This window comes from Pelodiscus sinensis, chromosome 13 (genome assembly GCF_049634645.1).
Source record: "Pelodiscus sinensis isolate JC-2024 chromosome 13, ASM4963464v1, whole genome shotgun sequence".
NCBI lineage: Eukaryota > Metazoa > Chordata > Testudines > Trionychidae > Pelodiscus > Pelodiscus sinensis.
The window spans coordinates 26,480,345-26,768,702 of NC_134723.1; the positions used below are offsets into that span (position 1 = coordinate 26,480,345).

The 288,358-nt window shown below is 43.3% G+C and overlaps 5 protein-coding genes, 2 long non-coding RNA genes and 1 other non-coding gene across 12 annotated transcripts; 4 read left to right on the forward strand and 4 right to left on the reverse strand.

Moving 5' to 3' along the window:
• Window positions 1–1,464: 1,464 nt before the first annotated feature.
• Window positions 1,465–20,116, reverse strand: MAGT1 (magnesium transporter 1). The gene is made up of 10 exons (XM_006136194.4): window positions 19,957–20,116; window positions 18,932–19,101; window positions 18,312–18,429; window positions 15,203–15,343; window positions 14,560–14,700; window positions 13,009–13,098; window positions 9,625–9,688; window positions 7,120–7,194; window positions 4,941–5,031; window positions 1,465–3,401 (listed from the first exon to the last, which is right to left on the reverse strand). The coding sequence occupies exons 1-10, from the start codon at window positions 20,044–20,046 to the stop codon at window positions 3,386–3,388; spliced, it is 996 nt and encodes a 331-aa protein (XP_006136256.2). The 5' UTR covers window positions 20,047–20,116; the 3' UTR covers window positions 1,465–3,385.
• An 8,164-nt stretch (window positions 20,117–28,280) lies between these two features.
• Window positions 28,281–28,398, reverse strand: TRNAL-CAA (transfer RNA leucine (anticodon CAA)). Its single transcript has 2 exons — window positions 28,361–28,398; window positions 28,281–28,326 (listed from the first exon to the last, which is right to left on the reverse strand). It is a non-coding gene; the product is annotated as a tRNA-Leu (tRNA).
• Window positions 28,399–28,642: 244 nt separating this feature from the next.
• Window positions 28,643–33,447, forward strand: COX7B (cytochrome c oxidase subunit 7B). The gene is made up of 3 exons (XM_006136195.4): window positions 28,643–28,799; window positions 31,342–31,466; window positions 33,225–33,447. Exons 1-3 carry the CDS (start codon window positions 28,763–28,765, stop codon window positions 33,300–33,302), a joined length of 240 nt encoding a protein of 79 aa, XP_006136257.1. The 5' UTR covers window positions 28,643–28,762; the 3' UTR covers window positions 33,303–33,447.
• Window positions 33,448–37,197: 3,750 nt separating this feature from the next.
• Window positions 37,198–101,645, forward strand: ATP7A (ATPase copper transporting alpha). 2 transcript variants are annotated; one of them, XM_075940899.1, is made up of 23 exons: window positions 37,198–37,298; window positions 64,045–64,185; window positions 77,148–77,619; window positions 78,476–79,213; window positions 80,092–80,313; window positions 82,497–82,657; window positions 85,663–85,824; window positions 86,480–86,556; window positions 86,776–87,001; window positions 87,704–87,937; window positions 88,434–88,525; window positions 88,881–89,008; window positions 89,202–89,356; window positions 89,705–89,839; window positions 91,945–92,139; window positions 92,334–92,516; window positions 92,874–93,087; window positions 94,566–94,712; window positions 95,088–95,230; window positions 95,679–95,882; window positions 96,598–96,715; window positions 97,277–97,379; window positions 97,972–101,645. In XM_075940899.1, the coding sequence occupies exons 2-23, from the start codon at window positions 64,066–64,068 to the stop codon at window positions 98,243–98,245; spliced, it is 4,503 nt and encodes a 1,500-aa protein (XP_075797014.1). In that variant the 5' UTR covers window positions 37,198–37,298; window positions 64,045–64,065; the 3' UTR covers window positions 98,246–101,645. The 2 variants fall into 2 exon arrangements, with proteins under 2 accessions (XP_075797014.1, XP_075797015.1); XM_075940900.1 differs by lacking the exon at window positions 96,598–96,715 and having other exon boundaries at window positions 97,972–98,111.
• LOC142831234 (uncharacterized) lies at window positions 84,667–112,489 on the reverse strand. The gene is made up of 3 exons (XR_012906905.1): window positions 112,161–112,489; window positions 86,044–86,100; window positions 84,667–84,823 (listed from the first exon to the last, which is right to left on the reverse strand). It is a non-coding gene; the product is annotated as an uncharacterized LOC142831234 (long non-coding RNA).
• On the forward strand, window positions 108,229–133,249 carry PGK1 (phosphoglycerate kinase 1). The gene is made up of 11 exons (XM_006136196.3): window positions 108,229–108,403; window positions 113,153–113,203; window positions 115,766–115,921; window positions 116,038–116,182; window positions 119,081–119,184; window positions 123,285–123,404; window positions 126,909–127,023; window positions 129,272–129,451; window positions 130,082–130,259; window positions 130,532–130,630; window positions 132,809–133,249. The coding sequence occupies exons 1-11, from the start codon at window positions 108,339–108,341 to the stop codon at window positions 132,847–132,849; spliced, it is 1,254 nt and encodes a 417-aa protein (XP_006136258.2). The 5' UTR covers window positions 108,229–108,338; the 3' UTR covers window positions 132,850–133,249.
• Window positions 133,250–138,728: 5,479 nt separating this feature from the next.
• Window positions 138,729–238,399, forward strand: AMOT (angiomotin). 4 transcript variants are annotated; one of them, XM_075940902.1, is made up of 14 exons: window positions 138,747–138,879; window positions 165,904–166,158; window positions 180,417–180,585; window positions 182,134–183,034; window positions 194,501–194,954; window positions 198,324–198,468; window positions 200,421–200,513; window positions 205,055–205,200; window positions 220,501–220,650; window positions 222,920–223,110; window positions 225,635–225,757; window positions 226,491–226,723; window positions 227,282–227,506; window positions 230,184–238,399. In XM_075940902.1, the coding sequence occupies exons 4-14, from the start codon at window positions 182,181–182,183 to the stop codon at window positions 230,282–230,284; spliced, it is 2,715 nt and encodes a 904-aa protein (XP_075797017.1). In that variant the 5' UTR covers window positions 138,747–138,879; window positions 165,904–166,158; window positions 180,417–180,585; window positions 182,134–182,180; the 3' UTR covers window positions 230,285–238,399. The 4 variants fall into 4 exon arrangements, with proteins under 4 accessions (XP_075797018.1, XP_075797017.1, XP_075797016.1 ...); XM_075940901.1 differs by lacking the exon at window positions 138,747–138,879 and adding an exon at window positions 165,093–165,537; XM_075940903.1 differs by lacking the exon at window positions 165,904–166,158 and having other exon boundaries at window positions 138,729–138,879.
• On the reverse strand, window positions 190,161–191,051 carry LOC142831235 (uncharacterized). Its single transcript, XR_012906906.1, has 3 exons — window positions 190,938–191,051; window positions 190,748–190,833; window positions 190,161–190,325 (listed from the first exon to the last, which is right to left on the reverse strand). It is a non-coding gene; the product is annotated as an uncharacterized LOC142831235 (long non-coding RNA).
• Window positions 238,400–288,358: the final 49,959 nt, after the last annotated feature.

Genomic DNA, 288,358 nt, shown 5'->3' on the forward strand with positions numbered 1-288,358 from the left:
AATCAAGACAATCTTATGTGTATCCACCACTTTAATTACACCTGAGTTCCTACATTCCTGCTGCTGCATTACCCAGATGAAACTATTTTATTTATCTCCTTCAGCTCCACATAAGAAATGTAGTTGTGCTTTTCTTAGAGGCAGAATTAAATTTTAAGGCTAAAGATGCTTAGTCTGACAGTCTATTTACGATTTGTTAAACTTAATTTGCCTAGCAGTCTACAGCCAAGTCTATTGTATTTGCCTTGTACTGTCTGCATAGTTTTACACTTACATATAGTCTGTAATCCCAAAATACTTATATGCAATAGCACAACAGAGGGCAGCAGTCTGCTCAAATCACATCACAACTGTGCTGGAATGGGAATTTTTTGCTGAGTTCACCTGTAAGCCCCATAATCTGAGCAGTGTCTGATCTTTAATGTCTCTGCAAAGAGCAGATGAGTCTTTGGTCTTAAAAAAAAAAAAAACAAAAAAAACACACACACACAGGGACAACTGTGCTTGAAGGAGCAAATGGAATATCTAAAATTCAAACTAAAGGTTCTAACAAGTGCAGGTATTTCAACCCTGATTTTTACACCCTTATCTCCTTGGCACAAGGCAGGGACCTTACAGGTCTTCATTAGAACACTTAATCTCTTTTGCTCCATTTTAACTCACCTTACCTTCAAGTCTGTGAAGGTACTTACAGTCTTGGTAGAGAAGACAGAGAAACGGTGAGAAGGAAAAAGTTACCCCCATTTTATGAGTGCAGCACTCAGCCACAGAGAGTAAGTGGCTTGCTCAAAGTCACAGGCTGTGGCAGAGCAAAGGAACCTAGATCTTTTGACTGTAAATCCATTGCCTCAACCACAGTGCCAACCTTCCTTCCTATCCACTAAAATAGTCTGAGTCACACATTTCCTGCAAATACCTGAAAGCTAATCAGTCACACAACTAGAATCAAGCCTTATGACACAGTTAATGACACAAAAATTTTACCTCCTCAGAAACAGAGTCCTAAGTTGCTATGGTTTGGATAACTTAGATATCAATACTTTTGAAGTTCAATTTCAACTGAACTTCAAAAAGCTTGAAAACTCTTCAACAAGCTTGAAAATATTAAATGGCAGCATTCTTGGAGTATTGATGAAAAGCAAGAGCTGAAGCAATCTATTATTGCATTGTAAACTTCTTCAAAGTTCCAGGATGGGTGCTAGGTTTCTTCTATGATATTTTGTATACTAGATAAGACCAGCAGTCCATCTAGTCCAATAGTCTCTCTCAGGACAGTGGTCAAATGCTTCACAAGGAATATACAAAGAAACTTGTAAGACCAAGATAAAATTTTCTAGCTAGAAGAGTTGTATTCACCTACTACCATTGTTATATTCTTGGACTACATTTTCTGTACTAGTTTAGTAGACCCCAAACAGTTTATCAGGTCATACTGATAACAAAAAAATCTAGTAAGTCAATGGATTTGAATGAGGAAAATTAACTTCATTTTATTTATAGTATATTTTATAATATATATTTAAAGTTCAGACACAAGAACAAGGATTAGACTGTAAAACATTTTATTGAAAGTTGTCCAAAATCCAGTCAATCAAGTGATTATCTGTGCTACTAAGGCTCATTGTTCTGAGCTGTATAAAAACATCCCAATATTTAAACTGAAGACTAGATTAGTGTAGTTAAGGCACTTGAGATGTAAGTTAACTTAGTGAACTGCGAACTTGAATAACAGTAACATTCTAGTTTGAATGAAGTAGTTATTTCTTATGTATTTTATAGTCCAAAGAAAAGTTCCATATCTCTTGCCCTCCTGGAACAGGGGAGAGGACAAGAAATTACTTATTTATAACATCCTTCATGATAAATGACCTCTAGGAATTTGTCCTGCTCTGTAACAGGTAGCACTTTCTAATCAAGCTGCAAGAGTTTCCACTAGTACTGGTGCTGGAATTCTTAGTTATGGCCCATTTTTAAGACTAAATGGGCTGAGGCATAAGAAGTTAAGTCTCTTCCTTCTCAGGAATAGGATGGAGAAGGAAGTGTTTCGGGGGACACACTATGCTTGGTTAGAGGAAATAAGAGCAGAAAATAAAGCAGAAAGGGCTACTATAAGGCTATGAGAATCTCCACCAAGATAATAGTGTTATCCTGGAATCATACCCGTAATCCCCCACCCATCCAATCTTCCTATTAAGTAAAGCTGAAGGAAACTAGAACAAGTTAAAGGAGGTGGCAAATCACAGTTCCAAATTACAATGACTCAAAGTGCTGGCATGTCTGCTTTTTTGGCAGGAGTCTGAAAACATTTATATACCACATTTAGGATCCCTCTGTTTTATCAGCTGAAACAGACTATCTTTTGGACTATTTTTCAGATTACAATTTTTCAAAATCAGCTACCGCGAAGGAAGAAAAGGCTAAGAACATTCTGAACCTTGGACTATGCAGACTGGATTCACTGTGCCAGCATTTATAGCATACAGAGGAATTTCAGTATCAGGCAAAGAGGGTCCTCAATGTCCACTTAACCGGGCAATGTAATCAGAAGGGAAAGGGGGATTGCCTCAAATTTATTAGACAGTTCAGAACAGCAGAGTCTGCGACAAACTGTGGGTCATTTTATTAAAAATACATCAGTGTCTTTTTGATGGTGGGAAGCGTTGAGAATTGAGGGGAAACTCAATATCAAACCACTCTGGATAACTTCATTCAAGGTTCCACATATGTTCACCAGTGCTATATGTTATAACTTTCCCTTACTCTGTGGGGATAATAATTTGCACTGCACTGCAGTTAAGTACAAGAGACTCAGGTCGAAGAACTGTAATATCTGCACATTTGCTGCTAGAAGCCGGAGTGTGTTCTAGAAAAAAGGAAGAGATTTCCAGGTACATGCTGTGTTTGTCTCTCTCATTCATGAAAGGGTATAACCCAAGCATCAGTGTTATGAAAAAAGGGAAAAGAAAATGAGAGAAACCAAAAGGGTGAGAGGAAAGATAAAGGAATTAAAAAAAAAAAAAAAATACAACCCCCACACCATTGAGGAAGCAGGAAACAAAATTATCAAACCAAATGTAAGTACTGTTTCTAGTTATTTTAAAGAAACACTGTTAGTCCATAATCTAAGTTTTGAATTCCATTAGGTTTAAAGTAAAATGGTTTAACATGATATAAAGCTTATGAAAAAAGACTGAATCTTAATACTCCATGTGACTTTCAGAGCAAACTGTCATTTTAAGGCACTACACATTTTCTTTGGTTCAGTGTTTAACTATCTCATTCATGTTCAAAAGAGGTAGCATGAACCACATGCATTTAGCTCTTCAGTTCCATTACACAGTTTCAGAGCTGACAACTTTCAAATGCTCCCAGTCTATGGAATCCTTTAGCTCATCAGGAAACTGCAATAAAACACAGGGTATTAAAAGTAAAATTCACTGAAGCAAAGAAATAAACAATTTAGTTTTCTAGGCAGTTTCATTCAGAATGATTAGGGGCATATGGGAGACTATAACATGACGAACTGAGTATGGTGCAATTGAGGTGAAAATAATTGGGGATCAGTCACGCTATAGCAAGTCCTATAGCAACTGAAAAGTTAAATTGATTGACTCTGGAGGGACCTAGGAATATAAAATCCCGTTTAATTGGCAACTGTTTAACCTGTTAATTGATTAAAAGGAGGTGAACAGGGAGCTGATCCAGCCTGGCTGGAGCCCCCTTGCCATAGGCAGGGGCTCCATGGGAGCAAACCCTATGGTGGACCACCCCACCCTCCGGGCTGGAGCAACCCCCTACCTGTGACAGGCGGGGAATTGCTCCAGCTGTTAACCTTAGCCAGTAGCCTCACCCATCAAGGGTGAGGCTTACTGGTTAATCAGTTAAACCTTCACAACTCTGTCCATTGCTCTGGAAGCAAGCCCTCATTAGTTCCAAAACACACTATGGGTTTTAATAAATTTTGTTTTGAAAGAACATTTGCCCTGGCAGAGAGAGATGAAAATATCAGCCTACATAAGCAAGTGCAAATCATAAACTAGCCACAGAAGAAGAGGGCATTGGTAGTTGACTTCCTAACTCTCATTCGTACTTTTAAAAATTTTCCCCAGAAGGATAAAGTATTTACAAAGCCTCCTGATTAGGACTTCAGCCCCCCAAAAAGCATACTACATGTTCCATATAACAAATAAAGAGACACAGGCAACTCTGAAGATCTCACGCCCAAAAAATTTAGAATTCAAGGTAGAATTTAGGTTTCAAATCCCTTAATGAGCTTTGAAAAAAAAAATCTAATTTCTAATGAGGTAACAAGAAAGAAAGAGGTGATTTGGGGAAAAAAATAAATCAAGGGAAAAAAGCTTTAAAGCAATCAAATGTTTACTCCTATTACCCTATTTATGGTGAGCAATGACAGTGTTGCATTAAAGATGTTTTATACTAAATAATTTTGGGGTTCTTATTTATTCTCTACCTATCAGATTATATAAAGTACCATGGCATTTTTTTTCTTTTATTTTGAACTGGACAGAGAAAATAGTGGCCTTAACTGTTGACTACCAAAGTTTCTGCTCATTACTGCAATCAACCAGTTTTTATGTCTCTAGTTTCACCATAAAATGAGAAGTGTTTTCAGGACCGTTTGTTTTCCATCTTTCTTCTGAAGTAGACTTCAGGCAAAGTATTGTTTTTTTAATAGTCATCCACTTATGTAAAAGAAGTACTGGGAAGGGAAACCCCAATCAGAATGGATGTAAGGGTAATAGTTTATTCATTTTTAGTTACACCCTTAACTATAAAAGTAGCACCCTTATCCTGTTATAAAATCTCAATGCTTTAAGTCACTGTCCCATTATTTACAGCAATACTCTTCAATCAATACCATAGTTACATGAACCCCTATGAATTAAAGCACATCAATTTAAACACCAAAAAAGACATACCTGTATGGATAGCCATGGTATTTAGATCTGAAGACAGAGAGCAGCCAGCTGAAGAATAATACCACGAGGCCAACTCCAGCTATACACATTACTGTAGATAAGAACAGAGTACAAAATAAAATGATCAGAGAAGTCCATCCTAAAAACACCACTCACTATGAACAGGGCTTACAAATGCTCAACCACAGCTAAATCTCCACCTGCTGCACTCAATGAGAATTTAATTGTGGATGTCAACAGGAGCAGAATTAGGGACTGCTGAGACCCTTTGAAAAAGTTTCATCCTGCAATGTTGGCAGATTAGCTGCCAACTTTTGCAAGACTTCAGGCCTCAGCCGAGCACTGACTAATTCAAACCAGTCAGTTTTTTCCTGTGCGTTAGCATAGTTAAGATGGGTATAGAACAGTGTTTCTCAAAGTTGTCTGCTAAACCACTTTGAGAAACCTGTTAACTGGTCACACTGGTTTATTTACTTATGGTGCTGCGGTCACAGCGCCTCATGGCTCCTATTGGCTCTGTTTCGCTGTTTGCCACCAAAGGGAGCCACAAGAAGCAGCGGTCCAGTCCATGCCAATTCCCAAGGCTCCCCTTGGCTTCAAACGGTGAAACAGAGCCAATAGGAGCCACGAGGCTCCGTGGCTGAGGTGCCAGTAAGTAAACAAACTGGCGTGGCCAGTTTACAGGTTTCTCAAAGTGGTTTCACAGACCACTTTGAGAAACACTGGTATAGAACTTACAACGTGATTAGACTTCATGAAATGTATGTAAATGACTATGCATTGATCTCACTTATATTATCTTTATCACTCGCTATAAAAGGTAATATTTAAATTTTTACTTTGTAACTGTAAAAAAAAAAAAAAAAAAAAAGTTTGCTCTGCAACTGAGCCCAGCCAGCAGGGATCGTCTCCTGTCCCTCAAGAAGATGTATAAAAATTAAATGGGTCATTGTGAGACATCATAACATAAAGACTTTGGCTATGTCTACAAAGTGCACCTCACAATAGTGCGGCAGTGCCGCTGCAGCCGAGCTATTGTAAGGTACACTGCATGGCTGCTCTTTATCACCAGGAGAGCTTTCATAGCAACAAAATAAAACCATCCACTATGAGGGGCAGCAGCTTCATTAATCGAATTGTGGCTCCTGAGGATGAAATATTGTCCACAGCTGCACTTTTTGTCATTAAAACTTGTTTGGGAAGTGTTTTTTCACATCCCCGTGTGTCAAAAGGTTTAACAACAGAAGTGCAATATAGACTTAGCCTTTGTTAATTGCCCCTTCCACCACTGAAGAGGTTACAAACAAAAGGGCTCACTCCATCAGCTTGAATTCTGAAAGAGAGAAGTACAAACAGCTGACCAGAAAATTTTTCATCTCTTTTGCTGTTTGGACTCTTGCAGTGTCAGAGTTATGAAACAGAAGCAGAGCTCTGCGAGGTTAACCTGGGATAGTCCTAAAACACATTTAGAGTTGACATGACATAAGAGTACAAATGTATCACCTTTTGCAACCACACACTGTAACTCATTTATTTATATGTGTTTGCCTATTTTAAACCTAGTCAGCAAATATTACATAGCATTTATTAAAGTCCATGTATCCTAGAATGCTTTTTTTGTTTTCCTGTACCTCTCTGAGCTCCTACAAATGCTTCTGTAGGAACAGAAAGTTCACCTCTTTTGGTATACTGTGCACAACAGTTCCATCAGGTACAGGAAAGCATACCTCCCCCTTTTTCTCCCCCTCTCTCGTCAGGGGAAGTTGGGTGGTAGCAGAGCAAAGAAACGAAAAGCTAGTATCATTTAGGGATGTAACAGTATAGCTGTTTAAATGGGTAACCAATAAGCTTATCCATTACCCAAACGGTTACATGGGGCTCCTGGTCCATCTCCTGGGGAACCACCTGCTGCCCCCCCATGTTGCTGCCTCTATTTCTACACTCTTACACCGCTAGAAATAACTTTGAGTTTTACTATTTTGCTACATTTCTACACTGAACTAAGAATTAAATAAAGAGAGCCTAAACACCTTGAAAAAATACATACACTAAGAAGAGTGCTAGCAGTGCAGCAAACTGCTGTACTGGAAACATTTCCTGAAGACATGTTTCCTAGATGGAGATTAAACCTTTCAATTAAGCAACAATATACACTGCTTGGATTAGAGGTAGTACTTACTTTTTCTTTTCCCCAAATCCATATCAGAGGTAGCAGCTTCATGCAGTAATACCATTCCTAAAGTAACACCACCATCTGCAAAAGCTGCTTAAGGCTAAACTGACAGACACAATATTCTTATTTTTAAATGTAATAAATCCATTCAGTCATAAACACATGGCACATATACAACTTAAAGACTCCCCAGCCAAGATAGATATGGCAGAAAAATTACAATCAACATACCGTAATTGGTAATATTCCAGGAAACACAGAAGACCAAAAACCATGAAAATGTCAGGGATCTGTTTAACTGCACTAGCTAAATATCAAAATTAGATTGAGAAAGTTTGCAACAAATAGCACTTTTCCTCAGAAAGAGGGAGGTATGAATTAAGATCTTGTCTCTAATTCATAATGCTCTACCTTGTTGACCTCCCCATGCTGATGAGAAGATTCTCAAAAGCTTGTCCATATTATTTAACTTCTTTTACATTAACTATCATCTTGTTAGGCTATTTCTCAATTTTTGTTTATTTGACAGACTATTCCAGGCACAAACAGCAAAGTTCGAACCTTTTCTGATATTCAGTTTGAACTATTTTTCACCAGTAAGAATATTGCTAAAATTGAGGACAAGATTTACAAGCTGGTTATGCTGTATTTGACCATAAGGTCTACTGACATAGGAAACTCTATACACAACACAACAGAAAAGTAACAATACCTTAAAAAGGAAAGCAAAAGCCCAGTTTTGGGATAGGTGGTATTTATGACAACACTTTTTCCTTAAAAAAAAAAAAAAAACAAAAAAAAAAAAACCAAAACCCTCCCATACTGTTCGATAAATGCACTGAAATTTGGAAACCCTTTCAAAATACAGTAAAACAAACTATCACCAAGTTAAAATAACTAAAATCATAAGTGTGCTAAAAGAAAAAAAAAATTCATGGTGCTTTATATCTAAGTTACCATTAATTGCTTCATTCACCTGAACTCAGAAGCTATATTGTAGTTACACTTCATTATTGTAATGAGATTAAAAAAACCTGAGCATACAATTTGCTGAAATAAAAAAGATTCTGATGGAAAGAAAAATAATTCACAGAAGACCCATTCTGAAGCCAGATAAAACTGGATACCAGCTGAGAATTACAAGGTCAACTGTAATTTTTTGTTTTGGTTTTAGAAGTAGGAGTATGAAACAATGAGAATGTTAATGTAATTTTATGTTTGGGATCATTTATATAAACTGTACTCCCAAAATGCGTAACAGAATTAAACAACAAAAAGGAAAGGAATTGGGGGAGGAGGGTAGAAAAAAAAAAAAGGTACAGTGAATTTTCAGAAAAGACAACAGCTTGAAGTAGAAACACCCTGGAAAGTCTGCTCCAGATGGCAACAGCTGTAACAGAGAGGCTCATGCACCAGTCACCTTATTCTGTGAAAGGAAAAAGGAGGAAAAAAAGGAGGGGGAAAAGGAGGAAAAAGAAAAAGGGAAGCCAGAGTATATTACAGAGAGCCTGAAGGAACAGGGAAGGGAATTTTGTAGTAGATTTTGAAATCAACCACTAGATGGGGACTCTTTGTACATTGAAAATGTAGGCAGGGGTATCTGGAGAGCAGGGACTTTGAGGCTGTAGAAAAGGTTGTCACCATAGAAAAAGATGAGCAGACAAATTCCTAGACAAGGATTTCAGTAAGGAGATATTGTAGTGACATACTGAGACGATGTAAAAGTAGGAATTGGTGGGCTTACAGAAACACGAAAGATGGATGAAGAGGAAAGTTTAGAGCCAAGGACAAATAAGATTACTGACAGTGGAAGAGGGGGAAAAAAAAACCCTGCATGTCTTAGCTGAGGAATAATTGGAGTGGAGTTGAATTGGAAGATACTCCTCTTCTCCAGAAAGGGGGAAAGAAAAAAAAAAGAAAAAAAAAAACAAACCTTTAAAAACATAGATGAAGGTAGCAGTGACAAAGCTGCTTTTTCTACCCACCCACTCCCAAATCCTTTCCTTTTTTTGATTTAATTATGTTAGGCAAAAATAGCATAATAGTAAGGTGGAGATAGTAACAGGACAACTTAGATGTGTGCAGTGGCCTTTGAACTAAGCATCTATGGGATTCCATTGAAGAGGAGATCTTGGTACAAAGGAAAGAATCCATCAATGGTAAGAGAAAAAATGGTTAGTTCTACTTCCACCTACTATTACAGACACCAACACAGGCTGTCTCAAAAAATGTAGTGATCCATAGCTTCATTTAAGGATATATTGAGTCCCAGGAGAAAGAAAAGGGAGACAAGAATCACTGTAACCTAATCCTGTTGAACTGACAGGCTGTTGGCATAAGAGAAGGTTGACTGCTGGCATATTATAAAGGCACTACAAGGTTTTGGTCATCATTATAAGTATTATGTTACAGGTTTGAATCTTAGCAAATTACTATAGTGAAGAGAGAATGTATAAATTTGGCAAAAAACTAAATTGCCATCAGATGTGTATATTTCACTACAAAGGATACTAAACAGTAGAACAATGTGTGTTTCAGCCACAAATTGGGCTTGGCTGCTTCCATGGATATAGTTCTGTAAAAGACAAAATTCAATTAAGAAACTTTTGAGCAGAATTTAACGTAATTAGTTAGAGAGATAAAATCTTGGGCTAGATTCTGTATTCTCTCTTTCGGGAATAGAGTATAGGTGTCCCAGGCCAGCGGGGACAAAAGTGGTGTTGTGCCACCTTTGTACCATCCAGATTTTTGCAGGGCCAAAACCATCCTTCAGTTATGTGTTAGAGCCAGACCCAGGGTTCTTTTAATTCACAGAAGTGTTACCCAGTGTGTCCAGCTGCCCAGATTCTCTTTAGTGCAGTGCAGAGTACTATAAGCATTTCTTCTCCTGCCTCTCCAATTAACGCTCTTTTTCTCCTGGTTTGCTGGGTATTGTGAGGATGAGTAGCATAAACTTGCGTACACCACACCCAAATGTAATGAGAATTCTCCACTAGCACACCTTGTGGGCTCTACATGTTGGGCCCAAGAATCAAACACTTCATGTCTTCCCAAGATAAAAAAAAAGGGGGGAGAAAGAAAGAAACTAAAAGAAAGTTACCAATGGGAAGAGTTAAGAACAGAATGAAGAATAAAGCTCAAGTCTAAACAAAAGGATTTTTAAAATTATGTTGGCGGAGAAAAAAAAAAAATCTGCTATATATGCCCTTGAGAATGAAACAAGCAGAAAGCAATTGCAAAACACAGGAAATGCTGATAAGAAAAACATTCAAAATGAAACAAATATTTTCCACTGACGGTGACTCAGACATAATATAAAATATTAAGCATTGGGGTTTTTTTTTTTTTAAGAAGGTCACAAACAGCTTAGACTATATGGAGGAGAAAGTTTTATTGCTAGTCAGCTACATACAAAAAGCTTTGCATATGCAGAGTTATGTTAGATCCAAGCACAACAATATTCTTGACCAGCAGTTCAGCAATACTTTATAACACTCTCAGAATTAAAAAGTTACATGTGATTTGAAATCTGTCTGTCTAAGTGAAGATCAAGATATGCTGACGAATAAATGTCACATTTTACTCAGAGGTTAACTGAAAGATCTGTGAAGCAGCATTCACTCCTGTGTTAGTATGTGGGGCACAGGCATGCGCCTAGTACAATGAAAAGCACTAGATGATATGCAAGGCAGAACCAAAGGTCAGGACTGATTAATACAACTTTTTACTAAATCACAGGATTACATTCTTATGAAAGTTCAATAAAACATCACCAAAGAGGACAAAAGCATGTCTGAATAAATACAAAGAGAAATAATTTTACATGCTAGTTACTGGGTGTGTGGGAAGAGAAGCAAAGTTGTACATATATTTAAAAAAAAAAAAAAAAAAAAAAAGTTCAGCTTCCGAGAGCCAATAAAACTATATAGCCCTTGAGAATCTGAAAGCAGCAGAAAAAAGATGCTTAAAAGTCCAACTGCTGTCACTTCTCCCTCTGCCTGAAGATGTCTTTGTCACTTCCATGCAAACATCTTAAAAATAAAACTGAGTAGAGCAGTGGGGGCCATCTCAGAGATGGAATGAAAACATTTGGAGAAGAGACAAAAGTGGATGGGTTTAAGGTAAAAAGACAATTCTATTAAAATAATGTACTGCCAAAGTTTAAGCAGACAGTGCAACTATTGTGCTTCCTCTACACTAATTAGTAACAAGAATATATGGTAGAAGAAAGCAATTAGTAAAATATCTACAAAATGTAATTTAAAGTTTGGAAAAAGAAAATAAAACAGGTAGCATTTCTTACACACCAAACATGTTATACAATAATTTTTACTTAACTTCTGATATGTTTACAGCAATAATGAAAGCTTTCTCTCTTAAAAAACGCAAGATACTTGAAACTAAGAAGTCTCAACGTTTTTAAAAAAGCTTTAAAAAAATGGAACTAGGAGACAATATAGTTCCCTCTAAAGAAATGGTTTTCCCTTCTCCTAATACAGGATGCAGTCTAATGCTAAAAAGGGAGTGCTCTACATGCCATCTAGTCATGAATTAAGAGTGATTTATCATACAGAGCTGAGCATGGCATGTCATTTGGCTGGTCAAAATGATAATTCTTAGTCTGAGGAGCGACAACATTTCCAGTTGTATTTGTATGTATTTTATTGCACACAAGAGAAATGACTAAAAAAGACAAAACACTTAAACTGAATCAAATATATACCCAATACAAAAACGGCTAATAAGATTAATACCACTATTCTTGTGGAACTGATGCTAAATTATAAGGCACTACAGCAAACGGACTGGCTGTAATGAAATTCAAAGCAACCAGTATATACGGTCACATTTACTTTATGTCCTGTAAGTATTTACAACTATGTAGTAAACATAATGGACAAATTCTGACTTCACTTATTTGTGATAAAACCCAAAATATTAATCAAAATCCATAACAAAAAGATCACGTTTCTTCCTCTTTCTTAGCAAAAAGAATGGTAGGACTAAATGTGGATCCCTCTAAATCAGAGGTGGGCCAACTTTTTGGCTTGAAGGCCACATCTTGGTATGGAAATTGTATGGCGCACCATGAATGCTCTGGGTTAGGGTCAGAAATGAAAAGCTCCGGCTGTGAGCTCAAGGGTGGAGTCAGGGTTGAGGAGTTTGGGCTGTAAGGGGGTACTCTGGGCTGGGGTTGATGGGTTCAGAAGGCAAGAGGAGGATCAGGGTTGGGAAAGGGACTAGGGCCCAGAAGGGGCTCCGGGTGCAGGCTTAAGTACTGCTTACATCAAGCAGCTCCCAGCAGAAGCAGCAGCAGGTCCCTCCTTTGGCTCCTATATAGATGCACAGCCAACCAGGTCTGCATGCTGCTCTGTCTGCAGATACTACCCCACACAGCTCCCACTGGTCAGGGTTCCTGGCCAATGGGAGCTGCAGAGCTGGTGCCTTGAGTGGGAGCAATGTGCAGAGCATTCTAGCTGCCCCTGCTCCCAGGAGCCATGACACACGTGGAGGAGTGCAAGCACCTGACCCCGCTCTGGTGGGAGGTTGAGAGCCTGAGTAAAAGGTCTGATGGGCTAAACATGGAATGCAGGCCGCAGTTTGTCCATCCCTGCTCTAAATCCATGCTAGAATCCTGAATAATTTCCTGTTCACATATCTTATCTTAAGGCCCTTCTTTCACGATCCCTATACCTGTGGCAGAGGATAGATAGATAGTCCTTCTAAGCCAGTTAAATACTATGCCTCAAATTTGCCCACTGACTGCTCAAGTGCTTCTTCTATAGAATTTCTACTCTTGTTCACTTGGGAAGCAAGAAGTCAGAAACAAAATTCACATCCTGGATTTTGTGTTTTTAACATGGATCGTTTAATTGTAATCCTACAAAGACTTACCACTTGTCCTGAATGGGGATTCTTATGAGCATATGGTGGCCCTCTGATGTGATTCCACATTTGGCCTGATGTCATTGCTAGCACAAAACACTAGAAAGGAACGACATAGAACAAATCAATATAAATCTCTTCATTCAGTTCTCATCTTTGCAATTCACTTCACCCAGGAATGTATAGATGATGATATCTCCTTATACTCTGCATAGCACAGTATCTCTTATTAATCAATAATGTCTTCTCACCTACGGCAACACATTTGAATTGAAAGTCTTGCAGTCAGTTAGTACTACTAGTCAACCAAAAAGGAAAGCTAGATGAACCTCATCTTCAATAACCAAAAATATGGATATTTCCTTCCAGAAGTATTTGAGAAGTCATGGCTTTTAAAAATCATCTGAACTTAAACCTGGAAGTCTAAGGGAGGCATAAATAACCCTTTATGTAAAATATTAATATTGTAGTACAGGGAAAGCTTTATTAGCCAGCATTTATGGGGAATGAGGGTTGCCAGTTACTTAAATGTGCTATATAACAAAGCTTATTGCTCTGCCCCTACCCCCTATCAACAGCTCCGGCTCCCAGCAGCTTGAGGCAGGCTGAGGGGGAAGGATGATGTTGATGACGTGCCTGCTGATGATGTCAGCCAGCAGTGCTGGCTGTCAGAAGCCCCACAACCACCAGCTGGACAGATGGGAGTCAAACACATGCATCTGTCTTGTGGCTGGCGGCAATGCTGGTTAACAAGTATTACGAAGTGCCAGATAAAGCTTTCACTGTAATATAGCCTGCATTACACTGAACTTCTGGTCCCAGTACTTCTGGATTTTGCCATTATGATCAAAAGACCCATTACCGTGTACTACATTCTAGCCAAGATGTTCTCTCTTCTTAGAAGATCAATAAGCTCACATTTCAAGGAACACTGGTTTGCCAAACTAGATCAGGTCACTGTCTCATCAAGTCTGGTATCAACTAACAGCAAGTAAAACCACACACAAAAGCAATATAGCAAAGATTTTTTTCCAATCTTCTGAATGCTATCGACATATGCCCTGATAAATAACATAAATGACTGTATTCTGAACAACTTCAAACACTTGTTGGTCATAAAATTATTCAGCCCTTTTTATAATTCCAGCACCTGTACCAATACTTAATATTTAGAAATGCAATTCCAGATGACAAATAGCAAATGTTTGCATCTAAAGCCTGTATTTTCTTATTCTGAAAAATGAGTATTACTGGAGTAGACTAGGGATAATCAGATCCTAAGTATAACCTGGGTAAAACCTCAGTTTAAATAAAATTCACACTATAATAAAATGTGTTCAGGGATGTGACATGTGGTCTATCCTCAGCAGTCCTAAATTGCTCATGTTCAGCTTACACTGGGAGAATCTGGTTTATAATAAGATCAGTTGCAGGGAAATGTTTATTTTTTTTAATCACTTTCCATGCAGGAGAGATAACAGAGTGCAGTATTTCCTTCTCTTTAAATTCAATCTGGATCAAGATGAAACAGGGAGGTTAAAAAAAAGTAATTTTGCTTACCAAAGCAGCAAAAGCCCATCCAGTTTTGTTATAGAGAAAATCCAAGTTACTTCTCCGTAAGTACACAAGGCCACCAATGACTGCCAGCAGCAAACCCAGCATCAAGGGACCAGCATAATTTGGAGGTCTTATCACTCGAATCTAGGCAAGTAGAAAAGGTTAAGTTCAAAAAAACTTTTTGTAAAGACATGATGAAGAATATGGAGAAATGAATCTATACCAGTGTACATAACATACTAACATAATATTTCTTTAGTAATCCTAACAGTAGTCAAGAAATTCATGTTTTTTAATACAACTTTTGGAGCAAAATCTGTTTGACCTATTTACTATTCTGCCTGTAATAACAAAATAGCTTTATTTCCATAGATGTGGATGACTTAGAAAGTGATTTGGAATCATTCTAGACGAAGGCACGAAATAAATGTAAAATATTATAATGTAGCATGTAGCAAAAATTACTCGTTTTTAAAAGATCTAGAAAGCTCAGCCAGACATAGCTGGGCACAGGATCTGCTTAGAATAGTGTCACTAAGAACACAAATAGAACAGATTTCCTTCACCACATTATATATCCAGCAAACAGACTCTCCACAGCTAGAGTTACATCACAGGAAGGAAATGAAAGTGCATCTATACTTACATTGACATCAGTTCTATCAGCTATCCAGCGAGCAAGCTGTTCAGCTGCAAAACCTCGCACCTGCAGCTCATATGTGTCACCCCTTTTAGGTTTCCCTTTAGCTGGGAAGTTAATGAATGTTGGAGCTGAATTCATATTTAGCTGCATTGAAAAGATTAATAAATAGAAGTAGAAGTGAAGCATCAAATATTAAGTTATTTAGCCATTTAAGCTTTTCTTATTTTAAGTTTCTCAAGTTTTGTCCTGTAGCTTATGCATGTAAACAGAAGAGCTATTAATAAAATAGATATTATTACTTTAACAAAAAATATTTTGACTTGAACACTTCTCTCATAAAATGGTCTAGGACACACAAAAATCCATGACACAACATTAGAGATACAGTACATTAGTCAGGTGCATTCTTGTTGGATTCTCTATATTTTCTTCTCTTTTTAGTATCCAAAGTGTTCGGAGACACACACAATTATTTGATGCCCAATGCCTCCCAGACCACAATTTAATACTGGTTATTCCCCCATTAGGTTTAACACAGCACTGTTTATTCTCTAATATAATCTGTGTTCTCATGTCTTCAGTATTCACATCTGTGGTTGGCAAAGAACCTGAACTCCTGAAGCTTGTTTATAGGCATAAATGCTATTCTTGCCTTTACTCATAAAAGGAAGATTTGAGAGTCTTTGTATTCAAGTATATCTGTAAAGAAAACTATATAGTATTATCTACAGGAAACATATTGGCATTAAAAGATAATCACATATATCTTAGGCTATGTCTACACTACAGAGTTTTTCCGGGATACCAAAAGTATCCCAGACAAACTCTGCCACATCCAGGGAACACATCTGCTTTTTCAGATCAGTTTCCTAAAAAGCAGACGCGTTCTTTTGGAAGCCCCGTATTCCTCATTTTATAAGGGCTCTTCCGAAAAAGGAGATTTTTCCCCACATTTGGCCCCAGGTAGATGGGCCAAATGTTGGAAAAGCCTCTTCCGAAAAAAGAATCAGAAAAATAACTTTTTCCAAAAAAGAACTGCAGTGTAGACATAGCCTTAAAGAATATTGATAAGCCTTCTTTTAATGTGTTCTAGCATATTCCTCTAGGTTATGTCTAGACTACATGGCTCCGTTGACAGAGCCAAGTAGATGAGTTTACTAGACATAGGAAAATGAAGCGGCGATTTAAATAATCACCGCTTCATTTACATCAAAATAGCCGCCATGCTGTGCCGATCAGCTGTTTGGCGGCACAGCAGGGCAGTCTGGACGCGCCGCAGTTGACAAGGGAAGCTTTTGTAGACCACTCCAGTAAACCTCATTTCACGAAGCATAACGGAGCGGTCGACAAAGGCTTCCCTTGTCAACCGCGGTGCGTCCAGACTGCCCCGCTGTGCCGCCAAACAGCTGATCGGCACAGCGCGGTGGCCATTTTGATGTAAATGAAGTGGCGATTATTTAAATTGCCACTTCATTTTCCTATGTCTAGTAAACTCATCTACATGGCTCTATCAACGGAGCCATGTGGTCTAGACATAATCATAGAATACCTGCATAAAATTTCCAACAGCAAGGCTTCATCAGGGTTTCTTCATGAGCCCAAACCTTTTCAGGGTGTGTAAAACTTTCAGTGGCATTAGAGTGAATTATGCTTTCAGACTGAAATAATCATAGCATTCAGATTGTGGCAAATCAGTTATAAAATCTGATTTTCCCTTTGGTTTAATATGAAGCACAGAGAGGTACAAACTGTAATCACAGTTTATAAATCTTCGAAATCAAGATCTGATAATTCTCTGAAAACAAATTAACACAAACATAGCATGTAATCTGAGGCAAGAACTATGATAAATAACAGCTTGTATCATTGAACTGCACAGATTCCAAGTAACTTGGAAGAATGCAAGGAATGTAGCATTTCTAGTTTCTTCAGATGATTTTATACTTTTTTTTTTTTTTTTAAGATTTGTTTCCATCTTAAGAGACAGACCACAGATTCTTTGCCCATAATATGGACTTTCATATTCAGGGGGAAAAAAAATGAAGTGAGTTGACATTTAAAGTGTAGTTTACTGTGCATTCCGAGTAATTTGTCATATTTCTGAAAATCAAGTGGGACATTGATATTTTTAATTAAGTGAAAATATTTTCGTTTTCTGATACTGCTCCTTTAAATAGGACACCTCCAGTTTCTTAAAAATAGCTTCATAAGAAATAAAAGGTTTTCTTCCCCCCTCCCATGCCACTGTTTAGGATTAGAAGTCTTTTGCAAACTGAAAACATTTAAAATTAATTCCAATATTTTACAAGTTATTACAATTCCACTATTATGTTAAATGGCATTACAAAAATTAGACAAAAAAGACCTAATTAGCTCATACAGTCCATCATTCATGCCTATTCAGCACTGTTGTCTACATAGTAGTAGTAGTTTGGCCTATTAGTGCTACTGACATATCAGAAAACAAAGCTTGCTTATTTCTCATGGATTGGAGCAGTGGTGGGCAACCTGCAGCCCAAGGATTGCATGCGGCCATTTGGATTCTATGTGTGGCTCATGAGATATTTTGTTTATCACTGCCCTCACTCAGGATTGCCAGATTCTGCTGGTTTTCATCCACATAGTTTTATTCCTACCAGTATTACTATCGTGACACACAATTAAAGCAAGGGCACGGGAAGTGAAGTGCATGCTGATTACACACATTGACCGCGAGAGCCACGTGCTCTCTCTGCTTCCAAATCAAAGCACTGCTACCTTTCAATTGGCACAACCCACAAGTAACAGGTATGCAATCACAGTTAGCAAAAGTATCCTATCCTAGGAGGACGTCTTGTTTACGACAATCTTACTGCCCACTTAAATGGAGGACCACTCACGTGATCCACTCACTAGCCTAAGTTGCCCCTCTCTAGATTGGAGGGTTGTGGGTTTTTTTTTTTTAAACAAATATCTGTGCAGTTTTTATTTTGCAGGTTTTGGTTTGTTTATTACAAGTTGGCCATCATCCCTCATTATGGTAATACTGTAACATAATACCTTTTGTACTGTAGATTTCACAGGGTCTCCTCAACAGTCTAATACAAAAAATCACTTAAAATAGATATATTACCATCTGAAATACATCTGAGCCTTCATCAAAATCCACCATGGCAAAAAAAACCTTATTGGTAAACGCACTGGAGTATCGCCAGGAGTTTGCCAGAATCTGGTATTCTTCATCAGCCTGCCTGCAAAAACAAACACATAAAACAAAATGCTATACTCATGAGGGTATGTCCAAAATGTAATTGCACCAGAGGGATCTGAGAACATACTTCATGTTTGAGCTGGAAGGAACACATCTTCCATTCTCACCAAAACTCTTTTTAAGGATCTGATATAGTATAACTGTAAATAAATACACTAGATACAAGTAAAATCTCACACTGCAAGGTTCAACAGCAAACTTGTTGAGCCCATTCACCCACAAAGATTAATGTTGATTCCTGCATTTGTCCAAAAACATCTTTTTCTTAATGCACAGCTGCAGTGATTGTAGCACAAAAATCAATATAGTTAATATGACTTTTGATGATCATTTATTATGTTTTAGTAGCTCTCTCCCATTCTGAAACTACTCAATTTTTTTTTAAGAAAGGCTGATGGAAAATTAGGGGGTACAGTTTTTACCGATAACAGAGCATGGCGCTTTTTACAGTAACTGTTTATAGAACTGAATTAAGTCCATACTTGCACACAACACATTGTCTGTGAGGCTGAAGAGCAGTGAACATCACAACCACCGAGTAATTTCTTGGTGGTGCCTTTACAAGGCGACGAAACTTGTCTCCATTCATTCGAATAACAGCTCTTTTGCTGGCCCACTCCATCAGCTGGCTAACTTTTTCAGATAAAACCATCTAAAAATAAAGTCAGAAACGTTTATTTTTTTAAAAAAGGACTGAATATTAAAGAGTCTTGTCTTTTGATACTCTGAACCGTTAACAATCTCATGATGACATTTTAACAAGGTGACGGAAATCCACAAGAAAACAAGACACACATTATGTGGTCAGGTTGAGAATCCACAGTTCTTTATCACAATGATGTTCCATGGGAGTTCTGAGCGCTCAGTACAGCCCAAAAAACGAAGTCAAAAGCCAATAATCAGGCATTAGTGTACCAAGAAAACAGATCCTAATAAAGTTCAGTACTACTAAAACAAGCCAATTGATTTACATTAAATTATAGATTAGTTTTGGTCACTTCCTGTAACTGAAGAACATTGCGGGGAGGGGTGGAATCAACTTCTCAGTTGCAATGATTTTTCTATTCCTGAAACTGCATATAGGCTCCATTCTCTTTAGCTAATCTAGACAAACCCATACACAAGTAGTGCAATCTTTTTTCGCATACAGAAATAGGGATCTGCACATAAGCTTGGACACATCTTAGTGACAACAACAAAGTAAAACGTCTCCATTTCTTCCCTGCCGATGACCACAGATCACTTGTCCACCGGCAGGGGCTGGCTCCCCACGCTACCCCCTCCGGGCGGAGTGCACCCCCCGGGGGGGGGGGCCCTAAATAGTTGAGAGCCCGGCTCCCCGCGATGCCCCCTCTGCGAGCAAAGGGCACCCCCCCCAGGCGGGGCGCCGGCTCCCCAAGGCTGGGCAAAGCAGCCACGGGCATGGCCGAACCGGGCCGAGCTCCCCCAGCAGCAGGGGGCTGGGTAGACTATAGCTCCGGGGTCCCCAGGTTGGTCCCCCCCTCACCTCCTTCTTCTTCTGCCCCGCAGCCCAAGGCCCCTCGCCGGCCATCAGCACCATCAAGACCCCCAACATCAGCACCCGCAGCGCCGCCATGTCCTCGCCTTCCCCCGGCACCCGTCGCCTATTGGCCGAGCCCCTACTCCGGCACCGCTCTATTGGCCGGGCAAGACTGACAGAGCACTTCCCGGTCCCCCTACTTGGCTCCGGCTCATTTTCGATTGGTCTAACTGCCTCCTCCAACAGCCAATCAGAAGGAGGCAAGCTGTGGTCGTTCGATTGGTGGATGAAGTAGGAGGAGCCGTTTCTGTGGGTAAAGTGGCGGGACCGCGGGGCGGAGCTGGGTTGCGCTGGGTGTTGGAGCGCGGCGCGTTGGGACACCAACACCACGGTAGTTCAATAGGTGGCGCAAAGAGCATTGCAGGCGGTAGCGTCAGCAGAGCCCTGCAAATCCGGGGGTATCTGCCTGATAGCCGCGGGTAGCTGCTGGCACTGGCTCATGTTTGCAGAGGCGGATTCAAATTTTGTAACCCAGGCAAATTTCAGCATTACTAATTAACGAATATTTCTCTTCCGCTAGATGTCTGTTTTCCAGATTGCTGTCTTCGGCTTTTGTTTGAGTACAATCCATCTGTGTCGCTGGTTCTTCATTTCAGAGCCTCAATACTCCGCAGTCCATGGTGCAACTTTGAACAATAGATTGGTTTTGCCCTGAAATTGTTTCTACATTAATTACTAACAGTGAGATCTGAAAGCACCAACTCTCTGTGGGACAATGGGCCTGTTTGTGACATGTTGAATCACAGAAATCCTCTTGAAATTATCCCCCCTAGTGTGATGCTCACCATACTTTCTAGGGCTCCCCACTATCCTGCATTGCTGGGCCAGATCCCCTGGTCTCCCTCCCCCCCCCAGCCAAACCACAGAGTTGGGGTTACCATCCCTCCTCCAGAGCAACATAGACTTTGAACCAGTTTTGCTCTGGGAGGACTCAGCCATAAAGGCTCAACACCCAGGAAGCCAACCTCTCAAAGTGATCAAAACCCCAAATAAATCTGTCTTATAATGTGGAAAGTTTTACATGATGAAAGCATGAGAAGCGGTGGATGTGGTATACCTAGACTTTAGTAAGGTGCTTGATATGGTCTCGCATGATATTCTTATCAATAAACTAGGCAAATACAACTTAGATGGGGCTACTATAAGCTGTGTGCATAACTGGCTGAATAACTGTACTCAGAGAGTAGTTATTAATGGTTCACAATCCTGCTGGAAAGGTAAAACAAGTGGGGCTCTGCAGGGGTCTGTTTTGGGACCGGCTCTGTTCAATATCTTCATCAACGATTTAGATATTGGCATAGAAAGTACGTTTATTAAGTTTACAGATGATACCAAGCTGAGAGGGGTTGCGACTAGTCTGGAGGATAGGGTCATAATTCAAAATGATCTGAATAAATTGGAGAAATGGTCTGAGGTAAACAGGATGAAGTTTAATAAAGACAAGTGCGAAGTGCTCCACGTAAGAAGGAGCAATCAGTTTCACACATACAGAATGGGAAGTGACTGTCTAGAAAGGAGTACAGCAGAAAGGGATCTAAGTGTTATAGTGGACCACAAGCTGAATATGAGTCAGCAGTGTGATGCTGTTGCAAAAAAAGCAAAAATGAATCTGGCATACATTAACAGGTGTGTTGTGAGCAAGACACGAGAAGTCATTCTTCTGCTCTATTCTGTGCTGGTTAGGCCTTAGTTGGAGCATTGTGTCCAGTTCTGGGCACTGCATTTCAAGAAAGATGTGGAGAAATTGGAGAGGGTCCAGAGAAGAGCAATGAGAATGATTAAAGGTTTAGAGATCATGACCTCTGAAGGAAGGCTGAAAGAACTGGGTTTATTTAGTTTAGAAAAGAGAAGATTGAGGGGGGACATTATAGCAGTTTTCAGGTATTTAAAAGGGTGTGATAAGGAGGAGGGAGAAAACTTGTTCATCTTGGCCTCTGAGGATATAACAAGAAGCAATGGACTTAAACTGCAGCAAGGGAGGTTTAGGTTGGACTTTAGGAAAAAGTTCCTAACTGTCAGGGTGGTCAAACACTGGAATAAATTGCCCAGGGAGGTTGTGGAATCTCCATCTCTGGAAATATTTAAGAGTAGGTTAGATAAATGTCTATCAGAGATGGTCTAGACAGTGTTTGGTCCTGCCATGAGGGCAGGGGACTGGACTGATGACCTCTCGAGGTCCTTTCCAGTCCTAGTATTCTATGATTCTATGAAGGTCTGTCCGCTTTATCAGTGAAAGAGAGCTATGCACAGTGGTTGTTATTGCAAGTGAAAACAATCACATCAAAGTAAATTACTATATTAAAAAGAACTAGGGGGCTGCAGCCCCTGCTCACTACGCTCACCAACACCCCATCTTGTGGAGGGTAGGCAACTCCACAAAGCAGTGAGCAAGCGACCAAGGAGCTTGCGAACTGGTGAGTGCTAACAGGGAGTTTAGAGAGGGAGTTCTCCAGGTAAAGGAGAAGCAGATACAGGACTCTTGAGGTAAGTGTGTGTTGTGTTTGGGGCTTTCTTACTGTGTGCTGAGCTTGTGATTGTGAGTGAGGGTTGGTGTGTGGATTTTTGTTTGTTTGTTTGTTTTTTCCCCTGTGTTTGTGAGTGAGGCTTTTTCTTTTTTCACTTCCCCTTTCCCCTCCCCGTCTCCTTCATGGAGTGTGTGCTGTGAGTGGCAGGTGGAAACTGTTGACTTCTAATTATAGTTTGAATTCTAGAAGCCTCTGCTGATTGGCTGAGCCTTGGTAGGGGGAGGGACTTTCAAGCAGTCCAGGGCTTTATAAAGCAGTGAGCAAGCAACCAAGGAGCTTGTGAACAGGTGAGTACTAACAGGGAGTTTAGAGAGGGAGTTGGGATGGGAAAAGGGAAGGGGGCGAGGTTCTCTTGCCTTTCTTTTTAAATCCTTTCTCCAGGACAGCAGGGATGGATGGTGATAGGTCTGCTGTTGTTACCTGCACAGCATGTGCCATTCTTGTCTTCCTCCAGGAAGAAAGAATGGACTTCATCTGCACTAAGTACAAGCTAGTTGCCATTTTGGAAGAAAAAATTAGAGGACTGGAGGCCCAAGTGTCAACCCTATGCTCGATCAGAGAGGATGAAGACTTCCTCAATAGAAGGCAGCGTTTTATCCTGCAAGCACGGCAGGTGGAAGAGCCAGAGAGGGCAGTACAGGACCAGGAAGAAAACTGGCAGCATGTAACTTCTAGAAGGGGAAAAAGGCCTCTGGTGAAGTCACATCTGGAGTATTGTGTCCAGGTCTGGACCCCCTACTACAAAAATGATTGGAGAGGGTCCAGCGGAGGGCAACTAAAATGATTACAGGGCTGGAGCATATGACCTATGAGGAGAGGCTGAGGGAGTTGGGTCTGTTTAATCTGCAGAAGTGAAGAGTAAGGGGAGATTTGATAGCAGCCTTCAGCTTACTGAAGGGAAGTTCCAAAGAGAGAGGCTGTTTTCAGTAGTGACAGATGGTAGAACAAGGAGCAATGGTCTCAAGTTGTGGTGGGAGAGGTCCACTGCACTCCACTTCTCCTCTCCTGGCTGCCAACCTTGCTTCTGGTGCAGCATCACACTGGACACGGCCACCAAGTTCCTCTGCTAGCCCTGGCCAGGGTCCTTATCCCTGAGGTGCAGATTGGGCTCTGCTCTTGGCACCGGCCGGGCCTCTTGCTCCCTGGCTGCCAGCCCAGCTCTATTCCCAGCCCCATCCAGACTCTAGCCACCTGTCTCCCAGCTGTCCTCCCAGCCCAGCTCCACCCTGGCTACCGGAAGACTCTGTTTCCAAGCCTGGCCAGGTTTCAGTTGGTGACCAACCAACCACCTCCACTCCTGGCCCTGGCTGGGCTCCCAGTTCCCTGCCCAGATCACCAAACCAGCTTTGCTCCTGGACTCAGCTGGACTTCTGGCTGCTGGCCCCTCTGCCACTGAACTCCCATCCAATCTCGGCTCTCTGGTCCAGGGTCTCTCAGGTTTGGTAACATTTGAGGTTCTGCAAGACCACAGATATTGCTAGACCACAGATATTGCTGGACCACAGAGTCCCGGACCAGAAAGTTTCAATCTGTAGGTCCAAATACCTAAGCATTCTCCTTTCATGCAGCTACACAATCCTATATTTCTATTCTGTGGTATTTATTTTAAACTGTCATCTTGATCCATAAAATTTCATTTATCTTGGCATACTTTATGCAGATTTGGGCCCTCATGCTATAACCAGGTCTACTTAGAAGAAAACCTTTGCAGCAAGTGAAGCCGCATTGATTTAAGCAGAGCAGTTTCACAATCTATCCCTTAGTCTACTTTATATTTGAGAAAGTTTGTGTGGATGCCTGTCTGTGTGTCTGTTCAAAAACTCCTCCTAAACAGTAAGAGCTAGGACCATCAAATTCCATATGCAGCGCCCTCTGATCATAACTTAAAGGAAGGTTAGGGTTTGGTTGTGCCGGGAGAATAGGATGTGCCTGGAATCCTATTGTTTCTCATCAAATGGAAAGGGAGGGCTTTGATACCAGAGACAGTTTTACCTCAGAATGACCACAGAGGTACAGCTAGTGCCCTACCCTCTGGAAACAGCTGCAGGCCGACCAGGCAGCACAGCCTCTGCCGCCTCAGGCTGGTGTCAGGGAGCTGCTGCAGGCCATCCAGCACAGTCCCCACCAAGGCCGGCCTGAGCCATTTTGGTGCCCCAGGCCCTGGCGCCACCCCCATAGCGCACGGCCCCGCCTCCAGGCACATGGCGCATGCACGGGCCCGCCCCCGGGATGCGCAACCCTGCCTCCAGGCACACAACCAAGTGCGGGCCCGCCCCCAGGGCGTGTGGGCGGACGCACGGCCCATATGGCACATCCACCACTGATGGTGCACAGCTCGGGACCGCCCGGAGCGGGCTGCGCCTGGCCGTGCAGGGCCCTGTGGCTGTGGGGGGAAGGGCGCTGCTGGCTTGTGCTGCTGGGATTAACACGGTCCCCACCCTGGGCGGCTGCTGCAGCTCACTGGGAGCCAGGCACCCCCAATAGGTTGGCGCCCTGGTCAGCTGCCCAGCTAACCCACTCCTTAGTCCAGCCCTGGTCCCCACCACCCTCTGCTGGTCCCAAGCAGCAGCCACTAGCCAGCCAGAGCAGCCCTCACTGCCCAGGCTGGCCCCACGGAGCAGCTTCCAGCCGGTTACCCTTCCCTGAGTCTCCTATCCCCAGCCCTGACTTCTGTACCACTCATTATCCTGGCTTGAGCCTCTCCATACCTCCCAATTCCTTCCCTGACTCCTGGAACCCCACATTCTCACCCTCTGCCTGAACTCGCCTCCATTCAACCTTCTTCCCCAACACCTGCATCCTGTATATTTCTGCCTTCAGCCCCATCCTGCACCTCCAAAACCCCTGCTCTGACCCCTGCACTCCCTCACCTGATTTCTGCATGCCCACACTCCGAGCCCTCTGCCTTTAGGGACACAAACAGCACTGGGTAATCTACTCAATCATAAAATCTGTGTGGAATATATCAATATAGATACAGTGACTCTGTGTTGGTAACATACATGCATTATATACACAGAAATTTACATTATACGTAGAGGAATGTATGTTTTCATTATAAAGCCAGATTAACTTCTTTGCCACAGAAGATAATGGAGCAAGTAATTAAGGAATTCATCTGCAAACATCTGGAAGATGATAAGGTGATAGGTAACAGCCAGCATGGATTTGTAAAGAACAAATTATATCATACCAATCTGATATCTTATTTTGATAGGATAACAAGCCTTGTGGATTAGGGAGAAGCAGTGAACATGGTATACCTAGACTTTAGTAAAACATTTGATACTGTCTTACATGACCTTCTTATCAATAAAATAGGAAAATACAACCCAAATGGGGCTACTGTAAGGTAGGTGTATAACTGTCTGGATAACCATTCTCAGAGTAGTTATTTACAGTAATGCTTGAAGGGCATAACAAGTGGGATACCTCAGAGATCTGTTTTGGGACCGTTCTGTTCAATATCTTAATCAACATTTTAGATATTGGAATAGAGAGAACGCTTCATAAGTTTGCCGATGATACCAAGCAGGGAGGGATTGGAAGTATAGCATCATAATTCGAAATGATCTGGAGAAATGGTCTGAGGTAAATAGGATGAGGTTTATTAAGGGTTTCAGGAGCAGTCAAGTTATTCTATAACTGAAAAATTTAAAAAACAATGAATAGTCTAGGAGCACATTAAAGACTAACAAAATATGTAGGCACAACCCGCAACAAGTGGATTCTGCCCACGAAAGCTCATGATACCATCTACACATTTTGTTAGTCTTTAAAGCGCTGCTAGACAGGAGCAGCCCTAGATGAGCTGCCGGCAACTTGTGCCCTAGGTGAAATGTGTGATTGGTGGGCGATCGGCTCTCCCGCCTCCAAAGCCCTCAACGGCTGTTTTTCTTGGCACCCTAGGTGACCGCCTAGGTCGCGTGTATTGACGGGCTGCCACTGCTGCTAGACTATTTGTTTTATATTATTAAGGACAAATTCCAAGTACTCCACTTAGGAAGAAACAGTTTCACACATACGGAATGTGAAACGACAGTCTAGGAAGGGGTACTGCAGAAAGTGATCTAGTAGGGGGTCATAGTTGATCACAAGCTAAATATGAGTCAACAGTGTGACACTGTTACCAAAAAAACCCCACATTTCTGGGATGCATTAACAGGAGTGTTGTGAGCAAGACAGAAAAAGTCATTCTTCTGCTCTACTCTGTGCTGATTAGACCTTAGTTGGTGTATTGTGTCCAGTTCTGGGCATCACATTTCAAGAACGATGTGGAGAAATTGGAGAAGGTCCAGAGAAGAGAAACAAAAATGATTAAAGGTCTAGAAAACATGACCTATGAGAGAAGACTGAAAGAACTGGGCTTGTTTAGAAAAGAGAAGACTGAAAGGGGACATGATAGCAGTTTTCAAGTATCTAAAAGGATGTTACAGGGAGGTGGGAGAAGAATTGTTCTCCTTGGCCTCTGATGATAGGGCAAGAAGCAATGGGCTTAAATTGCAAGCAAGGGAGGTTTAGGCACATTAGGCAAAACTTCCTAACTGTTGAGGTGGCTAAACACTGGAATAAATTGCATAGCGAGGTTGTGGAATCTCCATTACTGGAGATATTTAACAGCAGGTTGGATAGACATCTATCAGGCTATATCTACACAGTAGCATTATTTAGGAATAGCTGAAGTTATTTTGGAATAACATAGTGTGCGTCTACACTACAAGTCTTTATTTCAAAATATTGTCGAGCTGGAGGATTTCTTACTCCAACTCATGGTAACCCTCATTTCACGAGGAGTAAGGGAAGTCTAAGAAAGAGTATTTTTCCTTCAACTTCCTGCTGTGTAGACAGCGCCAAAAGCCAAATTAAGCTATTTCGACTAAAGGTACGCAGTTGAAATAGCTGAAATTGCGTAACTTAATTCAACTTTAGCCCTGCTGTGTAGAGTACCCTCAGGGATGATCAGATGGTTCTTGATCCTGCCCTAAGGTCAGGAGACTGGACTTGATGATCTTTGAGGGTACATTTACGTTGCAACACTATTTCGGGATATCAGAGTATTCCGAAATAACTATCCTGCCTCTTCATAGCAAGCCCATTATTTTGGACTCACTATTCCAGTGCCCTTGTAAACCTCGTTCTCCAAGGAGTAAGAGGCATTTTGGAATAGCACTTTATTTGAAATTGACAAAATAAGCTATTTCAAAATAGCATCATAATGAGATAAGCAATTTGCATAGCTCAAATTGCATATCTTATTTCTACTTATGCTGCAGTGTAGAGGCACCCTCAAGGTCCCTTCCAATTCTAGTATTCTATGATTCTATAAAAGACGGCACTATCATGCATGTATCTATATCTAGCTAGCAATATTGAGGACGAGATGGGATGTAGTATACATATATTTTTATATATCATGGTATATTATTTGAACACTTAATCATGTAAACTCTTGCATATGTAATGGCTACTAAATTAAAATCTCTCAGTAAGAATTGTTCAAGAACAATAGAATTTAAATCTGTATCTTTACTATGATTGATCTGTATTTCAATATATATAAAGGACATTGCTGATTATATAATGAACATCAAGGGGAGCCACAGTCTCTTATAATATGTTGATTCTTGTCTGCATGCGTGATCCCTATTGCTAGAGGTGTGCACAATAAAACTCTTTCTGCTAAATTACAGTTAACCGGGGTGTTTTACAAATTCAAACACAAAAACCGACCAAGAAAAAAAAATGTGTCAGAAGTGGGATTCGAACCCACGCCTCCATACGGAGACCAGAACACCCAGCCCTCAGGAGAGGAAGGCACACTAAGCCTTGAGTCTGGCGCCTTAGACCACTCGGCCATCCTGACACTGCTGGTAGCAAGCGCAGCTGCAGGATCCTTATTTTTCAGTATAGAGCCCGAGTTGCTAACGCTACTCCTCGTAGTCCCGCGGCCAATAGCATTGCTAGCGTAGGGACTGTGGTGGACCCATAGGGGTCCCGAGCCGCCACTTTCCCGGGCACGCAGGGGCTTCGCCACATGTGGCTGGGGGGGCTGCTTTTCCTATAACGCCATGGGGCCGCGCTCGGCTAAGGACTAGAAATACATTTCCCAGGCTGCGCTGGTCGGGGCGCATGCGCAGCGTGCGGACTTCCGGGCTGGCCACCATTTTGTTTTTCACCGCCGCCAAGGATATAAGGTGAAGAAGCGCGGCCGCCTGGGAGTCGTCGGCATGTTGCCTCTGGCCAAGACCGCGCTGCGCCTCGGCAGTGAGTTGGGGACGGGTCCTTGGGGGTCCAGCGGGACGCGCTTCGAGCAACCCCATAATCCCAGTCCCCTCCCAACTGGCCCCGTCAGCGCCCCTTGCCCGGGTTCCCTGCCGGAGTGATCTGCTCCGCACTGGCCCCGAGCGCCCCCGATAGTCAGTGGCCGCTAGCCCCTTGCTCTCCAGGCAGCCTCCGCCGATGCGTCACGAACGGCCTGGCCGTGGCTAAGGGCTGTCGCTGTAGCCCTGCCTACCCCCTTCCCTCTAGTCTACCCCTTTCCCGCCCCCGTTCTTGTCCTTTCGGTTCCTGACCCCCCCCCCCAGCCAAGCAGTGTAGCCCGCCCGGCTGTGTCGTGGCCAGAGCGCTCGCGGCATAGCCCTAAGAAATTGCCTGACCTGAGGCCACTCAGCTTCCTGCTCCCACCCCCCTGTGTCTCCTCTTTGTCACCCCCGCCTGTTACAGCTTGTTCACAGGTAGGCCTTGAGCGTGCCCTCACACCACAGCGCTGTTGCCAACCCTGGGTGTTTAAAAACACAAGTTAGGTCTCAACACATTGTAACAGCGGCTTAAAAAGCCAGACCTTTTTTAGAATGATAACTCTGGGTTTCCTTTCTCTTCTGGGCATATGAGCTTTCATAGAATTAACTCGGATTTCATTTTCAAGCTTTCTTGGTTGCCTTCATTGCTAGAATTGTAAGAGAATTGTGTGTGTAAAACAGGGGGTGGGCAACAATTTTTGCCTGGGGGTCACTTCAAAAATTTTTGATGTAGCCCTGGGCTAACGCAAAAGGGGTGGGGCCTAAACGGGAAGGGTGGGGCTACCCGACGCAAAGACGATGTGGTGCCCTCCTCCCCTCCCTTCTTCCCACTAGGTACCCAGGCCCTGGAAGAGGCTTGGCATGCTCTCCCACCCCCAGGCCAATCAGGGTGGTGGAGCATGGGAAGCTTCCTCTTGCCCTGCGAGGAGCCTGTGCTGTGGGATCCTCGCAGGGTTGGGTAGGGCAAAGGAAACTTCAAACCGCTCCCCAGGCCCTGATTGGCCTGGGGGTGGAGAAGTATGCAAAGCCTCCTCTACTTTTCCCTCCACCCTGTGAGCAGCACATGGTGCTTCAAAGTTCCACATGCTCCTCGCAGGGCAGGAGGAGGCTTCATGTGCCCCCAATTGGCCTGGGGGTGGGGGAGCATGCCAGGCCTCTTCCATGGCATGGGTACCTAGTGGGAAGGGGGGGGCAATAATTGTCTTTGCATCAGGCCTTCCCATTTAGGCCCCACCCCTTCTGGGGTGGCCCAAGGCTACTTCAAAAAATTTTGAAGTGGCTCCCAGGCAAAAATTGTTGCTCACCCCTGTGATACCTTGTGCTAAAATCACAAGAATTATTAAGCCCCTGTTCGCTAAAACTGCATGGACACAGGGGTCTGCTCATATGGATGGTATTGCTATTAGGTTTTCAATTTCCTAGGAAGAGTGGATGTGACATACTGGAAGTCTGTAGATTTATGGGTGCTGTTTTAGGATTCTTTTATGCGGGAACACACACATGTTTGTGAAAAAAGCATTCCAGCTAAGTGTTTTGTGTTTTTTTTTTTTTTTTTTGAAGTGGAAGTAAAAAAAAAAAAAAGGCTTAATGTGAGGGGGAGAGTGTCTTATTTGTGAATAACTACTTGAAGCTACTTGTGTGGGCTTGATTTTACCTAATTTAATCTTACAAGAGTGAGTCTATATAACTTTTTTCAGATCATGGGATTAATATTTCAATTAACATAGTTTACACAGTGTAAGAGTCTTCCTGATTTGGGGGAGGGGGAGAGACATTGTTTGTTTGCTAGTGTTTCAGTTGGCTTCTTTGCTCCTGCTGGAAATACTTGGGTAACTTCAGTTCTTAGTGAAAGATAATGTGTGCATTAGTGACTTCATAGGGCACATCTTCACTTGCCACACCTGAGATTGATGTTCTGGTGTTCAATTTAGCGGGGTTAGTATAGATAGACCAGTAAATCAAATGCTGTGGGCAGCTCCAGCTGGTGTCTGTAGTCCTTGCAATCACAAGGAGTAATGGAAGCTGATGGGAGCTTCCCACAGTGGTGATGAGGTCAAACTGGGCTTAAGGTAAGCAGGCTCCAGGTATGTATTCTATGTATGCCCTGGCCGTAGATTATATATTTTAACACCTGAGGAATTAATTGTACCAATAATAGCACTTAAGTTTCTAATTTTGAATGAACACTTTTATTTCTGCGGATGTATTTTATAGTTATCTTTTAATGAGATTTTTAAAGTAGCTCAACAACCAAATAGAATAAAATGTTATCAAATCTCATGGCTGGATTTGTCTAAAAGGGATTCTCTCTCGATTTCAGCAATTGTGCAGCTTTGCAAAGCTGCACATGTTATAAAGTCTTATGCGTAGTTTTAAGTTGCAATGAAGAACATCCTTATTAGTGTTGCGAAGCCCATCTTTTAGGGGGTGGATAGGAGGACTAATAGCAACTTGAGTAAGTGTGCGTTTGTTTTTAGTACATCTTGTATATTGACCATTTCTCTTAGCTCGTAGTATTCAATGGATCGCAGCAAGACAGAGTCACCACAAACACGTGCCTGACTTCCATGATAAATATGGCAACATGGTACTACTTGGTGGAACCTTATTTTGTGTGTCCATTTGGGGATATGTAAGTATTAGTACCATCATTAATTGCATCTAGTGTCTTGAATTTGCAAGTTGTTACACACCTTCCTTCATAAAGATTTGCATACATGAAGTAACTTCGTCAGGACTTTGGGGATTCCTGAAAGAGTGATTTTTTTTTTTTTTTGCAGGCATTAATAGCCCAAAAGGAAGTAGTTCATTAGTCCTACTTAAGTCTCCAACAGGCACTTACTTTAAATGTAAATTTAACTGCCAGTTTCAGCTTGATTAAGTATAAGCGAAGCACACTTTGTCTATTTTGGAAATAATTGTTACATAGTTGGATGAGTAAACTATTAAACTCAATTTTTCTTATGTTGGTGAAAATGCTATGTGGCTGTGCTAGAAGACCTAGATATTGTACTACAAAATTCAGGGGACAACAGCATCATCAGTAACCATTTTTTAAAATAGTTTTCTAATACAGTATGTGACAAGTCTTAACTTAGAATTTGTTAAAACAGACAAGTATGGATATGAAGAGTTACTTTTAAAACTTGTCATGAAAATTGTAAAACAGTATTCATGTTAATACCAATGGAATCAGTGTAAAGGATAAATGTCAAATCTGATTGTAAAAATATTTATAGACTGTGATGCCTCAACTTTTCTTTTTAACCTTTTTTCTTTGAATAGTTGCATAGGTTGCAGACTATAAAAGTGTCATTTTAAAAGGAGATCCCTAATATGCATTCACTATCACTCTGTATAGTATTGAGGGCTTCTAACTAATGATCTCTTCAATCTAACAAAGCAAGAAATAAAGTGGGTCAATAGCTGGGAATTAAAACTAGACTTCCTTAAACTGGAAATAAGGAAAAAAGACTTTAACAGGAGAGTAATTAGCCACTGGAACAACCTACCAAAGATCCTCATTAAGGCTATGATTTAGTCACAGGTATCTTTAGTAAAAGTCATGGACAGGTCACAGGCTATAACACAAGTCACAGCTGGTGACCTATCCATGACTCTTATTAAAAATACCTCTAACTAAATATTATGTGTTTGGGTGGCTGCATAAATCAGAGGTCACAGAATCCTGACTTCTGTGAACTTTGGACTTCTGTCACCTCTGTAAAAGACATGCGGCCTTAGCTGTGGTTGATTCTCCATCACTAAACACTTTCTTAAAATTAAGATTGGATTTTTCTATAAAAGATGTAATCAGGATTATTTTGAGGAAACTCTGTAGCATGTTACAGAAGAGATCAGTCAAAATTACGGTTTCTCAGACTTCACTGAACTGTGACCCCCCTTCTCCCAACAAATTACTACATGACTTCAGGACAGGAGACGGAGCTTGTCCAGGGGTGGGAGTGGGGAGTCAAAATCCCAGCCTTGCTGTCCCAGGACGAGAGGGAAGGACAAAGCTGAAATTAAGCGCTTCAGTCACATTCATGAGGCTTGTAACCTGACTCATTGGGCTCTGGCTTTTGGGGTGAGGGCTCAGGTCCCACTAAGTCCAAGCCAGCCTTGGGGTTATGAACAGTGTTCCCTCTAATCACCTGCAAAGCTGTGCTGTCCCGCAGTTTAATCAGCCCCACCTAGTCAGTCAGCTCCATGCAAGGAGCCCTGAGCCTCTGACTGCACTGGACTGATTAATCAGCTGTGCTGCCAGGCAGTTTAGAGGGAATACTGGACAGGACTCAGTTTGACAATCCCTGAATTAGACGATAACAGTGGTCTATTCTGGCCTTGAAATATCACTAACTTGTTCTTTTATAACTTTAATCTATTACAGGTAGTAACACAAACTGGAATTGAGTGGAATTTATCACCAGTTGGCAAAGTCACTCCAAAAGAATGGAGAGAGAAATAGCCTTCATTCATACTGGACTGAAATGTGCAGTAATCCTGAACTGGTCTGAATTTTCATTATGCCAGTATGTAATGACATCTGTTCACTGATTATTGCCACTTATAGTATGGAATTACTGGTATAATAAATACATTTAAAAACTCTTGTTCATCTAGGTCGTCTTTGTGTTCCATGTTTCATGGATTGCTGTTAAAATAGTGAGCAATTTTAGGAATATTTCTTTGTTATAAGACTTAGTATTTGGTATATGATACTCCTTCAGAAGAACCATTGAGATGAGTTTTGATTAGATGTGACTGAGGTACCTGAAAACAAATGCTCTTAAATGTCTGGTTATTGCAAAAAGATCTATGTGGACAGACTTTATTGACTTCAGTTGGACTCTGCAAGCAAACATTGCAGGGGCACATCTTTGATTCTTAAATCAGTTCTTTTCACAAAGAAGCATTTTACTGTCATTTTATTCATGTAGAAGTCGTCTTAAGGGCTGCTAGGGACTCTGATTTTTTTTATATCATGTCTCCCTTTCAGAAACCTATCATCCCCTGTATTGTTGTGTGCAATTTCTCATTTACTGGAAAATGAACTTCTCTGAAAATGTTTTTTAAAAGGTATCCATTAGCCAGAATAATGATGGTCTGGAAATAGTAGCAAGAAGGGGATACTTTTGCATATTGCAAGCAATTAAATAGTGATAATATAGAAGGGAGGCCAATATGTTCAAGAATAGATTGTATAAGAGGAGCCAAACATGGCTTCTGCTTAACATCAGACTTCTGATATGGTTCTTCAGTTCAGGTCAGTTCGAAATTGGTAGTACCTCCCTTCTTGCCATCTGTGGTGTTTTTAGGACCAGCGAATGCTCGTCAAGGTATGACTGCTTTGGCAATACCAGAAGCACTTCACCACCATTGAAATGCTGAATGTTACACCACCAAATAAATCCTAATTTGGATGCATATGTATTTTATACCTGCAACGGGTATAGTGAAAGAGCTTATACTGGTAAATATGCTTCAGCAAGGATGGGTGTAGCTGCATCTACATTAGAGCCTTCTGCTAGCATGTATATCTGTCCAGAATCACTCTTCACACACCTGATCAACATACTTATTACTGGCAGAGGTGTACAGGTTAGACCTATTCTTGGACTCTATCTTCTAGGCAGAATCACTGGATGAAACCCTCATCCCAACTGTCTGTGGCAGGGATTCTCCACCTTCACTACCCTGAAGCTCCACCACTATGGGCAGAGATCTAAAGCTCAAAGGCAGGGAACCTATGCTGGGTTACCATACATCCAGTTTTTCCTGGACTTGTCCTCCTTTTTGGTCTTTAAATCTCCATCCAGCTGGCTGTTCAAAATCCCAGACATTTTAGATATTTTACCCTGCTCATTGAGTGAACCACAGTGCCTGTGCTAGCAACTCAGGGCCACTTGGAGTGGCTCAGCATGTGGCTGGGCCAGCACCAGTCCAACAGCATTGCCCTGCACCTGGCCCCACAGTACAGATGAGGGGTTGCCAGGCCCTGCTCGCTGGGGGCTGAGGCCTGCTCTGGGACTCCCCTCCCTGAGGGGTGGAGCTCAGGGCAGATTACCAGGGGCGCGGGGGGGTCCATGGTCAGTTACTGTGTCCTTTTTCTTTTAAAGTTTAAAATATGGTAACCCTACCTATGACTTGAGCCTTTGAGCTTTGGCTTCAGTCCTGGAACCGAGCACTCTAAGCCTGTCCTGGCAGCCACATTCAAAGGGTGTTGAAACCCAGTTTGAGGAAACACGGGCCTGTGGGGTTTTTGTCACTAATTTGAGTTAGGCTGGGATTTTGCTGATTTTTTTTTGTGTGTGTATTTAAGCAGTCTAGCACAAAGGGATATCAGGACACTAGTGTAACTTTGATAAACCCTAGACCAAACTGAGAAATCAATTTTCTCATATTGCAGTGCTTGTGCCTGGGCTCATAATACCTTTGAAATGTTCTTACCATCTCTCCAACTTAGGGCGAGACTTAATATTTTTAGTCCTGGTGTGAGTGCAGGGGCCTAGACTTCGAGGTCATCTAGTCCTTTTCAGTCCCAGATTTGAAACTCAAATGTGTACTGCTATGTGCAGCTGATGACTAACATTCTAGCCTAATGGGAGGTGGGAATGTTACCTGCCTCAACCATATGGCCCTCTTTCATTTTGTAAGTATAGGACATCAGTCAAGATTTGTGATGCCTTTTGACTTAAGTTACATCCCAATTGAGTGTAAACAAATCTTAGCAGTCTTATGTAACTGGCTAACTGATAGGCATCAGCGTATCAGTTACCAGCACCAGTTACTCTTCATAGGGCTGCCAGGAGCTGTGGGTTAACCATGTAACAATTTCTGATTCAGGGCTAATACTCTTTAAAATTAACATCCCCTAATGTTAAGAGCACTTCAGTTACAAATATGTACAAAAAACAGCTGTAGGATTTTTCTCCACTGTGTGCTGAATAGAGATTTTAAAATCCCGTTTCACTAGCTAACTAGTTAAACATTGTTTTAACAAGTAATTAAAGGAAGGGCAGCAGAGCTGCTCAAGTCCTACAGTCATAGATAAGGGTTGGTCTGGCCTGCTTGCCTGTCAAAGCTGCCCTTGTCTGCAGCAAGGGTGGGTCTGCCACCATGGACAGAGGCTGGAGCAGTCTTCTGCCTGTGGCAGGTGGGGAGCTCCTCTTGCCCCATAGGTTAACGGGAACTGGTAATTGTCACCCATTAATGGTGAGGCTTATTGGTGTGCACAGCCCTAGTGCTGAAACATACAAATACAGCTCTGCTTTGTTTAATGTGGGGTTTTTTGGTGGGGGAGGGGAGGTGTCTGGTAAAGGAATAGCACAGCTGTGTGTATGAAGGGAAAAACTACAGCACTTAAAACTTTTACATTCCTGTGAACATGTGCTAACTATAAGCAGCTTAGAATGCACTGCCTTTTTATTCAGCTTTAGAAAAACAAACCAGGACTTAACCTAAAAGGACAGGTGAGGGAATTTTCAGTACTGGGTTCACTTCTTTTTACAAAAATCCACTCTCATTTTCTGAAGGAGGTGAAGAAAACGAAGGTGTCACTGGCTGCTGGATGAAGCGGTGTTGCTTTTTGTTTTTGCCAAGGGGTGCAATAGCCTATGGCTACATCTAGACTGGCGTGATTTTTCATAAATGCTTTTAACGGAGAAGTTTTCCATTAAAATCATTTTTGGCACAGAGCGTCTAGATTGGCACGGACGCTTTTCCGCAAAAGCCCACTTTTTGTGGAAAAGTGTCCGTGCCAATTTAGATGTGCTTTTCCACAAAAAAGGCCCCATCTCTATTTTCGCGATTGGGGCTTTTTTGCGGAAAACAAATCTGGGCTGTCTACACTGGCCCTTTTGTGCAAAAGGACTTTTGCCCGCATGGGAGCAGCATAGTATTTCTGCAAAAAGCACTGATTTCTTACAGTAGGAAGTCCGTGCTTTTGCAGAAATTCAAGCGGCCAGGGTAGACAGCTGGCAAGTTTTTCGAGAAAAGCTGCTGATTTTCTGGAAAAACTGACCAGTCTAGACACAGCCTATCTGTCTTACTTCAAGGCTGCTTTTGCAAGGGAAAAGAAACGGGGCCTTGTCACTGGGCCCAAACAAATTTCCTCCGCAAGCCTAGGATGGAGAACTAGCCCCACGTCGCAAGGGGGCTGCTTTTCTGCATCAAAGTCTCCCCTGCCTGGGCTGTTTCTCCCGTGGTTGGGAAGTGAGACCCGGACGTGCCTCTCTGTCCCCATTTGCCCCGAGGGCAGGCTGCACAAGACCGTCCGTCACTCCCCTGTCATGTGATTAGAGGAGGGGTTGGCCTGGGCGGCTGTCACGTGACGTTCTGGATGGCGACGGCGCCTGGGGCTGGGTAACGTGGTGGGGCGGGGCTATCAGGAAGGGTGGGGCTTGTTAGCGGGGAGGCTGTTGCTATTGCTGCGGAGCTGGCGGAGCGTTGTGCGGCGGTTCGGGTGAGTGCGCGCGTGGCCCGCCAGTTCTCGCTGAGCGGGGGCAGCGGGTCCGGTGGCCTGACAGCCTGGTCACTGCGCGTATCTCCCTCCCCCCTCTGCCTTGGCCAGTGCGGCGCCGCGCGCTCGGGGCGGCTTCAGCCCCGCTGCCTGGGCTCTGACGTTCGGGGGTAGGGAGGGGAGTTGCTGGCAGCGGGCAGCTCTTCAGGCCCAGCAGCCCCGGGCTCTGGTGACATCCCCTCCCGCCGCCCGCTCTTTGGGACGCTTAGCCGCTGACGACAGGGAGCGGAGCCTCGCGCAGATCGCCGTGGTGCGGCGGGAGGTGGCGGAGGAAGAGTTTTCCCATCCTGCGAACAGTGTTGAGTTGTGTGTGGGGAGGAGAGGAGGGGGCTGGAGGCGAATGTATGATCCCTGCGGTGGGTGTGAGGGGTTCTCTCTGCAGGAAAAGCCCCCCCCCTCGCAGCCGCTGTTGTTATGTTGTGACCAGGTACAGCCAGGCTGGTCCCAGAATAAGAGACAATGTGGATGAAGTAATATCTTTTCTTACTTGCCTTGGTGTGAGAAACAAACTTCTAGTGCACACAAAGCTGCCTTTCAGCGGGGAGCTGAAGAAGAGCTGTGTCAGCTGGAAAGCTTGCCTCTCAACAGAAGGTGGTCCAATAAAAGAGCTTATCTTGTTCACCTGGTATTTCAGGGTGATCCTGGTCATTTTCTGGAACAGTAAAGTGATCATTAAAAGGCTGGCTTAATAACATGCTGTAATTAAATATGAGTCTCCACTTTCATTGGTAATGCTTTAGATTATTAAATAGCTAATAAAACCCGCACACCTCTTATGCTGTTTTGTTTTTTAAGATTTAGTTTCATTTTTCTTGTCAGTTTTTACATATTGGGTTTTCTGGGAGGTGAGGGGAAATCTATCTTAAAATCTATTTGAATTGAAATTCCACCCCCCTCTCAAAAATTGTAGTGGCACTTATGCAGACCTTAAGTTTTATAAAGGTAATTTATACATGTAAGTTTTGAGCCAAACTTAAGTTAAATGTTTCTGTTTACATTTGTATTGGTCAGTTGCCTATCAGCATGACTGTACTTTATATGTAGAGTGTGTCATTCAGTTGGTCCGATGCTATTAGAGCGATAAGGTGGGTGAGGTAATATCTTTTATCAGACCAGTTTCTGGTGGTGAGAGTAATTAGTTGTCTTACCTATCTTGTATGCTCTGTAGACACATATATATGTACACTGCATGCAGTAGGATGTTCCCTGATAAACTGCTTTGTTTCTGTACCAATTTAATTTACTCTAGTGATAATGTCGGTATCAGGTGCTGTTTCTTAATTGGAGTATTAGTATAAATTCAGTTATTTCAGACACAGTTGATGTCAGAGGTTAAGTCATGTCCAGATAGAAGGGGATGATAATAAGTAGCTCTTCTGCATCACTTTTCATCATGAGATCTCAGTGTGTTACAAAAGAGATTAGTAATATTATCCACATTTAGGAGATATAGCTGCTGTCATAATTTCTGTCTAGTCTAAGCAAAAAGCTGTTAATTTAAATATAACTGCATACCTATATAAGAAGAATCCAGATTGTCACTGTCATCTTCAGGCCTAGAATGTCTGTTGAGTGAATGTGAAGTAATGGAAACAACTACAAATATGATTGAGAATGCCTTTTGTTTAGAATATCACCAGGTTCAACTATCACTGGTGATCATAGTCTGTTATGGGCTAGTTGTTAAATTTTCAGTCGTGTATTTATTTGTGTAAACGTGTAACTGCTGAAATTGTGAGCAGTTACACATTTACACATGGGAGGGGGAGCCAGTGCTCGTGTGGAGCTGCTCCTGTATCCCCTTTACCTCCTGCGCTGCTGCCTCTGTATCAGACAGGAGCATGATGCGGGGAGTGGGGAGAGGAGAAGGCTTATGTCTAACTGTGTATTCAGGTATATATTCACATCGCTAGTCATGAGGCCTCCAAACTAACTTTACATTCTAATTCTAGGATAGGAAAAATATACAGGCAGTCCCCGGGTTACGTACAAGATAGGGACTGTAGGTTTGTTCTTAAGTTGAATCTGTATGTAAGTCGGAACGGGCATCAGCCGCTGCTGAAACTGCTCAGTTTCAACAGCCGCTGAATCTGGACACCAGTTCCACTTACATACAGATTCAAGGTAAGAACACCAGGCATCCCCAAGTCAGCTGCTGCTGAAACTGATCAGCAGCTGATTCCAGGAAGCCCAGGGCAGAGCAACTCTGCCTCGGGCTTCCTGTAGTCAGCCGCTGGTCAGTTTCAGCAGCGGCTGACTTTGGGACGCCTGGGGCAGAGCAGCTCGGGTGCTGCTGGCTTGGTCCAGTAGCGCGGCCGCTCCTCGGAGCTACTGGACCAACCCAGCAGCACCCCAGCTGCTCTGCCCCAGGCATCCTGATTCAGCCACTGCTGAAACTGATCAGCAGCTGAATCAGGACGCCTGGGGCAGAGCAGCTGGGGTGCTGCCGGGTTTGTCCAGTAGCGCCAAGGAGCGGTGCTGCGGGACCAACCGGCAGTGCCCCACCTGCTCTACCACAGGCCCCCGGCTTTGCTCCACGTCTCCCTGGTCTGCTGGGGGGGCACTAGCTGCGTCCCCCCCCCCCCCCCAGCAGACCAGGGAGACGTGGAGCAAAGCTGCGGAGGACCCGGGCCGAACCGTGGCGCTTCCAGATCAGTGCCGCGGTCCGGCCCGGGTCCTCTGCGGCTTTGCTCAGCGTCTCCCTGGTCTCCCTGATCCAGATCAGCTGGAAGCGGCGCAGGTCTGGCCCCAGGGAGACGCTGGAAGTGGCGCGGGTCCGGCCGGGTGCTCCGCCACTTTGTTCAGCATCTCCCTGGTCTGCAGACCAGGGAGACGCTGAACAGAGCGGCGGAGCACCCCGCAGGACCCACGCCACTTCCAGCTGATCTGGAAGCGGCCGCGGGTCCGGCCCCCGGTGCTCCTCCGCTTTGCTCCCGTCTCCCTGGTCTGCTGGCTCCGCCAGCAGACCAGGGAGACAGGGAGCAGCTTTTCTCGCCCCGGAGAAGGCGGGCGGTGGGACCAGGCGTCCCGCTGCTCTAGTTCTCCGGGGCGAGAAATCCCCGTTCGTAACTGTGGATCCGACGTAAGTCAGATCCGCGTAACTCGGGGACTGCCTGTACTAACATAATGAGTGGCAGGGAAGTGAAGTGGCTGTTGAAATTCCTTTGTAGAAGGGATACTTTTAAATCCATGATTGAGTGACAAACCTGCTACTCAGCCACTGATAGCATCTCCATTACAGTATTTGGTATTCTGCTGTTGCAGAGCCAGCCTATTCCTAGTACTGTACTGAATTCATTGATGGTGTAGATATACAAACAAGGAAGTAATATTACTATGTGTTTAGTAAAACAAAGGGAGAAACATAATGAGGGGGGATAAAAACTGTCTGAGAGGCATTTCTAAGGATATTACACCATGAAGAATATAATAAAAAGTACAATAAAAAGCTATCAGGTGCCTTACAGAATCCCATTTGAGGCCAGGTTTGTATATGAGATGGCAATGGTTTTGAGTTTCTTCCAGCACAGGAGTGATGGATTGAGTACTTTTTAGCTTCTTTCATCCTAGTTGTGTTTCTATTTAAATCATTGATAGAAACTGCTGGCCATAGATTGTCATACTGCTTGTTTGTGATGGCAAGTCCCAAATCTTCTTTGTTTAAAGAAAGTCTACACTTGAAGTAATGCTTTAGTTTTGAGTCCCACCATTTTTTAGTCTCTAAAACAAAGTGTGATTGGAACCTCTAGTTAATACAATTTTATAATAAAATTGTATACTTTACGGATGTTAAATTGTGGCTAATCAAGTAGCTGATGGAATTTCTGTTGACTACTTAATTAATCGATAAAGTGGGAAACTGCAGAACTGCAGCAGGGTTAGCTCCCAGCCAGGAACCTACCCCCATAGGGGCTCTTGTGCATTTCAAAGACTGAAACGCCATGTGGAGTCCAGGGCCAGCGGGGAGTCCCTTGCTGACCTTGGGCTCCATGCGGGCACTTCCACTTTGAAATGTAGCAACGTCTAATTTTAACATTCTGTACTTTTCTCCCTGGTCAGACACCCTTCCACTGGCCAGGCACCTTACTCTCAGTCTGTTCCTACACCCACCTTTGCTCCTGCATCTCCCCCTGGCCAGGCAACCTACCTCCAGCCTGCCTCTGCACCACCCTCCTGGTCAGACACCCTATCCACCACCAGCCTGCTCCTCCCTTGCTCCTGTACTCTTCCCCCACCGAGACACTATCTCCAGCCTGCTTCTGCACCATTACTTCTGGCCAGACTCTGCACCTTCCCTTGCTTCTACCCTCTCCCCACTGGCCCTACACCCTACTACCAACCTGATCTCTACCTCCCACCCAGACCTTGCACCCTCACCCCCTCCTGTACCCCATCTCCTGCTTATATCCTGTACCTCCATCCCTATCCCACTCACTTATAGCCCTGTCTCGCGCACACAACCTCTCATTTTGGCCCCACTCCAGAGTCTAGGGGGACCCACAAAATCCACTAATCCTGGAACTCCAGAAGAATTAATCTGGTCTGAGGCATTGAACTTCAATCTTCCCTGCTCCTCAGTCCCATAGTAGGAGGGGCGGGGGGAAAGGGGCGTGCCAGGGGAGTGAGTGTTTCAGTTGGAAGTGATGGTTGGGGGTTCTGAGGTTGGTGTGTGGGTGTGTGTTTTTGCACCCTGCGCTCTGGCCCCCATCTGGTCACAGGAACGGCTGCTGACAGTCCCACTCCTTCTGTGGTACAGGTAGGCGGGAAGGCCGTGATCTGGCTGTGGCAATAGTAGCCCAGCTCTTCATTCAACCACTGTAGCGTTAGTGCAGCAGCCCAACCCCACCCAGGTAAGGTAATCTGGCCTTGGGGCTAGGGATGTTAGGAAGTTGGTATTTCACTAATCATGTAGTTGATAAAATGATCTACTGTCTCTGTGGCTCTGCAGTTTACACGTAGTAAAAGCTTGTGCCAGGTCCCACTGACAGAGGCTTCTGGGGCCCCAGTAGAGAGCTGGGACCCCATGTGGACAGGGGCTGTTGCCAGAGCAACACAGCCAGGGTTGCTCCATGGGATGCGGAGTACCCTATGCCTGCAGTGAACCTGGGCTCACCATGGGCAGAGGCTGTTTCGCAACCCCCGCACCTGCACTGCTGCTTTTAATAGAAGCAGCAGTGCAGCAGGGGCAGGGTGGAGTCAGGCCATTGCCCCCTAGCACTGGTTCCTGCTCCCCTCTCAAGTGGGGGGGAATGTGAGTAATTGACTCAACTACCTGATAAACCTAGGCTTCAAAGACACCGTAATAGAGGCCCACCTTAAATGTATATCCCAAATTAAAAAACACAGTAAGAGAGCCAAAAAGGTGCCACCGTGGCTAAACAACCATGAAGAAGCAGTGACATAAAAAGATGTGGTTTAAAAAGTGGAATTAAAATCCTAGTGAGGAAAATAGAAAGGAGCATAAACTGTCAAATTAAATGTAAAAATATAATAAGAAATGCCAAAAAGGAGTTTGAAGAGCAGCTAGCCAAAACTCAAAAAGTAATAGCAAAATGTTTAGCAGGCTTCCTGCTTCTGATGTACTAAAAAACAACCAGTGGGGCCCTTGGATGATCAAGATTCTAAAGGAGCGCTCAACGATGATAAAGTCATTGCGGAGAAGCTAAATGAACTCTTTGCTTCAGTCTTCACTGCTGAGGATATTGGGGAGATTCCCAAACTTGAGCCATTCTTTTTAGATGACAAATGTGAGGAATTGTCCCAGATTGAAGTGTCGTTAGAGGAGGTTTTGGAACAAATTGATAAACTTAAGAGTAACAAGTCACCGGGACCAGATGGCATTCATATCTTATTGCCTCTATATAAAACAATGGTACGTCCACATCTTGAACACTGCATACAGATGGGGTCGCCTCATCTCAAAAAAGATATATTGGCATTGGAAAAGGTTCAGAAAAGGACTACAACTGATTAGGGGTTTGGAACAGGTCCCATATGAGGAGAGATTAAAAAGACTTGGACTTATCTGTTTAGAAAAGAGGAGACTAAGGGGGGATATGATAGAGGTCTATAAAAATCATGACTGGTATGGAAAAAGTGAATAAGGAAACGTTATTTACTTATTCCCTGTATTGCCAAGAGCAATGGTTCTTCCCTTAAGGGATTCAGAGGCAATAAGCACACAAATTGGGTGAAAGCAAATATTAGGGTAAAATATAATGCTTAATATTAGAGTAAAATACAATGAAGCAAATCGTAGAATAAAATACAATACTTATTAAGCCTAAGCAAATATTAGAATAAAATGCAATGCCTATTAAGAAAATACAATACTCCTTAAGCCTAAGCAAACCTCAGAATAAAATGCAATGTCTACATCCCTTCTGCTGCCGGGAACCCCCTGAAGAAGGACAGCGGACGGACCCCAGGGGCCAGTGCATAGCACCTTCTGTGGCTTGGGTCTATGCCGAGGTTCCAATGTTAGGAATATTCTCGGCCTTTATATACTGTTGGATCTATAGTAATCTCGCCTGTTGTTCTGAGAACTTTACAAGATCATTGATACATTGCATATTTTCACAGATCCAATAATTAGCTTCTTGATACTTTGCATATTTTCCTAGGCCAAATAATTAGCATTATCAGGTGGAAAACATTCAGCAAAGATAGCTATGTGATTTTCCCAAGTGCTCCTATACTTCCATAACAGCTGGATGGTCTTGGAACTTGTCTCAGAACTTGGTGAAAGTAAACAGTGCATTCCTACACTGTACCATCTTAAGTAAACAGCTAACTCTTTGAGAATAACAAAAGAATAATAAGAAGCAAAAAGCACAAATGGCTGCCTAGATCATCCGGGCCTGTAAGAAAATGCAGGCATAAAAGGAACAATTGTGGTACACAAACTAATTTCCTTGACCTCACAATCGTCTTCAGCATTTCCACTACATTCCCACAATAAAAGAAGTAGGGGGTCACCAAATAAACTTAATAGGCAGCAGGTTTAAAACAAAAGAAAGTTTTTCTTCACTCAGTGCACAGTCAATGTGTGGAACTCCTTGCCAGAGGATGTGGTGAAGGCTAGAACTTTAACAGGGTTCAAAAAAGAGCTAGATTGATTCATGGAGGCACTTCCGCTTCTGGGAGTGCATTTGTGGATGTAGGGGTGCAAGAGTCATGGTTAGGGTGTATGAGGGGCTCAGGGCAGCAGGTTGGGATGTGTGCGAGGTGCAGGAGCCAAGGCAGAATGATGGGGGTGGGAAATAGCGTATGGGGGGGGGGGTGTCCTGGGCAGGGATATAAGCAAGTATTTGAGAAGTCATAAGAACATAAGAATGGCCATACTGGGTTAGACCAAAGGTCCATCTAGCCCAGTATCCTGCCTGCCGAAAGTGGCCAATACCAGATGCCCCAGAGTAAGTGAATCACAGCAGGTAATCCTCATGTGATCCCTCCCCTGTCACCCACCTCCAGAGAAAAAGAAGCTAGGGATACCATTCTTACCTATCCTGGACCCATTAGGTCCATCAATGGCTATTAGGCTAGATCAGTGTCTCTCTGGTCACTATTCCAAAAGGAGGGAGTGAGCTGTGAGTGGAAACTGTAAAGCTCTCCAAGCTCTTGTTTATCTTGCTGTCCCTAAGTATTACCTCACGCTATCAGAATAATTGCTATCTGAAATGGCAGCATCTTCCGCCTGCCTTAATTTGGATTGTATACCAAGAAACCTTTATCTGAAAAGCATGTTTTCTTCTGATAAAGGAATCACAGTTTAGCAGGATACAACATAACTGGAAGATATCGTCACCCACTCAGAAAGTAATTGGTTTTCCTGATCTTGGCTACCAGGCGTAGATGAGAGGGGAAAAAAATAAAACAAACTGCTTTCAAAGATGACTCTGCTCCTTTCTTTTTATGTACATCTTTCTTATGGAAAGCTTGATGTTGCAAAAAAGATGCCCTTTACTGCTATTGGATACGTACCCTAAAATAATTGTCAGTTCATTCCATATAGTGTTGATCTTGTCAAAAATAGAGGTCAAAAGTGGTATTTCCACAGCGCTCTATCCAGGTAGGAGCTGTATTTTTCAGCAATCAGCATATCCTGGTTTGTGTGGACATCTCTTTCAAATAATGTAGTACTCTTAATTACAAATAATTTCATCAAGCGTTTGATAACTTTTATTTTGGTGGATAGAATTAGCTAGTAGTTAGAGCATTGTATTGAGTTAGGAGTTACCGGGTTCTAGTTGCTGATGCCATATATTGCTGCATAACATTAAGTGCCTCGCTTTGTGTTTCAGTTTTCCCATTTGTAAAATGGGGATACAGTACTTCCCTATCTGATAGTGGGAGTTTTGAAGTTGAGCTAATGTTTTTAAAATGTAGGCCTACATTTTCAAAAGGGATCAGTGATTTTTTTTGGGTACCTCTAATCGTTGGGTGTCTATTTCATGACACCTTAAAGGAGCCTAATTTTAAGTTCTGTAACTTGTTTTCTGAAGAGCAAACTCCTTTAATATGTCTTCTCATGTATATCTTAAAAAAAAAATTGGCACCCAAAATCACCAGGTTCACTTGAATAGTTTTTTATAGCCTACATTTTCAAGTGCAAAATACAGTTTTTTGTCACTAGCTTTATTATCTGTTGTTGTTCTGCCTCAAATAGTGGGTGAGTGAACCTAACACCAAGAGAATCATCAGTGTTTATAAAGAATGAAAATTGTTAGACAAGAATGGTCAGACTGTGTCATGGTGCAGCCACAGCATGATTTGCTGCTAGTCAGTAAGGAGATACAGCCTATGCAGATGTCTGGTCTCAATGTAGAGTGCTCTATCCAGAGCTGGAGTATATGAGTGGTAGTAAAATGTACATGTGCAGCTGTGATTGACTTGAGGTGGTGGAGTACAGGCAGTCCCCGGGTTACGTACAAGATAGGGACTGTAGGTTTGTTCTTAAGTTGAATCTGTATGTAAGTCGGAACTGGCATCCAGATTCAGCCACTGCTGAAACTGACCGCCAGTTCTGACTTACATACAGATTCAACTTAAGAACCCCAAGTCAGCTGCTGCTGAAACTGATCAGCAGCTGATTCCAGGAAGCCCGGGGCAGAGCAACTGTGCCTCAGGCTTCCTGTAGTCAGCTCTGGTTAGTTTCAGCAACGGCTGACTTGGGGACGTCTGGGGCAGAGCAGCTGGGGTGCTGCTGGGTTGCTCCAGTAGCACTGCTCCTCGGCGCTACTGGACCAACCCAGCAGCACCCCAGCTGCTCTGCCCCAGGAGTCCTGCTTCAGCCGCTGCTGAAACTGACCAGCAGCGGCTGAATCAGGACGCCTGGGGCAGAGCAGCTGGGGTGCTGCTGGGTTGGTCCAGTAGTGCCCAGAGCGGCGCTGCGGGACCAACCGGCAGCGCCCCAGCTGCTCTGCCCCAGGGTCCACAACAAAAGCCTGGTCTTCTGGGGGGGGCACACTAGCTGCGCCCCCCCCCCCAGCAGACCAGGGACACAGGGAGCAAAGTAGCAGCGGGGGGTGCCCCGCCTCTGAGGCTTTGCTCTGGCATGGAACCGCTTTGCTCCCGGTGCCCCTGGTTTGCTGGAGACGGTCCCCAGCAGACCAGGGGCATCGGGAGCAAACCCGCAGCCGCGGCGGGGTCTCTGCGCTTCTGAGGCTTTGCCAGAACAAAGCCTCAGAAGCGCGGGACCCCACCGGGGCTGCGGCTTTGCTCCCGATGCCCCTGGTCTGCTGGAGACGGTCCCCAGCAGACCAGGGGCACCGGGAGCAGCTTTTCTCGCCCCGGAGGTCGAGGTGGCTGACCGCTGCCTGTGAGCTCTGGGGCGAGAAAGCCCCGTTCGTAAGTGCGGATCCGACATAAGTCGGATCCGCGTATGTCGGGGACTGCCTGTAGTTAGAACATTTGGCTAAGAAGCTAAGAGCTGCTAAGTTTGCCACTAGTTTTGCCGAGTTACAACTGGGTACACTGCAAGGAGGATGCCACCTGGTAGGTGTTACAGATTTGACAAAATAACTATTGACTACTCAGTTAAGTGATTAATAGAAATTTAACATCCCTAATGTGGATACAAATTTTGTATCTGTGCAGGGTCTGACAGTAATGGGTGGGCAGCTGTGAGGAACTGCGATGTGGATCCTCCAACTGCCCTGGGCTTGGGGTAAGTGAGGGGACTGAAAGCAGCCCCCAACTGTTCTCCCCTGGTCAAGTGCTGGTGGAAGGTCCACGACTCCATGCAGACTCTCCACAGATACCCATGGCATCTCTCCCCAACTGGACTTGGCAGGGTATGTGCTTCAGAGCCACATTCTGACCCCTGGTATATAGCCCTACAGTTCTGTGGATATCTACAAATACATACCTCCTAGTGTAGACATTTAAACAATTAACCACTAAGCCTGGGCAGCAAGCCTGTATTAGGGGCAGCAAGGGTAGGGGAAGGAGAGGCAGGAATCGGTGTCCATGGGGAGCTGGTTTTTAAGCTGGCTCTCTGTGCATGCTGGTTCCTGCGAAGCCGCCTGCCTCCCCCTGCTGCCTCCCCTCCTCGCCCCCACTGCTGCCTTAGTATTAAGAGGCAGCAGAACGGAGGAGGGGCAGGCGGGATGCTGAAGCAGCCTCTGTTTGTAGAGAGCTTGTGGGATGGCAGCTCGCCTTGCAGGAGTTTTAAATCAGCTCCCCTCACAGACCAACTCTGCCTCCCAACCTGCGCTTCTCCCTCTATATCAGAGAGAGCAGCGTGGGGTGGCAGAGGATTCCTCGGGAGTGGGACGGGGAGCTCCAAGCACACTGGCTGCTGGTACCACTCCCAGGGTGCATTTTAGTAACTGTGTAACCGCTAAAAATTGTTGTGGCTTACATGATTACTAAAGTAACCAATATCTAACATCCCCAATGTGGATATATGCAGATTGGATGCAGATACAATTTGTCCACCTGCACAGGGGTCTACCTATAGTAGGATTTGCAGCATCCGGATAAAGTGAGAAAGCTCCACTATATTTCTTTTTCACCTCTTTACAGACAGGGAAATGCTGACTGACCTGCCACACAAGAAATCGATGGCAAATCCCAGAATAGAACATAAATCTTCTGACTTTATCATGTGTTTAACTATTAGAACTTGCTTCCTCTTTTTCTGTTACTTATTTATTTGGTTTGTCATATATTCTATCCTTATCTGAGATATTAAGTACAAGGATTAACAATCAGATTAGTATTAATCTGTGATCTCAGCTATTAATATGAATGTACATGTAACAATTCTATACTGTGCAAGTAACTCTTGCTTTTCAAGAACTGATATTGTTAACAAACATGTGGACAAGGGGGATCCAGTAGATATAGTATACTTAGATTTTCAGAAAGCCTTTGACAAAGTCCCTCACCAAAGGCTCTTGTGTAAATTACATTATCCTGGGATAAGAGGGATTGTCCTTTCATGGATTGAGAACTGGTTAAAAGACAGGAAACAAAGGATAGGAATAAATGGTAAATTTTCAGAATGGAGAGGGGTAACTAGTGGTGTCCCGCAAGGGTCAGTCCTAAGACCATCCTATTCAACTTATTCATAAATGATCTAGAGAAAGGGGCAAGCAGTGAGGTAGTAAAGTTTGCAGATGATACTAAACTGTTCAAGGTAGTCAAGACAGAAACAGACTGTAAAGAACTTCAAAAAGATCTCACAAAACTAAGTGATTGGGCAACTAAATGGCAAATGAAGTTTAATGTGGATAAGTGTAAAGTAATGCACGTTGGAAAAAATAACCCCAGCTATACATATAGTATGATGGGGGCTAATTTGGCTACGACAAATCAGGAAAGAGATCTTGGAGTTATCGTAGAAACGTCCACACGGTATGCTGCGGCTGTCAAAAAGGCAAATAGAATGTTAGGAGTTATTAAGAAAGGGATAGAAAATAAGACATAGAATATCTTACTGCCCCTGTATAAAACTGTGGTACGCCCACATCTTGAATACTGTGTACAGATGTGGTCTCCTCACCTCAAAAAAGATATTTTGGCCTTGGAAAGGGTTCAGAAAAGGGCAACTAAAATGATTAGGGGTTTGGAACAGGTCCACATGAAGAGAGGCTAAAGCGACTGGGACTTTTTAGTTTGGAAAAGAGGAGACTGAGGGGGGGATATGATAGAGGTATATAGTATCGAGTAGTGTGGAGAGGGTGAATAAAGAAAAGTTATTCATTAGGTCCCATAATATAAGGACTTGAGGACTCCAAATTAAATTAATGGGTAGCAGGTTTAAAACTAATAAAGTTATCTTCACACATAGTCAACCTGTGGAACTCCTTGCCAGAGGAGGCTGTGAAGTCTAGGACTATAACAGTGTTAAAGAGAAGCTAGATAAATTCATGGAGGTTAGGTCCGTAAAAGGCTATTAGGAATAGTGTCCCTGGCCTCTGTTTGTCAGAGGCTGGAGATGAATGGCACAAGACAAATCGCTTGATCATTGTCTTTGGTCCATCCTCTCTGGGGCACCTGGTGCTGGCCACTGTTGGCAGACAGGCTACTGAGCTAGATGGACCTTTGGTCTGACCCAGTACAGCCATTCTTATGTTCTTAGGTTATGTTATGTTCTTATTGTGATGTATTTTCAGCATTTTAATATTTTTTTACAGACTTTTAAGATCTAAGATATTTTTTGGGTTGAACAAGTTCAACTAGAAAAAAGTTTTGGTTTTTTTCTATTTTTGGATATTTTTTATTCTTTATTTTGTTTATTCTTCAGCTTTTTTCAATAAATCAAGTTAAATTTTGAACTGAGTTTTGAAATTAAAACTTTATTGACTTTCGGGGTTTTTTTTTTTAGCTGACTCTATTTGCTAAATTTAACCCAAAATCATGACTAATTTTGGATGACCCCAAGGCTGTCTAGACTGCACAGTTTTTTCGACAAAAGTAACATTTTTTCGAAAAAACTTCACCTACGTCTAGACTACAGCTGCGTTCTTTCGAAATTAAATCTTTCTTTCGATGGCGGTACTCCTCATTTCACAAGGAAGAACGCCTTTTTTCTAAAGTGCTCTTTCAAAAAAAGGCATTCTTGAATGCAAACAGGGCTTTTTCGAAAGAGAGCATCCAGACTGCCGAAGTGCTCTCTTTCGAAAAAGTGGCTCACTTTTTCCAAAGAAGAGGTTGCAGTCTAGATGCTCTCTTTCGAAAGAGGCTTGCAGTCTAGACGTAGCCCAAATGAGAGGTTTTTTTGTTTGAATATTCATCTGAAAATATATCCACCCATATTATCAATAAAGGTGCTCACCAAATTAGTTGTATGTAATGGTTTTACTAATTAACATACTATATAAAGCATTAAAGTAGTACTGCTAGTTTGCTTGTATCTACAGACATATATATATATATATATATATTTTGTAACCACTAAAATTTGATGCAGTTACACAACTATTCAATTACAGGCATCAGTGCAGTGGGGGAGGCAGTTCTGAGCATGCTGTCTCCTGCCTATCCCCGTCCCCACTGCCTCTGTATCCTGGGGAGGGGAGACAGTTGGCTCCATGGGAACCTGGTTTAAAAGCCAGCTACTTCCCCTTCCCCCTCTGCCTCGGATACAGGGGCAATGGGGAAGGGAGGCTGTGTGTAGCTGTTAAGATTAAGCGATGAGCCCTCATTCATCAGTTAATTGTGTACACGGCTACACGTTCATATCCCTACTGAGCTATTTGTAAATTATGGACAAATTCAGATCTGATTTACCATTCTGTTTTGTTAAAACTGAAATAAAAGTTTGGCAAAACCCTAGCTTATAGCTTGAAGTATTTTAATAATAATTTGAATCTATATATCAGTGGATTTTTAACTTTTTTCATTTATGGACCCCTAAAAATCTTTGAATAGAGGTATGGGTCCCTTTGCAAATCTTAGACATAGTATAAAGACCCCATGGGATCTGTGGACCACAGATTAAAAATCTCTAGCAGTAGTTTTCAAAGGAAATTGTAACTGAAATACAGAAAAGTGTTTTGTTCTTTACTTTACACTCAAATTTGAATAAAGACGCTAATTATATTACCCATTACAAAGATAGCTTCCCCAATTATCACCTCTAATATCATTAGCTCACAGACATTTACTTCCTCCCCATCCCATCGCTCTTCTGTTCTGAAATTTGATTTGTCCTTTTCATATGTGTTCATTTTTTAAAATTGTATCCTTTGGTATATATGGTTGTGACAATTTTCTTCCACTATTTGATCTGAGGAAGTGGGTCTGGCCCACGAAAGCTCATCACCTATTAAACCATCTTGTTAGTCTTTAAAGTGCTACACAGTCCTGTTTGTTGTTCTTTTTTGTTTTCTGTCTTCGTGAGTCTAAGATACCTTTTGGTATCTCCTGTGCTTCCAGATTGTCCTTTTCAATAAAACTGAACCTCTGAAAACCAGGAAATGAAAAGTTAAGATACCTGTCAGTGAGTCCTTTATCCTGTCTCTGGACCTGGGAAAAGCTGTTTAGAATTACAGTAAAACTCCAATTGTCTGGCACTCCCAATAGTCCGGCACCAACTGGAACCTGGAAGTGCTCCGGCCAGCCGGACAATTGGAGCTGCTTCGCGCCGCTTCCCCAAGTCCGCTGCTGCCACTGCTGAAACTGACCAGTGGTGGACTTGGGAAAGCGGTGCGGAGCAGAGCAGCTGGGGTGCTGCCGGGTAGGTCCCGCAGCGTCGCCCCTCGCTCCCTTGCTCGGCGCCTGGCAGCACCCCAGCTGCTCTGCTCTGCTCCGCTTCCCCAAGTCTGCCGCTGCTGAATCTGACTTGGGGAAGCTGCAGATCAGAGCAGCTGGGGTGCTGCCGGGCGCCGAGCAGGGGAGTGAGGGGCAGCACTGTGGGACCAACCCGGCAGCACCCCAGCTGCTCGGCCCACCGCTTCCCCAAGTCTGCTGCTCATCAGTTTCAGCAGCGGTTGCCTTTGGGAAGCCATGGGGCAGAGCTGCAGGGGTGCTGCCGGGTTGGTCCCGCAGCGCCGCCCCTCACCTGCCAACTCCCCCTCCCTCCCAGACCCGTCACAGCCCCCCTGCCGGAATACCTTCTGATACTCCGGCATATTTGATAATCCAGCACCCCCTGGGTTCCAAAGGTGCCGGATTATTGGAAGTCTACTGTACTGGTAATCACTCCTGCTGTGTTCACTCTGTTCTATAGCTGTATTGAGTGGTAGGGGGTGGAGCTTGGCATAGTTGTGATCGTGCTAGATCATGTGATCTGAGGTCTCTGCTCCTTTGGGAGGAAGAATCTGAATCCCCTATCTCTGCTCCCCCATTTAGGTGATCAAAGTCAGAAGATGCATGTATTCCTTGAAAAATTAGCATGCCTTGTTTCAGAGAGTTTTGTAGGTTGTGACAGCAGCAGTGCACTTATCCTGGGGTTTATCAGCAGCAAGGTCACAAATAAGATTGCTCGGTGAGTTTAATGACAAGTATAGTATTAAATGGCATCCAGTACATAAGGGTGAAGATGTTTTAAAGGGTAGTTAAGGCTTTGCAAAATTTAATAGGTGTGTTATTTTTGTGGGCTAAATGTTTGACTTTCAGGCAAGTGTAGTTGGTTCCTGTTCAGTTCATTTCACCAAGCACGAGTTTTGTCTTTTGCAAAGAGAAGGTATTTGATTGTGTCCAGTGGTCACATACCTTTTCCCTGAATGTTCTACTATAGTTGCAAAGGCAGAATGCAAGTGTGTGTTAAGGGTGTGCTGGAACATTTGTCAGAGAGATCAGAATTAAGGTTGTCTTGGAAAATACCATAATTCTGTGTGTTTCCTGGTTTTTTGAATGTTAAATCTGACATTCTGGGTGGGCATAGGGTACTACCCGGCAACCTGAGCTCTGCATTAACAAAAATTACAAGGCAGCCCGAGTACACGTGTAGGCTGTGTCTACATTGGCACCCTTTTCCGGAAAAGGGATGCTAATGAGACAAGTCGGAATTGCAAATGCCGCGGGGGATTTAAATATCCCCCGCGGCATTTGCATGAACATGGCTGCCGCTTTTTTTCGGCTCGGGGCTTTGCCGGAGAAAAGCGCCAGTCTAGACGGGATCTTTCGGAAAATAAAGCCTTTTCCGGAAGATCCCTTATTCCTGATTTTAAGAGGAATAAGGGATCTTCCGGAAAAGGCTTTATTTTCCGAAAGATCCCGTCTAGACTGGCGCTTTTCTCCGGCAAAGCCCCGAGCCGGAAAAAAGCGGCAGCCATGTTCATGCAAATGCCGCAGGGGATATTTAAATCCCCCGCGGCATTTGCAATTCCGACTTGTCTCATTAGCATCCCTTTTCCGGAAAAGGGTGCCAATGTAGACACAGTCGTAGGGTTTAGAGCACATAGGAAAAAGTTAATCTTTAAACAGAGAGGTTTTTTTAACTAATTATAGCAGAGTGCTAGAAACATCCCCATTGTTTTCGAGAGGAGTTGGATTGAGCCTGTTGCCAGGTTCTAGTCACTTTACTCCCAAATCTGAAGCATGCGGGTTTCATTTCTCACTTATTTCAGTTGTGATGGAGGGCACTCAGCCAGGGTCACCAGTGGGAGGGCGAGAAGGGAGGGTAATTGCCTAGTGACTGGGAACTCCTTGCCACACTTGAATTGCTTTGTGTGTGCTGGCTTATGTGCTGGCATTTCATTATTACTTTGTTTCACTCTTTAAAAAGGCATATTAATTCCTTTACATGAAGAGTTTTTCATGCCATTAACTTTTTGGGTGACGGTTATTATGTATATAATTATAAAAAACATTATACAATTGGGAGGCAGAGGGCCCTATGCCAAGCAAATAAAAGGTAGCTTGCCTTGTCCAATAATGCACACTATTATAGTACAGAACAATGCAAAAATGAAGACCGAGTAGTGGGGATTATTGTGTTCGGAGCGTGTCACAGGACAGAGGGTTTTAAAAAAATTTTTGAAGGAGACTGATACAACCTTAGTGAAAAGGCCATTTTGGAAATACCCCTCACGTCAGGAGTTCTTGAGATACAAAGGGTGTGTAGAAATGAGCCATAAAGGGAGTGTATTGGAGAAGATAAGGGCAGAGAGAGAAGCAAGGTGTGTTGTAAGCTAATTGTAACGTCAATAATAAAAATGTCAAGCTGTATTAATATCTTACAGAATTTATTTACATTACTGGAGATTCCAGGGAGCTATTTTAATCACTGTTATCTAGGTAAAAAGTAAAGAAAATTTCCACCCATAAGCATATAGATAAGATTCTAGGCTACATGGACTTTTGGTCTGACCCAGTATGGCCATTCTTTTTTTTATTTATTTTTTATTACTGAGTGTGTTTGAATGAAAAGGGCATTTTATTTGAATTCATGTGCAGCTGCTGCTTATTCTTCACCTGAAGTCCTTTTTCTCTCTTTGTTGTAGAAATAATTAATCTTTACTGAAATAATTTGTTGAATAACAAACAGGGTTCTGAATTTGGGTAACAAGCATCAGGTGCAGATGAACTTTTAAAGATCCTATTTTCCCCATGCAAAATTTTCTAGACGTAATATAAAGAGGAAGGAAGAGAGAAAAAATGGAATTTGTACTAGCGATGCTCCTCTGCTAATTAGGCCATCTCCTTTCTGCAGGCTGTTGTGGAATAGCCACAAACATTGGCCCTGATGTAAGAGATCCGTTATGCACATGTTTCAATCCATTTGAATTCAGGAGAATGATCAAGAGTGCATGTAAGCATTCTCCAGAATATGAATAGGGAAGGATTATTGAACTGGGAGTGACTTGAGTACAGTTCTGCCCCGTCATTAAAAGACCATCTTTATGAAGAAGCCAATTACAGTAAAAGCTTTATCTGGCTTGTTGGGGGAATGCAGGGTGCTGGTTAATCAATTTTACAGTTAACTAAGAGTTATACAGGTTAGACCTCCCTGGTCCAGCGCCCTCTGGACTTGAGCTGTCCTGAGCCAGGGAGTTTGCTGGACTAGGGGTTGTCAATGCTTCTCTGCTGGCTGCACTGTTCCTGGGCTCTGGCCCAGGCTGTCCACCCTGCTGCCCCAGGGTCTCCTGGGGTTCCTGGTGGGACTGTTAGCTGCTGCTGGCCCTGCTGCCACAGAGAGTTCCTCAGTTCCCTGTCTGGGAACACCTGAGTGCTAGCAGCCCTGCTGTGCTGGGGTTCCCCAGCCAGAGCCATCCAGTCACTCCGCCCCGCTGAATATGTAAATGACTCTGACACATCTTAGAAGCTACTTTAAAAAAAAATAAATCTCTGGTATCTGCTTGTTTTCTGCCTCTTTTTGCATAAAAATAGAGTGTAGAATGTGCAACTTCATAATGCCCTAGGCAGTAGCCTAGTTCCCATTATTAGACTGAAGATTTGTATTGGGGGAAATATCAGAAATGTGGGTTAATATAACTTTCTGGTTTGTAAACTACAAGATAACACAGCTTTTACTGTACTACCAGTGACTTCGGTGGTCACTTAAAACAGGTTACACTCTACAGCAGGAGAATTATATGGAAAGTAGAATGTCTGTCTGAATTTTCCTTCAGGGTGTCAGCTAGGGATGTTAGCATGTACACGTTTACACAATTAAACAAGAGGCCTGGGCTCATTGGTTAATCCTAATAGTACATGCACCTCCCCCCTTTCTACCTTTGCATTAGAGGCCGCAGGGGAAAGGGTGGCAAGCGGGAGCTGGTACACAAAGGGAACTGGCTTTTAAACTAATCTCCCCTCCACTAAGCACCAGCTCCTGTAGAGCACTATCCCCCCTCCCCCACACACACTGCTGCCTCTGTTAGAGACAGCAATTATGTGTGTGGGGGGAGGGGCAGGCAGGCAGGGGTCAGTACATTCAAGAAGCTTGCTTTCAAGCCTGCTTTCTGCAGGTACTGACTCCAGAGCCACCTGCTTCCGCTCCGCCACCCCCCCCCGCTCCTGCCTCTCTGGGAGCTGGTGTTCGTGGGGAGCCAGCTTAAAAGCGAGCACCTGCTCCCCTCTGTGTAAATGTTTAACCACTAAAAAATTTAACAGTTATATGTTTACCAAAATTAATCTTTTTTTTTTTTTAACATCCCTAGTGCCAATGGGACTATAAAATGGTAGAAACATTCCAGTGGTTGACCTGAAAAAAGCATTTGGAGGCAACAGTCAGGAGTAAAATAGTTGTTAAAACTTCAAGTTTTATTAAATAAAATAATCAAATTAAGAAATGCCCATATTCCTTAAAGTTAATTTGTTTAGTGTTGTGTTTATGAAGCCGAAAACCACTAATTAATGTAGTAAAAGAAGGAAACTAAGAGTCTTGTATTTGTCATGATTGTGTCCAGAGAGCTGTATGAATACAGCCATTCGTACTTCTTCAGAATTGAATTTTCGTCCCATTTACTCATCTCCCACTCAATAGTAGCTGCCTGATAGACAGGCTCCGTAGTGAGACAAGGTGGGTGAGGTGAGGTACTATCTTTTACTGAACTGGTTTTTGTTGAGAGAGACAGACTTTTGAATTTACAGTTTGAAATATTTTGAGGAAAAACATAGATTCTTAGTTTGTTGAAATGGATGCTAATTTGACCAAAGTGTCACTCACTTTCATCTCATTATTAAGCATTTAGGCTTCAGAATAAGAATGTTAAGAAGCAGGTAATAGACTAATTGTGTAGTCGACAACATTTGTATTGACTACATGATTAGTCAGTAAGGGAAGGACTGTGTCCTGGCTTATGCCAATCCAAGAACATCATCTGCTGTGGCTTTGCATTTTAAATGTAGTAGTAGCTGCGTGCACAGACAGCCTGCTCTTACTACATTTAAACTGCAGAACTGTAGCGGGGGTAGGTCCTGGACCGGCCGGAGCCAGGACAGAGTCAGGACTACTGTGGCTCTTCATTTTAAATGTAGTAAGAGCCGCCTGGATCCGTGAGCTAATTCTTTGCTTCCTGGGTTGCCTATTTCCCTAAGATTCAAATGCTGCCTGTCGTGCAGGCTTTCAATTTCTGTCTCCAACAGGCACTCACAGTGTGTCCGGTGCCTGGGACAGGCACACGCCACTGCCCAGTGCTAATACTGAAAGCAGCTAACGGCCAGCAAAGGAGCTCTAGCTTAAAGTCCTTTCCCCTGAAAACATGGTGAAGACAGCTTCGGATCTGGAGCCCTCTACCCCACTTTGTTAGCCCTCTCCCAGCTATGTCTGAGAAGACAACTCCAGCGGCCTCCAGCACCAGATGTAGATACCTCTCTGTACAGCCTCTCTCCGAGTTACGAATGAATTACGGACCAAACACTTGGCCGTAACTCGATCTGTTCGTAACTCGGACCCCACTGAGTTACATGCAACCGTGCTGTTCATAAGTGCGGGTCGCGTTCGTAACTTGGGGATCGCCTTCACGACCGCTCCATGGGAGCTTTGGTTGTAAGTGCGAATGGTTGTAACTCGACCGTTCGCAACTTGGGGAGCGGCTGTATTAATCATAGAGCTCTGTATTAAGTTTTTAACTTTGTATCAAGTCCTTTTACATGGAAACTCTGTACCTTTTTCATAAAACATAGAAACTTTGTACAGTAAAACTCTAATAGTCCGGCATCCAATAGTCTGGCACTCCTGATAGTCCGGCATCAAAATGGCAAGAGCCTAGTGAGTGAGCTTCGGCAAAAAATGAGTCACAAGGTAACAGCGGCTGCAGCTGAACTGAGCGAAAAGGGTAAAAAAAGGGTTAAAAAAACTAAAACATTACAGTATACTGTATACAGTATGTACAATAAAAAGGGTTAAGAACACTTTATATACAGTATATACTGTGTACAGTATATACATAACCAGCTTATAGTACCTCCTGATACTCCGGCATATCTGATAATCCGGCACCACCTAGGTCCCATAGATTCCAGATTATCAGAAGTCTACTGTATTAAATCTTCCTAGAATAGTCCCTAAATATGAGTAAGGTAAAGAGAATGGCCTTTGAAGGTGAATGTGGCAGCATTGAGACAACCCCCAGAAGAAGGAGCCACAGAAGACTACCTGCATATGCATATGATGACTCACACAGATTTTGCATATGCATAAGATGATAGATTTGCATGAGAGGGGTGTTGTTATAAATCAAAGGTATCTTGCAGAAGAACCCTGGGTTTTTGTCATCTTAACATCGGAGCACGGATCCAGATATGCAGAAGCCTGGCTCCGCCTCTCCCCCATGTATCTCACCTGGCCAGTTCAGTTAGGGGGAGCAACTATTGGTAACAAGAAGAAGGAGTGTGCTCTTTTGGGCGTGGGTGTGTGTAATATATCATATGCATATGATAAGTGTTGATTGCTATACCCAGGGCTTGACAAACCCTGGCGAGAGCTACTCGCCAGCACTGCGCATGCACCAGACTGGCACTGCGCATGCGTGAAGAGCCGGTGAATGGGGCTCACGGAGTGACCGGCTGAAATCTACTTGCCATGTACAAGTAGATTCAGTGGTTTGTTGAGCCCTGGCTATACCTATTACCAATATATGTGGCGTTCTGCCTTATCTCCCTGAAAAGAGCCAGTGCAGTACTTTTAAGTACAACACAGAGACTCTTCCTCAGAGCAACCCAGGAAGAGATCTCACTCAAGTAAAGGTGAATCCCCTTCAAAAAAACAGGGGCAAGCACCCAAAATACCCCCTGCGCTGACCTTGACCAGGGCTCTGGACAGGGATGTACCAGGACCATCAGGCACCGACAGCTCCTGAGGTTCCAAGGACCTTACCAAGATGGGTTCCAGGGCTCCAGAGAAGTCTGTCTAAATCAGTGCCCCACCAGCACCATCCAAACCCGTCTCGGTGCCAGCAAAGGCCGAATCAGCCTCTGCTGAGGCAGAATCGGCACTGAAGAAAGCCAAGTCTCATTCGTCACCGTTGGTACCTATGCCACCTCTAGCACTGAAGAGGCACAAACATGCGAAACTGACAGCCTCCCATCCAGCACTGCCAATTGCTGCGATAACATCCTCCAGGCTGCCACCAACATTGGTGACCCAGCACTGCTCCCTCTTATTACTACGGAGCAGCTCAGAGTAACTTCAGTGCCCACAACACCGTTGTTCGGCACCGACGGTACACTCATGTCAGGCAAGTTCACGCTTTCCACTCCTGCAGGGTCGATATCGCCACTCTTGAGTGATGAGGATGATGAGCCCTTGATCTGTACCCAGACCACTCCTCTTCAGAGCACCTGCAGCAGCAGCAACAGTCACCACTGCAATGGCAACCACCTCAATGGCTGCCTCCTCCTGTGCCACTACCAGCCAACTGGTACCTCTGGGTACTATACTGAGCGCAGCAGCCACAACCATCTCCATCCACACCATGTAGGGTCACCACCTTGCCCTCCCTGGACATGTGAAATTACCAGGAGGAAGATGAGCCAGCCTCAAGTGATGAGGACTCTTCTGTGTTTTCTCATCCTCCAAAGCACATATCATTGTCCTTCCCAATGATATTTTGATGCTCCCTCCTTCCACAGTGAGAGATCTCTCAATCATTCCAGGAGCTATACAAGAGGGTGGCTGATGTTCTGGAGGTCTGCCTAGTGAGTCTCCCCAAAACTCATAAACTAAGCAGTATCTTACATGCCTCCCCATCTGCCAAGTTGGCCCTACCAATGGACTCAGTGCTTATGGATCCTGCCAAGGTGATCTGAGAGACACGAGCAACAGTCCCACTGGTCTGCAAAAGATGTGACCGTAAATACTGTATTGCACCACAGGATGCCAATTTCTTGTTTTCCCACCCGTCCCCTAATTCTTTAGTTATAGACCCAGTTAACCAGAGGGGGAAACAGAGTGCAGTGAGAACCATACCCTATGTCAAGAAGTGGAAGTATCTAGACCTAATGGGCAGGAAAGCGTACTCCTCTGCACCTTTACAGCTCTTCATATCTGATTATACTGCAGTGCTTGCGAAATGTACATATCATCAGGGCTTGACAAATAATGCAATCTACTCGCCCATGGCGAGTAGATTGCGAGCCGGATTCGGGCGATCTGAGCATGCGCAGAACGCCGGACAGCGCGGCTGGTGAGTGGGGCTCGTTGTGGTTCGGCGAGCCCTGCATATCATATTATGGAGCAACTATCACATTTTATTGACAGTTTTCTCAATGACAAAAAGGAACAGTTCAGGGCCAGTATAAGCGAGGGCACCCTGATTTCTCTCTCAGCATTGCAGGCTGCATTAGATGCATCCAACACTGCATCTCGGTCCATTGTGACGGCTGTTGTGATGAAGTTAACATGGCTTCATCTTTCCAGTTTTCCTCATGAAGTACAGCCCATGGTTGAAGACCTTCCTTTCCAGGGCTCCAAATTGTTTGCAGACACCACCAACATGTCACTCCCAGGCCACATTAAAGACACTCGGTATCCATATCCCTGCATGAAAACACAAACAGGAAAGATATTTTACACAGTGCTACAAACCTTTGCCTTTTACTCAAACTCAGAGGGATTTCGACAATAAGAGGAGGCAACACCAAACGTGACAGAGGCAGACCCCTGACCAGCCCTCTACTCTCCAGCCTTCAAATTTGAGAAAACATTTTGATGGTCAGGTCAAGAGTCTGATGATACTTCTTCGCTTAAAGCAACCTCGTTCCTGTCAGTTATTTCGCCAGCATATAGTACCCTTCTATCATCCTCTGCCCATATGTTTGTCAGACATTTGCTCTTGACACTTATCCGTCCACTAGTTTCAGGCAACTTGTCCTGGCCACAGTCCAGAATACTGACTAGCCAAAGCACCCGCCTCCAATCATGGGTACTGCTCTATAGTCACTTAAGGTGTAGCACCCACAGGCGGGGGCGGGGGGGCTAGCCGGGCAGCTGCCCGGGGCGCCAAGCTATGGGGGTTGCCTGATGACAGCTGTAAGGGGCGCCGCGCACCCAGCTGTGCTGCACCCCTTAGAGCTGCCATCAGGTGCCATGCATCCAGGGCCGGGGGCCACACGGCGCCCCTTAGAGCTGCAGTCTGGTGCCTTGCACCCGATTGCAGTTGTAAGGAGCGCAGTGCACCGGGGGGGCGGGCCCACGCATGAACTGTGCGCCTGGAGGCGGAGCTGCACATGCGTCGCGCACCCGCTGTCCGGGACGCAGGTATGGCTCAAGCAAGCCCTGCCCACTGGGACACTCCTCAAAGAAGAAGAGAGGTTTACTCACCTTTTGCAGTAATGGAGGTTCCTCGAGATGGTTGTCCCTGTGGGTGCTTCAGCATCCACCCTTCCTCCCTTTTGCTTCAGACATCAGTCATTTCTTCTGGGGCAGGAAAGGAACAAAGGGAATGTGCTGTCTGCTCCGCATGCACAGCCTGCTGGAGGGCATCTCCAACTTGGCACACAGTGGTGCCCAAACACCTAAGGTGGGGTACCCACTGAGACAACCAACTTGAAGAATCTCTGTTACTGCAAAAGTGAGTAACCCTCTCTTACTGGGTATTGAAAGTAGGAATAAGAGATCCTCCGGAAAAGGGCTTTATTCTGGAGGATCACGCCAGTCGGGACGCTCTTTTCCGGCTTTTCCCCAAGCCGGAAAAAAAGCGGCGGCCATGTTTATTTAAATCCTGCGGGGGATATTTAAATCCCCCGCGGATTTCCCTATTCCAAAGTTAGAAATTAGCATGCCTCTTCCGAAGAAGGGGCCAGTGTAGACACAGCCATACTGTTTCCTAGTCAGATGTCTGCAACTTTAATTTATAAAAGATATAAATTCCTCCCCCTCTTTCTTCTGGTTTCAAAGCTTTTTTTCTGAGACTTATTTTTTCCAACTGCTTGCATAATCTAAATATTTTGCCTCAAATTCTGCTTTTGTTTACTTCTCCCAGTTTAATTATCAAGCTTGAAAATTCAGTTTTAATTACTTTCCATTAGTTACTTGGTTCAATACATTTTAGCATTTACGGAAATAGAAATGAATTCAACATCCTGCTAGGTGGCAGTAAGAAAAGGAGTATCAAGGACATGTAAAAAAAAAAAAAGCCCCCTTATCTTTTCCAAAAATATGTTTTAGGATTATGTCCACTCTGGTCGCTGTTCTTGTGGGTGTCACAACAATGCATAAAACAAATGTACCTGTGGGAGAATTAACTTCCCACATATTTTTCTCTCCTTCATATTTTAACCAGTGCCATGGTAATTTACATTACGAAAAGACACATCTTATTGGTGTTTTTGCTTGGAGGTAGAACGCTAATGATTCATAGCTGATGCATGAAATTAAATTTTCTTGGCTATAGTACAGAGCAAGTTATAAATATATGAACTCTTTTCTTCCTGAATACTTATTCTACTATGTATTTTAGAGAGTTTGTCTGTCTGTGTGTGTCTGTCTGTCTGTTCAAGAAATCCTTTTGACGGGGCATGGTCACAGAAGTCTCTTTGGGATTGTTCTCCAGTGCACTGATCATGCCCCCAGCCAGGACAGCTCCCAGTGGCCCCCTCTCACGCAGTGCAGGGCAGCTCGCAGTCTGGAGCTCCCAGGCTCTCAGCACCCTGGCCCCCAAGCAGGGCAAGTCTCAGCCCCCTCCGCCCCCAGTGCAGGGCTGCTCCCAGGCACCCAGCCACACCTTCCCCTGCAGTTGGGGACAATTCTGACTCAGGTTTGCCCAGTCGCTTGGCTAGGCCACAAGGGACAGGAGGGCAGCTGGCTCCTCCCCCCAGTTGATCCCACTGGGGCAGAGCTCTGCTTGCAGAATAGGGATTCTTGAACCCCAGCTCCAGTGTTTGTAACAGGCTTTATTTATTGTAACAGTCACTCCCATGTGACAGCCAGAAACTGCTCCAAATACGGAATAAGTTAGCAACCCACAGGCCAAGTGTGGATTGGAGGCCGTATCTCATGAGGAGCACGGGGAGTCCGGCTGGCAGGTTCGGGTAGGCTGGCTAGGATCCAGCCCACCAGCACCTGGATGGCGGACTCCAGCGGCCCCATGGCACTCTCTGGCTGGTATGAATGGAAGTACAGTCCTCAAAACTGACCTGTCTGATGGAATGGTGAAAGAGGGCTCAGGGACAGCAGGGGCTTAGGGAGCGTGTTATTTGCTGAAAACCAAAAATTGATTGCAAAATCCTGGTCAATCAGTTAACTTGTTAAACCTGAGTTTTAAATGGTTAACCGATTAAGCGGGCTGCTGATGCCAGCCCCTGCCCCACATGAGTGGAGTTGAAGCAGGAGCCTGCTGGCTTCAGTTCCCACCATCCCTCTCCTCCATACGAGGCTTCTGGCTGCCACTGCCGATTCCCCCAGAAGCTGTGCGTTTGGTGGGGCTTGCGCCTGCTTCCACCTTCCTTCTCCTAGCCCACTGACACTGGGGTTCTCCAGCCAGGGCTCCCCAGCCCCATGTGTTCTCCTGACTGGCTTCCACTCCTGGCCTCCCGGGCTTTATGATCTAACCCTGCCGGATCATGGATGTTGCGAGACCAGAAAGTTCTGGATTTGGGAGGTTCAACCTCTAGTAATATATAATTCAAAGGGAAAGGATGTATATTAAGTGGTTCAAGGTTTCCTTTAGCTATCTGTTTTCTGCATTTCCTTGTCCCCAACAAGTTATTACTTGTATTTAATTTATATGTGCCCAGTACAATATCATATGTTAGGAAGGTCACCTTGTTTTTTAGTTTGAATGCAAATATGAGGTTGGATTGATTTTTCTTTTTAATTAATGTCTCAGTATTTCCTTTTGACTAATAGGAATGTGAAGACTGAAGCAGAATGGATCCATCAGTGAAGGCAAGGTCCGTGGGAATCTCTGTGGAGGGGATGACATGCAATTCTTGTGTTGAAACCATTGAAAAATACATTGGGAAAATGAATGGAATTCATGATATCAAAGTAAGTAATTCTGTCAATCTTCTATGTGATACTTTGTTCTAATGGGGCAAGCCATGATAAAGATTGATCTGAAGTATGCAGCAGAGGAGGAAAGGACTTAAAAATACATACATTTTTCTAGCAACTGATGTCAGTTCATATAATTTTTTTCTAAAGCACCTTTTCCCTTATACTTGACTGAATTCAGCAATGGTAATGTATAGAAAACAGAGGAGAGAAAACAGTGTAAAGTCAAAAAGAAGAGAGCTGTTAGAAGTCAAACTACAGGGAAAGTGGTGGTGTTGTACTTTTAATTCTAGTATAATAGTAGTAATAACACTTAGCTCCTGCATAGACTTTCCATTAGATATCTCAGAACACCTTTACAAAGGAGATAAGCATTATTATTATCATTTTACAGATGGACAAACTGAAGCGAAGTGACTTTCCTAAGTTCTCCTAAATTCCTAAATGTTCTATCCAGTAGGCTACATTTTTGCCTTCCTGTGGCTGTTTTACCCTAAACCTCTTTAGGTCTTTTCTTTCATACTGGCCAGGGCAGTGAGGCAGCTTATCTCACCTGTGAAAGGAGGGTGTGTGTTGTGTTGGGTATGGAATCTCAAGCTAATTAATCATGGTGCCTTTCACCAGGAAAAGCAATGTTACTGCACGGTGGAACTTGAATGGGGAGGGGGAGGAATGCTAAGGAAAGGGGAGATTTTTGGTGGCCTTGCCAGGTTTTCAGAATTTCCTTTTCTTTCCCACTATGTTTATATGGGACTAAGAGATGGTATTAGCCGCTTTGTGCTCTTTGAAGGGAAAAAAGTAGCTGCTTTTATTCCTTACTAAGTTAATTATTACTATACAAAAGAGTTTTTAAAAGAAATTGAGCTTTTAGGAGAAGGAATGGATCTACTTTTAATCAAAACTTCATATGAATTTGACACGACTTTAATCTTCAGAGTTTCTGGCTCAAACAAAATACAGGACTATGTAGCACTTTAAAGACTCACAAGATGGTTTATTAGATGATGAGCTTTCATGGGCCAGACCCACTTCCTCAGAGCTCATCATCTAATAAACCATCTTGTTAGTCTTTAAAGTGCTACATAGTCCTGTATTTTGTTTCAGCTACACCAGACTAACACGGCTACATCTCTATCACTATGGCTCAAACAAGGAATCCAGCTCTTGTAATTTGGGCTATTCGGACGGGCAGGCGTGGGGGAAGAGAATCTACCTAACTTAAAACAAAAGTAATTGGAGAGTATTTTTAACCTCTTCTGTTCTAACCAATACATCCATTTTACAATATGTTTGTCAACAAATAAAGTGATTCTAGACTTATGACTTGTTTGGTGCCAGAAAGAATATTTAATTTTACCAGTTACAGCAACAGTATGCTGTTTAATCCTAACTCCTTGAAGCATAAGTGAAGTTTTCCCCTGAAAATTGAGGTTAACAGTCTACGGAAAGGAAATGATTCTGCATAATACAGTGTGCCCTGGGTTTCTGTAGGAAAGTATTTCCATCTTAACAGATATGATCTAGACAAACATTGGGCTTACCAGAACAATGGAGCCTATTTTTGGCTATAACTAGTTGTAATAGGCAGCTTTTTACCAGAGAGATGATGCACCCAGCTAGTACGAGTTACTTCTGCCTAATCTAAGAGTTGATACTGACTACAGAGATCTGTGAACATCAGTTATATTTACTCTAGTCTTGATCCTACTTTTGATCTGCATAGTGTGTTATCAGAATTTGAACTTGATTGATTCTAGTAACAAAAAACATTCACTAGCAAAATCAATCGTTAATTGTTTTTAGCAAAGGAGATGCTACTTTAATAGTAACATTGAACACATGAGATCAGACCAATTAATAAACCTCCACCAAGTGAAGTAAAATGAAGAATGAAATGAATGAGAAATACTATTTTAGTATCTTTCCCTTGGTGCCTTTGGACATTTGTCCTTTTGGAAACTGCAATTGAAAGGCTTGACCTTCTGAAATATAACATTTTATGGTTTAAATTTTTCTACCAAACTCCTAAAAATTTTACACAAAAGCCTATGCTAGGAATGATTCATGACTTCCCTGAAAATAACATTCTGTATAACCCTATTAGTAGCAAGTACACTGTGAAATGGTTGTTCAAGAGACAGGCATTAACCACTTTGTTTTGAAACAGTGGGTTAGAAATATTCTAATACAGCTCTTGCCAAACTATATTTGCCACAAAAAAAATTGTTGTGAATACAAGTTTAAGTGGAAGAGGTTTATAATGAAAATCAAGAAATCATACTTAATACCACGTTACAGAAACAGAACATTGAGTTAAGTGGACAGATTGGTTCTTCCTTTCGCTCAGGGGTAATCTCTGAATAATAAGGCAGTACAGTATTGTGTTTAAGGGTTATCAGATAGGTCAGCAAAGGAAACATATATTGGATGTCTAATGCAGCCACACAGATCTTTAATTTGGGTTATTTTGTCTCCAATTGTAAAAAAACCAGTAAACTACTGTGTCCTTATTATTCATTCTGCCAAATTGCATAATTGATGACAGAAAAGGAGAAAAGTAGTCATTAAAGTGATTACACTGATGTAATTTGATCACAGCAATGGTCTTCTAGTTGTATTTTGCCCAAGGAAAAGATAAAATTGGAAGATAATGTGTTGGGCCTATGGCTGGTATTGGTTTGCCCTTTTGGAAATTGAAATAATAATATTTGATTCCATGACAACTAGGAGCAAATTAAATTGGAGATATTTTTACCACATGATGTGAAAGGTTAATACCAGATTTGCAGTTTCACAGACTTCCTAAACTTAAAAAAAAAGGATCCTCCTCCCCTTTTTTTTAAATGGTTCTCATGTTGAATTATAAAGCTGTCTCCTTCAGTAGAATTTGATCCTCTCTATCCCTATTTGGTGCTAGCCCTCGGTGGTATCCCTCTTCAGAGGACTGAATCTTCTCTCTTATCTCAAATGTTGCTTCTGATAACACATTCTGCTCTGTCCATTTCTTTAATAAATAACCCATCTCTTCTTGACTATTTGACTTTTCCTCCTAGAATTGAAACTTCTCCTGACTTTCAGAACTCTGTCTGCAACAGCCACCATTTCTCCCTTACAGCCTTCTTCATCCCTGTGCTCCACCTAAACTTCTCATAACCATTCCTTTTTATCTGTCTTCTCATTCACAGTGTTCTGAAAACCCACCTGTTCTGTGAAGCATTCCAGCTATAATGATTTACTGTTCTGCATAGTATTCATTCATGTCTTTGGATTGCAAGCTCTTTGGATAGAGAGCTTGTTTACTTGGCGGAGTTTCTGTCATATTGCAGCAGGTACCATATTGCAGTGGTACTAGATAAATAGGAAAACCCCTTATAAAAATGTTTTTCCATACATGTATCTTTTCAGTTAGATTGTCCTTGTAACCAGTTCTATTCAGAACGCACGGACTTGCTTGGAATACAAGTAGGATGCAACAAAGTTGCTTGTTTCTTCTATTGTATGTTGCTCTAATAGTTGACATACAACTCTGGGCAGTAAGTAAACAAAAAGAATTTTTGTACTATCATTTCAGTTTTCAGTCTGTCCCCACTCAAAATCGTCTTTGAGTATATTATGCCATTTGTTGTTTATTTGTATTACAGTAGTGCCTCATAGTACTAGTTATTGTAAAAATGCAGAACAAAAAGAGGCCTATTCCATAGAGGAATTAAAAACCATATGAGGAACTGAAGGTTTCCTACACAGATAACAGTTTCCTCAATAAACTGTTTATGCAAACTTCCTCTTTTCATTTTAAATTATGACCTCAACTAGAAGATTTACCACACATTGGGGGGGGGGGGGGGGGGGGGGGGAGAAGGGGAGGTGAGACACACAGGTTTCCCTTTGGTGCTCTTCAGGCACAGCCCGCATTGCCCGGGGCCAAGGACCTGAGGGTAGTGGCTTACGGGTGGGAGGCCACTTATCTGGGCTGGTGGCAGGCAAGATGGTGAGCCCTGTACCCAGATGGCCACTCCCTTGGTACTGTGAATGCCCCCAGTGGTCAATCTGCAGTATAGCTGTCTCCTATGCTCCCTGCCCTCAGTGGTGATTGTAAGTACAGTGTCTCTCTGCTCGGTCCCCTCCCTTTCGATGTTATGGAAAACAATCAAATTCTGTGCACATCTCATTTTCCTGACACCACCAAACCCTGACGTTACTTTAAGTTAGGATAAGAGGAAGCTGCCTACCAAATTTGGTGGTCCTAGCTATTACCGATAAGGAGAAGTTCTTGAACAGAGACTTAGAGAGCAGCTCAGACAGGCACACACATCTGTAAAATATAGATAGTTAAACATGACATTACAAAATGTAGCAGATAAAATTAAAAAGAAAACACTGTGCTAATAATTTGTCCAGCACCGCTCTGGGCAGCTGCTAATTTTTTCCAGAAATATGTAATTTTTATGGCAAGGTTTACTGCTAAATACAGGCAGTCCCCGGGTTACATGGATCCGACTTATATCGGATCCCTACTTACAAACAGGGTGAGGCAACCCCCGCACTAGCTGCTTCCCCCCAGCAGACCAGGGAGATGCGAAGCTAGCGCCCCCCTCCCCCCCAAGCAGACCAGGGAGATGCGGAGCGGCTTTTCTCAGCAGACACCTCAGCTTGAGAATAAAGGACTGAGGGAAGTGAGGTGTGGGAGAATAAAACTGAGCTCTGGAGAAATGTTTGGCTAGAGTTTCCCCTACAATATGTACCAGTTCCGACTTACATACAAATTCAACTTAAGAACAAACCTACAGTCCCTATCTTGTACGTAACCCGGGGACTGCCTGTACATACCTAAGTAATAGGCATGAAAGGAGGAACATCCCTTAAATGCTGATGTTAGGGAAAGAGACATGCAGAGGAAACTACATTTTCAATACAAGCAAAGGTGAAATGTTACTCTCACAAATATGAAATTATGGAGTCTGTACAAATTCTAATAGAATAAGCTTGTTTTCAATAATTATAGGTCAATATCAGGAATTAGAAGATAGGGAGAATAATTAGACTATAAATATTTCTTGGCCTAGTGGTAAGAAATAATCCCACATTTTTGTGTAATTGTTAGATATTAGCAAGCAGGCCTTATGTATTTTTGCTTGTTATAATGTGAAGACAGGTTCAACCTCTATAGTCCAGACTTCCATAGTTCAGCAACATCTCTGATCTGGCATTCCCATGGGTGCACCCAGGCCGGAGTACTCTTGGAGGAAAAACTGGACCTCGTGCTCAGCGACTCCTACCCTGTCCTTCCAGAGTTTCTGGAGCACTGTAAATGAGAGGAGCATTGTAAATTATTACATTTTTCAAATTGAGTAAGCAAATATAATAAAAGTGAACAAATCTTGGTTTGTTTTAACATTTGTAGTTAGCACATTATGAAATTGTCTCAGTAACCTTTCAAAAGCGGCGAGGAGTCCTGTGGCACCTTATAGACTAACTGAAGTGTTGGAGCATAAGCTTTCGTGGGCAAAGACCCACTTCGTCAGATGCATGTAGTGGACATTTCCAAAGGTAGGGTATAAATATGCAGGCCAGAATCAGGGTGGAGATGACGAGGTGGATCCAATCAGGGAGGCCCACTTCTAGTAGCTGATCTGGAGGTGTGAATTCCAAGAGAGGAGAAGCTGCTTTCGTAGTTAGCGAGCCATTCACAGTCTTTGTTTAATCTTGAGTTGATTGTGTCAACTTGAAGATGAACTGTAGCTCAGCAGTTTCTCTTTGAAGTCTGGTCCTGAAGCTTTTTTGCTGCAGGATGGCTACCTTTAGATCTGCAATTGTGTGTCCAGGAAGAGTGAAGTGTTCCCCTACAGCAGGCATGTCCAAAGTCCGGCCCGGGGGCCAATTGCGGCCCGTGTTCCGGTTTAATACGGCCCCACAGGTAATTTGGCAATATCTATCTTTTATGGCCCCCAACGAATCCATATGTATTGAGATGAATACATTGTAAAATCTCAGTTAATGTCAGTTGGTCTAAATCAGTTATAAATATATTTGGACACAACATGTATACTTGGTGTTATGTTCCTGTTCATAATTTTTGAACTTAAAAGTTGACAGACAACCTTTATTACCAATAATATGTAATGTACTTTACAATGTTCCTGACATATATTTCAGCTTCCTGGATTTTTTTTCATCTGGCCTTCAGATATGAAAGGCAGAGTGATTTAACACCTGTTTAGATTTGTCATCCATGTGACGAAATGAAAAGTATGCTGTTTGCAATAAACTTTGCATAAAATAGTTAATTTGCATTTAATTTTAATGGTTCAAAGAATGTCAGGCAAAATGGTCGGCCCTCATGCATGTTCACTTCATCAAATCTGGCCCTCTTTGAAAAAAGTTTGGGCACCCCTGCCCTACAGGTTTTTGTATGTTGCCATTCCTAATATCTGATTTGTGTCCATTGATTCTTTTACGTAGGGACTGTCCAGTTTGGCCGATGTATATAGCAGTGGGGCATTGTTGGCACATGATGGCATATGTTACGTTAGTAGATGTGCAGTAGAATGAACCAGTGACAGTATGGCTGATCTGGTTAGGTCCTGTGTTGGTGTTGCTGGTGTATATATGTGGGCAGAGTTGGCACCGAGGTTTGTTGCATGGATTGGTTCCTGAGTTAGAGTTATTATGGTGCGGCGTGTAGTTGCTGGTGAGAATATGTTTCAGATTGGCGGGTTGTCTGTGGGCAAGGACTGGCCTGCCTCCCAAGGCCTGTGAAAGTGAGGGATCATTGTCCAGGATGGGTTGTAGATCACTGACGATACGTTGGAGAGGTTTTAGCTGAGGACTGTAGGTGATGGCCAGTGGTGTTCTGTTGGTTTCTTTCTTGGGCTTGTCCTGTAGCAGGAGGCTTCTGGGTACACGTCTGGCTCTGTCAATCTGTCTCCTCATTTCCTCGTGTGGGTATCGTAGTTTACAGAATGTTTGTTGAAGATCTTGTAGGTGTAGGTCTCTGTCTGAGGGGTTGGAGCATACGTGGTTGTAACTTAGTGCTTGGCTGTAAACAATGGATCGTGTGGTGTGTCCAGGATGGAAGCTGGAAGCATGCAGGTAAGTATAGTGGTCCTTAGGCTTTCGGTATAAGGTGGTGTTGATGTGACCATCACTTATTTGCGCCGTGGTGTCCAGGAAATGGACCTCCCATGTAGACTGGTCCATGCTGAAGTTGATGGTGGGGTGGAACCTGTTGAAATCGTGGTGAAATTCTTCCAGAGTCTCCTTCCCATGGGTCCAGATGATGAAGATGTCATCGATGTAGCGTAGGTAGAGAAGGGGCATAAGTGGACGAGAGCTGAGGAAGCGTTGTTCCGGGTCAGCCATAAAAATGTTGGCGTATTGTGGGGCCATGCAGGTGCCCATAGCAGTGCCGCTGGTCTGGAGGTATATATTGTCACCAAATCTGAAATAGTTGTGTGTGAGGATAAATTCACAGAGTTCAGCCACCAGTTGTGCTGTGGCATCATCAGGGATACTGTTCCTGACAGCTCGTACTCCATCTGCATGTGGGATGTTTGTGTAAAGAGCCTCTACATCCATGGTGGCTAGGATGGTGTTTTCTGGAAGAGCACCAATGCATTGTAGTTTTCTCAGGAAATCCGTAGTGTCGCGGAGGTAAGTGGGAGTGCTGGTGGCGTAGGGTCTGAGTAGAGAGTCAACATATCCAGACAGTCCTTCAGTGAGAGTGCCAATGCCCGAGATGATGGGGCATCCGGGATTTCCAGGTTTGTGGATCTTGGGTAATAGATAGAACAACCCTGGTCGGGGCTCTACGGGTGTGTCAATTTGTTCCTGTGCTTGTGTAGGGAGTGTCCTGAGCAGATGGTGCAGTTTCTTAGCGTATTCCTTAATGGGACCTGAGGAAAGAGGCCTATAGAATTTGGTATTGGAGAGTTGTCTAGCAGCCTCCTTTTGGTAGTCAGGCCTGTCCATGATGACAACAGCACCTCCTTTGTCAGCTCAGCAGGCGGGAGCTGACTGCTGCCTTGCGCTGTGGGCTCCGCAGTATAAAACTTATATTGCAGAACCTGCAGCTTAGCTGGCTCCCCGGGGGTAGGGCCAGCAGCCAGAAGCGGGCTCCCAGCGCATGCTAGTTTCTGGCCCTGCTTCTGGGGAGCTGGATGTGCGGCAGGCTGTGCAACATAAGCTTTATATACTGCAGAGCCCTCAGCATGTACCTGTGTAATCCCTAAGGGTATGTCTACACTACCCCGCTAGTTCGAACTAGCCGGGCTAATGTAGTCATCCCCAGTTGCAAATGAAGCCCGGGATTTGAATTTCCCGGGCTTCATTTGCATGAAGCTGGCCGGCGCCATTTTTAAATGCCGGCTAGTTCGGACCCTGTGCCGCGTGTAGCCACGCGGCACGGGGTACGAACTAGCCGGCATTTAAAAATGGCGCCGGCCGGCTTCATGCAAATGAAGCCTGGGATATTCAAATCCCGGGCTTCATTTGCAACTGCGAATGACTACATTACCCCCGCTAGTTCGAACTAGCGGGGTAGTGTAGACATACCCTAAGATACTCAGCTGTTACATGATTACTTAGTTAACCACTTTTTAACATCCCTAGTTTTAACCAAATTGTAGACTGCTACTGTTAAAGTAATAGTAAAACCCTGATTTTTGAACACCTGACTGCTAATGTTAACAAATACCACTTAACGTATATATTCCTTTCCATACTAATTGAAAAAGTGTTTGATAATGTCACAGGGTGGTAAGCCTGGCCCTCTTGGAGGCAGGGTGTTGAGCCAATCAGGCCCCGCCTGGTGTGCTCCACACTGTAGTGGCTACAGTCCAGTTTAGTTCTAATCAATAGCAGCACCTGTCAGCCAGTCAGTAGGCCCCAAAAACTGAGTCAGTAGCAGCCCCCAATCAGGGCCCAAAGGCTAAGTTAGTAGCAAGTGCTCCCTATTGCAGGGCAGTAAGGCCTGCTGGCACAAACCAGTAGTAGTGTGATGCCCTCCTTGGGGGTTAATGGAGTGGGAGTAAGGGGACCTGGGCCCTCCCTCTCCACCAGGTGCCAGCCCAGGGTCCTGTCAGTTGTAGGTGTGTCCCACCACTAGCTCAGCAGGTAATCGGCCCAAAACATGTTGAGCTCCCGAGGAGTTCCAATTCCCCACCTTGAGCTACTTCCTACCCTGTTCAGGATTGCCGGCCTCTTCCCCACCTGCGTCCTCCAAGCTGGTCACTTCCCCATCCAGTCTCTGCTGGCTGTCCTCTGCTGTGGCATCTGTCTGCTTCTCCTCCACTTCCTCCTCCTGAGCTATGGCAGAAGCTCCTTCCAGCAGGGCTGTGGGGGTGGGGCTCTCTCAGCCATATAGCCCTGGATGACTGCTTCCAGCCCAGTGCAAGGTTGCTACACCCGGTCATAGGTAATAGTAAATTCTGTTTATTCTTTTAAGTAGTTTTAAGTGAACACTGAAATGATAAAAGAAACTAACATTTATTTTATGTATGTGTGTGTATGTATGTTACTATGATGTCATTATATGCTCAGTAACGCACCAGAAGAGGTTTCAATAAGTAGAGAGTTACATGCTCTATTGTCCCATGGCATTGCAAATTCATGATTTTTCTCTTTCCACACGCTATTTACTCCACATTTTATCATTCTTATTAATCATTTTGATTAATTTATCTTTTAGTTTAACATAAATAGTATTCTTCTTTACTATAATTGAGCTCTATTTTAATTGAAATAGTTGCATACAATTTTTCAGAAAATTAACACAGTGCAAAAGGGTTACAACTCAAAAACAGACTCTATTTTGTATCAAGGAATAAAGATTTTTATAGTTTCCCAAAATCAGTTCATTTGGGAGGAAAACAGTTGCAACTTGAAATACAACTTTTTATAGCACTAATCAGAGAGACTGTGTGCAACTCAAAATAGTTAAAGCGTTAAAGTGTCAGCGATTGTACCCTGTCGTATAAATGTGTTCGCATTAATGAAAAACAGAAAAAAAATCACATTCTTTTTATTTTTATGTTGTTCATGGTGAATGCCAAGTAAATAAAGGTAAAATTTCATTCTAGACTTTTCATTTTTTTTGTATATTGAATGTTGCATGTGTGTATGCCAAAGTCATAGTTTGCCTAGGGCGCTAAAAACCCTTGGGCTGGCCCTGTCTGGCTTCCTTGAATTTTTCTTTATTGCCTGGGACCTGTCCATAATTGTTACTAAAAATATTTATTGCAAAATCTTAGCCTTAATAATGAGGTACTCACCAAGCTAAGGTATATAAGCATTACTTTAACATACATTTTAAATAATAATGGTCTGGCTTTTGCAGACTTTTTTCAGCCATTTGCCCATACCCTCATTCCCCCCCCCCCCCCCCACAGTTTTTCTCTGAATAATCCATCCCGACTTCTAAAATAGGCTGATCTGTAATCAAATCTGTATATGGAGCCTTCCACAACATGCTGATCAGATAATATGGAAGGCTCCATTTGAGCAGAGAGCTGCATTCATAGATTCCACAGATGCCTGAGAATGTTACAGAGCAAAGCCCTCCTTCCATACCCTTTCCTTCCTTGTTTTTCCCACACTCCTGTAATCCATAACTGCATCATTGTGTGACAGATAAGAATCATAGAACCATAGAGCTGGAAGAGACCTCAGAAGGTCATCAAGTCCAGCCCCCTGCTCTAGGCAGGACCAATCCCAACTAAATAAACACGGCCAGGGCTTTGTCAAGCCGAGACTTAAACACCTCTAGGGATGGATGAAGCAAAATGCAGGACAATGTAGCACTTTAAAGACTAACAAGATGGTTTATTAGATGATGAGCTTTCGTGGGCCAGACCCACTTCCTCAGATCAAATAGTGGAAGAAAATAGTCACAACCATATATACCAAAGGGGATGGAGACTCCACTACTTGCCTAGGTAACCCATTCCAGTGCTTCACTACCCTCCTTTGTGTAGTTCTGCTTTTTAAGAATAAATCTGATACGTTTGTCTTCGATGACTAATCCAGTTCAGCAGATCTCAGGGTTTTAATATAAAAAATATTGAGACAAGGTAATAATTTTGCTCTGAGAGAAGTGTATACAGGATAACAGAGCTTAAGTTTCTGAAATGGGCAGACTGCTTCTAGGAGCAGCCTGAGGCCGGCTGTGGCAGCTGGCGCCCCAGGTGGAAGGCACGATCAGCGCCCCCACCTGCACAGCCATCAATGGCCATGACGTAATCATGGGGCGCCCTGTGTCGTCATCATCAGGCGCCCGGGCCGGTGGCACCCTAGGCAACTGCCTACTTTGCCTAGGCTCACGGGCCACCCTTGACTGCTTCTGTGTTAGAACCTCTCGCATCCAACCAAGTAGTTGTAACACAGGTGAACATAAGTTAAGTACCGGTAATGGTTTTCATAGAGACAGGCTCAAACCCCCTTCAAAGTGAGCACTAAAGGGCAAATGACAGTAGAGAAGTGTCACTAAAGTAGATGTTGGAATTAATATTTGAAATTAGAATGGGAAACTAACAAACACTAATTTAACCATACTTTTTTTAAAATTAAATTAAAAGCCCAAATGATATTTATACAATTGCTCTAAACATGCCTAAACTGTCTAAATACTAAGCAATTTATTACATACAAACAATAACAAAACGTTTAACGATTTGATCAAGATACTTCGATGGGCTATGCCCAATGGGTGCTAAGCAGAAGCATCTTGTGAGGGGTATGTGGTATGAGTCCCTCCCTCCCCCCGCCCCTCCGTTTTACTGCTTAGCTGGGACTGAGCATGTTCAATAACACTGCTAAAGCTTAGTTATCTTCCCTCACTCTGCCACCTCATTATTGGCAGGCATTGATCATCTCTGGTGTGTAGAACCATATTAGTAGGGCCCTACCAAATTCATGGCCGTGGAAAAACACATTGTGAACCGTGAAATCTGGTCTTTTCTGTGCCTTTACTCTAGAGTAGACTGATTTTGGGGGGTGGGAGGAGGACCAGAGTTCTCAAATTGGTGATCCTGACCTAAAGGGAGTTGCAGGGGGATCATTAGGGTATTTTGGGAGGGTGGGGTTGTATTGCCAGCATTATTTCTGCACTGCATTCAGACCTGAGCAGCGACTGTTTACCAGATACCCAGCTCTGAAGGTAGCACCCAACAGCAGCGGTAGTAAGTAACACACCACATGCCACCCTTGTTTCTCTGCTGCTGCCTTCAGTTACTACACTGTGAAATTTCATATTTCTATAGCTGAAATAATTAAATTTACTATTTTAAAAAGCCTATGAGCAAAATGAATTGTGAATTTGATAAGGCTCTACATATTGGTCACCTCCAGCCTGGTTAGGCAGGTATTAGCAATGAACCTTTTAAGAGCTTAGTTTTTAATACTCTTCAGCAAATAAGTGATGCCATTGCTAATTACTGATTAAGGTAAACAGCAATTTGAGACTATTCAACTTTATTTCCAGTCTTGACTTGGATAAGATTTACAAGGCCGTTCCTCCCTGTATCTTTCCCTCCTCCTTATGAATCAGGTTTTCCATTGCTCCTGAGTTCACATGAACTGTAATACTGCTATGTGTTTGGGAAGGCCATGTTGTCTCATTTTAAGACTGATTCTTTTTGTTATGTTTAAAACCATTTGCCGTCACCCTTATCAATGAGAGGCATTTTTTTAAAGAAACTTTCCATTATCTCATTAGTCATTCTTTGAACTGGACATCTATTTCCTTATTTTATTCTTTCTGGTCTTATTATTTTCAAGGCCAGCCTTCTACTTGTAAAGAAAGGTCCTGATTAACACCACACATGTATTTCCTTAACCAAATTTAAGATAACTTTAATACTTTAATTTCATGCTAAAAGCTATTTGAGATTAAACTAGTGGGCTATATTAGCTTCTATCTTTTAATATTGCATTTGGCTAATGTTTTTTTTTTCCTTTTCAAGGTTTCGCTAGAGCAAAAAAATGCAACCATTATCTATGACCCTAAACTCCAGAATCCAGAGTCCCTTCAGGAAGTTATAGATGACATGGGATTTGATGCTACCTTGGCTGATTCCGACCCACAACCTGTCTTACCTGACACTACTTTTCTAACCATTCCTGCTCAGTCACCTGTAACATGTGAACAGATCTGTAACACCCTACTAAAGATCAAAGGCATCTTGGATGTTAAAATTTCCTCTGACCAAAAGACTGCAGTTGTGACATTCATTTCTTCCATTATAAATGGCAACCAGATTATTCAAATGATGCCGGTCTTAGATTTGAATACTGCAGTACCAGAGAAGACATCTGGGACTAGTGAAACATGTGATGTTGTATTAAGGTTAAAGGTAGTGGGGATGACCTGCCATTCTTGCACCAGCACCATTGAAGGAAAGATTGGCAAACTGAAAGGGGTACTGCGAATTAAAGGTAACACTTCAGTTTAATTTTACATCTAGATTGTTAATTAACAATGCTGAAACAAACTGGTTCAGAGGGACAGTTCATCTGTGTTCCAGTTCCATGTTTTGGAACACAAGTGAAAATGAGTTTGATTTGATATTAGATTTTAACGGGAGCATTCTAGTTTCTTTTTCTTCTCCAGTGAATAAACACTTGCCTACTTTACAAACCATATGATACAGTGCATCATTTCTGCTCAAGAGTCTTCCAGGCCTAGAGACATAAGAAAATAGTCCAGCTTATTGGCCTTGCACGAATGCCTTACATTTTAATTGGGTTGGGGGTATTAGTGTTCCTATTTTTTTTCATAGCTCTAATTACGTTTAATGGCTTCTTATTCATCTAACTTTAAATAACCAATAATGGTATATGTAAGGTAGTGTCATAAATGGAGATGGCAGAAACCCCTATTTGTCTATTACATAAAGAAAATGACTTGGGTCTACAATAGAAGAGGGGTTTTTAATGTTAATACAAGAAATAGCTAACATGCTTGTGGGCGAGGCATGAACCTTCTAGGAAAAGGTCAAAAAATGGGCAACAGATGGTTATATCTGTTGCAATCTTAGGCACCGGAGGCAGAAAAACAGTTTTCAAAAACTGGGTACAGTTCTTTAAAAAGTACCTAAGTTCCTTTTTCAATTATTTATGTTCTAAAGAGCCTAACTCCATCCCAGTGAGTGTAAAACACTTTGAAAATTTTACTCCATTGACCTGATCCGGTGCTCATAGGACTTTCTATGGTCAGTGATATTTAAATGGAATATTATGAGGAGGGGATGGCAGCAAAGACACTAATAGTTTTTTTCTGTTTAATTTTTAGTCTCCCTGGACAATCAGGAAGCTGTTGTTGTGCATCAGCCTCATATGATTACAGCAGAAGAAATCAAAAACCAAATTGAAGCGGCAGGTTTCACAGCATTTATCAAAAAACAGCCCAGACCCCTCTCTCTGGGTGTTATTGATCTGGAGCGTTTAAAGAACACCCAAACCAAAGGTTCAGAGGGAATGCATCAGACAAGTCCAAAACATACTAACAGCTTAAAGGCTGTTGTTTTTAGAGTCGACGGCATGCACTGCAATTCATGTGTCTTAAATATTCAGAGCCACATATCAGCACTCCCATCTGTAGCAAGCATAGTAGTTTCTTTAGAGAAGAAAACAGCTACTGTAAAGTATGACTCAGACTTGATCAGCATAGATGCGCTTAGAGGAGCCATAGAGGCAGTATCACCAGAGACATTTAAAGTCAGTCTTCCTGATGAGTATGAAAATGTAGAGCTTTTCAATGCACAGATATCTCCAGTAAAGTCTTCTCAGAGAGCTTTAAACAGCACCAACCAGTCCATTATTCAAGTTACTGTGGTAAATATTGAGGGAATGACTTGTAATTCTTGTGTGCAATCAATTGAGGGAGTCATTTCCCAAAAGCCAGGTGTGAAATCAATATGTGTGTCTCTTGTGAATCATAATGGGACTATAAAATATGACCCTCTCCTAACTTGTCCAGAAGACTTAAGATCTGCAATAGAGGATATGGGATTTGATGCTTCTTTATCAGGTAATGCCAAGCTACAATTTTTGTATTGTGTTTGTATGACTAATTCACTTCCATTTAACATGTCATAGTGTCTTGAATTAAATTGACAGAATTAGGGATCCAGATTCAGCTTGCTGAATGAGGTCAATTTAGCACTTTTACACCAAGAATCAGGTCATGTTAGCGACATCACTCAAGAAGGTAAATTTTTCACACCCTTGAGTGATGTAGTTATACTGACCTAATTTCCTAATATAGATCAGGTTGAGTACCATTCAGGCATATAACCAGGAGTCATTCTCTGCCCCAGAAAGCTCACCATCAGCAAAACAGACAGGTTACAACAGAAGGATGGAATGCTAAATATGGTGGGCAAGAGTGAGTAAAAAAAGTAACAAAATGAAGACGGTTGAGAAGAAAAATAGAAATCACAGTTTATCTGTTGCATAATCAGTACCTAATGGAAGTGATCTCAAAGCATCAGAGCAGAGGTAGGCTTTAAAGAGTTATTTGATTTAGCACCCACAGAGCACATTCATGCATCTGTCTGACAGGGTAAGAGCAAATTCTGTTCTCAGTCAGGAATACTACAATAATATGCACTCAAGTTATGTAGGAGGCAAAGGGTTAACTGGAGCAGACCTCCTTGCCTGTGGTGTGATGTGACAGGCCGGGCTGGAGCAGTTCCCCCTCCTGCCTGTGGCATGACATGGTATGCCCAGCTGGGCTGGAGCTGTCCTCTGCCGTGGGATCCCAGTCAACTGGTTAAACCTACTGGTTAACTTTTTAAATGGGAGTTTATATCCCTAATGTTATGTTGTTTCCAGATTATAACTCTTTTCATGAGTTGTTAGTAAATTCATGATTTGTGATGTTTTCTCCACCCTCCTCACCCTCAGCAAAAACAGAACCATTGGTATTAATAACTCAGCCTTCACTGGACGTGTTGTTAGACTCTCAGGATAATATACTATACAAAACAGCGTCACACTCCAAAGGGTCACCAGTCCATGATGATAAACAAGAAGCAAAGACTCCATCGAAGTGTTACATCCAGGTCACTGGCATGACTTGTGCTTCCTGCGTGGCAAATATTGAGAGAAATTTGAGGAGAGAAGATGGTGAGAGATATTTCAGTGAAACCTGTTAAACTTTTAAATGTGTTCTGAAGATGTCTTTACAGCCTTTGTAGTGGAATTTTAATGTGAGGTTACAGAGAGAAACACCCACTGTGGAATTTTGATTGCTTATAGTGTACATCCTACATCTGGGCTACTCAACATTGGAAGCCACAATGAAACTCTCAGCACATGTCAAAGGCCGCAATTCAAGTGTGGTTGCATATACATGCAAATATCTATGCAAATAGCTTCTTTCACACAGTGCTTCTGGTACTTCCTCCCTTGGAGCTAGAAACACCGACACCCTGTACCCATCTGTTCCAGCCAGCCCATCTGCTTGTATCTTTCAGTGCTCACCCCACTTGGGAGACACCTCACTGTTGTGGAGTGTGTTCCCAGTGGAGGCCACATTCAAAGGATCCCACCCGCGGGCCGTGTGTAGAGCCCCATGTAAACCCAAACAGCACCATGGGCCGTAAACAAATGGGCCGTGGGCCGCATGCAGGCTGTGTGTTGAGTAGCCCTGTCCTACAGACTGTTCTTTTACGGAGTATAGTGTGGGCACACTAATTATTGCATTGCACCATTGCCACTCTTGATAGATAGTAGCCTAAACTGCCTTGTCGGGAGTGGAATTCTAGCACTCAGAGGATTAAACACATTGTAAAATCAACTTTGATTTTTAGGGAGATGAAAACAAAGTTTTATAAGCTGTAGTCCCAAAGCATAAGGAAGAGTAGACAAGGTAACAAAGTTTAAGCTTCTCATTTCGTCAGTACATCACTCCCCTATGCACTGTAACTGCAGCTTATATAAAACTCTGTTCCCATACTTCCAGGTACATACGTCTGTTTGCCTGTCCCATAGTATGTTGTTAATTAGCATTCAGTGTGTGTAACACATTGGCAATGTACAATACAGGGAGTCTCCTGCACTTCGAGCACAAAGCAGTTGTTAATGATATACACAGTGGATCTTAAGTCCTTAAAAGCTCTGGTCAGTACAAAATGAATTGTTGCAGCTTTTTAACAGGCCAAGTAATTCTTTTTAACATGGCATTCATTTTTCTGTTAATGTTTTAGATTTGTTTTCTCTCTGTTATTTCTCTCTTAGAAGTTAGACAATTGCACTTTGTTCAACACACTTAAAATTCTTTCCAGATTTTCAGTGTTAGCTAATTCTCCCTACTGTGCAGACAAATACATGGGCTGTGTCCAGACTCAAGGTTTTTTTTCGAAAAAAGTAGCAAAGCCCCGGAGCACGCGGGCAGCGGACAGCCCAGACGCGTCTGGGCTGTCCGCTGCCCGTGTGTTCCGCCGCTTTGCTTCCTCTCCCTGGTCTGCTGGAGACCAGGGAGAGGACCCCGTTCGTAACTGCGGATCCGACATAAATCAGATCCGCGTAACTCGGGGACTGCCTGTACAAATATTGGAGAGCATGAAAACCTTTTCAAACTGTGTTTCTTAAATTTCTTAAAAACAATTTTTGAAAAAAAATTGAGAATATTTTAGAGCTCTTTAATTTATCATAAATTGAACTGTTTTTTAAATTAACCAACTGAAGAAGTAAGTCTTGCACTTTGTTCAACACACTTAAAATTCCTTCCAGATTTTCAGCGTTAGCTAACTACCCCAACTATGCAGTTTCCCTTAGTTTCTCTCAAATTCCTTTACCTCTAGTCATAGGGCTTGTCTTCACTACTGGCTGGAGTGACAGGGCTGGGATTGATTCAGTGAGGGTCAATTTATCAAGTCTAGTATAGACACTATAAATCAATTGCCAATTGCTCTCCTGTTGACTCTGGTATTCCACCTCAATGAGAAGCACAAGGTAGAGTGTTTCTTGTTCACGTATCACAGGAAAGACATGTAATAAGTAGAGCTAAGTAAGTCGATGTCACATCGCTGAAGTTGTGTAACTTGGATTTCTCTCCCCCATAGTGTAGACCTACCATCAGACTCTTCCAGTACACGTTACCTCAGAGCCTACATTCTATTGTTTGTTTTGAAAGTGCCCATACAGTATGCCCAGGCTACCTGTTACCTACATTCACTAAAATTGTGGAATTGCTAGCCTCCCGCTATATGGTGATAGAGGTTACAGTATTTTTACTAAAATAAATGTTTGCACATTGTTCTAATACAATGTTTAATTAACACTACTTCCTGGTTGTCTGTTTCTAGGAATACATTCTGTGCTTGTTGCTCTAATGGCAGGGAAGGCAGAAGTGAGGTATAACCCTGCTATCATAGAGCCAGCAGTCATCGCGGATCTAATCCGTGAAATGGGATTTGGAGCTTCTGTCATGGAAAACTATGATGGAGATGGAATTTTAGAACTTGTTGTAAGTAGATTATTTTAATAAATAACCATATCAATCATTTATAACTGTTTAACATGCATGTGTAATGATTATATTTCCTAGAAAACTTTCCATACAGAGGATTGTGTGGTTTAAAGAAAATAGGTACAGGTTGAAACTCTCTTACCCAGGATTCTCTGGTCTGGCAACATCCATGCTCCGATAGAGAGTCCTGGTTGAGGGCGAATGTCAAGGATCCCTGTAGGGCTGGCAGAGCTGTGGGCTGCACACAGTGAGCTTGCCATCAGTGCATTGCAGCAGGTCTTCCCAGTTGTGTTGGGGGACATGCGTGTGGCTGCCTAGTGGGGCTGGGAGTTACAGTAGCTTGGTGGGGCAGGGATTTGCAGCACACAGCTATCTGGTGGGTCCCAGAGCCCCAGTGTGGCACACACAGCTGCCTAGGGGGACCCACGGCCACAGCACAGCATATTCAGCTACCCAGCAGGACCCAGATCCCCAGCGTAGCATGCGTGGCTGCCCGGAGGGACCCAGATGCACAGCGCAGCACGCATGGCTGCCCTGAAGTTCCCAGAGTCAGGGCAGCAATGGCTGCCCAGTGGGGTTGGCAGGGCAGTGGGGTCAGCAGGAGGTGAGGAGATGGCCAGGAGGCCAGCGGGCTGGGGAAGAGGGGCGGAATCAGGGGGTCCAGAAATGACCTCCCCTGGTCTGGCAAAATCTCTCATCCAGGACCCATCAGGTCCCAAGGGTGCCAGACCAGTGAGGTCCAATCTGTATTTGTTAAAGTGTAACTACATTTGGCTGCTTTTGTTGGATAAAATCGGTATTTAAGAGGACATTGTAAGCTTTTCTATTGATAATTACAAGATAAAATCAAGATTCTGATAAAGCACATGTACATAATATAGAGTTTAAAAAATACATTATTTAAAAAATGGCAAGAGTTCTTATAGTTCTTTGATGTTTATAGGGGATTTACAGGGAGATCTAAGAATAGCAACACCAAACATGGTTTTGAATAGGTTTCTCTGTTTTAATGTCACTAGAATGTCTCACAACTCTTAATTCTAACAATAGTCCTGTGATATACAGAAGTAAAGTTACCCCTGGTTAAAACACTTTCCCAAAGTTACACAGGAAGAACCAGGGAACTGAGCCCATGGTTCTTGAATCCCAGTCTAGAACTTCAACCAGTAGACCAGCCTTCTTTTCTTGTTGCCTCTTCCCTATGTTGCATATTCCTGCAGAGTATGGGTACGTCTAGACTACATGCCTCTGTCGCCAGAGGCATGTAGATTAGGCTACCAGGCATAGGAAAATGAAGTGGCGATTTAAATTCCTGGAATGAGGTTTACTTGGGTGGTCGACAAATGCCTTTGATGTCGACACCCGCGCGTCCAGACTACCGCGCTGAGCCGACAAACAGCTGATCGGCTCAGCGCGGCAGCCATGTAAATTTAAATGAAGCGGCGATTATTTAAATCGCCGCTTAATTTTCCTATGCCTGGTCGCCAGAGGCATGTAGATGAGGCTACAGAGGCATGTAGTCTAGACGTAGCCTATGTCATCTGCAGTGTCAATTCCAGCTTTGTTACTTGTAAATGTTTTCTTCCAGAGCTTAAGGATAAAGCATGCATGTGAGCACCTCTAGAACAACACTTGAGAATGATGTCGTCATGCTAAGTCTGAGATAAAAAGTGTGACTGTCCATCAACAAAATAGCTGAACTTAAAAAACAACAAATGGTCTGGTAGCACTTTATAGACTAACAAAACATGTAGCTACTTTTCACCTGGTGTACAGTCCAATGTTGAATAAAAATAACCTTGGTCTACACTAGGAACTGAGTAGAAATGGGGGGAAGCTGTTTTCACCTCTAGACTTTAATCTTTGTTACGGTTATCTTAGAGATTGATTTTACCAATAATATGTAGACAATTTTTAGATGAAAATGTGACTTTCAAATAGAATATCTTTGTTAGTGGAAGCCATGCATGGGTGGATGAGAAACAAATCCAGTAATGCATGTCAAATAGAAACAACCTCCCAAACATATGGCAAATGTACCTTTTTCCATTGTATTCAACCCATGCCTTTTATTGAAAGCTTGGAATATTAGCAAGGACACAAAAACAGATATTCTGACCTGTGTACAGTCTCATCAGTCTTTTTAGAAATTATACGTTGACCCTAAATAGAAAACATACATTCAGAATCTTTCAACCATCTGTCAAGATATGCAATTTATATGCTTTCACTAGAGTCTTTGTTATTGCAACTAATTTGATACAAAGTTGCTCATATACTATGGTGATGAGCAGCCGTGAAAAACCTAAAGATAAATATTACAAACTATATGTGGATATGCTATAACCTACACATTATTCAGAAGTTTCAGGGGGTAGCCGAGTTAGTCTGTATTATAGAATAAACTTAAAAAAGAACAAATGGTCTAGTAGCACTTTATAGACTAATAAAACATGTAGATGGTATCATGAGCTTTTGTCATCTGAAGAAGTGGGCTGTGCCCATGAAAGTTCATGATACCATTTACATCAGTGGTCCCCAGTGTGGTGCCCGCGGATGCCGTAGCACCTGCCGGGGCATTTATGTACGCCTGCCTAGTGACCAGGGCCAGCCCTAGCCATTCTTGCGCCCTGGGTACCCGGGTGTGCAGCACATGTGCGGCCCCGCCCCCACCCGGACTGGCAGCCCCAAAAGGTTGGGGACCACTGATCTATATGTTTTGTTAGTCTATAAAGTGCTACCAGACCATTTGTTCTTTTTTAACGTTATTCAAAGTTCAAACCACAGTACCACAGTACCACCTGCTGGTCAGACAGCTGTATATTTCAAAAGGTAATTTTGTTTTTTGATAAATGGATACTATTGCTCAGATAACAAAAGGACAGTTTTTGGTTTCCTAATTCTTCTCAGATTCTCTGTATGTAATAGATGAAAAAGTATTGACTAATTTTTTTAAAATCAGTCTTTGGTTTTGATAACAGGCAAGAATTTGTGTTTCACAGGTGAGAGGAATGACGTGTGCCTCGTGTGTACATAAAATAGAATCTACCCTTATGAAGACGAAAGGTGTATTATACAGCTCAGTGGCTCTTGCAACCAACAAAGCACACATTAAATATGACCCTGAGATTGTTGGTCCTCGAGATGTTATACGAATATTGGAGGTAAGTGCTTTTATGGTATTAAACTGTTTCACTAGGCTGCTGAAAATCGTGTAGAATATCCAGTATGCTTCCCAGAGTTCTAAAGTTTGGAATACAGGAACTTTTGGTCTGTAATGGTTATGGAACAGAGGTTTATCAAGGCCAAAATCCTGTCCCCTTTGTTTTTGACCCATCCTTCCCACCATCACTGCAGAGGAGTCAATATACAGGTGTTCTTACAGTAAGGAAAACTCCATATGTCAGCAGAGCAGTAGTCCTTGGTGACTTTGTCTGTACCTTGCAAGGAAAGGATAGAAGAGCATTTTAGAACAAGTTGAAACTGAAATCTGACAGCTATTTCTGAGGTACCTTTTGACATGGAAAGTGAAAGAATTACTTTAAATGTACAAATAGAACAAGCTAAATGCAAGCAAGCAGGGAAAGCTAAGAACTGCCCGCGGTGGGGGTCCCTTTAAGCACAAGCCTCAGATAGCCTCAGGCAGCAGCCACACAAATAAACTCCTGACCTGATGCCCTGCCGGACTTGGTTCCGGCTGGCGTTCAATGCAATTCAGTGTCCATTCAGTGTGCTATTTCGAATAACATATTTTTAAATTATACTGTAGTGTAGACGTACCCTGGGATAAAATCAAATCCTTGCTACATTTCTTTCTAGGATTTAGGTTATGAGACTTCTTTAGTCAAGAAAGACAGATCTGCTAGCCATCTAGACCACAAACAGGAAATAAGACAGTAAGTATTACTGAACCTGTTTTAAATTCTGTGTAAATGTTCATCTGATTTTTTTTTTTAAGCTTGAGGCTATTTGTGATCAATAGTGAAGTTTTCACAAGTTACATTGTTGGTCTCTGCAGACATTATAGCTAGAATATTATCTGTGTCATGATTGTGTCACCTGTTAATTGCAAAACAAGTTAGACTTTCATTATTTCCCCCTCCCCCTTATCTAAGGTGGAAACGATCCTTTCTTGTGAGCCTCTTTTTCTGTATTCCTGTAATGTTGCTGATGATTTACATGATGGTTATGGATAGTCACCTCTCAGATGTTCACAAGCATCGCAACATGAGCAAGGAGGAAATGGAGACCTATCACTCTTCTATGTTTTTGGAGCATCAGATCCTGCCAGGATTGTCTGTAATGAATTTGCTGTCTTTTTTATTGTGTGTCCCTGTACAGGTGAGTAAAAACAGTGATTTTCAGTGTGCTGACTTAGAAATTCACAAATAAAAATTGTCTTTTATAATAAACATTGATTCAAAATGCTTATTGAAATCAATGAGTGCATTTGACGTCAGTGGGAGTAGAATTGGATTCATCATCGTCTCTATTTTATCATTGTAATTATTAGTCTCTTTTTATTTGAGCTCCCTTTATTTGCAGTATACTAACTGAATGTTTGTGCTTCATATCAATTGAAATATTAATGTTTTAACTTATTAGCAGGAATTATTTTAAAAAGGTGTACAGAAAAGCCTTTCACTTTGGGTGCATCTACATTGCAGGGCTTAATTCGAAATAAGCTACGCAAATTGAGCTACGTCAGTTGCATAGCTTATTTCAAAATAGCTCATTTTGAAATAGGGAGTGTCTACACAGAATTTATTTTGAAATAGAGCACTCTTCCTTCTACTTCTCTTAGTCCTCATACAATGAGAGTTACCGGAGTCGGAGTAAGAAGTCCTCAGCTTGACAGTATTTTGACACTATTTCAAAATAACTACCTGCTGGGTCGACGCGGACTAAGTTATTTTGGAATACTAATAATTTCAAAGTAGAGTTGCAGTGTAGGTGTACTCTTTCATTCAAGTATATTTAGAGCAGTAATTTTTGCATTTGTATTTTTGAGTAAAATACAGTTGCCATGGTTTGTTCTTACAGTTATTTGGAGGCTGGTACTTCTACATTCAAGCATACAAGGCACTGAAGCATAAAACTGCTAACATGGATGTGCTGATTGTTTTGGCAACCACCATTGCATTTGTGTACTCCTTCGTTATTCTTCTAGTTGCAATGGGTGAAAAAGCAAAAGTGAATCCTGTAACCTTCTTCGACACACCGCCTATGCTATTTGTGTTCATTGCATTGGGTCGGTGGTTAGAGCATATGGCAAAGGTAATGTAAAATAAAAGTACTTGCTCATATGTTTTGCATGAAAAAAATACTATAAAATGTTCCAGAGAGGTTGCACTAGCAAATATGACTGATTAATTTGTTAGTGAGATACAGAAGAAATACTTACCAAGCAAAATCACAGCTAGAAAGAAGAAAGACTGAATGTTGTATTTTCTAAATTTTATTTAGAGTAAAGTGTCACATCTACAAATTGCAAGAAACTGTACGGGTGTGGCTGTAGGATTTGTGCATGTGTTAAAATGAAATCACATGGAAAAGTGTGATCCTGATTGCTTATCATTTGTTCATGTTACAAAATGATTTTAAGCTATTTTGAAAATTACTATTAAAATGTCAAATTTATTAATTCTAGTCCGTTTACATGAAGGAATTGTTTTTAAAGGATGAATTGTATTGAATGTATTTGTTTAGCCTGTGATTGATTTTTTTTTGTTGATAGCATGATCAAAGGGAAATGTGTGAATTCATATTCTAGGGTAAAACATCGGAAGCCCTTGCAAGACTAATTTCACTGCAAGCTACAGAAGCAACTGTTGTTAACCTAGGCCCAGACAACGTTCTTTTGAGGTATTTTCCTTTGTCCTTCCTTTCTTTTGTTTGTTTTCGAACTAACACTTTTTCCTTGCTGAAGATGTGCACAACCAGTAACTTATTCACCTTACAAGAGTTTGTCAGATGTAACATTATAATGTAATAAAACTGATAACATTCCGTTTTGCCATAGTGGAGTCTTGCTAATTTTCACTTTGAAATTGAACTGATTTTCAGAATTAGCAAGCACTCAAAAACAAATAATAAAACAAGGATAAACCATCACAAAAACCCCTTTGTCAGTTAGCAGAGTATGAATTGCTGGCAATTGCTTTTTTTACTTGATAATATTGCTAACCATGTTTTATAATATACTATATACCCTTCTCAGTGAAGAGCAGGTTGATGTTGAACTGGTTCAACGGGGTGACATTGTCAAAGTAATTCCAGGAGGCAAATTTCCAGTGGATGGCCGTGTTATTGAAGGACAATCTATGGTAGATGAATCTCTCATCACAGGTAAGCTGTTTGCTTTTATTAAATTTTAAAAATATTTCTTTGTATCAAATACTTAATGAACAGGGGAGATTGACGTTCACTAATTTGTTTGCATGTTTTCTAATTGTATATTAGGACTAGTTAGCAGTAGGAAAAATAATACTGTCAAAATAAGAATTTGCCACACTAATATCTGCTGTTGGTCTTTATATAGGTGAAGCAATGCCTGTGATTAAAAAACCTGGCAGTACAGTTATTGCAGGTTCTATTAATCAGAATGGGTCACTACTGATTTCTGCAACCCACGTTGGAGCTGATACAACTCTCTCTCAGATTGTCAAACTTGTGGAGGAGGCACAAACCTCAAAGGTACTTTCACTGAATAGTGACATTGATTTAAACTGTTTCTGCCTCTTCATTTAAGCTTCTGTTCAGCAAATCACATAAGGCTTTTAGACCTCAGCATAAGTCTTAAAATCAAGACATCAAGCAGACTCAAGATATCAATGGAAAAACTTTTAACTCAAGACCTTCAAAGTTCTGAGTCTCTTAATTCTCCAAAGTCATGTCAAAATTATTGAGAGACTGTCTAGGTTTTATTAGAAGTCTATGTTGAATATGCTAAAATATATGAACTCTGTTTATACTAGTGCTTTAAAGAATGGAAGAGAGTATCACATGATCAGAATTAATATTTATGCATTTTGTCCTGTGTAGGCTCCAATCCAGCAATTTGCAGACAAGCTTAGTGGCTATTTTGTTCCTTTTATTGTGGCTGTCTCTGTGGTTACCCTTTTTGCCTGGATTATAATTGGATTTGTCAATTTTGAAATTGTTGAAACGTATTTTCAGGTAAGCAACTTCTTTTAATCCCTTTCTTAAATGTTTTTAAATAAGTTTAAAAGGAATCTGCTTGACCGCAACAGTTCCATCCTAGAATATCTTCTCTGTCACTTGTCCAGAGAGTTGTTGAGATGCTGCAATGCTTTTCTGTAGTTTTGCTTATGAAAGGAAAACTTCAAAGTCATATAACACATCACAGCTAAATAAATCTTTATAAAATATTTAAAACTACTTAGAAAGCAGTTGCTAGGAATCCTTGCCACTGTTAATATCCATTCAGCTATGGAGATATTGTTTTGAGTATAGGCTGCAATCTTACTCGTACTACTTAGCAGTGTCTGATACAGATTAGGACTGTGGGCTTCACTATGAAAAAGATTCCTACATAGGAACTTTATTTTGAAAAAGTATAGAATTTACAAACTTGAAAGAGTTTAAATATTGAATTGGTTTACATAATTATTAAACTAATTATTAACTCTTTAAAATCAAATAGTAACTTGACATTACGAAAACCTTGAATTGTCCAAATTCCTTTCCTTTGGGAAAGATGGTCTCTTCAATCTGTGTTACAATTCTGCATCAGGATCTACAGGCACAGATCCATGAAAAATTCAACTTTAAGTCAATAGACTTTACACTAGGGGTCAGGAACCTTTTTTGTATCACAGGCCACTGACCCAAAGAAAAACATCTAATGGCAGGCCACACATGTTCAGGCTTGGTGTTTCCTTCCAGGGGGGCAAGCTGGCATTCACAGCAGTTCCTGCCGTGTGTTGGGGAGGGCGGGGAGATGGCGGGTGTACTGAGACTCAGTGCTTCCCCCATGGGGCTGAAGCTGTGAGCACTGGCACTCTCTGCCACGGTGAGAAGCCCCAAGCCTCCGTATCCCTGCTCTCGCCAGCAGGTGAGTTGAACTTGTGTGGCCCATGGGCCAGATTAAATCAATTAATGGAATGGATCTGGCCAATTGAGCTGTGGGTTCCCCACCCCTGCTTTACACACTGGTGAACCTCAGTATAAGATTAGGGCCCTAATTTGCACAGGCAGTTAAGATGATATTTTCTTTCTTGATTACTTTTTCTGACATTGGATACAGGTGAAGATTCCAATGGAGACTATTTATATGATATTAATCATCATAGTATCCTTTACAATTACCATATGTAGTGATCAGGCCTGCTGACAGGAGCGGGGGCAATTGCCTCAGGGCCGGGTGATGCAAAAGAGGGTAGCGGCAGCTAGAGCCCCAAGCCCTTTTAAATCACTTCCAGAGCACCACGCGGTGCGCTCTGGGCAGCACTGAGGGCTGCCTGGCGGAGGCGCAGCATTCTCCTGGCAGTGCAAAGGGCTGCCTAGCTACAGCCCTCTCCCTTCTTCCCAAGCCCCGTCTCTTCTAGGGCGTGGAGCAGGGTGCCTCCCCTTTGCCCAGGGTCCCAGCGAGACTGTCGGCCCTGCTGGTAGTGATTAGAGCAGGGTGGGAAACCATTTTTAGGTCGGGGACTGCTGACCCACAGGAAAATCAGTTGGGGGTTGCATAAAGAGACAAAGTGAGACGCTCCTGACTGAGAAGGAGAAAGACACTCCTCACATTCCCCTTGCATGCCAGAGCCTGGGGGGCCGGGCTAGTAGATTTTTGTTTGCTCCAGCTCTGTGGGTGGGTGGCATAGGGGCTGGAGCACCAGCGTGGGCTCCCCAATGTGGGGGATTCTCGAGCCTTGGGGGCTGGATCCAGGCAAGCTGGGGGCCGCATCTGGCCCTGGACCTGAGGTTTCCTACCCCTGGACTAGGGTATTCTTTATTATGGTTCAGTTTAAAAGAGTCTCATGGCTTACATTCTTTAGTTTGAAAAAATAAATGAAATGAGGCAAGGGTCTTATGAGTAAAATATAGCATGTGATAGGTCTGTGCTCTGTAGAACAGAATAAGGTTGTGTGGACAATCAGACCTCTGATACTTCCTAACTTTTGAGAGTTTTACTTTGTAACTTTAGCATTCTTTAATATAATTTTTGTATGTAATTAAATATGCCTTTATAACTAAGAAAATATATAGTTGAATACATAGTTTACGATATCTTACTCTATTACTAAAATGTGTTTCTCTGTCCACAGGGTTACAATAAGAGTATTTCCAAAACTGAAGTGATAATCCGCTTTGCTTTCCAAGCTGCCATCACAGTTTTGTGCATTGCCTGTCCTTGCTCATTGGGATTAGCAACCCCAACAGCTGTTATGGTGGGCACTGGGGTAGGAGCCCAGAATGGCATCTTGATCAAAGGTGGAGAGCCACTAGAGATGGCTCATAAGGTAAACAATGCAATTTATTTTTTCAAGACTTTAGATTATGGTAGGACTCTGCATGCCAGTATTTTGCATTTGTTTCCAAACACAAAAGTTAAAATCCCAATTGTCTGTAGGTGTCTAGGTACTAACTTTGGATGTCTGAATTATTCTGCAGTTGAAGCTTTCATGTAACAATGCAACTTTCTGTTTTGCTGCAGGTAAAGGTAGTGGTATTTGATAAAACAGGAACCATTACCCATGGATCTCCAGTAGTGATGCAAGTGAAGATTCTAGTGGAGGGTAATCAGATGCCACGTAATAAGATTTTGGCAATAGTGGGGACTGCTGAAAGTAACAGTGAGCATCCTCTGGGAGCAGCAATAACAAAATACTGCAAGAAGGTATTGTACCAAGACTCTTTTAGACGGGCAAAATATTTGGCAATGAGAGAGATCTTCTGCTGTAGAGCTTTGTTTCAGCATTGCCTCAGTGTGACTGAATAACCTTGACTAGAAAGCAGGTAGCTTACTGAAGTGGCCTTTTACTTGGAGAATTCTGGAAGTTGAAAATGATGAAAGCATTGAATGATTCGATACTGTCTATGCTAGAGCCCAGCACTTAAAACTTGTGTTTTGATAATTGCATTTTATCTGCTTATGTTCTAAGCTTGGCGTGTGATGTAATTCACTGTTGGCACACTTATAAATGCAGCTGGATTCTGTATTTCTGAGAAAATGTTCAATTTTTTTTTCTCTTAGGAACTAGAGTCAGAAACCCTTGGAACCTGTACAGATTTCCAGGTAGTCGCAGGCTGTGGCATTAGCTGTAAAGTCACCAATATTGAAGCACTGTTGTACAAGAGAAATGAGATGATTGAAGAAAATAATATTAAGAATATGACCCTCATAAAAGTTGATGAGAACATTGAGGAATCAATGCAGCCTGCCTTGATTATTGATGCCCAGTTGCCAAGTAAGTTGATACACGAGTGTAAAAAAACATTTGTGCCAAGAATGATGATCTGGTGATTTTTGTTGAGGAGGCTGGTGGGGAGAGGCTGCCATGGGTCACTAACCTTTCCCCTCTGAAGAACTGGATCTGCATCCTCTTAAAGGCACAGAGGAGTTGCTCTTTACTTAATTAAATAGCTATGTATTTTATTCATCTGGAATAAATGGAGTCCTTGATGGGTACATATCTCTAAGGGATGTGTGCTAAAAGGAGCTCTTTTAGGGTACATCTACACTGCATGCTTATTTTGGAATAACATATTCTGGAAGATATAGTCTGAAATAGCTTATTTCAAAATAGAGTGTCCACACTACAGGGAAGCCTCAAAAGTAGTTGAAGGCAGGCTCCCCTAACGTGGACGCACTATCTCGATTTAGAGCCCCAGGAATCACTGGGAAGAGATTACTTAGAATGGTCCTAGTGAGGAGCTATTTTGAAATAGAAGCAGTGGAGTGTCCCCGCTGCAGCTATTTCGAAATAACTATTTCAGAAGAAGAATGAGGTTTACAGAAGTTGGAATAAGCTCTACTGTGTAGAAGCTCACATTGTTATTTCAGAATCATGTTAGTTATTCTGAAATAATGGTGCAGTCTAGACGCACCCTTCAGTTTGATCACAGAGATTTTAAACTTCTGTGCTAAAGATAATTGATGTCATAGTTTGGAATAGAACACAGGAGTCCGCTCCCAGTGCCCTTCTGTGTTTTCATTAAAACTGCTGCTTTCAAGATGTTCACTACCTGAAATCTTCATGATACTTACACTGTTGACCAGTCTTTGCTCAAAAGAGACTTAACATCATGACTTTCATATGTATTAGAGCGAAGAGATAGGACATTTATGTAGTGTTGCTCCATATTACAACTGTAGGGCTTTTGGGAAAAGAAAGGTCTTTGGGGCAGGTAAAAAGAAAAATGTTCCTAAGCATTGTTTAGATTTTGGGTAATGATGCCACTAGTCTGTCTGAGCACTCTGGCCATGTCTACACTAGGAAACTATTTCAAAATTACTACATTTGACTTAACTCCGATTCAACAAATTCGACCTAGCGTGTCCTCATTACTAGGAAGCCTCGAAATTACTCTGAGACAGGCTCTGTTAATGTGGACACGCTACCTTGGACTTAGAGCCCCAGGAAACACTGGGGAGTAATTATTTTGAAATAGCGACACTGGAATGTACACACTACTGTTCAAAATAGCTATTTCAGAATTCACATTACTGCTGATGAAAAGCACGAGTACAGATTTTTAATTCCTTAGCGCGTTATTGTGAAATAACGGGCTTCGTAGTGTGGACACTCCTCTTATAAATTCGACCTTGGGGTTGGGAGTGTTATTTCTAAATTAAGTTCTAGTGTAGAGCAGGGCCCAGTGAACTCTTGTCTGGATCAACTTAAATGTATCCACATGATGATAGGATTGCATTTTCTTCCTTCAGCTACCTTGAATTATCAGAAGTACTCTGTTCTCATTGGAAACCGGGAATGGATGACTAGAAATGGCCTTGTTCTTAAAAGCGATATTGATAATGCCATGATTGAATATGAACATAAAGGCTGCACTGCAGTACTTGTAGCTGTTGATGGTAAGATTGTTGTCCCTTTTCTGTGTTCTTGGGTTTAACGTGTGAGCATTTAAATAGAAAGTGATGAGGAAAATAATTGACCCTGAAACAATCATTTGGATTATTAATAATAAATACTTTGCTTTTTATAGAGTCATGTGACCATAAAGGAGTATCTAGCTTTAAAGTTTTCATAACGTTTTGAAAGGCAGAGCTTCATTCAGGTCACCTGGACAGACGTTTGGGCACACCATAAGGATTTTTAAACGTTAGGAGACTAAGAAGAAGAGGGGAATACTTTGAGCTCTGAGAGGGTCTTCTAGAACCCACTGCCTGCTATGGTTGGGGAAAAGAACTTTAATAAGAACACATTCATTTTCGTACTGTCTGTATTAGGAATGTTGTGTGGCTTGATAGTTATTGCTGATACAGTGAAACCTGAGGCTGAACTGGCAGTCCACATTTTGAAGACTATGGGTTTAGAAGTTGTTCTGATGACTGGAGACAACAATAAAACAGCAAGACATATTGCCTCTCAGGTAAGTTGCTGAATATCTAACTCACATTTTTTTCATGATATTTACCCTACTCTCTCAGTGAACCCGGCTGCACTCTATGCAGGGGGAAGGAATATCTCCTCTCATGTTTTAGTGTCTCCCAAAATTGGTTGAAGGTGAATAGTACCAACAATGTAAAAAAATTAAGAGGTTAGTAAATTAATACAGAAACACTTATAGTTTATTTTCTGTAAGCAGGTACAACTGCAGAGTATTGCACCTCTTCCATGAGATTTGGGCCAGGACTTTTAGCTTGATGATGTCCCTTTTAACCGTGATAATGCAATCAGTTAATTGCTTGAGGGATCATTCAGTAGTAATCTAAGTATCTCTACTTCAATAGCTGGCATGAAAATGTATTGATCATTGGAGAAAGATTATTCTTGAAGATCCAAGTTGCAAGATCGTTTTGTTCTTTCTCTTACATTAGGTTGGCATCACCAAAGTATTTGCTGAGGTTCTTCCCTCGCACAAGGTAGCCAAAGTGAAGCAGTTACAGGAGGATGGCAAGCGGGTAGCAATGGTGGGAGACGGTATCAATGATTCCCCAGCTCTTGCCATGGCTAATGTTGGAATTGCAATTGGTACAGGCACTGATGTAGCCATTGAGGCAGCAGATGTCGTCTTAATTAGGGTAAGTAATAGAACTAAGCTTGTTTCTAAAAGAACAGAGGGTGGGGTGTGCCAGAGGCAGTGAAGTGAAGGACATTATCTGGGACCTGAGTTTAGTCCCTCACTCGGACATTGGCCCGATGGGGACAATTGCAAAGATAATTTGCTCCATCTCCACAGGCCAATGGAATTGAAGTAGGGAGGAAATGATCTTTCTCTGTCTCCTGAGGGTGTGATGTTCATTGGCTCTTGAAAGAAGCTAGAGCCAGATTTCTGTTGCTGGATGTTTCTTGGCAACAGTGGCAAGTGTCAGCATGGGTAAAGGAGAAGAAATGAGGGTGACCTTTGGGGAAGGAATTGAACATTGAAAATTAAACTTTATTTTGCTAGGATCACATCTTCCTGTATGCCAAAGAATTTTCACAGACTGGTTATAAATGACTGAATAACAGAGTTTGATAGGAACCCTGGCAAACGATTGTAGCAACACCAGCAGATGTTGTTGTAAAAATATTTGTTTTACATCAAAGCCCAGGGACTCAGAACGCTTATTGCGATTGGCACTGGACAAGTATAAAAGAGAGGAAGGACTGACAAGCTAAAAACACCTAGTAGAGAGGGACTTGTTTTAGAAACGTCCACCTTACAGTATTCAGCATTGAACACAGTAATGTAATAACATTTAATTTGTGCAATTAGTTTTCTTTGACTTTTCCTACAAACATTTTAATTTGCAGAACGATTTGTTAGATGTGGTGGCAAGTATAGATTTATCCAGGAAGACCGTCAGAACAATCCGGTTCAACTTTGTCTTTGCTCTAATTTATAATCTTGTGGGAATTCCTGTAGCTGCTGGTATGTGTTTTCCATCGTAGTACTGACTCTGTGCTTGATTAATAGATAATTGCAGTGATGTTTTCTCCATAAAATAGTATCCATAGTTTTTGTCTGTGTGATTATCAATACAAAATTCTTTACCTTTAGGGAGATGGTTGAGGAGTAGTAGGATTAATATTGATGTGGTCTGTATGTCAACATTTATTTAAAAGAAATATTTTGCTCACTGATGTGGGAAAACCTATGGCTTTCACGCTACGAAGAGAACCCTTTACTGCAGGGGAAACAAGCTATGGCTTGCACTTGAACCTTCATCTGTATTTTAACATGTGCTAGATAACCTATTTTAACTAATATAGCTGTAAATCCTAATCTAGACATGACAAAATGATTATTCCTACCTGTGCTCCTATTCTGCACACACTAGATCTTAGTCATGTTCGTTACTGTGTTAAAGTGCAACTAAAATGTCATGTATAGATGTCCATAGGGATGCTTGCTGGGCTGTATAAAGTGTATCTGATGAAATAGCCTGTTCTGATATGGTTTATGTGGAATCAGCGCTGGTTTCTTTCCTAGGTGTCTTTCTGCCACTTGGTATTGTTTTGCAGCCGTGGATGGGCTCTGCTGCAATGGCTGCCTCTTCTGTTTCTGTTGTGTGTTCTTCTCTGTTGCTAAAGCTGTAAGTATGAAAAATTCTGTATTTTTGACTTGCAGTCACAGATGTTTTAGTTTAGAGAAGGGATGTAAAATCCCTGTTAATTAGTTAACTGGTTAATCCTGAGGTTTAACTGGTTAACCGTTTAAGCAGTATCCTGCCGGGAGTGGACGGGGGACAGACAGCGGCCCCAAGCGTGCAGGGGGGTGCAGCTTGCACTCCCAGCCCCCGTGCAGTTGGGGCTACTGGCTTCTGCCCTCATTCCCCACTTTTGGAACTGACACTGACAGCTCCCTCTGCATCCCCCTGCCCCCCCGCACGTGGAGATGCTGGCAGCAGGAGTCAGTAGCCCAAAGCACAAGGGGCCCCACCAACTTCTTCTCCCACATGGGAGGGCCAGCACCTGACCCTGCGGGGCTGGAGCAGGGGGCTGTTCCTGGTTGCCAGTTGAGAAATTAGGAGTTTTTACACTGCACTATGTATTCATATTATGAAAAGCTATGCGCATTAACTGTTGTGATTTCTAATTGAGCATCTGCTGTAAGTTTCTTTCCACATTGAGTTGTTTCTATGCACAGTTACTGCCAATTAATTTATACTGGATTTTTTTCCTTAGCTACAAAAAACCAAGTTACAAGAAATATGAACACAGTGCCCGTGACCATCTGAGACAGAAGAGCCCTTCAGAAATCAGTGTCCATGTTGGAATTGAGGAAACTGGGATAGCTTCTCCTAAACTGAACCTAATGAATCAAATCATCAGTTATAGTAGAGCCTCAATAAATTCCCTGTTCTCAGATAAACGCTCCCTCAGCAACATAGTTCTCAATGAACCAGATAAGCACTCACTTCTGGTGGGAGATTTCCGAGAGGAAGACACTGCATTATGAAAAGTTGGCTAGAATTCTGGATGCACTGATATATTCTGGAGGTCTGACTTGTTTTAAGGATTTTCCTCATATCTTCTCTAGGTTTTAATTGTCCAATTGTACAAGAAAGAAAATATTTTTTTCATGTTTTAAACACAGAAGCTGGTCCATTTATTTGCAGGGACTTCCAGTATTTTTTACTAGCTATAGCAAAGAAAGAAGGAATGGTGGCTGGAGCCTGCAAGTAAAGCTGAATAATGTCACTAAGAAGCTGTTAATGTCACATTTTTTTCTATAAGATGCTGGAATACAATTAAGAAAACCTGCAGGGGAACCAGAAATGGAGTAGAGGACTGACCAAATGGCAACTAGGAACAATTTTTTGAGGTGTAGCTTGGTTAAGACATTTGTGGATCAAAGATGTTAATGATCACAGCTGTAAACGCTGAAAGTGCTCTTCATTTGCAAATAGATGTGCCTTATTGAATAACTCTTGGGATTTCTCTCATTTATAACCTACTCCAGACAAGAAATTGTCCTGCAAAATCTTAATATTATTTTATAATCAAGTGCCCTGCCATTCTACTCCCTGGATCCTAGTAATATGAAGAGAGAGAACTGAAGAGGTTTAGGTTTATTTTCCCCCATCATCTCTGTGATTGACTTCTGTCCTTTCTCTGTATATCTGTCTCAATACACTCCTGCTACTGAATTTATCTTCTAGAACAGGGCTGGGCAAGAGCCTGTCAGCGGGCCAGATCCCTAATGCGTTGCCTGGGAGCTGGGGATGCATGAGCCCTTTCAATTGCTTCTATTAAAGGGCTCCTGTCTTCCCGGCGGCTGCTAAGATGTGAGCCCTTTTAATAGAAGCAATTGAAAGGGCTTGCAGCTCCCTGCCTGCCACATTGCTTGGGAGTTGCAGGGAAAGTGGGAGCCCTTACACTTTTTTCTATTTAAAGACCACACCCCTTCCTCCAAGGCCCTGCCCCTTGTGGTCCGCGACCACTTTGAAAATTTCTGAAGTGATCCCCCTTCAAAAATTATTGCTCATCCCTGTTCTAGAAGGCACAGAAAGGGTTGCTAAGTCTTGTCCCTTGCCTCTGAGAGCCCAGAAAACACACCACCTGAGATTTCTCGAATGCTTGTCTAAAGAAGTGACAGGGTATGTTACTATCTGAATTATTGGGCTTTTAAAAAACTTCTTTAGCCTTTAAAGTAGCTATTGTTAGTTACCACCACCTGCCAATTCCCTTTAAATGAACTGCACTGATTCATGCTAATGTTTCAAGATCTGTCATTATAATCTTTACAGTTATACTTCATGCTTAAGTAGAGCAAACTGTGTGTAACACTATTTACTACCTACGGACATAATGTCAGTTGCTTATAAAGATGTTTATAGTCTACCAAGCCCTGAACCAGAACCCTATTCTCCCAACCACCTCAATTTGGGAATATTCAGATCCAGACTTTGTGGATTTGGTCCACCATTACTGGTCACAGTACTGAATTCTCAAAATAAGATTTTTTTTTATTATTAATCATAAATATTACAAATGAAATTTCTCACTGAGAAAGCATCTTAGTGTTTATCACCCATTTACCTTTCTGGAGTATTGGCTAATCTGCAAATATTCTTGAATCCCTTTACTCGGAGACCTATTGACTTATTTCCTAGGTAAACAATGATGAGGAATTACACTATAAAGTCTAATCCACAATGTGAGCATTTCACACACATCATAATGCTGAGTGCAATGTATAACTTTTTGTTGTTTCCACATTAAGGAAAAAATTAGGAGTAGGAAAACATCAAATTTTCATTCAGGCATTTTGTTCATGTGATCATAAACTGATAAAATTGAAATATTTCTTCATCTAGATTATAGCTATATTTGTCTATTTTGGTGTTAGGAAACTTTAATTTATGCCATAGTAAAGACATTCTATTATGTGTTGTTCTCAGTCTTGAACAACAAAGGTATTTATGATTAATGGATGAATTGTTATCTAGAAACCAATAAAATACTGCCATGTAGCATTCACTGCTTTAAGATCACATAAATTGATTCCATGATTCTAGTTTTGTTTTTCACCTACCTTCATTTTGGGCAAGATTGAACAGGTGCAATAGGGAGAGTTGTGCATGATTTATTTTCTCAAAGAGCACTTTTCACATGGCAGCAGACTTTCTTTATGCAGGAGAACTTGTTTTTGAATTATGCTAATAATTGGTTGTATTCTGCTTGATCCTGCAATGAATATAATTGGACCCTGTCCTATTTAAAAACCAGAATTTTGCCACTGATTTATCGGAACAGGAACAGATTCATAATCCTGTGTTTATGACATCTGTTGCATGGGAAAATATCAAAATTATGACTTTCAGTGCAGGAACGGAGAATGGTCACTTGGAACAAGTCCTGGTTTTAAATTCTTTTTATCCAGTTACTTCACATGCACAGTGGTATCCAATACTAAGGAATCGCTTGTTTTAATCAGGTGACTGGAAATTTGATTTGTACTTGAATGAATACACAACGCATTGAAATGCTTAGTTTTGTATATATGGTCCAGAAAATCTGCGTCTTTTTTTTTTTTTTTTTAAACAGAGTTTTTTCCCAGTAAATGTCTTTATGGGGGGGGGGGGGGCTCGCTGAAATTTTTGAATGTTTACATTGATGCCTTGTGAATAAAATATTTCATGTTGTGCTTGAAGATGAACCAAAATGTTTTCCAGTTTGAATGTACAATGTAGGTGAAATAGCATAAAAGGTAAAATGATTGCAAAATGTAAATGTGCTATTTTTTTCTGTAAATAAATTGTAATTGTCTCTATGGAGATCTTAAAATCCTGTAGTTATACATCAACAAAACCATTTTAAAATACTCAGTTACAAATGAAACTATGCATCAGACTAGCTTATTTATTATTATTTCCTGTACTGTTGTTAGATCTCTGGTTTATTATTATTTCCTGTAAGATCTCTGGTTTATTTTAAAAAACACACAAAAAAAGCTAATAATAATCACTGTCTGAAATTTACATTGGATTTATCAGTACACTTTTTTACAAATGATATAAGTGTGTGTCATACATGTAATCAATTTCATGCCAAAAGGAGCTGTAAAACCAACAGAGTCAGAACAGAAGCAGGGCAATGTTTAATTACATGAGCCAATAAGAATATTTAAATGTTTGATTAAGAAACCAGAAGTTCCAGCCAAATATTTTTAACTTGAGAGAAATCTTTTTATTAAGTTTGGTAACAGAAAAAGAACAATGAACAATTCTGTGAAATATTAATTGTAGTACTGTTATGTCTCTTTAAATTTATGCCTATGAGTATGTAATATTGCATTTATAATTCTATCAAGATTGTGCCTTCAACTTTATAATTATAAGGTTGTTAAAATGTTATGTTCAATGTCTTGTTTTTAAAGTGATTTCTGGAATTCCATTTCTAATACTCCTGTTGTAGAGGTGAAAAAATATAATTGCCAGCTACACTTGACTGCTTGCTAATCTCTGAATTGCTGTGCTTCACTAACACACTTAAAATATGTGATCATTACAAAGGATTCTTCATTGGCCTAAATCAGTTGCTTTGTAGCATATTTGAATAGTCACATGTAAACCATGGACATTATAGAACCCTGTGTCTGGCAGGCACCATATACTGTTTCTAGCTTTCTCCCTCTTTCAGTTTCATAGGTGACCCTCTTATTTGGGAATGTGTTATAATGTGAATTGGGATTTATTTTTATTGTCGGGTCTGCCAGTGGTCTGCTACAATTATGATCTTGGCCAAGTACTTTCACCTTTCTGCCATTCACCTTTCTGCTGTAAAATGGGCTGGGATGCTAAGGGTCATGGTCAATTAATGTTGGTTATGCCCACTGAGATCCTTGGTAAAAGGTATCAGTTTATTTTGGATATGGGCCGACCATGTAAATGAGAGGTTTCAGTCTGCAATAATACTAATTACAGGTTGGACCTCACTGGTCCACTTTTGGGAACTGACTGGTCCTGAACGAGGGGATTTGCCAGACCAGGGAAGGTCCTTCCACTCATGGCTGTGCTGTTACCAGACTAGGGCTATAGCCTGTCCCTGCTGCTGCCTCAGCCCCCCAGGGCTCTCTCCAGCCCCGCTAATGTCAGGGCTAGAGCACCATGGCCACATCTGCACAGCCAGGGCAGAGCTCTGCAGTTCTCTGTCTCCATAGCTGGGGCTGGAGCTCTGTGGCTGGGGCAGAGGGAGGAATGGGGCCAGAGCTCTGCCTCCTGGGCTAGATCTCCCTGGCTGCTGCTGCTGAAACTGGAGTTCCCTGGTCTCCGGAACCAGAACTCAGCCAGAGCTCCCTGACTGCTGTTGGGGTCGGGGCCGGAGGTCCACAGCTGTCGCCAGGCTAGAGCTCCCCTGGCTGCTGGAGCCAGGGAGCTCCGCTGGGACCAGAACTCCCCACCATGCCATCTGTCCTCCCCTCTCTCCCCCACACTTGGCTCCCAGCTGAGTAACCAGAGCCCCTTATGGTGCTCCTGCCCCACCGCCAGACCCCCCTCTTCCTGGACCCTGGTCCAGGAACATCCATGGTCTATGCCAGACCACAGATGTTTCTGGAACAGGGAGTCCCAGTTAGTGGAGGTACAACCTGTAGCATAAAATTGTTTAGGCATCCAAACAGAGAAGAAATTTAACATGAACGCCCCTGTGTGTGCTAGTGGCACCTCTTTGTTCTGATCAGGGTTTGTCTAAAATCTAGATCTCTGCAGCTCCTGTGCATGGCCAGAATGATGGCTGCAGTTACTCAAAATGCTCAGAATGAAAGGTGCAAGGACGTAAAAATGACAGGCAATGGGGTTGGGGGTTTCCATTGAGTTCACTGGCTAATCTGCTGACTTTCGCAGCATAATCTCCCAAACACAGAATTTAAACTAATAGCAAAGTGTTAGACACATTCTATTATTGTTTTCTGAAAAATAAACCTCTCCACCAAAGCAGTTCTCCCTTCTAAATGTTTGTGGAAGCTTCCTTCTGTTCCCCTTCCTGCGATTGGTTGTTTTTTCACTATCATGCACATTTTATCCCTGCCTCTCTGAATGTGTGTGAAGGGCATTGTTGGCCATGAAATATTTATGAAAAAACTCAGAGCAGTTTCAAAACTTACCTGTGTCACTCTCAGGCTCTGATCCTACAAAGAGGTACTCAGACCCAACTGTACTTCTGACCAACCATCAAACAAACAGCAGATTTGACTTCCTGGTCAAGGGCTCTCAAATCCTCCCAGTTGCACACCCACATGATCACGTAGTTCACAATTTCCACCACCACTTCAGACCTTTTTACTATTATTGGTCCACCATCACATCTGATTTTTGGGTTATAGAAATCGTCTCATATGGCTATACCATCCCTTTCTTCTCTACTTCCAAACACCCCATCCACCCCGACCCTCTTCAGGGACCCTTCTCACGAGGATCTACTAAAACAGGAGGTCTGTCAACTCCTCTCCACCAGAGTGGTAGAAAGTGTACCAGACAAGTTCAGAAGCAAAGACTTCTATTCCCACTACTTCCTCACCCAGAAAAAACAGGAGGGTGGAGACCTATACTTGATCTCTGGAAACTCAACTGTTACCTTCAAAGACTGGTTCAAAATGGTAACTCTTGCATCTATAATCCCAATGTTAGACAACAGGATTGGTTTGCAGTCCTTGACCTTCAGGATGCTTATTTTCATATCACTATCCACCCCGCTCACAGGCAGTTTCTTCGATTCACAGTTGGTGTAAAGCACTTCCAGTACTGAGTGCTCCTTTTCAGTGTTTCTGCCACACCCAGAATGTTTTCGAAAATGCTCGCGGTAGTAGCAATGCACCTATGTTGATGGGGTGTTATAATTTTCCCCTACTTCGATAACTGCCTCATAAAGGGCCTGTCTTCAGAGGAAAAATGCCGTATGATACTTATAGCCAGACAGACATTCGAATCTCTTAGTCTGATCATCAAAGACCAGAAATCCATGCTCAAGCCATCCCAAACCTTGGAATTCATAGGTGCTCGCCTCGATTCTACCACAGCACGTGCTTACTTACCTATTCAAAGATTCCAAGCTATCCAAGACTTTGTCGCAGTAGTTACTATGAGTCCTACAGTTCTGATTCTTACATACCTACAACTTATGGGTCATATGGCTGCCACAACATATGTAGTCCATCATGCATGACTGCACTTTCACTGCCTCCAGGACTGGGTAGAATTTGTGTATACTCCCAAAAGGCACCATATCCACAAAAGAGTGACTCCTCCCTCTGCTATTATAACTTCCCTCAGATAGTGGACTGAGCCACGCAATCTCCTTGCAGGAGTCCCATTTCATCGGCCTCAACCGTCTGCTCACATTACTACAGACCCTCCCTTATGAACGGTTTGTCAGTTCAGGGTCAATGGACACCACGAGAAGCAACCTTTCACATAAACATCCTGGAACTCAAGGGTGGTTTTCAACACCTGTAAGCACTACCAGACACATACTCACGACACCACTTTCAGAATACTTATCAACAACATCGCCATGATGTATTACACGAATCACCAACAGGGCACGTACTCCTGCTCCCTTTGCACAAAAGTAGTGCACCTCTGGAATTGGTGCATTTGCAACAAGCACATTCTAATTGCATCTTGCTTACCTGGCATCAACAATGCTGCTGCAGACTCTCTAAGCAGACTTTTTGCACCAGATCATGAATAGGAACTTCGACACGACATTCTCCAATGTATCTTTCACCTTTGGGGTTTTCCCCTAATAGACCTCTTTGCCACCTACAAAAATTCAAAGTGCCGACATTACTGTTCCCAGAGCAGGCATTGGCCAGGGATCCCTAGGAGATGCCTTTTTTCTCAACTGAGTTGGCCCTCTTCTATATGCATTTCCCCGCATCACACTCATTCCCAGGGTCCTCGAGAAGAACAATAGGGACAGAGCCAAGGTGATGTTCATAGCGCCCTCCTGGGCTCGCCAGCTGTGGTTTCCTTTTCTCTACCAAATGTCTTTGTACCCACCATGTCCCCTTCACAAACTCCGTGATCTTCTGACCCAGGACCACAGCACCCTCCTACACCCTCAGCCCCATATCCTGCACCTGATAGCTTGGTTCTTAGTTGGTTCTGCAAATCCAAAGATCTCTGCTCCACACAAGTTAAAGAGGTCTTGATGCGTAGCAGAAAGGATACGCGTTCCACTTAACTCCACAATTAGCGCAGGTTTGTCTCCTGGTGTATTACTAAACATCTTGACCCATATGCAGCACGCCTGCATCAAATCTTTGAATACATCCTCTCCTTAAAGCAGTCAGGATTAGCCATCGCCTCCCTCAAAGTATACACCTTGTGGCAATTACGGCCTTCCGACACTCCATGACCTCTGAATTCGCCCACCCGACCACCAAGAGATTCCTTGAAGGGTTGGCCAACCTTAATCTGCCTCGCAGGCCCTTAGCTGGAACTTGGATCTAGTTCTGAACACCCTTACTCAAACACCTTTCGAACCATTGGCCGCTTCACTACTCTCAATAATGACAAAGTGTTTTTTCCACCTGCCATTACATCTGCGCGCAGAGTCAGTGTGCTTGCAGCTTTGATTGCAGTATCTCCGGATACTACTTTTAACAAAGACAGCGTTATTCTACAACCTCACCCAGCCTTCATTCCCAAAGTGTGTTCTGAATTCCATATCAACAAACCAATCATTCTCTCTTCCTTCTATCCCAAACCGCATGCCTCGTCACGAGAAGCAACCCTGCATTCCCTTGACGTTTACAGAGCACTCGCCTTTTACATAGATAAAACTTGAGCCTTCCGCGAATCGCAATGCTTACTAGTGTCTCTAGTGGACCGCTCCAAGGACAAATCACTCTGATCTCAGGTCTTTGCCCACGAAAGCTTAGGCTCCAATACATCTGTTAGTCTATAAGGTAGATCTTGTAGCCTCTGACAGATGATCCTAACTGGTTTGGCTGGGAGGCACTTCAGGTGCCCCTTGCCTACTGCTATTGCCCAAAGCCTTACAGCTGCCCCCTGGGAGCCTCCTGCTTGTTGTGCAGGGTGGCAGAGACAGAGGCAGGGAGGTGCTGATGTCACTCTGTCCCCTTCTCCTGCACCCCATCTTTACAGAGTTAGGGCCACAGTGAAGGGGTTGGGCAGAGTATTAGGGTTTGAGGTAGATCCTAGGCTGTTTTAAATTCAAAAGGTGATCTTGTGCCTAAAAAAGGTTGGCGACCACTGATCTAGGTATATTGTGAGTGTGATGGGAAAATAACTGTTTGTGTACACATTTCAAATGATATTGCCATCCTTGAATGTTACTGTTTTTCCTTGTACTGTTCCACAGACAGTGTAGTCATCAGCCCCACATGGTAAAAGGAGTCATCATACACTGTTAGTATTTTCTGCTGATTCATCCTCCTAGTTTCCACCTGAGGACAGAAAGAACATGATTTTTATGGTGCTTAGAATCCTAAAAATAAATGAAAACTAGATGGTCTTGAAAATGCTAAGACATAAGATAAAGTACATAATGGATTCTGTGCATATTTGGTGAGTGCTTTGAATTTATATAGACAACATAATATTAGAAATGTGGCATGAATGGCAGGCAAGATTATCTCAGGAGTATATACCTTTTTGAACTCTAGCTACAGAGCTGTGGCCATATTAATGTGTAATACCTGAAAACTTGTTTTGCATATGAACATCTTTGGCTAGACACCTGCAGAACTGTAGGGAGCTAGAAAGCTTGCACCAACAGAAGTTTTAATCAAGTAAATGGTAGACCACCTTTGTCCCCACCCTTACCTGAAGGTATTTAGTATTAAGCATTAATCCTTTTGTACATCCAGTGCCAGTTCTGAAAAGTGGCTGAATTGATTCTATTCTGAGTTCACACAGGTGCCAGCAAATGGGCTACCCCTCTCTGTTTTAGGCTGGAGTCTGTAAGCCTGTGATCTCTCTGAGGGTCTTTACACACTGCTCATCACCCTGAACAGAATCTCCCAAACATTTAGGCTATGTCTACACTTGTGGCTTCTTGCGAGTAATATGCAAATGAGGCTAAGAGTGGAATATTGCCGATCCTCATTTGCATACCTAATAAGCCACCATTTTTTTCAGACGAGGCTCTTGTGCAAGAAGGAGTGTCTACACTGCCCCTTCTTGTGCAAGAAAAACCTGCTTGCTCAATGCCGTTACACCTATTACCTGACAGGAAGAACGGTATTGGGCAAGAGGATTTTTCTTGCACACGAAGGGGCAGTGTAGATGCTCCTCCTTGCGGAAGAGCCTCTTCTGAAAAAAATGGTGGCTTGTTAGGTATGCAAATGAGGCTCAGCGCTATTCCATGCTTAACCTCATGTGCATATTCCTTGCACAAGAAGCCGCGAGTGTAGACAAAGTCTTATTGTGCGTGGTGGGATGTCACAAGGGGGTCCAGCCCTGGCAATGCAAAGCCCCATTTCCTTCAAGCTGCTGCTCTTAGCTTCTTTCAAAGCGGGTGAGGTAATAGCTCTGCCTGGAGCAGGGCCCAGCCACCCCACCCAGCGCCAGAAGTGCTCAGCGGTGCTCCAAGGCTGCTCTGCCACCACGAGGAGCGCGCCCAAGGAAGACCAGCTTGTCTCCCCCAAGCCTGAGCCCAAAGGGTGTAACAGCCCAGCCTGCTCCTGCCTTAGGCGGCCCAAACCCCTGTCCCGCCCTCTCGTCCACAGCCCCCCTCGGGCAGCTGCGGGGGAAAGGGAGGGGACTCCAGGCCGCACCACTCCGAGCCAGACCCGCCCCTGGCCGAGCTACTGCTCCGTGCAGGACGTGACCATCCAACCTTGCCGGCTCAGCCTCACAGGGAGGCGGCCGCTTCTCCTGGATTGACAGGCAACTCGGCCATTGGCCTAGCTCGACGCGGCAGGGCGCCCAATGAGCGCAGGGCGGGGGCGGGGCCCGCTCTGCAGCCGCGCCGAGGTGACCCGGGCGGGCGCAGAGCAGAGCGCGGTGCTGCGGCTGGGAGGGTATCTGAGGCGGCGGATCCCGGGCGCGTAGGGCAGGACAGAGCCGGCTGCGGGCACCATGTCTCTCTCCACCAAGCTCACCTTGGACAAGGTGGACGTGAAGGGCAAGCGGGTGATCATGAGGTGAGAAGCCGCTTGGGCCGGGCAGGGCCCTGCGCTGGGGCGCTTAGCCGAGGGCGAACCAGCCGCGGCTCCTGCCCGCCCACGGGGGGCCCGAACGCGCCGCCTGCCACCCCACCCCCAGAACGGGGCCGCCGCCGCGGGCGAGGCCGGCCCATGTGTGAGGCGGGGCTGCTGCGGCCTCCAGCTCCCGGCCTTCCCGGGAGGGCAGGGCGGCCTTCGGGCAGGGCAAGCCCTGAGAATGGCACCTCACCGAGCGCAGCCAGGCGCTCACACATCGCCACACAGCGCCCCCCCCCCCCCCCCACGATTGGGTGCCTGGAGCGCCTAGTTTTTGAGCCAGAGTCCAGATTCTGTTTTCCGTTAGCGCGGGGCACGTGCCCCAGGCTTTCTCCGCAGCCACGAGGGCCAGAAACACCCCCCCCCCTTGCCCCCAGGACTCCATCACCTGGAGCTGAACATAAGGGCAAGAGCTGGCAGCAGCGACTAGTTCTTCTCGCCCTCCCTCGCTCTGTTATCTTCATGAGCGTGCCAACGTTTTGTGAAAGGTCTGTGTGATAAGAGCATGAGGTTGAGACTCCCAATTAGCCACCCAGTGAAATGAGTTACAGGGATTGATTCTAATGATTTTCGAGTCAATAGACGTTCCTGGGAAAGGCAGGGCATTAAAAAAAAATCCTAGTCTCTCCCCCCCGGCTCCCAAATCTAGCAACCACGTGTTGCTGCCTATTTTACTTGGGCCCAGCTTCCTTAAGACTGCTGCAGATTGTGCCATGCCTCAATGAGCAGACTCGAGGGCATGTAGTGCTTATCTGTGATTGTGACACACACCCAACGGGATCCTCTTTGGGAAAGCTAAGAGGAGTCTCGTCCTCCCTCTCCCACTGTTAAAGTTATAGCCAGGAGGCATTTCAAAATAAGGATATTTTGGGGGGGAAAAAGCTAGGTCTAATTCTCATTTAGACTATTGCATGGGATTTGACATCCATTGCGCTGGCCTATTTTAAAAATGTCCTACTTAACGAGACACTTCTGCACTTTTTACTATTTTTTTATTAGTCCAACAAAATCTTTTCTGTGGCTTTTTTTTAAATGCACTTTACCGTCCTGAGAATTGAATATTGTGGATTCTAATAGAAATAAGATGAAACGAAATAGATGTTAATAAAACTAACCTTGAATAAAATACATCAGTTGGCCTTTATAGAAATACATTTTAAGCTGAATTTGGGAATTGGTGCACAAGGGCTTTGAGGCACAAATGTATGCTTATAAGTTTTAGATCTTTTCTTTTTTTCTAGAGCAGTGGCTTTTCCCCAAGGTCATCTCAACATAACAAGGGCATACCACTTAATTTGGTACATGAGTGGAAGATGTAATATGCAATATCACTTACATCATTTGTGCCTCCTTTTCATCTGTAAACATGATTTTTTTCTCTTGTGATGAAATGCCTTGTTTTCAAATAATTCAACAAGACTTTGGCTATGGGGAGGCTGGCTGGCATTAGTAGATGAAATCAACAAAAGGAGGACAATCCTTAAATGACCCATCACTCTTGGTGCATTTCCCAAATGCAGAACAAGAATTTGAGTCTCAACTTGCCATTTGACAACCCTGTATTGGCAGAGGATGGATTGAATGATAGAATCTAATAAAAGTAGAGGGTCTTTTATTTAATTTCTGTGATTTTTTTTTTTTTTTAAAAAGTAGGCAGTTATTTTAAAAGATTCAGTTGGTACCTCTATGAAGAAAATTGATTAATTTGATCAATGGCTTGCATGTTTACCAATTTAGCTTGATACTTAGATTCTCCTTTTGGTGTCCGCTTTCTCTCTCCTCTGAATTGTGGGGTTGATACAATCAATCTGCTCTTTGTTGGTTATGTCCAAAGTCCCTTGCCTGATGAATTCATTATCTGAGGTAAAATATTTCAAGTCACCCAAGTAATTCCTAATCTTGCTTTAGTTTTTTTTTTGCTTGCTTGCCCTTCTTCTATTGATGTTGGTTTTTGAAATGTTGTATCTGTACTGTAACTTAGACTGCTAAATTGAAAAATATTGATCCATGTGCTGTTTTTTTTTTAAAGCCCATTTCCCTGAAGAGAATAATCTTGCCCTCTTAATTGATACTGAATTTAACATTTTTCCTTCCTGTTCCCTTGGATAATCTTTGCTGTACTTGTATACCCTCCTATCTTCCAGTCCAAATGCTATCGGCAGGAGGTATGAGCAAAACTGCTGTCTTAGTGACTTCCATTAGTGTTACTTTTATTCAGTTTAAGGAGTACTCACATTTCTTAATATTTTAGCTATAATGCTGCAGAAGATGGCAAGGATAGACTGAAGACTTTGCTAAGCAAATTGTTCATTTGCCTTATGATTGTAAAAATAGAAACATCATCATTTTGCATTTTCTTTTTTTTAGTTAGTCCTTTGTACCATGGATTGCCAGTTCAATTCTTTCTGCTCAGCTATTCCTATTTTGCTGGCAGCTTTTAAAGCTCTGGCCTCATGCTTTTTTTACTGGGCAGTCTCCAGGCAAAAATGCAGATGGCCTCTTTGGTATCAGGACCTCTTCACAGTCTTATGACACACAAAAGCCAGGGCACGATCTCATTTATATAATGCAGTACTGTTTTTTCCTAAATTAAAAGGCTTTGTTCATTAGTCATCATGCTTCAGCCACATTTTCCTATCAGAATTGCACAAAGTGAAAGCAAAGAGAGGGTTGGTCTCATTTAGTTCTAACGTTCTGTGTCATTCTGGCATCCTGTGAATAAATTTTGCCTTCAGCTATTATGCAACATAACTTCCTGTCACGCCTTAGCTTCTGGGTACTAGGTATGCTAGACATAAGTGGCAGAAATGTCTCCCTTTTCTTACTTCAATATGGGATGTTGTAATGTGCCATGTGCTGCTAGGAAATTACTAGCGAAATCCAATGAGATCTGATGAGAATGCAGGAAAGCTCCACCGACTAGCCACAGAACAGAGATTGACAATTAGTAACTTATAAGCTCCTTATGTTCATAGTGTATGCCAACAAGGTCTACAAATATGTCTCTCTTTGAAAATCCAGTGATTGAAAAACCTGAGTATATATGGAACAAATGGAAGAGATCAGAGTTGCTGGCAATACCTGTTTCCCACCACTCATTTAGAAAGACCATGTTAGCATAACCAGAATTGTGGGGGGAGGAGGGTTTCCTCTTCCCTCTCTTTACCCTCCCCTTGGTCATAACTGTTCTGGGGATGTGGCTTCTGAAGCATGTTTTACTGTTGCTGATGACTTAGCCAAAGAACTGCAGTCTGCAGAACTAATTAATCTGTTTTCATATCAGCTCCTCAGCTGAGCATTAACTTCCCTTTTCAGCAGGAGCAGGAGTTTTTAGGCAGGGAGGGTACGGCCACACTAGAAGTTTTTGTCGGAAAAAGGTAAGAAAATGCGCTTTGCTCCACATTTTGCATATCTTTTTCCAATTCTTCTGTCTGAAGAGGCTTTTCTGTCTAGACTGAGCCAAATGTTGGAAAAAAATCTTCTTTTGGAAGCCCCCTTCTTCCTCGTAGAATGAGGAGGGGGCTTCTGAAAGAGCGTGTTTGCTCTTCCACAAAAAAAAGTGGAAGAGAAAATGTGTTCCCTGGATGCAGGGGAGTTTTTCGGTATCCCGAAAACTCACACTCTAGCCGTATCTGGAGGGGAAAGTGGTAAGCAATAGGCTTCAGAGTTAACACCCAGAAGTAAATGGAGGAGGACTCACCACTCAGACTAGCTGTTTCAGGCTGTCTTCAGATCCAGGCAGAGATAATAAATGATTTCTTTTGGAAGATACTTGATGACTAACTCATGGGTCTGGATGATTCTGAGAGTAGTAGAAAGTAAATCTTGTCATCCTGCTGGGAAAATGGAGTTTAGAGAGCGATTTTCAAAGGTTCCCAATTTCCACTGAAAGTCTTGGTAGCTGGGCACCTAATTTGCCATTTGTCTTTGAACATCTCCCTTTTTGTTTGTGCTTGCCACCATTTCAGTGGCAGAGTCTGCATAGTGAAGTCCAAAGAGCAAGAAACTGACAGTATTTCATAAGGCTTTTTCCTCTCCACTGAGAATAAACTTCATGGTTGAGGTTTGATGTTATGAGGCCTCATCATTCACATGGTACTCAGAACCATGGGAGTTAGCTTTATGGAAGGTTTGCAAATTTGGCTCTATTGCTGCAAGATAGCCTATGCAAAGTTAAATATGGCATAAATTTGCTGTTCTTTTTCCAGGCTTAGGCTTGGTCATGCCTTTACCTGTATTCACATTGCATGATTCTTTTAATAATGCTCATGATTTTTATAATTAACAGGGTGCGTCTAATCTCTCCCTTTGTAAATGACTTGTATTTCAATTTACTTTAAGCTTCCTCACTCTTTTCTTTATCCTTTAACAATGTAAGTTTTTGTGGATTTGCTTACTACCAAGTGGCAGCATCCATCCATTGAATCCATAAGAAGTAATGTAGCTTTTTTCTGTTTCCTTTCTGCCTTCTACATCTGTTTGCTACTGTGACCTCGCTATTTTGATGTATTCAGTCATATGCCAGTTATATGTGGGGACTTGCTGTACATTAGGGTGGAACTGAAAACCTTGTACTAACTTTATCAGCTTTTGAATCGATTTCCTAGTCAGTCCCTTGATCAGCAAATTCCACACCTTTTTAAAGGAAATCCTTTTTTCTAATTGAGCTTAAATTTTTGTTTTTTCTTTTAGGGTTGACTTCAATGTTCCAATGAAAAACAACAAAATCACAAACAACCAAAGGTAAGGATACTTAAAATCCAAGTAGAAACCCTGATAACTTTGTCCATACTCAGGATACTGTATGATTGATTCTGCTCCAGCAGTGTTAACAATGGATGTGTTAGCAGCTGGTGGCCAGATCACATTACGATGACATCTAAATTATAGAGAGAGCCTGACTCCAAAACATTATTCAAAATGCTTACTGGCAGTGGATTAGCTCCTCTTGTTGTTAAGCATTGGTAGGACATTCATAAAAATTTTCCCTAGAAGATACCAAAGCCTTTGCTTCCCTGCTAAATGTGATTGCAATGAAATGACTGTCAAGGAATTGTTTTGCCTGGCTGTATCCCCATGTGAGAATGTGCTAGGATTGATCTGGGGTGGGAAAGGCACCTCTCCTTTCTCACAACCTCATCAATGTTTGAACACTATTATTTTTTGATATAGAAGGCACCAGTCTATGTGCAAAACATGCCATATGTCATTTTGTTTGACTCCAATTGGAACTAGGATCCCATCTGCACTAGTCAGGGAAACAGTTGTTGGGGACATTTAGATCAAAAGGCTAGTTGTCTCACTTGTCCTTTAGCTGTTCCAGCACATGAAAACAAGGCTAGTAGCTGTCCATACTAGTGTGGTGTGTTTGGTTTTTTTGCTAATGTTTCCTGCCACTACTAATGGCCACCTGCAGGGGTCAGGAAAGGATTCACCCTCCAATGCATATTTTAGGAGAGAGAATCCCTTCCTCTGAAGCATTAGGATGCCCATGGCTGGAGATGGGACCAGGTATTTCTGAGGTGCGTGGCCATTAATGTTTGATGGTCTTTGTTCAGTATGTGTGGGGTTGGTAGGAATTTTTCCCCCAGGACAGATATCAGGGACCTGGGGGAAGGCCGATAAAAATCCATTAGTGTTTTGGTTCAGGTCACATCCAGGTAATCCTGGCAAGTATCTCACTTTAATCATTTCCCTATCACTGTGGAAGACTTGAGGTCTGGGGTACTTCAGCCTCTCCTATATTCTGTTGGAGACACAAAATAGTTCAGTCTTTGTTGGATTTAGCATGCAGGTGGTGATGGTGGCCAGTGAAAAACAGGTGGCCAGGCTAACTGATCTGCTAGTCCCTTCTGGCCTTAAAATCTGTGACTATTGGTTCCACTTCTAGGGCAGTGGTCTCTAACCTTTTTGAGCACAAGATCACTTTTTGAATTCAAGTGCAATCCAAGATCTACCTCAAATATAAATATCCTGTCCCTGCCTCCTTCCTGCCCCTTCTCCATGGCTCACTCCATTCTCCTTCTCTTGCCCATCCTCACTCACTTTCATTAGGCTGGGGCAGAGGGCTGGGGTGCAGGCTGTGTTCTTGGAATAAGGGATCTGGAGTGTGAGAGGGGCTCTGAGCTGCTCTTGGGACAGGCAGTTGGAATGTAGGAGGAGGTTCTAGGTGCAGGCTCTGGGATGGTGTTTGGATGCAGGGGTGCTCAGGGCTAGGGAAGGGGTTTGGAGTGCAGGAGGGGGTTTGTGTCCTGGGTAGGAGTTCAGGATGTGGGCGCCAGCTGGGTACTGCTGGTGGCTTCTGGTTGGTGGTACAGTGGGGCTAAGGCAGGCTCACCCTTGCCCCGGCCCACTCCCTAAATTAGCCAGCAAACTCCATCCCAAGTCCTGTTTTGCCCCCTCTCTGCTCTGTGGAGAAAGGATACAGAGCAGGAGGGGGCTCCTTGACATCAGTGCCCCTCCTTTCCCTCCCCTGCCTGCACGGAAAGGAGGAGGCTCAGTTCCAAGGCAAAAGACAGGGGGAAGGGCAGCTGAAGTGCAGGCACTTGATAGCCTTTTGGCCAAACCAGTCAGGATCACCTGTCATAGGCTCCAAGATCTACTCTAGGGCGACATTGGGGGCGTGTGCGCGCCATTTTCTGTAATGAGCAGTGTCTGCTGGCATTGTAACCGTGAACAACTATTGGGGATCAATGTACATAAAACTCCCATTCTCCTGTCTACAGTGGAAGATAGCAGAAGTGCACCTATGGAAAAATGGATTGGAAATCTAGTGTAGATGTACTTACTGTTTTTGAAGCTATTTGACATGTTCCTACTCAATTCATTTTGCAACAGTTACACCAGTGAACTCTGGGTCTCCTGAAGCTTCCCATAGGGCTGTTGCTGTGATGAGTGCATGTTACAGGATAATCTCCACATGCAAGGCTTTTGGATGTTAACATTATCCATACCAATCATGTAACCAGTGCCTATTGCAGACCCATGGAAAGACATGATATCCCGTATATGTAATATTGTTAGTAATGCTGTGCTGTGTTCTTGAGAACAAGAATGGATTTTAGAAATGTCTGAGGGAAAACTGGTGGACATTCCCTCTTAAATAATAATGTGTTGCAAGTTCTTCAGATGAGAACTTTTCTGCTGTTTTTCTCTTCAGCTTACCCTTATTTTTGTTAGAGATGACTCCCAGCTGATGTGTGTCAGTCTGCTTCCTGTGTTTAATGTCTAGCAAGTCCAGAGTTCTCTGGGAGCTCAAAGTGAGCCCCTTACCAACTTCTCTTGTCACTTTCTTTGTGGTTACAGAATCAAGGCAGCTATCCCTAGCATCAAGCACTGCTTGGATCATGGCGCCAAGTCTGTGGTTCTGATGAGTCATCTGGGACGACCTGATGGAGTCCCAATGCCTGACAAATACTCCTTGGCACCAGTGGTTGAAGAACTTGAAGCATTGATCGGCAGGTAAAAGTCTAATAGTTGTTGAGTTTATGCAGACTCTTTCCTATAAATGGATCTTGTTTAACATCAACAGTATTTTTTTAGTTAATGCATCTGTGTGTCTTGATTCATGTTTCCAGGAAGGTCTTGTTTCTGAAAGACTGTGTGGGTCCAGAGGTGGAGAAGGCCTGTGCTAATCCTCCAGCTGGTTCCATCATCCTCCTGGAAAACCTCAGATTCCATGTAGAAGAAGAAGGGAAAGGGAAAGATGCTTCGGGGAACAAGGTGAGATCTCATTTTATCTCAGTTGTTTCTTCCTTATTCACAATTGTATGACAAGTAGAAGTGACATGGAGCTGTGGGGATATTGTTTGCCATGTATTTAGACTGATACAGCAGGCAACACTTACTGTGCCAAATGTCCATGTGAGAGGCTCTAATATGATTCCAGATAAAATGGTGTGAGAGCCATATTCTGGATTTGAGGTTGCATTTTGTATTGGTGAGTGTGGTGTAAAAACAGGCCTTTTTGTCATGAAGCTTTCTTGATGGATAGGAGTGGTATTTTCCTTTTAAGGTTTGGAATAAAGTCCACTCATTTGAAATGATTGGACATTTAGTATACTGCATTATTATTACTAGCTAACCTGACAACTTTCTGGCAGGTTAAAATATCTGATGGCTAGGGTGGAAAATGACACAACTTCCTCAGGGAGCATAGGTTGCTCATATGTAAACATGATGATATTGAGTGACCATAATGATTAGTAAAAAGTTGAAAAATTATACTATTAATGCCAGAATTTGGGATGAAGTTACAGTAATTGGCATTGTTATAAAGGGAGGAGTACTGCAAAGGGTTATGGGGAGGCTACTAGTTCCATCTGAAGGGTTTTTATGCTGCTTTGGAAAGGGAGATAATGTAGTATTGAAGGAGAGAATTTATTGCCTCTTTGTAGCTATGAGAACCATGTGCTCACATCATTCTTTATTTCTAGCGCATATTAATGAGAGATTTAACCATTGTACTGTACCAGCACTTTGAAATATCATGAATAAGGCTGCTTTCCTCTCAGCAGCCATACAAAGTCCATGCCGCCTTGTACCTCTGACATTTCCTTGAAGGTCAGGAAGAGCACTTGATCTCAGATGATTTCTTTTCTTAGCATTGACCCCATTAGCCAGGCAGGCTTTGGCTCCCTTCAGATACAGTGCATGGAATGGAATGCTGATGTACAGGGCCGTGTCCTTTACAGCCTGACACAGAAGACTCTGTAGCATAGAAAAAAATAGCCTGGAGTGCAAGTGAGCCTCTGAAGAGAGGATGCTTCCCTTATAAGTATTAAGAAACCATGAATAGCACTGAAATTGGTCAATTTGAGAGACTACGGGCATTACATTCTCTCCTTCCGTACACTATTTTCTTCCTTTCACATCCCAACATAAAACCCCTTCAGCTACAGACAGTAGGTTCCCTGTAACTTTTTGCTCTTCTCCTTTATAAGGCTATGGGTACGTCTACACTGTGGGGTTTTTCCAGGATATAAACTCTGCTGCATCCAAGGAAGGCGTTTGCTCTTCCACTTTTTTTTTTTTTTTTTTTTTTTTTTTTTTTTTTTTTGGCGAAAGAGCAAACATGCTCTTTAGGGGAGCTCTGTATACCTCGTTCTTCGAAGAATAAGGGCTCCTCCGAAGGAGGAGGCTTTTCTGCCACTTGGCCCTCTCTAGATGCAAAATGCAGAGTTAAATTTGTGTAGCTTTTTCCCGGGGGGGGAGGGGGGGGCGGGAAGGGGGGGGAAGCTACACTGTAGACCTAGCCTCAGTCTAGACTGCAGGCTTCTTTCAGAAGAAGCTTTTCTGGAAGAGATCTTCCAAAGAAACTTCTTCCAAAAGAGAGCGTCTGCACAGCAAAAGACCATTGAAAAAGCAGTTTGCTTTTTCCAAAGATAGCATCCATGCTGAATGGATGCTATTTTGCATTTAAGCTGTGATCGCTATGGAGTGGGCACCTGTGCTTTTTCCTCTTTCCTCTTTTTTCAAAAGAACTCCCTCTTCCCCATCCACACGCCTTTTTCTGAAAGAGCTCTTTCGGAAAAAGGCTTTTTCCTTGCAGAAAGAGGTTTACCAGTGTCTCTTCTTCTCTCTCTCCCCGTCCCGAAAGAACACGATTGCAGTGTGGATGTAAGTAAAGGTTTTGGGTGTTTTTTTTTTTTTTTTTTTTTTTTTAAGAAAAACTCTGCATTGTAGCCATACTCTAATAGTGCCTGGTATCAATAGCATCATCTTCTGCTCGGCCTACAGGAGCAAAATGTTTCTTTGTGTGGAATACTAAACTCAGTTTAAATCACTTGCTGCCAGTGGTTGGGCTAGAAAAGAGGCTATGAGAAATTAGGGATGTTAGTATATAGTTGTTTAAACGATAACTGATAAGCTGGGGCTTACTAGTTAATCCAGATGACTACATGCACCTCCCTCCCTGCCTCAGTATCAGAGGCAGCAAGGGCAAAAGGTGGGAGCTGATGCTCCTCCATCTCCCTGCCCCTGCTCTTTTATAGAGGCAGCAGTATGGAGGTTGAGGGGGGCAGGTGGGGAGCCAGTAGATGCAGAGCTGTTCCTGTGTGCTGCTGCCTTTCTATCAGAGGCAGCAGTGCTGGGCTGGGGGGCAGGTGAGAACTGATACGCCCAGAGAGCCAGCTCTGCAGAGCTGCCACCCTCTCCCCCACTGCCTCTCAGAGGCAGTGGGGGGGCAGGAGCCGGTGGTTGGGGGGAGCTGACTTAAGAGCTGGCTTCCCACAAGCACCAACTTCGCGGAGCAGGAGCTGTGGACAGGGACTGTGCTGCTGCCTCTATGTGCAGGGCAGCGGCAGAGTGGGGACCAGAGCGCATTGGCTGTTGGCCCCATCCCTGGGGGCCATCAAAAAATTGTGTAACCACTAAGATTTGGCATGGTTATACAGTTATTAAACTAAATGATATCAAACAACCCCATGAGAAATCCTGAACAGTATCAAAAAGCTGTCTTCTAGGTCATGGGTACTAACAAGCTTCTGAGATGTTACCTGCTTTCATTCATTTGATTAGTAGACCCAAAATGAACAATTGAGTCTGCTTCAATAGCTCATTGCAGAACAGCCAGTTTACATTGTAACTAAGGAGCACAAACTTGTCTCTTTATTTCCTCAGATCAAGGCTGATCCTGCAAAAGTGGATGCTTTCAGAGCATCCCTTTCTAAACTAGGAGATGTTTATATCAATGATGCTTTTGGAACTGCCCACCGAGCTCACAGGTACGTTAACCACCTTCTGTAGGGAGTTTTACAGAATATTTGTCCTTTGAATTCAGTCTGGATATAAGAGGTAGTTTAGTCTTGGTCTATACTAGCAAGGTGTTCTGAACGGCACTGGAAAGGATTTTCAGATTTGCAACTCAACTCTGATGCAGTTCTTGCTGAAATCAACCAATTTGACACTTGTATGTTGAGTACCCCATGAAACTTAAACATGGATGTAAATCTTCAGGGAAATGAAGCCTGCTGGGGATGTGATTGAGGGGGTGATCCACATATAGAAAATCTGGAAGGCATCTCTTAAGTCCAGCCTCCAGGATCCAGCATTGCTAGATCATCCTTGACAAGTGTTTTATATTTAAAACCTTCAAACATGGAGAATCCATAATCTCTATTGGAAGCCTATTCCAGTGCTTAACTACTCTATAGTTAGAATGTTTTTCCTAATAGCTGAACTAAATCTACCTTGCTGCAGTGAACATGGGGAACAATCCTTATTTTATAGCAGCCCTTAACATACCTGAAGATCCTTAACAGGTTGCTCCTCAGTCTTCTGTTATCAGGACTAAACGTGACCCCCCCCCTTCCCCACCCCCATAACCTTTTCCTCATATGTCAAGTTTTCTGAACCTTTTTCTTTTTAGGTGCTCTTATATGGACTCTGCTAAGTTTGACATCTTTGCTAGTGGGGCATCCAGAATTGGACATAGTACTCTAGAGGGGGCTCTGCCAGTACTAAGTGGAACACTTTCTGTGTCTTACTCTGGGGTGCAGAATGTTGAGTGTATCAGCTTTGTTTTATATCTGCATCACATTGCTTTGTATTCACATTGGATTACAAATTGACTCCCAGATCTTGTTAATTAGTTATGCAGCAGTATTACTAGTTTCCCATTTTGTATTTGAACATTTGATTTTTCTTCCAAAGTGAAGTAGTTTGTACTTGTCTTTTTTTTTTTTTTTTTTTATTGAATTTCATCTTGTTGGCTTCAGACTAATTCTCCGGTTTGTCAAGGTTGTTTTTGAATTCAATATTTTCCTCCAGAGTGCTTGCAACCTTTCCAATCTTGGTATTTTCCACCTATTTTATAATTGCATTCTCCTCTCATTATCTAGGTCTTTTATAAACAATGAGGGCTCGTCTACATTGGCCCCTTTTCCGGAAGGGGCATGTTAATTTCAGAGGTCGTAATAGGGAAATCTGCGGGGGATTTAAATATCCCCCGCGGCATTTAAATAAAAATGTCTGCCGCTTTTTTCCGGCTTTTAGAAGTAGGAATAAGATCCTCCAGAAAAGGGCTTTTTTCCCCGGAGGATCGGGGCCAGTGTAGACGCTCTTTTCCGGCTTTTCTAAAAGCCGGAAAAAAGCGGCGGACATTTTTATTTAAATGCCGCGGGGGATATTTAAACCCTCGCGGATTTCCCTATTACGACCTCTGAAATTAACATGCCCCTTCCGGAAAAGGGGCCAATGTAGACGTAGCCTGACTGTACCTGACCCGGAACTGACTACTATAGAACCCCACTAGATATGCTGTCTCCATTTGACAGTGAATCATTAAGTATGGTCTTTCACCATAACCAAGTTATGTACCCAGCTTCGCAGTAACTTCATTAGTAGAGCCGTGTGCCCAAGTCCCTCCCCACAGCTGCCAGCATGGCAGCCATAGTAAAAGCCAGGTGAGCTGCTAGGGGAACTACAGTGGACCTTCCACTTACGCTGGGTGTGGACGCCCAAGCAGCCTTTGCCTGTTGTCCCTATCTCCTTTACCTGCCCTGGGCAACTGGCAGAGGATCCGTGCCACAGTTCCCTACAGTTCCCCACTGGCTATTCTAATCAGCCATGAACAAATAAACATTTCTACCTGCATCCATGCTGCTATCCACAAAAGTGGTCCACAGATATGTAGTGGATACCTGCAGATGTGCAGGCTCTGTTTATCTGGTCCACATTTTCCTAGTTGGCTTATAAGACTGTATCAGAAGCTTTACTGAAATCAAGATATGTCCGCTGCTTCCTCCCTATTCACTAGGCCAATAATCACCTTAAAGAAGGAAATGCAATTGGTTTGGAATATTTTTTTTCTTCACCAATCATGCTGGCTATTCCTTGTAATCCTGTTATCTGCTATTACAGGTGCTTACAAATTCATTGTTTAATTTGCTCCAGTATCTTTGCAGGTATTGAAGACGTTCTGACTTGAGTTTCCCAGATCATGGGAAATGTACATACAGCTTTAATACTCTAATGACTTTATTTCTAAATACATGCTGAGAAATTCCCGATTCCACTGTCAGCTAATTAAGTTTAGTTGGGAATGACATAACATGGAACTCTTATCCATAGCTATGCTCCCTTTCTGAACAAGTGGCTGAATTTAACATAGCTAAAGTATAGTCTCGTCCGTTCATTTTGTAGCTATTAGAGTTCACGTTCATGAATTTGCAAGTGTATAGACTTTTAGATTTTGAAATTCAAATCACTTGACAAAATGTGTGAGGACTTTTATGGACCATTTTCTGTTGGGAAAGGTACAGGTTGTACCTCCCTGGTCTGGCTAGCACCCTTGAGACTTGACTGCTCCCAGATAAGGGATTTTGCCAGACTAAGGGAAGTCATTTCTGGCCCCTGCCCTGCCGCTCCTCCCCTCCCCGCCCTGTGCACATCCTAAACTCAAAACTCTGGTTATTTGAAGAAGTGGGCTGTGCCCATGAAAGCTCATACCATCTACATGTTTTGTTAGTCTATAAAATGCTACCAGATCATTTGTTGTTTAAGTTTATCAATTTAAGTTTTCAAACTAGCCTTTTGAAAGTGGTGTACAAGTTTCTTGAAGACAAATAATGATCAGGCATTGAGTTAGTCTAAAGAAGTCAGACATACATGACTATCAGGCAAACAGCTTCGTAATTGTTATCTTCTGTCCTAAGGATTTTAAAACTTAGTTCAACAGACATATGCACATTTGTTCCTTCCCTGCACAGAGGACCTGCTTGCTGGGCTTTATTTTCATCTTAAGTTATTCCCACCCCAGAATATCAGATTGGCCCTTGCCTTAAATATTCCTTGCATGACAAACAGTCCATGCAAAAATTCTTTGAGCTATCTACAGAACACCTCTAAACATAAAATTTATGAGGCGTGTTCATTATTTTCATAGATTTCTTGCTGCTGCTGTTGCAACTGAATAATGGATTACAGGCAGTCCCCAGGTTACGTACAAGATAGGGACTGTAGGTTTGTTCTTAAGTTGAATCTGTATGTAAGTCGGAACTGGCGTCCAGATTCAGCCGCTGCTGAAACTGACCGCCAGTTCTGACTTACATACAGATTCAACTTAAGAAACCCAGGCGTCCCCAAGTCAGGTGCTGCTGAAACTGATCAGCGGCTGATTCCAGGAAGCCTGGGGCAGAGCAACTCTGTCTCGGGCTTCCTGTAGTCAGCCGCTGGTCAGTTTCAGCAGCGGCTGACTTGGGGACGCCTGGGGCAGAGCAGCTGGGGTCCTGCCGGGTTGTTCCAGAGTGGCACTGCGGGACCAACCTGGCAGCCCCCAGCTTCTCTACCCCAGGGGTAGGCAAGAAAAGCCTGGTCTGCTGGGGGGGGGAAGGGGCACTAGCTGCACCCCTCCCCTTCTCCTCCCAGCAGACCAGGGAGACGGGGGTGGCAGGACCGCCCAAGTCCTCCACGGCTTTGCTCCGTCTCCCTGGTCTGCTGACCTGGGAGACACGGAGCACGCGGGCAGCGGGACAGCCCAAGCGCGCCTGGGCTGTCCTGCTGCAAGCGTGCTCCAAGGCTTTGCTCCCCGTCTCCCTGCAGACCAGGGAGACGAAGAGCAGCTTTTCTCGCCCCGGAGGACAGGGGTGGCGGACCTCGGCGCATCTGGGCGTCCCACTGCTCCTGTCCTCTGGGGCGAGAAAAGCCCCGTTCGTAACTGCGGATCCGACATAAGTCGGATCCGCATAACTCGGGGACTGCCTGTACTATATACTCCTATGGACATTTGAAGTTGCTCTGGCACTAGGAATGTAAGAATCTTGTTGGATGGCTCTGATACAAATTATAGAACTCTTTTTTTTTTTTCTCCCCTTTGATTTCATAGTTCCATGGTAGGTGTTAATCTCCCTCAGAAGGCTGCTGGCTTCCTAATGAAGAAAGAACTGGATTACTTTGCAAAGGCTCTGGAGAGTCCAGAGAGGCCCTTCTTAGCAATCCTTGGAGGGTAAGTGCTAAGACCCTGCATTTTGTTTCCTTCTAACATACATCAACTTCAGTGGTAGAGTGAACAATTCCACCACTTGTGAACACGAAGTATTTTCTTTCTAACCAAGAAATAGTGTGCAAATCTTTAGATCCATTCATACCCTATAGAGGAGCTGACTGGCCCTGTCCCCTCCAGTGATGGTGGCAGGCCATGTTTGAATATTGTGCTAGTGTTTTATCTGCCATAACTGGAGTTAGTTAGCAACAGTATAGTATGCTCTGAAAATGAACTAGAAGAGCTTTTAGCTGTAAATACAGGCACTGATGTAGAAGGCTGTTAGTCAGTGACCTTTCTGCTGCGGTTCAGAGTACAAACCTAATGCAAACTCATGTGTCTATGTAAGTTGACACTGCCTATCACTATGCAACTGTGACCTACTGTAACTAGGCTCTTTACAGGAGATTAATGTACTTTCCCTGGAGTGAAATCTATTGGGTAACTGTGAGTGTAGGAGTAATCTCTCCATGTGCTGCTCATTTGTGTGGTGTGTTTGTGCACTTTGCATACTGGCATGGTGGTTCTGCCAGGGTCCTTTTGACCCTGAGGAAGGAATAAAAACATGCGTAGACATCTAGGTAAATAGTATCTCCAGAAGAGAAAATCACTTACTCTTGCTTCTCTTTCTACCCATACATTCAACCTGTTTCCTAAGAAATAGTTTATATATAGACTGCAAACAGCTCAAATTTCCATTTTTCATTCTTTATAACATGACCTGGCCTTTGCTGCTCACTCTCTGCAATGCTGCCTTTATTGATACCTTCTGGAATCTTAGAGCCACACCTTACCCTCTGTTATATGCACAACCACTCTCATAGACTAGCAGGAGCTGCATGCACAACACTAATGGCAGATTTAGCTTAAATGGTTCTTTCAGAATTAAAGGGAGCCGCACTTTACTTCTCCAGTTGAAGCTCTTGTTTGAGGAGCAGCTTGAATGGCCGGATGATCAGAACATCAAGGCGATTGATAAAATCAGAGAATCACATTGCAATAGGATCATAAAAATAGCTGTATAGGGTAGGGATGTAAAATACCATTTAATTTGTTAGCCAGTTAAATGTAGTGCTTATCTGGTTAACTGATTAAAGAGGTGATGGGGAGGCGGCTGCTTCAGGGTGGCCTAGGGTGGCCTAAGCCGCCTCTGCCTGCCATGTGTCCGGGCTGGGCCCACTCCAGGCAGGCTGGAGCACCCCACTTTGTGGTGGGTCTTTGAACAATGCTCCCTCTTAATATTTTCCATCCATGTGCAGAATACATTTTATGGTATGCACCAAGCCATGTGCAGATGTGCACCACCAATATAAACATGCTGCCATCTTTGGGAGGCTGTGGGCTCTCTGCTATTCAGCTGGGGGGCATTTGAATCTCCTGGGTGGCCATCCATGCACTCCACTTACAGGTGGTACTATCCCTGACTGTTTTGGCTAATAGCCATTAATAGTCCACTCCTCTGTGAACTTACTTAATGGCTTTTTGAGTCCAGTTACTATTTTGGCCTTCACTACATTTCAGGGGCAGCAGTTCCACAAGTTGACTGTGGTGTATGAAGAAATACTTCCTTCCATTTGTGTTAAACCTGCTGCCTATTAATTTCATTGGGTAATACCTACTTCTTTTGAAGGAGTAAATAACACTTAACTTTCTCCACACCATTCATGATTTTATACACCTTGATCATAGCTCCCCGTTTGTAGTCTCTTTTCCAAGCCAGAAAGTCCCAGTCCTTTTTAATCTCTCCTTATATGGACGTTGTTCCATACCCTTAATCCTTTTTGTTGCTCTTCTCTGTATATTTTCCATTTCTAATATTTTTCCATTTCTAATATCTTTTTTTGAGGTCAGGTGACCAAAACTTCATGCAGCGTTCAAGATGTGTGGGTGTCCCATAGATTCTTTTAGTGACATTATGCCGTTTACTGTCTGTCCCTTTCCAAATAGTTTCTAATGTTATATTAACCTTTTTTAGACTACTGCTACACACTGAGCAAATGTCTTCAGAAAACTGCATAATGCTCAAAAAACTCTCTTGCTTGAGTGGTAACAGCCAATTTAGACCCTATTGTTTTGTATGTTGTTATGTTCATCTTTTTCCAGCCTGGGACTGCTGCTCGCTGAACAGGGTGTGAGACTCCTACATGACCTCATTGCTGGGTTTCTCTTTGGCCCTGTGTATGCTTCAAAACTTGCCCATGAGTTCCGCTGCAACGGTGTTAGCAATATTAGGTGCTGGCTGCTTTAAATGGTGTTGGCAGCCTGTGCACTTGGTATTAAAGAGAATGGAGAGCAAGAGAGGAGTTCATGTGGGACTGTCTCTGAAATTCTAGTATTATGGACATGATCATAGCATTTTGATCTGAAATTTATGCCTAAAATCGAATCCTTTTTCTTTTGGGGGGAGTGGTGCTGTACTGGCTGTGATTTTAACTCTGTTCAGGTAGCTTACAGGTGACTCTCTCTGCTATACTTCTAATTTATTGGAGTCGTAATGCTGGTTTAATTACATAAAGTGGGCATTGGGGGCTAATGAGAGATCATAGTAGATTATTCATTGGGCTGCAATCAAGAATTCTAATATTCTAATCCCAGTGATATGAAAATATTAAGTGCTGAATATCTGTCTCCTAGGAGTTGCTGCCAGTGCTCTCATAGTGTTGCTAATGGGGATGTTAAATATAGGTAAATTGAATAGTTGATTAACCTCATGAACTCTTATCAGTTACTCCACTATTCTATAATCCCAGGGATGGGGCTGGCAGCCAGTGCAATCTGGCCCCACTCCTGAGAAGCCTCTTGCCACTCAGTGCTGCTGCCTTTGTATGAAGAAGCAGCAGCATGGGGTGCCAGCTGGGAGCTGGCCTGTGAGGGGAGCCAGTGTAAAAACCAGCTCCCCTCACGGACCAGCTGCCTGTCGCCCTGCGGTGTTGCCTCTGATACAGAGGTGGTAGTTCAGGGTGGCAGTAGCATCTGTCCAGGGTGGGTCTGAGCTCCTAAAGCCAGCGTGAGCTGGAACTGAGCCAGACTGCCTACCCACCAGGCTCTTAATACGCTTTAATTGCAGAGCCGTAGCAGGGATAGGCCCCAGACCTGGAGCAAGCTGGGACTGAGATGTTCTGCTGGCCAGCCTCCTAAAAATGTACTAGTGGGGTTTAGTGGGGGGATTAACCTATAAGATTTGGCTTATTGGTTAATCAATTATACTGTTACATCCTTAGTTGCTAATCCTTCCTGATTTTGTTATTCCACGTGTTCTAGGATGGTTTGAGATGTATATAGCCTGGAGCATTTCAGGCTTGAGTGTTACAATTCTTGAATAACTAAAATGGCTGTTTTGCATGTTGTCACTTTCTGCAAGGAACAAAGATCTAGCAAAAATGCAATGTTTAAATCAAATAAATCCTGCTCAAATAGTGTTATGTCTAACCATATTGCTTGCTTTTCCTTCCCCTTTGCTCCCACCAGAGCTAAGGTTCAGGATAAGATCCAGCTAATCAATAACATGTTGGATCAAGTCAATGAGATGATTATTGGTGGTGGAATGGCTTTCACTTTCCTCAAAGTACTCAACAACATGGAGGTATGAAACCAGCAGTTCTGTCTCTGCTTTATGGGGGGGAGGGTGGAGAGAGGCCAGGTGTTCAGATGCTTGTTAGATTATTCTCTCTCCCTTCTCCTGGAGTTTAGAAGTAAAAGTTCATAATAGAACTTGAACAAATGTAATATTGAGTGGTCTCAATTTGCCAGAATTATGCGTGCCTATTGTTGAGAGCTGGATGCTGTTAGGAAATGAATAATGTCTTGAAAGTAAGTACTGTGGACTTCCAGTGAAGCTCAGCCCTGTACAGAGAGCCAGCAACAAGAGCAAGGTATCAAGTTTCAGCCTTCAGTAAAGGAAGTCAGTAGTTAATAGGACTCCTGCTGACTCACTTCTTAAAGTGCATATTAAGGTGTATCTCCACTGCAGAAAAAGACTTATGGAACTGCAATGTCTGTCCTGGGTCAGTTGACTCTGACTTGTATAGCCCAATGCCCTGAACCCCATAACTGCAGTTTAGACACTTGAGCTTGGTCTACAGTCTGGGCTCCAGGACCCCAAGACTAAGGAGCATGAGAGGAAATCAGTTGAACTGGGCTTTGTGACATGGTGTCATAATTTTATTTTACTCCTTAGAGCCTCAAAACAAACTTTTTATGCTGCATCATGTTCCTAAACCCATAACAACCCCTCCATAGTGACTGAAAGCTGAATGAAATTCTTTTAAATATCCCACTGTGCTCTTTACCAAGGTTCCCTGTAAGCTGTGCAGGTGTGCAGCCCTTTTCTGAGCCCTGTGCAGAGTTTGAGCTCCTTGCATAGACAAGGAGCTCAGCTGATTGCCTCAGAGGCACTTGCCTGCCGCTGCTGCTTGCTATAAATGGCTCCAGCTTTTACTCCAGGGTTGGGCAAAAGCCAGTTGCAGGGCCACATGTGTATTTCTGAATTCTGAGAACCTAGAGGGAGGGGTGATAGGCTTCTTATGCTGCCCCTGCCCCCAGTAGCTCTCATTGGCTGGTTTTGGCTAATAGCAGGTGCTTGTTTGCAGGACAGGAAGCATATGAAGTGCCCTTCCCCGTCATCTCTCGGGCTCACAGCATTCAGTTTAGAGCAATAAACATGGCTCCTGCAGCTCCCCTGAACAAGTACAGGGGCTGGAAGGCAGGGACCCTGGCTAAGGAACCTGTTGGGCTCCCAGCCAGATCCTACCTCTGGCACCCCAGTACCTCCCTCGGCCTGCCTACCCCATGTTGCCCAAAATTTCTGCAACCCTGCTCCAGCTCCCATACACCTTCCCAGACACTGCATCCCCTTCTGTAATTTTCCTCAGGTCATATCCTTCTCCCGGACCTTGCACCACAACCTGCTATCCCTGGTCACAGCCCAAATCACTGCATCCCCTCTTGTACCTCTGCCCCATGTCACAACCTTCTCCCAGGCCCTGCACTGCTTCCTCACCCCAGTCTGTTGCCCCAGGTCGCAATCTCCTGTTTTACCTTAAGCTCCCTTCTGCACCCAACCTTCATCCCAGACCCCCCCACACCTCCTCCATTAATATAACAGAAGAGTGCGGCCCTTGACTACTTACTAAATTCTTGGAGTGGTCCCCCATCAAAAATTATTGCCTACCCCTATGTTAATGGTTTAAGGTAAGAAAGAAAAAGATTCTTTTAACAGAATTTTTTTGAGTGTTGCATATATCTAAAACTCTGGTTTTAATGATGTTATTAAAATCCCGTGTTACTAATTAATACATGGTAAGCTGTATTTAAGGCCAGATCTTTGCTATCTGGTAGAGTTCTGGCTCTGAGTCAGAAGCAGCAAGTACTAGGTGTGATGCTAGCTGTTTTGTAGGATGAAACCTTATTTGCAAGATCTTTGAAACATGCCTCTGTCTGTTAGAAAGAATGATACATGTACTCCAGGGTCTCAGGGGTAGATGTGTTAGTCCGTAACTAAAAAACCCAATGGTCCTGTAGAACCTTAGACTAACAAATATATAAATAGTATCATGAGCTTTCGTGGGTACAACCCACTTTTTCAAGGGTAGAATGAAATTTTTATTTGATTTCATATTAAATAATCATAAGATTGCTCCTTGTTAATTATACCTTTTTAAAATATATTCCACACCTATGGACTACTTAAAATATGTATTTATATCTATGGTTTTTGTTTGTACTGGTGGATGCACATCCACATATTACCTCAATATTGGCGCACATGAGAAATTTCAACCTGCCCCAGGATGGAAAATCTTAGAGGGAACACTACTCTTTATCCCCTCTAGATTGGTAATTCTCTGTTTGATGAAGAGGGATCAAAGATCATCAAGGACCTTATGGCCAAGGCTGAGAAGAACGGTGTGAGGATCACTCTGCCAGTTGATTTTATTACTGCAGATAAATTTGATGAGAATGCACAAAGTGGAGAAGCCACCGTGGCCTCGGGGATCCCTGCTGGCTGGATGGTATGTTTTAATAGAATTAGGGAAAATATACTAGGAAGAGGATGAACACCTTAGTTAAGATTCTGCAGGAAGCTTGTTCAGATGACACTCAGCCGTGTGGTGTGTATAAATCTTGAATAACTTTTCTGATACTTAACTAAAAAAAATTCCTGTTAAAACCTTCTGTTCTGCATAAAATAGAGGATGTGCAATTTCTACATTTAGATTTGTATGAATGACACAGGCTCCTCTCCAAGGCCCCAAGTCCTTTTTATAAAGGCTAAATTACTTTTTCTAATAGATGCCACAGCAGGCTCCACAATATAGCAGCAACAGTAGCAGTTCCCCCCTAATTCCTCAGTATTCACTGCATGGGGGTGGGGGAAAGGCTGTTGCCTCTTACCCAGTTTGTTGTCATTTCTGCACCAACAGAGAGCTAAATGTATTATAAATTAAAAAAAGTCCACTAGTCTTTGTCACAAGGAGGTGACTGTGTCTTTGAGACTGACGCAGATAAGATGTGGCTAGCTACTGCCATGCTGAGGAGAATGGGAGGTGATGCAGGAATCTCTTATTTAACGTTTGTTTTTTAAAGCAAGACATCTATATGAAGCTGTATAATAATTGTATCCATTTTCCCTTGCCTCTCAGGGCTTGGACTGTGGTCCTGAAAGTACTAAGAAGTTTGTTGAAGCTGTGGGCAGGGCCAAGCAAATTGTTTGGAATGGTCCAGTTGGTGTATTTGAGTGGGACAAGTTTGCCAAAGCAACCAAAGCACTGATGGATAAAGTTGTGGAAGTTACTGGCCAGGGTTGCATCACCATTATTGGTAAGACGGTGTAGATATATGCACTAACCCTCTTAAATGCAAATGGAAAGGCTTCTGCTTGGAGCAGAAGTGACTGAAATCTCCTTGTACTTCATTGAGGAAATGTTCGGTTCTGCTCTGGAAGCAAGCATGGCCTTGAAGGGTGTTGCACACACCACTGCAGTGGACTTAGCAACTTTGTGAGGAGAAGCAGATTCCTCCATGCCAACTTTGTCTTAGTTAGAATGAAATTTAACTTCATCCATCTGTAATTAATTTGCTTTCTTTAATAGGTGGTGGAGACACTGCTACTGCCTGTGCTAAATGGAACACTGAGGATAAAGTCAGCCATGTCAGCACCGGAGGTGGTGCCAGCTTGGAACTTCTAGAGGGTAACTTCTTTTCTCCTGTTAATCTAATTCAGAAACTGAGGGGTTGGGGATTAGGTGTACCTGTTTTCTGGTAGGCTGGGGTTAGTTTAGGGTGGCACTGTAATGTAATGTGTTCCTTGTATTTCACCAGCCATAGGGGACATGCTTTGTCTTTATTTTTGAGTTACCTAGTGACTTTAAAAAAAAATTCTTTAGACTCCATTTTCTTCCCTCTTTTCTTCAATACTATCCTAAGAACACAGTTTCTCATTCCAGAAGGGGTAAAATGAGTAGGAATATGAATGGCTTCCCTATTACAGTTAACCCGTGAGGTCTGGAGCAGCCCCTGGCTGTGGCAGGGAGGGGGTCTGCTCCAGCCTGTTGGCTCCAGCCTGTCTGCTCCTGTTTAATTGGTTAACTAGTTAAACATAAAGTTTAACCAGTTAACTAAACAGGAGTTTACATCCTTAATCAGTAGAAACTAATATGCACTATTTTAAGTGCTCGCCATGTTTTTTAAACTCCCTTCTTGCCTCTTCTTCTCTCTCCCCTCCCCATCTACTATATATTTGAGAGAGATGTCAGTCTGTGTGTCCATAAACTCCTCCTAAATGATAAGAACTTGGACAACCAAATTCAGTATACCGCTTTCTCTTATCATAACTTAAAGCAAGGAACTGGTTTGGTTGTGCCAGGAAAATGGGCAGTGCCTGGAATGGGATTGCTTCTCATAAAACCATACTGAACAGACACAGAATCACTACCCCAAACCTTCCACCACATAGGTTCCCTTTAGGTGGTGATGGGGTGGGGGACATTCATATGGGGATGTTGCTGGCTGTTTCCCTTCATCAGGAAAAATTTAAACATTCTAATAGGCTTTGTCTCAGATGCTAACAACCAGAATATTTATATAATCCTTGTAATATTCGTTAAAAGGTTTCATAAAGCAAACTATAAAAAGGCTGAGTAGTCTATACTTCTAGCCAAAATTTACATTAGCATTAGAACATCATTTTAATGATCCACTGATAGTTTTAATGTGCCCTCTAGTGGTCACAAGCAGATTTGAAAGTTTAGCCCTCTTTTATAGGGGGCTGCATTGTACTTGTAAATAGGTTTTCATTTCCTCTGGTAATTACCTGTTTCCCAATATGTGTAAATTCTTTATTGCTATTACATATTATATAAAAAAGATGTCACAATAGACAGTTGTGCAGTTCAGTTGTTTGAGACAGGGCTTTTGTCTCTGTTGCCTAGGAAGTAATGGTGATGGGAAAGAATGCAAACTGCTGCAAGGAGCACTGTGCAGCAGACTTAGTTGAAAGGACAAAGTTGTTTCGTTTTGCTGCAAATGTAGGCTTTGTGTGTTCAGTCTCTTTAAACTTAATAAACCTTTAACTGTTTAGAAATACTTTAATTTTGGAAAAGTAACTTTTGGGTTGTGAGCTTCCTTAAAAATCAGTTAGTGTAGCATTGTACTTCAGCATGATGAGACTGATTCAACAAAAATGAAAACAGTTTGGCTATTTTCATAATCAAAACCAGACAAGGTGCAGGAGTAAAATGGCATAACAGTGAAAAATCATTTTTGAAAAATTCTGGTACCTCAATAATGTGGTATTGACAGAAGTATTTGAAAAGGTGTGTAATACTCTTAATTTCCTCCAAAAAAAATCCCTGTCCATTTCAAGGTCTACATGTTACTTGTGATTCAAAAATATGAAACAGCATTAAGTTAGATCCAAAGCCTATTTCAGTCCATGGGAATCTTTTCATTGAATTAGTGGACTTTGGATTAGGGATGTTCAGTGGTTACACACAGGCATGCGGGAGCCACTATGCAGAGGAAAAGGCTGTTAAGCTGGCTCCCTGTGAGCTGCCTCCCTCTCCCCCACTGCTGCCACTGATATAGTAGAATTGTACAAGTCATGTTAATTTAACACAGGAATGTAAAGAGATTTTCTGTTTTCATGTGAATGTAATTGTGAATCAAATGTTCATTGGCACATTAATGTGTTTACTCAGATAATGAAGATAAGTATAATATCTACAAAAATTAACAAGGTTATAGGGTCAGTGTCCTTTTGCAGCTTAATTGTGACTGGTGTGGTAAAATGTTGCAAGATATTGGATTTAAACCTAGGTACTTCTTTTTAAGTAAACCTAACTTTATTTGGGTTTCTAAATTGCTAACAGGTAAAGTTCTTCCTGGTGTGAATGCTCTGAGCAATGTGTAATGGACAGAACACTTCCCCAGTATGTTCCTGTGCACAGCCCCTAACCATCAACACTGCTGCGCTTCTGTATCTCAGCTCTGCAAGAGGCAGATCACAGAATGTAAACCGAAATCAGATGGTATTAGGAGAAGATGACAACCGAGATGTTTACATGATGTGGATTTGTCCACTGTTCTCCCACTTGAACTAAAGTAGTGTGTTAAATTGGTGATGTTACTTTAGAGTGTATATATTTATATTTTGCCTTTTAAAGAGATTAATCCTTAAAAGTGTCTCAAAATAGATTGCTTTGTTAAGCTTGATCCGTGTTTTTAGCAGCTGTTGTCACTTGACTGTAAAAACAAATTGGTTTTGCTATTGACTGACTGTAATAGCTGCTGAATAAATGTGTAAGTGCTAACCTGTTGGTATGTGTTCCTTCTCTCACATAGTTAATCATCTGCAGAAGAATGCACTCATCTAAAGCTATGCTTCATGTCTGTTTTCCCCCTTTTTGTACTAATGCATTGTAATCTTTTAAATGCTTTTTCACGCTGTCCAAGTGTTGGCAGATGTAAGCAACCTAATACATACTCCTGAAACTGATTTTTCCCAGCATGATGCTCATTGCTTTCAAGCACTTGCAGATGCCAAATCTGGTATCAAAGCAACAACAGGACCTCTCCCTAAAAAATCAGTGTATACACTAACTTAGAAATCGTGCACTATCTGATAAGGTGCATAAATTTAGATTCCTAGATTAGAGCAAAACCTAATTTCAGATAAGATTAGGATGAAACTTGGAAAATTTTAGACTCTGATAAACACTTTTACATCTGAAAGAAGAAATCTGCTCATTTAGCTGATATGACTGATAAATTCAGTTTGGATGTACTAGAAATCTAGCAATCATTGAAAGTTAGGCAGGTGGAATTTGAATAAGCATTCTCTTCTCCCGTCTTTATGTATACACATACACAAGGAAACAAAGGAAGAATTCAGTGCCACCATTGCTCACTTTGAGAATCAGCTTTAAAAAGTGAACCTTCTTTCAAGCTCTTGAAGAGAGACATTATAAAAGCACTAAAGTGTGCACAAAATGTGGCTTAGCTGAAACTTGGAGATCCTAGAACCATGATTAGAGAGGTTAATTGGGGAGCAAACATAGAAACTGCATTTTAAAGAGCATAAATATAAAATGAAAGCACCTCTCAGAAATTTCCACTGCCTGGTTTTGGTCTAAATATGTTAGGGTATGTCTACACTACCCCGCTAGTTCGAACTAGCGGGGTAATGTAGGCATACCGCAATTGCAAATGAAGCCCGGGATTTGAATTTCCTGGGCTTCATTTGCATAAGCGGGCGCCGCCATTTTTAAATCCCCGCTCGTTCGAACCCCGTGCCGCGCAGCAACACGCGGCACGAACGAGGTAGTTCAAACTAGGCTTCCTAGTTCGAACTACCGTTACTCCTCGTGGAATGAGGAGTAACGGTAGTTCGAACTAGGAAGCCTAGTTCGAACTACCTAGTTCGTGCCGCGTGTAGCTGCGCGGCACGGGGTTCGAACGAGCGGGGATTTAAAAATGGCGGCGCCCGCTTATGCAAATGAAGCCCAGGAAATTCAAATCCCGGGCTTCATTTGCAATTGCGGTATGCCTACATTACCCCGCTAGTTCGAACTAGCAGGGTAGTGTAGACATACCCTTATGTAATAGGATGTAGCTGCTGTGGAGATTCTTAACACTAGCAGCTTCCCCGAAGGGGACATTTAGGGATGTGTTTCTAAAATACCCAGACTTCCAACAGAAGGAAAATACAGGGCAGAAAGGAGGTGGCGTATGCGGTGTCTTTTGGGACATACCATGTCTCAGTGAAATGTGAGGCCTGTGTTGTGTATATGCCTTTTGCATGCTGCAGATTTACATTTGTCCCAACATCCAGTTAGCCTCTTTCTACTGATTCCTTTTGGCCTCTTAATGGGTTAGTCACAATGTAGGCCCTATTGCAGTAATCTGAAACAAGACTGAGGTAAAGGCAGTGCGAACAAAACATTTTTAAAGTATAGGTATGTGGGTCTAACACACTATACTCTGACACTTGTGCATATAGACAAAAAATATGTTTCCAAGTGGGTTGTAACCATGATTCACACATGCAAATTAGTCAGGTCACCCAAAGCGTGTTGCTTTTTGAGCACCTGTAAAACTAAGCCTCTGCCTTCCCCCAGTCTACTCTTTTCTAACTACTAGATCCACTTGAAAGACAACAGCCTTAATTTTCCTGTAACACCACTATTTCATGCAAGTAACTGCAGTAGGTCCCACAAGAACATCACGTGCTTGTATGTGAAAAGGGTGCCACCAGTGAGGAATTCTTTGTTAAAATATGGTCTGGATTATGACTAAGTTTGCGAAACCCTTGACTAAGAGAAATAAAACAAGGAAGATCAAAAATAATGCCTCCAAGGGGAAGAGGGTCTCAGACATGCTGAATCAGTTGTGACTCAGGAAATGGCTGCTGGTCTAGTTTACATACAGGTGCCATAGAAATTTAAATATGCAGGTTACGTGTTAACAATTGACAGTTCTTCCTTGCTTCTATATTTTTTGTTACTCTTCACTTACTAAATATCTTATTCTATACTATTTTCCCTCATCACCTTCTGATTTCTGTATTGTAGAACCACATTTCCACTATGTTGATTTATGACTAATATAATGTGTAGTTAACCCAGTGATGGGAAAACTAAGACAGTGAGTAAGCTGCATGAGTGGCCCTCCATCTGAATGAGCAGCAAGATTGTTGTAACCAAGACTGTCTTTCAGGATGGGGTAGTTTTGCTAACTCTGCTCGTGTACCTAGAATTTGTAAAGTATGCCAGTTGAACAATAGCAGCACTTTGACTGGATTGCAGAGGGAGTACATGGCACTCAGTCAATATTTTGTGCAGTTAGTATACCACCTCACTTCATGTGCCTTTGCTTTATGTGCCTGTCACTTTAGTAATACTGGTAGGAGGAAAATTACATGGATGGAAGCCAACAGAATCTGGCAACTCTGCAACAATAAACAAAGTGTGTCATGGGCCACACGTAGAAACCTGATGGGCCATATGTGGCCCACAAACCACAAGCTGTGTATCAGTGAGAACCTGTAATGTTTTTGATTTATCACTCCCAACCAAATTCTAAGCAAATATAATTAAAACATAAAAGCAGAATATTAAAGAAGATTATCATTTAAAACTATGCCAGGTTTATGTAAAAAAAATGCAAATACAGCAGTGTATAAGAAAAAGCCATTGACGTCATCTATCAAGATATTTATAAAGTATTTCATCACAGTGGTTTCTAGGTGCTAAAACAAATTTAAGGGTAGCATGAAATTTTAAATGGCTGAGAACTATGCTGCCTACTAATTCAATTAGTATGGGGATCTCCTGTATGCTCATTTTGCAATGTTCTTTTTTACTGTATCTTTGGCCCTGTCAGGATGGCATATGTAAAGAGAGAGTTCTCAAATCACATTGTGAACACAAAATGCAGGACTATGTAGCACTTTAAAGATTAACAAGATGGTTTATTAGATGATGAGCTTTCGTGAGCCAGACCCACTTCCTCAGATCAAATAGTGGAAGAAAATAGTCACAACCATATATACCAAAGGATACAATTAAAAAAAATGAACACATATGAAAAGGACAAATCTCATTTCAGAACAGAAGAGGGATGTGTGGGGGGGGGGGGGGGCGAAGGAAGGAAGGTAAGTGTCTGTGAATTAATGATATTAGAGGTGGGGAAAGTTAGATGTCTGTGAGCTACCATTACATTTTTTTTAATTGTATCCTTTGGTATATATGGTTGTGACTATTTTCTTCCACTATTTGATCTGAGGAAGTGGGTCTGGCCCACGAAAGCTCATCATCTAATAAACCATCTTGTTAGTCTTTAAAGTGCTACATAGTCCTGCATTTTGCTTCAGCTACACCAGACTTACATGGCTAAATTTCTATTACTACAGGTAGTCCCCGGGTTACGTACCAGATAGGGACTGTAGGTTTGTTCTTAAGTTGAATCTGTATGTAAGTCGGAACTGGCGTCCAGATTCAGCCGCTGCTGAAACTGATCAGTTTCAACAGCGGCTGAATCTGGACGCCAGTTCTGACTTACATACAGATTCAACTTAAGAACCCCAGGCATCCCCAAGTTAGCTGCTGCTGAAACTGATTAGCGGCTGATTCCAGGAAGCCCGGGGCAGGGGCTTCCTGTAGTCAGCCACTGGTCAGTTTCAGCAGCGGCTGACTTGGGGACGCCTGGGGCAGAGCAGCTGGGGTGCTACTGGGTTGGTCCAGTAGCACCAAGGAGCGGTGCTGCGGGACCAACCGGCAGCGCCCCACCTGCTCTACCACAGGCCTGGGGCTTTGCTCCACGTCTTCCTGGTCTGCTGGAGGGGGGAGGGGGACCACTAGCTGCGCCCCCCCCAGCAGACCAGGGACACGGGGAGCAAAGCCGCAGGGGCGGTGGGTCTGCCTCCCCGGCTTTGCTCCAGGTGTCTCTGGTCTGCTGGAGACGGTCCCCAGCAGACCAGAGGCACCGGGAGCAAAGCGGCAGCGGCAGTGGAGTCTCGTGCCTCTGAGGCTTTGCCAGAGCAAAGCCTCAGAGGCGCGGGACCCCTCCGCCTCCCCAGCTTTGCTCCCGGTGTCCCTGGTCTGCTGGAGATGGTCCCCAGCAGACCAGGGGCACCCGGAGCAGCTTTTCTCGCCCCGGAGGTCGAGGTGGCGGGACCGCTGCGCTCTGGGCAGTCCCACTGCCTGCGAGCTCTGGGGCGAGAGAGCCCCGTTCGTAAGTGCGGATCCGACATAAGTCGGATCCACGTAACTCGGCGACTGCCTGTATTGTGAACACAGTGAGGCTTGGAATCATTTAGGGGCAGTGAGTTTTATGGGTTTAAAGCTACACTAATTCAGATAAGTGATTTTGAAACTGAAACTTTTTAAATATAAGTAGCAAATTTCATAATCAGGCAACAACAGAAATCACTGTGTATGGATGCTGCCCTTAATCACATTTGCTTCTGAGCAATTTTTATGGTGCTGATGATGGAAAAAAAATGTTGGTAGTACTTGATGGGCACATACTGACCTTTTACTGGAGAAATACTGAGAAAACTGCTACATAAAGAGAATTTTTTTATTGCTCCACCACAGTCTAGAGACATAACAAGAATGGCACAGCATCTGCTGTGCTGTGCTGTGTTGTGTTGTCAGTAGAGCTAGATGGATGAGACAGGACTGTGGAGTGCAGCTACCTACAAAACATGAATGATAGCTGAAGCCATACCTGCAAACATCTACATAGCTTATTCTGACCTGCATGAATAATTAAGATTAAAATGTTTGTTTAAAAAGCTATTTCTAGTTTCTTTTCTCCCACAGGCCAAATTGGATTCCACAATCTCAAATGTAAAATATAAGCATTTAGATTTCATGTGCAATCTACTAAGTGCAAATTTCAACCTTCTGAAGTTGTAGCTTTCCTCAAATTGAATAAAATCGGGGGAAGAGCTTTTATGGTCAGAGGGAGAGAGAGGGTGTGTGTAAGTAATGCCTAAAACAACACTATGAGCAGCCAAGAGTGAATTGGACACCCTCTGCCTTAGCCTAACATCAGTCACTCAAGCAAAAGGTTGCTTTTTGTCTAGAGAAAAGACTATGGCAGGGGTGGTTATTTTAAATAGGGCTCACAACGCATTGGGATCTGGGCTGAGAACCCTGAATGCAGCAGCGGAATCTCGTCTTCCCTGGGGACCTTTCGGGGGGTGGGTGCCATGGTGAGAGAACTACACTTCCCAGAAGACGTTGCAGCGGGTTCCCACAGCGGGGCATGCTGGGAATTGTAGTTGGAGCAGCCTAGTGAAAGTTAATCCCCGAAGCGGCGTCAGGCAGTTCCCAGAGCTCCTCGGTGTGTCTCATTGTCGTGCCGCCTTGGTCACCTCTAGGGGGAGCGGCGCAAGATGGATGAGTGGGCGGCTGCTGGGGCAGGTGCCCACGGGGTAAGCACATGGGGCACTGCCCCCCAGGGTGCGTGGGGGGGATGATCTACCCGGCACACGAGGGCACCTTGCGCAGTCCCGCGGCTGCCGGTGCAGGCGAGCTCCGCCCCGGGGCTGTGGCTGCCGGGAGGCAGCGCGGCTTGTGTGCCGGGCACAGGGCGTTCTGCAGGGAGCGGCTCAGCAGCGCCGGGAAGGAAAAGGCGCCGCAGGAGCTTCTCCGCCGCTGCCCTTTGAACTGCTTTGTAGCCACTAACAAAGGGCAGGGGCGGGCTGGTTGCGCCGCTTCGCCCTGCCGCGGGGCTTTACTCTCCAGGACGTTTGCGGAGACGGATTTGTGGCTCTAGCTCCCTCCACTCGGCAACCGGGAGAAACAAAACCTGCGGGATCCCCCCTCCCCCACCGGAGCCAAGAAGGGGGGGGGGGGCTGGCTTTACCCTGCTGCCCATCTCGTCCCCCCTCTGCTCCTTCCCCAGAGTCCACTGACTCCCCGCAGTTGACGGAGGGGGCTGCCCTCCCCTTCTGCCCCCCATCTGCACCGGAGCCAAAGTACTGAGAGAGGTGCAGGCTGGCTTCATTCACTCCTCTGCACTCTCTGTATGGCTCCAAAGGAGCTGTCTCCCCCCCCACCCCCCATTGAGAGACGGGATGTCTCCCCTCTCTTCCCCTCCTCTCCTTTTACACACCAGAGAAAGGAGCTGTGGGGTGTGTTTTTGTGGCTGGGGCGCTTGGAGACCTATGTTTAGTTCTTGGCTCTACCACAGATTCCTTTTATGATCGGGGAGGGGGGGGAGGCTGCGGCATTCATTAGTATCTGTGTGTACTAATACAAGAGGAGTGGGGGCATCGATCGGATAGAGGAAAGGACCCCACCTCCAGCTTACTTTATGGCCCAGAGAGAGCCCCCTTCCCCATCACCAAAGTGAGGGACTGTCCTGTTCTACCTGGATCCACAGCTCCAAACCTGTAGCATCTGCATAAAGATTTTGCTCCCTTTCCCTGTCCGCTATGGCCTCATTAAATTTGGAAGAGAGTAAGTGAATCCATATCCCTTGTCTGGGATGTGTTGCGAGGACAAGCTTTTCACTCAGTCTGCAATAATCCCAGCAGAGGCAGTAGGTCTAGTATTCTGCCACTTCCTGCAAATCACATGTAGCTCCACAAATTTATTTCTGTTTTTTAACAAGTGTAGGGATCCTGCTAATCACTGCAGCCATGGGCAGGGTCTGGGCCTAGTGATCTTGGAGGCCAGGCACTGAGGTGATGGCAAATCAGGAGAATATAAAGGTTGGGAGTCTGTCTCTGTTAAACCTATTAAATATCCACTATAAGCCTGACCTTGTAATCCAAGCACAGGGAGGGAATAAATCCCATTAATTTAAGTGAGCATTAAGAGCTAGATCTTGGGTTCTGTGGAAGCATAGCTCATAAAGTGGACTGAAGGTGGGTTTAAACTTTCTATGTTGGGCACAGCCAGGAACAGATAGACCCTTAACATCAGTTGGAGCAGCCCATAGTTCCCACAGCAGTAGCTTCCTAGGATCTGTTCTACTAGTGGATAATGCCTGCTGCACAAGTCTCTCAGTAATGCTCCTTTCTCCTGCAGCTTCCTATATTGGAGGAATCCTCAGCTGCATGGCTTACATATCTCAAAGGGATCAGAGCAGAGACCAAAGTGCGGGGTTTAAACTTCCTCTGTGTCACTTCACATAAATACACATCTGACAAAGCGTTTTTTTAACCAAGAAAGCTTATGCTATGGATGTTAAAAAGTGGTTAATTAGGTAACCATGTAACCACTGAAAATTCTCAGCAGTTACATGATTACACTGCAGGCTCTGCAGTGTAAAGCTTATACTGCAGAGCCCCAAAGCACAACTGGCTCCTTGGGAGCAGAGCTGGCTGGCCCCACTCCTGGGGAGCTGGCAGCGCTGCAGACTTTGCAGTATAAGCTTTAAAATGCAGCCGGCTCCCTGGGCATACTGGCTTTTAAGCCGGCTCCCAGTGCATACTGGCTCCTGCCAGCTGGCCTGCTGCCATCCTGCATTGCAGGCTCTGATACAGAGCGAGCAGCACAGGGTGGCAACCAGCTCCCCAGGAATGGGGCGGAGAACCTGCATGTAACCGTTAACGGTAACTGATAAGCCTAGGCTTATCAGTTTAAATTATGGTACTATTACATCCCTAGCTTCTACACAAATAAATTTGTTAGTCTTTAAGATGCTACAGGACTCCTCATTGTTTTTGCAGATACAGACTAACAGGGCTACCCCTCTGAGATTTCACACACAAAAAATCGGTTTACTCTTAACAAAGATCCTAATTTCAGTCCCAAAATGGTATGAGAGAAACAAGAGATATGACTTTTTTGGGGAAGGAAAGCGTCTGTTTTAATTTTATTTTTATTCCAATATATAATAATAAATGGTAATACCTAGATTTTACTAGCACTTTTCATCAATAGATCTCGAAGTGCTTTAAAGAACAAGTATTAAGAATGCCTGTTGCAGGCTCTGAACAGATAATTAAGAAAACAATCCAATAATGAAAGCAGCAGTGGCAAACCACAAAAAGCTAGTTCATATAACCACAATTTCCACACCCCTCAAATAAAATTCCATACCTCCAGTACAGGCAGTCCCCGACTTACGCGGATCTGACTTACGTCAGATCCGCACTTACGAACGGGGCTTTCTCGCCCCGGAGATTGAGGTGGCAGATTGCTACCTGCGAGCTCCGGGCGAGAAAGCCCCGTTCGTAAGCTGCTCCGGTGCCCCTGGTCTGCTGGAGACCGTCTCCAGCAGACCAGGGACACTGGGCGGGTTCCCGCGCTTCTGAGGCTTTGCTGACCAGCGCTGACTACAGGAAGCCCGAGGCAGAGTTGCTCTGCCCCAGGCTTCCTGGAATCAGCCGCTGATCAGTTTCAGCAGCAGCTGACTTGGGGAAGCTTGGGGTTCTTAAGTTGAATCTGTATGTAAGTCAGAACTGGCGGTCAGTTTCAGCAGCGGCTGAATCTGGACGCCAGTTCCGACTTACATACAGATTCAACTTAAGAACAAACCTACAGTCCCTATCTTGTACGTAACCCGGGGACTGCCTGTATCCCCCAAATCTCAGTTCTCCTCAAACATTTACTTAAATCAAAGAGCTTTGTGGTGTGCCTTGTAGATCAATGTATTTAGGTTATTACCGGCTAAAGGAAAGGGAGCTGGGGAGTGAATTCCAAGGAGGGGCCTTGTGGGAAGGAATGTTCTGTCAGTTGGTCCCTTATCAAATTTCTGTTGTTTGAATAAATAGCTGAATGTTAGGGAGCTTATTAGAACCTGGAGTCTGAACCTGTCAGACCTGGGTCTACTTCTGTTATTTAAAAAAAGAGATTGCCCAGAATTGGAACTTAGAATCTAAATTCAGTTTATCATTTAAGATGAGGGAAACTTAGTGAAGAATGCTGGGCGAACATCTTATAAGTTCAGCATGTAACACTTTGCTATAAATTATCTGAATTCTCCTGTGTCAGCCTCAAACCCAAACTCTGAACCCTGTCCCTTGTGCTAACCCAGATCTGCATATTTCATCCTCTTCCTCTGTCTATTGGAAATGGAGCAAAATGCAGGACAATGTAGCACTTTAAAGACTAACAAGATGGTTTATTAGATGATGAGCTTTCGTGGGCCAGACCCACTTCCTCAGATCAAATAGTGGAAGAAAATAGTCACAACCATATATACCAAAGGATACAATGAAAAAAAATGAACACATATGAAAAGGACAAATCACATTTCAGAACAGGAGGGGGAAGGAAGGAAGGTAAGTGTCTGTGAATTAATGATATTAGAGGTGGGGAGAGTGGGATGTTTGTGAGTTAATGGTATTAGAGGTGATTGGAAATGGGACACCCTTGGATTGAGATTTCCCTTCCTTGTTCACTTTGAGTACCACTGCAGACAATATACTCTTCCACAGTCTGAATGCCTGATGTCCTGTCTTGTTATTCTATAGGAATGTGTCTGCCCTGCATTGTGATGATAATGCTCAGTGGTGACCTAATTGTAGCATTCTCACTGGATAGGAAAGTTGCTTGATTGTGGTCTGTTGGCTTGTCTTCTCACCATAAAGATCACTGCTTTGCAATACAATGTGCCCTCAGTTGCTGTCACTTCACTGTATTATATAATGAAATGTATAAAGTTGATTAATGCATCTGAAGACCTTGTCTAGAGCCCTGATGTCTAACCCTGTTCTGAGCAGGTGTAGACAATAGGGAGTAAAAATGCCAGTGTCTGGTCAAAGCTGGCTTTCCCACAATTGCTACCACTGTGGAATTGCACCAGTGCAAGTACAATAGTGCAGCATTTCATGAAAATTGCACTACTACAGAATTAGCGCTAAGATTTGCAACAGGGACTTAGACTCAACATGGTGGCATCTCATTTTTAGGGGTTGTACCTCCTAATAGACTCCACAACCCTGAGTTAGGTGCAGGGAGCGCCTAAGCTAGCCAATGGGAATGGCTGAAGAGAAAAGCGGTGCCTAAGTCTTGTCCCTCAAAAGGAGCTGAGCACCTAACTATGGGCCAAAGGGAAATACTGCTCTCTACTTGGAATGCAAGCTCCTTCCCTGAAGTTAGGAGCAGGTGAGCCCTTTCTTACATACAGGTTGTGGAGGATATGGAAGGGTTTGCCTGATGTGGAAGAGGGAGTTGAACCCAGGTTTCCCATATGAATGTAGCATCCAATGCACTAGAACAATGTTTCTGAACTTTTTTTTTAATAAAGTACTTCTTAAAATATAGTACGTTCAGCCTTCAGTTTTCAGATACACGATTTTTTTTGCTACCATTGCAACACATTTGTTTAAACAACTTAATTATAGCCGGGCCAGTAGGAATAAGGGATCTTCCGGAAAAGGCTTTATTTACCGCAAGATCCCGTGTAGACTGGCGCTTTTCTCCGGCAAAACCCCGAGCCGGAAAAAAGTGGCAGCCATGTTCATGCAAATGCCGCGGGGGATATTTAAATCCCCCGCGGCATTTGCAATTCCGAAGTGTCTCATTGGCACCCTTTTCCGGAAAATGGATGCTAATGTAGACACAGCCAGGGTGTGTATGAACAATGGGCACTGTAGCTCCATAGCATAGATCAGGGGTCTTAAACTCAATTTACCTTGATTTTAAGGTCAGTGACAGTTCTCAAATTCTCTTAGCAGGCCAGCAGCCATCCCCCTCTGGCCAGGCTTCAGAGGTAGGTGGGAGTCTCCACATGTCATCCCCCCACATGGCTGATGGCCTGCTCATCCCCTAGCTCCACCTGTCACCCCCAGATGATTTAATATGTCCTGGGGGCTTTTACCACAATCCCCAGCACTGGAGCAGGGCTAGACCAGCTTCTGGCTGCTAGCGCCGCAATGCTGCCAGGCTAGGGTTGCCAGATGGTTTCAGAAAAAAATACCGAAAAAAAAAAAAAAGGACTCAGAGTTGTTAATCAAACAAACAAACAAAAAACCCCTAACCTCACAGCATGGCCCCTTTTAGAAATGCATGGTGAGGCTTTTTGGCTCTAACAGGTTCCCAGCAGTCACCCGCCATTTTACCTCCCTGTGCCGGGCCAGACAGCTCCCCAGTAAGCACTAGGGTTGCCAGAGTCCTGGCTGAGAAAAAATCAGAATGTATCGGACATTTTAGGTGTCTGGTATTTTCTGAATATTTTTACTGGACAGGAGGCAAAAATAACAAACTGTCCGGTTCAATACCGGGCACCTGGCAACCCTGCTGCCAGCACATCCTAGTGGCTCAGGGGAGGTGTGTGCAGAGCTGTCCAGTCTATAGGATATTTTGTGAGGCTGTCCCAGGCCCGGTGCTGTGGCTGGGTCCTGCGATGGCTGCCGCAACCATCCTATGGATGTGGCAATCCCCCATTCTTAAGTTAGACTGTGGGACCCCGGGCAGGCTGGGGGCCGGCAGCAGGTATTGGGCTCTCCACATTCACTGTGACCTGGCTGACCTGGGAAATGGCAGCGGAGCAGAGAAGGCTGCTGTGTCATTCCACTTTCCTGCAGTTCCTGCCGCTGCACCGAGTGCAGGGGGCCTGATGGCTGCTACTGCCCCTTGCCAGTCCCCTGGTCAGTAATTGCCACGGCCACATCCCTCTGGATTAAGTAGCAAACAGTTAGCTCTCAGTCCCATGGTTATATAAAGTCCTATATAAAAGAGCTCAACACCAGGTTTTTGAATACTCAAGCATCACCAATGAGGGTTAGATTTTCAAGAGATCCACTCCCATTTATGCACCTAAATGAGGGCCATAGCTTCAAAATTGCTCAGCATCCAGTACCTCCCATTGTGCATTTTGAAAAGACCTCAGTGTATTGGGTGATGACCTCCTGAAAATTCCACCAAGAAGCACTGGGTAATTTTTTCCACTGTTGTGGCAGGATCACAAGTGGTGGAGACATGAAGCTGGATGTTCTCAGCCTGTTAAATAAATTGTAGCCTGTGTCTCATTAAATGTTACCTACAAGCAAGAGCTCTTGAGGCAGTGGCAAGGGTTTGATGACACTGCCGCAAAAACTCCACCGGCGGGTTTGTAGTGCTGTTTTTGTTGCTGTTAGAACTGATGGCGATGCATGTCATAGTCCTATGTATTTAAAAATATGTATGTATTTAATACTTTAGACCAATATTTGTGAGGCTCTTTGAGATCTTTGGATTGGGTATATTAGGTAAAGGTCAGATCTCAAGCCCATTACAATCCATCAGAAGAGTCCCCTTCCTGCTTTAAAGACATTTAACAAATAAAACAAACCATTTAAAAGTGTAATGTGTGTTTATTGACAAGGCAAGTCACCATGAAATAACTTGAATATCATGGCTTTTCATTACTATATATAAAGAAGGAAATCAGAAGAACAAAAAGCTACTTTTGAAAAGTGTTCAATGAGGAAACAAACTGGCAAAAGCCAGGAAACTCAATCCAAAGACTACTGAATACTCCGTCCTGAACTCACATTGTTTCTTTTGTTTTCCACACTCTCATGTGCTGCACACAGATTCTGTTTGCCAGTCTTAACCCTTCTGACTAAGGCCTGATCTCCATACAGTTTTTGTTCTAGTATACCTGTGTTGTGGGGTGTGATTTTTATTATTTTACCAATATAGTAATACCAGTGTAATAGGTATTGTAGACACAATACTGCTGATATAAATACCACTATAATTACATCTACACTAGGGGAGCTGTATCACTTTAAGCATACTATAATTTAACTAAATAACTTTTGTGTATAGACAAGCTTATGTGTACACCAGGAAAATTAAGATCCATGTTAAGCTGTTATTGCACTGTCATGGTGGAAGCCGTAGTGTATACAGGGTTGAGAGCAAGTCTGGACTGCACTTTATTTAAAAAGCCAGTGACCAGCCTACACTTGCTTTTCTGCCTCCATGCTTGTGATCCTGTGGGAAAAACAATGTACTGTAGATGCATCTTTAATGTGTTGCTGTTACTTGTCTCGGCAACAGCAAAATTGATGGAATGCCAAGGGACAGCTGGAAGATTACCAGATTGTGTCTGGACTATCCAGTAGTGCAAAACAGGTGCTTTCTACTATGAACATCACTAAAACCTGGATGTTTAGTGCTTTCATACATATTCCAGTATGGCCCAAATTATAAACAATGGTTTCTGAGCTGGCAAAGATATCTAACACAATAATCTGCTAGGATGATCCAGTAATTTGGCCTCTTAAAAACAACTTTCTATCTGCCAAAGTTTAGCAAAATGCTTAGTGTTGCTGTGGTTTGTTAACTTGAAAGGGGTCTGATTTGTAGCCCATTTAAAAGAAAAATTGCATATTGTGTTTTAAAATAGAATTTTTTCTTTGTTCAGGTTTCCTCTAACTGAGCTATTTAAACTTGGAATCACCAGCAGAGGGTGCTGATGTTCTGTCAGAACTCAGAAGCAGTCTCTCTGCTCAGACAGAGCTCTGTGATCAAATAGGTACCTTTTTAATTTTAGGAAAATAAAGTGTGAATCAATTATTTGATATTCACTGTCTTGCTGTCTCTAATTGCGATTGGTGTATTTTTAGTTCCATCAAAGGAGGAATGTAATTTTTCTAAAAATTATCCATTTGCTTAAAAAAACCTTGATGTTGGTTGTCTTTTTTGCTCTCTCTGTGTAACCTTTGAATAGATTCATAGAATACTAGGACTGGAAGGGACCTTGAGAGGTCATCGAGTCCAGTCCCCTGCCCTCATGGCAGGACCAAATTCTGTCTAGACCATCCCTGATAGACATTTATCTAATCTACTCTTAAGTATCTCCAGAGATGGAGATTCCACAATCTCTCTGGGCAATTTATTCCAGTGTTTGACTACCCTGACAGTTAGGAACTTTTTCCTAATGTCCAACCTAAACCTCCCTTGCTGCAGTTTAAGCCCATTGCTTCTTGTTCTATCCTCAGAGGCCAAGATAAACAAGTTTTCTCCCTCCTCCTTATGACACCCTTTTAGATACCTGAAAACTGCTATCATGTCCCCCTTCAATCTTCTCTTTTCTAAACTAAACAAACCTAATTTTTTCAGCCTTCTTTCATAGGTCATGTTCTCTAGACCTTTAATCATTCTTGTTGCTCTTCTCTGGACCCTCTCCAATTTCTCCACATCTTTCTTGAAATGCGGTGCTCAGAACTGGACACAATACTCCAACTGAGGCCTAACCAGTGCAGAACAGAGCGGAAGAATGACTTCTCGTGTCTTGCTCACAACACACCTATCAATGCATCCCAGAATCATGTTTGCTTTTTTTGCAATAGCATCACACATGTTGACTCTCATTCAGCTTGTGGTCCACCATAACCACTAGATCCCTTTCTGCCATACTCCCTCCTAGACAGTTGCTTCCCATTCTGTATGTGTGAAACTGATTGTTCCTTCCTAAGTGGAGCACTTTGCATTTGTCTTTATTAAACTTCATTTCGTTTACCTCAGACCATTTCTCCAATTTGAATTATGACCCTATGCTCCAGAGCAGTCACAGCCCCTCCCAGCTTGGTATCATCTGCAAATTTAATAAGCCTACTTTCTATGCCAATATCTAAATCATTGATGAAGATATTGAACAGAGCCGGTCCCAGAACATACCACTGCGGAATCTCACTTGTTATACCTTTCCAGCAGGATTGTGAACCATTAATAACTACTCTCTGAGTACGGTTATCCAGCTAGTTATGCACCCACCTTATAGTAGCCCCATTTAAGTTGTATTTGCCTAGTTTATTGATAAGAATATCATAGAAGACCGTATCAAATGCCTTACTAAAGTCTAGGTATGCCATATCCACTGCTTCTCCCTTATCCACAAGACTCATTATCCTATCAAGGAAAGCTATCAGATTGGTTTGACATGATTTGTTCTTTACAAGTCCATGCTGGCTGTTCCCTATCACCTTGCCACCTTCCAAGTCTTTACAGATGATTTCCTTAATTACTTGCTCCATTATTTTCCCTGGCACAGAAGTTAAACTAACTGGTCTGTAGTTTCCTGGGTTGTTCTTATTTCCCTTTTTATAAATGGGCACTATATTTGCCCTTTTCCAGTCTTCTGGAATCTCTCCTGTCTCCCATGATTTTCCAGAGATGATAGTTAGAGGCTCAGATACCTCCTCTATCAGCTCCCTGAGTATTCTAAGATGCATTTCATCAGGCCCTGGTGCCTTGCAGGCATCTAACTTTTCTAGGTGATTTTTAACTTGTTCTTTTTTTATTTTATCTTCTAAACCTACCTCCTTCCCTCTAGCATTCACTATGTTAGGCATTCCTTCAGACTTCTCGGTGAAGACCGAAACAAAAAAGTCATTAAGCATCTCTGCCATTTCCAAGTTTCCTGTTACTGTTTCTCCCTCCTCACTGACCAGTGGGCCTATCCTCTCCTTGGTCTTCCTCTTGCTTCTAATGTATTTATAAAAAGTCTTCTTGTTTCCCTTTATTCCCGTAGCTAGTTTGAGCTCATTTTATGCCTTTGCCTTTCCAATCTTTCCCCTGCATTCCTGTGTTGTTTGCCTATATTCATCCTTTGTAATTTGTCCTACTTTCCATTTTTTCATAACTCCTTTTTTATTTTTAGATCATGCAAGATCTCGTGGTTAAGCCAAGGCGGTCTTTTGCCATATTTTCTTTCTCTTTGACGTAGTGGAATAGCTAGGTTTTGGGCCCTTAATAATGTCTCTCTGAAAAACTGCCAACTCTCCTCAGTCATTTTCCCCCTCAGTCTTGGTTCCTATGCGACCTTACCTATCAGCTCTCTGAGCTTACCAAAATCCGCCTTCCTGAAATCCATTGTCTCTATTTTGCTGTTCTCCCTTCTACCCTTCCTTAGAATTGTGAACGCTATGATTTCATAATCACTTTCACCCAAGCTGCGTTCCACTTTCAAACTCTCAACCAGTTCCTCCCTATTTGTTTGGATCAAATCTAGAACAGCTTCCCCCCCCGATAACTTTTTCAACCTTCTGAAATAAAAAGTTGTCTCCAGTGCAGTCCAAGAACTTACTGAATAGTCTGTGCCCCGCTGTGTTATTTTCCCAACATATATCTGGATAGTTGAAGTCCCCCATGACCACCAAATCTTGGGCTTTGGATGATATTGTTAGTTGTTTAAAAAAAGCGTCATCCACTTCTTCCATCTGGGTAGGTGGCCTGTAGTAGACTCCTAGCAAGACATCACCCTTGTTTGTAACTCCTTTTAGCCTATCCCAGAGACTCTCAACACTTCCGTCTTCTATATCCATCTCTACCTCACTCCAAGTGTGTTCATTTTTAATATATAAGGCGACACCTCCTCCCTTTTTTCCCTGTCTATCCTTCCAGAGTAAGCTGTACCCTTCCATACAAACATTCCAATAATGTGTATTATCCCACCAAGTTTCTGTGATGCCAACAATGTCATAATTGTACTTATTTATTAGCACTTCCAGTTCTTCCTGCTTATTACCCATACGTCTCTCATTTGTATATAGGCATCTAAGATACTGATTTGATCTTGCCTCCCAGTTTTGCCCTGACCCTCCCTTCTCTCTGCCATTATAGTCCACATTCCCATTTCCGATCTATCTCCCAGGTCTCCATGTTTTCCACTTACCCGTGGGCTTTGCTCACCTGTCGCCGTAGAACCTAGTTTAAAGCCCTCCTCACTAGATTAGCCAGTGTGTATCCAAATAGGGTCTTCCCCCCTTCTCGAAAGATGAATGCCATCTCTGCCTAGCAGTCCTTCCTGGAATAGCATCCCATGGTCGAGAAAGCCAAAGCCCTCCAGGCAACACAATCTTCGCAGCCAGGCATTCACCTCCAGGATGCACCTGTCTCTGCCCGGGCCCCTACCTTGGACAGGAAGGATCGAAGAGAATACCACCTGCGCTCCAAACTCCTTCACCTGTACTCCCAGAGCTCTGTAGTCACTCTTGATCCGCTCAGTGTCACACCTTGCAGTATCATTTGTGCCCACATGGATGAGTAGCATGGGATAGTAGTCAGAGGGCCAGATAATCCTCGACAGTGCCTCCGTAACATCTTGGATACAGGCCACCGGCAGACAGCATACCTCCCGAGATGAAATGTCAGGGCGATAGATGGGTGCCTCCGTCCCCCCCAGAGAGAGTCTCCGACCACCACTACCCTACGTTTCCTATTTGCAGTGGTGGCAGCAGACCTCCCAGCCTTGGGGGTACGAGGCTTCTCCTCCTCTGTTGCAGGGAGTGATTCCTTATCTCCTGCATAAAGAAGAGCATAACGGTTTCCTAGTACCACGGCGGGAGGGTTCAGAGCAAGGGTGGAGCAATGCCTGCTGCCAGAAGTTTCATATGTTTTATCCTCAGCACAAAATATCTTCCTTTTTAGATAATGAATTCTAATTTTTCTGCTACTTTTTAATTTTTGGTTAGAATTAATATTTAAAGTCAGTTTAATATTTAATGCAGCTTTTATTAGGAGGATAATATAGCCCAAATCCTGTAATTAGTTCCACTCAGGTGTGGAGGGTGGCAGGAGCCGTGTGTGTTCACTGTTGGATTGAGGCTATATATTATTATTCTTGCAGGAGATGGATAAAAAGATCTCATTAAGTCTTTTTCAGCTTTGTGACCCTAATAGTGGATGTGATCTGCAAAGGACTTAAATATAAATGGACTTGTTCTTTTTATTTTTTGTTATTTTTGTTGCTTTGCTTCTTTATAATGTATAAAGAAGGTTTGAAAGATCTTTCTTTTTCAGAAAAGAAAATTTGCTTTTTTTAGCCTTAGAAATACCACGTCTACTTTTTCTGGAGTACCCCTTGAATGTCTGAGAAGGTATTCTATTGTGCGTTCTCAGAATTTAGGCTTGAAATTTTAGCAAAGACTTCTTTTGGTCAAAATATTCATTAATTTTGTAGTTTAAATAGTTATTAACAAAACAAACATTACACCATATGACTAAAAATCCCATTCTTTTTGGGGTGTTGTCATATTGTTACTTCTCCACTCATCAGTGTTATACAGGGCAAATGGTAATTTTAAAGGTACATATATATTGGGCTTTCTTTATACAGCTCAAAGAGGCAGAAAAAAGAGATGCATGAATCTAATATTTTTCTTTGTAAGTGACCTTTAAGATAAGTAAACTGCAGTCTAGAGCAAAGGCATTAATTTTGATTGGGGGGAGTAAAGAAGCCCATGTATAATTTTCATTGTGGTGAAATATTGATTATACTGGAATTCCAAGTCCTCAATTAGTTTTTATTGTGACATCTTTCCTTAATAATGTGTCGACATTAGATAAAAGGAGATTAATATTAGTGATACAAATAATTACTGATATCACTGATGATGGTGCTTGCAATTGATATTTTCACATTTAAATATTCATTGATGAATATGAATTAGTTTTATCAAATGATCATTGTGATGGAGTGCATGGAAAGCAGTGCCTGCACTATGCCCTACAATGCCTTTTTACACACTACTTTATAACAGTGGTTCTCAACAAGGGATCTGGGGGCTCCCTAGGGGCTGTGAGCAGATTTCAGGGGTTCTATGAAGCAGGGCCAGCATTAGACTTGCTGGGGCTCAGGATAGAAAGCCAAAGTCACATTACATAGGGCTGAAGCCCTGGGGCCCTGAGCCCCACCCCCTGGGGGGTGAAGCTGAAGCCAAAGCAATGTAGCTCTGCAGAAGATGTTGTGACATAGGGTCTGAGGCAGTTGTCCCGTTTGCTGCCCTGTAATGCTGGCCCTGGCTTTTATATGCAGGAAATCAGTTACTGTGAGACTAGTGGACTAGAGTTTTTATAGCATGTAGAGGAGACCTCAGAAAGAAAACGGTTGGGAACCCCTGCATTATATCACACAGTGCACTGTGGATCTGATGACGGTTCCCTGTAAGGTGTGCACCTGCATGGGCGCGCATCAGGAATTTCAGTTCCGCCCAGCCCCTCAGCAGAGCCCGCAGCTGCAGCCTCAGCTGATCCTGGGGGTGAGGGCCGTGTGGCAGGAGCAGCTGGGAGGCACCAGGAAGGTGAAGGGGGTAAGGGAAGGTATCAGGTGCCAGGGGCATTGTGAGGGTGAAGCAGAGGGGTAGACACAAGGAGGGGAGTGGAAGGAAGGGATGGGCACCAGAGGGCAGAGGAGAGAGGCAGGCAAATGGGTAAAGGGAGAGAGGATGGGCAGGGGAGCTAAGGGAGGGGTGGGAACGGGGGGAAGGGCAGGTGCAGGAGTCAGAGAGGATGGGGAAGGGAGTGAGAAGGGCAGAAGCCAGGACAGCAGAGGAGGGTGGGGGCAGCAGCAGGCATCAGGGGAGCACGAGGATGGGAGACATGGCAGCAGAGGGGAAAAGGGAGAGGTTTATAACTTGGGTGCCACAGTGGTAAATGTCCGAACAAGCGCCTCTGACTTCAGTGTGGGTTCACAAGACAAAACTCACTCCACTCATGGATGGAAAATCTTAAAGGAAACACTGGATCAGATGCAATGGAAGTCTTTCCATTGACTCCGTTGGGCTTTAGAGCCTGTGAGGAGACAAGCAGTGAACTTTTACATCCTAAAACATTTCAGAAGGCCTGCCAAACCGGAGTGGGGGGCAAACGGGGCCCAGCGATTCAAAAGGGTTTGGGGCTCCTGGCTGCCACTGCTGTTACTGTGGCAGCTGCAGCTCCCGGAGCCTTTAAATCATTGCTAGGGCACCACTGTTGACTGGTATTCCTGGCCGAAAAGGAACCCAGCCTAAAGGAACGTCTCCCTACCCACTTCTGTCATCGGAGTTTGTCTCAGCCCCTTAGGAAAGATAAACTGACTAAAATGTGGTTCTAACAAATGGCCTTTATTTAACCTTTCACCCAAAGTAAAGATCATAACTATAACCAGGACCTCCATAACTAAAGGAAAGCAACACAAAGGTGGCGCACGACTGTGTCTCGGGTGAGTTCCCTCCCCCCAGGATAGGACCCTGGTAAGGAAATGGAGGATTATGAAATCACTACCATGTCCTGCAGCTTGTGGACCCTCGTGGTGGTAAGACAGCTCCAGATTCCGTCTCCAGATGATATCACAGGCAAAGAGCGATCCGGCTGTGTCAGCTGTGCTCCCACTCCCCTCCCTGCGCCATCGTGGGTGTGTGTATGTCCTTGGTGATGAGGGGTGGCAGCTGGTAGCACACCCCGTGCATGCAGGTACGTTCACCCTCCCACAACCGAAACCTATCTGCGTGATGCTGGCGTACTCCTCTATGTAGCGCCAGACTCTGCCACTCTGAAGGGCAGCCCCTTGGAACTCAAGAGGTAGCCCTGAAATAAGCTGCTGTTGCTGGGCAGAACCTAGCTCACGTGTCTGCCTAGTTTTCCCGCCAAACGGTTAAAAGAGCGGGAAAATGCCCTCAGGGGAGGAGGAAGAAGGGTGGCCAAGATAGAGTCCATGTTGTTGTTTGGACTTTTCCAAAATGGCATACGTGTGTTGTTGATTACCAAAACGTTCCCCCTACACTGCGAGGCACACTCCGGGCAGCTCTGAGGAATTGGTGGCGGGGCTGGCATGGCGCGCTCCAGGCCTTTCTGCCTGAGGCCCCACCCTTTCCAGGAGCATGGAGTCAGTCCCCTCCCTGTTGCCCAGGGGCCTGATATGGCTGTTAGCTCCCCACACCTACAGATGTTGGTGTGTTCACAGTTCCCCTGTGAGACTGGTCTTTATTCATATATTTGTAGAAATGAGTAAATCAAATCCTTTCTTAAGAATGTGATCTTGAAGCCCTTGCTCAGGCAAAACTCTCATGTAAATCCATGGGAATAGGACATGGATTTAGTCAGAGCAAAGCCAATACATTTAATTTAATTTTCTGTAGTCAGTGATTGCTTATCGGCATTCTGTTTCTTCAGGAATTGCTCTGTACAAGGGAGCCTGTGCTTGCTAATTATAGCACATCCCATACAGGCTGTAGCTGAAAGGGATTCCCGGTAGAAATATTGCTGCTTATTTTGTTTTCCATGTTCAATGGGTGAGGCTGCTGTTTTTGTTCCGTTGCACATTAAAGCACCAAGTAATCTGTGCTGGGAACTGGGTTAAGGAACTGTGTTTAAACTGTACCAATCCTACTATTAGCTGGAAAAAAATTCAGCATAAAGCCTGCAATAGACAGGGTCTGAAGCTGTCTATGGCCATGTCTGCAATACAAATTTTGGTTGACACAAGTTATGTCAGCATAAAGCTGCAGCAGTGAGTATGGTACTTGTGTGTGTCTGTACTTGTCTCCTTCCATCAGCATTAGGAATGTAGTAGTATAGTCGATTAACCAATAAGCAACAGCTTATAAGTCAATGGTATAGACTACACACATTTCCCTTCCCCACCCCTGCCAGTTATTTTTTTAGCAGGCTGGCCAGCAGCCTGGCTCAGATCTGGCTTACGCCAGATCCGGGACCTACCCCGGATAGCTCTGCATTTAAAGTGCACTGTAGCTCTGTATTTAAAGTGTATTAGGAGCCAGGTGGGCAGGCAGCCTAGCTCAGTTCAGGCTTGTGCTGGGTCTGGAGCTGAGCCCCCTCCTGGACAGGGCCTGTTGCTATTCTACCTTGCTGCCTCTTTATCAGAGGAAGCAGCACATGGTGACAGGCAGCCATTCCGTGAGGGGAGCTGGATTTTAAACTGGCTCGCAGACCAGCTCCCACCTAGCACCCCATGATACAGAGGCAGCAGTGCAGAGTGGCAGGGGGCTCCTTGGGAGTGGGGCAGGAGCCCACTGACTGCCAGCCCCTCTCCCAGAGACTATAAGATAGGCAAGTAACCAATAAGAATTCATTAGGTTGATCGACTATTCAGTTAACTGATATTTAACATCCCTAATCAGCTCTGCATTCAGCAGGAGTGCTTGTGTCAATGACGAATGTGGTAGGTAGCTCAGTGTGCAGCTCACCATTGTTCAACACACTAGCATTGGGGAAGTTTTGGCAGTAGGAAGAAATGAGTCTCCTAGGAGTGTCTGTGAGCCAGAGATCAAATTCCCAACATGCAACTCTCTCCATCCCATAATGTTGTGTCTAGCTTATAATTTTGTGCCTTTTATACAAATTTCACAAACTCATGCAGATCGTATCACTGTGAACCATCTCTGATAGAAATATGGGACTCACAACTCTATACTACTGTCATAAGCATTGGACTGTATTTGCAGAGCTGTAAGAAGAATATTAGCAGGGAACATGATGATTTTCTTGTTAGGGTAGATTGCTGTGGAACATAGTGAAAACCAATTCAAGGTTGGGTAGCTTTTATGGAGCAGTACTAGATAGTAGAGCACTACTTCTAGACCCAAGAAATGATCACTTACTGGTAGGATTGCATTGGAATGCAGGCATGAGATGACGAGCAATGGCTGCAGAACTTTCACATGCACAAAGCTATGTTCCTGGATCTGTGTGCCAACCTCACCCCCTGCCCTCCAGCATGGGGACACCAACATGAAGAGCTGCACTGAAAGTGGAGAAGCAAGTGGCAATCTCACTGTAGAAACTTGCAGCATTGTATTGCTGCAGGTCAGTGGGAAACCATTTTGGATTGAGAAAAATCCAGTGAGAGGTCTGTTGTTGTGCAAGAGTACAGGGCTGTTAATTGTCTCCTGCTCCTCTGACTTTTGGTAAGGCACAGGACGTAAGGGATGCAGCAATGGGGTTCCCGAACTGTGGTGGAGCAATAGACAGCACGCTTGTCCCTTTTTTTGGCAGTGGACAAACTTGCCTCAGAGCACATCAGCAGAAAGGGCTACTTTTCTATGGTAGTGCAAGTGCTGGCGAATCCCGGGGACACTTGACTGACATCCGTGTTGGTTCTCAATATTGACACCATTTCCCACAGCAGGTAAGGGTTTTAGAGGCACTGAGAACACAGGAATTCCAAACACAGCCCAGACCTGTATGCTGTGAGCCTATTAACTGCAATGGTGCCTGCCAAAGTTATCATTGACTGGCGTGGGCAATTGTCCTACCATGGAGGAAAAAAAAAATAGGGCTGCCATCCGTAGAAACCTTCAGCTGAGGACTGCAGAGGTCGTCCAGGAGAAGTTGCATCAGAACCTCTCAGGAGGATTCAAGGGACATCCTTGTGTACAAAAACAAACTGCTCCACATACACTCCCCCCCCCCATTCCTTACCTCTACAGGAGACTGAAAAACAGATAACGACGCTCCCTCTCTTTGTTATACCACTACCTCTTCTAGTGCAAATAAATTAATGAGAAGTTGATGGCTGTGACCGGTTAAACTGGGGCACTGTCAGTATATCACTGTAATGGGAAATACATTTATATTCTTGCCTTGCATTGGGTTCACCCATGCTCGGCTATTGGGACTGAGTGGGTGGAGTATCAAACTGGTCCTGGATCGTGGTATAGCTGAACTACCCAGTCACATGTTCCCCATCCTCTTCCCCCTTCTCTTTTTTGCCCTCACTGTTTACACCAGCGGCTTATACCTTGGGCTACTTGAAGATATCCCTGGTGGCATGCATTGTCTCCACCAAGTTTGGCATGCAGCTCTTTGTAAAACTGGCAGGTCTGTGACTCAGCACTGGATTGACTATTTGCCTTCCTCACACTATTCCTTTGCTTTCACATGCCACTGCTGATGATCCATATTATATTCTTCTCCTGCATCCCCCTTGCAATCTGCTTGTAGATGTCAGTGTTTCCATTGCTGGTCCATAGCTGTGCTTGCATACTCTCATCTTCTCATATGTCCAGGCTTGGAAGATCCAATATCTCCAATTTACTTGAAGCTAGAGCACATCTGGATTGTGCAACAGAGAGCAAGATATGCTTGCCAACCTGGACAATCAGGGAAAATCATTAAAAAAATTCTGAGGTTTTTAAAGGGGAGGGAGGCCTCTCTGTAACTGCTGGGCAGCAGAGATCACAATTGTGATGAGAATGGTTGTTATTGGGCATTGTGGGACAGCTATTGGAAGACTGTTAAGGCTGACATAAGTAATGCAAGGTCTATACTTGTGCTGCGTCAGTCTCATTTCATAAACTGTGACTCATTGCTGCTCAGGAAGGTGTTATTATGTTGCTGTAATAGGGTACTTATATCAGTAGGAGACAACGTTAAGTGTAGGAACATGCACGACTAGGTAGATTGAAGGTGAGTTGTGTCAGCCCAACTTTGTAATGTAGACCAGGCCTATGTAAACATTTTCTACAATAATTAATTTGCCCATTGCAGTTTGGTAAATTATATGGTTATTAAAATGTTTACACGGCTACAATTTTATTGTGCAGAATTAGTAAACTGCTGTAGAAAGACACTGTGAGCACTGAGATGGGGAAGCAAGACCACGTGGCCCATGGGAGAGAAAAGGTAGGTGAGGCAGTATCTTTTATTGGACCAGCTTTTGATGGGGAAAGAGATGAGCTTTTGAGCTACACAGAGCTCTCCCGCACATATGGCCCATAGCTGTTCAAATGTATGAATTCTGGAAGGCAGCATTTTCCTAATAACCCCAAACATGTTCGGTTTTACAGTAGCAACTGTAAATATAATTGGTATGCAAGTACCCATCATTACCATCTCTTGGTATATTGTTTCACATTGAACTTATGCCTTATCTTCACTTCTGCTGGGACAAGTGGATTGAGCTTTCTCTTTTCATTAGGTGCAGTTTACCCCAATCTCACCAGAGGGGAAGCTTTAAGATGGCTCCATCTTATGTTTTTCTATTGATACTATGGATGATCCTTTCATATTAAGCCATTATTGAACTCAGTTTGTAGGTTTCTTGAAATTCCATAAATATCTGAGTGAAACGAATGTGTAGGGCCTTATTCTCTGTTTTTCTTTGGCAATGTTGTACCTCACACACAGCGGGGAACTCACAGGCATTGGGGAGCCTGTCAAGTGTTCCCTCTAAGATTTTGCATGAGCGGACTGAGTTTTGTCTTGTGCACCAATATTGAGGTCATGCGTGCTTGTTCGGATGTATGCAGGTGTTGCACCCACCAGTTACTAACAAATATATTTGCATATATATGAATACTAAAACAGCCCTTTCCCAGTCACAAAGACTAAATAGAGCTGTTAAACCAGCACTTTCACCCACACATCTTTATTATAATGGTTGACCCTAAGTGTCAATGTGCTGTATTTTCCCGCAATCTGCATATCGACTGCCCCTGCACTATATGATTGTCACCACACACAACACAGAGGCCTTATAGCCGTTCTGAAGGAAATGAGTGCTTCCCAACAAATGAGCCTGTAAATAATGAATTGTGATGGGCGCAGCAGGTACAAGAACAATCCCATTTAAATTGTTTAACTATAAAAAATGTAGTTAAGATCAGAAAGCTGAAATCTGGAAGAAAAAGATGGAACTAAACATTGCTAAAATACAGAAGTTATCAAAGCCCAGGCCAAAAAAGATCTTAGCTGGAAAAAAACCACAACCTTGGTAAAAGCTTAAATATAAAAAGTTTAGAAATGTAAGCAACTTAAATGAGTCATTTGTTCATAACTTGGAATTTACACAACGTCCCCCAAAGCTCTTTAGACTTTCAAAGTCATTTTAAAAACAAAAAAGTTCAAAACTTAAGCTAGTAAAAGGTAAGCCAAGAAAGTTTAAAATATTTAGTCTTTCATAATAAGCATAGCAAGGGACCTCAGATTTTCAAAACATACTTTCAAAAATTATATATATAAAACAAATCAGCTTTTTAAAAATTCCACTAAAAATCCATTCAAATATTTTATTCAAGGTTGCAAAACGGACAGTTACCCTTTATCTGGCAGCGAGCATCTACTGACATCCTTAACTTTGTTAGTTAACTCTTCAAGTGTTCTGATGCTTTCACAAAGTTTAACTTTTTTTCCTTAAGTGATTAATATTAAACATAAAATATGTGAAAATAAAAAGAGAAACCCTGCTGACTCCAGGCTCCATGAGGGCGCTTCCTCTTTGAAATGCACAAGAGCCCCCGCTGCGGACTCTTGTACATTTCAAAGCCGGAACCTGCGTGCAGCCCGGAATCAGTGGGACTTCCTGCTGGCCCCAGGCTGCACATGGAGTTCCGAATTCCTCCTTTGAAATGTATAAGAGCTGCAGCAGGCTCGATATTTAACATCCTTAGTGAAGACTCTGACTGGAGGTGTGAGTTCTGGGGTGGGGCCAGGGATGAGGGTTTTGGGGTACAGTAGGGTACTCCAGAATGTTATCAAGGGGTTCAGAGGATAGAAGGGGGACTAGGGCTGGGGCGAGGGATTGGTTTGTGGGAGGGTGTGTGTGAAGGCAGGTGCTTGAGAGTTGGATTGAAAGGTCTGACAGGTTGGACGCAGGCTGTGGGCCATAGTTTGCTTATCCCTGGATAGAAGGTAGGCTGGGGCAAAAGGGGAAATTGTACGAACGTGGCTGTGATCTTGTGATCTCAACTGGCATAATGGTCTCAGGGCCGTAGCCAGCAATACACTTTCTGTGCCAGTGCTGGTGTTGACATCCAGAGCGCATTTTGCATACCTTTTTCTGAAAAAAAGTTGTAGTGTAGACATAGCCTCATATAACTGCAAATCCTCCAATGTGATAGATGTCAGCAAGTGCCAGCAGTGACCCTCTGTCATATTGGCCCAACTGATGTTCGAAAGACACAAATCAGATGTTTGAAATGGTAACATACAGAAACTTGTTAGGGAACATTTTAACTTGCCCGGGCACTCATTAATGGATTTGAAGGTGGCTATTCTCTAATAAGACAATTTCAGGAATCAACCAGAGAATCTGCAGGACTAGCCTTCATATGAAAATTTGATACTCTCTCTCACAGCTTGAACAAAGACATGAACTGGATGGGCCATTATATTCACCCAAATGACATCAAAAGCCAAGTAGCAGGCACTTACAGCCTACTCTATTGGACTCATTTTGCATGGACCCTTTAATTGACGATTTCTTCCCTTTCTTTCTCTTCCCCCTCTTTTCTGCTTTGTAGTTCAACCTCTGTGCCTCTTGCTCCATATTTGTCATCTGAAGTAGTGAGTTGTGCCCATGAAACCTCATGATACTATTTATATATTTTTGTTAGTCTCTAAGATGCTACAGGACTTTGTTCTTTTAGTTAGACTAACATGGCTACACCTCTGAGAGTTTTTAATGGAGTAATTGTAAAGAGTGGGGGGAAGCAGCCCCTCAAAAATCATAGGTTGCAGGGGGGGAGGCGGAGGGGAAATCTCAGGTTATCAAGTACTGCTCAAGGAGTAGGATGGGCTTAGGATTTATTTTTCTACTTCCAAATTGTTTCCACAGCGCCATTTATCTTCTCTGCCTTTGAATGCATCTAATGTAACCTTTGCATGATTGCATAACTTGGCCTGAGAATGCTGGCATGGTTTTTAGGAACTTCTTTCTTCTGCTGTTTCCTGAATTCCCACATTATAGTGTGATCTCTGTGTGGAAAACTGCTAACTTCCTTCATCTGGCAGCGCTTGAGTCAGTGTGTGCCATTAGCTTGTGAGTGCTGCACTAGGTAGAGGGGTGATGGTGCAGGGTCATAAAGGAAGAACATTTTCTGAGGAGAATTTGGATTTCATGCATCTCTCTTTGTTCTTTTCCTGTTCAGATAAAGCTGTTATCTCTGATTGGTTAAAAAAAGCGCTGCCCTAATGTTCTTTAGAATAAACAGAGGAAGATGACGACTTGAGGTTAATATGCCTTGGGCAAGGCAAGTCACTTTTCACTATGTGAATGAAAAATATTTTGCTTTGCTGATGAATCTCCATGCCACAAGTTTTCTTTTGGGATGCGGGTGGAAGGCATTTGATGTGTTGGGATATTTCAGGGTTATTTATAAATCTTTAATCTAAGTTATAGCTATATATTTCCAGTACACTCCTCAGGCACACCATAACTTCTGGCATACTATTCTAGCTGTAATGTAGGAATGTTAATGAATTGTTTACATGTTTTTGTTAAGAATTTCCAATGTATGAGCGTCAGTTACAGAAAAAAGATTATGTATTTATATGCAGGTTTTTGGAAATTTGGGAGAGGAGGGAGTTTGCTTTATTTTCTTGAAATTGTTTCTAGATTATTTTTATAGTAGATTTGTGAACATATGTAAATAACAGTCTTGTGAGTAAAGCAATTAAAAGGTGAAGGGCCACATCAGGCTGTCCTCCCTCACAACAATAGTCCCACTGAACTAACTTGAATAGGAAAAGTTTCAGAGGGATAGCCATGTTAGTCTATAACTGGGAAAATGTAAAAAACAATTAATGGTCTTGCAGCACCTTAGAGACTAACCATCTTAGAGATGGTATCATGAGGTTTTGTGGAAGTGAGTTGTGCCCACAAAATCTCATGATACCATCTACATTTTTTGTTAGCCTCTAAGGTGCTGCAAGACTGTTTGTTTGTTTTTTTTATAAAGTTTTTGAATAGAGAAAACAAGGTGGGTGAAATAATATCTTTTACTGGGCAAGTCTTGTAATGCAAGCAGCACAATTTTTTACCCAGTGGAAATTGCTGTTTGCTGAACACTTTTGGAAATTGGTGTTACTTTAAGGCCTGATCCTGTAAAGTAAATGAAGCTACTCAATAGTGCAAATATTTGCAGGCTTTGGATCTTAAGGTATCAAAGTGGGGAGATGAATTATCATTGTGGATACACATCTTCCCTCCTTTATTGTTCATTTTATTCTTTCTTGAAATTGCAAGTTACTGAAAGAGATAGTCACAAAACAAATAAACACTGTCACTGGTAATCTCCATCCTGCTTTTACAGACAATTAAATGACCTCACAGGGAGGCTATGTGGCAAACAAAGGATTAGCGCTTATTGTATGTAAACAAAGGAGGAGGTGAATTGTGAGAAAGGCAGGGAAATAGTTTGTATATAAATATTCTGCTACCTATTGGACCTTTTGAGAGAACGGGTCATATTGTTATCTCAGACCATATTTGGATGGATCGGGGAATTTGCCCTGATTACAGGGCAGGGGGCCATAGACAGGCAGCTGCTATTTGTACCAATGGAGTTTACCTGTTCATGCTCCACTTGGGTGCCAATAGTAGCTTTGCCTGTCTAGGTTGGAAGTTTGTACAGTTAAAACCAACGGTTGCGGTATTGCCAATTGCAAGTGTTGAAACACTAACAGGCAGACCCCCAAAATAATGAGATTGGATAAAAGATCATGAGATTTGGAATTATTACATTTTGGGTTCTTTGTCTTCTGTTTGGAAGGCACATTCAGAGTTGTGATTTCAAGCTTTTTTTCTACAATCTGGAGAGAATGAAGCTTCCTTTAAAAAAAAAAAAAAGGAGATTGAAGGAAAAAGAAACAAATATTGTGAGATGTCATAAGATCGTGAGAGTTGATAACATTATGGCTGTATTTGGGATAAATTTTCAAGTCTCAAGAATACATGGATGGGGCATACACTCTTCTCAAATCTGTCTGTCAGGGCAATTTTGAGAGGGCCATGGGGTTGTAAATGCACAGAACATACAGGTTTGGGATTTGGAAGAATATTTGTTTCATTTTTGAGTGAAACATTTAGCACAGGGGACTCTTTAGTGTCTTGCTTAAATGAATTTATCTAATTGTCATGTATGTAGTTGTCATCTGTCTTTGCCACGCTTTTAATTGTTTTCTGCATTTGGTGTAAATTGGAGTTATTCCGTTGAATCATTCTGACTTGGCTTGATGTTTTTAGAACTGTGGGGCCTAATCCTGAAAACACTTAACTGTCTGACTGATTTCACCCATGTGATTTGTCCCACTGAATTCATGCTGCTTTTTTTTCTGCATTGAAGTAAGGATAGATTAGGTCTAAATAGTGTTGCCAACTTTCTAATTGCAGAAAACTGAACACCCTTGTCCTGCTCCCTGTCTCGCCCTTCTCTGAGGCATGGCTCCCCCTCTTGTTCCATTCCCCTCTCCCTCTGTTGCACACTCTCCCCCACACTCGCTCATTTTCACCAGGGGACAGGGGCTTGGGTGCAGGAGGGGGTGAGGACTCCCAGTGGGGGTGTGGGCTCTCAGGGAGGTCTAGAATGAGGGGTTCAGGATGCAGGAGGGGACTCCAGGTTGGGGCAGAGGTTTGGGGTGCAGGCTCTGAGGTGGGGATCAGGGATGAAAGGTCTGAGGTGCAGGAAGGGACTCCAAACTGGAGGGTGGAGCTAAGGGGCTTGGGCATGTGGGAGAGGGGCTTCGGGTTGAGGTAGGGGGTTAGGATATGGGAGGGTTTACAGACTGTGGGCCGGGAGTGTGGGTTCTGGGATGGAGCCAAAAATGAGAGATTCAAGGTACGGGAGGGGGCTCTGGGCTGGAGTAGGAGATTGGGGTGTAGGAAGGGGTGTAGAGAGAGGACTCTGGGTGGCACTTCTTGGGCAAGCTCCCCATAAGCAGTGACATGTCCCTTGGCTCCTAGGTGAAAGTGTGGCCAGGGAGTTCCCAGCCAATTACAGCTGTGGAGCCGGTGCTTGGGTTGGAGGTGGCATGTGGAGAACCCCTGGCCATCCCTCCACTTAGAAGCCCAAGGGTCATACTGCTTCTTCCAGGAGCTTCAAGGAGCTAAGTAGGGAGCCTGTCAGCCCCACCAACTGGATTTTTAACAGCCAGAGCCGAGCTGCCAGGGCCCCTTTTCAGTCAGATGTTCCAGTTGAAAACTAGACACCTGGCAACCCTACTAATGAACCCAGATTCTTATATGTATATATATTTATTATTATTTATTTATTAAATATCAGTGAGTAAAAACTGCACTTATGCACATACACAAGAACATTCCTTGTTTTTGCAACATCACAATTACTTCCTTACCTTGCAAGGATATTGTGAAGCTTAAAATATTTATAAAAGCACCTTAGAAGTCACTGGCTGAAAAGTGACACACATTTTTATATAATTATTTAAACAAATATATTTTATGAGTATAGTCCTATTTATAAATCATATTTCTATAGTCAAATATAGACTTCAAGTTTTTACAGCTTGATATTTGTAAAAACATCTTGAAAGTGTTTTTCATCCAGTGATCTCAAAGTGCTTTTACAAATATCAAGCTGTAAAAATATTTTACTGCTTAAAATATGTGTCTTAGTATCCAAATAGGACTACACATATGAACTCCTATTTATATAGAAATTATAGGGCCAGATTGTGCATAAGATAAACACAATGATACACAGTTAAGAAGCTCACAGTGCTTTTTCACTTACAAAGCCCAATTAGCCACTGCAGATAAAGTGCCAACTATTACACAACAAAGTTTGTGCACACATTTAACTTTATTTTCTTTTAAGGAGAATTGCGGCACCTCTCCAAGGTGAAACAAGGTATCCAATTTCGGATGCTACAGCTTCCAATCTGTTGGAAGGTGTTTTAAGGAATTCAAGAGAGATGCTGCTTCTGTTATGTTTTCCCCTTCCGTCTCAAGATAAAAACAGATTTTTTAGCTGCTTTAGGGGGGCTTGCAGTACTTCACTAGTTGTCATTTTCCTTGCAGTATTTCCTGCAGGGGCACTGAGTCCCGGTTACACCTCTCCTGAGACTGGAAGCTCAGAATTAAGTCTCTCTGCTGCTCCAGCAAGAATACAATGGAAGCTTGTCTAGGCTTTCTGGTGTTTTTTTTAAACGTGTGTGGCGTGATTGACAAGTCAGCCAGCCAACAGAAAGCGGCACCGAAGTTGGAGCTGTCCAATAGACATAAAAAGAGTGGCTGGGGGGAGGCTTTCTTTCCCTCCTGACTCCTTCTGTGGCTCTGCAGCGTGCTGAAGCGGCTCCTTCCAGACTGAACTCAGTTCAGCTAAACTTTCGGAGGGATTTTCCTGTGGGGTGCCTCCGGCTGCAGAGCGGCGTTGCAGGGCTCCTGCTAGAGGGAGGTGGAGGAGGTGCGCTTCCTGCATTCCTCTCATAGCACACTCGCACAATCCCAGCTGGAATCCAGGCTGGGGGGAGAGAGAGCGCCAGTCGGAAGAAGGAAAAGGGAAGAGAGACGCTGCTTTGCCTGGGGTTGATCTCCTTTTGCAGGATTGTCGCCTCCCCAGCCATGTTTTCCCATTAATGGGAGCTCAGCCCCTGAGGTCTGCGGGAGATCAGAAGCCTTTGGATTCTGGTTGCACTTCTTGCCTGCTTTTTGCACAGGGCAGCTTTGGAAACAGAAACACTTGGTGAGTGAGGGACATTGATTAAGAGCAGGAACTTCCATCCGAGGCCGGAATGCAGTGTCTGGATGGCCGCTTTCCCTCCCAGGGCAGAGGGGGACTGGAGTTTCCTGTGCGGTTCTGGGGCTGACCAGCAGAATTTGTACTTAGCCAATTGCACTAGGAAGGAGGAAACTTTTAAATGTCTCTTCTCCTTTTTGCCATTCTTAAATAAGCCACGTTCTTTCTCGCAGGGGAGCCAGGCCGCCGGCTCTGACTGCAGTTGGATTTTTAGACATCGATCTTTATTGCTTGTATTAAAAATCCTCCCAACACTCGAGCCACTGATGCGGTCCACATAATCCCCGGAAATCAAACCATTATTTTTTGCAGTTTTAAAAAGTCCACTCTCCGCTCGCTTGCTTTATCGACACGGAGGATGAAGGATTTGCAGTGAAAGCTCGCTGAAGTGCAACATCTCTGCCCTCTCCTGTGAAGCCAGCCTGTTAAATCGTGTGCGGTAAAAGCAAGACAGAGAATACCGTTGGCAGCAAGGCATCCTTTGTGTAGCTGACCCAAAGAGCTGCAAGTGTGCCGTCAGTTTGGGGGAAAAAGAAGAAAATCTTTTGGTCTCCAGCTCACCAGGAGGTAAGAGGAGTGTGGAGCTTGCATTATTTGTGATAGCAATGAACCGAGGTCCTAGGAATTCGATTTTGCTCTCCTGTCTTGTGCTAAGTTTCTTCGTCCATCGCTGTGGTGTCTGAGGACTTTGTGTCGTTATTTGAACCTTCACCTCCTGCAAATATTTAAGCTTAGCCTTGCAGAATTGTCTGAAAGGGCACCCATGACATTTTATTTGCCCTGGGTGACAGGACAAGGCTGGCTTTGCACGAGGCTCTAGTTAACAGCAGTGGTGTTTCTCGTTTTCTTCTACTTCTGTGGCAAAAGAAAAGTTACAACCTGAGTCTACATTTCAAGCTTTTCTGCTTTTATTTTACAGAGAAATATCCCGGGATCAGTGTATGTGTGTGCACGGGTGGTGTGTGTAATCGTGGCTTCCATACTTTATTGATTTTTTTGGTGCTTACATTGAAAGGTAGTTGTATATGAAGTGTTTAATTCAAGTGTTTTTTCTCTGTTGTGCTTATCGAATATAAAAAAAAGTGGTCACCAATGCCCAAAGCTAAGAGTGAGTCTGTATGAGTGCATAACAATGTATTATTTATTAAGCGTGGTTAATGAACTTGTCACTGTACTGAACTTATAGGTAGCGGGGAGCCTGAGGTGCCTCTTAGAATGAAACTTCCAAGTGAGATGAGCAGTTCTGTATGGGCATGCACAGAGAATGACTGGATGAAGGCCCAGTCTCATAACGCGGCAATGTACTTTTTGTTGCATGCTGTTTTCGTTAGTGAGGCTAGTGTTAATCCATAGTGCACATGCACTGCGGCTCAGCTATGAGAGCTGTTTCACTGTGCTTCTAATGTTTCTTTTCCCTCTTCTCTCGCGTTCATTTCCTCCAAAACTCTGTGTCATGGCTACAGAAGTCTCTGTGGGAATCTACCTGGGCTAGGACTGCTCTTATCCATGGAGGGCTTCTGTGTTCCATGTTGAAATGTGAAGTGTCTCCATAGGATGGTTCTGGCTGAGTATTCCCTGTTGCAGTTCCATATTCTTTTCCCTGAGGATAACACAGGAAATTCCAAGTTTTGGCTTGCAACATTTCCTTCACAATATCCCTTTCTTTCTGGAACAGCAACATGTGAAGGGGAATGAAGAGGCCTTGCTCTTCCACCACCATGGAATGGGCAATTGTCAGGATCCTTTAAATAGGCCTTGAATCTCTGCTTAGCTACCCCGTTGGCCCTTCATGTTAGTAGGCCTGGCTTTTCAAGGAAGCAGTAGCATTGATGGCTGACTGGAAATTCAGTTGGGGATCAGATGAGGGCTGGAGTAGGGAGAGGGAAAGGAAAGGGAAGCACACTGTGGCTGCTGATTTGCTCCACGTTTATCACCTCATTTATTTTGGAGACCAAGGCTCCCTACTCCTAGAGTCCTATGGCAGATCCCAAAGTATGCTAGAGAGTTGGTGTTGCGCCTGCTTTTCCAAAGTGGGAAGAGATGACATTTGCTCATGAAAATGGAGTGAAAAATATTGCCCTTTGCCATCCTGGCAGTCTACCGGCTGTGAGTTGAACCTGTGGTCCACATGTAATGTAGAATCTGAGATCTGAGGCACCTGACCATCCTCTTAATTTGAATGCATAATATCTCACTAGTATAACGTATACTTAAAAAGGTGGCTGATTTGGAAGTAGGTAAGGTCATAAGGATCACATTCCATAAGTTACTAGACCGGAATGCCTACATAAGGAATGTCTGTATGATCGATATGGAAGGAATTGGTAAGTATTTATACTTCTGCCCCACCACCTTCCAAAGAGACTATATAATGAAAGTGTCTTTGGAGGGTTGCCTTTTTACCACTTCTCTGTGCTGAAGTAGGTTATATGGTAACACTTGTGTGTACGTTATTGGTGAATTTCTGTGGAATTTCCACGGTGCTGTATATGCCATCCACATAAATAATCAAGGGCACTAATGTTTTTAAATGCAGAATAACTTACAATGCACAAGCACTTAAAGTTGGGTTTGATAGTTTATTTACTCATTATTACCTGGTAGGGATCTTTCCAGGATAAAGAGGAGTTATGATTGTAAATGAAGCACTGAAATACATTCTTTCAGATGGACCCTAACTGACACAAGCCATTTGCGTTGTAAAAGAATATTAAGACTTTCAGAACAGGAGTATAGAGAATTAAATCTTTTTCCTCTTCCCTACCCCTCTCCTATATAAACAGACTATTTTCTTTTGATATTTAATAGTAGGGCTATAGTATTTCACTGCCAAGAATTCTTTACAAAATGCTACTGAAATTGATGACTTTTAGGTTGCAAACTCTCACATCCCTTTTTTCTCTGCTAAACAGGTCTAGAAATAGCATGTTTCTCAATGGGGATGTCTTACTGGGTCATTGTGATCTGTATTTGTACAGTGCCAAGCACAAAATAAATAATAAAGTAAAACTTTCACATTTCACAACTTTCACAAAATAATAACAATTATGTAAAACTTCTAGTCCCCAATGAGTCTTCCATTTTTTTTTAAATTAGAAAATATTTGACATTGATTCAGGGCACTGATATCTTGAAACAAAATTAGTGATGCAATTTTGACGAAGAAATGTAGCGTTGAACGCGACATTCGAAAGAGGTAGACTTCTGATAATTTCCGATTCGACTGTCAACTTCTGTTGATTCTGTGAAACGAGGTGTACCGGTAGTTCGGAATAGGCACCCTAGTCCGAACTACCTAGTTCGAGCCCCGTGTAGCCGCGCTACACGGGGTTCGAAGCAGCGGGGATTTAAAAATGGCGGCTCCCCGCTTATGCTAATGAAGCCCGGGAAATTCAAATCCCGGGCTTCATTAGCAAGTGCGGTATGCATACATTACCCTCCTAGTTCGAACTAGGAGGGTAGTGTAGACATACCCTGGGGATGCTGAGAGCCACAGAACCAAACTGTAAACCATAATGGAAACTTCTTCAAGGCAGGTTTGGCCCATCTTGTAGTTACTTTAGATCTTCTATAGCCAGCTTGTTCACAGCAAGTGCTCTGTTGGTGGTCAGGATAAATGTTATACAGGTATCTTAAAGGCCAATGTGAAGTCACGGGGCATATCTCCTAGTGACCTGGAAATCATAGCACAGGACGGATTGTTCTGATAGCAAACTTTTGTGCAGGCTCTCAAACATTTTTAAAGTCATCATACTCAGACATTACAAGAAAAGTGTAGGATCTGAAAAGAGTACACCACGCACACATGGCGGGTTTTTAATGTGACATCTGTAATGAGGATGGTAAGAAACGAGTATTTTGCTAATTATGCAGTCGATAAAATTTGTATCGACTACATGGTTAGTTAGTAAGGGGAGCCACTCTGCTGAGCCGCAGTGGGGGTACTTCTCAGAGCCGGTGAGATGGGACTGAGTAGTCTCAGCTTGCGCTGACTCTGGGATTGCTGTGCCTTTGCCTTTTAAATATAGTAAGAGCCTAGCAGCTCCTACTACATTTAAAAGGCAGAGGCGCAGCAGTCCTGGACCAGTGTGAGCTGGGACTGCTCAGTCCCAGCTCACGCTGGGTCCAGCAGCCCCTGTTCGTGGCGGCCCAGACTGACCGTGGACAGGGGCTGCTCCGGAACTAGCCCCTATTTGCGGTGGCTGGGGCTGGCTGTGGGCAGGGGCTGCTGCCGGAGCAACCTCCCCTACTTTCTCTGCCCCCGCTGCCTCTGATAGAGGCAGCATGATGGAGGGGGGAGAAGTGGCACTGCGGAGCCGGTGCTGTGGGGAATAGGCTTTTAAGCCGGCTTCCCCCAGCACCAGCTTCCCCCCCCACCCCATGCTGCCTCTCATACAGAGGCAGCATGGGTGGGCGGAAGTGAGGAGTTGAGTACTCCACCTGAATGTCCAATAAGCTTAGTCTTATCAGGTAGTCAAGTAGTTGAGAATTCACTTACATCCCTAATCTAGAATTGGATTTGCTGATGGATGATTGGCTTTGTCGCTCACCAATGGCATCATAGAAGATGAGATCCATTGATTAACGGCTCAGTCCATATTTTCTTGGGTGGCCTTTTGTCTGTTCCTTGGATTTGCTTTCTCCCCTGTGGGTCATTATCACTTTAGGGGTTGAGCTTTTCCACAAGGTGCTGAATTCCTCGCCCCTCCTCCCAATATTAATTTATTCAGCTGAAAACTATCTTTAGATCAGTGATACTCAGACTGAGGCCGAGGAGCTGCAAGTGTTTCTTTAATGTGTCTCCTACAGCTTTTAGCAGCACATGATAGTAAAACACTGTGATTTAATTATTAACCAATCACGATGCTTTTACTATGTTACTGATCATTTGTAGTTGATAAAATGATAATAGTTGGTCACTTCAGTCATTTTGCTGTGAGGAAAATATAGTAAAGGAAACAATGAATTCACACTACATGTAGCTCTTTGGGGTAATGCTGATTGCTAATTTGGCTCCTGAACCACTGAGTAATTTGGCTCCTGAACCACTGAAGGTCTGAGTATCACTGCTTTAGGTCATTGTCTTTTACAAGAGAGGTGGCAAATGGCTTTCTTAGGAATCCAAATTGGTGGCATGGTCCACTAACTTGTTAAGTTCTATTCAGAGAAAAAGAGCGCGTGTTCCAAAGCCGTTTTGGAATGCAGGGCCAGCCACATAGCATGACTACTGCATACTCAGTGCTATGCCTATAGCTTCAGTACTTGTAAAAGTATTTGGTTCATGCTTCAAGTATCTCTAGTCTAGATTTTCCACTTAGATGGACAATTTGTCCTTATGAAAATGTTGCAGTTAAGTGTATTAGAAGACACCATAAACACATAATATTTCTGTAATGTTTCATATAACTCAGCCTTGCAAAACTGTCATGAAACTTCAACAACTCAGGCAAAGATCTCTCAGCACCAATGCAATGACAGGAGACAATAAAAGCAAAAGAATCGTAAGACCAATTACAGTTTAAGTCTACAGCATAATATTTACTTTTCTTGTCTGTTAAACCCCTCCAAGCGAGTGGAGCTCTGCATTTCTTTAGACACCCAGACATATTTTTTAAATAATTTATTAAATCTTACCTTTATGAATGTGTTGTGTGTATTTATAGCCATGGAAGTGTGAATCAGACAATTGATTTTTGTGAGAGATCAGTGAACGAGGAATGTATGAATAGTTTTGATCTGGTAGAGTGAAAAATAAATAAATAAACAAGCAACCGTTTCACTTTGCAGTGGAGAAATATAGACTGCCTTGCAGTTTGTTTTTAAAATGGTATATTTGCTGTGGTGATTTTAGGTGAATGAGGCCTGTGTGCTGGAATCTTGCACAGTGATGTAGTGGAGGGAAGTCAGTGCTAATCCACCTGTAATAAAAATCTAATATGGCATGTTGTGGAGGGCAAATCTTATACCATTTTGGTGATGAAAATGTAATTGCCTTCTCCCTGTTTATGAGCAGCCAGCTCTTCACCCATTTTCTTTCACGGTCCACAGACTTGCTCTGCATTTGCTGTCCTGTAGAGAATGCTCAGAAACAGGCACTGCCATATAGTGCCTCTGGATCCTTTTTATTTTTTTACTTCTATTTCCCAGGATGACTTGTGTTAAATTAACCTCTGAATAGCAAACTTATGGTTAAAATACTTTCTGAGGTTCTGAATCATTAATGACTCATGCATATAAGCTTAAATTACAGTTATATTTTAGAACAAAGTATGTGAAAATTGTGGAGTGCTTGGATTATTTTGGGGTTGTTTTCCCTGCAACTGCTGTTAATGCATATACAGCCGATCCCCGAGATGCGAATGGTCGACTTAAGACAGTTTGCAGTTACGACCGAAGCTGTCGTAAGTGGCAGATCCTGAGTTACGAACACTTGGTCCAATTGCTTGGTCCGTAGCCGGTTCATAAGTCGGGAAGAGGCTGTAATACACTAGTGGTGGCTAGCACATAAACCTAGGACATTGCTTATACTAGACAGGTATACTAATTTGACTAAGTTGATTTAAAAATCTGCCTAGTCAAACTGGTGCAAGCCCTGAATATGATGACACTTAAATCAGTTTAACTCTCGGTTTATGTTGTGTTGGTAAATTACAGACCTAAATTAAATGGATATAAGCCAGGTGTAATATGATTTAAAAGACTCTTCATCAGTATTTGCAGTCTTTGTACCAAATTGATTTTAACAACCATTTCTGGTTAAACTAGTGCAAATTTCGTGTATAACCAAGTCTCCAATTTCCTGTGTCCTTTAGCAAAGTCATCTAGGCCAGATCTGTGTTTAAATGTTTTTTTATTATAACTAAACTGGCAAAAAAACCTAGTGTATATGCAACCTCTACTGGCAAACAAATCTTTTGCCAACACAGCTTATACTAGTTCCCTGTTCGAAATAAGTTTACAAGTAAAAGCAAGTATTACAATTGCATCCTTTCTAGGGCTTTTAAGAACATTACTATATATTGTCAAAAATATCACTCCCCTAACTGGCAAAATATGGGCAAAATATAGGGAATTAATTCTATGCTAACATCAGGCCATGGTAAAGTTTTTTGCCCCCTTAACCACTACCAGTTTTTATTAATATTAGAGATCTGCGCTAGCTTTTTTTTTGCTTTTTGCCATGCTATACCTGACCTATCAAGAAAAACTACCTTAGAATAACATATAACATAAATGTGTGGCTAGATAATACATGTCCGTGGCCATTGTGTCATATTGTAGGAAGGAATTCTGCTTTTTAAAATGTGGAACTCGATTCTGACCTTTTTATTCAATGCACAACTTAACATTTTGATCCTATTTATAGGAACAGATGAACGGCCCTAAATGCTTTGCTCAGTCTTGATAATGCAGGTGAAACTGATTTATGGATTTGAAGATTTTATTTTGACCTCAAGTGGTTTTCATTATCTGAAAATCCAAAAGAAAGGCCTGGACTAAATCAGCAAAGGAAGGGAGAAACCACACAATGAAATGAAAATGACGCTGATGCATACTTGGGATATTTGTGGGATGGGGCTGCTGACAACAGAAGCCTGAGTACAAGCTGCAGTAAGGAGTAAAGTGTCTATAAAAAAACCCCCAAAAACTAAATGTTGAATTCAAAAAGCTGTTTGAGTTTGACAATTCACCAGACCGCTCTGAAAAATTGAAGAATTATTGAAATCAGTAAAGTTCAACAAGAATGAATCTGGCCCAATATATATTTGCAAAACGGCACCAATAACCTTATTGTGGTGTAAGACCTGGTATTAGAAAACTTGCACCAGTTGAACAAAATCGATTCAATATGGATCTAGTTAAACCATGCAAACATCTATGGTAAAATTCCTATTGACTTCAGAGTAATCAGGATTTTGCTCTAGATGTACAGGAATTGCTATGTCGCTTGCTAAACAGTAGTCTCCAGAGTACAGGGCGTCACCACTATAAGTCGCTCCAGTATATGTCCCCTCCACACTAAAGTTGTTGATGCTTATAGGAACTGATGTGTTCTAAGTCTTCCTGTTCCCTGTCGTACAAAAAAACCCAAACCAATTTGCACAAATGCAAGTCAGCCGCAGGAAAAAAATTCCCCTCTTTAAGTTGTTTTGCTATAAGTCCCAAGTTTTTTTGGAACGTATCTTGGATTTCTAGCGAGGACAGCTTGTACATTGCTACAGCTGTGTCGGAGCACACTGCAGCACAAAACAGTATAGGACAAGAAGTGAAGAATATCATATCCCCTGGAAACAGCTGGATAAATTTTAACTCTATAGATCTTCCATTTCGACCAAGACAACAGGCTATACCTTTATCTGTTTGAGCAATGCTACTGAGTTTGGGTTTCCAGTATTGCTGGACAACCTTTGAATCCCTTATCACACCCTTTTTACTGAAATATTTAAACTCAAGTCCAGGAAACATTTCCATTTATACTGGGTTTTGGAAAAGCATTTCCTGCTTCCATTTTAAAACAACTAACGTTAATTATACTGGGCTAAAATTACTTGATCGAGTCCCTCTAAGGAAACTGATATTTTGTGATGGAAAAACAGGAATTGGGAGTAGAGGTGAAGTCTTTTACCTCTCTTTCGATCAGGCTCCTCAGCAGCCTGTTGCACTTACTGATAATATCACTCAACTTTTATTAGGTTAATTTTTTGTAGAGTTTTCACTCAGTACTTTCTGTTCAGGCTTGCTGAGGCTTTTCTTTATTTCACCCTGACCCACTTCCAGTGTGGTGGGGCTGTAAGGGAAGATATTGAGCCATTTTCATCAAAGTGATACAGTTCTTGCCAAGAGTGTATTTGCAAGTTGTGTCAGTTATTAGAACTATGTTCCATCTACCTAGGCCTAGGTCTGTGAGCCCCTCCCTCGCTGCAGTATTAGAATGCCTGATGATCTAACGCTAAAAGAGCGTGTGTAATTTGTATGATTCCAGGTGGCATTACTTCTTCTTTTTAGCTAAAAGGAGGAAGTTTTCCTCTTTTGTGTGGTGACTCTGTCTCTGTGGTATGAAGATGTGTAATGCTGGCACTGATGCATGCACCTGCTGGGTGCCACACCTGCAAGATCACCTGAGACACAGTCAGCAAACACAAGCAACTGAGAAAGGGATAATTGAATCCCAGATAGGGAAGCATGTTAGGTAACCAGTTTTCTTTGATGTCATTTACCTGGGGGCACTGTACTTTGAAATGTATTTGGTAACAATTGTGCTCTGTTCAAATGCAAGGGTAAAATATTATCAGAACTCTGAGGATTGGAGCATGCCTGTCCCTGGGGTTTTAAGTGTTGGAGACAGCGGGCATGCACACCTATAAAACCTTTATTCTCAAGGGCAATTCTTCTCCTCCATATTCTTATTTCTCTTCCTTGGAAAGGGTTGGAATATAGGTAAGAATGTTTAGTTATGACCTGCGTCAGGAGTGCCGGAACCTTGGCAGAAGAAGGGAGCCCCCAAAGCACTGCTCCTTCTGTGGTCCCATGCCCTGCTGCTCCTCCTCCACCTGACGCCCTACCCCCTTGCCAGCCTGGAAGGTGGAGCTGGGCCATGACAAACCTAGGAACCCTTCAATTATCCTTTGTCCTTGCTAGCTGGGGTGCACCACCCAGGGCAGGTGAAGGGCCCAGGGCAACGCCTCAGGGGGACGAGGATTCGGGTGCAGGACACTGAGAGGGGCCCACCCCAGGAAGAGACTGGCGCTATAGGCAGGAGTACAGCTTTGTGGCGGTGGAGCGGATCATCCTCTCTCCCACAAAGCACAGCACCTGCCTGTGCTGCTCCGCACTTGCTCAAGCCTTGTAATTTGTCCCCAAACTATACCAGAGTTAAAAATGGGGGACTGTGGTTCCCTGATCCCTGCTGTTCTGGCCCATCACCTACCTCACTCGCTGAACAGCTTTCTGCCCTCACTCTCATGAACCCGACATTTCCAGCCCCTTCAAAGGGTGTGCGTGCATGTGCAGTAACTGCATTTCTGAGCAGTCTGCTTGTAAGGGCTACTCCTGAATCAGAGATTGCAGGACTGGGACCGTATCCAGGCTGCCTGCTGAGGGCAAGCTTGCTTTCTCTGCTATAGATGACTCTGAATGTGAGCTACTCTGTGCTTTTCCCCAGTCCTGTCTAAGGTATCTATTATGCGTCAGGGTCCCCCTTCATTTAAGCACTTCTCGAGACATCTTTTGGTTTCTGACACAGTCCAAGCCCCTCATCTTCATGCTAAATATCTCCTCACCTTTCTTCTGGAGCCAACAGAGTTCTCTGAGATCACAGAACTTTTCAACTGGCTGTGAAAGCGTAGTTGGCAGAGAACCAAATGGTATCTGCTCCTGCTAGCATGGGGTCTGGGTGGGAGAGAGGAGGAGGATCTGCATCTCTAAAGAAATAGACCACGACACCAGCCAGCAAAGCCATTAGACTCACTTGGAAATGCTCTTATTCTCCACTTTGAAGTGGCTGGATATATGGAACTTCTGAATCCATAAAGACATTGGATTATGTTTTATTTGTATGGATGGTATAGGGCTGAATAAAACTGAATGTGCTTAACTGTACTTCAGCCCTTGGGAAGAGGAGGTGAACCTGTTCTTATCCCTCCTGATACGCTAGTTAATTAGCTTCTTGGCTAAGCAGTAATGCAGGGCAAGTGTGTACAGGCTGCATACATAGGGAATCTTACATTCCACTTACTTTCGCAAGCAGAAATGAGACACGTCCATTTACCTGTGTTGTTCTTAGTGCTGCAGTCTCTCCACACAGGGTAATATGTAGCTATGCCATTGTAGCCACTCTTCAAGAGTGGGTGAGTATTTCACTTATCTGCTTATTTTCATAATGCAGGCAGAAATGTGAGTGAAGAACTGAAAATACACTGCTGTGTTTCCTGATAACCAAGCCCTGTGATCATTTTAAATTCTGCACTAAATCTGAGTGAAATGAGTGATGGACAAGGAACTCCTAGGATATAATAGTTTGGTCTTTTGAGGCGGGAGCCAGTGTGTAACCTGCAACGGGAGGCTGGGCCTGCTGTAAAGAGGGGTTGCTCTGACCGGAGCAGGTCCCCATGGAGCTGGAACAGCCTCCTGCCAGGGGCAGGAGGGGAATTGCTCCAGCCCCTGCCGGTTAACCGGGCCCAGTAAACATTACCCATTTTGGGTGATGCTTATAAGTTAGCTGGTTAACCGGTTAACCTTTCACATCCCGAGTGTGAGCTGCTCCATTCATCTTGATGGTAAAACTGAAACCTAAAGCTGACTATTTAAGTGGCAGCATCAATTATTTCACTGCCAATCATTTTGTAATAGCTACCATATAACGTGATCATGCCCAAACTCCAGCCTACCATGCCTTGCCAGTTGCCAAAACCTTCAGCTTCCCCTTGGCAATTTGCAGTACCCTTCTGTATTTTCAATACAGAAACCTTTGGCATACTGAAAACTGAAAATATTGGGAGTGCATACCTAGGATTTAGAATCCCAACAAATAACACACAAACTTCAGTCCTGATTGTACTGATCATTGACATGTTTAATTACATAAAACCCACTATTTAAATTGATCTGCTATAGAATTTCCAGCATTCTGCATACAAGCACTGCAGAATCCAGGGATCTTGCCACAGAAGCAAGTTGCACAAAGCCCTCTTTGTGAGTGATAATTAAATAAGGTGTAGCTAACAAAGTTGGGCTAGCAGTAACGTTGCTAGCAACTTAAGTTTCAAGAAAGCAGGATCAATTGGCTAAAGCATTCCTATAGTATAACTGGATTTGTCTCATGTCCTGGTTTTCCAGGGATGGTTCCTAATTTGCACCAAAAGTACAGGCCAATTATGTAGTGTTCCTTAATCACACTGGTAGGGTTGTTTTTTTTGTAGTGGAATGTCGTCTTGTTTGTTCTATTGCTTCAATGCAAGAAGTTAGAGTTGTGTGATGTAAGAGGGTGTGTGTGAAATAACTATGGTCGTACTTAGTACTTTTCTGCTTCAGGAATATTAGAGGACATTAGATTGAACTGTTCCATTGAGAAATCTTTTACACTGAGAAACAGGATTTATGGAATTTGCCCTCAAACTACATTGTTTTTTAACGAGAAGATAAAATCCACATTTGCCCACTTAACACCAAAGAGGTACTGTAGTTGGGTGGAAAGATAGCATCATATTACAGGATAAAAGCCTTTGTGTGCTCTCATAAAAAAGGTTGCGTAGGGTGACTTTGTAAAAAGTGAATAAATTATGATGTTGGTATGAACAAGACTAAAGATCCTTGAACCTTACATTGTGCAGTACTGGAAAAGAAGCTGCAAATTATTCTAGTTATCTGCTATCTTAAAGCCTGGGTTTAAAGGATCTCTTGCTGCATATTTTTAGCAGCTGTTTTCAATATATCCCTCTCAAGTTAAGTCACTTGTTAAGAATTTGACACTAGGTGTTAGTTCTTAGCCACCATCTTGCATGTAGCACACCAGACAACAGAGGCTTGTTCCATAGTTAGATATTGTTCATGTGTACTGAAATTGCTGCAGACACTCTAATTAGTTAACTTACGGATCTGAGATCATTTCTTTGGGTGTGGATGGGCACCATAATAAAACGGAGACAGACGTATTCATGTCTGCATTCTTTCATTGCATCTGCTGACTTTATATTTTGCAACATTCCAGGAAATCATGTTAAATTACATATTTCAGTGACTAATTTTGGGTTTTTTTTTGCTTGTTTTTGTTTTGTTTTGTTTTGTTATAATTGTCCATTCTTAAAATATGTGCATAGTTTATATACAACTGTGTTCCACTTCCTTTGCATTGATTCACTCCCTCTTCAGAGAACCTTGTTCTAAGGATGTTAAGGAACGGGTATTTTGCTGATTGTATAGTTGATGCAATTTGTATCAACAACACGATTAGTTAATAAGGGGAGCCTTGCTCCAGGACCGCTGCGCCTCTGCATTTTAAATGTACAGCCGCTCCCCGAGTTGCGAACGGTCGAGTTACGATCGTTCGCACTTACAACCAAAGCTCCCATAGAGTGGTCGTAAAGGCGGTTCCCGAGTTACGAACGCGACCCGCGGTTACGAACAGTGTGGTCACGTGTAACTCAGTGGGGTCCGAGTTATGAACAGATAGAGTTACGGCCAAGTGTTTAGTCCGTAACTCGTTCGTAACTCGAAGAGAGGCTGTAGTAAGAGCTTGGTGGGCAGGGACCCCCCATGTATAGGGACTGCTGCTGGAGCAGCCTTCCCTACCCCCAGCTCGCTGCCTCTATTAGAGGCGGGGGGGAGAGGTGGCTGGAGGTGGCACCGCCCCCAGCATGAGCTCCTCCTTTTAGCCTCTCATACAAAGGCTGCAAAAGGGCGGGGGAAGGGGAAGCAAGTAGTTGAGTACAGCCAGTCCCCAAGATACGAACGAGCTATGGACCAAACACTTGGCCATAACTTGAAGTGTTTGTAAGTCGAACCCCATTGATTTACATGCGACTGCGCTGTTCGTAAATGTGGGTCGTGTTTGTAACTCAGGGACTGCCTTTACAACCGCTTAATAGAAGGTTTGGTCATACATGCGAACGGTCATAAATCGCCTGTTCGTAACTCGGGGATCGGCTGTACTCTACTCGACTACCCAATAAGCTTATGTGCATGCTTATCAGATAGTTGAATAGTCAACTTACATCCGTCCTTACCTCATTCAGTAGTAGAGTTAACATCCATCTTTGAGAGATTCAAGAATACACCCAGGAATTTATGTTTAACTTAATCTCTGTTTTTGCGGGGGGGGGGGGGGAAATTTGTATATAGACATAGATATAGAAGTTTGATCTAATTTTTGTCTACCTCTAGTATCTGAGGGTATGTCTACACTACCCTCCTAATTCGAACTAGGAGGGTAATGTAAGCATACCGCACTTGCAAATGAAGCCCGGGATTTGAATTTCCCGGGCTTCATTTGCATGGAATGAGGAGTACAGCTAGTTCGGATTAGGTTTCCTAATCCGAACTAGCTACTCCGTGCCGCGTGTAGCCGCGCGGCACGGGGTTCAAACTAGCCGGGATTTAAAAATGGCGGCGCCCGGTTTATGCAAATGAAGCCCGGGAAATTCAAATTCCGGGCTTCATTTGCAAGTGCAGTATGCCTACATTACCCCGCTAGTTCGAACTAGCGGGGTAGTGTAGACATACCCAAAGATATTAAAATATTTTAATTGCCTTTCATCCTAAAAGGCAAAGGATGATGCTAAAGACCAGGATTTGGGAGGTAGCTCTGGATTCTGCCTTATACGTCTATGGCAACTGTTCCTCATTTTTCCCATCTAAAAATTGGGATAATTCTTAACTTGCCTCATAGGGATGTTATGATGCCTAATTCGTTAATGTTTGTAAAGTGCTTTGAGAACTTCTAATGCAAGGTAATATATTTATTATTGACGTATTTATACAGTACTACTGAAAGACAGCCAATAAGGCATCTTCAGCAGTGTAGCTTTCATTCCTACCAAAAAGGAAACCAGTGGATTTAAATAATTAGGGAATTTTTATCACCACTTTTCTTGGAGGCACAAAAAAGAGAGAGCATAATTAGATGACAGTTGTTCTCAAAGCAGAAAAACTAATGATTAAGAAGTGTCTGGGGTTGGGTGTTAATAGGATTTGTTCATCTCAAGGGAACCAAAATTCATAGGTTCAGGAGAAGTTGAAAGTAGGTGAAGGGTTGGGGAGCATGGCATATTGATCAAGTTTTGTAACTCCTGGTGTCCTCACTGCTAGTTAAAATGTTCTCTCTTTTTCAGATTTTTTGGGGAGGATTGAAGAGAGCCTCAAGTGAGCCCAATTACTGAAAGGACTGAAACCATTTCTGAGTGGAGATTTTGGACCTTCAGGAGGAAGGCCAGGTGTCCCCCCCCCTCATGTATCAGAATTGCTACACCTGGCTGAGGAAGTCAAAGTGACAGAAATAAGGTACAAGCCATAGAAGATATGATTTCAAAGGAGTATCATTCCAGTGCATGTGTTGGTATCTAAATTTTTTATGGAATAGGGCATGTTCTGATTTTCTCTCTAGAAACTTCTCTCTTGACAGTCCAGTAAAACTCCAATAGTCCGGCATCCAATAGTCCAGCACTCCTGATAGTCCGGCATCAAAATGGCAAGAGCATAGTGAGTGAGCTTCAGCAAAAAATGAGTCATAAGGTAACAGCAGCAGCAGCTGAACTGAGCAAAAAGGGTAAAAAAGGCTTAAAAAAAGTAAAACATTACAGTATGCAGTATACAGTATGTACAATAAAAAGGGTTAAGAACACTTTATATACAGTATATAATGTATACAGTGTGTGTGTGTGTGTGTGTGTGTATATATATATATATATATATATATATATATATATATATATATATATATATATATAAAAATATAAATAAAACCAGCTTATAGTACCTCCTGATATGGCTGATAAATGTCGTCTGTAAGCTGTCATGACAGAATAGGAGTTAAGACACAGAATAAAGAGACTTCATAAGAATCCGGAGACCTTATTTCTATCCCTGGCTCTGTCACAGACTGTGGCACTTGGGGCAAGCAACTTTTTGCTCACATTTTCAAAAATGACCCTGGATTTGGAGTGCATCAAGTCTTGCATGCCCAGTCTGGGGCGTATTAGGTTTATTTTTCAGAATAGTTGAATACTTGCAACTCTGACGGGAGATTTAGTGGCTTTGTCCCCTGTATCACCACTTTGGCTCACTGACCATCAAGCTCCTATTTAGTATGTATTTGTTATTGATCTATGAGTTTAAGTGACACTCGTTATGTTTTTCCTTTCAATTTCAGACTCGTACTCAGAGTCTGGATTTTGTAGACCTCAGTCTGATGACCCTTTCCCTCCCCTCCATAGTTGTGTGGTTACAACTGATGTCATTTAGGCATCTAACTACTTTATTATGCTTGTGTGTCAGGAGTTTAGATGTTTAAGTAAAATCACATAAACCAATATTTAGTGGGTAAAAAAGGGAAACTGGGCTTTACAATTCTGCCCCCAAACCTATAACAATTATCTAGTCAGATGTTCATTTGTTTACTGTAAACTACCTAAGTGATGGGTATTCTCCTTTTTCACTCTTAAGCATATATATCTTGTTTTTTCCTTAAATTTAACCAATTATTTTCTTCTTGGTCCTTGATTATGATTCCCATTTCTGCCATGTAATTTACCATTGGCAGGAATTAGTATACTGTGGACAGGACTTGGACATTTTTACCACCATGTTGTGAATTATAGATCATGAAAAGCCTTCCTGTTTGGGTCATTCAGTCCACAGCCTGGTTACCTTCAGTCACTGGAGGCTTCGCCACGTTATCACACAGGTGTCTGATGGCCTTAATGATCCTTATTGTTAAGAAATCCCTTTTAATCTGTTTTATAGGTTTTTTTTTCAGTTTCAAACCATTGCTCCTAAATTGTCCCTTCCTTGATCCACTAAAGAACTACTAACCATATCTCCTCCCCTTAGGTCTAGGGCAGCTTTTGCATTCCACCCCAAAGGAACCACAGTTTGAGATGAGGAATTCAGAAGAGCAAACAGCTACGACAGTTCTACAGCGTCTGCTGCAGGAGCAGCTCAGATACGGAAACCCAAATGACAACCGCAACCTCCTTGCTTTACATCAACAAGCCACAGGGAATGCACCCCCTTTCAACAGCAGTGGGAGTCCAGGGTCTCAGAACGAAGGGCTGAGCACCCAGGACCATCAGCTTGTGACTCATGCTGCCCGCCAAGAGCCCCAGGGCCAGGAGATTCAAGTGGACAATAGCATCATGGAAAAGCAGCTTTCTCCAAGACTTCAGAACAGTGAAGACCTCCCAACGTACGAAGAAGCTAAAGTCCAGTCACAGTATTTCCGGGGCCAGCAGCATGCTAGCGTTGGGGCAGCATTTTATGTGACGGGAGTAACCAATCAAAAGATGAGGACTGAAGGGCGGCCTACGGTTCAGCGAGTGAACCCTGGGAAAGTCCATCAGGATGAAGGACTTAAGGACCTCAAGCAAGGACACGTTCGCTCTCTCAGTGAGAGGCTGATGCAGCTGTCATTGGCCACTAGCGGCGTCAAAGCCCATGCGCCCGTCACCAGTGCGCCACTTTCCCCCCCGCAGCCAAATGACCTGTACAAAAACTCGAGTTCCAATGATTTCTATAAAAACTCAGTGCCCACGCCGCCCCAGCCAAATCTGAAAGTGATAGAGCACCGGGGCCCTCCGCCAGAGTATCCTTTCAAAAACATGTCCACCCCACCCATGAACTGCAAACCTCAGGACCCTGGGCATTTCTATAGTGATCATCGCATGAGCCAGCAGAGTCGATCCGATGGGCCTATGATGAGATATCAGCATCCTCCTGATTATGGATCAGTCAGGTGAGTGGCCTCTTAACTGCTTAGTCACCTTCCCAGCTCTGTGGTTTTTATCTTTGTAAGAAGCAAAAAAGGGGCAAAACTCTCCCTTCCCCCCCCCAGTACAGGTTGAGTTTTTATGATGATCCCAGCTCTATTAAGCTATAGCTGTAGTATGGAAGGACTGTAGGCTGAGCATTAGGGGTTAGGGTCCTTGCAATAATAGCCTAACACTGTTAAATATAGTTTAATATTGCAGCATAGATGGGTCCACACTGAGTTCTAACCTACTTCCTGAGTCCTGCAACAGCTCTGCCAAACAGCCAAAGCTGCATGATTCACTGTTGAAACATTCAATCTCTTGCTTTAGCTGGATCTGCCAGGACAATAGACTATCAGGGTATAGACCACGCCTTAATGTCTTCATATCAGATCACTTAGGAAAGGGGAAAGTGCACCAACCCAGACTTGTTTGTTTATCACTGCAACCATTATTTCCTCCTGAATTATTGAGATCCTGGCCTACTCTGGTTTGCTCTAGTTCAGTTGCTAGGTCTGATCTGGGGGCAAATACTGATATCCAGGGAACGGTTGCCAACTCTGATTCAAGCTATTCTGGGAGTTTTTCCGAGCATGCCATAATACCATTTTCTTTATCTCATTAAAATCTCCCAGTTTGCTTTTAGTAGTTACTGGGAGATTGGTTCCAATTCTCACTGACTCTAGGATAGGGATGTAAGTGACTAGCTGCTCCACCCCTTGCTGCCCCTATCAGAGGCAGCAAGTGGGCAGGGCAGCCAGCTTAAAAGCCGGTTTACCCCAACACTGTCTTTGCAGGAGCCAGGGAAGGTAGGGGGGCAGGCGGACCAGGCGCGAGCTGGGAATCCGCTAATTCCTGGCTCGCGCCCAGTCCCAGATGCAACACCTCTGCTTTTTAAATGTATTAAGAGCCTGCCAGTGCTTAATACATTTAAAAATCAGAAGCACAGCACAAGCTGTGGGAATCCGCTGTCCCGGCTCGTGCTGGTTCCCCCCTCTCCTCCCCCACTGGGTCCCTACCAGGGATGTTAAATATCGGTTAAATGAATAGCTGAGTAACCTCATGAAATCTTATTGGTTGGTCTTCTATTCTATAGTCCCTGGGGGCGGGGCCAGCAGCCAGTATTGGCAGGCTCTTAATACATTTAAAAGGCTGGTGCGCAGTGAGGGGACCTTGCCTGAGTGGGAAATCAGCTGGCCTGCCAGCTCTTAATACGTTTAAAAGGCAGAGCTGCAAAGAGGTTAGCTCCTCGGGCTGGGAGCTAACCCTGCTGCAGCTCCCCCGCTTATTGATTAAACTAAATTTAACATCCCTACTCCAGGACAATCCTGGAGGATTGGCAACCTTTCCGGGTGGGAGGAACAGATCGAGTTTATTAAACTGGAATATAGCCTGGCTCTAATGGACCTTTTCTTTTGTCCGACCCAGCTGGGGTGGGCGGTCAGATTTCTCCCTTATATCAAGTAGAAGCCCTCTTACAATGTTTTAAGCTAGTGGACATCAGTATAATAATTTCTGCCTTGCTTGGTGGCTGGAAAATGTTCTAAAACAGCAACATGAGGTCAGTGAAGTATTACAAAGGTAGGCAGAGGAGGCTGTGTGTATTTGTGTCTAAAAAGTGGGGGAGGAAGAGGAAGAGAAAAGCCAATGTTTTTGGAATAGATTCAGAGTTCTGAAGAATCTGAATCTACCTGGATCCTTTCCAGCCACATTGGAAGCTATTTTCAGGCTTTGTTTGCCATTGTTTGTGCTCCAAAATGCTTTCTGTAGCAATTGGGCCTGGTGAGAAGGCTCTTTGATCTGCCTACATAAATCTGCTATAGATTTGAGAGAGTTTGTGCATCTGTGTGTCTGTCTGTGAGTCTGTTTGTTCAAGAACGCCTCCTAAAACAGTAAGAGCTAGGATCACCACATTTGCTATGCAGCTTCCCCTTATCATAGCTTAAAGCAAGGTGAGGGCTGGGTTGTGCCAGAAATGCCATGTTTCTCATCAGACAGAAGGGAGGGTTGTGATAGCACAGACAGTTATATTCTTGAATGACCATGGGGGGGGGGGGGGGGCAGCAAGTGTTACATCTCTGGGGAGCAGCTAATAGCAAAGATATTTTCGCTCACCACCCTGGGTTGGCCTCAAGGACCAGCTGACAGTTGCCCTTGCGTCTGTCATTAGCCCCATCTCTCCTGGGCCTCCCCGCCTCACAACCTCCTTTCCTGACTCATGCACCCCACCCTCTGCCCTGAGCTGTTCCTTATCCCCTAACCCTGAATCCTGCACATCCTGAGCCCCTTCTCATTCTCCAAATCCTGAATCCTGCTCCCCTCACACCTTCAGCCCCCTACCATGAGCCCCCCACATCTCCAAACCCCTGCATTGACTCCTGCACCCCCCCCCCCCCCCCACACACACCGAGCCTCTGCCCTGAAGTACCCAAGCAACACCGGGTATATCTTCTAATAATAAATGTCAGGAGAGGAGGGGTTTTTGTTTGTTTGTTTGTTTTTCATGTGGCGAATGACTGGAGAAGTTGGTTGTGAATGGGCCACACATTTCTATCAAAGCTGAAAAGGTCAAGAAATCTTTAACAGTTATTCCCTCACCATAAATATTCTTAGGCCAAGTTTATGCTACGGAAGGAAGTTGAACTCACGTATGAAATTCCACCTACATGAATAAAATATTAGCTTGACTTACTGGGACATCCCCAGAGTGGGAGGTTGACTTCCCTTACTCCTTACAACCCGGTGGAGTACCAGAATCAAGGGGCATAATTAGTGGTTGATTTATCAGGTCTTTACTAAATCGACTAAGTTGAACCCTGGGAAATCAATCTCTGCTGGAGTGATTTCCCAGTAAAAGGAGACAAGCCCTTCCCATTAGAGACTTAGTTTTTTCTCTGTGTACAGAGAGAGACATTTGAAATCATGCTAACAACCAGCTTGTCTGTATTGGACACAATGATGGATTCAGAGAGGAGATTCAGTTGGCAAGTTTTGAGGTGATGGGAAGCAACTTTATTTGTCTTCAAAGCCCTAAGGAATCCACCAAGGTTACTGTTTAACCTGAATAGCTGCATAGAGCAGATACTTCCTTTGGAAGCAACTGCTGAAATGGTGGAACAATTAGAAGATTAAACTGTTAGCTCCTAATCCATAAATTATAGAGCAGCATAGCAAATGCTCCCCCCCTCCCCCCCCCCCCCCCCCGCCTTTCATTAACCTTACTGTCATGAAAACAATAAACCTTCTGTGCTGCTAAAGGTGCAGCTGGGGTAATGGATTGGTGTTTTAAAAGCGCATAACTTTTAAAAGAGAGACACTTTCTGAGAACAAAGGAAGGGCAATGAATGACTTTGCAGCCTAGCCTGGAATGAAGAAAATCCTTGAATTTTTCTCTTGACCATGCAATGAGGCTTTTTCTCAGAATTTGGTTGGGATATTCAAATATATATTTTTTTAACTGCACATAAAGGAAACAAAGAACTTTCTTTCTGCTACTGAAACCACACCCATTTCTGAGGGTTTTTTCCCTTCATTGTTCCGTGGAATTTGAGGGTGACCTAACAACCCAGTTAAATGAAAACTGGTTGAGCAAGATAAACCCTGGGGAATTCACAGCATTCTCATGAGTCACCCTTTTGAGTCTGGGAAAAGAGTGGTTGGTGTGGTAAATTTAACACTGATTGCAAACTGTCTGCCTCACCTGCTTCTGATGGTGTTAGTTTGGGAACATAGGTATGTCTACAATGATGTTAGTTTCATGGAAATATCAGTCCAGACAGAGATTCAGGCTGACATATCTGTGTTATTACTTGGCATTTTTGGATGTTTTAAAAATAATTTAATGCTGATAAGACATGTGAAACTTCACAGGCCTGATTCTCTCCCTCTTATCTGCCTGTGGCACTTCAATGTTCAGGAGGAATTCAAATTCCAGCCCATTTTAGGGCCTGATCCATGAGCTCTTTGAATGGGGGCCTATTTCTGTTGCCCACAGTGGGACTGCACTTGTTAATAAGTGCTGCACAATTAGGCCCATAATTAGTATTTTTTGGGCATACTGTTTCCCCCTTGATAGCCTTAGCTGTATCAAAGTAGATGATAATCAGATACGAATAGGAAAGCAGAACAAAAATACTTCTGTTGGATTTCAGATGTCTGTATGATCTCTTGAGAAGGCTGCTCATTTTGAATGTTTACAGCTTTGAGACAGGAATGTTGTGGGAGAAAGGGGAAGTGTAACTGCTTGAATACGATGCAGGTAGGAGTGAATGGGAAAAAGGAAAGCTTTTAACAACAGGCACATTCTCTGGTCTCTTTATTTCCCCTGGTGATCTTGTGCATGAAGTCTTGTATATAGTGTGTGCAACACTTAGGGCTTTTGTGCAGGAATCTAATTTTTTTTTTTTTGCTTGATGCTCTTATTGCCATGTCTTATTTTCACATGTCTGTGCCCTCTCAGCTAAAATACCCGCTTTAGTGTTTTAATGGGCAAAATTCTCAAATCCCAGTATGTGATCTGCACTAGTCCATGTTGTATGCTGCAGAGATGCACTGTTGTGTAGTTCGATTTATTTTGGATCCAAGGGAACCAGGATACTCTTGGGATACTTAACCACTTTCTTAGTTATTGCAAACTTTAAGGAGTTAATACAGTTAAGTTTTACAAGCCTTAAAAACAATTACTATACAATTTAAACCTTAAATACTATAAATTCTAAAGCAATTCATATAGCGCAAAGCAATGCAAAAGCAATCAATAGATCGTCTACTATAATACAATAATAAAGCCTAATTCACTTACACTTCACCCATATCATGCAACCTACAGTACCGGGCAGGAGGTCGTGGTTCCTTTTCTTCCCATGCTTTGGAACACCATGCACTGGGTCACCGGCATGAAGGGCCTATTTACTTTTAATTACATTGAGCAGGACCTGTGGGTCAATCCTGCCCATTTCCTCCCATCGATTGTTCTTGCTAAGCCCATTTGTTGTTCTAATAACATTTACCAATTGATTACGTATTGTGTAGGATACGTAAACTGCCCAATACCCTAGTTGGAGTACATCCTGTCACTCAAGATGTTGCTGCTATGTGCATAGTTCACAGTTGTATGGCTGCATCTATAATTTTTGGTTATCAGAAACAGAAATACCAGAACAAGGTTGCTTGTCGTGTGTTCTTGACGTGGTCTTGCCTACCACGCTTAATCTGCATTGTTATTAAAAGCATTCCTGCGTCTCACCGCTTCTCCCTCCCAAACCGTGCTTTATGTGCACCAGACTTGAGACAGGCCTGGGTTTTGCTTTTTAGGGATCCGCACTGTGTTAAAGGCAGACATCACTATTTATTGTTAAGGCAGGGTAGTCCAGGCTCCCCTACATGCACCCGGGAGTGGAAAAGAAGCAAGAATTGTCTCAAAATGCAGTCTTGAAAGTGAAGAGGTCCCTTAGGAATCTCAGAGGGGTAGCAGTGTTAGTCTGTAACTTAAAAAAAGAGTGGTCCAGTAGCACCTTAGAGACTAAAAAGATACATAGATAATATCATGAGCTTTTGTGGGCACAACCAACTTCTTCAGATGATGACTCATGAACTGTTGAAGTAGGTTGTGATCATGAAAACTCATGATACCGTTTATATTTTGTTGTTAGTCTCTAGGCTCTGGTCTACTCTAGGACTTGATTTTGAAATGACCCCCCCCCCCCCCAAGGTCAAATTTATAAGGAGAGCGTCCACACTAACCATTCCCGTTATTTCGAAATAATGGGCCATGGAATTTAAAATCTGCGCTCCTGTTTTTCATCAGGGGTAACACTTATTTCAAAATAATGGTAGTGTGGATGCTCTGGTGTTACTATTTTGAAATATTTACTCCCTAGAGTAATTTGAACTAATTTCTTCCCAGTGATTCCTGGGGCTCTAAGTCTGAGGTAGCACGTCGACATGAACAGAGCCTGCCTTGGACTAATTTCAAGGTTTCTCTGTAGTGTAGACATGCTAGTTTGAATTTGTTATATTGGGAGTTATTAGGTCAAATTTACTATTTTTGGAATGGTTTAGACATGGCCTAAGACGCTACAGGACCACTCATTGTTTTTAGCTGTCTCTTAGGAGTTGGTCTTCCCAACTTTGGAAACACTTGATAAAATTATTGCTCTAGTTTCTTCTGCACCTGGAATTACTGATGTCCTCATCCAATATAGCTTGTCACTAAACACACACACGCAGGGATCCCGGCTGTATCCGGCCCCCAAGGCTCAGAGCTCCCTCCCCAGCAATGGGGAGCCCGCACTGGCAGTTCAGCTTCCTGCCGCCTTCCTGTGGGGTTGGAGAGCACTAGCACATTAGGCTCTGGTGTGTGTGGGGAATGTGTCGGGGGCCACATTTGTTTTTGGGTGGTGGGCTTTTTCTTTTTACTTGTATATGATTCCTGACTTTTTTTTTTCTGTGGGTCAGTGGCCCTCGACCCAAAAAAGGTTCCCTTCCCCTGCATTAGAGAGTAGAGAGTCTGTCTGTGAATCCATTTGTTCAGGAACTCTTCCTAAATGGTAAGAGCTAGGATCACCAAATTTGACATGAAGCTTCCTCTTATCATAAGTTAAAGGAAGGTCAGGGTTTGCTTGTGCTGGGACAATGGGATGTGTGTGAAATGCCATTGTTTCTCATCAAATGGAAAGGGAGTGATGTGATAGCAGGAACAGTTATACTCATGAATGATTACAGGAGGGCCAGTCGCAGAGAAGCGGGTGGGTGGCTTGCATGGCCTGTGCCACTCGTGGCCATGGGCCTGGGCGCGCGTGCGCGTGTGTGTGTGTGTGTGTGTGTGTGTGTGTGTTTAGAGAGAGAGAGATTATTTAACATAGTTTTTGAGCCATTTCTTGAGTTTGGATGATGTTGAGCATGTAGTAAGTAGAATTGTAAACAATATGTATTTTTAAGCTATGCTTAAAAGGCCAACCTATTAATAGCCCTTGTCTTTCACAGAGTGTAATATATGTTCAATTGATTAATAACTTTCCAGCCCCCAACAGCTCAAAAATAATGAATTGGGCCTCAAAACATAATGCAAATGGCTTCAAAATCCTGAGCTCAAATACAAACCAAGTCATAGAATGTTTTGGGTTTATTTGTCTTTTGGTTTCTGCGCTTCTAGGGTCCAATCAGTTATATGCTCAAGTTTTTCCCTATAACTGTGAGAGTTAGAAACAGATTGTATTAAAATAAGGTGACGGTTGTAATTCTCTCATCATCAGAGGAATCCATGAGTTGAGAAAACTGCCAAACAAGAGAAAAATGCCAGAGTTAACAACACTGAATAAGAGTTTGAACTTGTATATTGAAGATTTCAGCATGTTTTAAAAAGGAGGTGGCATTACCCCTGTTTTACAAATGGGCAAAGTAAACACACTTTGAATTTGTGGCTTGCCCAAGATCGCACATCTAGTTAGTGTCAGAACTGGTAGTCGCACAAAGGAATCCTGGCTCTCCCCAAGACCAGCCTAATTTTAAAAGGTGAGATGAAGCATAGGTGAGCTTTGAGGTTCTCGGTCTACTGGCAATCTTGGAAATATATTCCGTTTAGCAATAGCTCAGCTGGGATTTCCTTTACCTACTTTTTTTCCTTTCGTTTTTTGTTTTCAATTATAACGGTTATCAGAAACACGTGTACAAAAACGGTAAGTCCCTTCAAAACTCACCTGCTCCTGCTTTTTATTCATCTGCCATCTTCTCAACTTCACTTACCATTGCAGAGTAACAAGATACTTCCACTAAAATGATCTACCTTGAAATAGTAAACAATGTTGACATTTAAATGAAACTTATTAGGCTACAGAATTAACAAACCATTTAGATAAATGGAGGCAGTTGAAGTGTGTTGGTTATTACTTCAGGCTGTCTGCTGCGTACTTGGACAGAGAGTACAATGTCAGCTCATGACTGGAATGTTTTCTTGGCAAATATAAGGGTTGGCAACTTATTTATTTAACTTGTAAATTCATGCAGAAACTGATGGGACCACAGTCAGTCAACATAGTGCTGTGTTTGACATCATGGTTAGGTCATTATGGAAATGATTGACACACAGAGGATTATGATGTCACATGGGAATAAACCCTGAGAGGCAGTGAATTCTGAAGAAGCAAAAATTCTTGCTTTTCATGTAATTTTCTTTGATGATTTAATAAAATAGCTCAAGATTAGCTTCATCTGCAGAATTTTCTCCCATTGTGGTATTTTTTAAGAGGTTTCTGTGAGGCATTTGTGTCCATTTAAGATGGAATGTTAAGGGCCAAGTTCTCTTTGGTTTTATGGTTAGAGGAAATGGTTGTGTGTCAGTAAGACTCTGGATTCCTCTCCTGGTTAATAGCATTGACCTTGAGCAAGTCATTTGACCTTTTTGCCTCACTCTCCACTATTGGGTTAAAAAATAAGTATAAACTTAACGCAGTGACCTCCCAAAAGGAAAACAACCAGATGCTGCATGTGAGCTGAACATTCTTGAGGAAATGAATTACACAGCTTCTGTTTCTGCCCCCAATTAAGGATGTTAAATATTGGTTAATTGAATAGTCGAGTAACCTCATGAGTTCTTATCGTTTAGTCGACTGTTGTATAGTACCTGGAGACAGGGCCAGCCGCCAGTGTGATCCAGCCCCATTTCCGAGGAGCCCCCAGCTGCTCTGCGCTGCTGCCTCTGTATCAGAGACAGCAGTGTGGGGTGCCAAGTAGGGGCTGGTCTGCAAGGGGAGACAATTTAAAAACCAGCTCCTGTAAACTGTTGGTCCTGTAGACCAGCTGACTGTCGCCCCATGCTGCTGCCTCTGATACAGAGCATCAGCTCTAGCATAAGCTAGAGCTGAGCTGTGCTGCTTGCCCTCCTAGCTCCTAATGCACTTTAAATGCAGAGCCACAGCAGGCGTAGGTCCCGGACTAGGTGTGAGCTGGGTTCTCTGTCCACCCAGCTCCTAATACACTTTAAATGCAGCAAGGGTAGGTTTGGGACCCGTTGCAAGCCAGGACTCAGCCTGCTAAAAAATGTACTGCCAAGGGGTGGGTGGGACAAATGCATGTAGTCTATAACATTAACCTATAAGCTTTTGCTTATTGGTTAATGGACTGTCCTATTACATCCGTACCCCCAATCCCTGAGAGCCACATTCTGCATCTGATCTGTCCTAGGGAAATGCATTCATTAAAATAATGCTGCTATCAAACAGTAAGTACCACAGTCACTAGAGGTAGTAATGAAATGGACAATAACCAGACCAGTACTTAGTTTTTCTGAAGTGACAGCGATTTGCCTTTCTAGCTGCATTTATTAGCCTGCTAGGGAATATGAAACAGAGCCAGAATGGGGATTTCTAACCTGTTCCTAGTACAGTAATGAGAAACAACAAATGTAACTTATTCCAGGTAAATGGGTCAATTTCACCAGAAGAAGGCTAGTTAAAAGTAACAGCCACATGCAGGATACAACGGTATGTGTTTATGTTAAGGCACAGGACATGTAACTCTGAGATATTATATCCCATGCAGAGGCTCAGAATATGTGACCTCTAAAATATGTTGCTAACGAAATGTGATTAATGCAGATGTTTCCTCTTTGGATGTGTATGAAAAGTTGATGCATTAACTTTTTACAGGAAGGTCAATTCTAAATGCTCGAGCATCCTCTGACAAATATTTTGTGTAACCCTTTAGCTCCTAATCCATTTAAGCACTTGCAATCATTAATTAATGCTTCTCTGGATGGAATGGAAAGGTGTACCTGGCAAATTCTACAGCACAGCAGAACAGACCAGTAGGTGCATTCCACTGGATATACTTGGTACATTCAGCAGTGCAGAGCAGCACAATGTGTCATTCTTCCTGATCATACCTGAGTCAGGGTTGCAAGTGCATTCCACATGTAGGTGTGAGCAGCAGCCAAAGATTTTAAGAAGCTATAGCAGAAGAACAGGAATGTTTTACAGAATGGGAAATATCAAGCTAGTCCCATACCAGGGTACTTCTTAGGAGGGGTTTGGACACTATTTGAAAAACTAGACTGTCCTCAGAACTTCAACAAATTGTACTTTTTATGTGCATGGGAGATTTATGTTGAGGTGAGGGGGGAGAGATCATCCAGTTTCCTCATCTTTTTCTCCTTCTGACAACAGCATGAGAGTTTTTTCCTCCAGGGCTGGCAGGGACTCCCCATGCAGGCTGAAGATGCTGGTTCACAATCAACCAGTAGGGAGTTTCTGGAGGGAAGTGCTTTGGCATTACTTTCCCTATGGATGAGCAACCTATTAGAGATGTGAAGTGCTCAAGTGACAGCTGCCCTCTTGACCAACACACCAGGATATGGGGTGGGGAATCTAAAGCCTGGGGGCCAGATCCAGCCCCTGGCGTGCCTAGATCCAGCTCCCAAGGCTCGGGGCTCCCCCCCTAGCATTGGGGAGCTTGCACTGGCACTCCAGCCTCATGGGCCCCCTCTGGCTCCTTCTTCGGGGCTAGAACACAAATGCTGTCTCCCTGCTAGGCTCTGGGGTGTGAGGGCGAATGTGCGGGAGTGTCTTTCTGCTTCTGAGTTGGGAGCTTCTCACTTTTGTCCAGCTCCTGACTGATTTTTCTGTGGGTCAGTGGCCTCGACTCAAAAAAGGTTCCCCACCCTTCTACAACTTGAGTTAAAGTTGTTGAGGTGGATCTGTAATAGACTCTCATCCTCTGCATATCGGGTGCAGCATTGATCTGTAAAACGCCTGTTGTGCAGAGATGGAGGAAGTTTCTCGACGCAAATTCTTATCCCAACTGTCAGGCCAACTTTCACCTCCTTGTAACCTCTCTCTCTGCTGGCAGTGCTGCGACTCAGTAGTGGGTATTTCAATGTACTTGAGCCAACAGCAGCTGGCACAGTAATAAACAAGACCATAGCCTGTTTCTTTTAAATCTGTATCCTCAATTGCAGCAGGATTTTCTTTGTTGGCAGGAACTTTGCAACAGAGCCTTTGCAGTTGAGTACAGGACTGGCTCAGCTGTGCTCAGTTTTTCTCATTTTACATGGATAAAATATTAAAGTAAGTGCTTATAAAAGATTTCTCCTTGGTCAACAGCGCAAATTTGATTTTCCATAGTAAATGTATTGCCTGTGTATTCTGAATTGTAATAGTGTCATTCTGGAGCAGTTGAGGGAGTGGATCTCAGGTCGTTTTTGATGCCATCTCTGTACAAATGTACTCATGATCTTAGGACAGTGGTTGTGTTTGGGATTTTCTCCCTGCAGCAGTTAGTGGTTTTGAAGAGCTTCTTTAATGCAGTTGTTAAGTATGAAAAATCCTGTAAAGTCATGGAACATCCTTCCGGTAGCAGCTCTGATACGTACTTGGGTTCATCACCTTGCCAGAGGGTTCGATTGGTGTGTGGTGATCTGTAGAATTTCAGCTGAATGTGATCTTGTTATTTTACAGGCAAAACCCTGATCTCCACCTGCAGTTACAGCAGAGACCCCCTCACCATCACAGCCCTACATCCTCCTTAACCTCCTTGGGATCTTTGACCTTACTACAGTCTCCACCACCATCCAGACTGTCTCCTTCCCAGCATCAGCAACCCCTGACTCCAAATCAGGGAGACCCGTGCTATCTACCGCGCACTCAGCAGCTGTTCCTACCTAACCAGGTCCATCAGGGAGACTTCTACCGACTATGCCAGCCCAGTCTCAGCCAGCAGCAGCAGCAAGGAGATTCCTACACGTTAATGCCAAGAGCTCAGCAGATACCTTCTCCTTATCAGCAGATGCAAGTAGATCCTTTTGCCATTGTTTCCAGAGCCCAGCAGATGGTGGAGATCCTGTCGGAGGAGAATCGATCCTTACGGCAGGAGTTGGATGGGTGCTACGAGAAAGTGGCCAGGTTACAGAAGGTGGGTGTAGAATGGAACTGCCCTTCTCCTTTGTATAATGTTCTCTGTAATTAAAATGACGACAAAACCAATGTGAGCTGGATGGTGCAGGGGGCTGGTAATCTGATCTGGAGCTTTTCAGAGCCAGACCCAGTTTGGAACCTGCCCAGGTTGGTAGTGCCTGTTCTTTGGCATCTGCTGGCATTCTGTTTATCTAGGTGTGCTGAGTTGGTGGCCTCACTTCTGCACTTGGTAGATGATTGTACCTATTCCAGTTGCCAGTAACAGTGCCAGCCTCAGAGAGGTGAATTCTTAGATTGGTTAGCTCTGTTCCTTAAAGCCAGTGCTAATAATAAGGCTGCCGCTGGTGTGATCTTCCTATTAGATTTGGAGAAAGCTTAGATAGTATGGGGGTGGATTCCCTAGACATAGTTGCGATGACATAGGAGGGATGTGAACGGGTTATGTTTAGCGGGTAATGGTTAACTGGTACTTGGGAGCAGCTCTCTGCCTGGTGGGGCTGGAGCAGCCCCCCCACCTGCTCCCCTGTAATTGGTTAACCGTAATGTTTAACACTATGTTTAACTGGTTAACCAACTAAGTGGGATTTTATCTCTATTACACAGCCAAGAGACTATGTGGGCCCTGGGGACTGGACTACCTTTTTGCCCTAGAAATAGTCCTCCAAAACTGACTGACTGGGCATTGAGGGAGAAGTTTGCATAGCTGCTGCCCATCAGTGTTTCCTCTAAGCTGTGGGGCAGCACAGCTTCACAGGTGATTAATCAGTCCTGCCCAGTTAGAGGTTCAGGGCTCCAGTTCAGAGGGAACAGCCCGTGCTGTGTGTATCCCATTCTTTGGGTGTGATGAAGTGGGGATTGTATTCACTCAGTTTGCTTTGTTATGTTGCATGTGATTTCTACTGTCCTGTGGTAACCCTGTGTGTGCCTCAGTTTCCCTGGGCACAGCATCACAATCTAGATGGGGATGGGAATTCCAAGTGTGACTCACTGAAGGAGGATGCCCAGGCCTGCAAGTTCACAATGACCCAGGCTCATGGTAACCTGAGCCCAAGAAGGGAATGTGACCTGGTGACACCTTTTGCCGGGGAAGCTGGACAAAGGCTGGAGATGGGGTGGCTGCAGACAGATGAGTGGCTGAGAGTATAAGTGAGTCTCGCTGGCTTGGGGTGCAGAGATGGGGAGCAGGACCATTGGCTCCAAGCTCCCCTCACCCCCAGATGGATTGTACTGACTGTTACTGGTTCCGGAGCTAACAAGTCTGCTCTGTGCTGTATCCCTGTTGATTAATAAACCTTCTGTTCCATCTGCTGGCAGAGCCGTCTGGCTGCAGATGGGGGTGCAGGACACGGTGTCTCCCCACACCTCGGTGACAGTGGATAAATAAAGAAGTTTGGACCTACAGGGCTGTAAAGCCATCACTTCTCTCTGGCACTGTAAATTCACTTAAATCCTAACACAACACCAGTCATGTGTTATTCTAGGAGTCCCACTATTGCTTTCCTTATACAGCAGGGATTGTCAAAGTAAGAGAGACAGCCTTCGCAATCACACTGGCATGTATGTTTTTATAATTCTTAAAATAATTGTCAGTAGCGTGTGTGGAGTTGTGCTCCTCTGATAGACAGCAATTTAGAACCAGCAGCTGGTCAGCTTTCTCTTTACTCTGCAGCTGTAGAGAAAAGGTGAGCACTGGATGCAGTTCAGGACTCTGCAAACCTCTTTTGGGGCCTTGAACTACACTTGGACCCCTGAACAGCTTGCAAGTGCCTGGCTGTTCAACTTTAAGTGGGTTGTTCTTGTTCCTTTACCATGTCTGAATTCCTGTGTTTACTATTTCTTCCCACTTCTTCTAATTCCTAACATGACTTCTGCCCAGGTTCGTTTGTTTTTTAGGGAGGTTCCAGTGAGGGAAGTATTTTAGTGAAGTGTTTGACAGCTTCCTGATAACAAGAGATAAAGGAATTCTCTTTCCTCCCCGCCTCCTCCCACTAATCAGCTTCTTGCTGACGGAGAGCTGGTGAGGTTTGCAGTTTGGTGGCTGTTAATACCAAAGTGACATGAGATCCTGCTGGTTTTGGAGAAAGTCAGTGGGCATCTATCTCTGGTGAGCAGTTCCCTGCTTAGACATCAAACTAAGAGATAGTACGGCAAGATGGGTTGGGCAAAAGCTATATTTTACTGTTTCAACAACTATGGCAATACTGTAAATTGAAGTTAAATGACCGACTGATCAAATAGTCTGATCAAATAGTTGTGTCTCTTAGTGGGTAGGATACTAGACTGGGATTCAGGACCCAGGCTATGTTCTCTGCACTGTCACTGTCTTGCTGTGGTACCTTGGACAAGTTGCATCACTGCTCTGGGCCTCCATTTCCCTAGCAGTCAAATGGGTGTAGTGATACCAACCTTCATTGTAAAGCTCTTGGAGAGCAACTGATAGAAGCATTATCTATGAGTTGGGTATTGTAACAGGTTTAACCTCTCTGGTCCGGCAATATTGGTGGTCCGGCTTGATTTTAGTTTACCAGATGGCCTCTTTTCCTGGGTGTGGCCAAGTTTCCCATAGTCCTATAAAGTTTGTTTACAGCCACCAGTCCTGGCTCTCAGTGTTCTGGGCTGTTACTTAGCCCTAAATGAATTTTAAGAGCCCAATAAGCAGTGGAAGTGTTGTTAGTGCTGCTAGACAATATTGACCTCCCATGGTTCAGCACCAGTCAAGTCCTGAGGGTGCCGGACTAGAGAGGTTCAACCTATATTTATTAATTAGATAGAAGTTTAGTAAGTAGTACAAACAAAATAGGAGGGTTTAGTACCCACTATGGATTATCGTTCTGTAAATAAATACAAATCTGCAACGCACATCAGAAATTTACATTTTGATATTAATATTTATAAATATAATTTTATATATCTGCTTTGTATGTTCTCAGGTTTTTTTTTTTAATCTGTTTATCAAAGACCTTCTATGAAATTGCTTTTTGACCCAGCTCATGGTGATTTCACCTGGTAGTTATGCCCCTGCTTTTAGGCCCCAGCATCAGCATCTGCAAAAAGGCCTTTCTGTAACTGTAAAAAAGGCCCTTTCCAGTAACTGTTTCCAGTAATGAAGAGCAAGGGCCTGAGAGACAGGACTCCAGCACTTTATGTCTAGCTGTGCTTCAGACTCCCTTTGTGACCTATGATACATCACAGCCTCTTTGTGTTGCAGTTTTACCCACCCGTACCATGGCAGTAATCATGTTTTCCCTCCCACAAGGCTTAAATCTTTGTTCAATAAACCACTTTGAGAACCTCAGAAGAAAAATGCTGCCTAAGTGCCAGGTATTGTTAATGCTAAAGGAAATGGATTTATTAATTTGTTTTGCAGCTGGAAACAGAAATACAGCAAGTTTCAGAAGCCTATAAAAACCTGGAGAAGTCCTCCTCTAAGCGGGATGCCCTGGAAAAGGCTATGAGAAACAAGCTGGAAGGAGAAATTCGTAGGCTTCATGATTTCAATAGGGATTTGAGAGGTAAATCATTAAAAATTTCAATTTAAATTTTTTTGTATACTTGTCTGGTGAGTGTGTTCCTTTGTGAGTCACTTGTTATGGCTGATACACTTACAGAACATGACATGATATTCCAGGTATTCTCAACTGTCTAATGTTGTCAGCAGAGAGCTGGGAGTGTAGAAAGGTAAGGTTCAGTTGATTAGTGCAATATCTAACTTCCAGCCTGTTAATCATTAAGGAAACAGAAAGATAGCAACAAGCCAAAACTGTATCCCAGGGTATAATCCTGGACCTATTTCTCACGTTGTATTCTAAAAACATTGTGTACAAGCGCCAATGTGAAACTATGAATGCTGACATCCATGTCCTGTCCTTTGGGCCCTTTGCACTAACACACACAGGGCTAACTGCCTGCTCTTCCTGAAGGCTTTCAATATTCCTTATCAATCCAGACAGCTCTTCCTTCAGACTCCCCTTTCCCTTCCAGGGCAAGACGCTGCCTGTATTTCTTCAGTAATGTCTGGCTCCTGTAAGAAGTTACAGCAGTACTGTGGCTGGGAATCGGGAGTGTCAGTGAATGGTGTGCAAGCCTAGATTGGCCATGGTTAAGCTTTTAATTTTCAAAGGGAGAAAGTGGCTTGTGGTTTAAAGAAAAATAATAATTGCAGAATAATTTAAGCTGGTTGTTCAGCCTTTTCTATAAATGTCTCCTGGTTCCCCTGCATGTTATCTACTGTCGCTGCCCTCGTGGTCTCTACTCATTTAAAGCCATGTGACTTGGGAGAATGGGAAATACTTTGTGTTAGTCTAAAAGTCACCACAGGGTAAGTCTACATTGTTGTCTTAAAACCCCACAGCAGCCGTTCTTGGGCATTGAATCTTGGGCTGCAACTTGGATTCCCAGGCCTCAGAACCTGAGACCCTGCCAGAGCCCAAACCTCTACACAGCTGTTTTTAGTACTCTGCATAAGCCTGAGACTCATTGGCACAGGTTGTAAAACACAGTGTAGACTTACCCATAGTGCCCAGTACTGCAGTGGAAGGTGTCATACAGAAGCTTGTAATAAAGAAATTAACCTCTTTTCCCAGCAAATCAAGCAGCATAAGCACTTAATATGAATACTCAAAGACTAATACAGACTTTTGTCTTTCAGAACACAAATGTTGATTTAGGGTTTTTCATTTTTTTGGGTAGTCAGGTAATCAGAGATCAGGCCACTAGTCCTTTTAGTTTTCCAACTTCTGCCCAGAATGCTTAGTAGAGGATTGCTAAAGAATTACATACCCTTATTGAAGTTAATTTTAAAAATTGATATCCTTTTTATAGGTTTTGTAACCATCCTATGTTATTTAAAAGCAAATTATATTCCTGGGATATAGTTCCATAGAATGGGTCAGCACTTGTGTGATTTTTTTTTTTAATTTTCCCCCTAAACTCTCACATGTGTTAGCTCTTTAGAGAGATAAGATGGGTGAGGAAATCTTTTAGTGGACCAACTTTGGTTGATGAGAGAGGCCTGAAGAAGAGCTCAGTGTAAGCTTGAAATTTGTGTCTCTCTCATAGACATAAGGTGGTTCAACTAAATATATTGTTTCACCTACCAGTCTCTTGAATATCCTGGAATCAACACAGCTGCAACACCACTGTAGTGCATACATAGATTTTTAGAGTAATTTCTATAGAATTCCATTGGCTTCATCCCCTGCTGAATTCTCTAAAATATTTCCATGAGAGTGTTGTAGCTAGAAATAGTTGAACAGCATTTGTATATGTTGTGAAAGCAACTGCCTCTTTGGTTTCTGACCCCAGCCGTTTGTTGCAAATCGTTTAGAACCAGGAGTCCTTTGCATAGAACTTGTTTTTACATATGTCCAAAATAGATGCAACTAACTTAGTGAGCTCTTAGAGCATTTCTGAAAGGTTTTTATTTTTTTGTTTCCCTTCTTAAAAAAACAAACAAACCCTGCAGAGCGGATGGAGACGGCCAACAAGCAGCTCGCTGAAAAGGAATTTGAGGGATCTGAGGACAATCGGAAAACCATCTCTCAGCTCTTTGCACAAAGTGAGTCAGACGTTCATTGTGGTCTAGGAAGAATGTGTCACTCAGGCGGTTTTGTGTACTCCGTATCACCCTGTCTTGTTATGTGCTCTGAGATTATTGTGATGTAGGCACATTAGATAGTCTTTAAAACTACCAGTGAATAAAGACATTAAATTCAGGGCTTTACTTCTGTCAGAACATAAAAAATTCTTCTGCTAACCTATATGAAGTGGTGAGGTATCCGGGATGCTGGAAAGAACACTAAGCAGTCTACTTAACACTGGGTAATGAAGATCTTTAACATCAAAGTGCTTCCATGCATAGGATGTAGCTCTGGACCCCTTTTATGTCCCAAAGATATGCTTGGGCCTGATCCCTCATATGGCCACGGTCTTGGAAGGGGGCCAGAGCAGATGAAGAGGAGCTAAGTTGGGATCCATGGGGTAGGGATGTTAAATATAGTGTAATTGAATAGTCAGTCATGTGACCACATGACATCTTAGCAGTTACATGACTATTTGAATAGTCCCCGGGGGTGGGGCTGGCAGCTAGTATGCTCCTGGTCCTGCTCCCGAGGAGCCCACTGACACCCTGCGCTGCTGTCTCTGATACAGAGGTAGCAGAGTGGGGCGACAGCAGCTCCTGACTGTGGGCAGCTCGGACCCCCTGGACAGGGACTGCTGCCACGGACCAGCCTCTGTCTGCGGTGGGCCCAGGCTTGCTGGAGCAGCCTCTGTCCGTGGGGAGCTGGGACCCCCTACAGACAGGAGCTGCTGCCGCAGACAAAGGCTGCTTTATGGCTACCTTCTCTGCGACTCTGCGCTGCTGTAGAGGCAGTAACATGGGGGAGGGGGAGAACTGTTTTTTAAGCTGCTCCCCCCAGCACTGGCTCCTGCTTGCCCCCCCCTTGCTGCCTCTGTGGGAGGCAGCAAGCCTGGGGGAGGTGGCACATGCGGGGAGCCTGCTTGAAAGCTGGCGTCCCGTACGTTTTGGCTCCAGCTTGCTCTGCCCACCCTCCGCGGGGGGGCAGGCAGATCTGATGCTTATGGGGAGCCTGCTTATGGGGATCTGGTGCTTATGGGGGAGCCTCCTCATGGGCACTGGCTCCTGCTCCTCTCCCCCTTGCCAGACGGGGTGTGCACACACATGTAGTAGACAAGATTAACCAATAAGCCCAGGCTTATCGGTTAATCGTGTAGTTAACTACACGTTGAGATCCCTCCCATGAGGTGGATCCCCCAGCTATTCCCTCGACAGTCGCTCATTGGCAGAGTCAGTTTAATGAAGATGCTGGCAGGGAGAATTTTCAGTCTGAAACAGTAAAAAGGAGGAACTCCAGTATTCTGCTGGGCTGGGCAGAGATACCCAAGGGTCATGACTTATTATCCACAGCCGTGGATCCATCACAGGGCAAACCAAAATTGTAGGTGTGAAATTTTGCCTTTCCTCCATCCTGAAATATCTTGAGGCTAAGGGCAGTGAGTCAACTTCCCTCCTAATTCCATGGTGCACTCCACCCTTCTGACACTGCTTGCAGCTCTTCAATTGTGTTATATAATGTGTGTTAAAAAAGGGGAGAGCATTGCAAAATAGAGAGAATTTGCTGTGGTGGAGTACATTCTGCTGCTCCTGCTTTGTGGTGTTGAAATCCCTCCCTTGTGCTGTCCTCAGTCTACCTCCATTGAGTTAGCAATTTGGGCCTTTGAAGTCACTGTTTAGCTTTCCATGTAAAGCCCTGAAAGTGGTAATAGGAAGTCTGCTTAGTTGTGAGATTAGTTTGTTTCTTTAAACTGGATTAATAGATGTTGAGATAAGGGGACAAGAGGGGGGAAATGCTGTGTTTTTATTGCTTGATAACTAGAGGTAGCCCACAGCTCATGTGAGATCTCAGTTTGCATATATGCTACAGGCTGAAACTTGTTCTCACTGAAGTCATTAGCAAAACTACTGTTCACTTTGGCTACGTCTACACTGCAGCACTATGTTGGGATACCAGAGGTATTCCGAAAGAGCTATCCCGTGTCTTAACAGCAAGCCCGTTATTTCAAAATATAACAGGCTTACTATTCCAACGTTGCTATAAACCTCATTCCTCAAGGAGTAAGGGACATTTGGAAATAGCGGGTTATTTTGAAATTTAGCGCTGTGTAGACAGTGCCAAATTACGAAATAAGCTATTTCAAAATTGACTCGAAATAAGCTACGCCATTTGTGCAGGTCAAATTGCATAGTTTATGTTGAGCTATGGGTGCAGTGTAGACGCACCCTTTAGGAGCAGAATCAGGCCCTGCATGAGTGAATCTGTAGGTTACAGTCCTCCAGGCTGTGATTTAAACCTGTCGTACCAGCTGATGGTATCCTTACTCTATAGGAAAGAATCCCCTAGGGAAGGGCAGATAGTTTGTTGCTGCCTGTTGTCCTGTGGTGTTTCTGTCAGCAGAAACCAGTTCAAGGTTGTAGTCAGGGCTACATAACAGTTCCTACTTCAGAGGCTGCCCTGGGAATGTGCTGCATTGGCACATTTCTTCTTGGATGCTCTGACCATGCTCCCGCCCTGCCACAGCAACCATTTTTAGGCTGCTCTGATCCCCTCATAGAAGAGAATTTGTAGCTGCTGTATGCTGCCAGGACTCCACACTTGGCTCTTCTCTGATGGAAGAATGGGAACTGCTCTGAGCCTGTAGATATATTTATACGTCGGTGTACGCCACGCACTGTCTGTATTAACAGCTAAGGTCTGGCATTTGTTCTTCAAAGACTTCCATTGCTTGTCCTCATTCCATTCCATGGGATATTAGTTTTTGGAATGCATTTTCTCTGGTGTCATCAGAGCTGAATGTAGATTGCTGCAGGGGTGCATTCTGTGGCTGTTCTCTGAAGCTGAATTAATGTTACCAGTGCAAGTGATTGGCTTCTGCTGAGGACTGTAGTGACTCCGCAGAAAGCATGCCAACTCAGCACTCTTGTTCTGCTTTGCTTTATGCACTTGCATTATATTTTTCTGGTCCTGCATACTTCTGTGAATTAATGTGCAATGTAACTGCACAGATTCTAAGGCCGTGGTCTCCATGAGTTCTGAAGCAGTAGCCACTAAAGCGGACTAGCCACATTATTCTGAAAACGCTATAGTGAACTAGCCACATTATTCAAGCCAACTAGCTACACTCAATTGGCCAAACAGCAACGTGTGGCTAGTGTGTTGGACACCACGGTTCTATGGCATTCGCGAAGTTCGTCTTTTGACGGATGGCAGCCTACCTGGAACAGTCAAAGGACTGGAATATGCTCCATGTTCAATCTTCTCTTGACTTGGTAATTTTCATCATAGGATGACAACGTGTGCGTTTACTGCTGGCATTTGTGGGTGTGTATGTATGTGGACCAGCTGGGACACTAGTAGCATGGCTTGGATTCTCCCAGTATGAATTAGACCTGATGAGTGTAGAGTTGACTGCAAAGAGAAATACTGTCAGGACTGAAATCAACCCTTTAGAAGACGGAGGAAGCAAACATGTAAAACAGTACCAATAGCTCAAGTAAACTTGTTTCTGAAAAAGATTTAAACTTATTTGCCTGAAGTCCAGACTTGCAATCTGTGTGCCTGTGCCTCCTTGCTAGCAGTGTGATCTCAGCCAACTAATCCCTGCATCAAGAAATGAGAAGCCAGCAAGGAGCAATGTTAAATATGAAATCCAAATAACTGAATAGATTTGAGGGCCAGAAAGAACCGTTATGATCTTTTAGTCTGATCTTCTGTACAACACATGCTTTAGATTAGAACCTCATCCAGTAATTCCTGCATCAAGTATTAGTTCTTCATCCAGTGTAAACAACAGGAAAGTGTATGCATTGGTGGCAGATGATGCCTGAGAGGGTGAGTTCCTTATGTAACCAAAGCTCAGGTACAGCTGTGACAGTGCAGGCCAGCATGCCTTGGTCCTGACCTGGAGTGTCACTTTTAAGGGCAGATGAGCTTTTTTGTTGTTCATTCATTTCCTGGCCCCTTTGAAAATGCCTGCAGAGGGAGCCAATTGGGGTGGTGCTTCAGTAAGGAAGGCACTTGCCCACCAGGAACTCACTGAGGTCAGTGAGCTGTATTTATTTATATGTCCGTGTTTGTGAATTAATTTAAAAATGTGCTCATCTCTGAATAGGGAGTCCCGAAAGCAAATATTACATCATGGCCCTAAATCAGACAGTTCCCCCCCCCCCCCCATCCCTCAGCTCCTGGGCAGTGATGTTACTATGTTAGCTTGTTTTCTGATTTTAAACCAGTGATTTTAAACCAGTGAGTTTGAGATGAAAGGTGCTGCATCCTCTTAGCCATCTATCTAATCAGGGTATGATAAATAACCTAATTGAACATATTTTTCCAAGCAATTCATTTTTCTATCCCTCTGTATTTAGACTAGATAGAGATCTGCCCTTTACTCTCTTTCGAAACCAAGCAGCTGTTGAAAAGATCCCCTCCTCCTTAATCACTGGTAGAATTTAGGAGAGACTCCTAGAAGTCTGTGAGGGAAAGCTCCGTCCATTTTATATTTCCCACTTTATTTCTGTAGATAAAGAAACGCAGAGGGAGAAGGAGAAACTGGAGATAGAACTAGCTGCTGCACGCTCCACCAATGAGGATCAACGAAGGCACATTGAGATTCGTGATCAGGCCTTAAACAATGCTCAGGCCAAAGTGGTGAAACTGGAGGAAGAGGTAAGGTCACTCGTAGAGAGAAATTGGGGTAGCTCAAGGTCCATGTTAACTATTTGCCTTTCACAAACTGGGTAGGAAATCGGCTATCTTTAAGGCTGTTTGTATCAGTTCAGCTCGTGTGGGTGCAAAACCATCACTGACATAAAACAAGCCTGTATTTCCTTTAAGGACTTTCATCCTTTGAGCAGTGACATTTCATTTTCCTCTTGTTTTAATTGGTGATAAAGGTGGGCTTGACCTGAAATCCCAAATCCAAACACCCCTAGAATTTTGCGGGAGCTCATGTCAGGATGGACTTTTAACTAAGCACAAATTAAGTCCTCTCTCTTTGTTGTCAAGAGTTCCACTAACTCTGTGGTGGTGGTATGGCAGAGAGCTCCAATGACCATTCTATATTCCTTATTCATATCAGTGTTCCGTACTGTTATTTAGCTTTTATTTACCCCTAAATGTCTTCTGGGCAGTGGAAGTGTTGATCATACCGCTAGACAATATTGACCTCCCATGGTTTGGCAAATTCTCTGGTTCAGTACTGGTCAGGTCCCAATGGTGCCGGACTAGAGAGGTTCAATCTGTACTACATGAATAGGAGCCATGCAAATGCCACTTGGTCATTGCAGTGGAGTGGGAGGATTTTCAGACACTTTAAAAAAGGAGGGATTGATATGTCTGAGAGGGAAGATCTGAAGATACAAGTAGCTGAAGGAGTAAAAGTGGGATGTCTGGGGAAAGACTTTGCAAATTCTGAAGGTTGTGGGAGGAAAGGAGGGCAGAGAGACAGGTGGGTGTCAGTTGGAGGAATGGAACTCTCAACTTTATGCTGAGTTAGAGAGTTAATGGATATGGATTAGGAACTCTCCTCTGAACACACGAGGGGGTTCTTGCACATTAGGGTTGAAGTACCTGTGTGGGAAAAATTGTCCATGCTGCTGCCTGTTCTGGAGATAAGCAGAGGAATTCAGGCTTGGGGATAGTTGACCTAGCTTCCTTCACCAGCACTAACGTCACACCAACACTATAGAATATTTGACCTGTTGCAAGTCTAGTGCTGTGCCCAGCTGTGTGGGAGACTTGGCTTTGGTCCTCAAGATACCAAGGGAAGTAGACCTGAGAGGAGGTGGGACTTTGTGAAGCTAGAGGAGGCTGGAGAGCTGAGAGGTTGCTAAAGACCAAGAGGCAAATTCAACCCTGGTAGCAGCCGTCACAACTCCATTGACTTCAGAAAAGCTGCAGCAGCTTATGCCAAGGCTGAATTGGGCCTTCTGTATAATCAGGAGAGTAAAGAGCTGTCAGGTGTAGGCTAATTTAAAATGTGGGACGATGCTGTTTGATGATTCAGACTGTTAAGGGGCTCGTTCCTGCAAGAGGTGGTGTGCTCAGTCTTTGCAGTTCTGAGCACCTATTTGAATTCTGAAGCTGCTTCCATTATGGTGTCATCTGAATGCTTGCAGGTTAGTAGAGCCCTGCAAATCCGTGGATGTGGATATCCGCATCTCATTTTTGCAGATATGTATGTGGATGAGGATGCTAATTTTGTATTTAGAACACTGCATATTTGCAGATATCCGCTTTATATCCACAGGTACCCACCTCCGTGGATACAGATGTGGATGCAAATGTATCCACGCAGGGCTTTACGGATTAGTAATGTATAAACCTCCACATGTTGGATTTCTAAATAGCCTTCTTGGATTAGTAAGAGATTTATGGTATGCTGCTCTTTTATAAATATTTTATGAATAGACTTTTAAAATATGGGTTATACGTAATGATTCCTGTTTTTAGATAAAATGTATTATAGTCCGTATGATGATTTGTCTTGGTTTTTATCTAGCCACTGCTTGAATCTAGGGCTCACAGGAAGTGCCACCTTTCCTGTTGCAGATGAATATGGAAGCTTTTCAGTGAGTGAGCAGAAATTAACTGGGTTGTACTTGTTAATGGAGGCATGGGGAGAATAGAAAAAAATGGCTATTCTTTGTAGGTCTCCCAGATCCCTTTTCATTAATATGCTCAGGATCATAAAGAATTTTTTGCCCTGCTGGCACTAAACTGTGAGGGCTTCTCAAATCATTGCTCTGCTCTTTCAGTAAGTTTCCAAAAGAAGGCACAGGAAGCAGTTCAGTGCTCAGAGTAACAATTTGAGAAGGCCTCGAAATGTCAGGCTATGATTTAGTGGTATCCAGTGACCAAGATATCTGAAGAATTTGTCAATGATTTCTTTTATTCCTGCATGCTTTGCCCGAATATGTAGTCCGCATAATTGCCAGGAATTTCCAAATTAGTGCTGCAGAAGAGGGTGGGGTTAGTTATGCTAACACTTGGCAGTGGCCCTGGTTCAAGCCCTTGGGGATGCTGTGTGTATGTGTGTGTAGTCCAGTTGTTGCATCCTGTAGTGTGGGGCTGGTTTATTTTCTTCCTTTTTGGCTTCCTACTCAGCAGATTCTCATCCTGCCTGATATCTATCAGATCCTTTAAAAAAACAGAATTTATTCTAGTTTATATCAGAGCTAGCAACTGTGTGTTGCTGAAATTTTGACTTTCAGGTTGAAGGAGTTCTTTTCTCAGCTCTGTTACTCACTGAGCTGGGCAGGTCACCTAACTTTCTGAGTTGTTGAATTTCAATGAATATTTCTGCATTCTAAAATCTTGGTGGCAGGATGAAAGGGTTCCATAAATGCTAAGTACTGTTAATATTGAGAAAGCAGGCTCCTTGAAGTTCTTCAAACACATTGTGGAGGCTGCGAAAGTAGCAGAAAGATGCACAGAGTATTTTCCTGCACCGTTAATAGAAGATTATATGTTTCTTTAAATAAAAATTTAAAATAAGGTGCAATTAAAATTGGATGATTTATTTCTGGGAAATAGCAAGGATATGATCACAGATACTTAAAGAGAACTCAGAGTAAGGATGTTAATGGTTAATCGATAACCTGTGGGGCAGCCCTCTCTGCTCCAGCCCTGCTGGACCCTCATATGGGGCTGCTGGCTCCCAGACCACATGGGAGCCAGCAGCTCTGGAAGTGCTGGGCTGGAAACAGCTGGGCTGAAGACTGCTCCAGCACACCCACCCCAGCTGCACCAGATAACTATTTAAACTTAACATTCAACAGTTAACTAATTAAATGGGATTTGACATTCCTAACTGAAAACAAATACAGGTACTCAATATATGGCTATGTATATCATATAATGTTTGCCTTTTACTGCTTATCTGTGGTTTACAAAGTATTTTAGGGGTGTTGATCATCTATGAGGGTTTCATTGTCCTCCCATTGCCGGAGGGCCTTGGTAAGATCTTGAGAGAGGATCTTCATAAGGGCTTGAAGCTGTAATGTGAGCTACAGCTCTCCCTCCTCCTATTGCTCACCTACAGCTGAGCCAGCGGTAACTCCGCACTGCTATGCATGAGTTGCTGACTTGACTATAAGCTCTGAACTTACGTTCTTCAACATGCAGTAGGCCAGGGGCATGCCTTTAACAAGATAAGTAACCCAGGGAGAAAAAAACAGAACCTCATCTCCCTGTGTATTTATCTTAAGTGTTCATAAGGCACTTGTCTCATTGGTAGCTAAGGACTATGCTTTTATTAACTGTGCATTTAAAATAAAATGTTGCTTTTTAATGTATCTGCGAGAAATCTTCATGTTGTATTACGACGACAACATTCCGATGTTGTGTCTTATCCTATGTCATTGCTTTCAGTGGGGGGAGCTCCTGTTTAGCAATCAGTGCTAAGCGAAGACAAGTTGACTCACACGGCAAGTTTGGAATAGGGATGTAAAATCCCAGTTAATACTTAACCAGTTAAACATTATGTTTAGCTGGTTAACTGATTAAATGGGGGTGGGTGAGGTGGCCATGAGCTGAAGCAATCCCCCTGGCATGGTGGAGAGACTTCTCTGTCCAGGCTGGGCCCATGCGGATGGGAGCTGCTCTGACTTGGCTGGACTGCCCCCTTCTCTTGGCTGGAGCAGCTGGCGGGGGACTGCTCCAGCCCACTGGTTAACAGTAACTGGTAAGCATCATTGTTAACCAGTTAACAATTCACATTCCTAGTTTTGAGAGGAGTTCAGCTTTCACAGGATTCTCAGTGGCAGATGCTGGGGGCTGACCACTTGATATTCTGTTCAGCTCATTGAGGTGCCTAAATGAGAGCTCACTCTATAGAAACCAGGCTCGTAGTTTACAACAAAATGTGTCTAGTTTGGGCTGTGGGTGCAAATTAGTAAACACTTGTTAAGCTCCTGATCAAAGAATCTCTCTGTTTTCTTGTGTCATGGCAGTCTCATTAAGGAGAAAATTTACTTAATATAGTTAAGGAAATGGCTTGCCCTAATGCCAACAATCTAGGCTAATGAATCTTCTTCCTCGCTGTTGGCTCAGGATGATCCTGAGGACAGCTATCTTGGTGGCTGTTGCAGGGATCATGGGAAAACACTGCTGGCTTTTTTGAGATGTTGAATTTAAAGAATGGGCTGGCTGCGGAGTCTAGTTCTTTCCTTTGCTTCAATGAGCGTGTGAGAGGCTGCCGAGGGAAATGTTAACCATTGCTATGCTGTATAGGGTTGTTATTATTTTTTCTAGCATGTCAGAAATGTACAGCATAGGGCAGACGGGGAGAGAATTTGGTGCTGTGATTGGAGTAGGCACCTGGGCTCTGCTGCTGGCTGTGCCCCTGACTCTGTGGCTCCTTGAGCCAAGTACTTACATTTCCCCAATTGCATCAATTTTTCATCTGAACATACTTGCCCATCTCATAGAAGTGTTGTGGGCCTGAGTGGTTTAAAGCACTTTGAGTTAAAAGGTACTATTGAAATTCAAGTATTATAGCATTAGCACGGGTTGGCTTCATGTGTGCTGCGGTGTGTAGGGGCTACGTTGTTATATACAGTAGGTAATATATTTGTCAGTTTCCATCTCCCTCCTACTTTAGGCCTCATTACTAAGTGCCACAGAGTCATACCCTAATAAATTTGTTAGTCTCTAAAGTGCCATCAGACTTTTTGTTTTTTTCTGCTGAAACAGACTAATGCAGCTGCCTCTCTAAAAAAAGGTTTCCTCATAGGACCTGAGTGATTACAGTGTCATACCAGATCCGTTTCTCGGGCAATATTCAGCCTTTTCCTCCTTAGTTAAAAATTCCGATTGTTTTTATAACTAAAGCATAATATATATTGTTAAAAAATGGGTAATTTGGTAACTGCTGAAAAAAATCAGCAATTATTTGTGGTGTGGCAGCAGGCTCCAGGAATGGAACAGGAGCATGCATGTAACCGTTAACAGTAACCATTAAACCCAGGCTTATGGGTTAATTGTTTAAACAGTTATGCTCTTACATCCCTAGTGTACATGAATTCTGTATATCTGAACTAAAATACATACTGGCTGTAAAATGCCTTGCAGTCCCAATGGTCTGATTCTATACAGTGGAGTTAATACTCCTAGCTACTACAGAGACATTTCTTCAGCTCCCGTTGTAGGACTCAGTAGTTTTGGAGCACAGATTGCCATTCTGTGTTCAGTTGCATTGCAGAGTTTAAGTGGTTTTGGGGTACAGCATGCAGGCTGATGCTAGGATCATGGAAAAAATGCTGTCTTTTTTCAGATGTTGCATTTAAAGAAGAATGGACTGGCTAGGATTTGTTCCAATATAGGTCTTATCTGGAGTAGGATTTAAAATTGATATTGGCATGTGTTGGGTTACCTACTGACTAACAGGTTTTAAGAGTCTACTATGGGTTAGACATTATGCCTGCAAGTAGCACATGCTGATCTGGCTAAATTAAAGTTAACAGAGTTGCAGAGTCTACAAGACTGGCCATACTGATCAGTGATCAGACCCACTGACTGTGAGTACCAGGTGTTCAGTATGGCAGCAGGAATTTGTCTTGGGTACCTACTGCTGCACCCAGCCACAGCTGGTGATAATGGAGGGAAGGGTCGTCAGCACTGCTTTTATAAGTCTTTTGTTAAAATGACAATATTAAACTTGTGATTTTCAATTTCTCGTTAAGCCAGTCAATTCTAGGGATGTAAAATTCCATTTAATTGTTTAACCCGGGGTGGGGAACCTTTTTTGGATTGGGGGCCGCTGACCCACAGAAAAATCAGTTGGGGGCTGCACACAAGTGAAGCCAAACCCCCTTCGCCCCTCCCAACCTTCATCGACATGGCCCCTAACTGAGAAAGAGAAAGACATTCCCCTCGCACACCAGAGCCTAGTGGGGCCCAGGTTAGTAGATTTTGTGTGCTCCAGTCCCTCACTAGGGACTCCCCAATGTTAGGAGGGGAGCCCTGAGCTTTTGGGCTGGATCCAGGCAAGAGCCCCTGGGCCTGAGGTTCCCCACCCCTGATGTAACTGATTAAACGGGGAGAGGATGGGGATGACAGGGGGCTACTCTAGACCATATGGGCTGGAATGATCCCCTCCCACCCTCACGCCACTGCAGGCAGAGGCTGCTTTGGACATCTGGAACAGCTCCTATCTGTGACTCTCCCGGGCCTGCCATGGACAGGGTTGCTCTGGCTGAGCTGGCGTGCTCCTATCCACGGCAGCTGGAACAGCCTCCTGCCTCTGGTGGGCAGGGAGATGCTCCAGCCCCTACCAGTTAGCCAGAGCCTGTGAGCATCACCTATTAAGGGTGATGCTAATCGATTAACCTTTTACATCCCTTGATGATTCCTAACATTCTATTGGTGGAGGGCCATACTTCAACTAGTCTGCCACATCTTCCTTCAAAATGTACCTTTATCTGGGTATAACTTTTGTCTTCATGGTTCCATCACTGAACAGACTCTGAGTGCCTTAAGAAAATAGTCCCAAACTAAAGCAATTGCCCCATGACATATAGATTACTAGATAACACACGCAAAATAAAGGAAAACAGCCTTGTCACAGATTTATAAAGTACTTTGGGAAGAACCATCAGAACAAAATTTGAAGGAAATATTTTTTGCAAAGGAAGCTTATAGAAGACATAAGACAGTATAGCCATAAAATGTGAACATAAACCAGAGCCAAGGTAGCATCGCTTTCCTGGTTTATCTACTGTGTAGGGGGATAATGTGCTATTTCTGATTATACTGTGAATTTTATCAGGGGGCAGATGTTGAAATGTTGACTTCTTAATGGTGTCTACTGTATCATATGCTTCATCTGAGATGTCATTCAGAACAGTCACTTTTAAAGGAAATACTTTATTTGCAAATAATGTTAATGCATGTGTGTATGGCAGTGGGGTGGAGAGAAAGGTGCTTTTACATCCCCCCCTCCCCCCGATGTGTGTATGCCTTTTAATGACCTCTTGCACTGGAATGACACAGAAATGGCTTTTTTACTGCTGCATTTCCAACTCTGTTTCTGCCTGTTAGTAATTTTCCAGAGGTGGCTTTGAGGCTTTAACCCAAACAAATGGAGAGACAATATTATGACATTCCCACGCAGCAAACTGTACTCCCTAGTACAAGGATAGTATTACCAAATTGCTTCAGCATGAGCTTGTACTGGAACTGAATTCGATCAGACGGAGGGTTCACAGCAATATCTTCCAACAGCAGAGAGGGAGAAAGATGGGCTAAACACACTTTCGCCATTTGCTTAGCATGTTCCAGCAATAGTGAGAAAATTCCTGTGGGGAAATACATTTTCAGCTGCATCTGAACTGATTTAGCTTTAGGATAAACCCATTATAGAATCAATACACACTGGATAGATTTAAAAACTTTGTAGAAGATCTCAAAAATGGTGGGAGGCAAATGCTAACAAGTGTTACCAATTTTCTGCAATGGTGCTATCCAAAACAAAGAGGGTAATGGCTGGGAGGGATTCTGAATCATTTTCTGGTTACGCAGGATGTCCCCTCAGAAATCCTTTCTGTGTTACTCATCTGGAGCTATGCATCTCTTTGAAGGGAAGGAATCCCCCTCTCTCCTCCCTTTCTCCTGCCATTTCTTTCTGGGCTGAATTTGCTCCACGGAGGGTGCTCCAGGCTAAAGGATGCAGCAGCCTCTGTGTCCGTAGTGCTCCCCTTGCAGCTAAGGACTTGAGGAGAGAAGGGTCTTCTGCCTTGACTGCCTTTGTTCCCTACATCTGAACTGCGCTTCTCACAGGATGGGTGTGACCTCCACTGTCTTTCTGCACCCCACTGCCTTGCCCCACAGAGCGGCATCAGATTTACTGCATGGATTCTGGAGCCCTGGAGGATGTTGCAGGATTTGTCTCTAAAGAGCTTAATAAAACGGATGAAATATATTTGTTTGGCTCTTGGAGTTTTACCCATCAGTCTCTTTCGGTGAGCAATTCTAATAACATTCAGCTGCCCGTATCTAGATGGGAACACATTGTTCTTTGCTATAACTGATTTTTGGACCAGCAGCTCTGCACGTCTGGTCAAAGGTTCTCTGTGGCAAAGAATATTTCAGGTAGCCTGGTGGTTGGAATTGGTAAAAAATTCTCTCCATTGTTCTGAGAAGTGGATGTTTTAAGTACGTTCCCCTGTGAAGAGCTTCGAAAGCTAGTTCCCGCTCTCCACAGCTCAGTGAATATATTTGTTTAATTATTTCATTCCTGGGTAGTTAGAGAGATGGATTTATTTCCTTTTGCTGGGAGCTTTGCAGTCCATGGATTTCAATGTGCAGTCAATTTTAAGCAATAAAATCTTTCTGACTAACTTGGAAACAAAGAACTGCTCAGGTCAGCCAAAACTCTCATGAACAATGTAGCCCTAGAATCCCTAGCCTGTCTTACTGCTCTTTATTGCACTGAAACCTACCAGAAATCTCTTGACTGCAGAAACAGCCTTCACAATAAAAAAAAAAGAATGAACTAACTACTTGATCAGGAGACTAACGGATTTGGGGAGGGGGGCAGGGCACTTCACTAACTGATTTTAAATTGTATTCAATTTATTCCTGTTACCTATTATGTTACCTTAGACATCTGCATAAAATAGTGGCAGGAATATTCAGTAGGAATATTTTAGAAGGGGGAGTGTTGTTTTGGAATTCTTCCTGGAAAAATGACTGTACAGGCAATCCCCGGGTTACGTACAAGATAGGGACTGTAGGTTTGTTCTGAAGTTGAATTTGTATGTAAGTCGGAACTGGTACATATTATAGGGGAAACTCTAGCCAAACATTTCTCCAGAGCTCAGTTTTATTCTCCCACACCTCACTTCCCTCAGTCCTTTATTCTCAAGCTGAGGTGTCTGCTGAGAAAAGCCGCTCCTTGTCTCCCTGGTCTGCTGGAGGGGGGGCACTAGCTTCCCGTCTCCCTGGTCTGCTGGGGGGAAGCAACTAGTGCGGGGTTGCCTCACCCCGTTTGTAAGTAGGGATCTGATGTAAGTCGGATCCATGTAACCCGGGGACTGCCTGTACCTATTTTAAATGGTTAAAGTTGAACTTGTTGCTACAAGTAAAATGTCTGACAGAATTAAAACAAGACCCTAAGTATCTGAAGATAAACTTTGCAAAGTATCCAGGCAGTGAAGTTAAAAGGTTGCATATGTATGTATGTAGCCCTGTGTTTTTTAGATTTGTACCAGGTACCGTAGAAAATATTTTGTCCCCCAGCATTATTGTGCTGGGAGAACAGTGTAATAGCTGAAAGCCTCCCAGCCCTGAATGTGCATAATTGAAGTATTTTGGGATCTTTCGATTTTAAAAATGCGCTATTAATGCTGGAATATTATATGATGGAGTACTTTGCATGGAGTAAGCACCTCCCCCCAAAAGTGAGTTGCTATAAGTCATGTGAACGTTAGTTTATTACCTAATTAAATTCAATATCATTTAAAAATCTGTCATTTTGTCATGCCTGAGTTATAGTTCTCAGTCTGTTTTTTACAAATAAATCACAGTGAAGCATATAGGATTTAAATGAAATTTTGTGACTGTGCTAAGAGAAAAGATGATGTTGGATAAATTCCTGTTGTAATGCAAAGAAACAGCAAAGCTAGTAACCAAAGCATCCCACGTGGGTTAGATTTGCATCTGGGAATTAAATAGTTTAGTGGCCATGGAAAAAATTTTAAGAAATAGTATAGAAGCCAGGAGTTTGTGGAGAAAAAATTGACCCATCAAACTGTTGATGATGGGAGAGGGCATATTGAATGTAAAGTGCTTCCTTGCAGGCTCTTCTTGACTGCTGGTGGTACTGATTCAAATTTGAAGCTGTTTAGTTGTCAAGAGTTTCCAGATCTTGTTGGAAGGGGAGGAATGGGAAGCAGATCATGCTGTCTACATTTTCATAAAAGAGCAAGAGAGAGCTGTTCAGCTGAGCACCTGTGACTGAGAGGCCAGTTACAGAAGGATTCGAGCAGCCCCTGCTGCCACCTCTCCAACTGGCAGATGTTGTTACGGCCATTGGCATGGAGCGGCCAGTTTTGTTTTGTTGTGGGGGAAAACCATGACAGTTAACAAAGAACAAACCTCAGCCTGCTGCTTTATTTTTTTCTCTTTTGCCTGCAGCATGTTGGCAATGTTCAAGAGATGCTGTTTCCAATTCCAGTCTTAGGAAAACATGCTCATATTCTTGATTTATGTTAATAAAGTCCCTCTGTCCTTGGCTGCAATATTCCTGGCCCTTTTTATATTGAGGACAAATTCAACCAAAAGATAAAACAGAATTAAATTTCTGCAGTAAGATTGCAGCTGATGAATCCAGGTGCACAGTTTATTGTACCAGCTGATAGTGATAATAGTGAAGATGTCAGAAATGGTGAAGATATTTCTTCATTGTATAACTTTGCCATGCAGAATATACTGTGTGTTGATTGAGAACAGTAATTGTAAGAGGTGGCATGTTATCTTGTGCATAAATTAGTGGGATACTTTAGGGAAGTCAAATTTTCAGAAGTATCGAAGAGTATGTCTATGCAGCAAATGAAGGTGTGGTTGTAGCATAGGCAGGGGATACCTATGCTAGCTTTAATCTAGCTAGCATAAGTAACAAATAAGTGTATAAACCTCGTAGCTAACAACAAGAGCACAGGCCTGCCAGGAGAGCTGTTCTGGTACAGGTGCTTTGGAAAGCAGAATTAGACTCAGAACAACTTCAGCAAACTGGAGAATTGGGCTGAATTCAAGAAAACATCAAATGCACAGCAACAAAATAGGGCACAGCTAGGCAGGTGGTAGTATTGCTTAAAAGGAACTGAGGGCTATAGTGGATCGCAAATTGAATGAGAGTTAATGTTATGCAGTTGCAAAAAGGTTTGGAGTGCATTAACAAGGAGGAATGCAACAGGAGGCAATTACCCTGGTCTACTCAGTCCTGCTGAAGTCCCAGCTAGAGTATTGTGTCTTAATTGCGGGTGCCACTCTTTAGGACAGATGTGGACAAATTTGAGTGAGACCACAGGAGAGCAACAGAAGTTTTAGAAAACATGACTATGAGGAAATGTTAAAAAAAGTCTTAAGACCACTGAGGAGAGGACCTGATAACAGTCTTCAAATATGTTAAGGGCTATTATAAAGAGGACTGTGTTCAATTGAATTTAGGACAAGAAGTAGTGGGCTTAACTTTCAGCAAGGGAAATTTTAGTTTAGATTTTCATAGAATCATAGAATAATAGGACTGGAAGGGACCTCGAGAGGTCATCGAGTCCAGCCCCCCGCCCTCAAGGCAGGACCAAGCTCCGTCTACATTTTAGGAGAGAGTTTCCAACTTGAAGGGTATTGAAACTCAGGAACAGACTTCCAAGGAAGGTTGGGGAATCTCTTATTGAAGGTTTTAAGAACAGGTTGGACAAACTCCCATCAGGGATGGTCCAGGTTGACTTAGGCCTGCTTCAGTGCAGGGAGCTGGACCTGATGACTTCTCACGGTCCCTTCGAGCCCTACGTTTCTGGATTCTATAATGGAATTGCTAGCTACTGCTGACTAGTGCTGCCACATCTGTGTGTTATTGTTGCCTGTGCTTGTGGAAATAAAGCTAGTGGGTTTGCCTACCCGTGCTGCAATCACACCTTCACTTTTAGTGGAGACATACTTAAGTGATGTTAACGTTTACCCACATCTTTTAATTTAGTTGAACAAAGCTGATTTAAAGTGTTTGTCTTCAGTCTCTACACGAGAGTTTTTTCAACTTATTTTTGTGTGTTTAATGCTGCTTGACATAGAAAGGATAACTCAGTGGGTTTTATAAGAGGAGAAGAAATCTGACTTTACAAAAAGCTACTGAACAAGCCATGCCTGTGCTTTAGGTTTGGTACATTAGCTAAACGTGTGCGGGCAGTGCTAATACATTAGGTAATCACCTGTATTACAACATTTCACCTGCAGGTTCAGCTGTTGGAAGCGTTTTCAAAGTGAATGTTTGTTGGATTTCTGCAGCCTAATTCTTTTTTTTTTTTTTTTGGCTGGACTCTTGGTATTTGTTGACTGTCGGCCAAAAACTTAATCCACACACCTTCTTGCATTTATTTAATTATAAAACTACCACATGTTTTTTTTTCTTTTAGCAGGTGAAGCTGCTTTTTTTTTTTAATTGTGCTTTACAACATTTTGGAAAAATAATAATTCATTGGGTACTACTGAAAGCCCCAACATTCTTAGTTTATTTTATGCATAAGAGAATTAGAAAGATCCCAGTAATTACTAATTTTCCTGGGAGCTTGATGCCTGAATTAGTCTTTTTACATTTTCCCAAGCACTTTATCATAGTGCATTTTTACAGGAATTTTGACCCCTCTGGAAAAGCAAGAGTCTAGGAACCAGAAACTCGTAGGGTCTATTTTTGGTTCTACTGCTGATTCACTGCAGCTAGGGCAGTCACTTTACTACTCTGAGCCTCCTTGAACTGAACTGTAAAATGGGCACAGTACTACCCACTTCACTAGGGAATTAAAAATGTTAGTTTAATGTTTGTTGCGCACTTTGAAATCTTTGGATGAATATCTTCCTATAATCATTTTTAAAAATTAATATCTTTCATAGAAAGACTTTAATGTAAAAATATATTAAAATGTTCTTGCATCTCCTGCATGATCCAATGAATAAATATGAAATCTTGAGCAATCAAAAGGTAAAAATACCAACTCACTATATCTTCCCTGTCTGGGAAATCTTTGGTTGGCTTGCTCACTGTTTATCTTGCCTTTATAATAAAATATCTGTCTCTTGAAAATCCTCTAGGGCACCAGCATGTCATGTGGTGAGATTAGACATCTGCTGAGTTTGGGAATAAATGAGACCAGGCTTGGGACTTGTGAAAAATAAGATGCTTCTGCTTGGAGCTTAGCTATTGTTCTACTCATACTAGGTTCTCAATAGTCAGTACTTAATTTTTGCCAGGGCTGATCCACTAGGTTTGGCGGTTCCTAGCCCAGGCACCCATGGGCTTGCTGCATCAGTTATGAAACTAAAAAAATTGCTTGAGCCCTGTCATCTCTTTCATTGCCAATTAAGTACATTCTGTAGTTGGCTTGATGCAGAGGGATTGAGGAGCATATGACAGTTTTTTGAGGGATGACCTGACGAAACAAAGCAAATCTAAATTTTGCAGCATTGTTCCCTGCAAATGGGGCTCTGGCTCTCCTGGGGAGTGCTGCCTTTTTCAGCCAGTATTGTGGTGTTACTCCTGTTATTGTGTTATTTTGACAAATAAAATATGCAGAAATTTTGCAGAATTTTAATTTTTTGGGGCACAGAATTCCCTTGAGAGTACCAGGGTTCTGTGTAGTGCAATCTAGGTGCATGGGGGGGAATTTGGATGCACAGAGGCTTGGTGCAGGGTTTGGGTGCGGGGGACAGAGGGATGGAACTTTGCAGGGGAGTCAAGGTGAATATGGTTAGGGCACTGGTGCAACTTCTCTTTGCTTCCTTACAGAAACCACCATTTTCTTCATGGAAACAAACGGAATTGGGGGGCAGGAATTTTTCTGTTGCGCCACAGAGATGCAGAATTCCCGTGGGAGTAGAGTGGGTTGTCATAACTTAGGGCCCAGCTCTGCACTTAAAGCCCAAACCCAGCTAAAAATACGCAACTAAGGTTGAGCGGTCCCATAAAGTTTGTTTCCAGCCACCAGTCCTGGCTCTGTGTTTTGTGCTGCTATTTAGCTCTAATTTACTCCTAAATATCTGCTGATAGCCCAGTAAACAGTGGAAGTGTTGGTAATGTTGCTAGACAATATTGATCTCCTGTAGTTTGGCAAATTCTCTGGTTCGGCACTGGTCAAGTCAAGTCCCAATGGTACCATACTAGAGAGGTTCAACCTGTAGTTGTGTTTGTATTTTTCTCCTCGGGCAAACATCTTAATAGCTGTGTTGTAGGCCTCACTTAGACTGCAGTATCCACTGTATCTAAATACTTCAAACAGAATTGGGTTGTGGTTCCTTAGCATAGATAACACATGGTTTGGGCCTGACCATATGGGTAAGTCCAAGTCATATTATAATATATAGCATGGCTCTTGAATGAACTCTAATACAGTATTTAATATGATAGATTTCATACCGTAAATGGGACCATAGTGTGATTCCCCAAAGTAGTCTTTAATATCTCATTACTATGTATGCTGTCATTTTGGAGAGAAAGTCTGCTGTGATCTGGTAGTACCATGATCCAGATAAAGCAGATTGCACTTGCTTGCACCAAATTAAGTTTATAACCTAGCTACAAAATCACACACATCTGAACTGTTTTAACCCTTCTGAGGCCCTCATGTTTCATAAATTGGTGTCTTAGCCTGCTAGCTTTGATAGGTCAGGTTAATGGAGTGTGGCTAGCATAAGTCTTCGGAGGCAGTGAGACACAAGAATAAAGTGAAACTTCCGAGGTCACTCTGACCTCAGGAACAATGCTTAGAGGCACATAGACTTAGCACTGTTCAGTCTGAAGTGTGGATGGAACACAGACAGGTCTTTAACATGGTTAGAATTTGATTTGGTCCTCTTCACGGCTTGATGGTTATGACCTTGACGGGGGCACAGGAGTTCCAGGTGTAATTCTTTGTAGTGTTGGTCAGAAACTCACATTCTCAAAATTTCATTGAAAACCTTTCTGCGGTTTTTGACTGGCTGTAATTCCTGGTTCTGACACATGTGGCCTGTATAACTTTGGGCAAGTCACTTAACCTCTCTGTGCCTCAGATCCCCATCTGATAATCCTGTCTTATGGGGAGATTGTGAAAATACATTCATTAATACTTGTGAATGTTCAGATGCTAAATCAGTAGGTGGGGAGGGCATGTGGTTACCTAAGTAGGCCCTAACTGTAACTGAGAGTGAGAGAAAAGGAAAGAAGAACAGGGAGCAGGTGCGAACTAAAGTTATGATCATTGTCCTCTCTCATTTCAGCTGAAAAAGAAGCAGGTTTATGTTGAGAAGGTGGAGAAGATGCAGCAGGCATTGGTTCAGCTGCAGGCAGCCTGCGAGAAACGAGAACAGTTGGAGCACCGCCTCCGAACCCGCCTGGAGAGAGAACTGGAGTCCCTCCGGATGCAGCAGGTAACCACTCAATGCACTGAGCAGTTTTTCATTGAAATATATCTCTTGTAAGGTGTTCCTGTCTAACCATTCACAAAACATGCAGCAAAGCACGATCTGTTCCCTCTTTTCTATACAACTAGACTGTGTCTACACTGGGCCACTTATTCCGGAAAATCAGCCGCTTTTCCGGAATAAGCTGCGAGCTGTCTACACTGGCCTTTGAATTTCCGGAAAAGCAACGATGCTCTACTGTACAAAATCAGCCGCTATTCCGGAAAAACTATTCTGCTCCCGCTCGGGCATAAGTCCTTATTCCGGAACACTGTTCCGGAAAAGGGCCAGTGTAGACAGCCCAGTAGTCTTTTCCGGAAAAAAGCCCCGATCGCGAAAATGGTGATTGGGGCTCTTTTCTGGAAAAGCGTGTCTACATTGGCCACAGACGCTTTTCCGGAAAAGCAGCCTGCCAATGTAGACGCTCCTTTTCCGGAAAAACTGAAAACGGAATAGTATTCCGTTTTAAGCATTTCCGGAAATTCATGCCAGTGTGTAGACAGCCCTATAGTAAAAACATTCTTTTGCAAAATGTGGCCATTGAGGTTGCTGGGCTGCTATTGGTTTCATTCAATTTAAGTAAATCTTTAAATTCTATCCTTAAGGTTTTAAATTAAAAATAATAACAGATTCCTCATCTGGGAGGCGGCAGACATATGTCTAGTAATTGTTCTGGGCTCTTAATGATTCCTGGTGTGCCTTTTAATTTGTAGTAGGATTTTAAGACACCCCACTAAGATTTGTTGAGTGGTCTCATCTGTTCACACAACCTCAAACATTAAGCTTGAAGACAGAAATGCTGTTGATGAAATTTATAACCACTAATGTACAGTGTGCTCTAACAATTTATATCTAGTCTATTTTTACTCTGGAAAGAAAGGAATTTTTTTTTTCTCGCGATAGTATGAGTTGAATTTGAAATTTTAGTCCTGTTTGAAACCATATTAACACATGTTAACTAATGTGATTGTAAAAAAACCCAAACCTGTCTGCAGTTTGTATATGATGGTGTCTAATCTCAGCCCTTTTCTGATACTCGGGATTAATTTTGCAAAATTACAAGGGGTCTCATACATTGTCTTTTCCTACTTCTAGTTCTCTTGCCCCAAATGGCTTTTTGCCATTGAGCCAGACTCTTTCCATCTTTCCATTATAAATGAAGCTTGCTTATCTAACAAATTATATTCCTTCTCATAGTACATGAATGATACCACATGCTGTATCTTGTGATTGGAGCTGTGTTGGAAATCTGCTCAATACAGGCGCAAAAGCATTTGTTTAACCTAGTTAGGATTAGGGATGTATGCGAGTAGTAGAGTGGTCACATTCCCCCTTCCTCCCCCTTGCTGCCTCTGTATCAGAGGCCGTGTGAAGTGTAGGAAGCAGGAGCCGGTGCTGGGGGGACCCAGCTTAGAACCAGTTCCCCATAGCACTGTCTCCGTGGTGCCACCTGCCCCACCCCTGTGCTGCTGCCTCTATTAAAGGCAAGCTGGGACTGAGCAAGCCTGGCTCAGTCCAGACTTGTGGTGGGTGCAGGAGCTATTTCCTTGCATCTCTGCAGTTTAAATGTAGTAGGAGCTGGGCTGCCTGCCCACCTGACTCTTACTACATTTAAACCGCAGAGGAGCAGCAGCTTTGTACCTTATCGTCTAATCATGTAATCAGTAGACATTCTATCGACTACATAATGGGCTATTTATTTGCTTCTTTACATCCCTAGTTAGGACGTGACGTGGTCTTGTCCACACCGCTTAGTCAGGTCAGGCACAACAACGTTACCAATGATAGTTAAACTTTAGCCTGATTCCAGTCTTATTTTGGTGTAACTCCATTGAAGGTAGCGGTGTTACTTACATTAATGTAAAACTGAAGTGATATTGGAATTGGGGCCTCTGTTATTTTGGCTGTGTAGATGGACTTTACGCCTCACGTTTGAGTAACGTGATACAGCTTTCCAAGTAGATAGCAGTGGTGGTGTGTGGGTATTATGTCATATTTTAACTGGCATATCCTCAGTGATTTAGTGGAACTCAGCTGATTAGCCCCAGCTGGTGATTTATAGATTTTAAGGCTCGAGGGGGCCATTTTGATCTTTCGGTCTAATCTCCTACAGAAGACAGGCCATAGAATCCTACCCAATTATTACTCTGTTAAGTTGATAACTAATGTGGCCTCCTTCTGTGAAAACAGACTTTACCAAATGAATTCTGATGCATTTTGCTCTTTTGAAAATAAGCGTCAAGGTACATCTCAGACTGCCGGCGCTTCGGAGTACAACGCCACAGCACTTATGGAACTCCTGCGAGAGAAGGAGGAGAGAATTCTTGCCCTGGAAGCTGACATGACTAAATGGGAACAGAAGTACCTAGAGGAGAGTGTGATGAGACAGTTTGCTTTGGATGCAGCAGCTACAGTGGCTGCTCAGAGGTAAATGAGACTATTCATAGCAGGGTATTTTTCCAGGAGAATGTCATATTTCCTACCGACAAATGTTACCCGTAGTCTCTCTTTTCCATGACTTTTTTGCTTGCCTTCACGTCATCAGCTAAATTCCTGGATTGGAGGTGGAGTGTGGCTGCTTTCGCTGGGCTTGCTGCCTACTTGCCAGCATTTAGAAACTTTGAAGGGACTGTTCCCTCTCATGAAAGAACTGTGTTTTCATGCAAGGATCCAGCTGAGCTGCTCCTAGAAGCTGCCTGACTCAAAAATAGATGGTAGAGCAGAAAAAGATTTATAAGAATCTGCCCTTGCTTCAGTCATGTGAGATGGGGGAAGTTTGGTGATTCACATCTTTCAGCCTGAATGCCACACTTGTTTTCCAGACTGCTTTTGCACATTACTTTGTAGTATTGTCCACAACACGGCTGCTAACCAGAGACATATACACAGAAATTCCGCGTAAAGCATTTGGTTGTGTAGAGATGGCCTCATTTGTGGGAGTGGGAAGGGAAATGTGTCTGAAATTTGGTATCTAGCTTAGATTCCGAGAAGACTATCCAGAAATGTTTACTGTAAATAGGTTTCAGTTAGTGAGCAAATGCTGCTAATGGAGTGCAAGGGGGGGAAGTGCTTATATCTGAGTTTATTGCTAACAAGTACCTAGATTCTGGCAGAAGGCTTTATTTTAGTCCATTTTGTATACCCGATTCAAGTGTAGATATTTCAACTTTGGTATTTTTGCCTAGGTTTGTAACTTATTACAGGATCATAGGCAAAAACCAGCTAAGAGCGTTGTTGCATCTGCTGTGTTAGCATTTAAAGGGTTATCTTCTCTCACTGCAGAAGCAGTATGTTACCTCAAGGTATTGCTGCTGCTTATGCACTTTTTTCCAGCTTGCCTGAGATTCTCTAAATGGCTTCTTTAATGTGTGTCCTAAAGAGATATGTTATATTTTTAGTGCACACTAATAGTAGTGAGGTCTGTTGGTTGTCACATATGGGGAGAGGACACATAAAGCTAATGAATGTTGTATTTAAATAAACAAGTAAGAAAGGTTTCCAGAATCAGTTTCCTGTTTCCTTCTAACTGATGGTTTTTAAAGAGACCGATCTTTTACTGCACTAGCATCTGACAGTCAGCAAGTTCATTCCAAATTAAGATTTTCCTCTATTCCTCCCATATATCCCGCATTTCAAGGGGACACCATTTTAAAGTTCCCTGTCTGAATAGTTTCTTTGAGTTCCTTATTTTGGGACTTGGCTGTTCACTGCATCCCCTGTTTGTGCTTGGCAAAGTGAGAGGTATGCTTGCCACTCCCCACTTAATCCTGCCAACTGTGGAAAAGAAAATTGGCACATTATAATGATTTAGTAGCTTCATTCTGTGTCTGGCTGCTGCATTCTTAACTGTATTTGAGCATGCATTTATGTTGTATAAATTAGAGCCTTCTAATTGTTAGGACGCACATGATGGCAGAATGGCATAACATGGTGATTGGAATCTAAGCAAACCATGGATGTAATGTTACTGTAGTGGTTTTATTAACCTGCATCATGTTGAAAATACAGGGTGCTATATAGTATCAACTTCACCTCACTTCTCATCCTGCTCTAATGCTTGGGCTGATACTCAGAATGCCACCAAAGAGGTTTGGTTGCCCACTTCTTCTTTGGTGTCCATATCCATAGACTGAGATTTTTTTTAAATCAGCTAGAGGGTTTGGTGGTGTGATGTTTTTAACATAAATGGCAGGCTGGTCTTCCTAGGACGTGGCAAAAAAATCTATCTGAAATGTTAGCATATAGCAACATTAAATGCTTGGTGTGTGTTTGGTAGACTATACAAAGATTGCAGTAAGGGAACCCTAAGTGTGTTGCATAGAAGTTAAAGTGAAAGAATGCTCCATATCCAACCAGTACCCAACATATTTGAGCACTAGCCTGTAAGAGAGAGGACCACACCTAAAATCATCTCCTGTAAATTCACTATATTCTAGTTTAAAAGAGAATGTATCTAGCCTCCATTCTGGGGTGCTGTTTACCCAACATCTTTGTTCTTGACTACACACACGCATTTGTCTGGTTTTAAAAATATCCCTTTAGATCAGGGTTTCCCAACCTATGGGTCGGGACCCAAATATGGGTCGCCATTACATTTCGAAAGGGTCACCAGGTGTCTCCCCAGGTGGCTCTTAAGAAGCCATTCACACATTTTTTGAATTGCCCTGGGTCACCAAGTCTTCCTGAATTGTCAAAATGGGTCCCCATCTGGAAAAGGTTGGGAACCGCTGCTTTAGATGTACTGGTGAGGATTATGTGTAGAATAAGCTCTTGTTTTTAGTGACTTGAGGCATGTCTATTATTTCTTTAGTGCTAGCAGATGGATTTTCCTGGCTTGAGGTCCATGGAGACCTTGAACAAGCCTTTACTCAAAGAAGTGGCTATCTTTGCTAAATAGACCTGAGGACAGTGAATTATATGGCACTTTATCTGCTATATTGCTCATTCTCAGGGACACAACTGTGATCAGCCTCTCGCCTAATGCTAGCTACGACACCTCCTTGGAAGCTCGCATTCAGAAGGAAGAGGAGGAGATCTTGCTGGCCAATAGGCGGTGCCTTGACATGGAGGGCAGGTAAAGTGCAGTTCGTTCTCAGATAGCTTCTTTAGATTTGTAATTTTCAGTTGATGGCTGGAGCAGGCTTCTGGGAATCATCCTGTCGGGAGTTGCCTCGTTCATATCAATGAAATATGAGAGATACCAGGTTTTGTTTACTTGGTTGAACAAAACAATTGCATGATCTTTCACTTTTGATGATTGTTTGGATTCATAAGTAAAATGCTCCCCTCAGACTCTTGAATCTGTTTTTTTTTTAATGTTCTGTCCACATTTATCTGCTCTTCTTGTTCCTCTTCACCACCTTTGTACGACACATGCCTCTAACACCAGGCTCAGATAAATCTGGATTTGTCTTAACAGTGCTGTTCCACAAAGGTGTTTATTTTGGTGTTTGGCACAGTACAGATTCTCTGAAGAGCATTAATCCTGGCTCTTCCTTACCCCTTGGGTTTCTGGCTACAGCTCTCAGCTCTCAAACTGCCTGTGCAGTTGTTGGTGTTTCCAATAGCCTGAGGTGGGCAGCTCAGTGAAGTTCTCTCAAGTGTAGAAAGTCTTACGCATGATCTGGCCCAGTGCCATGGTGGGCCAGTGAGCACACATTATTCAAGTCAGTTAGCTCAGTTGCATTCTCTTTAACAAAGAGCTGCACTAATTCTCTGAATGCCTAGAAAGCAAAGGATAGCTGCAAGAGCACAGTAGACTTTGAAGCATCAGTCTGAAGACACTGTACTTTTTGTTATCCTCTCAGGATAAAGACTCTTCATGCTCAGATCATTGAAAAGGATGCCATGATTAAAGTTCTCCAGCAGCGCTCCCGGAAAGAGACCAGTAAGACAGATCAGCTATCGTCAATGAGACCAGCTAAGTCCTTGATGTCAATCTCTAACGCTGGATCAGGCTTACTGTCCCACTCTTCAACACTGAGCAGCACACCCATATTGGAAGAGAAAAGGGAGGACAAAAGCTGGAAGGGCAGTTTAGGTAACATGGCAGTCCTAAGAAAAACACTGCTAATATATTAAGGGAGCGTGGAAAAAACCACATGGGGGAATGTGAGCAATGAAAGTGTGATGTGCTAGGTGTGCTACAAAGAGATATGGAGATATGGTGGCAGCCTTCATTTGGAGAAAATGTGTTGTAATTAGTCCAGGTTATTATTTTTTCTGTAGATGGATTGCAGTAAATGGGATTTTTTTTTTCAATTAATGTTCAGGGTGAGCAGGACTACACAGAAGTGAGCCATGGAGGGGTAGCAGCTTTATCTAGTGGTTGGAGGTGGGGCCTGGAAGATGAAACATATTCCAGCATTACCTTTATAATGCTGTGTGAGCTTGGTTGTCCCAACCTTGGTGTCTCACTTTACCCACCTGTAAAATGGGCATAATGCAGTCTATCATAAAATGTTTTGAGATTAGCAGTTGAAAGGAGATGGAGAAGTGCTAAACAATGCTATCCTATTTGTGAACTAGGCAGAGCTAAGGCTGTGATGCTCCTTATAAGTAAGTGCTTTAAAATCTGTTTCCCTTTCTGTCCATAAAGGTGTTCTGCTGGGTCCAGAATATCGCTCGGAATCAATTCCTTCAACTCCCTCGCCAGTCCTTCCCTCCACCCCACTGCTATCTGCACACTCCAAAACAGGCAGCCGAGACTGCAGCACTCAGACAGACAGGGGAAGTGAACAAAATAAAGCTGCTTCTTCTACTGCAGCCCTGGTACCAGGGCGACTCCCTACGACCAGTGTGCCCTATAATTCAGACAAAACAGGTAACTAGACCCAACTGATTTCCAGTGGGGCATTGGTATGAGGTCACTGTAATTTCTCTCCCAGGGTGCTGGTCACACAAAGCCTTTTATGGTGGTCAAGTCTTTGGGTTTAGTTCAGGGGTGGGCAGGAGGCAGCTTGCAGACCGAATCTGGCCTGGCCTGACCAGCCACTGGATTTGGTCTGTGGCCGCCTTGGCAGCACCCTCACTATAGAGCAGCTGCACACAGTTTAAACAGCAGGCGGGTAATTGCTCTGCAGATTGGGCAGGGAGGAGACAGCTTTGTGCAGTGTCCCTGCCCGCTAACAAAATCCCCAAGCTCCTATTGGCCAGTTTTCTGTCAACAGGAGATGGGAAATTTTGCTGAAGGCCGGGACAGTGAATGAAGCCTCCTCACTCACTCCGTCCCCCCCCCGCTCCCTCCTTCCCTTCCCTGTGCTGGAGTAGAGCCACATGGAGCAGCCCACCCAGCACATAGGCAGGTTCCTACAGAGCTGCTGCCTGGGAGCTGCTTAGGTAAGCCTCTCCCAGCCAGAGCCTGCCTCTGCCCCGCTGCTTTCCCCCCAACTACCTGCCCCAGGCCACCACCCAAACCTCTGTATCCCTTCTCCCCACCTCCTCCAGGTCACAGCTCCCTCCCAGACCCTGCATCTCCTCCGACAACCCCTCCCCACCCCCCCGGCCAGAATACTCTCCTGCACCCATTAACCCTCCTGGACCCTAAGCCCCTGACCCAAATCATAACCCCCTCCTTCACTCAAACTCTCTTCTACACCCCACCCACTGTCCCAGACCCCACGCCCCCTCCACAGAAGTGTGGCCCTTGGCCACTTACCAAAATCTTGGAGTGCGCCCCTCCCATTCAAAATTATTGCCCACCCCTGGTTTAGTCATTTGTAGGGTGATGTGAGTTAGATGATTATCACAGTAAAGGCTGGGTCTCAGAGGACCCTTTGGTGAAAGGTTAATGGCAAAGGGACGCATTTTGATTTTATTATATTGGAGTAAAGCCAGTGTGACGATACTGGTTTTATAACTCAGCCACTGCAGATTTATATATCTTCTCATGAGAGAGAGAGAGAGAGAGAGAGATGGAGGAGTGTGAGTGTGAGAATCTGAATTTTTATATTTGAAGAGCTGTTGTCAATCTTTTGGCTAGGATTACAAACTGTCATCATCTCACTAAATATTTTAGAAATGTGCATCTCTGTCTGTCTATCCACTTGTGAGTCTGTTTGGTCAAGAACTCCTCCTAAACAGTAAGAGCTAGGCCCACCAAATTTGATGCACAGCTTCCTCTTAGAATCATAGAATAATAGGACTGGAAGGGACCTCAAGAGGTCATCGAGTCCAGCCCCCCGCCCTCAAGGCAGGACCAAGCTCCACCTACACCATCCCTGACAGATGTCTATCTAACCTGTTCTTAAATATCTCCAGAGAGGGAGATTCCACCACCTTCCTTGGCAATTTATTCCAATATTTGACCACCCTGACAGTTAGGAATTTTTTCCTAATGTCCAATCTAAACCTCCCCTGCTGCACTTTAAGCCCATTACTCCTTGTCCTGTCCTCAGAAACCAAGAGGAACAAATTTTCGCCTTCCTCCTTGTGACACCCTTTTAGATATTTGAAAACCGCTATCATGTCCCCCCTTAATCTTCTTTTTTCCAAACTAAACAAGCCCAGTTCATGAAGCCTGGCTTCATAGGTCATGTTCTCTAGACCTTTAATCATTCTTGTCGCTCTTCTCTGTACCCTTTCCAATTTCTCCACATCTTTCTTGAAATGTGGCGCCCAGAACTGGACACAGTACTCCAGCTGAGGCCTAACTAGTGCAGAGTAGAGCGGCAGAATGACTTCACGAGTTTTGCTTACAACACACCTGTTGATACAACCTAGAATCATATTTGCTTTTTTTGCAACAGCATCACACTGTTGACTCCTATTCAACTTGTGGTCCACTATGACCCCTAGATCCCTTTCTGCCATGCTCCTTCCTAGACAGTCGCTTCCCATCTTGTATGTATGGAACTGATTGTTCCTTCCTAAGTGGAGCACTTTGCATTTCTCTTTATTAAACCTCATCCTGTTTACCTCTTATCATAACTTAAAGCAAGGTCAGGGTTTGGTTGTGTCAGAATAATGGGATATGTGTGGAAGTTGATTGTTTCTCATGAAATGGAAAGGGAGAGGTTTGGTAGGAGGGACAACAAGGGGCCAGAGAGGGGAACCAGGACACCTATAACCCCATTGGGCTGGCAGGATGGAGAAAGAGACAGTTATCAACTATATATTTCAGAGAGTTTGTCTATTTGTGTGTGTGTCTGTCCACTAGCTGGGGGCCATGCACTCCTCCCCCGGCTGCGCCTGCTGGAACTGCAGTAGCCATGGAGAGGCGCTTCTCACCTGGCCCCAAGCTAGTGCGGTGAGAGAGGGCTGAGGCTGTCTCTCTCCCTGTGGCAGCCCGCATATTGAACCCCTCATCCCCTGCCCTATCCCAAAGCAATGATTTAAATGAAGAAAAACAAAGCTTATTTGAGTTAAGGACTGAAGCAATGCCAGGTAAATCTTCTAGTTATGAAAAAGTAGGAATCTCCTTTGTCCTAGTTGTATCCCCATTGTAGCTGTAGTTGACAATTGGAGTTGATTTTTTCTGTTTTGTTTCTTCTTCTTGATAGATGGACCAGTTTTCCACTCTAGCACTCTGGAAAGAAAACCTCCTGTTCACAGCTTGGGGCAGGACCTCACTGATGCAGAAATGGTGGAATACCTCATCTGAAAGGCTGAACTTGTATCAAAACTGGGACATGATAGCAAGAATTTTTTTTAAAAAGACAATTTTATTGGAAAAAAAATGTAGTACCTGAGTAATAAAGGAACACTCAGCTCTTTACTCTTGTATATTATGTCTCAACAATGTGGACAGGTTAATTTATAATTTGTTTTAAATTATAAAATACTTGTTCTTTGAAAGTCATTCCCTCCTCTCCCTTTCTCTCCAAGCTTGTTTTTAATACTGGATCTGGTAACGTCTGGATAAAACAAAGGTCTTAAATGCACTAAATTCTATTTTTAATTGCAGTATTTTTTAAACCTTGTATTTTTTTTAAAGTACTTACTTTCACAGCGGTTGATTAATTTCTTTTGAACACTGCCAAGATGGGTAAAATGACTCTGCACAATGACCATGTCATGTCAGAGCTAGATTGTGTCTCTGTTCTGAATGTCACCAAAGGCTGTAGAGTACAGGTGTTCTGAGTAGCTTTGTAAAACTTATAAGCTAAGGAGCTTTTTTTTCCTCTATTGCCCTCTGTAGAAAGAAGTCAACATGGAGACCCCATATTCCAGGGCAGGAAGGATTTCAATTTTCACAATGTGCTCAAACTTATTTTGGTTTTTGTACTCTCACTATCACATTGATTTTAATAGCTCCAGAGATGGATGTCATCATCGTGTTTGTCATTTTCAGCAGTGCCAGAGAATCCCCTGTACTTTTATGCATATATAATTTTGAGTAATTTATACAGTAGATAATAAATAATATATTGCATTCAGGTTTTAAGTTATAATATGAAGAAACTGCGGGCCTAATTCTGATCTCGATAATGTTTTTTCACCATCGTAACTCCACTGCCTTTAGTGGAATTACTTTCAATTTCCACCTGTGTAGGTGTGGAACCCTGTAGTATTTGATTATTAGCAATTTGATCTGTTGCATTAGACCTTGATTGGGAATTATTTTTGGCATATTTCCCTCTATTCCAGTTCTCTGATTTGTATGTCCCTCATTCCGCGAGACAACAGATTGTCTGTCTCTCTCTCTCTCTCTCTCGCGCGCGCGCTCTCTCTCTCTCTCTCTCTCTCTCTCTCTTTCTTCTAATTGGAGAGAGCAGCATTCCTGAGTTTTAAAGTAAGGGAGGAAGTTACACATTAGTTCATCATCAGTTTCACTCTGTTTCTTAGCAGCTAGCCCAAATGCTGCAGTGCTTGGTTTGCAAATGCTGCTGGGGTATGTTCAGACACATTAAAAAAGATTTGTCTTGAGCTATTTTTTGAATTGTATGAAAACACTTCAGCTACGTCTACACTGCAGGCTTCTTGTGCAAGAACTGTTTTGCGCAAGAGTTCTTGTGCAAAAGGTATTGTGCAAGAGCATCCATGGCAGTGTGGATGCTCTCTTGTCCAAGAAAGCTCTGATGGCCATTTTAGCCATAAGGGTTTCTTGTGCAAGAAACCCCTATTGCCCGTCCACGCTGCCTTCTTGCACAAGAGGGCTTATTCCTCGTGGGGAGATAACTCTTGCACAAGAAGCCCTCTGTTCTGATGCTTTACTGTAAATGTACTTGCGCAAGAATGTGCGTGCAGTGTAGATGCGCTGTAAGTTTTTGCGCAAGAACAAGTGTTCTTGCGCAAAAAGCCTGCAGTGTAGACGTAGCCTTCTGTTGTTAGATTGTTTTTTAAAACACTTTGTTTACTTAAATTGTATGTCTTTCCCTGACAGCGCTGTGAAAGCATCTCAGCTGGTCCCAAAGTTCCACTACAGCAGGGATGGACAACCACAAATGGTGGGTGGGCCTCATGCGTGGCCCTCCTTCACCTCAGTAGGCTGCACCAGCCCGCCGCCGACAGGCTGCTGATTGCCCACCACTGCAGTACAGCATTATAGTAGCCAAATCTTGCCATGGAGCGAAGGAGCTTCTAATTAAAGCTCCTACAATGGGACGGGTCCCCTTAACTCCCAATGAGTAGAGAGCATATGGCACCTTAGCACATTAGGTTTGAAATTGCAGTGGCTGTCTGGAGGCTGCAGCACTGTCACCTGTTAGTACTACGCTTTCTTGCCTCCGGATGATTGGCTTTTAAAAGGACCAAAGTAATTGGTCTTAACAACACCCCCAAAATATGTCCTCAGATACCTTCCTTGATTTTTTTTTATAGACTCATAGACTTTAAGGTCAGAAGGGACCATTATGATCATCTAGTCTGACCCCCTGCACAGTGCAGGCCACAAAATCTCACCCACCCCTCCTAGAATAATCCTCTCACCTATATCTCAGATATTGAAGCCTTCAAATACTTTGAAGACCCCAAGATGCAGAGAATCCTCTAGCTGTGATCTGTACCCCATGCTACAGAGGAAGGCAAAAAACCTCCAGGGCCTCTGCCAATCTACCCTGGAGGAAAATTCCTTCCCAACCCCAAATATGGCGATCAGCTAAACCCTGAGCATGTGGGCAAGACTCATCAGCCAGACACCCAGAAAGTTCTCTATAGTAACTCCTATCATCCCTCCATTGACCTATTTCCCACTGATAATGAATGGTCAATTAGTTACCAAGATCATGTTATCTCATCAAACCATCCCCTTCATAAACCCATCTAGTTTAATCTTGAAACCAGATAGATCTTTTGCCCCCACTACTTCCCTTGGAAGGCCGAAGTTAACACTGTAACGCCTAAATATCAGCTCAAAGTGGGATTATGTTTTACTTTAAGCAGTCATTCATCTGAATGGATCATGTTTTACTCTTGAAAGGCAGATCCTCTTGGTCCTAGTGGGTTTGCCACCTGCTAATTTTGATCATTGAGAAGTCTTAGAGCCATAGAAATTAAGAGAGGGCAATGCATGTTGGTAAGAGATGACGCCAGGGCAAATACCCTGACTTTGCCTCTGACCTCTTTCTCTAACAGCCTGACTCGACCTCCCAAACTGGACACTCACATTTGGGATAATTCAGAGGTGTACTTTAAGAGTTGGCCCATTTCATCCATGTAGGTCCTGGTCTTTCCTCTTGGCCAGTGCAGAATTTTTCCTTAAAGTTCATTCTATTATATTTTTCCAGGCAAGTGTTCTACCTCTTCTCATAGAGGTACCCTTCACAACTTTATAGCTCTCTCTGTTGAAAATAGCTAATGTTCTTTTTTGCTTATTTGTATCCCACTAAATCAAGTAATGCCTACCCTGGATGATTCTAAATGATTTCTCTCCCTCCTGTGTAGTCATTGGAAGCATCATGTGACTGTATCCATCTTCCTGTCATAAGATTGTTCCCTATTGTATCTTTTGTGGATTGGGTTTAATACATGAATTGCTAGGAAGATTGAAAGTATAGTGGTGAGAGAGATTTGGTGTCAGAAGTCTTTTTGTTAGTCTTTCAAAATCTGGAAAAGCAACCTTCTTGAGAGCTACTCACAGGCAGGTAAGGAATGTTACATCCTATGCCCATTCCTGCGTAGGTACTAAAATGCATGGACCAATTATGTACGTATATCTGGTTTGCCTGGGTCCATGTATGTTGAGTATTAGACTGGAACAGTCAGCACTTCTTGGTTGTTCTCAACTCATTCCTTATAACAAAATTCCATTGTAATTATTATAATGAGGAAAAGAAATAGAGGGTTGAGCTTTATGACTGAAACACAAAAGGTGCACAGCAATGGTCTCCACCTGAGAATGGAGGCGAAAGATCTCCTGAAATGCAAAACTTTGCCTGCTTCCCGGTTTTTTAGCATTGATGTCATGAGATTTTATTACAGTCAGTCATTTAAAAAAAGAAGGCATAAAAGGTGTATTATTCTTGTGTGACTGGGGATCTGAGATCCTCTTGCAGGGCTGACGAACTAGGAGCCAACAGGGATACGTGCTTTCCACTAAGCCTTCCCTAACTGACCTGATGTGACTCTAAAAAAGTATGCTTTCTTTTTGCGGGAGATGTGTAATATAGCTTTTGGTCTTTGTACAGATTTTTCCGTTTTCTTTTGAAACAGAAGCTACTTACAGAAGTCAAACTGCACACCTGGTCCCTTTCCTTATGTAGACTACTTTCTACTGAAATAAGATTGTAATTCAAAATAATTGCAATGAACTTAAATATCAAACCAAACTTTAGACTAAGAGTTTGTCTTAAACTCGGGTATTAGAAGCAGAGGTGCAGCTTTTATAAGGAAAACCACATATTCCTCTGGTAGAGCAGAACAGGAGTACATTTTTCATCTCTTTTTCTTTCCCCTTTTAATGCTCACAAAGTGTCCAGTCCCACAAATGCTTTCCATCGGCAACTCCCTTGAGATTTGATACTCCAAAGGACTGAGTAATAGGAGGTGGAGCCTTTTATTGCTAGACGATTTGTTCAAATCTGGTCCTGTGTTACTAGTGATTTTTTAACAGCTATTTGTGGATTAAATGAGTTGGTGGGTTTTCCTATGAGCTATCCATGCCTGTTTGCAGGATTCACCCCAAAATTGTCAAGAACACTGCATGCTCCCATGCAGATCGCTCAAATTATATGGTGCAGTAGTCTCTCTAGACATCCGTCCAGTGAATCCTATTACTAGCAGCCACCAAAGAGACTGGTGTTTATCTGGTTATTACAATGGTGGTAGTATAATACTGCTCCTTTAGTATGGACAGACTTTTTTGGGCCTTTGGATTTTAACATCTATTAGGACTGGTGAGCACTAGCAGAGGAATTGCTATAGTTCTCCATACCATGTCGAATGTGCCTGTGGTTATTTTTTCATATATTCATATAGGAACGTTTAAAAGAGCTAGTGATTTTAGGTCTAGAAAGTAAAAGACAGTAAATATAATTGTATTACTGTATTTATGAAGAAAATACTCCTTCGCCCCTCCTCCCCCCAAAAAAAATCTTACTCTTAGGTGATTTTAGTTTTTGGTCGTCAATAATGTTTCTTGGGCTTTCAGGAAAGCATTGAAACCCATTTTGTTTGCACTGTTGTGTAAATGTAAAACAAGTGCTGAGCTAAGGAGTTGAGTGTAAAATAACAGGCCTTTCTATCTTCTAACTCAAGCACATCCTTTTGGGTTTTTTAAAAATTGTGAATGTTTAAATAAGTATTCAGTCACCTCTGCTTTCTGGCTGGGACCAGAAGCAACTGTTGAAATAAATCTAGTGAGTGTCTTTGTCCCTTTGGGTTCCACTCAACATCCACAGGTCAACTTGATGGTGAGCAGAACTTGTAGAGGTTTGCCTCTCCACAGAGTTAACAGTCAAACTCCCATCGACTCCAGTGGTTTTGAGAGGTATTCTCCAGGATTCCGGTCCTTTAGTGTTCCATTTATAGAATAGTAATTGTTAGATGGATTACCATTTTATACTCTCTTGGTTTTCCTTTCCCTGGAGTTGTGGCCTACAGGGAAGAGCCAATAGAAACTGACCAATGTGCTGCTTATCTTTAGGGTCCAAAATATCAAACCATGAATGGAAATATGTAAGTTTGCTATTTAACAGCCTTAGACAATGTATCAAGAGATGGTCTTTTTTCTATATAAATCTATATTAAACTAAATTGTGTGGATTATGTTTTTCCTTTTTTTAAACCGTCAAACTGATTTCATAATTGGGGAATGAGCTGTTTTGTAACCTAATAGTTGAAATGGCCCTAAAATCTTTGAAGAATGTGGCAGCTTTAATTCTTTTTTAAAAAGTGTAAATATGCACTAAATCTTTTGTAAATGTCTGTATTATCATGTCTGTAGTTAGCCATAAAATATCTTCACTGAGTTTTAAAATGTGTTTTGAAATTAATTTTTATCATAGGTTTTGGGGAGGGGGTATTCTTAATTTAGCACAAATATTTTCTGTTTGCCAAAAAGGGGGGTATTAATACTCATTCCAATTTACTCTACCACTTTGGGACCTGATTCTGATTTAATTTGCGCCGCTGCAAATCAAAAGTCAATTCCTTGAACGAAATGGAGTTTGCACCACTGTGCAGCCAGTGTGAGAGAAGAATCCAGTTCTTTGTTTCAGTTTTTCAAAAACTTGGTTGAAACATGGGAACATTTTTAATTTTTTTAATTTTTGGGAACATGGGACCCTTTTAAAATATTTTTAGTCAAAAAAGCGAAATGTGAATTTTTCCAATCAATTATATAGCAGGTCAGAAAAACAGGATATAATTTTTGTGAAAAATGTTTGACAAAAATTTCATCCTCTTTCTTTCTCCCCTCCTCCCACTGAAAAAATTACATTTGGAACATATCGACTAGCACTATGATTTGGGGTTCTTCAATTTTTGGTTTCCCAATTTGAAAAGGTCCAATTTTTGGAAATGTGGCAATTTTTGAGTGCCTAATATTGGACACCCAAAATCCTAAGTTACTTTTGAAAAGCTTGTCCTTTGTTTTTAAGCTGCTGATGTAAAGCTTGCTCATTTGCTTTGCTATAAGTTGAATATTTCCATTTCTTTTTTTCTACCCCTTATCTTGCATTGTAAGGGGAAAGAATGGTGATCATCTCGAGGTGAATGGGTCTCAGCAGGCTTGTTTGAGTCGATATGTTTTCATTGTTAATCTTTGAAAGAGTAACTTGATATTTCTAGTCTTCATGGGCTTCCAATGGTTTCTTAAATAATAAGAGGTCAGAAAATCTGGGATGCAGAGGTTAAATTAAAACAATTGGCCATAGTACTATGGAAATTTTAATAGAGGGCGAGTCAGTCTGTCTCCCTTGCTTGTGAGTTCATTTGTCTTATTGTTTAGCTGTGTAATCCATGGACCACAGCAGAGGCTTTCTGCACAGTTGGCTTTTCTGCAGTGCAACTATAGTGCATTTGCAGATGGCCTTTTAAACACGATTTAAACAAATTCCAGTTCATAACACAGTTTGGCCATTCCTTGTGTGATATAGCCAAATGCTATTAAAATTTGGGAGCCTTGTTCAAAACCCACTGAAGACAGTGTAGAAAGGCTCTTAGTGTCTACAAAGGCTCTTACGGTCTACTGGAACAGGGCAGTTGCAGAGATAAGCCTGGTTCTCTCTTGTCCTGGCACTGGTTTGTACCCACTTAGCAAGTGTGTTTGACAGACGTTCTTTTAGCACACTCATACATGGCAAGCCTTACAAGATGGCTGTCCTCATGTGTTCTGACCTTCTGGATGCACCGTTCCCAGTACTATTTTTAGAAAAGTGCTTTTCTCTCTTCTGGCTCTTTGATTCTTCTTGTGCCAAGTGTTTGGATTTTAAAAAAACAGCAGCAACAAATTCTAATTTAATTGTTTTACTTTCAGTTTTTAAATGGCTGGATCACTAAATGGAAAACTTGATCCATGTCATTGCAGAATAATGCTGGAAAAATGTAGGGTTCTTTTGTTTCCTTGGCATGTATATACCTCCCATTACCTGTAAAAGGGGCTCTCATTGAAGACAATACACCAATTGGAAGGCTAGCATATAAGCCCCATATAATTTGTTGGCTAGTGTACACATGGCAGTATTCTTAAAGGGATGTTAACTGCTTTCCACTGAGCTTTCATATCTGGCCTGAGTTTAACTGAAGCACAGCAGCTTCAAGCATAATCATATTTTACCACCCATTTTATTATATTTTCACAGGTACTTTAAAATAATTGCAAAAATAGGCAGAATCCCAGTGTAGTTTGAATCACTTACATAGGCACATGAATGCCTCCCCTTTACTACGTAATGTAGAATCTGAGCATCTTTCATGTGAAAATAAATCCTGTAACACTGGAATTGACTTAGAAATGTATGAAATGGGATGACAGCAAATCCACTGTTTGCTCTTCCGGAGTTAAAGGCCTCTTAAAAGGGACATTTATGCATATGAGAAAATGATGTAAACTTTTGTAGTTTTGGGAAAAATTGATGAGCACAAATGTCTATAGTGAAGAATAGTGTTCCTATCAGACTATAATGATTTGCCCCCCATTAAAAAAGGTACATTTGTGTATGTATTTGAATAAAAAGCTGAGAAGTTTGTCAGTGATAGGTCTATGAGATCCTCATGATATAAAGAATATTTCCTAGGTAAAGTAACTCCTTTTTTCCTTATAACAAGAATTATTTTTGCACTATTTTCTTTTTCTGTTGCCATGTTCAGGAGCTGGAAAATAAAACTGTCTATGGAATTTTTTATATGTACCTTTTATTTATTCTAGATGAATTTTTATTCCTTTCTCCTGTGCATGTCTGAAGTTGTTCTGCCTAATTGGACGGTTATTACATAGGTTCTTGTGCATCCATCACCACGAAATAAGGAGTATAGACACTACGGCTGCGTCTAGACTGGCATGATTTTGCGCAAAATCTTGCCGCCTGTCTACACTGGCTGCGAGTATTTGCACAAGAGCACTGACTTTGTAATGTACAAAATCAGTGGTTCTTGCGCAAATACTCTGACGTTCCCGCTCAGGGATAAGCCTTCTTGCACAAGTATTCTTGCGCAAAAGGGCCAGTATAGACAGCAACGGTAATTTCTTGTACAAGAAAGCCCGATGGCTAAAATGGCCATTGGAGATTTCTTGCGCAAGAGAGCATCTACACTGGCACGGATGCTTTTGCGCAAAAGCAAATCTTTTGTACAAAGGCACATGCCAGTATAGACGCTTTCTTGCGCAAATACTTTTAACGGAAAAACTTTTCAGTTAAAAGTATTTGTGCAAAATCATGCCAGTCTAGACGCAGCCTACGGGTACGTCTAACTGCACACTTATTTTGAAATAAGCTATTCCGGAAGAAATACTCCAAAATAGCTTATTTCGAAATAGCACATCTGCACTACAGGGAAGCCTCAAAATTAGTCCAAGGCTTCCCTAACGTGGACTTGCTACCTCGATTCAGAGCTCCAGGAGGCACTGGGGAGTAATTACTTTGAATGACCCTGGGGAGGAGCTATTTCGAAATAGCAGCAGTGGAGCGTCCACACTACAACTATTTCAAAGTAGCTATTTCGGAATATCCATTATTCCTCATGAAATGAGGTTGACAGAAGTCGGAATAAGCCTTCTGTTATTTTGAATTTATTTCTTGCACAAGAGGGCCAGTGTAGATGCTTCTGTTATTTTGAATTTATTTCAAAATAACAGAATTGCTGTGTAGATGCTCACATTGTTATTTTGAAATAACTTGTGTAGATGCACGCTGAGGCTGCACTGCACCACCTTCTTTCTCACCTCTGACATTTTTGCTTTCAATCCTAAAAATATGAAACTTGATTTTTATTAAATTGAAGCTTAAAATGTTCAGAAATAGTCCCACACGAGAAGAGTGAGGATATGGAATCACTTCATGCTCAGTCAGACTCCTACAGATGACCACTGGACTTTTGCACGGACAAACCATGGACAGAGAGGGGACAAATATGACTGGGCTGCATGCCCTCCTTCACCCTAAAATGTCTTATAGAGGACTTGTTCGTTTGGTTTTTTTGTATTTTGAGCTGCCTAACTGATACCAACTTCAGGGAAAGAAAACCTTCTGTACATACCCTGTGTAATGGTCTCAACATACTGTCCTCTCTCATGTTTGCAAGGCCCTTCTAGCTGAGAGTCTAAACCATAAATTCTCTCCCTGGCTTCCACGAAGAGGAAGAGTTGTGTGAAGCTCAGATCAGTTTGCTCAATCAGGTTTCCAAGTTTTGAATTTGCAACAGGTGTAATCTGTTCTCATAGCTCTACGGAATTCATATCAACGAGTGTGCATCCTCTGGCTAGTGCATTAATTGACCACCCTTCCACTAAAAATATGAGTAGCTCTCAAATTTCCCAAAGTTTTGGTTTTCATGAGAACTCTTGATGGATTCTGCCTCGCATAGCAGCAGCAGCAAAGTCACATTGCTATGATGTAGCCCTGATGGCATGTAAAATGGATTTCCATCTTTTCAAATCTTTCTTTACCAGCAGTCCATATGGAAAGATTTAGGCATTTTAAATCCCTCAAAATTGCATCTTCCCACCTCATGGTTGACTTTGTGTTCTACTTCCTTCATCCTCAGCCTTAAAAATGTTCTGTAAAAGCTTGCCACCTTCTGCCACCACAACACTCGTCTTGTTCTCAACTAGTGGAAGCTGCAACTTTGGTGGGATTATCTAAGTATTTCTTTATTCATGGTTCAAACAAACAGGTGTTGAGAATACTGGTGATACTTGACACTGAAAACAGTTTAGTTTCCTCTCCTCGCTGCTTTTAATGCCCATGTGTCTGATGCATCTGACAAGGTTGTTACTTGTACAGTGTTGAACATTCATATCTTTGTTGGCTCGAATAGAGGCCTTTGAAGACCCTGAAATGCCACTGATACAAGATTGATACATTTGATTTTCTTGGTTATAGAACCTTCTGCTTTCAAGCAGCTACGTAGAGAGAGTAGCTACTCACGCATTCGGTGTCATTGTCACCTGCATGTAGCACTGGCAGATCATTCATTTCTGTTTCAAAGGAGAAAAGTGTAATGGGTCAGGCTTCTCTTATGACTGCTAACAGATGTGCTGAGACCCCACTGAGCCTGTTTTCCCTGCCAGCTTGGGCCCCCACAACTCTGTCTTTCTGGGTCAGACACGCTAGCCTTCTGCAGGAGACACGGGGTCCAGGCCATGCCCCCAAAGCATGTAAAGACAGATGCACAAACTCCTAGCCGCCACAGGTAACACTTACAGTGGTTTTATTAATAAAAGTGATTGTATTAAATATAAAAGGTAGGATTTAAGTGGCCATAAGAGAGCACACAGAACAACATAGGTTACTAAGCAAAGGTTACTAAGCAAAATAAAACAACACGCAAACTAAGCTTAATACATTAAAGAAACTAGCTACATGTAATATCTCACCCTCAAAGTTGTTCTAATGAGCTTCTTTCACTTCACACATTGGAAAGCCTTCCAGGTTGGGCCCAATCCTTCCTCCAGCTCAGTCTGAGATGTTTCAAGGAGTCATCTCGGGTGGGGTAGCCGGGGAGAACTGATGTACCAGATTACATCACTCCCCACCCTTAAATAGGTTTTGCATCCAGCAGGAATCCTTTTGTTCAGTTTGAATTTCCCCTCTGCTCTTGTGGAAAAATACAGCATTCCAAGGTGGATCACAGCATCAGGTGCCTTGGTCACATGTCTGTGCAAGGTCCTTATCTCCATACTATGCAGGCTGACCCATACATCCGCAGGTTAAGACTAGGGATGTGAAAATGCGTGTAACTGGCTAACGATGTAACCGCTGAAAATATCAGCTGGCTCCCTGTGCACATTGGCTGCTACCCTGCACTGCTGCCTTTGTATCAGAGACCGGGAGCTGTGTGTAACCTTTTGGGTAACAGATGAGGAGTTTATCGGTTGCCGGTTTAAACAGCTACATTCTTACATCCCTAGTTAACCCCCCATTGTCCCTTGCTAATGGGCCCCTAGCTCCATGTCTGGTTTCTTCCTTGTCATACCCAACGGGCTTTTCCCAGCATGAACACTTTGATAATAAATCTAGTGTCGCTATTCCCAACTGCAGATACAGAAATGACACTTGCATGTCAAGAGGATAATCATATTCAGTAGATTGCAACCTTTTCAATGCTCTCCTGGGAAGTATTTTGCATAAAGCATATTCCAGTTATGTCGTATTTTATATTCATAAGCATATTCCTATAAAACAAGGCTGGGCAAAATATGGCCCGAGGGCCGAATTCGGCCCGCCAAGCTCCAGGATCCGGCCCACGGACCACCCCGCCAGGACCCTTAGGCACATGCAGCTTCACACTCTGCGCTTTCCTGTTCTGCAGGGAGAAGGAGGCTTCGTGCGATCTCTGCGCCCTCAGCCCAATCCTCAGCTCCTATTGGCCAGAAACAACCAGCCTATAAGAACTGTCTTGAGCCAATCTCCCAACTCTTATTGGCTGGAAACAACCAGCCAATCGGAGGTGAGAGATTCATCTCAGAGCCTGGGGCAGTCGGAGTTGAGCGCCACGTGGAGGGAGCAGCCTGTATTTTCAAGCGGGCTGGGGCTGCCGGCCAGGAGACAATTAGGTAAACTCCTCCCAGCCAGCGCCTGCCTCTGACACCCCAACCCCTCCTGCACCCCAGCTCCCTTCCCCAGATCACCATCCAAACCCTCTGCACCTCCTGCCCCAGAGGACAACTACCTCCCAGACCCTGTGCCCCCTCCTACAGCCCGCCCCTAGGCCAGAATCCTCTATTGTACCCACACCTCCTCCCTGACCTTACACCCCAATCTCCTGACCCAGGTCACAACCCCCTCCTCCATCCAAACGCCCTCTGAGACCTCATGCCATCTCCTGCACCCCCAGTCCCTTACCCCATGTGCGCTGCTGCACCCAACCTCCATCCTAGACCCTGCACCTCCCCCCCACAGAAAAGTGTGGCCCTTGACCACTTACCAAAATCTTGGAGTGGCTCCCCACCAAAAATGATTGCCCACCTCTGCTATAAATAATATGGAATGCCCCATCACAGAAGGTGTAACTGGCATGGATGGTGTAGCAGCATTCATAGTGCAATGAGCCACATGCAACATCTATAAACATGATGTTAACTTCCTTCTGCTGCTCTAATTGTTTTTCAGTAATATGCTGCCCAGCATAGATACTAGATCTGTACATCGACCTGTGTAAAGAACTACACTGATGGTCTCTCGTAGGGTTGAACCAGGATTTTGATCAGTTCAGATTAAGGACATGATGTGGTCACAGATTCTGTGACTTCCCAGTACCTCTGTGACGACTTCTAGATCAGAGCGGGAACCGTAGCTGCTGGAATAACTGACTGGCTGCTAACCCCAGGGCCACCAGAACAGCTGAACAGGGGCTAGCCCCAGGTTTGCCAGAATAGTGGTTCCTGGACCATTGGAGCAGAGGTTTAGTGTTTTACTAAAACTACCCTGGGATGGGTGGACAAAAGTCAGGGACTGGTCACAGGCTCCAGTGAATTTTTGTTTATTGCCTGTCCCTGATTTCTGCAGCGACTGATGTGCTCAGGGGACACCTGAGCAGCTTGGACAGCCTCTGAACTAGGTGCATTCACCATTGCTGGGAGTTTTGGACCCCCAACCCTGCAGCAACCGGAGGTTGGGTGTGGTGGGCCTCAGTGTTGGTGTGCAGGGCGGTGCTTACCTGGGAGGCCCGCAGGCATACCCCTGCAGCTCCCTGTTATGATTCCCAGCCAATGGGAGCTGCAGAACTAGGGCTTGGCATGCAGTGAAAGAAGCACACATTGCTAAGAGCTGGAGGTCACTGCTTTCCAGGAGCTGGGTAGAAGCCTGCCCTAGCTCTGCCCATCTCTTCTGCACACTCAAAGTATCTCCCCAGGATGTGCCCCCCAAGTACCCATGGCACTCAACCTGCCATCCCCTAGCACCCCCAAGGGCTGCCCCCTATGTTTTATTCAGGGGTATATAATTAATGTCATGGCATGGTCATGGGCCATTAATTTTTATGCCCATGAACCATCCATGACTTTTACTAAAAATACCCATGACTACAACATAGTCAATCATGACGATCACTCCAACAGGTTCTCTTAACTGATTGTTCAAGACATTTCTTTTTCTCTACTGCCCTTTTCTTCCTCTCTTCATCTATGCACCCAGTGCCCTGAGCATCCTTCCAGGGCATCCATTCCACATCACACCTCTTTTTCCCCCTCTCCCATAATTTGATGGTATCACCTGTAGTCCAAATGCTTTTACATGCTCAGTTGTTCTCCAGCAATCTCTGTGATGGAATGCAAAAATCAAGTCCACTCTTCTTCAGTGGTAGATAGCTGATTATCCATTGTAGACTATTTGTTGGAAATTACTACTGTGTAATTATGAGCAATTGCTTAATCAATAAAGTTATTAATATTGAAGGGTTTCAATGCAGTAGACCAGGGTTTCCCACACTTTTTTGGCTGCAGAGCCTCTATGGGGTCCGGAAAATTTGGCAGAACCCTTAAAATACTTTGATTTTTAATACAATAGGTACCCAAATAAATAAGTAAAGTTTTGGAATTCTATTTTTATTTCTTGTATATTTCCTATACATTCTTTTTTCCCCCAAGAAAATTATCTGAAAATTAGTCACAAAATAACAGGGCCATACAACAGTCATTAATATTTTCTCATAGAGCCCCTGGACTCATTGAGTGAAGCATACTTTGGGAAACCCAGCAGTAGATACCTGTCTCTGGAGCTTAATTAAATGGACCATAATTGTTGCTATTAGGAGTCAGTGATCAGATTCTGGAGCAAGATCAGCACTCCTAAATACATGTACAACCTGGATGAGTTTGGTCATGCATTTCTGAACAAGAGCACGATCCAATGTTGCACCTTTACCTGATACATATCAGAATCTATGCTTCTGGCATTTCCCATTCAGAAACAAGGTAATGATTAAAAATAATTTGTGTAGAAGCAGATGGTGTGGATGTTGGTGGATGGTGTTGCATAAATTGCAAGGTTCGTCCCCTGGAGGCTAGTCTAATTTGCCCACAGAAGAGAGTCACACTTTCAGGCTGGGTCCAACTCCATTTTATTGTTTGCAAGCAATGGTCAGCCAAGGAGCTATTGCTCAAAGCAAAGCTGACCCTGGGCGTTGGCTAAGCATCCTTTTTTATACTTTCTTTAACTTTCTTATCTAACTTGGCACGTCTTGATTTGTTACCTTAGCTTCGTGTTGCCGCGTTATTGGTTAGCATATTTCAACTCTATTCCATTCAGTAACAACCACCAGTATAGCTTACTTAAGCAATAGCAATTAGCAAATTCCCCTAACTCAAGTAATACGTGTACTCCAGACCTTGAGAAATGGGTCTAAACAGCTAGTTCCTCTACAGCTTCTAAAACATGCGCAATCGGCTAAATGACACGTACTGTTTCAAGCTTAAGTAATGGAAAGGGGAAGAAGCACACATAGTTTTTACTATATTTTACTACAATGGTATGTTATGATTATTAGTTCAAATCCAGTTTTATCATAGATAGCCATTCTCTCATTTGTATGTCCAAAATTGACAATGATTTTGTGGTGATATCCTAGATATAATGTTACCTTTAAAATACCTTGTGAACTTCTTTTCCCACGTCAGGCCTTCAAACTGATAGTGGTGGCTATCAGGAGTGGGGAATAAGCCTATCAAATCTGTAGTGCATTTTGCGCTCACAGTGACAAAAACAGACCCATACTATTATGACCATCAGATGTATCATAGACATGGAACAACTGTCAAAACTGTGCTCTCAGGCTGTGTCAATGCTGCAGGATTTTGCTGACAGAGTATGCTAATGAAGCGCTTATTAGCATTTGTCGCATTGTCATTTGCATATTCTCTGCCAATGCTTTTTGGGCAAGAGGTTTTTGCGCAAGTGTAGACTGGTCTGTTTTGCGCAAAAACCCCCTTTCGTGCAAGATTCTTATACCCCCTTTTTTGAGGCATAAGGATCTTGCGCAAAAGGGTTTTTTTGCGCAAAACGGACCCGTCTAACACTGCTTGTTTTTGCGCAAAAACTTCTCGAGCAAAAAGCATCTGAAGAGAATATGCAAATGACAATGTGACAAATGCTAATGAGCGCTTTATTAGCATACTCTCTACCGGCAAAAGCCTGCAGTGTAAACATAGCCTCAGTGCTCAGATTTGACCAAATCTCATGCATGACACATAAGAACATAATATATATATCATAAGAATGGCCATGCGGGGTCACGCCAAAGGTCCATCTAGCCCCTGTATCCTGTTTTCCAACAGTGGCCAATGCCTGGTGCCCCTGAGGGAATGAACAGAACAGGTAATCATCAAGTGATCCATCCCTTATCTCCCATTCCCAGCTTCCGAAAAACAGGCAAAGGATACCATTGATGGACCTAACCTCCATGAATTTATCTAGCTCTTTTCTGAAGCTTGTTAAAATCTTGGCCTTCGCATCATCCTCTGGCAAGGAGTTCCACAGGTTGACTGCGTTGTGAGGAAATACTTTCTTTTGTTTGTTTTAAACCTGCTACCTATTAATTTCATTTGGTGACTCCTCATTCTTGTCTAATATCAACATTCAACCTTTCTAGTTCTTCAGTCAAGAGAGTCATTTTCCCAACAAATGGCAATGAATGAGAGTTCCATGATCCTATCTTCAGATACTGATATTGCCACAGAAGCAGATGTACTTGTTGTATATTGGGTTGTAGATGTAGATCTTCTTGTTATGGTAACTGAGTAGGTCACTGGGGTCAGCCCAGCTAGTCTGGGCTTGTTCTAGTGAGTTCTGTGCTATGCAATAAAATGGACACTTGCACCTACTCCAGCTCTCTGCCTTTCCACTGATTTCTTCCTATACTGTGAAACTCCCCACGACATAACAGTACTGTCTCTGTATTCCCCCCCCCCCCCCCCCCCCCGGTTTAAGGAAGAATAATGATCATATGATCCAACTCTCTGCCTGTAGTAGAAGATTTGGACGGATTCTTAAATTTGATTCTGTTTTGAATAGGAAATGAAACTGCCAAAGGTATTTTCATCTGTGTCTCAAAGCTACAAGAGTTTTATAGGGTTGATTTGCAAGTCATTGCCCAGTTCTCCCTCTTTATTCAGGCTTGGGGCCAACCGTAGGAACACAGTACCAAAAGGGCACGGTTTGTTCCTTTCTGAAGCAAATGTCGAAAAGGTCACACTTGGTCAAGCTTAAGCAGTGTAACCTTGTGGTTGGAGCATAGGCTTGAGAATCAAGACCGGTGTGTTCTGATTATGGGTTTTACACTAACTCTCTGACCTTGGGTGAGTCAATTAACTTCTTTGTGCCTCAGTTTCTCTATTAGATTATCACCCACATTTTACTATTGCACCATGGATATTATGAGGTCTGATGACTAATGTTTGAAGTGTTGTGATATCTTTGGATGGACACAGCTGTTACACATACTGGGCCAGGTCTAGATGTGGGTGAGTAGGACTGGTGCCCTGGGCACCAACTTCCAGAGGTGTCATACGACTGTGTTGCTTGTCCATGCTTGGGCTTTCTTGTTTTGTTTTCTTGGCTGCTTTGGGAGGATGCCAAAAAATGTCCAGTGCTGTTCCCATGTGCGCAGGTGTGTGCATGTGCGTGCGCACACACAAATACACCCCCCCTCCACAAAACTTAATGCACACCCACCCCTTAGTATTGCAGAAAGGAAGGCCTGGAATGAATCTTGTGAGGTCAACTAGTCATCCCCGCCCCACAGACTAAAAGAGGATTAAGTGTACCTAGACCATGCCTGGCCAATGTTTGTCTAAGCTGTTCTTAAAACTCACCAATAATTATTGGGAGTTCACAACTTCCCTATGTAACCCATTCCAGTCCTTAACTCTCCTTAGAGTCAGAAAGCTTCCCAAATAACTATCCTAAATCTTCCTTGCTGCAAACTAAGCTGATTATATCTTGTCATATCCTTGTGGGCATGGAGAACAACTGATTGTTACTTTCTGTATAACAGTCCTGAACATACCTGAACACTTTTCATGTCCCTTCCCACAGTCTCCTTTAAACTAAACATGAGTAGTTCTTTCATTCTTTCCTTACATGTCATGTTTTCCTAAACCTCTTAAGCATTTTTATTGCTCTGCTCTGGATTCTTTCCAGTTTGTTCACATGTTTCTTAATTTTTTCCCCCTTCCTTGCATTATATCAAATGGGGTCTGTTCCATGTGTCTGCTCCTGCCAAAATTCTCTGTTCCATGCAGTATTCTCTATCACACCATTTGTTAATATGTCTTCCTTTCTTAAAATGTGGTGTCCAGAATTGGACCTAATACTCCAACTGAGGCCTCACCAGAGCCTCGTAGAATGAAAGTTACTTCCTGTGCCTGATGTTATTACTTATATTAAATTTCAATTAAATTAATTCTCCTTCTACCTCGCTAGCATACAAATGAGAAAAGAACTGAACCATCTGCAGTTTTCATACAGAGATTTTTTTTTTAAGATGGAAATATTTACTTGACCAATTTGGTTGACCTCCATGATGAAATCACAAAACTGTGGAAAGAGACTGCTGGGTGAGTGCAGAGGGAATTGGAGTTTGAAACACATGTTTCTTTTAGCTTACAAATTGCTGTGTAGTGTTTGGTAATTGCAACACAGCCCTGACTTAGGCAAGGAATCTGGAAAGGTTACAAATCTCCCTTTGCAGTATAGTCGTGGAAGAATTCTCATTTAAAAAAAACATCTGTCAGGAGTTATTTAAAGATCACTTGATTACAGTAAGCCCCAGTCATTTTTGGCGGGATGCTCTAACAGTGTCACTTCTTGGCAAAAGTAGCTCAGTGTAAAATAGGCATGACATCTTGTGTGTTGTCTCTCACCCCATCCTTTTCACCTTTACAATTTACCACAAGTACAGATATAGCGCCATGTAGCACCAGCAGTTGAAAAATACAGCAAAATGTTTGGGAGTCATGTAATATATAAACCCCTCTAACTTTCTACAATGAGTTTGAAGGCATTGGAGTTACTTGTATTATTATGAGTTTTAGCTCTTTGGGGAATTCATTGAGGAGGAATGCAAGGGGGTCCCACCATGTAACAATATTAATTGTTTGCAAATAAAACCTTCCACCACCTCTATATTCTGGGTAAGTTTGATCATCCATATTTTGTAGCTAAGAAGCTGAGGCCCAGAGAGTTGAAGTGAATTGGCCAAGGCACATCACTGGAGATCTGGGATTAGAACACAAAAGGGAATGATTCTTATTCTTCTGCTCTTCTCTAAACAAACTCTTCTATTGTGTAGTGTCAAATTCATGCAAGCGTCTGCACGGACTTCTGTGCCAAACCCATCCAAACGGAGCCAGTAGAAGAAATTTATATTTGTAGCTGGTTTTACATGGCAACATATTGTGGCAAATTAAAAGTTCCTTGCAACAATATTTGAGCCCATAACTGTTGCTCTCTATTTACATTATTATCACTTTATATTTAAGAAAAATTGACTTAGTAGGAATATACAGTCCAAATATATTTGTGAGACACCCTCGGGATTAAGGAAAGAGTAGATGGATGCTGGAAAATCTGTTTAAACTTAGTTCTGATCTTCAACCCATTTTAAGGGGGTTCTCTCTGGGCTTCTCAGTGACATGGGTATCAGCATATGAGACCGGATAGGACCAGCACCAATGTTCCCTCTAACCTGAGTATTTGGGTGGCTACCCAGGAATGATCCAGGATCCACCCAGCTGATTCGCAGAGCACCCATAGCAACAACAGCATGTATTTCTTCTGATAGTGCACCTTCACATATGTGTTCGTGCACATAATAACATTTATTTCACACATGGATTGAAAAAGTTAGAGGGAACATTGTCTAACATTGCCCATCTTTTGCTAATACAAGATGCGGAGTCTCCTTTCAGAATCCGCACCCTGGATGAAGCCAGGCTCAGTGATTGTGACCCAGGCCTGCCAATGGGGGAGGGACAAAGGGAGCAATTGCCACAGGACCCAGTGATTCAGAGGGGACCAGGGTTCCTGGCCACTGCTGCTGCTACTCTGCAGTGGCAGCGGCCTGAGCCCCAGACCCTTTAAATTGCTGCTGGAGTGCTGTGCCATGCACTTCAGGTAGGGCTGCCCAAGGCCCTGCCCCTTTTGGGAACATGGAGCTGGCTCCCTTTTGCCCAGGGCCCCATGGAGGCTGATGGGTTCCCTGCTGTAAGCTTGGGGGGGGGGGGAGGTTATGCAAGAACCGGTATATGAGGAGGGGCACTATGGAAGAATCCCAGGTGAAGATATTCTTCCTTTCCAGATCTAGGTCCCACTTCTCAAACTCTCATTAATGGATTCATCTCATTAATGGATCTCAAAGTCACCGTATTGTTTCAGGCCAATTTCACAAGCCAACTCCACAGGGACGCCTCAGAGCTCAGCTTCATTTACAAGTTTGATTCATTCAACACAGGTATGAACATTGAATGGATGGCTTGCTACATTCCACATCCTAATGACATAAAAAACCAAACAATGGGTATTAAAGAACACTTAGTACTTTCTCTATCAGCTTATGTAGCATGAAAAGCTTAAAAAACAACCAGTAGTCTAGAAGCACCTTAAAGACTAAAAAAACATGTAGATGGTATCACGAGCTTCATGAAAAGTAACAGAGAGGTAGCCCTGTTAGTCTGATCTTGGTAAAACAAAAAAAGCAGTCATGTAGCACTTTAAAGACTAAGAAGATGGTTTATTAGGTGATGAGCTTTCGTGGGTCAGAAAGTGAAAGCTTCTTGGACACTTTGACTATTCTTTTCCCTCCTTTTTCCTTCTCTCTTTCCCCCACCCATCCCCTATTTATCTAGAAACTGGACCTTTAATAACTCCATTCATCTGAATAAATGGGTTGTGCCCACGAACGCTCATGATACCATCTACACGTTTTGTTAGTCTCTAAAGTGCTGCAAGACTATTTGTTGTTTTTAAAGTTTTTCCAGTTTCAGACTAACATGGAAGTTCTCAAACTGTGACAACCTTAAAGTTAAGAACATTCCTAAGTGAATGTAGCATCAGGACCTGTCACTCTACAGTTGTTGTGGGCAGGAGAGTGTGTAGCTTCATTGAAACAGTGAAAACACAGACAACAGAAAGGAGTCAGGAACCTATTGTAGATATCAACAGTAAATGCCCTCTAATTGAAGATTCCATACAGCTTTATATGAGTTTGACTGATAATCGTTCAGTGACAACAAGTCTCATGAAATAATCTGCCCTTCATAAAACCTGCATTTCACAGCAAAAAAGCTTCTGGTTGAAACCACGGAGCCCATCTCTAACTGACCTGGATGGAGTTTCTGGAGCTAGAGGTCAGTTTTATAATCCCTTGGCTCCACCCCTTACTGGTTTTAGCTAATCAGCCCTTTCCATTTCTATGTAGGTTTAATTTAGGGATTTAATAGTATAGTCGATTAACCAATATGCAAAAGCTTATAGGTTAATGCTATAGACTACATGGATTTCCTCTCTCCCCCTTGCCAGTACATTTTTTAGCAGGCTGGCCAGCAGCTTGGCTCAGTCCTGGCTTGCCCCGGGTCTGGGACCTATTCCACTGCAACTCTGCATATAAAGTGTATTAAGAACCAGGTGGGCAGGCAACCTGGCTCAGTTCTGGCTTTTGCCTCCTGGACAGGCAGCCAATACATGAGGGGAGCTGGTTTTTAAACTGGCTCCCCTCGCGGACCAGCTCCCAACTGGCACCTCACACTGCTGCGTCTGATACAGAGGCAGCAGTGCGGAGTAGCAGGGGGCTCCTCGGGAGTGGGGCTAGAGTGCACTGACTGCCAGCCCTGCCCCTGGGACTATAGAAATAGAGGAAATGAACCACCTTTTAGCCTGGGAACCTGCACTGTTTCTTTCTTTGCAATACTGCATCCTTATCCATGATGGTGCTATATTATGGTAGGAGCCGGCAGCACTCAGCTGCCTCACTATCACATGACCTACAATGAAGTGCAACAGCCATGAGCAAGTACTGGCTTCTCCTGCTTCTAGAGAAAGTTCTAGAACTCCTTGCCAGAGGATGCTGTGAAGACCAGGACTTTAACAGGGTCCTGAACTAGATAAATTCATGGAGGTTAGATCCATCAATGAATATTAGCCAGGTTGGGTAGGAATGGTGTCCCTAGCCTCTGTTTGTCTGGAAATGGATGACAGGAGAGGGATCACCTGATGATTACCTGCTCTGTTCACTCACTCTGGGGCATCTGGCATTGGCCACTGTTGGCAGATAGGATACTGGGCTAGATGGACCTTTGGTGTGACCCAGTGTGGCTGTTCTTATGATCTTATGGCTGAGAATAGTGCAGTTTATTCCCTGTTGCTACCTCTCGGGAAAAGTCCTAAGTGACGTAATTGTGTTGTCTATGTGTAACCCACATATCTTATGGATGTGGTTCACTGTCCCATTTAGTGGCATTGAGACCACTTGCAGAAAGAATAATGAGTCTGCTCTACACCCCAGCTAATATGCTTTTAGCACATGTAGTAGAGGCTCATGTTCTAAGCTCCAGTGGTCCCAGGTTTGATTCTGCATGTAGGTGTTACAGCTGTAGTCTGTGGATTTCTCAGTGAGAGGTTCTGGGTGCAGGTTCTCTGCATTTCACAGGTACCAGTGCACATTTACAGAAGCCTCTGCCCTCATCTGGATTGTCTCCTTGAGTAGAGTTTTTGTGCACAGAGATGCCAGAGTGTTTACAATTGTACACATGGAAGTTTGGGATTCATTAAAATGTTTGCATCTAAACATATTTTTAAATAATTGGAAGGAAATTGCATTACTGTCAAAAGCAGATTACACACTAGTGGAAAATTAGAAGCATAAAACTGACTAAATAAACTATGTAAACTAAAGGAATAAGAGCAGCTGAGACCTGAAACAGCTATGGAACAGGGAATGTTTAAAATAAAAAATTAGAGTTCACTCCTGAAAGGGCCAGAGATTAGGAATTGTCCTAGGGAGCTTTGGAAAATCTCACAGAAGGCCATATATTTTGCTTCTATATAAACATGTTGGGCTAGTTTCCAATTTCACTTGTGTGGGTGTAAATCCAAAGTAATTTAGAGTTACATGAGTCTAATTGAGATTGAAAGTTGGCCCACTCCTTAATATACAGCACAAAACTAAAAGCATCTAGTTTGCTTCAAATGCCAAAAGCTGTGAAAGCAAGCTAACAGCACCCTGGGATGAGTCTCCAATAAAATCTTAATTTTCCAAGTTTTCAGTACTGTATACTAAATATGACTGGTCTTAATTCCCCAGCATGGCCTGATTATTAGGTGTCTAGTCCTGCAAGGTATTGAGGGTTTAGGTACCTGAACTCCTAGGTATTTTTAAAAAAATCCATGTGTCTAGCTTCACCTTTAGGAATGTTGCTACATTTGTAAACCTAGCTCTGAATGCTCTCAGCCCTCATTCTTGTCTCTGTGCATGGAGAAGGTTCAGCACCACCCTGATTATTAGGTATCTAGTCCTGCAAGGTATTGAGGGTTTAGGTACCTGAACTCCTAGGTATTTTTAAAAAAATCCATGTGTCTAGCTTCACCTTTAGGAATGTTGCTACATTTGTAAACGTAGCTCTGAATGCTCTCAGCCCTCATTCTTGTCTCTGTGCATGGAGAAGGTTCAGCACCACCCTGTATCAGGTCCCAGGGCAGGGTTAACGATGCTGCAGTGTACTTCTGTCTAAGGGTGTGTTGCCATAGCAGTACAGGGAAGATCATCCAGGCTGTAAACAGAAGACTTAATTCTCACATCCTTCCTGCCCTCTCATCCATAACAAGAATTAATTCCTTGCTTGTAAAGAACAGGTCTCCAACTGTGTGCAAGAGGCCTGTTTCCTCTTGTGTTCAGAAGTTTCCTCTTCCTTGAAGACAAACGATATCCTAAATCTCTCCTATTTTTAGTTCAGTGCGTAAACCCTCGAGTGCTTTTTTCAGGTTAAATCGGAATGCCAGATCTGCATTCCTGAGTCTGACAATGCCTTTACCCCTTTTCTAGCCTAGCACCTCATGAGAGCAAAACCAAGTGAATAATTTTTACTTAGAAATTCATTTTCCAACATTTGCAGCCAGATTTCCTGGCTGACTTTTCATATTTTTAAATTATTTTGATCACTTATTTCTTTTAAATACAGTGTTGTAAAAGAAATATGTGACCATTCATTGCACAGTGCTGTGGGCTGTGCCCACAAAAGCTCATGATACCATCTACATGTTTCGTTAGTCTATAAAGTGCTACCAGACCATTTGCTTGCTGGTTTTTTTACTGTCCTTCTTGTTACCCCTTTGTCTCAAACAGCTAACCAAAATATTGGGGCCTAGTAGGTTGTTCCAATTAGGAGAAAAAGTTTGCAATATTAACTTATCAGAGCTCTTTTTTTCTTTTTCCTCTGTAAATATAATTCTGGTCAAGGGGATCAGTCTGATTGTGCAGGAGTCTGAAGATCTCTGTTTACCCTCACAAGAAGTACAATGGTATCATATGCTTCCGCACCCTACTCTACCAATGTTACCTATCCTGGAGCTGGTGGAATCACCTCTAGAGGTGTGGTTGGGAGGGATAGCCCAAGAGAAGTAAGGGGCAAAAGTGGATTTGTGGAGTAGGGCCCGGCATGTTGGGTGATATAAGATAGCGATAGCTCTAGGAGCTGCTCCAGCCTGTGAGGGAAGAGTGATTTTAAACCACCTTTGGTAAGCATGGGGATCCTCTCTGTAGCAGAGAAATTCCGGCTAGAGGATCTGATCTTTTTTAGAGTCCTTTATGCCACAAGAGCAGCCAAGAACTGGGTACAGTGACATCTCAGCTGAAGTAGTGGGTTTTGCCTATGAAAATTCATGATACTATTAAGGATGTTAAGTATCGGGTGATTGATTAATTGAATAGTCAATGCATTTCGCATTGACTATTCGATTAGTCAATAGGACAACCTCCACTTCTGAAGCGTAGTAACAGCCCTAAGGCTGTTGCTACACTTCAAAGGGGAAAGCACCACTTTGAGCCTGGGATCAGCTGGGGACTCCCCCACTGACCCCAGCCTCCGTGCGGCGCTGCCACTTTGAAACACTGCGTGCAGCTTGGCACACCCCAGATGGCCCCGGGCTGCATGTGGCTTTTCAAAGTGGCAGCGCCGCACGGAGCCCGGGGTCTGGCCCCAGGCTTCAAGCAGCGCTGCCGCTTTGAAGTACCCCCTCTTCTGTCCCTCCCTTGCTGCCTCTAATAGAGGCAGCAAGGGGTGGGGGACACGAAGTGACTAGTCAAATATCCTGTCAACTATCCGATAAGCATTTGCTTATCGGATAGTTGATTAGTCCTTTGCATCCCTAGATACTATATACATAGATATTTTTATAGTGCCACAAGACTACTTGTTGCTCTTAACTGAGCTGTAGTTCAGTGAGCATTGTGTGGTAGGCACTAAGAAATGGACTAAATTCACCCCAAAGCTATTAGAGCCACGTAGGCTATGTCTACACTACTACTTATGTTGACAAAACCTATGTCCCTGAGGGATGTGAATATTCCACCCCTAAGTGACCCAAATTACGCTGGCACAAGAACTGACCTGCATAGAATCTCTTCCATGAACATAGCTTCTGCTGCTCATGGGGTGGTTTTTTTATTCAGCATCAACATACATCAGGGGTGGGGAACCTTTTTTGGGTTGGGGGGCGGGTGCCACCCATCCTCAGTCAGGGTCTGCACATAAGTGAGAAGCAAAAAAACAAAAATAAACCCTCGCTGATGTGGCCCCTGACTGAGAAAGAGAAAGACCCTCACACATCGGGGGGGGGGGGGGCACAGCCTAGTAGATTTTGTGTGCTCCAACACCATAGTGGGGCGGTGCAGGAGCTAGAGCACCACTGTGGGTCCCCCAATGCTGGGAGGGGGAGCATGAACCTCGGGGGCCAGATCCAGGCAAGCCAGGGGCTGCATCTGGTTCCCCGGCCTGAGGTCCCCCACCCCTGACATAGAGCATCTTCACCACATACGCTGCAGCAGTAGAACCAGTACAGCTGTGCTGCTGCAGTGCTGTAAGTGTGAACGTCTCTCTAATCACTGCCTACCTCTGTTAAATTTAAATCAACCTCCAAAAGATGAAAAATTCTGTACTTTCATTACTCCTGCACCTTCCTCAGCTCTTTTCCTCACATCCCTATTTCCCTGCCATGCCACACCGCAAAAGACCATGCTAAATAATCTCATGGAGTTGCTCTTGCTTTCATCTGGGAATTGTTGAGCAGGGGGGCTGACAAGACTTGCTATGCCCCTGGGCAAAGTGGGTGGGGGCCTGGCTTCAGATGGGGCAGGGCATTGGGCAGAAGGGGCAGGCCTCAGCTGCACTCAAAGTGTGCTGCGTTGGCCCCCCAATTTCCCAGCGAGCCCTGAGAGGCTCCTGGAGTACAGTGCGAGGCATTCTGGTGGCAATTTAAAGGGCTCCACGATTCAAAAGGGCCTGGTGCTCTGGTCACTGCTGCTCCTGTGGTAGTGACAGGAGTGGTGGCAGTGGCTGGGAGACCCAGGCCCTTTTAAAACTCTGGGTCCTGAGGCAACTGCTCCTCCCCTTCCCACCCCCTGGCAGGCTTGGATACATAGGTGACGTGTGAGGGGCAGGGATGTAAGCGGGTACTCGACAATTGTCGAATGGAGTTCTCAACTACTCGCTCCCCCTCCATACGCGAGGCAGCAAGGCAGCAGTGGCGGGAGAGAAGGGGAAGAAGTGGGAAACCGGCCAGCTCTGGCCACTGTGAACAGGTGCTGCTTCAGGAGCAGCCCCTGCCCTCAGCCAGCCCAGGGCCACCACGAACAGTGGCTGCTGGATCTGGCGCGAGCCTGGACCAAACAGTCCCGGCTCATGCCAGTCCAGGATGCTGTGCCTCTGCATTTTAAATGTAGTAAGAGCCTGGCGGTTCTTACCACATTTAAAATGCAGAGCCACAGCAGTCGAGAACCGATGCAAGATGGGACTGCTCAGTCTTGGCTCCAGCCGGCTTCCGCCGTGGCTCTGCAGAGGGGCCCCTTATCGACTAATTGTGTAGTCGATACAAATTGTATCAATGACATGATTAGCCAGCTAATTGCAATTTAACATCCTTAGTGGGGGCACATACTTCAAATGACATGGGGAGGAGAGGCAAGGAGCCAGCCATCAGTTGGTGGGGAGGCCAGTGGGGAGAGGGTCTGGTGCTCACAGCAGGGATCCAGCCCCCCACACTTACTGGCAGCAATGTGGCAAGCAGAGCAATGGCCCCACCTTGCTGCGCTCCTTTGGCTGCATCACTCGGGGGAGGAGTGGGACCACCCTGCACTTACCCACAGGAAGTAGAGTGACGCAACCAAGGGAGCAAAGCTAGTTGGGGGCCGTGTTGCTCTACTTTCTCTTCTGCTGCTGGTGAGTGCAGGGATGGGGCGGATCTCTGTAGCCAGTGCCAGCCTCCAGCCCCACTTGTCCCCTGGGACCGATTGCTCAGGGGAAGGGGAAGAGGCAGAGCAAGGGCAGGGAAGAGGTCGGGAGAGGCCAGAAGAGCGGGGCCTGTGGCAGAGGGGGGTTGTCTCGACCCTTTCCCAGGCTGGGTGGGGTCACATGGCTGGTGGGATCCCTAACCTCCTTTACCAGTTGCCCCAGCCTGGATGTTTGCCACTGAGTACAAAACTAAAGTGTACCGAATAAATAACACATTAATCAAGCCTCTGGTTGAAATTCATTACTGAGCAATGAGTTTGCACAAGGCCTGTGCATCACATATATTCTACTTCAGCCTTCATTTAAAGGTCCTAAGTGGGACCTAAAATGATGCCAAAGCTTCATTCTTGCTTCTCTGTACAGGGGCTAATTTATCTCCCATTCAGGAAATTCACATCTGAAAACCTGACCTTTGTGGAAGGCATTATGAAGGTTTGCCCTTTGGCTCTCATTCTGTTTTCTTGAGCGTTATCAGTAGCAATAAGGAGATTTTTAAAAGCCCTAAAAGCCCTAGGAGTGCAGAAGTATATCTATGGAATGTGATTAAGTTCCTAATCCAAGATCCTGCGGTTTAGTACCAGACACACTAGCAATAGTAGCAGAGTTTAGCAATACAACAGGGTGTACAATGAAAAGGACAAGTTAGAGGTTCTACTGCTACTTACTGTCTGTCTGTCTTCAAATATTAAAAAAATGCCATTTTGCTGGGTCTGAAAAGAAATGAAATATTTTGGAATCAGAATAAACAAAGTATGAAAACAAAAAGAGTGCCAAAGACAACTAATGACTAAGATACCTCTACAAAAACAATTATCTGATGAATTGCAGAAGAAGGAACCCTGCTTGATGTTATATTTATGGCGCAAGGTTAATGTTATAAATATGGTAGGAGCATCACAGGTTATTTGCTATTCTCAAGTGTTACAAATGGATATGCTGCAAAAGGAACAAAACACAGATTCCAGACTTAAACTGGCCAGATTACATAATGACTAAACAAATGAGGCTTGAAAGAACAAATGAATGTAAATCAAAAAACCTTGAATAGGACATAGATCTATTCTTTATAATTGAAAGCTAGAACATTAATGTTCTGAGGATATGTGCCATAAAAACAGCATATTACCAGTTTTCTGCACCTTAGTAGGGTTTTTATTTAATTACATAAAATTGTACACACTAATCCTATTATCATCTTTGTGTGGAAAATGTTGTAAAACCAGATAGCACTACCGGAAAAAATTCAGGGTCATATGTAGGGAAAATCCCTTAGTAAAGATAGCTGGGTAGCTAATAAATTGGGTAAGTGGATGCAGAAAGAAATTATAAGGATGTCAGACTTTGAGTTAGCTAAGAAACACTTTGCACCTTCTACCAAAACTGAGCATTGAACAGAGATAGCTTGTGGCATTATCTACAATTGTGTGGGTGGATGGGTAATATCCTGGGAAGAAGTTTGCCTGCCTAAAACAAACACCTGTTAATGAATTGTTGGGAAAACCGAGACATCTGCCCTGCTAAGCTCCAAAGGAATAGTTTTCACTTGTGTGATAACAAAGATGCCCATATACGGAGAAAAGATGTGACAGTTCACCTTACATGGGTAGTTGCATTGTATCCAGTTGCATTGTTATTTACTTGCCTGAGTAAAATAAGTAGGATTTGATCACTGGAATTCAGCTACATCAATGAGAATGGACCAGAAATGGAGCAGCAGTAACATTTTAATACTTCACATAACAAATAGAATTTTCATTTATAGAACTCCATGCCCATCCACCTATTCAGAAGTACTTTGTGCCTCACTTTCCTCATCAATAAATGGAAGACAGAAAGGCTGTGTCTACACTGGCATCCCTTCCGGAAAAGGGATGCTAATGTAGCACTTTGGAATAGGCAAATCCGCGGGGGATTTAAATATCCCCCGCGGTATTTGCATTAACATGGCTGCCGCTTTTTTCCGGCTTGGAGATAAGCCGGAGAAAAGTGCCAGTCTAGACGTGATTCTCCGGAAAATAAAGCCTTTTCCGGAGGAGCTCTTATTCCTACTTTCAAGAATAAGTAGGAATAAGAATAAGTGCTTTCAAGTAGGAATAAGAGCTCCTCCGGAAAAGGCTTTATTTTCCGGAGAATCACATCTAGACTGGCGTTTTTCTCCGGCTTATCTCCAAGCCGGAAAAAAGCGGCAGCCATGTTAATGCAAATACCACGGGGGATATTTAAATCCCCCGCGGATTTGCCTATTCCAAAGTCTACATTAGCATCCCTTTTCCGGAAAGGGGTGCCAATGTAGACACAGCCAAAGGGTATGTGACTTGCCCAAGGTCAGACAGGGTTTTTCCCAATGGACTGTGCTACTGGAGAGCAGTATAGTTTGAACTATGTGAAGGCAAAGGCCCTGCTGGACCTATTTGAAGAAGAAAATACACACACACATACATATTTTGGAGATTGCAAGAAAACACACACACGTGTTTTGGAGATTCCAAGAAGCCAAAAATTTCAAGTTAGGTTCCTAATGATAGTAAGGCCTCATCTACACTTGAAGGCTGTGTCTAGACTGCATCTCTTTTCCGTAAAAGGGATGTAAATTAGACACATCGCAATTGCAAATGAAGCGGGGATTTAAATCCCCCTGCTTCATTTGCATAAACATGGCTGCTGCTTTTTTCCAGCTCGGAGCTTTGCCGGAAAAAAGCGCCAGTCTAGACTGGGATCTTTCGGAAAATAAAGCCTTGTCCGAAAGATCCCTTATTCCTCTTAAAAAAAGGAATAAGGGGTCTTTCGGAAAAGGCAAAGTTCCGAGCCGGAAAAAAGCAGCAGCCATGTTTATGCAAATGAAGCGGGGGGGATTTAAATCCCTGCTTCATTTGCAATTGCGATGTGTCTAATTTGCATCCCTTTTATGGAAAAGGGATGCAGTCTAGGCACAACAGAAAGGTTTCGTGGTTGATCTATACCTGCAAATACTCCCCACAACTTACACTGGGATAAAAGTCCTTTTGCCAGTACAGTTTTCCCTGCGTGAAATAAGCTATACCAGCAAAAATGGAATTTTGCTGGCATAATTGCATCTACATTAGGGCTTTTGACACCATAGCTACACTTACATAAAATGACACCCAAGCACCGTAACTATGCCAACAAATCTTCTAACAGTGTGGTTTCATTGAGGAAGCTATTCCAGTTTCAGTTCTATTTGTTCTGAAATACTCAGTGGTATCAGAAGCAAAATGCAGGACAATGTAGCACTTTAAAGACTAACAAGATGGTTTATTAGATGATGAGCTTTCGTGGGCCAGACCCACTTCCGCAGATCAAATAGTGGGAGAAAATAGTCACAACCATATATACCAAAGGATACAATTTTAAAAAATGAACACATATGAAAAGGACAAATCACATTTCAGAACAGGAGGGGGATGCGGGGGGTGGGGAAAGGAAGGAAGGTAAGTGTCAGTGAATTGATGATATTAGAGGTGGGGAGAGTGGGATGTCTGTGAGCTAATGGTATTAGAGGTGATAATTGGGGAAGCTATCTTGGTAATGGGTAAGATAGTTTGAGTATTTGTTCATTCCTTCTCGGAGAGTGTAGAATTTTAACATGAATGACAGTTCAGAGGATTCCCTTTCAAGTACAGATGTAAAAGGTCTTTGTAGCAGAATGCAGGTGGTTAAGTCATTGAGAGAGTGTCCTTTCTGGTTAAAATGGCAAGAAACTGTTTTTTCTTTGTGATCTTGTCTGATATCTGTTTTGTGGGCATTAATCCTTTGGCGAAGTGTCTGAGATGTTTGTCCAATGTACATAGCAGACGGACACTTTCGGCACATGATAGCATAAATTATATTTCTGGATGCGCAGGAATATGTGTTCTTGATCTTATAACTCACTTGGTTAGGTCCAATAATGGTATCAGCAGAATGAATATGTGGACAAAGCTGGCAACGGGGTTTGTTGCAAGGGAAAGTACCAGGGTTGGTATTAGTGTGGTATGTCCTGTGGTTGTTTGTAAGAATCATCTTGAGGTTAGGTGGTTGTCTATAGGAGACTATGGGTCTGTCTCCCAGAGCCTCTTGGAGTATGGTATCCTGTTCCAGTATAGGCTGTAGTTTATTGATAATGTGTTGGACAGGTTTAAGTTGGGGGTTGTAGGTGATGACAAGTGGTGTTCTATTGTTGGTTTTCTTGGGTCTGTCTTGAAGTAGACGGTTTCTAGGTATTCGTCTGGCTCTTTCAATTTGCTTTTTTATTTCTCTGGGTGGGTAGTTGAGGTTTATAAATGCTTGGTAGAGATCCTGAAGCTTCTGGTCTCTGTCAGTGGGATTAGAGCAGATGCGGTTGTATCGAAGGGCTTGGCTATAGATGATGGATCTTGTGGTGTGTTCTGGATGGGAGCTGGAAGCATGTAGGAAACTGTATGAGTCGGTGGGTTTTCTGTAGAGAGTGGTGTCTAATTTTCCATTGTTGATTTGTACTGTGGTGTCCAGGAAGTGGATCTCTCATGTAGAATGGTCCAGGCTGAGGTTGATGGTGGGGTGTAGGTTGTTGAAATCTCTGTGGAATATCTCCAGTGTTTCTTGGCCATGCGTCCAGATCATAAAGATGTCATCGATGTACCATAGGTAGAGAAGGGTTGAAAGGGGACGGGAGTTGAGGAAACGTTGTTCTAGGTCAGCCATAAAGATGTTAGCATACTGTGGGGCCATGCGTGTACCCATGACTGTGCCGCTGATCTGGAGGTATAAGTTCTCAAACTGGAAATAATTGTGGGTGAGAACAAAGTTACATAGGTCTGCTATCAGGTTGGCAGTAGTGTCCTCTGGGATAGTGTTTCTAATTGCTTGTAATCCGTCTTCATGTGGGATGTTGGTATATAGAGCTTCCACATCCATGGTGGCAAGGATGGTGTTATTGGGGAGGTTATCAGTGGTATCAGACATCCATCATGAAGAAATCAAATGGTTTTCACACAGTTCAATGGTTGCAGTTATATACATATAATACAACCTTAAGGGGACAGGAGCAATGAGGAAAAGAAGGCACTCATAATATGACAGAAGTTGCAGCTTCTGAAGAAAGCAATGTAGGATGCAGAGAATAAACTGGAAACTGTCAGTGAAACGGGTGCAAAGGTAGGCATCCTCCATTATTTGTTTAGTTGGAGCCGTGTACATACCCACTGTTCCAACCCTCACTGCCACTGTTTCTCTCCAACCAGGGTTTTATGTGGAGAGGTGTAAAGCGAAGGGTGCATGTTGAATGTTGGGCTTTCCAGCCTCTCTCTCTCTGCACATTGTGTGTGTGTGTGCGCGCGCATGTGCATGCACAATGGCTTTCAAGGATTTGTTTGAACTACTCAATGTCTGTCTCTTTGCTGTCAAGACTGGGGTACGCTCAGTGCTTTTTTTGTATGAAAAAGGTGCTGGTACTCCAGGCTCAAAGTTGTTGAACAAAACAAAACAAAAAAAGCTGCACCGAGCGCCAAAATGAGGTTGCGGCCACTTTAAGAGCTGCACTGCATGTCCTGAGCAGGCTTCTGTCAGGAACCAAGCCCCCCCAGGGAATAGGTGCTGGTACACCAGAGGGGAATCCCATTCAATTAAGGTATGATGGGAAAATAGGTCCCGAGGCATACTATCACACCCTAGTAGCATACCATCTAACTCAGTGGTGGGCAATCTGGAGCCCATTGGGATTCCATGTGAGGTCTGTGCAACTCTTCTCTTCCTCCTTCTCCCATGCCTCTGTCGCACTGGGGGCCCTGCACTTACCTACTCCTCCCCCTCCCTCCCAGCACTTCCAGAGCCCCATGGATCAGCTCATTTGCACCTCGTCCCTGCTCCTCTGCCTTCCTTACAGAGCTTGAATGCTGCTAATCAGCTGATTTGTGGAGCTCAAGTTCTGAGAGTGAGTGGGGAGGAGGTGCGAATCAACCAATTTATGGGGCTCCTGAAGTCTGGGGGGAGGGGGAGGAAGAGCAGGGACAGGACACGCTTGGGAGAGGAAGTGGGGAAGAGGCCGGGCAGGGATTTGATCTCGTAAAGAAAGTCTAAATGTTTCTTTTTTATTATTTGAAGTTCATGATAGTTCTATTAATACAAGCATGATTAAAGCATTTCTACTTGTTTTGGAATATTCAGCATGCCACGTATTCATGTATGTAACCTTATTCTTCGGATCATCGTTAGTGCATATGGCTAATTTCAAACATGCAGCCCACTGAGATGGCGGGCCCCTCATGTGGCCCACTTACTAGCCTAGGTTGCCTATCACTGGGCTAAACGTTTTCTGTAGAGAGCATGACAGAGAATTCTGTGCCAAGTCTTTCTTGTAACTCTCTCAAGTTGAGAACAGGTTTTACAAACATTGATCAAGAGCCAGGATTCAGTGTAACTGTTTACATTCCCTAACTCGTGTTGCCGCTCCTCTCATGCCTTATCACAGATTTTCATTTTTTTTTATCACTCAGTTAATCCTCTTGTTTATCTTTTAAGGAATTTAAAATGCTATCAAAAAGCAGAAATAAAAGCAAATACTTGGCGAGATGAACTGAGGGTCAGACATCTATTAACCACGTGGTCTAAATGGACATTTAAAGAGGGGGGAGGGAAATGAGCTGATAGATAACAGAGATACTGTCTTTAAAAAGAAAGCCATCAATTCAACCCCCATGCAGATCTGGAGCCATCCTGATTTTGCTCCAAGGCTGAAATTTGATTGAGAAGAGAATCTCATCTGGTGGGGGAAAGGGAATTGCAAGGGACAAAGACTCAATGGAGAAGGGATCTTGGATAGACCACATATCTTCTATGCATCCTGAAATGCCCCTATTTTTTTCCTTAGGCAACTCAAAGAAGAAAAGGGTTACACTTTTATACAGGTTGTACCTCCTTACACCAGGACTCTCTGGCCCAGCAACATTTGTGGTCTAGCATGGACCACAGACCTTCCCGTTGTGCATGCGCCTTGTTGAGGTGGAACAACTTGCGAGTTCTTATGATCCAGGGGGCTATGCCGGCGGGAGGTTAGTGCTCCTGGTAGGTTCAACCAAGCTGGAAAGGTCAAGGAGGCAGACTAAGTATGCACACCAATCATCCAAGATTGGGGGTTTGGCTCAGGGCTAACAACCCTGACCTAGAAAAAGAAAAAGACCAGTTTTGTTATGAAAACAGCAACAAAGAATTCCTTCTCAACTGAGTGTGACGGCCTTTCAGAGTCACTTACAGTGACTTGTATGACTGCCAGTGGTGAAAGCAGACATGAAGATGGAAGTCCTGAGCACCAAGATTAAGACACGACGCCGGACCATTAATGTAATGAAGAGCATGAATCACTCTTGGGGCACTATTGAGAGGCTGGCCAGAGACAGACAGAAGGGGAGGTCCTTTGTTGATGCCCTGTATGCCAGTGGGCATGAAGGGCGATGATGATGATAGACCACAGATGTTCCTGGACCACAGAGCCCAGGAATAGGAAGGTCTGGCAGCATGGCAGGAACATGGTAGGGGGACCGGTGACTCAGCCAGGAGCCCCATGTCGGGAGGGGGGGCAGGCAGCACACAGCAGGAAGTTCTAGTCTCAGTGACTAGGGAGCTCCAGCCATGACCAGGGAACTCCGACCACAGCAGCAGCCAGGGAGCTCTGGCCCTGATCCGACTACGAAGCTCTGGCCCCAGCCCCATTCTGGCTTCAGTGGCCAGAGGACTCCAGCCCCAGCAGCAGCCAGGAAGCTCTGGCTCCAGCCATGGAATTTCAGCCCTGGTTGCAGAGCCAGGCAGCTGCAGAGCTCTGGCCAATGCTGCTCCAGCCCTGGAAGCCGTGGGGCTGGTGGCCACTAGAGAGCCCCAGAGGCCTGGGGCAGCAGCGGGGTGAGGCTGGAGCCCTGACCAGGGGCAGTGGTTCAGCATGGGCCTTGAGGGGAGGGGCCTCCCTGGTTTGGCAAATCCCCTCATTTGGACCAGTCAGGTCCCAAGGCTGCTGGACCAGGAAAGTCCAACCTGTATAATGTTTCAGTAACAGGAAGCCACCTCCATACACATTGTCCAGGTTGTTAAATATAGAAACTCTCCCTTTGCACAATAGAGGCGAACAGGTTTGCTGCCCATTTTCCAGAAGGTGGGAGTATCATGGGAGTGTGTCCTTCACTTAATTACTACTAGGAAAAGGACCTCCGCCCTTCAGTGTCAGACCTGCATATTTAGAGAGGTGACCCTGTTGCCTGCTTGTGGCAGTCTCACAAAAGACATAAAATCTAACTCCTGTAGCAATCCAAGATCCTGTTAGCTCAAGTGACAGGGTCTGATGTGCTGTCCCCACTAACTGCCGGGAAGTCTATGTGACTGAGATATGGAATACCTTATCATGATACCTTTTACTGCAAACAAAACTGCTGCAATGGGGGAGAGGGCGCATTGTGAGGAATAGTTTAGACTGAAGCAAGCATTTGGATACACAGAAGCCTTCCCCAAATCAGCTAGATTCTTTCAAAGCTCTTTTGGGTAACAGAATATTCTGGAAAAGACATTTATTTGGTGTTAGATTTATTTACATCTTGACATATAAGTCACTGCCAGTCACTCTAGACTGGTCGTGTCCCAAACATATTTTCATCCATGCCTCTCAGGAGAGTTGTACGGTTTAATTAGTGTTAGGAAAATGTTTCAAGATCCTCAGTTAAAAGGGGCTACAAGAGAGAAATGCCGAGTGTTTTAAAGAATGTGACAGTGCCTGCAGAGAGAAACTGGTGAGTCCAGTCAGAGTAAAGTCCCCTGGATATAAAAAAGAGACAGTTTCTTTATAAACTATTCATTTATATCTCCCTCTGAATATCTTCCCAAATGCTGCTAATGAGAACCATTCCTCCTGGGGTTCTGTGTGCAGAACTCTGCTTGAGGTCAGATATATGGACAATTCCAGGATGGAGACCAGCTAGGCCTCTTAGTGACTGTGCACTAGCTCAGTGTTTCTCAACTTTTTTTTTAATAAAATACCCCTTTAAAAAAATTATACGTACCCCCAGTACCTACCGTTTTCAGACACACAATTTTATTTCTTCCATTGCAACACATTTGTTTAAATAACTTAATTGTAGCTGGGCGGGCGATGAAATTTGTGGGTGTAAAAAGTACACAAATAACACAGCACTGTAAAACTTAAAACAAAAATTCAGTTTTCTCTAAATTTCCGTTGTGCTGATGTATCCCCCCAGACTTCTCTCAAGTACCCCTAAGGGTACTCATACTACTGATTGAGAAACACTGCACTAGCTAGAACTAATTCAGTTATAAATGCTGTGATGGGTTGCAAAGATCCCCTTGAGACTGTCACTTGGTGTGCTGAAAATACCTACCTGCCCTCTGGCGTAGCCCTCCCACCTGCTGAGCCAGAACCTCTGGTCTCCCTGAGCAATGGAATAGATTTGAGGTCAGAGACAACCGCAGAGAAACACAGACAATGAGAGCAGCTCATCTCTGGCAAGGTTTAGTCAAAGGGACTTGACACAACACCCAGGTGCACAGCTCCAGTGGGTCCAAAACCCCAGATAAATCTGTCTCACTCTGCACAAAATTTATACAAAGTGAACTCATAAGTTGTTTTCCCCTTTATCAGTGAAAGAGAGATATGCACAGCTGTTGTTCACCCCCCCAGGTAACAATTATTTACGTGGGTTAATAATAAACAAAAGTGATTTTATTATGTATAAAAAGTAGGATTTAAGTGATTATAACTAATAGCAGACAGATCAAAGTAAGTTACTAAGCAAACTAAAACAAAGCATGCCACCAGCTTAATACTTTAAGAATTTTGTTCCATGCAGTTTCTTGTCCTAACATTAGTTTTAATCATCTTTTCTCATCTTTAAACTAAAGACTGGGGGAAAGCTGATGGGTGCAGAGGAACACATGGATTGGACAGAGACATCTCGTAGAGGAGGGTCTATTAATAGAAATGCTCTATGTTCTAGTCAGGAGGAGAGAATGGAAGTATGGGTCGGATCAGATGAGACACAATCAAATGAAAAAGAGTCTAACACATCAGGAAATGGCAGACTGATAAATAGTGACACATTTTTAAAGTGCTTATACGCAAATGCTAGAAGTCTAAATAATAAAATGGGTGAACTAGAGTGCCTAGTTTTAAAGGAGGATATTGATATAATAGGCATCACAGAAACTTGGAATGAGGACAATTAATGAGACACAGTCATACCAGAGTACAAAATATATTGGAAAGATAGAACACGTCGCGCTGGTGGGGGAATGGCACTATACGTGAAAGAAAATGTAGAATCAAATGAAGTGAAAATCATAAATGACTCTAAATGTTCCATAGACTCTCTATTGACAGTAATTCCATAAGAATATAGCATTAGGGATATATTATCAACCACCTGATCAGGACAGTGGTAGTGACTATGAAATACTAAGGTTGATTAGAGAGGCTATCAAAATAAAAAACTCCATAATAGTGAGAGATTTCAACTATCTCTATATAGACTGGGTACACGTCACCTCAGGATGGGATGCAGAGATAAAATTTCTTGATACCTTAAATGACTGCTTCTTGGACCAGCTGGTCCTGGAACCTACAAGGGGAGAGGCTATTCTTGATTTAGTACTAAGTAGAGCACAGGATCTGGTTCAAGAGGTAAATATAACTGGACCGCTTGGAAATAGTGACCATGATGTAATAAAATTTAACATCCCAGTGGTGGGTAAAAGACGTCAGGAGCCCAACACTATAACTTTTAATTTCAGAAAGGGGAACTACACAGAAATGAGGAAGATAGTTAAACATAAATTAAAAGGTACAGTGACAAAAGTAAAATCTCTGCAAGCTGCATAGAAACTTTTCAAAGACAGCATAATAGAGGTCCAACTTAAATGTATACCCCACATTAAAAAACACAGTAAGGTTGTGTCTAGACTGGCAAGTTTTTCCACAAAAGCAGCTGCTTTTGTGGAAAAACTTGCCAGCTGTCTACACTGGCTGCTTGAATTTCCGAAGAACACTGACGATCTCATGTAAGAAATCAGTGCTTCTTGCGGAAATACTATGCTGCTCCCATTCGGGCAAAAGGGCCAGTGTAGACAGCTCAGATTTGTTTTGCGCAAAAAAGCCCCGATCACGAAAATGGCAATCGGGGCTTTTTTGTGCAAAAGCGCGTCTAGATTGGCACGGATGCTTTTCTGCAAAAAATGCTTTTGTGGAAAAGCGTCTGTGCCAATCTAGACACTCTTTTCCTCAAATGCTTTTAATGGAAAACTTTTCCATTAAAAGCATTTGTGGAAAATCATGCCAGTCTAGATGTAGCCTAAGAGAACCAAAAGAGTGCCACTGTGGCTTAACAACCAAGTAAAGGAAGCAGTGATCAATAAAAAGACATCTTTTAAAAAGTGGAAGTCAAATCCTAGTGAAGAAAATAGAAAGGGGCATCAATTTTGCCAAATTAAGTATAAAAATATAATAAGAAAAGCCAAAAATGAGTTTGAAGAACAGCTAGCCAAAAACTCAAAAAGTAATAGCAAAATGTTTTTAAGTACATCAGAAGCAGGAAGTCAGCTAAACAACCAGTGGGGCTCTTGGATGATCAAGATTCTAAAGGAGCACTCAAAGATGATAAAGTCATTGCAAAGAAGCAAAATGAATTTTTGCTTCTGTCTTCATGGCTAAGGATATTGGGGAGATTCCCAAACCTGAGCCATTCTTTTTAGGTGACAAATCTGAGGAATTGCCCCAAATTGAGGTGTCGTTAGAGGAGGCTTTGGAAAAACTGATAAACTTAACAGTAACAAGGCACCGGGAGCAAATGGTATTCACCTAAGAGTTCTAAAAGGACTCAAATGGGAAATTGCTGAACTATTAACTGTGGTTTGTAACCTATCCTTTAAATCAGCTTCTGTACCTAATGACTGGAAGATAGCTAATGTAATTCCAATATTTAAAAAGGGCTCTAGAGGTGATCCTGGCAATTACAGACTGGTAAGTCTAACATCAGTACCAGGAAAATTAGTTGAAACTATAGTAAAGAATAAAATTGTCAGACAAATAGATGAAAATAATTTGTTGGGGGAAAGTCAACATGGTTTCTGTAAAGGGAAATCATGCCTTACTAATCTGCTAGAGTTCTTTGAAGGGGTCAACAAACATGTGGATATAGTATGCTTAGATTTCCAGAAAGCCTTTGACAAGATCCCGCACCAAAGGCTCTTAAACAAAGTACGTTATCATGGGACGAGAGGGAAGATCCTTTCATGGATTGATAACTGGTTAAAAGACAGGAAACAAAGAGGTAGAAATAAATGGTAAATTTTCCGAATGGAGAGAGGTAACTAGTGGGGTTCCCCCAAGGGTCCGTCCTGGGACCAAACCTATTCAACTTGGCTACGTCTAGATTGGCATGATTTTCCAGAAATGCTTTTTACGGAAAAGTTTTCCGTTAAAAGCATTTTCGGAAAAGAGCATCTAGATTGGCACGGATGCTTTTCTGCAAAAGCACTTTTTGCGGAAAAGTGTCCGTGGCCAATCTAGACGCGCTTTTCCGCAAAAAAGCCCCGATTGCCATTCTCGCGATCGGGGCTTTTTTGCGGAAAACAAATCTCAGCTGTCTACACTGGCCCTTTTGCCCGAACGGGAGCAGCATAGTATTTCTGCAAAAAGCACTGATTTCTTACAGTAGGAAGTCAGTGCTTTTGTGGAAATTCAAGCGGCCAGTGTAGACAGCTGGCAAGTTTTTCCGGAAAAGCGGCTGATTTTCCAGAAAAATTGGCCAGTATAGACACAGCCCTTATTTATAAATGATCTAGAGAAAGAGGTAAACAGTAAGGTGGCAAAATTTGCAGATGATACCAAACTGCTCAAGATAGTTAAGGCCAAAGCAGACTGTGAAGATCTTCACAAAGATCTCACCAAACTAAGTGATTGGGCAACAAAATGGCAAATGAAATTTAATGTTGACAAATGTAAAGTAATGCACATTGGAAAAAATAATCCCAACTATATGTACAATATAATGGGGACTAATTTAGCTACAACTACTCAAGAGAGAGATCTTGGAGTCATTGTGGATAGTTCTCTGAAAACATCCCTTCAGTGTGCAGTGGCAGTCAAAAAAGCAAATAGAATATTAGGAGTCATTAAAAAATGGATAGAGAATAAAACAAAAAATATCTTAATGCCTCTATATAAAGCCATGGTACGCCGACATCTTGAATACTGCATATAGATGTAGTCACCTCATCCCAAAAAAGATATATTGGTATTGGAAAAGGTTCAGAAAAGGGCAACAAAAATGATTAGGGGTTTAGAATGGGTCCCATATGAAGATAGATTAAAAAGACTTGGATTTTTCAGCTTAGAAAAGAGGAGACTAAGGGCGGGGGGGGGGGGGGGGGGCGGAGTAAGAGGAGGAGATATGATAGAGATCTATAAAATCACTACTGGTGTGGAAAAACTGAATAAAGAAAAGTTATTTATATATTCCCATAATATAAGAATTAGGGGTCACCAAATGAAATTAATAGGCAGTAGGTTTAAAACCAACAGAAGGAAGTTTTTCTTCACTCAGTGCACAGTCAATCTGTGGAACTCCTTGCCAGAGGATGTGGTGAAGGCTAGGACTTTAACAGGGTTCAAAAAAGAGCTAGATAGATTCATGCAGGTTAGGTCCATCAATGGCTATTAGCCAGGATGGGTAGGAATGGTGTCCCTAGCCTCTGTTTCTGTGGAGGTGGGTGACAGGGGAGGGATCACATGAGGATTACCTGTTGTGTACCCGCCTTCTGGGGCATCTGGTATTGGCCACTGTTGGCAGACAGGATACTGGGCTGGATGGACCATTGGCCTGACCCAGTATGGCTGTTCTTATGTTCTCACAAGCTAGGCAGCTATGTGGGAGTACAGTATGCTTGAAAAAAAATCTGGATAATCTCATCTATTTGCATTTGCTTTTAATATCAAACTCCCATTAGTGTCCACAAGAACAGAGTTAAGCAAGATCCAGATCTTGTTTACCCCAGAATCAACAGCACATTAAAAGCCAAGCCTCTGACAGTTTATTCTGACAGGTGACTAGCAGAATATGTTGGGCAGAGGCACTGTTTGCCCCAACAGGAGCTTCTGCCAGGTGGGATGGAAACACAGTGGATCCTGGGGGACACAATAATGAAGAAACAACAGGCCAGATTCTGCTCTCAGTGCATCGGCTTCAGTGAAGTTACTCAGGATTCACACCCATGTAACTGAAAACTGAAGTGAATCCAGCATATATTTCATGGGGTGAGCATCCTTAGTATCTGGTATCTAGATGTCCCTTTGTCTGAAATCTGTGTGGAGGTGGCTTAGGACCAGTATCACTAGCATCAACAAGCAGCTGTCCTTGGTGGTGGAGCGGCAACTAATAGATTCACAGGCAGCTTGTGACAGGTAACCTTGCTGGGGCTACAGCCTTGACATAGTGACACACGGCGCTGCAAATGGTCCATTGATTGTGTGTAAAATTATAAATTCTTTCACAGTAAACTCACTGGACCTATTTCTTGGCAGCCGTCTTGTTTTTGATTGCCTGGGAATATATCAAAGGAATCTATTGGAAACACATGAGCTGCCTTTTTTTAAAAAAAGGGAAAAATGAAACCATATGTTTTGGGAGGTCAGGGATGGATTCCAGGAAAGTTTTGTTCTCAGTTAACTTTAAACATTTCACTGGCACTTTTTCATTTTGTGTGTGTGTGTGTGAGTGTGTGTTTAGTAGGTCACCATGTTTATCCAAGTGCATTTAAAGTAAACAAATTTCAAACAATCTGTCTGAAAAATTTACAGAGCTTAATTGGGGTCCTTCCCCCCCCCCTTTTTTTTTTTTTTTTTGATGGGAGCTCGGGAGATATTTATCCATATCCTGGGAGTCAGTGAGAATTTTTTTTTTTTTACTGACGATGGGTTTTCCTGACCTCATAGCTTCTCAGAGAGCTTAAGTTACCCTTATAAAACTCTGAAGCCTCTAACTGCAGAGAAAATCAAATCCCACAAGGATTTAAGATTCCCCTGGCAAACATGCCTCATATTTAGGAATCAGCTTTGACTCCAGTGGTTTGTGCATTTGCCACCAACCTCTAAACTTCCTCCAGTTGCACAGAAGACCATATGTGGGAGCAGAGAGGCTGTAGAATCTCTCTTGGGAAGATCAGGTTCCTAGCTCATTTTGTTCATGTGCATTTCAGATTCATCCCTGATTTTTATGAAGGACGAAAGTTTAAAAGTATGATTCTATTCCAAAAAGTGGAGATATAAAAATGGCACCTTCTTTCTCCACATCCCGGTTCTTTTGCATGCCCAGAGTTGCATCTCTGTACTGCAGTAACAAAATTAAGCACAACACTTCTGCTGAGAAAATATAGCCCGTGAAGACAAAGTCAACTTCAGTTCTGGATTGTGCATCGTCAACAGCTTTGGTAACTAGGTTCCACTCACAGGGTCAGACAGTGTTTTTATTTATCACTGTGCAATCTCTTTGAGGACAACTGTAATAGGTGAAGGCAGTAGAGTTGCCTAGGTTAGCAAAGAGCAGAATCTGAAGGCAATGGGGTTTCACAGATGTAACGGAAGGCAGAAATTGACCTGAAGAATCTTGGGTAAATGCCTGTGTGTGTAAGAACCTAATTTGATCTTCAGAGGACATGTGATGTGAAATCACTGAGACCCCATTATACCATTTTTGGAATCACAGTTCAGGACAGATCTGTATTTTAATCTTTTTTTAAAAATATTTTTATTTCATGCCAGAGCTGCTTCTCCTGGTTTCACATAACTCCTTTGTCTCCTTTTCTGGTTTCTCTGATTTGTCCATCTTTACATCTATGAGTGTGCACTAAACCACCTACAAAAGGCAACTTGGCCACCTTTAGTTTCCAGATCTATGGGAGGGACTGACTATAGAATCATAGGACTAGAGGGCTCTTGAGAAGTCATCTAGTCCAAGGCCCTGCACTCATAGCAGAGCTAAGAATTATCTAGATCCATGGTATCCAACCGGTTCTGAAGCTGTAGCCACTATAATGTCTACTGTCATAGAGAACTAGAATAATAGAATCACAGAACACTAGAACTGGAAGAGACCATGAGAGGTCATTGGGTTTAGTCCCTGCTCTCATGGCAGGACCCAGTACCGTCTAGACCATCCCTGATAGATATCTGTTTAGCCTGCTATTAAATATCACCAGAGTTGGAGATTCCACAACCTCCCTAGGCAATTTATTCCAGTGTTTAATCACCCTGACAGTTAGGAAGTTTTTCCTAATGTCCAGCCTAAGCCTCCCTTGCTGCAGTTTAAGCCCATTGCTTCTTGTCCTATCCTCAGAGGCCAGGAAGAACAATTTTTCTCCCTCCTCCATGTGATACCCTTTTAGATACCTGAAAACTGCTATCATGTCCCCTCTCAGTCTTCTCATTTCCAAACTAAACAAGCCCAGTTCTTTCAGTCTTCCTTCATAGGTGTTCTCTAGACCATTAATCATTCTTGTTGCTCTTCTCTGGACCTTCTCCAATGTCTCCACATCTTTCTTGAAATGTGGTGCCCTGAACTGGACACAATACTTCAATTGAGGCCTCATCAGCGCAGAGTAGAGCGGAAGAAGAATGACTTCTTGTGTCTTGCTCACAACACACCTTTTAATGCATCCCAGAATCATATTTGCTTTTTTTGCAACATCACACTGTTGACTCATATTTAGCTTGTGGTCCACTATGACTCCTAGATTCCTTTCTGCCGTACTCCTTCCTAGACAGTTGCTTCCCATTCTGTTTGTGTGAAACAGATTGTTCCTAAGTGGAGTACTTTGCATTTGTCCTTATTAAACTTAATTCTATTTACCTCAGACCATTTCTCCAGTTTGTCCAGATCATTTTGAATTATGACCCTAGCCACACTCAACCGGCCAAATAGCCATGTTGTTCAAGCCAACTAGCCACACTCAACGGGCCAAATAGCCACATGTGGCTAGTGGCTAACATGTTGGGACCACGGCCCTAGATAATTTTTGACTGGTATTTGTCCGAACTCCTCTTAAAAATCTGCTATAATGGAGATTCCACTACCTCTCTAGGTAAATTATTCTTAGGCTTATTAAGCCTGACTGTTAGGAAGTTTTTCCTAATGTCCAACCTGAACTGTCCCTGGTGCAATTTAACCCCACCCTCTTTGTTCTAACCTCAGAAATTAAGGAGAACAAACAATTTTCTTCCTTCTCCTTGTAACAGCCTTCCATGTACTTGAAAACTTTTATCACATGTCCTCTCCATTTTCCCTTATGCAGACTAAACAAACCAATTTTCCCCCAATCTTCTCTCTAAGACTTTTAATAATTTTTGTTGCTTTTCTCTGGACCTTCTCCAATTTGTCCACATCTTTCCTGAAATATGGCACCCAGAACTGGACACTCCAACTGAAGTTTAATCCGTGTGGTGTAGAGTGGAAAAATTGTTTTTTGTGTCTTGCTTATGACACTCCTGCTAATATAGCCCAGAATGATGTTTGCTTTTTCTGTAGTAGTGTCATATTGTTGACTCACATTTAGTTTGTGGTCCACTATGATTCCTAGATATCTTTCTGCAAATCTCTTTCCTTGTTAGTCACTTCCCGTTTTGTATGATTGCTATTGATTGTTCCTTCTGCAGTAGAGTACTTTCCATTTGTCTTTATTGAATTTCATTCTATGTAGTTCAGATTGTTTCTCCAGTTAGTCCAGCTCATTTTTAATTTTTGATCTTTTTGAATTTTTCATGTAGTGCCCATCTTTAAAAAAGGGAAGTACAGGGAACTACAGATTGGTCGGCCTTACCTCAGTCCCCAGAAAAATCATGGAGGGGATCCTCAAGGAACCCATTTTGAAGCACTAGGAAGAGAGGAAAGTGATTGGGAATAGTCAAGGTAGATTCACCAAGAGCAAGTCATGCCTGACCAACCTGACTGCCTTCTATGACAAGGTAACTGGCTCTGTGGATACGGGAAAAGCAGCGGAGGTGATATATCTTGACTTTAGCAAGGCTTTTGATACAGTCTCCCACAGTATTTTTGATATCAAGTTAAGGAAGTATGGATTGGATACATGGACTGTAAGATAGAGAGAAAGCTGGCTAGATTGTCAAGCTCAATGGGTAGTGATCAACGACTTGATGTCTGGCTGGCTGTTGGTATCAAGTGGAGTGTCCCAAGGGTCGGTAACGGGGCAAGTTTTGTTCAACATCTTTATTAATGACTTGGATAAGGGGATGAATTGCACCCTCAGCAAGTTTGCAGATAAATGTATGTTGAGTGTTACTTATCAACTTATTGTCTTCTTGGTGATTGCAAACTGATTGCTTAATTATCTGTTCCATTATTTTCCCAAGTACTACTGAAGTTAAGCTGACTGGTCTATAATTCCCTAGGGTTGTCCTTATTTTTCTTTTTATAGATTGATACTGTATTTGGCCTTTTCCAGTTTTCTGGAATCCCTCCTGTCTTACATGACTTTTTGAAGATAATTGCTAATGGCTCAGATATTGCCTCAGCTCCATGAGTATTCTAGAATGTATTTCATCAAGCTTTCATGACTTGAAGACATCTAACTTGTCTAAGCAATTTTTAACTTTTCAATTTTAGCTAGCCTCTTATCCTACCATGTCCAATTCCTACTCACCTTTTTGGTGAAAACTGAAACAAAAAAATCATTTAACACTTCTACCATATCTACATTTACTGTTATGGTTCCACCCCTCCAGTCAATGGTTCTAGAATAGAATGTTATAGAATGTTTCTTTTTATCCTTTTCATGTACCCTGGCCTTTCCAATATTTTCCTAACCTACTTATGTTATTTGTTTTTATTCATTCTATGTAATTTTACCTAGTTTCCACGTTTGTAGGACTCCTTTTTGAGTTTCAGGTAATTGAAGATCACCTGGTTAAGCCACTGTTGTCTCTTGCCATATTTCCTATCTTTCCTATGCAGTGGGCTAGTTTGCTTTTGTCTTGTGCCTTTGTCAAAGTTTCTTTGAAAAACTGCCATCTATCTTGAACTGTTTTACCCTTAGCCCTGGTCTACACCTAGGGTATGTCTACACTACAAAGTTAATTCGAACTAACGGATGTTAGTTCGAATTAACTTTGATAGGTGCTACACTAGCGCTCCGCTAGTTCGAACTTAATTCGAACTAGCGGAGCGCTTAGTTTGAACTAGGTAAACCTCATTCTACGAGGACTAAGCCTAGTTCGAACTTCCTAGTTTGAATTAAGGGGTGTGTAGCCCCTTAATTTGAACTAGTGGGAGGCTAGCCCTCCCCAGCTTTCCCTGGTGGCCACTCTGGCCAACACCAGGGAAACTCATATGCCCCCCTCCCAGACCCGGATCCCTTAAAGGGGCACGGGCTGGCTACTGTGCCCGTGCCAGGTACAAGCCTGCCAGCACCCAGCTAGCAGACCCTGCACCTGGCACAGCTCGAGCCAGCCACCCGATGCCCCCCAGTTCTCCCCCTCTTCCCGGGACCAGGCTGGCGGCTCCCGGGAGTTTGCCCGGGACCGCAAGAGGCGGGCACCCGCCTGGTCTAGTGCGGACATCGTGGACCTCGTCCACGACCTCCGCACTAGGCACAGGAAAGTGGCCGTCTAGGGCAGGAGAGCTGCCAGACTGGCCACTCAGGAGCAGGTGTGCATGAAAATCAAGGTGGTCCACTGAGACCCCCGACCCTGAGCCCTGAGCTTACAATGGCCGTACTGGGTCAGACCAAAGGTCCATCTAGCCCAGTAGCCTGTCTGTCAACAGCGGCCAACACTAGGGACCCTGGAGGGGATGGATCAAAGACAGTGACCAAGCCATTTGTCTCGTGCCATCCCTCTCCAGCCTTCCACAAACTTTGGGCAGGGACACCACTCCTACCCCCTGGCTAATAGTACTCCATGGACCCAACCTCCATGACTTGATCTCACGTCCCTTTAAACTCTGTTCTAGTTCTAGCCTTCACAGCCTCCTGCAGCAAGGAGTTCCACAGGTTGACTCTTTGCTTTGTGAAGAACAACTCTCTGTTACTAGTTTGAAGCCTGCTACCCATTCCTTTCCTTTGGTGTCCTCTAGTCCTTCTCTTATGGGAACTAATGAAGAACTTTTCTTTATGCACCCTCTCCACCCCACTCATGCTTTTATAGACCTCTATCATATCCCCCCTCTGTTTCCTCTTTTCTAAGCTGAAAAGTCCCAGTCTCTTTAGCCTCTCTTCATATGGGACCTGTTCCAAACCCCTGATCATTTTAGTTGCCCTCCCCTCTCCCAGCCTCTCTCTTCCCCTCTCCCTCCTCCTTTTCCCAGTCTCCCCCAGTTTTGTTCAATAAAGAGAGATTCTATTTTTGAACACAATTGTCCTTTATTTTGTATATCAGGAAGGGGGGCTAGGGAGGGGTAAGTGGAAGGAGGTGAGGGAGGAATGGGGTACGAGCTCCCGATGGGGAGGACTGGGATGGCTCTGCGGGCTTCTGGGGGTGGAACCTCTCCTGCAGCCCCCCAATTGCCCTCTCTCCCCAGATGGCAGCCTGCGGCAAGTGCAGCCGGTCTGATGGCTGAGTGCTGTGATGTGCCCAGTGTGGGCACTCAGGGCACTCCAAGACAGGACTGCTTTGCAAGCGGGGCACCCCTGAGAACTGTCTGTCCGGGGTGGGGGTCGGGTCCCTTTAAGCACAGCCCTTGGCTAGCCTGAGACAGTAGCTCCATGCTCTAAGTCCTCATCTGATGCCCTGCCGGCACTGCTTCCGGCCATCCTTAACCCCGGTTCAGGGTCCACTCTGTGTGGACAAGCTAGTTTGAATTAGCAAAACACTAATTCAAACTAGTTTTTTTAGTCTGGATGCGTTAGTTCAAATTAGCTTAGTAAGTTAGTTCGAATTAGCGCTGTAGTGTAGACATACCCCTAGGGACTTATTTCAAAATAACCCCCCTTATTTCAAATTAATAAGTGGAGCATCCACACTACCAAGCCCGTTATTTTGAGATAATGGGCTGGTTATTAAAAAATCTGTAGTCCTGCTTTCCTCAAGGAATAACGCTTATTTCAAAATAACGTTAGTGTGGATGATCCGGTGCTGCTAATTCAAAATAATTGGCCTCTAGAAGCTTCTCACAGCTGCACTTGTGGCTGTTGTGGCCACACCTGCCATCTCCACTGCTCCCTTTCTCCTGAGGAGCTTAATACTCCATTCTGCACGAGACAGGCTTGTGGCACATGTCCAGCTTGGTAAGCCCCATTCCATACAGCAGTATCCAACAGGGCCATGGCAGACCCCAGTGCTCCCTCAGAGCTTTCCACGACTTCCAGAATTCCTGCAGCACCCTTGGCTGCCACTGGCCAGGGATGCAGGACGGCTCCGGCCTGGACTGGTGTGGAGATCTTGGGCCTCCTCAAGGTCTTGTCTAAGCAATTTTTAACTTTTAGCTGATCCTACCATGTCCAGTTCCTGCTCACACCTGGCATTTCTCACACCAGAAAGTAGAATGCTGATGTTTACAGCCAGAGGGCCACTAGCCTGGCCTACAAAGGCCACACCCAGACCTCAGACCAGGTTCAGATGAAGATTAAAGAGCTCTGGCAGGCCTACCACAAGGCCAGGGAGCAGAGCTGCTACCATGAACAGCTTTATACCATCCTGGGAAGGGGGCCAGTCACCTCTCCCCTCCCCATTGTCATCGACTCCGTCCAGAACACACCCAGTGTCAGCCTCCATGAAGGCAGTATTGCAGAAGAGCAGGAGGCTGAGGAGGCCAGCCAGGCAACAATGCCCGCCAGCCAGGACCTGCTCCTTACTCTGGAGCCACTCCTCTCCCCCAGGTGGTCTCCCAGGCTACGGATGAACCAGGGAAGGCACTTCAGGTTAGTTCTATAACTTTCCCTATATACACCTGGGGGCAGACGGTCAGCTGTGAGGGGCTGTACACCCCTCGCTTAGCCTACTCGGCCTGGGACTCACCCAGCAGCCTGTGCACGTGGGTGCACATGGAGCACCAGTCCAGAGTACTCAGCCCCATGACGTTCTCACACAGAATCCCTCGCTCCTTCTCACAAGGTTCCTGGAGAGCCTGCCTTGCTCCGGCCTCTATAGTGGGACAACTTCCCACACAAGCTACCACTAAGGAAGCTGGGGTCATGGAGTGACACAGTTGTGCTGCCCATGGCACAGGGTCATGCCCACACTCAGGCAGCATTTGCTTCTTGTCAAGCGTGGCGATGAGAAGGAGACTGATCCCATGCATGGGAACCTGCCAGAGGGAGGAAAAAGAGGGGAACCCATTAGCACTTTCTTCTGCAAGCAGCATCTGATGCTCACACACCCCTCCCCCAATACCACCTCTCCCTTGCCAGCGAGCAGGGATAGAAGTTCTCTCTCTGCGGGAAGTCGCCAGTGCTGGACCTGGCATGTGCAGGACACAGAAGGAAGCTGAACTGTCCCATCCCCACTTCCCATCTGCAGGCTCCTGGCCTGGCCTTCACTTTCCCATGCCTGCTTGTCCCTGGGCCGTGGGTGTAGCGATGCTGCCCTGGGACATCTATGCCCCTGGTGGTAATGCCTTCCGTCTAGGCATCATATGGCCTTGCTCAAAGCACATCACCATTGTCTGAACTAAGACCTTCTGTGTCAGGTCAGAAAGTAGGGCTAGGCTTCCTACACAGTGTCTCCTCCCCTTGTAACTTTTCTTCACAGTTGGGCCAGCTGTGAGGTTGGTGCATCCCCCATCTCCCATGCTCTCCACCCAACTCCAGGGCTGTGTCTAGACTGGCAAGTTTTTCCGCAAAATCATCTGCTTTTGCGGAAAAACTTGCCAGCTGTCTACACTGGCCGCTTGAATTTCCTGAAAAGCACTGGCGATCTCATGTAAAATTATCAGTGCTTTTCCGGAAAAACTATGCTGCTCCCATTCGGGCAAAAGTCTTTTTCCGAAAGACGTTTGCACAAAAGGGCCAGTGTAGACAGCATAGTACTGTTTTCCGCAAAAAAGCCCCGATCGTGAAAAAGGCGATCGGGGCTTTTTTGTGGAAAACCGCGTCTAGATTGGCCACAGATGCTTTTCCGCAAAAAGTGCTTTTGCGGAAAAGCATCCTGCCAATCTAGACGTGCTTTTCTGAAAATGCTTTTAACGGAAAACTTTTCCGTTAAAAGCATTTTTGGAAATTCATGCCAGTGTAGACGTAGCCCAGGGGATCTACAGGAGGAAGAGAACCCAGGAGGACTTAATGAGGGAGCAGATTTCCTTTCTGCAGTCCCTCATCTGGAGGCTCTAAGAGGAGTACCAGGCGCTGGCTGCTGACCAGGAGCAGAGGAAGGCTGCCTGGGACCAGCTGGTGTGTCAGCACGAGGCCATGTGCTCCTCCCTCACCTCAACGATGGAGCGCATGGCCTTTTGCACCAGCCATTCCCTACCCTGACCCACACGGCTTTCCTCCACAACCCCCAGGGGCCAGTGGGGACCCAGAACACTGGGCGGTGGCACCTCTCGGGCAGCCAAAGCCTCCTGAGTTACCCAGGAAAATGGCCTCCTTCAAGTGGAAGTTCTGCCGCCACTGCTGGTTGTCCCATAGCTGCAGGACAATGCGGTCCCACCAGTCTGAATTGGTCTCCTGCTGCCAGAAACAGTGTTCTGTGGCATCTAGGGGATTGAGGGGCATGCACAGCAGCGGGAGCCCCAGGACCTGGGTGATGAGGGCCCGTGATCCGGGCTGGTTGTCATCCTCCTGGAGCAGCATGCGGGAAGTGTGGCAGTACTATGTCATGAGGCACAGCACAAGGCACTGCTTTGCAGCAGCTCCAGCTCCATGCTTTGAGAGGTGTGGCATCTGCAAGGGCAACCAGAGCAGGTTACGTCTATTTTATGTCCCACGAGGGAGGAGGCAGTGGAGGAGTGGCGTGTGAGACTCGGCTGTAGAGAGGAGCCCCTCAAAGCATGTGTCGCAGCGTGCCTGACCAAGCAGCCACAGGAAGTGTCCGTCCTCCTGGTACCCTCCCCGGAGTGCTTCCAGGGGCTGTACGTCTGAGACAGGAAATAATTATTGTGAAATAATTCTGACTAATTTTGATGCTCCTTTGTAGTGGGGACACATTATTTCAATTTTGTTATTTCAGGAGTTATTATTTTGATTTTAGTGATTTTGAAATAATTTCCTAGTGTTGACATGCCCTTAGTCTTGCTTCCCATTGGATCTTATGTACTGGCTCCCTGAATTTGCAAAAGTCTTCCTCTTGAAATCCATTATCTTTATTGTTCTGTTTTCCCTCCCACCTATTCTTTTGAATCATCAACCATTTCACGATCACTTTCACAAAAGCCGCCTTCCACTTTCAAATCCTAAGCCAATTCATTCCTATATGCCAAAATCAATTCTAGAACAGCTTCTCACCCAGTAGTTTTCTTCACCGTCTGAAATAAAAAATTGTGTCCAATACATTCCAAGAATTTGTTTTATAATCTATGCCTGCCTATTAATTCAATTGAGTGACCCCCTAGGTCTTGTATTATGTGAAGGGGTAAATAACACTCTAGTCACTGTCTCAACAGATATCCTGTGCTTTGAATGATTTTGTTAGTTCTTTATAAAAAGCTTTTCCACCTCCACTTCCTATGTTCCTCCACTTCCAACAAGTCTCTCTTCTATTTCCATCTTGAACTTGGTTCAGGTTTATATATTTTTAATATTTAGCTACACCTCTTCCCTTTTCCCCTTGTCTGTCCTTCCTGAGCAAGCTATATCCTTCTATACCAATATTCCAGTCATATGCATAATCCTACCAAGTTTCTGTGATCCCAGCTATGCCATAGTTGTGTTTATTAACTAGTATTTCAAGTTCTTTTGCTTATTCCCCCTGCTTCTCACATTTGTATACAGGCAGCTAAGCTTCTGATTTGATTCCCATACCCCATGTTCTCTTCTCTCTCCCTTATCTCTGTTATAATAGCCCATGCTCCTCCCAGATTCCAACCGTTTTCCCAGGTTTGCAGGTTTTAGACTTATTGGTGGGCTTTGATCACCTGCCCCCCATCAACCTTGTTTAAAGCTCTCTTCACTGGGTTAGCCAATCAGAATCCAGGTATGCCCTTCCCTTTCCTTTAAAGGTGGACCCCATCGCTGTTTAGCAGTTTTTCTTCCCGGAGAAGCAATATAAAATCTTCCATTTCAATAGTGCTTTTCATTGGAAGCATCCCCAATTATTTTGCCCAGTACAGAATCTTTGACCCACCACAGAAATGAAAGCTGGCTTTCTGTTAGAACGTAGCAGTTGTCTAATATCTTGCAGCACTACACAGTCTAGAACAGGGGAAAAGACACTTATCACTGAAACTCACCAGGACAATTTTAGGACAGTGGAATGTTAGTTAGTACCCAGATTGGGATTTGGCCAGGACAGCAGAACTACAATGCTTCACTTGTGAAAATACCAATAGGATCTTCAGTGGTCACAAATGGTCAGGACTTTCGGCTATGTCTACACCAAAAGACTGCATTTCAGTGTCACTTTGGAGCACTTCTTCAGTACTGACAGGAAAGAGTATCACCTACTGAATCACTAGCATCGTTTCCCATAGTACTTATGTTTTTCTTGGTAGCCAGTCATCTAAGCACCAAGCAGGCCTGACTCTGCTGGACTTGTGAGAATTGATGAGATCATAGCTGCAGGTGCAGTGTGAATTGCACAATGAGAATGGGTAGGATTAAGAAGTTAAAATTCTTCAGTTTGGCCATAGAGGGTCTCCAGTCCTGGAGGGGGACTGGAAGGCTGAGGCTTGACTGTATTTCTTGGGTTGAAGGCATAGTGCCAAGCACATGATCTTATCATGCAAAGGACAGTGATGTGTTCCAAGTGTCTTGTAGATAAGTGCTGCCTTGTTTAGCTGAAATCAAAACAAAATGAAGGAGGTTGCATGCAACGCCTGGTCTTTGAAAAACAAGCCCACAAAAACATGCACTGGTTACTCCTCTGTGATGATACTGCATTTCATACACAGCTTATCTTTCGTACAAAGCATATGTGGAGATAAAGGCTGCACTTTTCAGCACTGAATTACCAATATTAGAAGAGGGGGAGAGAAACTAAGGGAGGAAAGAGAGAATTGCATCTCAGATTTGAATGAGCAGGGAAGAGAGTCGTACTAACAAGAGGTTCAAAGGGGAAGGTTCTCTCACTCATGACTATAAGAATGGCCATTCTGGTCAGAGCAGTGGTCTATCAGGCCCTGTATCCTGCCATCTAACAGCAGCCAGTGGCAGATGCTTCAGAAGGAGTGAAAAGAACAATTTTGAATGACCAAATCAGGGCAATTTTGAATGATCACTCCCCCTATTGTCCAGTTCCCACTTCTGGAAGTTAGAATCCCAGAGCATGGGACTGGGTCCTTGAGCATCTTGGCTAATAGCTGTTGAAGGATCTCTCCTCTGTGAACTTATCTGAGGGTATGTTTTTTCGAAACAGACATTTTTCTGAAAAAAACTTCAATTACGTCCACACTGCAATTACATTCTTTCGAAAGAAAATCGAAAGAACAGAGGGTTTTTTTTCCAGCATTGGTAATCCTCTTTCTATGAGGAAGACACCTTTTTCTGAAAAAGCTCTTTCGGATGGGGAAGAGGGAGTTCCTTCAAGACTACAGGTTTTTTTTTTTAAAAAGTAACCTTTTTTCGAAAAAACTTTACCTGCGTCTAGACTGCAGTCGCATTCTTTCGAAAGTAAATCGAAAGAACGTGGCACTTTTTTTGATCGCATAAACCTCATTCTACGAAGAATAATGCCTTTTTTCTAAAGTACTCTTTCAAAAAAAGGCACTATGTAATGAAAACTATGCTCTTTCGAAAGAGAGCATCTAGACTCTTAAGAAAAAGCGGCTCGCTTTTTGGAAAAATCTGCTTGTAGTCTAGATGCTCTCTTTTGAAAGAGGCTTTTTGGAAAGATTCTTTCGAAAAAGCCTCTTTCAAAAGAGGCTTGTAGTCTAGATGTAGCCTCGGAGGAAAAAGCACAGGTGCCCTGGTGGCCACTCCGTCCATAGTAATCATAACTTAAATGTGAGATAGCGTCCATTCAGTGTGGATGCTATCTTTCGAAAAAGCAGATCACTTTTTTGATGCACTTTGGCAGTGTGGATGCGCTCTTTCAGAAGAAGTTTTTTCAGAAAATCTCTTACGGAAAAGCTTTTTCCGAAAGAAGCCTGCAGTCTAGACGTAGCCTGATTTTGTTTTGAACTTTTGGCTTTCACTACATCCCCTGGCAACGAGTTCCACAAGTTGACTGTATGTTGTGCAAAGAAGCACTTCCTTTTGTTTGTTTTAAACCTGCTGCCTATTAACTCAATTGTGTCATGAGAAGGAGATACATAACATTTTATTCACTTTCGCCATACTGTTCATAATTTTAGAGACCTCTATCTTCCCTTATTCATCTCTTTTCTAAGATGAAGAGACCCAGTCCTTTTGTCTCTACCTGCCTCTTTTACTCCACTGTTTAACCCTAGTGGCATTTTTTCTTTCTCTTTATTTTTCATCCGGGGGCATTCATTTACTTTGAGCCTCTGTTATGGTGTTTTAAAAATAGCCTTCATGCTGTTTCAGTGCAGGCCAGATCATGTGAAGAGCAGAGAGGAGGATGGTACTAACTGCTGGGAGAGGAGAATCTGTACCTAGGAGCAAGACAGGATCAAAGAGATTAGTAATGAACAGGATCCTGCAATGACTGTGGAGCCAATAAGGTTGGAGGATAGGGTCAAAGAGGCTGGGTTCCTCTCTACATGCCAGGAGGAGGGCAGCAGCATTATGAATAGACCAGGGTCTGGCTGCAGTGGCAAGCGTAGTGTACTGATCTGCAGTCTGGGGCACCTCTGGGCACAAAATGCTTCCCTGTCATGCTCTCATACACCTGCCTATTAAGATGCAGCGATATTAATCCATTGGCCTTCTAATTTAGAGTGGCTTTCACTGCAGGATCTCAAGGCATTTTACACAAAGGCTGAGAATGGGGCACCAAGCACTGCAAATGCAAGGTGCCTGCGATCCAAAGTGTCCCAGGTATTCAACAGGAGAGAAATCTCCAGCCTTGGCAAAGTCCCCCTGCAGCTGCTGGTCGGCCACAGGGAGCTGTGTGAGAGGAACGAGCAGAGAGAGGAGCGTGTTTGCTCCTTCTGCACTCTCTCAGCTGTGCAAACAATCCAGTGAAAATCACAGGATGTTTACAAAAAAAGAGTCTGTAAACGGGGCCTCGGGAACAAACCAGAAGGTGCTGCCCAAGCTGTGGTTGCTATGAGGGACCTATAGATTCCATTGGGTCACATGTGCCAACTGCCAGCCAGGAGGGTGGGGATGACAGGTATTTATTTGTAGAGTGCCCGAGGCCCCAGTCATGAGAAGAGTCCCATTACATTAGGCTGTGTAGGCAATGCTGCCACAGTGTAAGACCCGGCTCCTGAAGTCAGATCCACTAGCATCAGCTCCTGGCAGCGCAGTGCAGTGGTGGGGCTGGTCAAAAATGTGCCATCAAACCTGTTTTTTAAAGGAAAACCAACTAAAAAGTTGGTTTTTTTTTTTACTAAACAAGGTGGGGGTTATTTGGGTGAAAATATTGACTTTTAGTTAGAAAACTCAGCACCTGGAAAGCAAAAACTTTTGGCCAAACCCAGAACATTTGAATTCGGATGTGCTGCAGGACTTCCTCGTGGGAGTCTTAATTCAGGTGCCTCCTGGCCTCATTCTCCTCCATAGGCTGAGCTGGGCTCCCCAGCTGAACTATATCTTTCCTGCGCTGCCACCAGGGCATTTCCGAGTCTGTTTCCTGGTTTTCAGTTTTGTTGTTATTTGTTGCATAGATGAAGTTTTCCAAGATTTACCCCCTTTTGATCAATATCCTATTTTCTAACCGGCTCTGTCCATTATCTGTACCTTGTGTCTTCAGTGGGGATCTGCAGCAGCTCATGCTCTCTGTGATCAGATTGAAAGATTAGGGCCCAATTTATGGCAAGACTCCAAAAAGTATCTTTAACAAACAGTTTAGGGGACAGCAGGAGATGGAAGAGGATGCTCGTGACAAGAACATGGTGTTACATAGATTAGCGACATAGATTAGCTACATCAAGGGATTTACAAATCTTTATTTTTAAAATGTAGACAAGCCATAGATATTAATGATGTCAGAAGAATATATATCGGTGCTACCTGGAATTGTCCAAATACCGGAATGGGAGCTGTTTGTCTGACAGGGTGTCTTTGAAAAAAACACATCAGTAGCTAAATAAGTGTCCTTTGCAACAAGCATTTCCAGGAAGATTCACAACAGGCTGAGAAACCTAAAGGGAAAAAAAAGAAAGTCACCAAGTACAGCCAGTGTTACTGCGCAGGTAAAAACTTGCATCGGACAAAGTGGTTTTTACCACGAAAGCTCATGCCTAGATAAATCTGTTAGGGTACGTCTACACTACAGAGTTAATTCGAACTAACGCGTCTAGAACTAAAAACTAGTTCGAATTAGCGTTTTGCTAATTCGAACTAGCATGTCCACATTGAGTGGACCCTGAACAGGGCTGAAGGATGGCCGGAAGCAGTGCCGGCAGGGCATCAGAGGAGGACTTAGAGCGTGGAGCTGCTGTCTCAGGCTAGCCGAGGCTGTGCTTAAAGGGTCCCGACCCCCACCCTGGACAGACAGTTCTCAGGGGTGCCCCGCTTGCAAAGCAGTCCTGTCTTGGAGTGCCCGGAGTGCCCACACTGGGCACATCACACCACTCGGCCATCAGCCCGGCTGCACTTGCCGCAGGCTGCCATCTAGGGAGAGTGGATAATTGGGGGGCTGCAGGAGAGCTTCCACCCCCAGAAGCCCACAGAGCCAGCCCAGTCCTCCCCATCGGGGGCTCGTGCCCCATTCCTCCCTCACCTCCTTCCACTTACCCTTCCCTAGCCCCCCTTCTTATTGATGTACAAAATAAAGATAACGTTTCTTCCAACATTGACTCTGTCTTTATTGAACAAAACTGGGGGAGACTGGGAAAAGGAGGTGGGAGAGGGGAAGAGAAAGGCTGGGAGAGGGGAGGGCAACTAACATGATCAGGGGTTGGGAACAGGTCCCAGATGAAGAGAGGCTACAGAGACTGGAACCGTTCAGCTTAGAAAAGAGGAGATGGAGCGGGGACAGGATAGAGGTCTCTAAAAGCAGGGGTTAGGTGGAGAGGGAGCATTCAGAAAAGTTCTTCATGAGTTCCCCTAAAGAAGGACTAGAGGACACCAAAGGAAAGGAATGGGTAGCAGGCTTCAAACTAGTAAGAGAAAGTTGTTCTTGACAAAGCAAATAGTTAACCTGTGGAACTCCTTGCTGCAGGAGGCTGTGAAGGCTACAACTAGAACAGAGTTTAAAGGGAAGTGAGATCACGTCATGGAGGTTGGGCCATGGAGTAGTCTTAGCCAGGGGGTAGGAGTGGTGTCCCTGCCCAAAGTTTGTGGAAGGCTGGAGAGGGATGGCACGAGACAAATGGCTTGGTCACTGTCTTCGGTCCATCCCCTCCAGGGTCCCTAGTGTTGGCCACTGTCGGCAGACAGGCTACTGGGCTAGATGGACCTTTGGTCTGACCCAGTACGGCCATTGTAAGCTCAGGGCTCAGGGTCGGGGGTCTCAGTGGACCCCCTTGATTATCATGCACACCTGCTCCTGGGTGGCCAGGTTGGCAGCTCTCCTGCCCTAGCCGGCCACTTTCCTGTGCCTAGTGCGGAGATCGTGGACGAGGTCCACGATGTCCGCACTAGCCCAGGAAGGTGCCCGCCTCTTGTGGTCCCGGGCAAGCTCCCGGGAGCCGCCAGCCTGGTCCTGGGAAGAGGGGGTGGGCTGGGGGACATCGGGTGGGTGGCTCTGTGCCGTGCCAGGTGCAGGGTCTGCTAGCTGGGTGCTGGCAGGCTTGCACCTGGCACGGGCACCGTAGCCAGCCCGTGCCCCTTTAAGGGGTCTGGGGCCGGGAGGGGGGCATATGAGTTTCCCTGATGTTGGCCAGAGTGGCCACCAGGGAAAGCTGGGGAGGGCTAGCCTCCCACTAGTTCGAATTAAGGGGCTACACACCCCTTAATTCGAACTAGTAAGTTCGAACTAGGCTTAATCCTCGTAAAATGAGGTTTTCCTAG

Bases quoted from the DNA above. Each gene is read 5' to 3' on its own strand.
- MAGT1 (XM_006136194.4), bottom strand. From the start codon at position 20,046: ATGGCGGCGCTGCGGGTGCTGATGTTGGGGGTCTTGATGGTGCTGATG. The intron at 19,102-19,956 runs GTGAGGGGGGGA...CTTTATTTTTAG, and splicing joins CGGGGCAGAAGAAGAAGGAG to ATGGTTTTATCTGAAAAAGT. The intron at 5,032-7,119 runs GTAAGTACTACC...TCTTATCTACAG, and splicing joins GGATTTGGGGAAAAGAAAAA to TAATGTGTATAGCTGGAGTT.
- COX7B (XM_006136195.4), top strand. From the start codon at position 28,763: ATGTTGCCTCTGGCCAAGACCGCGCTGCGCCTCGGCA. The intron at 28,800-31,341 runs GTGAGTTGGGGA...CATTTCTCTTAG, and splicing joins GACCGCGCTGCGCCTCGGCA to CTCGTAGTATTCAATGGATC. The intron at 31,467-33,224 runs GTAAGTATTAGT...AATCTATTACAG, and splicing joins GTGTGTCCATTTGGGGATAT to GTAGTAACACAAACTGGAAT.
- ATP7A (XM_075940899.1), top strand. From the start codon at position 64,066: ATGGATCCATCAGTGAAGGCAAGGTCCGTGGGAATCTCTGTGGAGGGG. The intron at 85,825-86,479 runs GTAAGTGCTTTT...ATTTCTTTCTAG, and splicing joins ATGTTATACGAATATTGGAG to GATTTAGGTTATGAGACTTC. The intron at 87,002-87,703 runs GTGAGTAAAAAC...TTGTTCTTACAG, and splicing joins TATTGTGTGTCCCTGTACAG to TTATTTGGAGGCTGGTACTT.
- PGK1 (XM_006136196.3), top strand. From the start codon at position 108,339: ATGTCTCTCTCCACCAAGCTCACCTTGGACAAGGTGGACGTGAAGGGC. The intron at 115,922-116,037 runs GTAAAAGTCTAA...TCATGTTTCCAG, and splicing joins CTTGAAGCATTGATCGGCAG to GAAGGTCTTGTTTCTGAAAG. The intron at 123,405-126,908 runs GTAAGTGCTAAG...TGCTCCCACCAG, and splicing joins TTCTTAGCAATCCTTGGAGG to AGCTAAGGTTCAGGATAAGA.
- AMOT (XM_075940903.1), top strand. From the start codon at position 182,181: ATGAGGAATTCAGAAGAGCAAACAGCTACGACAGTTCTACAGCGTCTG. The intron at 200,514-205,054 runs GTGAGTCAGACG...TTATTTCTGTAG, and splicing joins CTCTCAGCTCTTTGCACAAA to ATAAAGAAACGCAGAGGGAG. The intron at 226,724-227,281 runs GTAACATGGCAG...CTGTCCATAAAG, and splicing joins AAGCTGGAAGGGCAGTTTAG to GTGTTCTGCTGGGTCCAGAA.